Here is a 288,358-nt window from a genome sequence, read left to right as displayed (position 1 = left end):
TGAATTCACTTTCAGCAATACTATTCTCCTTTGCTTGCTTACTTAATCATCTCTCCACTCAGACCCCCAACCAGCCTTTAGACTGGGCACATGGAATGTAAAGACAATGACTCTAGGTCTTATGGAACATCTGCAGAACATCAATGATGCTCAGAAGACACCAGACATTAACAGTGAGCTGAGCAGATTATAGATTGAAATAGTGGCTCTCTGGGAAACTAGGCTGTTATCCATTGGATGTCTCAGGGAGAAGAACTTTAATTTTTCTGGCATGGGAAGCATCTAGAAGAGACCAGAGAACCTGGTGTTACTTTTGCAATCAGAAACAACATCCTTGGCTCAGTTATACCACAAAATGCGGGAAATGAGAGACTGCTGAAAATTCAGCTACATACACCAGTGGCCATGGTCAACATCTTCAGCATCTACACGCCTAGTGTAACTTTTACCTAGGAAATCAAGGACAAGTTCTATGATGAACTTAGTACTGCCATCAGTGAGGTCTCTCCCCATGAACCCTTATTCATTCTTGGTGACTTTAGTGCCAGAGTTGGCATTGATCATCACAGCTGGCCATACTCTCTGGAACAGTTTTCAAAAGAAAAGATAAATGAAAATGGACAGCTTCTCCTTGAATTTTGTTCCCTATATGACTTCTGCATAACCAACACTTTCTTCATTGTCAAGCCCCAGCACAAAGTTTTGTGGTGACACCCAAGATTGAAGCATTGGCACCAGCTTTACCTCGTCCTCACCAAAAGCAGCAATTTAGGTAGCGTCAGGCAGTATCAGGGTAACATACAGTTACCACAGCGCAGACTGTGATACCGACCACTTGCTCATGTTTAGTAAGGTGAACATCAAGCTGCAAAGGTTGATTTGCTCTAAAAAGGAAGGGAGGTCATGCATTGACATAGACAAGACTTGTGACCCTTCAAAAGTGCACCAGTTTGTCCAAGCACTTGAAGAGGCCTTGCCCCACCCTGATAACACTGACATCAGCAAGACATGGAGAAAAAGTACGGGATGCTATCTATAACACTGCGATATCTACCTTTGAGAAGAAGACAGTCAAGTGTGCTGATTGGCTTTAAGCCAACACTGAAGTGCTGACACCCATGATTGAGAAGAAGAGACAGAGATTCTCTGCATACAGGTCCTCACCTAATGAGTCAAGTGCAGCAGGTAGCTCAGCGGTGTGTAAACAATTATTGGCTCCAACTCTTCTTCAAGATTTAGCAGGCCACGGACATTGGTAACATGTGAGGAATGTATGATAGGACAGCTAAGCCATCGGTCCATCACAAAGGAAGATCTCCCCACTTAAGTTGGCCACAGGTGAGGACAGAACCAAGTAGATGGAACACTGGGTGGAACACTACTCACAGCTGTACATCAGAGAGACCATAGTTATGAAGACAGAGTCTTGAATACCATTGAGCCTCTGCCAACTACATCCCAAGGTCTTCACCCTGATGCTACCAATGCAGTCGAATAGTGAATACGAAGTAAAAAGCACAGCATGAAGCACCATATAATAAAAACTTTAATCCATACAGAGAACATTAAGCACCTTCATTCCCTAATGACAAACGAAACTTCATCAGAACAACTATTGTTCCCCTTAACCCATTTAAATACATTTAATCAATACAATTAATTAACGTATTAACCAGTCCATTATCATTATCCATTTATTGTGATAATTAGCCCTCAATACATAAACTTAAGGGTTCGAAGAGCTTTAAGTTTAGTAATGAGGCCATTCATGAAGTGTTTAAGTTTATTTAGTAACGGATTTACCTTTGTGCCTCATTTTAAATTTGATAAAGTGGATGCATGGTAGACCTGAAATTATATGTCCGCAAACTGAATTTTAAGATCTTATTTAATGAACATAACAATACTTCTAGCCATATGCTCAAGTTCACCAGAAGAAGTGCATATAACCCACCCCTACACCCTACTTTATCTTTTTTTTGAAAAAGTGTGCATATATGAAATTAGAAAAATAGAAAATCTGCCTAAGGGTGTTTTTGTACCTAATTTAACTCAGGACGAAAGAGCTACTACACATGAATTGTCAAAACGATGTGACTTAAGAATTATGAAGCTGGATAAAGGGGGAGGGGTGGTTATTATGGATACTACTGATTATGGATTATATTTCTAGATAGTATACAATTTTGAACAATGAAACTCAGTATACTAGGGAATCCAAAAATGAAGTATATGTTTTTTATTTCAAGACCAACCTATTTTGGAAAGATCTTCTGGACCAGGGTGTCAGCAACTATTCTTTATATAAGTAACTAATGGTTGAGCAACCGAAGGTCCAGCGCTTTTTGCAATACCCAAAATACAAAAAACTTACAAGATCCACCCCTACATCCTATAGTACCCGCAGCAGGCTTGCAAACACACCTCTTAGCAGTTTACAGTGATAGCACACTAAAACATTTTCTGAATGATTTTATATATATTGGATTTTTTTGGAACACATTAAACATGAGTTTTATCATGATGAGTGGCTAATGGTCATGGTCGATGTCATCAACCTTTTTTCATACATTCCCCAAACCACAGAATGGTTTTGAGAGGCATGTCTATTATGTAAAGATCTAAAGAATTCAGAAATTAATATGTTAACTGAATTCATGGAGATAATGGTAGAGAATAATTATTTGCATTTTGAGGGTGAATATTACAAGCAAAGAACTAGGGTAGCTATGCAGGTGGTATAGTATTGTGGCATTGGGAGCAAAAATTGATATTCAAATCCCAATATATGAGAAGCGTAGTTTCATACATGCATTTCTGGATGACATTTTTATTATATGGAAGGGTGACATGACTACATTAAAAGAATTTGTCTCCTTTTTGAATTCCACCACTGATTTCTTAAAGTTTGCTTATACTTTTTCATTGCATAACATTAACTATCTTGATGTGACTCTGTACAATGATTTTGATCAGTAGAGATTTAATTCAAAGTTATACAAAAAACCTACTTTTTCTAATAACTTTCTACATTATTCTAGTAATCATCCTCCTTGTCAGAAGAAGAGCTTAGGGAAAGGTCAGATGGTGAGGATTTCCAAAATTTTATCTGACGATACATGTTTTTGATAGAAATTAATAACTCGAGAGATATGTTTTTACAAAGGGGTCACCCTGTAGAATTACTAAATGATATTAAAAATGAGGTTCTAGCTAAAAGACCCAGTAGGTTTTACCCCGCACTGGTTAGAGGTTTTAACAATAATGGGAGTAATGATAATAATGCTGGAAACTATAAAAACACCATGTTAGTTGAGTTTGGTAGTACTTCTGGTGTAATTAAAATCATTATTAAGAATAACTGGAAGCCGATCACTAGTGATATAATTATTAGCACTAAGCTGGGAACCACCCCACTTTTTACTTACAAGCAACATATGAACGTAAAGGAGACATTAGAAAAAGGAAATACCTATGATGACACAAACTATGAGCTCAAGAAAAACAAATGAATGCTAAAATGTGGCACATGCCAGCAATGGAAATATATCTATGAAGGACTATCTCTTAAACTGTCCACGATCCCCCAGGAACTTAGTTTATAAAAGACATGCAATTGTAATATCACTGGTGTGATTTATATTGCTTTTTGTGACCATTGCCATTATTTCTATATTGACAAAACAGAAAGGGCACTCAAAAAACATATATACGAACATTATTATGAGATTGCAACCCATGCGTGATTGGGCATCCCTTCGTTGGAGGGTGGGCTTCGGGCTGGTACCTCGGCACCATAAAAATCAACTGCCAATCATTAGTGGACCAGAGTTCTGCTGTGGCAGCCCCTAACCGGGAAAAGCCGAAAGAAAAACAACAACATTATGAGATTACAACCCAACAAGAAAGTAATGCCCTGTATAAACATAAACAGTTGTGTGAACATAACAATAAGTTCTTTTTCTTCATATTAGAGCAGGTATTACCAAATCCAAGGGGGAGGGGCTTGGGAGAACACTTTAGAATTCCATAAACTTTAATGGCAGTTGAGGTGTAATACATGTGCCTTACCAGGTTTAAATTATATAGTATCATTCCAGATTGCACTTAGAATGAGAGCAGCTAAGCTAGATAAGTGTGCTGCACCCCTAATATACATACATATATATATATATATATATATATATATATGTATAGATATAGATATGGGTCTATATTAAAATCTCGAAGTCTGACAATATCGAATACGATATTGTCGACACAAGAATACCGAAAGTGCACTATATTGAATGTTTAAACGGAAAATCATTGTAGGGGGAGATTTCCATTTACTTCAATGTAGTGCATTCTTGGAGTTGGTATTTTTAAGTGGGGGGTGTGGGGGTGCAGGGAGGCTTGTCCCCCTGCCTACACACTATTTAGTTTTTCTTTTAAAATTTAGTATTTTTTTTTTGGTTTTAGTGGTTTAAGACTTCGATCACTAAAGTTCGATCTTTAGTGATTTGAAGTTTTAAACCTTTGAGATTATAATATAGACCCTATATATATATATATATATATATATATATATATATATATATATATATATATGGGTTCATGTCTATCGATCGACAACTCAGTATATCGACATCCACTTCACCGACATCTCAAATAACTGACACCGCAAATCACGGACATTTAACAGGTAAGAGAATTAAATTTAGCTAATCATGCCTACCAGACATGCATAACACTACCATACTTACTTAAACATGGTAGGCATGATTAGCGAATTTAAATGTCTTACCTGTTAAATGTCCGTGATTTGCGGTGTCGGTTATTTGAGATGTCGGTGAAGTGGATGTCGATATACTGAGTTGTCGATCGATAGACATGAACCCATATATATATATATATATATATATATATATATATATATATATATATATATATACACACACACATACATACATATATTTATTTATTTATTTTTTTAGATCTATGTACCCAACACATTTGTTTTTTTTGCTTTGCCTAATATTTTTACTATCACTACTTTTATTTACTTTGGTGATGTATTAATTCTTTCCATGGTTTGTCTCCTATTCTCTGGTATATTTTTAGATCTATGTACCCAAAATATTTGTTTTTATTCTTTGCATAATATTTTTACTATCACTTTTATTTAGTTTGCTGATGTATTAATTCTTTCCAAGGTTTGTCTCCTATTCTCTAGTCCTCTTGCAACTATGACTGAACTTGATGCTGAGTACACCTTGGGGGAACTCAATGATGCGCTAAAAGAACTCTTTATCTGAAAAAGCCCCTGGGAAAGATAGTATTCCCTCAGAAATCCTTAAATGTGCTAATGGTACCCTAATCTAGTAGCTGCATGCAATACTTGGCCAATGCTGGAGAGAAGGCAGTGTAAACCAAGATATGAGGGATGCTAACATAGTTACTATCTATTAGAACAAGGCTCACAAAAGTGATTGTAACAACTATCATGGCATCTCCCTTCTCAGTACCATGGGGAAGCTGTTTGCATGTGTTGTCCTGAAGAAGTTTTGCATTCTTGCAGAGAGAGTTTACCCAGAGTCTCAGTGTGGGTTGAGAGCTGATCGATTTACCACAGACATGGTTTTCTCTGTTAGGCAACCACAAGAAAAGTGCAGGGAGCAGAACAAACTTCTGTATATTGCCTTCATTGATCTGAACAAGGCATTTGGCTTTGTCAGTTGGAAAAGTCTGTTCACGATTCTGGCAAAGCTCGGTTGTCTCCTAACACTGCTGAGAATTATCAGGGCCTATGAAGGCATGAAGGGGACCATCATGCATGATGGATCCACAACCAAACTTAGATATTCTCAGTGGAGTGAAACAGGGATGTGTACTACCTCCAATACTGTTTGGTATATTGTTTTCAATTCTGTTGAAATTTGCTTTTGGATCTGTTACAGAGGGTATCTTACTCCAAACCAGAACAGACTGCAACCTCTTTAAACTGTCGAGGCTTAGATCAAAGAACAGGGTGCTTAGGAAGAGCTAAGTGAGTTCCTGTTTGTTGATGATGCATCTATTGCTGCCCACACTCAGCAGGAGCTTCAGCCACTCATGGCTCGCTTTGCTGATGCATGTATGGAATTTGGCCTGATAAACAGCTTAAAGAAGACTCAGATGATGGGCCAAAATGTGGACGATAAGCCATCTATCAGGTGAGTGACTATGAGCTGGAGGCTGCAAAATCTCCAACAACTTCTTGCTTGATAGTGAGATCAACAATTACACTGGAAAAGCTACCACAATGTTTTCCAGGCTAATGGAGAAAGTCTGGGCTAATAATAAGCTCACTGTGCACACCAAGGTGTAGGTTTACATAGCCTGTGTTTTGAGTACATTACTATAATAAGCTCACTGTGCACACCAAGGTGTAGGTTTACATAGCCTGTGTTTTGAGCACATTACTATAATAAGCTCACTGTGCACACCAAGGTGTAGGTTTACATAGCCTGTGTTTTGAGCACATTACTATAATAAGCTCACTGTGCACACCACGGTGTAGGTTTACATAGCCTGTGTTTTCAGCACATTACTATATGACAGTGAAACAGGGACTTTGCGCTCAAAACATGAGCAGTACCTCAATCTATTCCATATGCATTGCCTTAGATGCATACTTAGTTTCTCACGGCAGGACAAGAACCCGAACAGCACAGTGCTTGAGAAGATGGGTACCACCTCCATGTTTATCCCCCTGAAACAGAGACATCTGCAGTGGTTGAGTCATGTCACATACATGATGGTTGGCCAAATACTGAAAGACCTCCTTTTTGGAGATCTAGAGGCCAGAAAGAGGCTGAAACGGTTACCCAAATTGTGCTACAAGGACATATGCAAGTGTAACCTCAGTACTCTCTTCATCAGCATAAACACCTGGCATTCTCTCACCTCAGACAAGTATGCCTGGAAATGGGAAGTGAAGGAAGCTGTCACTATGTATGAAACCACCTTGGCAAGGAGAGCCCTTTGGAAGATCTGTGCTCATGGTACCAGACGGACATCTGCCTGCTGCTGCTCAGAATGTAGAAAGGACTGCCACTCCTGGATTGGACTGTACAGCCAGAGGAGGCACTGCTGAAATCAGTTCAACAGGGGAGCCAACCCATGATCCTTTGGCACTGAAAGATGCCAATACTTTAGTGATTTTTTTCCCACCCACAGCCTAAATGGCAGCATAACCAGGAAAGTATTTCAATGTGCCCTGAATGAAGTATCATATGAGGCACTTAATTCTTTCCTTGCCATTTTTAAATACCTTCCATAACATGCACATCGATCTCCTGTCTCTGTAGCACTAATGAACATGCATTCATTTAGCAACTGGTTGTAAACTGAAAAGTCTTAATGTGCATAGCGGCATAAAGGTTATCAGTCCCTTCAGTAACACAGTTGGTATTTTGATGGAATTACACTTTGAAGGTTCAGGGTTCTAGCTTCAGCTGAAGTATTTAATTATTTCAGCCTGGACACTTATTGTGGGATTTTATTAATGCTCTACAGTCTGGCAGAGGGGCTCTGCTGCCCATCACATTCACAAATGTGACACATTTGTGATGCATATACAGCTGACCACACCCTATGCAACTTGTCTCCGGATTGCAAAATTCATAGGGAATGCAAGCATAGCAAGTTCTGATGATAGTAGTGCTTTCTGTAACCTCCTGTTGAATGCTATAGCAACATATTGATCTACGTGGTTATACATGCAAGTTTGTCTTGTCCTGCCAAAAAATGTATACCAAATTTTGCAGACTCTCCAGATTTTTGTCTACTATATTTGGTCTGTTCCTAATAAAATCTGTGGTTCTCTGGCAAATCATTGAGAACTGAAGTCACTAAATAATGACATACATTTAAGTTTTAGACCTCAAATATTTCAGAAAATGCATGCCAATGCAAAACCTGTTACTGTATCTATTTTCTAGGTGTGTAACAGCAATATTTAAAATCTGTGTCTGACTTTGGCCCTTTGCCCCCCCCCCCCTATTATTTTTGCCTTTGTCCAGAAGAGGTTGAGAATTATGGACACATTTGTCATTTGTTTTGTTTGCTGATAGTCTGGGGTGCATCTAGAAAATGGATTAATCAATTTAATTTAGGAAATTTATGTTTCTAATCTGCTTGTAAAAATCTCTCATGTACTCTAGCTTTACATGTGAAATATATACACATTCATACACACGTGTATCCAGAGTGTGTGTGTGTGTGTGTGTGTGTGTGTGTGTGTGTGTGTGTGTGTGTGTGTGTGTGTGTGTGTGTGTGTGTGCGCGCGTGTGTGTGCATGTGTGTGTTTCTTCAAAATGCATTCTTTTAATTTAAACAATTGATGGTCCATGTCTATCTCAGCCTTAGAAAATTCTGCTCTAAACAGAAGCAGATAAATCTTGTTGGAACTGGTTTAAAATGACTTTGTTATCAGAGCATTCAATCTAAGGTATGATAGGTTGGAGTGAAATGATCCTTGAAAATGTTACTTCTAATTTATGGAACACTATTTTATAGGTATCTAAAAATGCCAAAATTTTAAAACATACATCAGCTTCTCTTTAAGTTACAGGTCAAATAAGAACATAATATAGTCCCCCGACAGTTAACCTACTTCTAGTGCAATGCTAGCAGCAATTTCCCTTTTAGCAATATACATTCTAAAACTATTCAACTGAATAAACAGCAGTGCTTAACTACTGTTTCTACCTTGTTCAAACATATCTGGAATGCTTGCGCCGGTTAAGAGTTTAGAATGAGTAAAATCAGGTATACACTTCAAATAACGTCAGTTACCAAAAAGGTGTTATAGATTCATAGATTATGAGTCCTACGTATTTAATTACATATATATTGTATGTTGACAGAAAGTAATGATCACGTAGCCATCCCAGTTTGCCCCAGTATCATGCTTGTTTCTGAGTTCATGCTTTACCTTAAGCTCTTTTGACTACAGTGATTTATGTAATGGCATCCTTATTGTTTCTTTTTTTTCTGCTAAATGTGGCACTTTGTATTAGAACATTCCACTGGCGCTTATATCTATTAATTTGTTCAGTGAAAGGTTATCCTGTTCTCCTCAAATATCAGCAGTTTCAGGTAAAAACTAAATACAATAATCAAAGCTGCATCATATAAGATGCATTCTGTATATATGCTTGACACATACACACACAGATTAATATACATACATATGTACATACAAATATTTCACAGTAATGCCTTTCTAGCCTGCCAATATTCCAAAAAGAGTTGTTCCCATAATAAGTGTCCAGGCTGTTCTTAAAAATATCTAAAATTGTGCTTGCTTTTATGTAATTTGGTAGTCTATTCTATGCATCAGCTACTCTCTCAATTAATCAATTAGTACACTTCTCATTCTTATAGAATTTTCTGCATAGGTTGTCTGATGATTCTCTGCTACTTTTTGATAACGCCAAACATTTCCAGAGGTAGTTGCCTCTAAATGCCCAACATACCTGAATAAGGTCTGCTCGTAAATATCTGTATGAAACACTGTATGAGTTGAAATATTTTTCTCTTTCAAAAGAACTTAAATTTCCACATCTATGGATGCCATTGGTATATTTCCACTCTATTCTTTCCTGTTTACTCATGCTTGTTTTCTTATAAGGTTTCCACATTGTTATTCTATACTTGAGTTTGGGTCTAATGTAACTAACAAACAATTACTTCATCATTTTTGATTTCCTAGACTTTAAAAATTATTTTACACAACCTGTAGTTCTATAACTATCATTGACCATTTGGCTGATATGGTTAGAAAAGTTAAAAGCTAGATCTACCCATGTAACTTGGTCCATACCGCTCGACTGTCCAGATGTTTGCAGAATGTCCAGATTTTTGCCTCATATTTTTGAAATATCCCTCATAAAATTTGTGATTTTTTTTTGTCAAATCACTGAGGGTTGAAGTCACTAAATAATAATAACATAAGTTTGCATTTCAGACTTCATATAGTGAACACAAATCCTGTTATTCTAGCAACATTTTAAGTTTATAAGAGCAATATTTAAAATCTATCCCTATTTGGGACCTTTGTTCCCCCATTAGTTTAAGTTTTCTCCAGATTTCTTGAGCTAAGAAGTTGAGAGGTATGCCCAGGTCCTTAAATCAATCTAAACTTTAAATCACCATGTGCTGTATTAAATATTCACCTTTCAATTTATGTCTCCCAAATCTCTTATCCTAATTTTTTATGTATTTATCAGCATACTATTCTCCTGTGCCCAAATGGTCAATGTGGTCAAGTTCTTTTGCAGGCATGCCCTATCTGTAACACAAATAATTTTAACCGTTTTCAAGTCATCTGCATACAAACTGTAGAATACCTCAGGTAAAAATTGTAGATCTGAAAGATAAAATCTAAACAAGTATGGCTCTAGGATAGAGTCCTGTGGGCCACCCTGACTAAAACGTTGAATTTCACCTGTCCAGCAATATACGTGCAATAGCCAGTGATACATTTAGATTATGTAATTCCTGTTCATCCATTCCTTATAAAAAATAGTCAAACAAATAGTTGGCCCTATGACATAGAGGGGAAAAAGCCCTTCCTGAGAAACAGACAACCCAGATTCAGTTAGCAACCAGACACTTGAGAGGCTGTAAAGGGGAGGATAGGATTGAGCAGCCCTTTAGTATAGCATAATATCATCAAAGTTAAGTCAAAGTAAACTTTATTGTCATTCAGACTCCACAACAAGTGCAACTGAACAAAATTACGTTACTCCAGGCTCTATGTATAAACATCTAACATATACGACAATTCACATTACTACATTTTGACACTTTTTGGAGTTACATTTTGACATTCCTACTACATGGTATTTACTGTTTTATTTATTTTATTTAACATTTGTTGACTGGGAAAGTCTGACTAGGACAGGGCCTATTTTCAGCAGACGCTGGGGGAGAAACACTCCAGACGCATGTCTTTGGAATGTGGGAGGAAACCCATGCAAATGCAGGGAGGACATGCAGACTCCACATGAAAGGCACTCCAACCAAGAATCAGACTGGAGAACCTGTTGCTGTGAGGTGGCAACGTTAACCTCTGCACCACTGCACTTCCCATTTTACATATGTTTTACATATTAACAGATATTTACTAAGCTAAAGAGACAAGGTATTTATTGCACAGAATTCCACAGCAACTTCTTATCGCACAGGATTCTGTTGGCACTAGTTTAAGAAAACACAATATAGAGGTCTGTGAGTGGGGGGACAATGTACATCGTATAGTTCAAAAGAACAGGGTTGATCAGTTCAGTGCAGTAGAGCTGTCCCTAAATGGAAATAATGCCTATTTAGGGTACAATTCAGCTTGTTTAAGCTTGGAGTCAGAGACACCTGTACACCTCCTTTTATGTCCAAACTTATGATCCACTCTACTAAACCCAAGAACCTCTTTATCAGTTTGGACTCACAAGAGGTCAGATATACAAGTACAAAGCAGATCTCACAGCTATGGTACAGTCAGTATGGTCCTCACCAGGATTCTCTGCATTGAAAATTAAAAGGAACCAGCTGAAGGCAGGAAGTAACATATTGACAGTTCTAGCATTAAAGTTCCTGCATTACAGTAGTTTAAGATCTAGGATCTTGTAACCAGGGTATGTATAATGCAAACTAAACAAAGTTGTGGCTCTGCCAAAAGACTGCTTCCTCACAAATTCAGTAGAGAACACAACACAGCAAGTTTTTTGTAAATAATGGAAAACAGAAGTAACAATCAGAGTGAAGCTGAAACACCTTATTCAGAAGAATTCTTGAACCAGTACCATAGGTTTCTGATTAAAGAAAAATGTTGATGCTACCCTAAGCTAGCTAGACTTAGGATGCAATGTATAGCAAGGAGATCTGTGAAGTCTCAAAGGAACATCTTCACACTGTCTGCTGGATAGCTGACAAAGAGGAGCCCACAGATTGCTCCTGTATCCATGACATATTCACAAATGTTGGTGCTCCCTCTTCATAGCCAAGTCAGCTGTCATCTCTACAGCATGACTCAAATTTCAGAGCATATATTATGGCTTGACTATCTTTTATATACAGATTCTATGTCCGGATTTACTGGAAAAGCTCACCCAGACTCTACTACAACTTGTTGTGAGGCAAAGGTTAGTTTGCTTTTGCTTTCTTGTATTTTATATTATTTTATTGCTTTCTTCTATTTTGTATGTTGTGATTTGTTTTCTTTACACTATGTTTTACTTGTATTCTGCTTTTAATTGCATATTAAAACTAGGAAAGAGGCCACGGCTGTGTCTCTTGTGAATCACACAATAATTAGAACAGGTCAATTAAGGAGTCACAGAGAATATAGAACAGGTGGATTAAGGTTAATTATCTGTGAACTGAGGGTGGGACTGGGAACTAAACCTTCTGTTTAAGGGGCAAAATAAACATTTCAGAGATTTACTGGAAAAGCTCACCCAGACTCTGCTGTGAGGGAAAGGTTAGTTTGTTTTTGCTTTCTTGTATTTTATATTACTTTATTGCCTTCTTCTGTTTTGTATGTTGTGATTTGTTTTCTTTACACTATGTTTTACTTGTATTCTGCTTTTAATTGCATATTAAAGCTGGGAAAGAGACCACAGCTGTGTCTCTTGTGAGTCACACAGAAACTTTTCCCACCCTCACACCCTGGTGCTGTTGCATTCAAGAACTCAACTGTCTTTCTAGTTGCCTGCCCCTTATGTTAATTTGACTACATATCACCTTCCCTTTCTCCTTTCACTGGATGTTTTGAGTAAGCACAAAATTATCATTTTGTGAAATCACTCCTCTTCAACTATTTAAATTTATTGGCCATTCTACTGTATTTCTTAGAACTAGAATACACACTGCCCACTCCCTTTCAATCTATCTTACTCTTTTAAAATTAGTGTCTCTCCACTTAGACAGCTAATGCTTAAGTTACCCCCTTGTTCATATCTAACTGCTTAGTGCACACTAGAGTGTTTAGGCAATTAAACATCTTTTTCCATCTTATCTTTAAAATCTGTAACATCTATTGCAAGACCATCAATTATTGGACAGCCCACATTCTGCCTCTCAGCAGTCATCTTCAGATTAGTGCTTCTGTTTTCTTCTGGTGAGAGAAGGAGCACAATGACATTATTTCCTCGGGACTGCTGATCACTGGAAAGCCTAAAAACTGCTTCATATGTGACAGCTTGGAATTTGTGCTTATAGTCTGCTCCTGGTGAGAGAAGAAGCAGAGTGCATTGATTCTTGACTGGTTCTGGTTGGGCAGTTAGTGTCTGTGTTTGATGTTCCTGATTGGTCTGGTTGCTAGTCAAGGCATCTACCAGGAAAAAGTTACAACAAGTCTACAAACTCTTGCATCATCTGGGACAAAACTGTGGATTACTAAACAGGCTGTGGCTTGCTTCTCAGCTTGGGATTTGTGCTAACATTTTGTTTCTGGTGAGAGAAGGAGAAAGGAGTATTGTATCCCAGCAGAGTGGAGCTGTGGTGAGACTAGCAGTAGTAGTAGCCATTCATGCATCTCCCTTCTTTTCATCATTCTTGACAAGCTATTTCTTTGTTTTCAGCAAGTATTGCTTGATTTGTTGCTAATTTCAGAATATCTGTGTAAATACTTCATCCTTAAATTTTCAGAATCTACTTATTAGTTAACTGTCAAGTGTTTGGTAGTGCCCTGTATAGACCCAGACACCTTGAGTGACATTTTTCCTTTAAAAGCACAACTGAAATTCCACCAATACCTAGTTGCACACAGGACAGCTAGTTTGCAGTGACAACCACTGTCCTCAGTGTTGCAAACTGGACACTACTGACATTGTTTTATATTCTCACTCCAGCTGTCTAATCAATAAAAAGGGTCTGTTGCCATGGATATGAACTTCCCCACTATCTCTGTTACCAGCTTGGTGGATATGGGCATCCTGAGACAATGTAGAAATTGTCTTATGCTTACTGATAACCAGTTAATTCTCAAGCAAACTAATATAGTATGTGAGAGATGCATTTACACAATATAATTGGAGGCAAAGCTCTCACATAAAATTACTCATAATGTCAATAACGTTGTCAGTAGTACACATGCTGCACCCATCACACACAATTCAAAGCAGACATATAGACCCACATATGCTGATGCACAAATGTAACCTTCCTAAACCCCAAAGACCTCCTAGATGAAGTACACATAACAAATACCCTCAGCAGCTTGAATGCACTCTTTCAAAACATCACCCACATCAACACATACAGTCACATCTCATGTAGCCTCTACTTCTAAGCTCATAGTGCAATACACCACACAATCCAACATTCTGGTCATTGTATGCTCCACCATGAGACACACTGATGTCTCTCACAGACAGAGAAAGGAGAAAGTCACAGTCAGTTAATTATCTGGTGATAGGATCCACCACATTACGCACACACTCTGGACATTGGACCACAAGTACCAGTATGACTCAGTCATACTCCATGTGGGTGTAAATATCCTGAGACATGCCTCCCTAGACTATATGAAGAGAGACATCATGGAGCTCTCAGAATATATGTCCCAGCTGGTATGAACCTAGCATTGAGCAGCGTTTTACCTTCTTCAAGGATAATGCCACAATATGAACCAAAGATGACTGACTTTCATAATTGGCTTAGTTTCTGGTGTCATTCTGAGGGGTGCAATATTTGTCCATGCTGCTCTGCCAGGGATGGTCTGCACCTCTCCCCTCTAGGCTTTTGAATATTAACTAAAACATTGTCTTCCCCCATAGTGCCTTTATTAGGCAATGCCAAACTAATTGTACTTCTGACATAGAAAATCAAAATCAAGAAAATCTAAAGGCATTACTGCTCAATGCTAGGAGTCTAAACAAAAAACTCCACTCCACAGAAGCCCTACTCACCCTAGAGAATGCTGATGTCTATACAGTCACTGAGACAGTTTAAAGCTGCATTAAGCACATAGACAGTGCAAGGTTATAATGCCTTTCACACATTTAGATTGGTTACTACACAGACAGGGACTAAAGGTGGAGGTGTCTCGATTTACAACAAAAAATAAACATACGTCAAGACTGGTCAAACAGGAAAATGCACTTGAGCTACTTCATGTTCAAATCACCATAGGCAAAATCCAGTACCACTTCCTTGCAAACTATAGGCCCCACTCAATGACCCAGGAAATCCATACCATGTATTTAATCTTATTGGAAACACTGACCATCCAACCCAATGCCATATTTACGGGTGACTTTAATTACCTCACTATTAACTGGGAATTCTCTATGACAACAAATGTACAGGCCTGGTACCAGATGGCTTAATGGTTAAGGTCTTCACCTCCCATGCACGAGGTATAAGGTTCGATCCTGACCTCCGACCAATGCCTGTTTGGAGTTTGCATGTTCTCATTGTGTCTCCATGGGGTTTCTCCCATGTCTGAAAAAACATGCTGAGTCTTTCTATCTCAAACTCACCAATGAATGGAGCTGTGGGCAGCAGCACAGACTCTACATGGTACCCTATAGGGGAAAGAGTTGTACAGACCAACCGGTTTGGACATCTACTGTGGTGCGCAGTATCCTCAAGATAGGTGAACATGGATCACAGACTGCGTGCCTTGGCAGGGCTCGCCACTCGACAGTGTAAAACATGGCTCTAGGTGATTCGGTCATGTTGACTAATGTCACCAAAAAGGGGCATGGGTAGTTACCGGTGATAAGTGGGTTGAGGACCTGGCCTACTCTCACCCATGCCAGGGACCCTTGCTAATGGTGGGAGGGGTTTATGTGCCCCTGTTGGCCAGTGTGTGTCCACCATAAAGCCCAGCAGCCCTGGGCCAATAAGCTACTGGCTGGCTGGTGTCTAGTTGCCCAGCCTGGGTTACCTGGGATAGCTCTGTTGAGTGAAAGCTGGATGTAAAACCAACCAACCTGCCAAACATAAACTGAGAATTGCTATGCTTAATGTAGGTTCACTGACAGGACGCAGCTTGGAAGTGGATGACATGATGATACGGAGGAGACTGGACATCCTATGTATCCAAGAGACAAGATGGAAGGGCAGTGCAGCAAAGCCACTTGGCTTGGGATCCAGAATCTACTACTTGGGTGGGGGACAGGCTAGAAATGGTGTAGGAATTGTGGTGAGAGAGAGGCTTCAGAAGCCAGTGAGGGATATCATCAGAATTAATGACAGACTCATGGCAATCAGACTCCAGTGTAATGATAGGGCAGTATTCATAATCTCAGCATATGCACCACAGCAGGGTTGTGATAGTGAGAAAAAGAGTGAATTCAGGCAGCAGTTGCAAGACCTACTAGATAAAGCAGGACAACATGAATTTGTGTTGATAATGGGTGACTTGAATGCACAAATTGGGACAGACAGAAGAGGATATGAGGACTGTCTGGGTCCACATGAGTGAGGCAACATGAATAAAGAAGGAGAGGCCATTCTAGACTTGTGTCTAGCAAATGGTTTGATAATAGCCAAAACATGGTTCAGAAAGAGAGACAGTCACATGATCACATACAAGAGTAGCCAACATGCAACTCAGGTAGACTTCCTCCTAGTAAGGAAAAAATACTGGGGTAAAATCCATGATTGCAAAGTCATTTCCAGTGAAACAGTTGGTCCACAGCATAAACCATTAGGTGCCACAATCAGCTGTAAGCAGTGGTCAGAGAAGGCTCTAAGGTCAACAGAGACCAGGCTGAAGACCTGGAAGTTGGCTAGAGAGAAAGTACAGCAGTTCAAGGAATTACTCAAGGCTCTAGCATCCCAAAAAGAGGAAGAAATAGGTGGAGTTGAAGAAGAGTGACAGTGCCTAAAACAGCATGTGTTAGGACTACAGAAAAAATATGTGGCTGAGCCAGGTATGGAAATAAGGTACATAAGGAAAGCTGGTGGTGGAATCCAGAAGTCCAGGAAGTCATCAAAAGAAAGAAGGAGTGCAGGAAGAAATGGGAGATTGAAAAGACTGGCCAGGCTAGGAAGGACTACTGGTTGGCTAACAAGCTAAGAAAGAAGTTGAAATAGCAAAGAATAGGGCATCGGAGGCACTCTACTAACTTCTGGAAAGTGACTCAGTAAGGGGCACAAAGAAACTATATCAGGTTGCAAGACAAAGACAGAAAGATAAAGAAGATAGTCAGACACCCTTCATAAGGGATGCCAGCAACAACCTGCTCACCAGTCCACAGGACATCAAAGGCAGATGGAAGGAGTATTTCCAGCAGATTCTGAATGAAGAAAACCCTTCAGAAGTTGTACTGCCCCAAAAACAGCCTACAATAAGAGAAGAAGAGGAGCCCACCTTAGAAGAAGTAAAAACAGCACTAAGGAAGACGAAGTCAGGGAAAGCAGCAGGCTCAGATGAGGTCACAGCAGATATGATAAAGATCCTGGGTGAGATAGGGGAGAAATGGCTCCTAAGGGTACTAATAGCAGTGTGGAGAGAAAGGTGTATCCCAGATGACTGGAGAATAAGCATACTTGTGCCAGTGTACAAGAACAAAGGCGACATCTACAACTATGGGGAGTACAGAGGGATCAAACTCCTACCACATTGCATGGAAGTTCTGGAGAGGGTGATTGATAAATGGCTACACAGAATAGTAGAATGTAGGATGGGAGATGAGCAGTTTGGATTCAGATCAGGATGCAGCACAACTGACCCAATGTTTGCACTGAGACAGATACTTGAGAAGAAGCTAGAGATGAGGAGAGAGTCCAACTGGGCATTCCTAGATGTGGAGAAAGCATATGACAAGGTCCCAAGAAAGCTAATCTGGGCAGTACTGCGGTGGTTTGAAGTCCTGGAAACATTGGTAGAATTAGTGCAGGCTATGTTCAAGGACCCAGTGACTCAAGTACGAACAGTGTTCAACCTCACAGAGGGGTTCCCAGTGAGACTGGGTGTACATCAGGGTTTAGCTCTGAACCCACTGTTGTTCATACTGGTGATAGATTACATTAGCAAACAGGTTGGAAGAGACAGATCAACAAAGCTGCTGTATGCAGACGATGTGGCAGTACAGGCAGACTCTGAGCTAGAACTTCAGCAAAGGATAGAAGAATGGAATGAAAATCTGAAGGCACATGGGATGAAACTAAGCACAGATAAGATGGTGGTAATGGCAGCAAACTGGGGAAATCAGAAGAAGCTGAAAATAGAGATAGAAAGGAAGACAGTGGAACAGGTAAACAGCTTCAAGTATCTGGGAGGGGTGGTTGAGGAGAAGGGTAGTCTTAATGAAGAGGTCAAAGCAAGAATCAGAGGGGCTGCAGCCAACTGGCATAGAGTATCAGGTGTAGTATATGACAGAAGAATGCCAAAGAAGCTGAAAAGTAAGGTGTACAAGAAAGTGATGTGACCAGTACTACTGTATGGTACAGAAACCTGGGCAGTAAAGGCAGAACAGCTGAAGAAGCTAGAGGTGATGGAAATTAAGTGCCTGAGAAAGGTGATAGGATGCACACTGCAGGACAGATGAGGAAATGAGGACATAAGAGCAGAAGCCAAAGTAGCTCCAATTGCAGAAAAGATCAAAGAGAACAGATTATGGTGATTTGGACATATGAAGAAAAGCAGAAGGCAATCTGGTGAGGAAGATTTGGGACAGACAGGAAGAAGATAAGAGGAAGCAAGGATGTCCAGCAAAGAGGTGGCTGGATTGTGTGAAAGAAGATCTGAGACAGTCAGGCATGAGTGTTGAAGAAGGCAGGAGTGTGGCACTGAATCGAGAGTTGGCGACAGTTAACACGATACCCCAACCCCATGTAGAAAAATGGGAAAAAGGGGCTAATGATGATGATGATGATGATGATAAGTGAGAACTGCTCTCTCCAAAGCAAAAAACACAGCATCCATGGGACCTGATGGTGTCCCCGGCTGTGTGCTCCACGAACTCAATGAGGAATTAAACCCACAGCTAGGACAGCTGTTTAATCAAAGTATTACCTCTGGATACGTACCCAGGGAGTGGCGCACTGCAACTGTGGTACCACTTCACAAAGGCGGTGCCTCCACCGACCCTGGAAATTACCGGCCCATTAGCTTGACAAGCCTTATCTGCAAAGCCATGGAGAGGATCATAATGGACCTCATAAATAAAGACATTGGGAATTTGCAGACTTTGGATCCAACCCAGTTTGGCTTTGTCAAAGGAAGATCATGCCTTTTAAACTTGGTTGACTTCTTCGAAACAGTCACCAAAGCCATTGATGAGGGAAAGGCAGTCCATACAGCCTACCTCGATCTGGCTAAGGCCTTCGATACAATACCCCACTCGGGTATCATTGAAAAACTCATCAGCTTAAATGTTAACCCATACATCACAAGATGGGTTGCAAACTGGCTGAGTGACAGAACCCACAGAGTCAGAGTTGCTGGCGCCATGTCAGACTCAAAGCCTGTCACAAGTGGTGTCCCACAGGGCTCAGTCCTGGGCCCACTCTTGTTTGGCATCTACTTTTCCAAGTACAAGCAAACACAGAAGGGTTATGGCTGACAAAGTTTGCAGATGACTGCAAACTGGGCGCCATAGTAGAAAACACATCTGACACAGATATCCTTCAGAAGGGTCTCACAGAAACAGATAACTGGTGCCAGAGCCACGGCCTAAAGTTAAATGCCAAAAATGCATAGTCATACCCTTCGGGAAAAACAAGGTTACCCCTAGCTACCAAATAGGTGGCAATCCACTGAGCACAGAAGAAGTTATCAGGGACCTGGGAACCCAGGTTGATAGTAGTCTGTCATTCGACACCCATGTAGCTAAAGTAGTTAGGAAGACCTTCTACATTGCCCACCTTATCATGAAGGGATTCTCATCTAGATCAAGGGAGGTCATAGTCTCCCTTTACTCATCACTCATCAGACCAATGATTGAGTACAATGCCCCATTCGGAATGTATCTGACCCGACACTTGCAGCAGCTGGAGAGGCCACAAAAGTTCCTCACCAAAAGGATAAAGGGTCTCAAAATCTGTCCTATGCTGCCCGACTGAAAGAACTCCAGCTCTATTCAGTCGCCACCGCTTGCTCAGAGGTGACCTTTGCCTAACATACAAGGCCATGTCAAACCCAGATTTGATGAATATGCTTCACCTCAAAAAATCTAGATCCATCAGAGCCACAAGGGCGGGAGACTTAAACCTCGACACGGCTATTAATAGGACGTGCTGGAGGGATAGATTCATCACCCAAAGACTCCCTATGCTGTGGAACAAAATCCCGGTACATGTGAGGCAGAGCACCTCGCTGGCCTTGTTCAAGAGAAATCTTGACCAATGGATGGGAAATCGCAGATATACCCCAGGGATTACCTCAGTGTCACTGCTCGACAGAGGCACAGCAAAATAACGGGTATAGTTCCCCATACTTAAGGGGTGGCGTAAGCCACAAAACGATGGGCTAGGCTTACAAATGCCCTCGGGCAGATAGCCTAGTATGAACCTATGAACCTATGAACCTATGATGATGTACAGGTACAGAGATTCCTGGATTTTGTAAACACAAACTCCCTGGACCCGATTGTCAATACACCAACCAGGGGTGCAAACAAACTGGATCTAGTCCTCACTAATATGGGAGAGTCCTGCACATCCCCTATTGTAATATCTTCTCTGGTAAGGTCAGACAACAAAATAGTCACCTTTGAAGTAAAAATAAAACCTGGACCCCCAGCTAACCCTGGAATATTCAGGAACCCTCTGAGGCTAACTTCCTGCTGTTAAGTGATAACCCGGCAAACTTTGAAGCCCCATAAACCCCCATGAGAACACTGCTACCTATACAGAACTGTTCACAGGAACCCTATACAGGGCATCTTCTATTGTCATTTTCCCTAGCACGCAAATGGAACTCACTCCCACCCCACATCCAAATTACTCAGAACCACTCTTATTTTAAGACTTTGCTTCATTCCTACCTCTCTTCTAACTGGGAATGCTTCTGCTCTCACCCTTCCTAACCTCTATCTACTTCACTCCTACCCCCTTGAAGCTTTCTTTCTCAAATTAAACCTAACACCTGCTATGTTCTTCTTACCCCTTTCTTACAATTTATCTTACAATACCAACTCCTATTATGTCTTATATAGTATAGGCATTTGTATACCTTGAACTACAAAATGCTTTGTTATCCCATGTATTCACAAAATGCTTTGTTATGGCACATATCACAATACTATTATTAATGATATTTCTACGACTTCAATCATGTAATATTTTGTTAGCTTTTAATAGTTTTTTAAATATTATAATATTGTGTCTGGAGCTTTTCTCCACGGCCTCCATTGAAAAAGGGCTTATTTCGGCCCAATGGATTTTCTCGTTTAACAAACTGCAAATAAATACATAAATAAATAAATAAATAAATAAATAAATATACAAGCATGTTAATAGCTGTATAGATGCAGCTGTACCCACCAGGAAGAAGTACAGAACTAACTCAAAAAACAAGCTACCCTGGTGGAATCACAAAATGAATAGGCTGTATAACAGAAGGAAGAAAAATCATGGCAAAAATTAAGAGGTACGGCATTCAGCAGGAAAAAAGCACTCTCATCAAACTAAACAAACAACTCAGAGAACAAATAAAGTCTACCAAAGCCTAATGTGAGGTAAAGTTGGCTTCCCAGGCCAAGGACAAACACAAGACATTCTTTAGCTATTTCTCCATCCTCAAAAGCAATACACAATTGTGTACAGAGCTCATTGTAAGTGAAGCCACCTATACTGAGCCAGAAGATATAACAAGCCCACTGGTTTAGAAATCCAGCTCCAACTTTACCCGTCTCTCCCCTTCAACCTTCCCTCAGGAAATACCATCAATATAACTCTCTCTGTTATCAGTAGGGAGCAGGTCCTTAAAACTCTCTCTAAGGTCAAGAACATTGCATCACTGGGCCCAGACAATATCCCAGGATGCCTTATAAATAGCATGAAACACGACCTATCAGGCCCTCTGGAATTGCTATTTAACTGTAGCCTCCAAGCAGGCTTCATGCTTCATTAATGGAGAAGAGCAATAGTCATCTACAGCCATCTACAGACCATGGAAACTATTGACCCATAAGTCTCATTAGTCTTAAATGCAAAGCCATGGAAAGAATTATCATGGAAATGATCAGTAATGATATAAGAAACCTCCAGACACTGGACCCAACCCACTTTGGTATCATCAAGGGCAAGTCATGCCTACTCAGTCTGGTGGGCTTCTTTGAGAAGGCCACCAAAGCAGTGGCTGAGGGCAAAATGGTTCACACTGCCTACCTTGACCTGGCCAAGGCATTTGACACAATATCTCAGTTGGGCATTGTTGACAAACTCAGGAGGTTAGGTACAGACCTATATGGCATCCGGTGGATAGCCAACTGGCTCACAGACAGGACCCAGGAAGTTAGCAATGGGGAGTCCACCTCTACAAAGAGGCCAGTCACAAGTGGATTCTTTCAGGGATCAGTCCTTAGAAAACTCCTTTTTGGCATTTAATTCTCTGAAGTCAAGACCAGTGTCAATGGTCTCTGCCTGAATCCCACACCAATACAAATGTTCTCCAGGAAGGGCTGACACAGACAAACTACTGGTGTCAGAGCCATGGACTAAAACTAAATGCCAAGAAATGCATAATAGTACCCTTTGGGAAGTCATGCACCCTGGTAACTATCATATTGACAACACACCTCTTAGATGTGACCCAGTAGTCAGGGGCTTGGGGACACACATAGACAGTAATCTAGCCTTTGACCATCACGTGTCTACAGTAGTGAGGAAATTATTCTATGCTGCGCAACTTATAAACAAATAATTGTTGGTATAAATTACCTTTTTAATAAGTATTTTAATTTTAATGAGCTATTACTTCAGTTACCCTTTGCTATTTGTTGCTGGTGTGGTGACAGATTACCTGAACAGTGCAACTTCTTGCTTCGATGTTACAGTTCAGACAGAGGGTTGAAATGGATAAGTAGTATTCAATGAAAAAAATGATGGAAACTGGTGTTATAAAACGTTTTGTTACTGTCAGTCTCTCAACTTAGGAGTCCCTTTATAGTGCAGTACATAGCTCTTGACCTCTTAGATCAAGAAATCTGGATAAAGCCATAAATAATGGAGGGACAAAGGCCCAAAAATAGGGACAATTTTTAAAAAGTGCTCTTACAAACTTAGAATATTGATAGAATAATAGGCTTTGCATTAGCATGAATTTTCTGAGGGGTATGAAGTCTTAAATTCCAATGAATGTCATTATTTTCTATCTTCAATCTTTAATGACTTGTCAATAATTTGCCAGAAAACCACAATTTTATGACAAACTGACCAAAAATATGAGACAAAAATCTGGACATTCTGAGAAAATCTGTACAATTGAGAGTTATGGTGCAGTATAGAAGAAATATTGCAAATGGCTCTACTAATGCACCTACTTTTCCAGTCATGGCTGTGTAGCATTCCTACATCATTTGCACCTTAACACTGTACTTCTTTCCTACTACATACAGACAACTGATACCTCAGTAAGTGGGTTCATCCAGACAAACATTCTTTCAACCACAATCTAGGCAAAAGTATAATGTAACAAGAATGTAGGTGGGACACAATGAATCATTTCAAACAGTATCATAAAGTATGTTAGGATTATCTGTAATGGAAACTTAATAGTGGATGTTCATTCCTCTACTGTTTGAGAGGTACAGTGTAATGAAAAGATACAACCACAGTCATTTGAAAAACATATTACTGGAAATGAGGCAATTGTAAGCTTGTTTCACCCAACCCACTGCTTTTCTCAGATTAAGAAATACAGCCTTGATTGCTTATATGCATACTTGTGCACATAAATATTATTATAATATTTATATTTACATATGCACATGTATTAACATATTAATACTGTTATCTTTATCTATGAATTAATGCATGAAAGTCTATATGTCTTATTTATTAATTCTATTTGCTAAATGTGTTATTTGTTACTATTCATTTTATTGTCGCTTATTTGTTTTACATGATATAATGGTATGTTTTTTGGTAGTACACATTAATAACATTGAAGTTGATTTTTTCTTTCTGTCCCCCTTCATACTGTTTTGTCCTAGCAGCACACTGTACCCCTCACCACTGGCCATCTGTAACTGTGACATTGTATGTTAAGGTTTGTGTTGTGGTTATAGCTGTATGTAACTCTCTAGACAGTGAGTGTTTTGTTGTGAATACTGTGGAAAGAAGACAAGTAACATGTTTATAAACCCATATTAATTCATGTATTCATATATACATTCATACAACATACACTATATCAATCTATCTAAAATATATACACTGACAATGCTATTGCAAAATTTTCTGCCTCGATCTTTCAGAGTCACAATAAATACTGGACTCTATATTTTCTGCAGTTCTGAATGCTGAATTACTTCTTTCGGACTTTGTAGTTTTATGTTTAATCCACCTACTTTCATTTGGGACTGTAGATATTAGCATATGAATTATTAAACTGGGCCATTCTCACTATTTCTTATCTAGGATCCATGTCAAAGATCACACTGCATTCATATAAACAAAAAATAAAAACAAAAAAGGATTCAAGATGGAATAGCTTGTTTAAACTATGGTTTATTAAGTTAAAGCAAGAGATGAGTGCTTTTGCCATGTAAATTATAAAGAAGGCTTTACTCTAAGACCACATAAACAGATCACATTCAATGACAGTGATTGGAGGTGTGATACATTCACAGTTTGCATCTTTATTTTGATTGGTGCTGTTAACTTATTATCTAAGTACAACGTCACTGGCTATCGGGCTATTGATCATTGTGCTAGGTATAATGTCTAACAATGCAGGCATCAGGTCCTGCATTTTTACTACAGTAATACAGTATATAATGAAACAGATGGCAGTTTCATTATATACTGTATTACTGTGGTAAAATGGAGTCACAGAGAGTGGAGGAGATTGATGGTTAACAGAATTCAGAAATAGAAATCTGCTGCTAAGGGCAGAGGTGCAATTAGGATTTAGCAACAGTGTGTGAGTCTAGGAAGTCTAGGAAGTCTCAAAGAGCCAGGAAAGCAAAGGGCAAATTGTCATCACGGCATAGACAAATAGACAAGCTAAAAGAAAAAAAGTGTGTGTGTGTGTGTGTGTGTGTGTGTGTGTGTGTGTGTGTGTGTGTGTGTGTGCGTGTGAAGATTTCCAGAAAGCATAGGGGAGGGGAAGGATCAGAGATTGGCCTATATATATATATATATATATATACAGACAGATAGATACATGCATATACATAAATAGACATATACACATATATCTGCATAAAAATGATGAATGTATATAAATGATGAATGTATATATGGTTATGGCAAGTAAATACATGTGTCTAAGCTTGTGTTCACCACAAAGGTATTATTTAAAAATACGCTTGCCTATTTCTGTTAATAAAATGATAGGCTACCTCAGATCTCATCACTCTAGCATGTACCAACATAGTAGTTCATACTGTTGATCAGAAACATCATGATATAAACAATTCAGTTTGATTAAATTAATCCTCAGATTTCAAATATAAATTAAAGAGCTGCAATGGAAGTACAAGTAAAAATTAAAAATCTAAATTAAATGTTATATAAAAAAAAATCTAGTACTAAATATAAAAACTGAAAATTAAACTCAAGCATAGGCTGTAGAAAAAAAAAGCACTTGCATTTTAATACCATGATGGGAATGGACCCCCATTCCTAAATCAAAGTATGATTAATGTTCATGAAACTAGTATTGTTTCAATCTTTGATGTTGAAGTTCTCTTCACAGCACCCGTAATGTGTCCAGAATTGATTCTTTCTGCAATTCATACAGAGTTACATGTATTGGTAACATATCTAAATATGACTGTAAATTCTTTTTTATAAGACCCATCGCTCCTACTACTATTGGAAGCATTTGGGTATCCTTCCACATTGCCCTCATTTCTGTCTGCAAATACTGGTATTCTATGACTTTCTGTCTCACTGTGCATAAGACACTGTAATCACTGGTTGTAGTGATTTCAGTGATCAATGTTACTTTTGTCTTCTTTTCCTGGACTACTATATCTGGTATTCTCACATCTACTTTTTGAACTATTGTTAATGGGTGATCCCATGTGATATAATCTTCATCATTTTCTATAAAGCTTTGTGCCTCATGTTTCCAATGCTTCTCAGCTACTTCAAAATTATAATGTTTGCACAATCTCTAATGCAGTAGTCTTGCCACATTATTATGCCTTTCTGTATAGAGGCCTTTGGACTTTGCAAACCAACATGTATGTTGTCCACTATCCTGGGCCGTCCATATTAACTTTTTGTCTTTTGGTTTAAATTCACCACTCCTTAACCATTTCAGCATTAAATCCTGATCAACATGATGATGTGTTAGGAGTTTTCTGTAATTGCAATTATATTTATGCATTTTCCACATTTCTTGCCTTCTCAACTGATCCTTTGCCTTATAGTCTTTCTTTTTTTGGCACATTCAGTTGCTGCCTTATTTTTATCTACTTCTTGTTTGATTTCCATTGCTGCTTGATACAGATATGCTTCTACTAAACTAAGCAGGGAAGCCATCTTAGATTTGTCCTCCTCATGTTTTAAAACTTTTTCTATCTTTGGATTTTGTGAGGTCAGCAAATATGAATACAGTCCTATGATTGCAGATCTATACATGTAATCAATTTAAAGGATGCCCATGCCTCCTTCAGAACTGGGAATATATTTTTAGTACACACTAATTTTTATAACTCATTTAATAAGCATGAAGCATTTTTCTTGTTTTCCTGTCAACTGATCCAATACCTTATGGGGCACCCACACCAAAACTGTAAGTTAGAACAGGAAGAACAAATTGGTTTATAGCTTGGACTTTGTTCTTAGATGTCAGAGCTGTTTTCAGTATTAATTTTAGTCTTCTAAAATATTCCTTACTAACTTTTATTCCCATTCATGTTTTATTTTTGATCCTTCATCAATTCCCAAATATTTATACACTCCTTCTTGCTCAAGTTCTTTTATATCACATTACTGTCCCAGACTGAAATGTCTTGGTGCTGCAGCTTTCCTGCTTTAAAGGTTGCTTTTGCACATTTATCAAGACCAAATGACATTCTTGTGTCATCTGAGAAAGTTTTGATCACTTGCAGTTGTGCTTTCAGTCCATCATCTGATGAACTATACAGTTTTAAATCATCCACAAAAAGAAGATGAAAAGTTTTTACACTTTGTTGTTTTCTGGCAGCCAAATTGTAGCCATGACCTAATCTATTAAGTAGGCAGCTTAATGGGTTAAAGGCAAGACAAATGAGCAGCGGTGACAAAGAGTCATCCTGGAATATCCCCCCTTTGAATTTTTATCCCTGGGATAACAGTTTGTCCTTTGTCATGGCCTAGCTGCAAAGTGGTTTGCCACTGTTTCATGGTCACTATATAACTGATCAATTTAGGGTGTATTTTATACATTTGTAAGCACTGTTTTATTCATTAATGTGGGATGCTGTCAAATGCCTTTTTGTAGTCTTTCCATGCCAGACTTAGATTCTTCCCCTTTTTACAATTCTCTTTTATGACTAACAGCAAATGATCCTTTGTTCCATATGACTTTTTTGTTACCCTTTTGTTCTATTCCCATGATTGAATGTTCTTCTAAATGACTATAAACTCTTGTCGGCATCAATTCCACAGTATAGTTTATACGTTGTTGGAAGGCAAGTTGTTGGTCTATAGTTTTAGGATATCTTGCAGGTTCATTCTTAAGGAGTATCGTTTGTCCTGTTGTTAAGCAGATTGGCATGTGTTTGCGGTGGCATATAAGTAGTGCCAAAGATGTTTTCCTGGAATGCAATGGTAATAACTTTAACCTGGACTATGCAAATTGAACTCTGATGTACCCTAAGCTGCTTTGTACTTTTTATCAAGTCTGGCTGCTGCTTCTGTGATGTCAGCCTTGCAACATGTTACAATCTTTGGCTGCTAACTCCATAAGACTGTGTTCAGCATGGGGTGGCTCTGCTACATGTTGCATCTTGTGTTCCTAGTTGTTCTGCAGCTGTAATATTTTGTTCATCTTTTGTGTAGTGATAAGTATAAGTGCTGTCAATGATTCAACTAATCATACGGGTTCTGTTACTCTTCTAAAGAGAATCCTTATTACTTAACTACTGTAACATCATTTTTTATTTGTTTGGTTGTTTATATTGTTTCTTGGGGTTGGTAGATTTTTAGTTCTTCACTTTCTGGAAGCTGCAATATTATTTGTATATTGCTTTTGATTATAATTTGGTTTGAGTTATCCATCTATACCTGTCTCATCTATACCACTAAGAAACGTATCAGTGAGACCAGGGGTCACAATGCCATGCTGAGAATTTCACAGATGATTGGATATTAATTCAATAACTATAGTGAGAGATACTGTCACTTTTTTTTTATACCAGGAATGGTAAAAATAGCTGAAATTGGCAATGTGCTTCTTTGCATTGTAAAATTGTAAAATATATCTGCTGTATTGGGGAAGTTATCATATTGAAGCTTCTGTTGTCACCAAATAAAATTATGCGACATAGAAATAAAACCCTGCTAAAACTTTTTTTGCAGACTACTTTTCACAGTGCTTGGTTTGCATGTTACTTCTCTGTTGCATCAATGTGTTGTAGATCATTAGAAAGACCAGGATTTGAAGTGTGTCTATATTCAGCAGTAAAATTTCTGGCACCGTTATCTCTGTCAACAGCTGCTCATGAATGCATTAAATTAAAAAAAAATGTTTGTGTGTATAGCATAAGAAATGTTTTGAAAGGTGGTCATATCCCTGGAGCTGACAGTGTATGAGAAACTTTTTTGGTTACAGTTGACTGTTATACCTGGAAATTTATGTCATCATTTAGTTTAGCAAATTCTAATGAGTTGGGCCCAAGAAATAACTTATTTATTTCAGTTCTCTCAGAACTTCGAGTTACAGACTGCCAACATTACTGTCTGAAAATGTTCTTCTGAAATTTTGCATACTTAGAAAATTGTGGCATTTTATTTTGGGGGGGTACAGTGGGTGGGTGATGATATGCAGTTCCTTATCTCCCTTTGCATTTTTACTGATAGCCCATGTTTTAATTAAGTGTACTTGCCCCCTTATATATTGCGTACCCTTTATACGAATAAAATCATTAGTGTATTACACATAATTGAAAGACATTGTACTTTTCACAGTGAAGGAAATGTCTTAGCATATGTTGGTGGAAAGGAAACTAACTTACCTGGCCAGTTACATTAAGGTTTGCACTTCTGTTGTATTTTGCCCATTTTCTTCTTCCAAGGCATATACTTTATGGAGTGATGTTAGTATAAAAGCACATGTAATACTGCAATATATGCAGATGATATGGAGGTGGTTGTCTGGTATTTATATATTTATATATCAGAAAAAACTAAATGAAAACTCCAGCCAAGCTAGAAATTCCAATGAGTGACCTCTCAAACCTCCTGTAACAGAGGCTCATGGGATATATGCAAATGACCCTTATGAACATCAGGTGTTTCAGCTATATGGCAATTCTGATTGCCCATGACTTTTACATTTGAAGTCATTTTAATGGACAAGTTCAGGCCAATAAAGCCAAACCTCACTAGCTATGGATATGCATATTTCGATCTTGTTATGACCTCTACACACACACACACACACACATATATATATATTATATATATATATTTATATATATATATATATATATATATATATATATATATATATATGTTTATATAAATATATATATATTTATGGGTCTACCTGATAACACCGAAAGCTTGAAACGCCGATGACAAGAAGACCGACACCAGAAGATCAACAACGAAGATGACCAACAGTTGAGAATCCCAATGCTGAGAACACTGACATGTCAAACGAGTGCTAGTGGGTAATTATGCGGTAGTAACGGATGTCAGGGTTAGGGTGCGGGTAAGGTAAGTGTGCGATAGCGACGGTCTGTAAGATTAGGGGCAGGTTAAGTGAGTTAGGGTTAGGGTTAGGGCGTGGGTCAGGTGAATGCGTGATAGTGACAGATGTTAGGGATAGGGGCGGGTTAAATGAGTTAGGGTTAGGGCGCAGGTTAGGTGAGTGTGCGATAGTGATGGACCTTAGGGTTAGGGTTTGGGTTAGTGCATAGATAGTTGTGTATGTAAGGTTTAGTGTAGGTTTGTAAGATTTTTGGTGTGCTTGTGTTGTGTGTGTGCTTTTTGGACAGGGGATTTGTTTTGTTTGTTGAGTGTCGGGATTGTGGTTTGTCGGGTATGTAACGTTTTGTGTTTCTGAACTTTCGGTTTTGTGGTGTCGGTGATTTCGTTGTCAGTGTTTTAGTGCGTCTGTGTTGTCAGGTAGACCTATATATATATATATATATATATATATATATATATATATATATATATATATATATATATATATATATATATGTTCTGTCTTAGGCAGGAAATTCTGTGAAGCAGCAGGGCATGTATATACCTCCCCCTCTTGTTGTTCGCCCCTCTTATGTCTCTCTTTATCTAGGCTGAGTGTTTTATTTTCCCACACTACTTAATTTATTATTTGCTAATACCATTCTTTGTTCTGTTCTTCAATCTTTCCTTCAGGAAGGCCGCTGATATTTTCACCTCTTCTCACTTCCTGTCACTTTTCTCTGTTAAACTACATTGTATTTCCTCACACTGGGAAGTGCACATGCCAATGCTTCTATTCTGTATATCTGCTTTAGTGGTGCATCCTAGCATTATGCTAGAGAAGGTAAAGCACTCTATGTCATCATCATTATTGTTTTCCATCTGTTTTTCATCCCTTCTTCACCTCCTTCCCCCCACCTCACAATACGTTGGAGTAGGTTAAGGAACTAATGATTTTTACTTTCCATATCAGACATTTTGGCTTTGTTTGATGGCAGTTTTCAAATTCCATAAGAGATGCTTCTTCCTTCCGTCTTCTTTTCCCTTCTTACTAGGGATACACACATCTCCCAAGTTTAAGCCGAAAGATTAAGGTATCACAGAGCATGACAGAAAATTTGCTTTTCTAGTAAGATGGCATATATTTGAATAATAGTGGGATTTAATATTTTCTATATTTTAATTTTTATTTATCCACGGTAAAAGGTGTTTGAGTCAACTGGATCTCCTCACTGACTAAAATGTAATTAATATATAAGATATTATAGTTCTCTCGTACCTTCCCATTCAATACTTCAACAGTTAGACTTGTAATCTTTTTTTTCTTTCTTGTATTTTGTTGCCTTTATACTACAGTCATCCATAGACAATACTGTACATTTGATTGTAGGTTCAAAGCTGTCATCTAATTCCAGTCTTCTGTTTCTTTCATGACAGTTTGTTTTTTGGGGCGGGCATTCATTTTATCCTATCCTATAGTTCTAATCGCCAAATACGTGGAAAATGGGCAATGATAAGTTTTCAATTTTGTTGACATGGATTAAAAAATGCATAATGTGGGCCTTTATCTCTGCAATTGGTTATAAAAGGTATGACATGGGCCTTTATCTCTGGACCTAGTTTTAATCTTGGTATTCTAATGTGACCACCAATACTGTTACCCAGCTTTGAGGGTCTGTGACATGCTGCATAGGTTCATAGGTTCATAGGTTCATAGGTTCATACTAGGCTATCTGCCCAAGGGCATTTATAAGCCTAGCCCATAGTTATGTGGCTTTCGCCACCCCTTTAGTTTGAATAAAAACTATGCCTATCATTTTGCTGTGCCTCTGTCAAGCAGTGACACTGAAGTAATCCCTGGGGTATATCTGCAATCTCCCATCCATTGGTCAAGATTCCTCTTGAACAAGGCCAGAGAGGTGCTCTGCCTCACATGTACCGGGATTTTGTTCCACAGCATAGGGAGTCTCTGGGTGATGAATCTGTCCCTCCAGCACGTTCTATTTATAACCGTGTCAAGGTTTAAGTCTCCCGCCCTTGTGGTTCTGAGGGATCTAGATTTTTTGAGGTGAAGCATATTCATCAAATCTGGGTTTGACATGGCCTTATATGTCAGGCACAGGTCACCTCTGAGCAAGCGGTATGAGACTGAATAGAGCTGGAGTTCTTTCAGTCGGGCAGCATAAGACATATTTTTGAGACCCTTTATCCTTTTGGTGAGGAACTTTTGGGGCCTTTCAAGCTGCAGCAGGTGTCTGGTCAGATACATTCCGAACGGGGCATTGTACTCAATCATAGGTCTAATGAGTGATGAGTATGAGCATAGCTTTTTTGTGCAAAGGACTACTCTGTTATCTACTGATAAGCTGGGATGTAGAATGAAATGCTATGTGCAAGTATTATTAAAATATGAAAGCTTGAAAGATCACAGAAAATGCTGCAAATATTTATTGTAGGTCACTCTGGCTACATGGATTAGGTATGTCCTTCAGCATGACATGAGCATGTTTATACACCATTCAGCACTATGTGAGTGTGTATGTATATTTTTTTCTGAATATTACAATCTCATTAAAACTGTAAGCAGTTTTTGTATCAGCATACAATGGCACTGTGGTTTATTTTATTAAACTTGACTGCTATTTCATCACCTGTGCACCTGTCCTAATTTTATTTGCCCTTTACTCTGTGAACCCAAGGAATCTAATTTCCATCTGTCGAAGTCTCACTTATTTCCTTTCCTTTTGCTAAGGAAATAAGTGAGACTTATTTCCTTAGCAAAAGTCAGTTATTTTCCCTTTAAATGAGAACAGTCTGTTGCTCCTTTTTCTTGCCATGAAGTTTAAAAAAGTTCACTCTTTACCCTGGTAAGTGGGCTGGTCCATAGACCGTTGTCAGCTACAGTCAACAGCAATAGCAAAAATCAATATGGACAATTTAGTGTAGCCAGTCAAGCAACATGTTCTTTGGAGGTTGGAAGAGGCCAGAGCATTTGCAGAAAAATAATATTGATATTGGGAGAACATATTAACTCAACACAGACTCCAGAAATATGGCTTGAACCCGCATGCTAGAGTTGTGAAGCAGAGATCTTGACACCGAGGCATTATGCTGCTTATTGGAGAGATGGAGATTTTACCACAGAGCAACTGTCCCACATAGCTTAATTAGGGATACCCAAACCCAAAGAATCTGAACCAGTCTACCAGAACTCTAGGTCACTTGCTTTCCATAATTCTACTTACTTACCTTACTACTCCCCTCTTAGAGCAATTTTCCAACTTTACTAATATCAACAGTATTAACAACTTCCATCATAGCTCTCAACTCTCCTTAATTTTCCCTCATATTTTCACCCTGTCTTTCATACAATTTTTGAATTTCTGGTAAATTGCTGAGGACTATAGTCATTAAATAAAGCCATAAATTTGAGTTTCATAACTCTCACTGTTCAGAAAATGAATGCAGATGTAAAATGTGTTGTTCTCTGAAGTGTGTAAGTAAATTAGATGAGTATTTAAAACATTTCCCTGGATTTGGACCTTATCCCCCCACCCAAAATTATTTTTGGCTCTTGTCCCTGATTTTTTGAGCAAATAAATTGAAAGGCATGTCGTCCAAGCTACAGGCAGTATGGATTGTCTTGTGGTTTGACACCTGATCACATACATCTTGGTATGATAAACTTTGTGTCACTTACACATTTGCTAAAGGACTGGGTAAAATATTTTGACTGGGACTAGTCAGTAGAAGAGGTAAACTCCTATTGCATGTCCCTATGTCTGAGCCAGTTACATCTTCTAGTCACTGTGCGAGTGTAATGCCCTATACATGGTGGCTAGAGCAAACTCAGGAAACACATGGCGGCTAGACTCAAACCCTGTACCTTGGGAAGAGGTCACAACAGCTTGAATTCCCTACCCACCACCACTTATGAAATTTTTGCCTCAATTTTGTTCTGTTCTGTTCTGTTCCTCATAAAATCAGTGGTTTTCTGCATTTTGAATTCACTAATGACAAGCATTTGAATTTCAGACTTCAAATTCTTCAGAAAGTACATGGTAACACAAAACCTTTTATTCTAGCAATTTTCTGTTTATAAGATCAATATTTGAAATGTGTCCCTATTTTTGGTGCTGTATTTCCCTATTATTGGCTTTGTCTAGGAGTTTTGTGCTAAGAGGTTGAGAGCTATGGTGAGAACGGAATTCACTAAATGATAGTCATTTAAGTTTTAGTCTACCTGTCTTTCAAGAAATAGCTGATATGGCATAGTGGTATGATGCTCTGGCTGTAGTACACATTGCCCTGGGTTCAAGACTTGACAGTGAAATGCATGGCGGTATCACAGCATTTTATTCTAGCAACTTTCCAAGATTATACAAGCAATGTTTGAAATGTGTCCCTAGTTTTTGGGGCATTTGCCCCCCCCCCCCATAAATTTTGGCTTTTTCCAGATTTCTTGTGCTTCAAAGTTGAGAGATACAGTTGAGTGTCGAGTGGATTTTACAAGGAGATGAGAGGTTGAAGAGAAGTTTAGTGCTGCTTATGCTAAGTTTGCTTGCATTGTTAATAGCACAACAGGTAGTGTACTTGCTTTTTGATGCAAAAGGCTGTGGGTTCTACTCCCACAGTATATAGATACATTGCTGATACTGTACTGTGTTGTACTTTGAAAGGGGGTGGATGCTGCAGTTCTGAGAATGTCCTCTTTGGCAGAGGCACCCAGTAACAGTGAACCTGTTATCAGTTTGCCATACATCCCCTATTGCAATATTACTAGCTTATCATTTTTAATGTAACATAGGCAATGTATTCCTCAAGGGCAACAGGTATTTTATTTGTAGATGAAACAATGAAAAATATGTTGTTCACTAGCAGCAACCTCTTCATTAATTACATATCTCTTTAATGTTGAATTATTTAGATGACTTTTATTTCTGCAGACATTGTGCATATTTACTGATACTGGTGGATTGTAGAAGTTTGAGTACACTTTTATGATGGAAATGTTATGAATTGGGCAGATTTGTCATTATTGGTGCATTCATTTTGTTTCATTGTTTACTGGAAAAATGTTCAAAACAATACATTTAAAATGACGTCTAACAGCTATACTGCATTATACAAGGAATATAATTTAATACAATCAGGAAGGTGTATCAAAGAAGATATGTATGTTTCCTGTGCAAGGGGCCTATGATTTGAAAACAGTCCAAAGTTAATCTTTATCTTCCACTGGCAGATGTATTTTCTTTGAATGTGGGTTTCAATGCTGTTTCAATGAATGTGAGTTTCAAGGGAAGAGAAGTTTTAATGCTGTCTATTTTCATTGTGAGACTGCATTGCTTTGTCTAACAGATGTCTATTAGTGTTTGTGCTGTAAAATGTAAAGTAAAACTTATAAATGAAATTCAAATCATTGTAGAAATAAAGCAGTATGCACATTACAGTGTTTATGGCAAATGGGGCAAAATAGCCAAGTAATGGGATATTGGAATAGTTGCTGGGGGGTGGCCCCATTCGACCATGATCTTGTGAGAGGAGAAGGGCGGAAAACTCAGACAGCCCCGGCTGAACTATACCTCTCAACTGTCCAGATATTTGTACAATGAAGAGATGTTTGCTTCTTATTTTTGGTTTGTTCCTCATAAAATGTGTGGTTTTCTGGCAAATCATTTAGGAATGAAGTCACTAAACAATTACAGACATTAAGTTTCAGATTTCATACCCTTCAGAAAAATGCATGCTAAAGCAAGACATATTATTCTGTCAACTGTCTAAGTTTATACAGGAGCAATTTTTAGTACTGTTTGTATGTTCCCCCAATATATTTGACCTTGTCCAGATTTCTTACGTTAAGAGGTTGAGAGGTTTGTTTGTCTTTACGGCTTTTCCCGGTAAGGGGTCACCACAGCAGAACTCCGGTCCGCTAATGATTGGCAGTAGATTTTTATGGTGCCGAGTTGCCAGCCCGACGCCCAACCTTCAGCGAAGACACGCACATTCACGCATGTCTTTCGGAGGCCCACTCGATCGCGGGGAGGACATGCAGACTCCACACAGAAGGCACTCCCCGCACACTAGCTGAGAATCAAACGGGAGAACCTCTTGCTGTGAGGCAACAACACAATGAGTACAGGCAAATAAATTGCTTTATAGAATTAGGTATAGCCAAACCTCTCTACTGTCCCCGATTTTGGCTCAAAATGTTGCTCTCCCCCTAATAGTCCCTCCATAAAATGGCAAATTTGGAAGAAAACATGGAGGATTTACAATTAATAAATAATTGTAATGATCAGAGTTATAGATTACTTTTAATTTTAGAAATGTATGTAGATTTTCTTATTTTGTCAGCTGCTCAAGTTAATAGCACTAATATAAAAAAAGTGTCCCTTCTTTGACAGGTTCCTAGCTATATTGTGTGGCTGTTTTATATTTTTACATCAATCACACCTTTGGTCCGTTTTTCATAAAATTGTGGTTTTCTGACAAATTAGTGGCAAATCATTAAAGACTGAAGTTATAAAATAATGACAGACATTTGAGTTTCAGATTTCATACCCTTCAGAAAATTCATACTAATGCAAGACCTACTATTCTATTATCTTTCTAAGTTTATAAGAGCAATATTTAAAAATTGTCCTTATTTTTAGGCTTTTGTCCACTTCTATTTATGGCTTTGTCCGGATTTCTTGCTCTGAGGTTGAGAGGTATAACAAATGTGTCAGAGCCATCACCATCAGCCAGATACATTTGAAATTGTGACATACTAGTTGCACCCCACTCCCCCATGTAGTGACTCTGGATGTGTCCAAGCAAAGCAAAGAGCAGTTATGCAGAGTATCCCCCATCCAAGATAGACACAAGTACTATAGTGGCTTTTCATCTGTCCTTGATTTTGCAGAATGTTCTGGTTTTCTGTCATATTTTTATACTGTTTATTTATGCTTCTTCTTAATCAGAAAATGCAAATTGCAGTGCCTGTTGCTCTGTGTTTAAGTAGCAATGCTTTAATGACCATCAGGTAAGCTTGTTTGAGACTGTAAGGTGGAAGTAAGCTTTAATAAGCATACTGTTAAAGAATTACCAACATTGAAAGCCTTTTTGTTGTTACCATGCAGAGATTATTTACATAACTAGATAGCGTATAAGCCTTAGGTATTGAAATGCATATGGCAGTATTTGTAATAAAGAATAGGATTACAGTATTTTCAGAAGCTCATTACATTTTTTGGAGACTTAAAATAATCTTTGCAGGCTTTACCCATAAACTAAACAGAATGCCAATCTATCATGTGTGGTCCATAACCTGTGCAGTAATCCTTTAAGCAATTTATCTTGAGCTTGTTTCTTGTTTGCTGCTCATTTTTTACTTTGATTATGTTTTCCCCATGAAACAAGTAGATAGTCATTGTCAGGCAGCAGGTCTTTTTTGGATAAGAAACATTTTTACAAGTGGGGGTATCACAGAGATTGATACTTTCCGCATGTTACTTGGTACTTTTATAAAGCAGAATATAAATTATAAATAGAACTGCAGTGCAAGGAGAAGTGATTTGAGTTGAGTACTACTTGTTTTTTTTATACTTGATTTTGACTGGCATTCCAGTAATGTATTTAAAAAGTAATTTTTTCATGCCTCACAACCTTTTTGTTTCCATCTAGATATTTAGTAATTTGTCATGTAGCCAATGTATTGAAATATTTTTTTTCTTCTACACTTCATTTTGTCTTGATTGGACTCTCATAATGATGGTTTGGCACCCAGGGCAGCATATTTAATTAAAGTCCCAATTTTTGCTTGTTTTAGCATAGCCGCACCCCTTTATAGTTGGCCACACCCCTTCATGTTGGCCCCGCCCATTCAGCTGTCTCCTGCAGCCCCCCTTTGATTTGAAGTTACCAGCCACCACTGAATAGTTTCCTGTTCCTTCCCTTGCAGTCAAACTCCATCTGAACTTTTGTACTGGTTTTCTACTGAAGGATCTAAAGTATTTTTATATGACAACTGATCAGATGCTCCCTGTTCTATTGGTTTCTCCTTAATTTGGGGATTCTTTATTCTATCATGCTATGATGTTACCAGAATTAGATTCTCTACACTAAATCCTTTACTTCACAGGTAACCCATAACTTCGGTTTCTATTTCTTTAACTTCTCCGTGTGCCCAGTGTAAGTTTCTCAATGACATGATAAACAAAGTTTTCATAGTTCCTGAAGAACTGAGCATGTCTAGATAGTGGATTGTTGAAGTCCATAAGCCTGATGTGTGAGAGGCGTTTAGTCACTCATCTTGTGAGGGTAATAGTTTTTCCTATGTAGAATGCTTTCCATTTTGTGCAGCTTGCAGGACATACCACAAAGTTGGTATTACAGTTATATCTGTCAGTGCAGACATATTTCTTTTTTGAGGTTGGACATATAAAATAATTCTTTTGGCTCATAAATGCACAGCATCTATAGCCTAGGGGGTTGCAAGGAAAGGTTCCTACCTGTAGCACTGTGGATGCAATAACTGATTTTTCCTTTTTTACCTAACTTCTAATATTTCTACTTTTTCAGTAAATGAAGGATGGTTGGGGGTCCAGAATTAGACTGATAGATTGGTTCCCCCTTATGATGTTCCAGTTTTCAACCATTTTTCTTTTTATTACATGTCAATTTTTGAAATGTGTTAGGATCATACCTCTTTTATGTTTGTCATTTCATTCATTGTTACTTGTTTGCATGGCATGTGACAATTTCCTTCTACAGGGTTCAGCAGAGCTGGATCATTATTTTGTTTGAGGTGTTTTATGGTCACCAGTATGTTGGCCACCAAATTCTCATTGTATCTTCTTTCCAGAAATTCTTGCTGCAGTTGATCTAGGTTTGTGAGAAACTGGTCCATCTCTCCTGAGACTCTGGCTTTCTCATTCAATGCGATTTGATGAAATTTTTCTTAGTGACTTTGGGATGCATGCTGTTAGCATGTAGAAGTAGATTCACTCATATAGGTTTTCTGTAACGGTCATTCATGATGTGCTCCTTGTTTCTATTCTTATAGATGGTGATATCCAGGAATTCCACCTTACCATAACTATAGTGGTTAGTGAAGTGTAAAAAGTCTGTGGTGTTTTTGATATAGAAGAAGAAGCTTGTCCAGGGAGCCTTTCCATGTGATAAAGATATTGTCAATAAAACAATAGTAACAATCCATGTACTGATGGAATTCTGAGGACAAGATAGTGTTCTCTTCTCATCTGGCCAAGACTATATTGGCTAGGCTGCAGGCTATACCAGCTCCCATCACTATCTCCCTTGTTTGTTTGCACCATTTTTGATTGAAGTGAAAGTAGTTGTTAGTGTGTATGATGTCTGGCATGCTCTCAATAGCTTTAATTTCTCTGTTGTTGGTGTTGATCATTGAGTACATATACTCTTTCACAGGATCAATGCAATAGTTATGGAGAAGAACAATGACAGTGTATACAGCTTCCACATCAATTGTGACTAGTAGTGTCTCTGGTTATATTCTTAGTTTGTTGATTTTATTCAAGAAGTGAGTACAAAATGAAGTAGAAAGCACTCCTAAATTCCATATAAATAGATAAAGTCTTAGTGGTTGAACCACCTCCTGCTACCACTGGGCGTTATGGGGGGTTATCCACATTTTGTGTGAGATTTTGGGATGCCAAAAAATTATGGTATCTTAGAGTGAAGGACTATCAGAAAGCTGGACAAATCATCATCAAGAAGTTCATCTGAGTTAAGCTTAGCCAGTTTGATGTCATTGACCTTTTAAGCTTTAGTGATTTGCTTAATATCCACTCTCTTGTAGAACTTCTGATTCATATCTTAAAATTTTTGATTGTATATCTCAGTGTCTGCAATGAAGATGCTGCCCCTTGTCTCCTTTCATAATCCTTGTCTTGTCTTCAATGAATGATTTCACAGCTGACAGTTCTTCTTGTGTGAAGTTATAAAATTTCCTGTTGCAAAGTTTAGCTAGAATTCTATGTATATCATACCCACATTCTTCTTCATGTGCTCAGATGGTAGGGTGCAGTGGAGAGCAAAAGGGACTAGGTTTCCGCCATTTGTTCTCATTGTTCATTTCCTCCTCTTCTGTTCCTAATAAATTGCCTTCTCCCAGTTGCCTGTTTTTCTTTTTTTTTTTGCATGAAAATATATTTTAAGACTTAGCTTTATACAAAACAGTTTAAGGTCAATGATAGAAGTAACAAGGTTGCTTTAATTATGTGGAATAAAGGTAAGCCCCTATTCCAGTACTTTGGTCTCTGCATCTGTTAACAGTGTCCTGGAATGGTTGCCAATTTTGTTCTTGCATGTGGTAGATAAGGAGTTAACAGCACCATTCACAATAAAGATGCAAACTCTGAATGTTGCACTGTTCCAGTCACTGTCATTGAATGCCGTCTGTTTAAGTGCTCTTGGAGGTTTCACTGTAAATTACATAGTTATTTATTTGGAAAATAGAAAAGTATATGTTACTTGTTACTACTATGTGTAACTTAATTCTGACAAAGCTCTGAATTAGGCAAAAGTGCTCATATCTTGTTTTATTTATTTATTTAACATTTGTTTTCAGAGAAAATCCGACTTGGAATGAAACCAATCTTCAGTGGAGGTCCGGGGAGAAACGCATGTCTTTCTAACATGGGAGGAAATTGGAGCACCTGGAGGAAACCCACATGAATGCAGGGAGGACATGCAGACTCCACACAGAGGGACCCCAGCTGAGAATAAAAATTGCAGTGAGGTGACAATGCAACCACTGCACCACTGGACCATCCAGCCACTGTTTTAACTAAATAAACCATGGTTTAAATGAACAGTTCCAGCTTGAATCATTTTTCCTTATTTTTAAGAAGGCAAAGTGACTTTTGATAAATATCTTATACAAGAAGTAGTGACAGCATCCCTTTTTAAGTAATTTGCATGCTAATATCTCCAGCAGTCATTCCTGTACAACTAGTTTTCCCTTTATGTTGATAGTTAGATAGACAGATAGATAGATAGATAGATAGATAGATAGATAGATAGATAGATAGATAGATAGATAGATAGAAAGATAGATAGATAGATAGATAGATAGATAGATAGATAGATAGATAGATAGATAGATAGATAGGTAGAGATACATAATAGATATATTGACTGACAGTTACACAATAGGTCAGACAGCAACAAAAGTTCCCAAGAAACTGACCAGTAGAAGAGAATGTAAGTGATGAGCAAGATACCAAGAAATTATGCAGAACAAGATAAAAGTCAAACTGTTGGGCAGCCAGCAAACCAAATGTTAGTTTCACTAGTTCCAAGACATAAGATATAACCAGTAGAAGCTTTCTTCTCCAAACCTTTACTATGCAGCCATACAGATTCTAAGGTTTTAAAACAGTGAAAAAGCATGCTAACCACCAATTTAAGATTTAATATAATGATTTGTTGAGTTTTACATAAGAAAACTTCCACCAGAACACAACCAAACAAAACTCCCTTGCAAGTGCTAGCATGAGTCTTGCTGGTTTGAACTCCTCTGAAGGCAGTGCAGAGACACCAGAGGATTAATAAAGTTCTTTTTAGTAGGGTACCATTGCCTTTATTTGTCGTATGACAATTGTTAATATTCTACCTGTGGTTTAGCACATGGAAGAACATATCTGATTCCTCGAGATAATCCAAGTCCTGGAAGCTATTGATTGTATACACATTGCCATTGAGACCTCACCTGGGATACTTTAACAGGCAGGGTTTCTACTCCCTTAACTGCCAGATAGCATGTGATACACAAGACATTATTTATAACATGTCTGTGTGCCACACACACAGTTCTCATTCTTCTCACGTCTGACACATCCAACCTATATTAAAGGTTCTTGTGAGGGAAGTTTACATAGAGCCATCAAATTTGTAGGTTCACACATAGGCTAGATATATAGGTCTATACTCACAGGCACCTTACAGACAGGAAGTAGTTTGCGTATATGTTGCTTGTTATATTTTTTAGGTGATGATTAATATGCCCTAGAGCACATATTGATGACCCCCATCTGTTACCCTCACAGCACAAAGAAAATGGGTCTGTAATGCAGCACATACCAAAACATGCAATAGAGTGAAGCAGATATTTGACTTACCCAAGGGATGCTTCCAGCGCATAGATAAATCAGGAGGGCCACTGCAATATTGTCCTGAAATCTGCAACAATATCTTTGTTGTGTGTGCAGTGCTGTACAACATGGTATTGTGCAGTCATGGCTGAAAAGGATGATATGACCAGTCAACTTATCTAGTTATAAAATAGCAATTAATAAACTAAATAAAACATTGGAGTGCTAAGTTAATACCTTGGCAGGACCTTCCACATTGTTTGTCCCTGCAGTGATAGTGCAGGGTGAAGAGTCATGTCAGGAAGACCAGTAACAGCGACATTACCACAGCCAAGGCAAAGGTAGATACAATACATTGCAGCAATGGCAAAGAGGAGTGCATCGGTCACAATCTGAACCACACCAATGGCTGGACATGGCAGGCTATGTATCCACAGGTGACAGCAAAGCTGTGTTTTCTATAGCCTCATCAGTCTGACTGTGACAGTCTGTGACTACAGCCTACAGCCTAACCCTCCCATGGACAGAGAAGGCATGCCCTCTGTTGGCAGATTGGAGAACAGTTGCAATGTGTCTCATGGAGGCACTGATGGAGACAATATTTGCCACCACTAACCTCAGCAATGTTATCTGATCCCTGTCCCTATACTCCATGTCACTGAGCAATTCTTGCATGCCATACTGGAATCAACAGGCAATACTAATCATCTCCATTATGGCTAGGTAGCAGCTATTTATGCCTGGATCACTGAGCTACACAGCTGTCAGTTTGTGTCAAGTATCTCAGCCATACCAGGGATGGTCCTATTTCATGCCAGTATCTTATCCCCCATGCATCTGTTCCCTATGGCAAGAGTGCACACCTTAGAGATAGCACACATCAGATGCTGTATGCAAAGGGGACACAAGTGGATGCCATAAGGGACTCTCAAGTAGAAACTGTGCATGGTCAACCTGTAACTCTACAAAGACATCTGTTATGGCAGATGTTGGTGACTCTTCCCCTTGTAATGTTGCAGACAGTGCCACTGTGGGATCAGACTATGCCAGTTTCAGGTTGCCATTATTGTCAGCCACAGGTGACCTGTTGACATCAACTCTATATTGTCCTGTTATGCTGGATCCTCCACCAGTGGAATCTATGAAAGCAAGAACACACACACAATTATTTTCTTCCCTCATATATACCCCATTATTTAACATGCATAGCACTACACATTAAAATACAGATGTAATATTCTTGACATGTATACTGTGTCATGCAGGTTTGTGTAATTAGAGACCAGAGGTTCCTGGAAAAAACAGATATATAGATGAGCCTTGGTCAATCCTTCACTTCAAATATATTTTAGTGTATCATACTGTACTGCAGTGAACATTGCTAATGTGGTACATCTCCAAACATATAGTTTGACAAGATGTTCAAGAATCTTTTTTTATAACGTATGTAGATAATGCACTCCATTCTTCTGAAAATATAACAGACAGGAAAACCTAGACTATACAGAGAAAAGAAAACTTACTGAAGATAAACTTTTACTTCTCCTGTCTAGGTCAATATATTCCACAAGTTTTAAAACACATTATGTATGACTTACAATGTAGTGAGTTATACATTTAAAAAGAAGAAAATCTTACTGTCCTACATGCCTGCATACTTAATCATTACATAACTCTGGTTACTCTAACTGGACAAGAAACATAATCTTCTGAATCCCTTAATGCTAGTATCTAAAGAAATAAAACTGGAAATACTGAATTTTAATCAAGATTAGAAAGCACTCCAGCAAATGGGTGCAAATGAGTTACATTGCTACATATCTATAATGGGATTTACTGACACATTGCCTGTGACCAGACTTCAAGCCACACATCAGTAAATCTCATTGTAGCCCATACTATAACATTTTATGTTGTTTGACACTGTTCCTTCCATTTATTTTAGGTTGCATTTCTTATTTCCTTTCATTATTTTGTTGTGGTGTATTGGAGCAAAGACAATTAGTTGGTCACAATAGCTTGCCCATCCTGGAAGATTTTCTTTGTTGTCTACTGTCACTATACTTCAGTTCCTAAAGTTTTAGTACTTTCAGGTTTGCACACACTTGTCTCTGCTATACAGTTTGCATCAACACTTATAAATTGCTAATTTTATTCTAGTGGCTTCTGGAATTTAAAAAGCAGAACAGAAGCACTGGTGTATCCACAAACAAATTATTGCAGTACAAAAGTTTCAGTCAGTACAGTAAGATCAAATTTGTGTGTCTACTACAAGTGCTTGCATACCATTACCTCATGACATACCTCCTGCTGCCACACACTAATGGTAGCTAATGCCCTAACTCCCACTATCATGATTCCCATACACTACCACTAAGCTAGCTATCCCTCCCAGATCCCAGACCTTAACCCAAAAAACAACTCCTGTTCAATTCCTAAACCTGAAACCCTCCCTTATCCTAGGTCTGAGCCAGCTCCCATTTACTCCCTAACCCTAACTCTGAGCCAGCCCCTGATCCCTCCCTAAACCTAAAATCCTCCTCCCCTCCCTAAACCTAACTCTGAGCCAACTCCCGATCCCTCCCTAAACCTAAAATCCTTCTCCCCTCCCTAAACCTAACTCTGAGCCAACTCCCGATCCTTCCCTAAACCTAAAAATCCTCCTCCCCTCTCTAACCCTAACTCTGAGCCTGAACCCTCCCTAAACCTAAAATCCCCCTCCTCTCTATAATCCTAACTCTGAGCCAACTTCCAATCACTCCCTAAACCTAAATTCCCTCTTCCCTCTATACCCTAAATCTGAGCCAACTCCTGATTACTCCCTAAAGCTAAAATCCCCATCCCTAAGCTTAACTCTGAGCCAACTCTCAATTGCTCTGTAAACCTAAAGTCACCCTCCTTTTTGTAGCTTTAACTCTGAGTCAACTCCTGGTTGCTCTTTAAACCTAAAATCCCCCTCCCCTCTCTAAACCTAAAGCCCCCATCCCTGTTTCCACCTTCTCCACTTACCAGCTTCATGACTAGGCCTTGGTGGTATCTAACCACTGCACCAGGTGCTTTGAGTTCAAACAGCTGCTCAGCCAAAAGGACAGATGGGAAAATAGCTGTGCCTGCCCACAGCTGCGAGTTCCACATTTTGACCAATTGGTGTTTTAGTGGCGGTAAGGGTCCCACTGATTATATTTAATAAACTTCATATAATATAAACAACACAAATCAACATTATTAAATAAAAGCTGTCTTGACTGTGGGGACTGGAGTGTCTTTTATTATATTTCTGGAATTTGCCAAAGCTACATTTTCCTCTGATATTTTTAAGTTCTGTAATCTTCAAGCTTATTCGTGTGTTTTGGAATTGGAAAACATTTGAAAGCCTCACTATGAAGAAGGTCAATTTCCTGATCAGTACTTGAATCCCATGGAGAGAGAGAGAGAGAGAGAGAGAGAGGTGAAGTCCATTGATTACAAAGTACTCTGACTGCACATCTCACTCCAGACTGAGAGGCACTGAATCCTCATGTCCTTAGCCAATGGCAGAGAGCCAGCGTTATCTCTTGATATGCAGGTGACACACGAGGTGGTGGAAGGATTTGATTGTGGAGATGCATTTTTATTCGTTTACTACAATGTTCAATAATCCTACCCTTCCCTGTTGCATATCTAAGAAGGAAGGAGACTCCCTTAAACTGTTTACTCAAGTCATAAATCATAATCAATGGACAATGCATTCATATTATTTTTCTTTCATTAATTCTAATTCACACAATATTCTCCTCCTGTAGTTATCTTATTAACATTTCTACCTTTCCTATTCAGCTTCCAACATCAACTTGACTCATTGTTTCCATCAATAAACCCTCCTTTAGTTCAGTCTCTTGGACTAACACAGACCATAATTTCACTGACCCAGCCCTACTTCCTCCCTTTAATACCTGACTAGCAGTTTACCATATTTATTTTGAACCTAGAAATTTCCCTTGTTAATTATCTGATAAATAACCTAAAATATAGTTTATCTCTTTATGTACTTTCTTCATGATATACATTATATATTTATGAGGGGATGTTATACTTATTGTATTGCTTTGCCTGTGGCCCAGCTCATGGCTGAAATGATTTCCTGGCACCAGTTCACTTGCCAGTTATGAAGTCAATAAATAAATAAATAACAGTGGGGAATTCAGGTATCAGTGTACATCAGGAGCTGTGTGTGTGTGCTACCAGGCACACTCATGGCATGCACACAGTTTGAGTGAGCTTGAGCAGCCATGCGTTGTTCCACCCTGATACATTCATTTGATCTGCATGGCTCTGCAGGTATAACGGTGATATGGCATAGACATTATATGCTCACTACCACTGAAAAATTAGCTTTTGCTAGAATCTCCTTGTGTTCTGACTGAGTGTGCTTCTCAGCTGACAGGTATATGTTTTGGCACTTTTTGACTGTTCAGAGTTGAATAAAAAATAATTGAATTCAGTTTGAATACATTGCATTTATTTAAACTGTATTTGCTCTAATATTGCTACACACTTAAGTGTGCTAGCTTGCACTGCACTTGAATTGTTTTTAGTGCTGTTTTAGCTGCCTTTCTGTAAAAAAAAATTCTAAGCGTGTTTCCTGCCTTTCCTGTAGCTAGTCTAGTCCAGATACAGATTTGCTGTATCCAGGACTGTTTGTAAGCTTCTGAGCCCCCCAAGCCTTTCTGTGTTGGAAGGAAGCCTTCTAGCTTATCAGTGGGAGCGGTAAGCACTAGTTACCCTACCTACCACAAAAGGAGTGGTTTCTGGCCCAGAAATTGTAGTTATAGGCAGTTTGTGCAGTTTTTTCCATCTCTCTCAACTTTTCTGGTTTAAAAGCCCGCATTTGAGCTTGTTTCCCACTTTTCCTGTAACTAGTCTAGTCTAGATACAAATTTGCTGTATCCAAGACTGTAAGCTTCTGAGGCTCGCAAGCCTTTTTTTGTTGGAGGGAAGCCTTCTAGCTTATCAGTGGGAGTGGTACACACTAGGCAGCCTATCTACTACAGGATAAGTGGTTTCTGACCCAGAAATTGTAGTTTATTGGCTGTTTGGGCAGTTTTTTTCCATCTCTTTCAACTTTCTGATTTAAAAGCCAATATTTGCACTTGTTTCCCCCCTTTCCTGTAACTAGCCTAGTCCAGATACAGATTTGCTGTATCCAGGACTGTTTGTAAGCTTCTGAGCCCCCCAAGCCTTTCTGTGTTGGAGGGAAGCCTTCTAGCTTATCAGTGGGAGTGGTAAGCACTAGGTAGCCTATCTACCACAAAATGAGTGGTTTCTGGCCCAGAAATTGTAGTTATTGGCAGTTTGGGCAGTGTTTCCATCTCTCTCAACTTTTCTGGTTTAAAAGCCCACATTTGTGCTTGTTCCCCCCCCCCCTTTCCTGTAACTAGTCTAGTCCAGATACAGATTTGTGGAATGTGTCATTATTGTAAATATGTAAATGAAGGGGAGGTATTTAAGGTTAATAATATAAATATATACATTAAATCCAAATTTAATTGTTATTGTGCCCTTTGTAACCATAGTAGTTGTTTCTACATTGGTAAAACAGATAGGAAGCTCAAAAACCGTATATATGAGCGTTAATATGAAATAAAAACTCACAAGGACACAAATGCATCATATAAGCATATAATGCATATAATGTATTATATAAGCATATTTTGAAGTATAATGAACGATCTTTTCATTTTCTTATTATAGATAATATTGTTACTGATATTAGAGGTGGTGCATGGTGGACTTTACTTGAAAGAAGGGAACTATACTGGCAGTTGTTATTAGATTCCACCAATTGACCAGGATTAAATGAGAATCTTTCTGTTAGTTCCCTGTTGAAATTAAGAGCTTTTAGTAGATACATTTTATTTTTTAATGCATTATATATATTTTTATCCTTGTAAGTATTTATTTATTTATGTATATATTTTAATATATTCATTGCTGCTTATTACTTTAAGGGGGTGTGGTTAATAGTGATGGCTATGTGTACGATGATATAAAAACGTACGTGTTTTTTGTTTGGATTGTCTGATGAAGTTCTTTGATAGGACAAAAGCACTTACTGGCTTTCCATTGTCTGGTTAAATAAACTTTTTGCACCTTTGGATCGAGTATTGGGACTTTTTATTTCACAGTTTGGAGTCTGCCCTGTCGTTTCTGTCATTTCTGCAGTGTTGTTCACCAGATACAGATTTGCTGTATCCAGGACTGTTTGTAAGCTTCTGAGCCCCCCAAGCCTTTCTGTGTTGGAGGGAAGCCTTCTAGCTTATCAGTGGGAGTGGTAAGCACTAAGTAGCCTATCTACCACAAGAGGAGTGGTTTCTGGCCCAGAAATTGTAGTTATTGGCCGTTTGGCTGTTTTTCCATCTCTCTCAACTTTTCTGGTTTAAAAGCCCACATTTGTGCTTGTTTTCCCCTTTCCTGTAACTAGTCTAGTCCAGATAAAGATTTGTGGAATGTGTCATTATTGTAAATATGTAAAAGAAGGGGAGGTATTTAAGGTTAATAATATAAATATATACATTAAATCCAAATTTAATTGTCACTCTGTAAGAGTTATATATTGTGCCCTTTGTAACCAATGTAGTTGTTTCTACATTGGTAAAACAGATAGGAAGCTCAAAAAATGTATATATGAGCATTTATATGAAATAAAAACTCACAAGGACACAAATGCATCCTGTAAGCATATAATGCATATAATGTATTATATAAGCATATTTTGAAGTATAATGAACAATCTTTTAGTTTTCTTATTATAGATAATATTGTTACTGATATTAGAGGTGGTGCATGGTGGACTTTACTTGAAAGAAGGGAACTATACTGGCAGTTGTTATTAGATTCCACCAATTGGCCAGGATTAAATGAGAATCTTTCTATTAGTTCCCTGTTGAAATTAAGAGCTTTTAGTAGATACATTTTATTTTTTTTTATGTATTATATATATTTTTTATCCTTGTAAGTATTTATTTATTTATGTATATATGTTTTAATATATTCATTGCTGCTTATTACTTTAAGGGGGTGTGGTTAATAATGATGGCTATGTGTACGATGGTATAAAAACATATGTATTTTTTGTTTGGATTGTCTGATGAAGTTCTTTGATAGGACGAAAGCACTTACTGGCTTTCCATTGTCTAGTTAAATAAAATTTTGCACCTTTGGATCGAGTATTTTATTTCACATTTTGGAGTCTGCCCTGTCGTTTCTGTCGTTTCTGCAGTGTTGTTCACCAGATACAGTTTTGCTGTATCCAGGACTGTTTGTAATCTTCTGAGCCCCCCAAGCCTTTCTGTGTTGGAGGGAAGCCTTCTAGCTTATCAGTGGGAGTGGTAAGCACTAAGTAGCCTGTCTACCACAAGAGGAGTGGTTTCTGGCCCAGAAATTGTAGTTATTGGCCGTTTGGCTATTTTTCCATCTCTTTCAACTTTTCTGGTTTAAAAGCCCACATTTGTGCTTGTTTCCCCCTTTCCTGTAACTAGTCTAGTCCAGATACAGATTTGTGGAATGTGTCATTATTGTAAATATGTAAAAGAAGGGGAGGTATTTAAGGTTAATAATATAAATATATACATTAAATTCAAATGTAATTGTCACTCTGTAAGAGTTATATATTGTGCCCTTTGTAACCAATGTAGTTGTTTCTACATTGGTAAAACAGATAGGAAGCTCAAAAACCATATATAGGAGCATTTATATGAAATAAAAACTCACAAGGACACAAATGCATTATATAAGCATATAATGCATATAATGTATTATATAAGCATATTTTGAAGTATAATGAACATTCTTTTAGTTTTCTTATTATAGATAATATTGTTACTAATATTAGAGGTGGTGCATGGTGGACTTTACTTGAAAGAAGGGTACTATACTGGCAGTTGTTATTAGCTTCCACCAATTGGCCAGGATTAAATAAGAATCTTTCTATTAGTTCCCTGTTGAAATTAAGAGCTTTTAGTAAATAAATTTTATTTTTTTAATGTATTATATATATTTTTTATCCTTGTAAGTATTTATTTATTTATGTATATGTTTTATTATATTCATTGCTGCTTATTACTTTAAGGGGGTGTGATTAATAATGATGGCTATGTGTACGATGGTATAAAAACGTATGTGTTTTTTGTTTGGATTGTTTGATGAAGTTCTTTGATAGGACGAAAGCACTTACTGGCTTTCCATTGTCTGGTTAAATAAACTTTTTGCACCTTTGGATCGACTATTGGGACTTTTTATTTCACAGTTTGGAGTCTGCCCTGTCGTTTCTGTCATTTTTGCAGTGTTGTTCACCAGATACAGATTTGCTGTATCCAGGACTGTTTGTAAGCTTCTGAGCCCCCCCCCCAAGCGTTTCTGTGTTGGAGGGAAGCCTTCTAGCTTATCAGTGGGAGTGGTAAGCACTAAGTAGCCTATCTACCACAAGAGGAGTGGTTTCTGGCTCAGAAATTGTAGTTATTGGCCATTTGGCTGTTTTTCCATCTCTTTCAACTTCTCTGGTTTAAAACCCTGTGTTTGAGTTTGTTTCCCACTTCTCTTGTAACTAGTCTAGTCCAGATACAGATTTGCTGTTTGCAAGACTGTTTGGAAGCTTCTGAGCCCCCCAAACCTTTCTGTGTTAGAGGGAAGCATTCTAGCTTATCAGTGGGAGTGGTAAGCACTAGATAGTCTATCTACCAGAAGAGGAGTGGTTTCTGGCCCAGAAATTGTTGCTTATTGGCCGTTTGGGCAGTTTTTTCCATCTCTTTCAACTTTCTGGTTTAAAAGCCCGCATTTGCACTTGTTTCCCCCTTTTCCTGTAAGTAGCATAGTCCAGATACAGATTTGCTGTATCCAGGACTGTTTGTAAGCTTCTGAGCCACCCCAAGCTTTTCTGTGTTGGAGGGAAGCCTTCTACCTTATCAGTGGGAGTGGTAAGCACTAGGTAGCCTATCTACCATAAGAGGAGTGGTTTCTGGCTCAGAAATTGTAGTGCACTGTCTGTTTGGGCAGTTTTTCCATCTCTTTCAACTTTCTGGTTTAAAAGCCCGTGTTTGAGCTTGTTTCTCATCTTTTCTGTAACTAGTCTAGTCCAGATACAGACTTGCTGTATCCAGGACTGTTTGTAAGCATCTGAGCAGTGCCAAAGTCTGCTCTTCAATTTTTTTTCCCTTAGATCTACTAGTTCTCACTTCTCCTGCACTTTTACAAGCTTATTAATCTAGCACTTTACCAGATTTCTTGTAGCAATTATTGCAGCACACAAAAGTGCTACCAGCACTAAACATTCTACAAGGAAACAGATCCAGTACTTATTATTAATGCCCACCCCATCGAGGTGATTCGTTAGTGAGGCACACTGATGTCCCACTCACTAGGTTGAATAAGGACAAAGTAACAGTCAGCTGCCTGTCAGGTGACAGGATACACCTCATAATGCATGCACTTAGGTCCCTCAACAACAGGTACAAATATGACTCAGTCATTATACATGTTGGTATGAATGACCTAAGATGTACCTCACTGGACTACATGAAAAGAGACATGGAGTAGCTCTTGGATTATGTAGCCCAGGTGGGTATGACCTTAGTCCTGAGCAGCATCCTACCATTACCCAGAATGGTACCACAGTACAAGCAGAAAATGATTGATTTCAACAATCAGCTAAGTTTCAGGTGTCATTCTAAGGGGATCCAGTATCTGTCAGGCTGGGATGACATGACTAACAGACATCGATGCTTTGCCAGAGATGGCCTGCATCTGTCACCCCTGAGCTTCTGGATACTGACCAAGCCTCTTACCACCCCATAGTGCCTTTTTTAGGTGGTATTCCAAAGATCAAATTACCACTGTAGCAGCTAAAAACAAATGCAATATGAGGGTCATGTTGCTCAACGCTAGAAGTCTAAATCTCAAAATGCACTCGCTCGAAGCACTCCTAAAAATGTAGAACATTGACATTTATGCTGTAACAGAGACCTAGTTCAAGGCAGCAAAAAGCACCCCTAAACTACCAGGCTATAACTCTTTCCACACCTTTTGGCCCCAGAACTTGGACTGAAGTTGCAAAGGTGGTGGTGTTTCCATATTCATAAAGGATGCACACACCTCCAGACTGGTAGCTCAACATAACGCATCAGAGATACTTCAGGTGCAGCTAACATCGGGTAAGACAGCAATTCAGGTCATAGCCTGCTATAGGTCCCCAACCATGTCCCAAGACTCACATGCCACGTTCCTAAGCACCCTGGAGAATATTAGGGTCCAACCTAACACTCTCATACTAGATTACTTCAACTACCCCTCCATTAACTGAGAAAATTACTCATGTACCAGTACACTTGCCCAATGTTTCCTGGAGTTCATTAATTCCAATGGCCTGGACCAGTTTGTTCTTACTCCCACTAGAGGTAGCAACATCCTGTACCTGGTCATTACTAACATGGGTGACCGTTGCTCTACACCAATAGTCAGCTCCTCCCTGGTTAGATCCGACCACAAACTAATCACCTTGGAAATCAACATCCCTCCCACCCCCCCCCCCCCTGCAAAGGTAACCATCATGAAAAACTTCTCTAAAGCTAACTCTGGGCTCCTAAAAACAGAGGTGGCTAACTTCACTGCACCAATGCAAATGGAGAATAGTTGCATGACCACCGAATCATACACCAATGCACTGTACACAAATCCATGGATCTCGCCATACCCAATAGAACCAAGATGCTCTCCTCCAAAAAAAAGGAAGCCAATCTGGTGGTCTCCTGCCATAAACAAACTCTACAACAGAAGAAAGAACTGTTGCAAAAAATAGTAAAATACCATGACTGGAAGAACTCCCTGGTCAGCCTCAACAAAAAGTTCAGATCCATCATAAAATCCTCTAAAGCTAGCTATGAAAACAGAATTGCAGCAGATAGTAAAGACAACCACAAGGCCTTCTATAGTTATGTAAAGAATCTCCACGGCAATATCCAGATTTGCTCTGAGCTACTGCACATTGGTACCTCCTATACCAAGCCAACAGATATTGCCAATATACTGGCCGACAAATTCAATGCCAAATTTACCCCTCTCCCAAAGGACCAATCACAATACCAGTAGATTGCCAGGCACCCAGTATTACTGCTGCACAGGTTAAAACAGCACTGTCTAAGGCCAAGAATACAGCTTCTATAGGACCTGACAATATCCCTGGCTGTGTTCTACATGAACTACAGAGTGAACTAGCACTTCACTTGTGTGCCTTGTTCAATCACAGCCTCACCTCAGGCTTTGTCCCTACTGAATGGCGCACTGCTACAGTCATCCCCCTTCACAAAGGAGGAGCGACTACAGACCCTGGGAACTATTGCCCCATTAGCCTGATGGGTCTGTTATGCAAAGCTATGGAATGCATCATCATGGACCTAATAAACAAGGATATAGGGAATCTCAAAACTGTGGATCACACACAATTTGGTTTTGTGAAGGGTAGATCACGCCTTCTCAACTTGGCTGACTTCTTTGAGTCAGTCACCAGAGCTGTGGATGAAGGCAAGGTGGTTCATACAGCCTACCTTGATCTGGCCAAGGCCTTTGATACCATTCCCCACTCATGAATCATAGAAAAACTCACTAAGCTAGGCATCAACCCCTTTATCACTAGGTGGGTTGCAAACAGGTTCACAGATAGAACTCACAGTGTGAAAGTAGCTGACTCCAAGTCAGACTGATGACTTGTCACGAGTGGAATCCCACAGGGTTCGGTCCTGGGTCTTCTCCTGTTTGGTATCTACTCCTCTGAAGTCCAGGCCAACAAGAAGGGACTCTGGCTGACAAAATTCAAAGACAATTGCAAGTTGGGAGCTATTATTAACTCCCCAAGTGATGTTGACATCCTACAGAATGGCCTCACTGAGAACAACGACTGGTGTCAGAACCATGGCCTTAAGCTCAATGCCAAAAAATGTGTCGTCATCCCCTTTGGGAAAAACCCAGTTCCCATGAATTACCACATTGATGGTAGTCCACTGAACACAGAAGGCGTTATAAGAGATCTGGGAACACAGGTTGACAGCAACCTCTCTTTTGATCCCCATATTGCCACTGTAGTCAGAAAGTCCTTCTATGTGGCACATCTCATTACTAAGGGTTTTGCATCCATGTACAAAGAGGCCATTGTCTCCTTCTACTCTTCCTTCATTAGGCCAATCATTGAGTACAATGCCCCATTTGGCATGTACCTCACTAGACACCTGCAACCACTGAAGAGACCACAAAAGTACCTCACAAAGAGGATCCTAGGCCTTAAACACTTGTCCTATATGGACAGACTCAAAAAACTCCAACTATTCTCTGTTTCATATCGCCTACTTAGAGACGATCTCTACTTGACTTAAAAACCATGTCTGACCCAGCTCTCTTAGAAATGCTACATCTAAAGAAAGCCCAATCCCTCCACACCATATGGTCCAGAGACCTCAACCTCATTACCACAATCAACAGAACATGCTGGAGGGAGAGGTTCATAACCCAGAGACTGCTCATGCTATGGAACAGACTTCCCATACATGTCAAGCAGAACATCTCGCTGACCCTCTTCAAGAGAAATCTTGATGAGTGGATGGGAAATAGAAAATTCACCCTGGGGAAAACTCCAGTGGCTCTACTCCACAGAGGCACTGGGAACTAAGGTTGGTGGCACGATGCCAGGGTAATCCTATGGCTAGGCTTGTAAAGGCCCCAGGGCCATTAACTTGTATGCACCTATTACCCTATGAATCTATGATAAATGTTAGTCATCTTTTTGCTGTAGCAGTTGAGGCATGTGAGTTTAAGGCATGCACTCTCTTTTATAACGTGCCTTCTTTGAAGGGAACTCATCATGGCCAATGCTGCAGCACAGCAGAAACAGCTAAGTAACATAGTAACTTTATGCCGGAGACCACTTTACCGTCACCTGCTATATGTGTGCATGGCATATGGCTGTCTAGCATGCATGGTTACAGGATTATCAGTGACTCATTGGGGAAACAGGTCATCATAGAGCTGAATGAATAGCAGAAATCACCCATACCATCCTTGTGTGTAAATGCCATCTAACAGATGTGTGACACAAGTCCTGTAAGAAGACACATTACACAGGTATACATTAGTACACAAGAACTTGTCAGGGAAATGTGAAGGATTATCCTTAGCAGGATAGACAGAGGGGAGGGGATGGCATAGGTAGCAGATTATAGAAGCTAACTACTTCCTGGATTTATGAATGAATTACCAGAATGAGAGGAAGAGAGGGAACCCACAGACGTAGTCGCAAAGACACGGGGCAGGTAGCAAAAGGGTATGTGGGGAAATAGGGATGGAGAATGTGTAGAATATTAAAAGTACTTAAAAAGTAGACTAGGTAGGCTTACTGTCTCTTTTTGCCAGCAAGCAAATGTAATATAATGCAAAGTATTATGCACTGCTCGTCGGCTCATAGGTTCATAGCTAAGTACTAGGTAATCGAGCAACTGGGCAGTATAAGCTTAACTAATAAATCATATACAAAAACTCTCTCCAGCCTCAAGGAGGGCAACAAAGAAGGTTCAGGAGGTCAGGTATTTCATGGCTTGAAAGGCTAGACACACATCGTCATGAAAGAGTCTATAAGAGTCTAAGTCCAGACAGAGGGCTGACAGTCTGTCTAATAACTGAGGGTCTTGAGGTCATTAATGTTTTAAGTTAGGAACTGGTGATGTCTTTCAAGTTAAGTGATATGATTAGACAAATACATACAAGAAGGGGCATGGTATTCAATTATGAGTCTAACCAGATATGAGGAAATAGGGATTACGTCTTCTCTGGGTCTGGACATGCCTTTGGATATTAGATAAGCTAGAGGGAATGTTTTTTTAACTACTGTGTAAACATCTCCCTTATGACTGTGCCTGACTGGATGAATGTGTCACTTATATGGAATGATACGGAATGGTTTTGTTTACCAAAATGAACAATACTATATTTTCGGATTTAATTTGAAACCACTGTCCTTGTACTAACTGTTAACATAGTCTAACCTGTGTTAAAACAGTTGTCACTGGCAGAATAAATAAAAACACCTGATTTACGGTAATCTGCAAAGTGGATAGTCATAGGCTTAGAATGCTGGAATGAAGGTCTGAGAAGCAGATGTCAGGTAGGGCAGGGCCCATCACTGACCCCTGTAGTATACCGGTTAGACTATTTTGCTTTCAAAAGTGGCACCTGTGACTTTACACGTGGATTTTATCAAACAACCAGTTAGTTATACTTATCGCCCAGCATAAGGATTTATATTCATATTTTCATGTCTGTCAATAATGCAATCATAGTTTCTGGGAGTGGATGTCTACAGTCTTTAAAATAGTGCATCCATATTCTGCAACAGCCATGTGAAAAAGCATTCATGTCATAGGACAACACTAACTACTGTCAAAGGGAAGCAATATGTAATACAATACATACAAAGCAAAAAGAATAGTGCAAAAATTAATAGTTCTTCAAAAGCACCATTCAAGAGCACACATAATAATATGTTAATAAAATACTGTCAGCTGACAGTACAGTGTCCTACATGACAAATTCAAGGCTGCAAACCATCCAAACATACTCTCAGACAGACTGACCCTATATTGTTATTAAGTCCAGGATCACCAAATCTAGAAAGTAGAAAGCACTAACCCCAATATCTCCCACCATAGCGGACTGCAAAGCAAGGAGAAAAATCCAGCATCACAAAAGACACAGGTTCAGGAAAATCAAGCTGAAATCTATGAGTTAGAGTCCACATGGATCAAAGAAGATGAAAAATCTTACAAAAGCAGCAAAGTTCGCACAACTCAGTCAGGTTGATAAAACCAAACAAAATCAACCAATGACATCTAAGTGTTTAAATGCTGCAGCATCTCAAATTCTCAAAATTACATCCTTACAAAATGAAACAAGCTATAGCAGAGTGGACCTTCCTCGATGTAATGGTGTTAAAAATGGGGCAGATAATCTAAACTGCGAAAAGTATATTTGCAAAAGCTGACAACCATGTTGTCAACATTAACAGTATCAGACCCATCCCATTGAATTTCAAATTGTCAAAAACTCAGGGATGGGTTCTAACATGGGTCCTGCACTAGGGCAAATACCTATCTTGTCACATTTCCACAGTCAGCAAACTGGAAGTCAGCTAAATGGTATTTATCAATTCTGTATTGACCAAAGATCGATTTGACAACCCAAAGTGAAACAACTACAACTAATCTGTAACAGATAGCCCCAAAGACAAAGTACTCAAAGTTCAAGCAAAGGAACAGCACCAAGACAAAGTCCAATGTTTCATCAGTAGGCAGCCAAATACTGACATTTTGAACATGTTTGTTACAGACAGGAGGAATGTGGTGACCTCAGTTTCCAGTTCAGTGGACCCTGCATGCTGTCCTGTACATTTTATGTCCAAATAGAACAAGTAAAGTATGTGGTATGAGTAAGCTCTGTAAACACTATACTGGCCTATCAATGTTTGACCTTCCACGCTAACATAAATTTGTCTTTTGTGGAACCATCTCCTATGCCATGCTACTGCTAACTATATGTACTGGTGTTTGGCATTTTCCATTTTCACCTTATTACCATGCCAGGCTATGTTAATCTCAATGCAATCATTTTGATGACATTTTACTAGCAATTTGTACTGTACACATGTGTTTAGCTGCCATTGCTTCGCCTGTTCTATACCATCTAGAATCTGGGTACAGAAATATAGAATGCCAATCTGTATATATGCTAGGCAGTTTACAGTTAAATATACATGTTATTTCATACATTATGTGGTATTTGCATGGAAAATGTACCTTTCATATGTTGTTACTTGAACAAAGGAGTCAGGTACGCCACACAACATTACCATGGCGCGTGGCATCCTGACATCTTGGGGAAATTGAAATAACTGTTTATGAAGCCAATCTTGAAGCACTGTTTCCCTATCATAATTCTAGTATTATTCTTGCACACTATGTATTATACTATAATACATTAGACTGTATTATTGCATGTATTTAATATTAAATAGGATAAAACAATAGCAAGTATATAAAACTTATATAAATAGTATGTGCAATTATATAAATAGTTATTGTTATATGCTGTTACATAAATCCACTACAATACCCCCAACCAAGGCAGCATTTAATTTTAACAAGGCCATCTCTCTCCTTCTGACTTCTTTAATGCATTTCTAAAATTACCGTCACCTCCATCCAACACCTCTCCCCTCTCACTTTCCCTGCTATCTCACCTCAATTTCCTTACACCCTTCTATTTTGAATTAATTAAAAGCAAAGCCGTTATGTCTGTTTAGAACAACTCCTTCTTGATTCTCCCATTGGCTCTGGTAATCTGTGCCATTGGCTCTGGTAATCTATGCCCAATGTTCTTCTACCACTGCAGATAGCACATGATTATGCCTTTGTTCCACATCTACAATTTCTGTCGCACTTCAAATACCATGCCTAACAATTGGAAATCAGCTCTAGCTAGACCAGTCCTCAAACAAGCTAAACCCTCCACAGCCACTCACTTTTATCCAATTTCATTTCTTGAGAAACTTAGGGATATGTTCAGCCTTCTTTACAGTAAACAACATGGATACTGTTTAGTAGCACTACAACTAAGCTATGGACTTTCACCTATGACATTTTAATCAACACGGACAAAGGCATGCCCTTTTCATTGATCTCACACAGGACTTTGACTTCATCTTCCACAGCATCCTTCTATCCCACTTGAATGTCCACAGGCTACTACTTGGTTTAAAGAATTTCTCACCAAAAGTGCTTTTAGGTTGATTATTTCTAAATACAAAACAATATATATGTATGTATATGAACAATATAATTAATAAATTAGTATAAAATAGAGTAAATTTGTCTTTTGTTTTGTATTTAGAAATAATAATTTAGAAATAATAGGATGGATATTAATGTGTCATTTATTATTGTATTATTGGATGGAGGTGGAAAATTCATAGTCTGTGTTTTTTAAAAATTTATTTAAAATGCATGTAGCACTTTAAATTGTTAATTAGGGGGAGTATTTAAGCTGGGTAATATGCACTGTTTGCCATTTTCTGATGAAGTTTCTCATAGAGGAAACAAAAGCGCTAAAATAAACTGTTGGATTCGTTTTTGGCTTCTTTACTTTTTATCAGTTTGTTTGGACTTGTGTTTTACATGTTGTATGCAGTGTGAGGATGGAGGGAAGTTAGCCAATGGATTTGTTTACCTTTTGGGCTCTATCCGAGTCCTTTACTGAACTCAAAAAGAATATTAGCAATTTAATGCTGTTAGTGCAGCAGCTAACGCAAACAACCCAGCGACCAGCATCGCAGAGAGGACCAGGAAATGGAGGTTTTACAGCAACAGGAGGCGAGAGGGTTTGTGGCTCACCTCCATTAAGTGGAATTACTCCAGCACAGAGGCAACCTTCGGCAGGCCCCAGTCAACTAGGTGCAGGGCAGGACAATGCACAGTTGCCTGGAGGGTCTTTGAGCGACGAAACTTTGTACAGTGGCAACAATACTTTGTCGCAATGGCTTGAGGAGAGGCAAATTGACTGACACAAACCAAGTAACATCACCAGTGAGTTCCAAGGTACTTTAAATTATATGATTATTCAGTTTGAAAAGTTAACATTAAGATACCGCAAACTTCAACTGGAGAATAATTATCTCCATGAATGTTTAAGGGTGGAACGAGTACCAAAAGGGCTAAGAACATGGAAATATCCATCTGGCCTGGTAAGGAACTCTATGCTTCACCAAGAACTTTTGGTGCTATTTAATAAACAAGGTTGTGAACTGTTGAGTTGCCTTGTTCGGGGCAATGATAGACAAATTAGTGAACTTGATAAAGAAATTAAGGTTTTGGACAATAAAATTCACACTGACCTGCTTTTTGAACAAAAGAAGTTACAATATTTTAATATTTTTCATAACATTGATTCTATCATGAGTGATCTCAAGCACAAAAAGTTTAACAAACTGACTAGGGACAAGCATGAATACGAGGAGGGTAAGGCATATCCACCCCCCCCCCCCCCCCCTTGGCCAGCAGAGACTGGGAACTTCTCAACAAAGCAGAAGACAGGAAAATAATGGTGACTGTGAGGACATTTATGATGGCCCTGACCCTTTAGAATACCCCCCCCTGAGGAGGTCTGAGAGACTGAAGAATCAGAGAGGGGAGGACTATTACAATGGTCAGCAGTACCCTTACAACAAGGGGAGAGGGAGGGGGAAGGGCCAGTTTCACAACAACAATGTCTGGAATCAACATTGAATGTACCATATGTTATTCTGACTAATGACCATGATGATTTTAATGTTTATAATTATAGTGATGTTGTTTTACATAGGAATGTTGCCAATTTGTTTGGCAAGGGATTGACCTATGTTCTGGGTAGGGGAGCAAGGGTGGATGGCACCTTAATCAATCTGAAACTTTATACTAGAAAATTGAATTTACAATTTTATTTCCAGGACAAAAATGTCAAAAGTATTAATAATGTTGTTTGTCAGAGGAAAAGTACTTTTAACCCTGTTTTATATCCAGCTGTGTATCTCTTTGAGAAATTGTGTGAACATGATGTGAGAAAGTTGTTAAATGCTAACAGATACCAAAATGGAATTAATCTTAGTGTTGAAGAAATGACTCTACTTAGGGAAGTATGTAATAGAAATGACTTGAGAATCATGAAACCGGATAAGGGAGGGGGCCTGGTAATCATGAATAGTGTTGATTACATCAGTAAGATGTGTTCACTGTTATATACGGATACTTACAGTGAAATAAGTTTAAATGAGAAAAATATTATATATAAAAAATGGACATTTCATTACAAGAGTTAGTTTTGAACAATCAGATTACATTAGATGAATATAAATTTCTAGTGACAAAAAACAGCAGAACACCCACTATTTTTGGTATACCTAAAATCCACAAGGATTTAGGTGATCCTCCCTTAAGACCAATTGTGGATGCACGGGCCTCTAAGACATACACTATTGCCAATTACATAGATTGACACATTAAAAATGTGATGAAAGGGAAAAAGTGGATACTGAAAGATTCCTGGGACCTTTTGATGAAAATTTCTAAAGACATGTACACTGATGATTTAATATTTATGACTATAGACATCAAATATCTTTTTTCAGTTATTCCACATGATGTGCGACTGGATTGGTTTTACAGGTATCTTTGTCAGTATTCTGAACTTGATCATGACAATATTCTAACAATTGGAAATCTGATGGAATTGGTGTTGGAAAGTAATGTCATCACTTTTGAAAAACAATTATTTAAGCAAGAGAAAGGGGTGGCAATGGACGCTGCATGTGCCCCTATTTTTGCCAATATTGTTTTAGCATATTGGGAAAATTAATTTATTTTGAACAGTCCCTACACTTCAAAGTGGACGTTCTACGGGAGGTACCTGGATGACATCATAGTGTTCTGGAAGTGAGATGAGATTGACTTGATGGAATTTTTTGATTATCTAAAGACAACCACTGGGTATTTAGAGTTTACATCTACCATAAATTCTGACCAAATTAGTTACTTGGATGTTCTGATTATTAAGGACAGGATTAACAAGTGTTTTCAGACAACTATATATAGATAACCAACCTATTCTAACAGCCTGTTGCATTTTGATAGCTGGCACCCTATACACCAGAAAAAATCCTTGGTGAAGGGATAGTCTGTTAGGTTGGCGAGAATGATCAGTGATGAGGTAGAATTTGTGGAACAGATGGACTTCTTAAAAATATGTTAGTGAAAAGAGGTTATCCACTAGAATTTTTAAATAATATTTTTGAGGAAGTTATTAAAAAAAATCAGCAGGTACCTTTGTTCCCCTATTAGGTAAAGCAGACTACCAGGTCATGGGACTGGAAAAATCGGCTGCGTCGGACTTCAAAAATGCTTTAGTCCTTACCTATAATCAGGGTTTTCAAGAATGTAAGGAAATCATTTATCGAAATTGGCATGTATTCGAAATAAACAAAGAACATCTTAATATTGTAGGTAATAGGCCAAAAATAGTTTATCGTAGGGATGCCAACTTTAAATCTAATATTGAGAGGTGTCCGAATATTAGCCATGTAAGAGGGAATATGTCAAAATGTGGCTATTGTGGACAATGCAAATTTATGCTGGAAGGAAATACAGTCTTTATTCCAAATTATGGTAAAATTAATTTGTATGGGAAATTTAATTGTAGTACAAAGGCAGTGATGTACCAGTTTGTTTGGACTTGTGTTCTACGTGTTTTATAAATATATATATATATATATATATATGAAGAATGAACGTCATGACAATAAAGCATACAAAAAGAATGAGAAGGAAATCAACAGCAACTCCTGTATTATTTAGTGCTGTCATCTTATGTCATATCAAGCTGGGCAGGGGTGAGCAAATCACTGCTACTCACACCACAGGCAGGATACTACCAGTGGGAGTAACACTGTCGATCTGCTAAGTCTACTTTACAAACAATCACAGGGTAGTCCCTGGTGGGACTACACAAAAATTGCTAGGAGGTTTGGACTTCCGACCATTACACAAGCAAGGGCAGGTATGTTCAAGGACCAAATGGTGGGAGAGCCTGATGATACATGGGTTGGGACAACATACGTGTAGGATCCCTAATGCTGGGGAGAGAGCAATGTGTGGGGGTGTGTCATGGCTGTGATAGCAACCAGAGAATGGATGGTTTGCGTGTATGTCGAACTCGGGTGGGGTGGAGGAACCATGGGTATGAAATTATGGATCCAGGTGTGTCACAGTTGGATGGCTGGTTCTAATTTGACCACCTCATGGAGGTCAGCGAGTCCATTATAAGTATATATACATACACACAGGCATACATCTATATGTAGAAGTACATTCCCTGTAACACATTCATTCCTTTTGCAGACATAAATAACATGAAAGTGCCCCTACAAACCTCGACTGTAGATAGAATAATAGGGTGTGCATAAGAGGGAAGGGACGAATCTGCAAAAATGCAGAAGTGTGTACTTTGTCCAAAGTCAGTGCTGTTCTCAAAAAATAAAATGAGGACTTTCTCACTATGAAATAGTGGAATCATTCCTGTGATCTGCCTGCTACAGCAACGCCAATCACTAAACCGGTCCTATTTTTATATAATTTCGCCGAACTCGTACATTATTAGCTCTAATGTGTAAGTGTGCATTACCACATAGTCACAGTTATTAATTTATTGTAGTGTCTTGTTAATGGGAGTAATGATGTAATGAAGTATAGAGTCTAATCTTGAAATAAGTGGGACAACCCAAAAATTGTGAATAGTGTCCTATTGGGCACCCATTTCGCCAATGTTTGTGGACTAAAAGTTTGGGATGTCTGAGGATATGTGGCATGAGTCAACCCATGGGATGGGTCTACAGGAGTAAGGAGTGGCCAATGTGTAGTGGTGTGGATACAACATGTGTCCAACTGGAGAATGGATGACTGCTGTGTCAGTGAAGTGTTGGGGTGACTGTTTGGGGAACTAGGATCCATGGGTATATGGGTATATATGCAAATGAAGCAGCACAGCAATAGTGTAGTGGTTAGAGCATCTGCCTAATGAACAGACATTGCTGTTTCCAATCCCACTGCAGCACATGCCATTTTCCATTGGTAATCTGTATATGAACATAGTTTGACATCTGTCTGCTGTATAACCTGCATAATAACAATTAAAAATGAACTGGAGTGAAGTGTCAGTGTTATAATGAATAAGGCACTAGTAAGCAGGTTTAAGCATAAATAAGCAGTAGTAAGCATATATAAGCACCAGTAAGCATATTTAAGTGTGTTTGCATGTGGGTATGCATTGCCTACACAGATTAAGCAAAGTAGAAGATAACTGAGTGTAAGAAACTGTAACCGGAGGTTACAGACACACATATATATGTGTATATATATATATATATATATATATATATATATATATATATATATATATATATATATATATATATATATCTATATGGTTGCAGAGATATATTTATATATATATATATATATATATATATATATATATATATGTGTGTGTGATTAGATATACAGCTATGATAGGAAACAGCACACAAGAATGACATATGTTCACAGGCTATGCCAATGGAAGCGAGGGACCCAAGCAAGAAACATGTAACACGTAGCATGACCTCCCCCAGCCGGACAGTGGAAACATACACACAAACCCACAAACAATTTAAACAGTCCACAGGCAGGATACAACTGGGGGGGGGGTACAGAGTGCATCCGGGAAATCTAATATTGGAACAAAGACAGGAGCGTCCCTTGCGGGACACCCCAAAAATTGACATATAACCAAAGGAAGCAGATACGACGACCATTCTGGCTGGGGTGTGTACATACCCAGAATACAAGGGTGGGAAAGCCTGATGACCCATGGGTCGAGACAATGTATGACATGGGCCCCATGAAGTGGAGAGTGGCAGCGTGTAGTGGTGTGTTCAGACCCGACCTGCACCCAGAGTAAGGATGGGTGCTGTAGAGTTGGTGCAGGTGGGGGAACTATGGGTAGCTAGTTATGGATCTAGGTGTGCAGGTATTGGCTGATGTGGGTCTCTACAGACAGCCCCAGGGATGTGAGCAAAAGTTTTCATTGGGTAGAGGCATCGCCCAATGAGCAGCCACACCCGCTATGAGTCCCACTGCAGCAAAGTCTAATCTACATGGCAAAGAACAGAATAACCAGATGTAGATGCATATATGTAGAGGAATGTGTGTGTATATCTACCCATAGCTACATGGAGATATACCTCTCCCTCTCCTTAGTACAAATGTATACATACAAAGACAGAATACATATACATACCCACATATAGATATATACATATGCAGACAGCCATACACCCATATGTTGTTAGATATACATAGACAGCAATTTATAAATATATACATGTATGCATACATATACAGATATATCTGTATATAGTAATGTAGATATATATATATATATATATATATATATATATATATATATATGTGTGTGTGTGTGTGTGTGTGTGTGTGTGTGTGTGTGTGTGTGTGTGTGTGTGTGTGTGTGTGTGTGTGTGTGTGTGTGTGTGTGTGTGTGTGTGTGTAAATATACACATGTAAACAGCAAGGATATGATACAGCAGTTACAAATTACATATGTTCACAGGCTGTGCAAATGGGGGTGAGGGGTCCAATCAACAAACGTGTAACACGTAGCATCAACCACCCCCACCTAGACAAGTGAAACATACAAACACACGATACAAGTAAACACACCACTGCTTCCCAGACCACAGGCAGGATACTACCAGTGGGAGAGACCTGCCAAGTCTAATCTTGAAACAAAGACTTCAATGTCCCTTGTGGGACACCCCAAAAATTAATGATCATCAGAGTCAGTCCCTGTAATTATTTATCCAACCAGGCTGCATACGTACATGGACCAGTAGGTTGTGCAAGCCTGATGACCCATGGGTCGACACAACGTATGACATGGGTCCTGACACGCGGAGAGTGGGCAGTGTGTAGTGGTGTGGTTAGACCTCACATGCACCAACAGTAAGAATGAGTGCTGTAGAGGAGGGGCAGGTGGGGGAAACTATGGGTATGAAATTATTGGCCTAGGGTTGCAGGTGTTGGCTAACGCAGTTGTATTAGGACCGCCTCGGGGATTAAGTAATATTGCAAAATGGGCAGAGCTTACGCCCATACCTCTCAACCCCTAAGAGCAAAACCACTGGACAGAACATAAACCGTTGGGGGAGCAAATAGAGACAGAAAGCACATATTCCACTTGCAACCTTAGAAAGCTGATAGAATAATAGGTTATGCATTAGCATGCCTTGGCTGAAGGATGTGGGGTCCTAAACCCAATTACTTGTCTGTATTTAATGGTGTCAATTCCCAGGTATTTGCCAGACAGGTGCAGATTGTAAGAGGAACACACCAGTAGTATGAAGCAAACTCTAGACAGGCTGCGGATTCTGCACAGTCAACAGGCAAGCTTACGCCTAATGGGCAGCTATTCCCGATATGGGTCCCACCACAGCATAGTCCAGTTTACATGGCTAAGTACGGTATAGCCATATGTGTCGTTGCATAACCCACTACACAACATCTATGAACACATAGTCGCAACACCCCACTGTAAGCATGTAAGCTGATGTAATAGGCATTACAAGGTATTATTGTAAACCTCACCCCCACCCAGGGGTGTGAGTGTCTGACGCAAACACCAAATGCAGTGCATATGCCTGCTGTAGTCATAGACAACATGGCCAGCTGTGGACCTTCCCTGCAGCCATCCTGCACATCCCTGGATAATCCCCCTACTAACACCCGCCTTTGTGCCCCATGCACACTACGTACCTATCAGCCCCTGTTCCATTTCTACGGGTACATGTAGGTGACACCCTCTTCCCCCACTAAATTGCCAGTATCTGGATCCCCAACCCACATGTAGTATCACAGCTGTCACACAGGACACATGTAACTAACACATGAAGGAACACCACAAGCACACCTGGAGCAGCACAGGCTCACCACCTTGCAAACCCCTTCCACCTCACACTCTATACCACTACATCAACTAGTGATACTGACACCTCTTGTCCTACCTCGTATATAAATCCCAACATCCGACATACCTTCCCTATTGCTCCCCATCCAATTATACCTACAGGCTACTATACAGTTACAATGTCACCCCCACTACCTACCTGCCTACTCCCTAGCTATTCACCTCTACTGTACCACAGAGGTATGGAATAACTACACTTACCCCAAATACCTGCATGTAACCTACCCAGACCTGTTAAACAGGAATCCTACCTCACCTTAAACTGACCTTTGTCAACAGTCATACCTGACATGTAAACCTGACCTAAGCAGGGATAATACCGACGGTTCAACGTAAACTAAGCATGTTTAATGGGGGATGTAGCGATGTTATGTCTTTTACCCTCTATGAATGTGAACACCCCAGTATTAATTGGGATACGTAGCTGGGGGTCAATGGATAGCTCTATGCCCCGGGCCACTGCTGACAATGGACACACATACAGTCCAACTGCCCCGGTTGACAGATGTGAACAAAATGCATGACGTTGCGCGTGTGTATGCAGGTGAAAGAGGGTGTAAGCCTGTTTGGCCGCCAGTATGCGGGTACCACACTGGTGATGCAATGTAGAGGCTGAGTGCAAGAAACTGTAACTGGAGGTTAGCATTGCTTAGCTCCATGCAAGCCAGCGCACACCCACTCACAACTGCTTTAAAGTGCCTTAATCACTCTGTACCCAATGGCTCATGTTCTGGCCAGCAACAAAATAAACAGCCTTGGCAAGGCTAGAACTCAGGACCCTGTACATCACAGTCACAGTAGTTAACCACTACACCATGATAGCAATACATATAAAGGAGGTATCAGCAAACTAATCCTCATCACAGGGAAATCAAATCAAACATGTGAACTGAATCTATATACAGTGTAATGTTCTATAACCCGCCACAGACCATAAATATGTGAACTGGAGTACTGCAGTAAACATAGAGTTGAGGTGTCACTGTAATAAAGTTTTGAAGTCCCCAGGACCCCATACAGTGTATGTACACATGAATCACAGATGCCAGACACATATATAACCTGTAATGAATAAGACATCGTTGACAAAAGGAAAATATAATGCTAGATAACCAATAAGCAATGCTAACCGCAGCACAGCCCGACTAAGTAATTGTAAGCAATCTGTAGTTAAGCCAATACACTATGCACACAGGTACACCTCTTTAAGCAGTGCCAACCTGAAGTAAGCAGGTGTGCCCATAGCTTAGCCTTTTCGAAAGCAGCCCATTATGAAAAAGTGCAGGAATCCGGCCCTACTTAAACCGAAGAGGCATGAATACTGCTCATAACTGGTTGTAGCATCCCCCTGCAGGCAGAATGGCTGGAGTGGGAGAAGGCACTCGCTTTACAGCGCAGTGCTGGGGCATCCAGGAGTCCAAATTCATGGTATGGCTCCTGGTAAAGCACCATGACAGGAGACTACTGCAGGGCCAGTACCAGGGCTTGCAGTACAAAACGGAGGCCTGGGACAGTCTCGCCCCATGACCTCACTGGTGCCACAGGTATCCCCCTGACTGGTGAGCAGATCAGGCACCACCATGCAGACCTGAAGCAGCGGAGGGGGGATGTCCTGGAAAAGTGGATCCAGGAAGCAAGACAGATGCAGAATGCCCCAGAACTGAGTAAGTACTCCTTCCACTATGTAGTTAATAATTGCCTAGCTTGTGTATACTATGGATAGGTATGGCTAAATATCACTGTATTTCTCTGACAGCTGCTGATCAGCGTGCTGGGACCCAGCAAGCCTATGATGCTAGGCTGCAAAGGATGCGTTGCGAGGCAGGTTAGTAAATAGCCTGCATGTACTATCATAACAAATAAATGCAAGAGCCTCAGAAAGTGTTGTATCAGTATACAGAATTGTGTAATATGCTGCGAATAAAGGTGTAACCCCTGCATTGCTTCTGTTTACTCTGCTGTCATATGTTGTACTGTTGCAGTTATTAAATAGTACTGTTGTAGTAAGGAGTTTTACCTGCACTGTGGTATGCAGATAAAATGTGTATGAAGTGCTGTATAACAATGTTGGAAGTGCAAACAGATCAGTCATATTAGACAAAATACATTGCAAAGCCTCACAACAATTGCCTGATAGCATAGTGTACAGTGATGTTAACTGTAATGATTTTGTCACACACCGCATGGCTTTGGATCCCAGGAGCGCTAGTGAGTTTTATGCATAATCATGCCACACAACTGCACACAGTTTGTTAGAATGTTCAGAAAGAAAGATGTATGCATGTATACACTTAACAACTGTATAGATTTTGCTAGAATGGTCAAATAGAAAGTGGTATGCATATTCATACCCCTCAACTGTTCCAATCTGCTCAGTATGTCCTGATAAATGGCCCACATCACCTGCCTTTTGCCCTGTTCCCCTGACAAATTAGTGTTATAATCCAAGAAATGTAGGCAGCTGTTAATGACATATAACTGATAGACTTGTACGTAATCAGAGAATGTACATGCAAACATACCTCTCATCCCACCATCTCACCCAAAGTGTATGACAGCAGTCTCAAAACATGTTGCATTAACACCTGCATCTTGTCAAGCCTGTACGTAAGACACAGGTCCCGTACATACTAAACTACAAACATACCATTGTACAATAAAACGCCATTTGGTAGTGTAATAATTCATGTAAGGGACAGACCACTGCAGTGACTATGAATGTTGTGAAAACTACAAGGATTTATTAGTTGTTAATTGAACTCTTTCTCTCTCTCACCTCTACCATATGTGCAAAAATAACTGATTTACACAACTCATTTGGTATGTCTACACTCCTAACCTTTGTTGGGACATATGTCCTATTGGTTTATAAATATTCACATCTGTTTCTATGCATGTGTCATGTTAAAATGTACCCATATTGGTGGCCTGTTGCCATCAATGAAACCTGCATGTTGTTGTAATGGCCACTGTTTACCCATATATGCATGTGTTCTGCCTGGTTTTCAACTATTTTATATCTGCTGCCCTGGGTAATGGGAATATCTATGCATGCTGTTATAACAATTGTGAATGTTGTTGACTATTACTAACCCATATCTGCCTTAAACATGCTACAACATAGCTTGTATGGGAAGGCCGGTCCCATTGGACCCACCTGTCTCACCTCAGCTGGCCATGGCACCAGGCACCAGCACATCTGGGGCCCAGCCTGGGACCTCCTTGTCCGTTGGCCCTGCACCAACTTCAGACAGAACCGCCGCAGGGGATGGGGCTTGGCCCCCCCGGGAGCAGACAGGAACCTGTCACCCGTGGTATGGTCTGGGTCATGGTGTGTAGGGAACTCGACAGGGAGATTCAAGACCACCTATGCCAGCTTGAGGGCAGAGTGGCACAACTAGAGGGTGAGCCTGCCCCCCCTACACAGCCCCCAGCACAGCCACCTTCTGGGCTGTGAAGGTGCAGTGGTGACTGCCCATGCATGGGGACCTCAGTCCCACTGTATCCATTTGTGGGCTCATGGGCTTGCGACTTCCAAACACCCCTCCCTGTCCAAGGTGTCCCCCCCACATGTGTCATATACCACCCCTGTATGTGTCTTGTCTGTCTTGTCTGTCATCCTACACAACCATACCTACTCTCCTTCCCCAACATCCCACTCTCACCTAAACATAAAAGAAAAAAAGGGCAATCTGTTCCCACAAAAAAAGCATGCCCCATACATAGCTGTCCATTTCACACACATGTCCACTCGACATGTAAACATTTGTAATTGGCATCACAACATACTATTGTTGTCCTCACCCCCTCTCAGGGTTGTGAGTGTCCAAATGTACCGCCAAATTTATTGCATATGCACAGCTATTGCTGTAGAAGAAATGGATAGCTATGGACCTTCCCTACACCCTTCCTGCACATCCGTAGCTACCTTGCCTACTGAGTTTCCCTCTTTGTGCCCCTTTTTCACCACTTTCCTATCAGCCCTTTTTTTCTTTCTTTTAAAGAAACTAGCATGGGGGTGAGCGGGAGTAGGCACTTTTAAGCAGCAATGAGCGGTTTTCAGCCTGTTTGCACAGGGGTAAGCCCTGCCTACACAGGTTAAGCAATCAAGAAGGTGACTAAGTGTAAGTAACTTGCCACCAAAAGTAAACACTGCTTACCATCAGGCAAACCCATGCACACTTACTCACAACTGCTAAAACGTGCCTTAATCACTCCATATCTAACGTCCCTTCTTCTGCCCAGCAACAAAATAAACAGCCTCTGCAAGGCTCGAAACCAGGACACTGCACACCACAACCAATGTGATTTACCACTAAGCCATGGCAGATATACAGACATCGGATGTTATCACAAACATATCATCCAGCACAGTCATTCAACAGTATAGGAAATGTATTTCATTATGTAGATGTATGTGTGTGTGCTTATGTCCATATATATATATATATATATATATATATACATACATATATATATATATATATATAGATAGATATATAGATATATAGATATATAAAGAACATACCATGTGACAATGAAGCATTAAAAAAGAATGAAAAGGAAAACACCAGCAACTCCTGTATTATGTAGTGTTGTTGTTCTATGTAATATTAAGTCTCCCTCATACAGACATGTGTCATTAATACACGCAAACATTTGTACATTGCCCAAATACATTACTTTGAGCATTTTATTTACATTAACAAAACAGTTCCTGTCCAATTATTATGTGGGCACTGTACTCTTGCAAGGTTCTATGTGCAACATCATCATCATTAAAATGTTAAATGGGGTAATCATAGAGGGACCGGTAGTGTCATGTGTACACTGGGGACGTCTGCATTACATGTACCTGGAACCTTTGGGAATCATGTGCGTACCAGGATCGTGTGCCTGAGAGAGGGGTGAGGACACCAGTAGTATGTTGTGATGCAAATTAAAAAGGTTACATGTGTCCAGTGGACACGTGTGTGAAATGGACAGCTATGTATGGGGCAAAAGTTGTTCTGGGAACAGATTGGCCTTTTGTTTCCATTTTTGTAAGGTGAGAGTGGGATGTTGGGGAAGGAGAGTAGATATGCTCGTGGAGGATAGGTTTGGTAGGATGACGGACAAGACAGACAAGACAGCATACAGGGGCGGTATATAACACATGAGGGGGGGACACCTTGGACGGGGAGGGGTGTTTGACAGTCACAAACCCATGACCCCCCTAATGGAAATAGTGTGATGGTGCTCCCCACCCATGGGCAGCCACCACTGCACCTTCACAGCCCCAAAGGTGGCTGTGCTAGGGGCTGTCTTGGAGGGTCAGGCTCACCCTCTAAATGTGCCACTCTGCCCTTGAGCTAGTGTAGCTGGCCTCAAAACCCCTTATTGAGCTCCCTATGCACCACAGCCTGGACCGTACGACAGCTGACAAGTTCCTGTTTGGACCTGCTCCCAGGGGGGCAAGACCCATTCTCAGTGGCAGTTCCACCCGAAGGTGGTGCAGAGCCAACAGAGGTGGAGGTCCAAGGCTGGGCCCCGGAGGTGCTGGTGCCTGATGCCATGGCCAGCTGAAGTGGGACAGGTGGTTCCGCCAGGACCTCCAATGCCATACAGCCTATAGTGTTGCAGTTTTAACACAGATAAGGCTTGGTAATAATCAACAGCATTCAGGATTACTTATAACAGCATGCATAGATATTACCATCAACCCAAGACAACAGATGTCATACATTTGCAGAGGGAGCACAACACATGCATATATATTGCATGACATCTGTCCAAAGCGTAGATGACTTGTGACTGCAGCTATGAACAGTGGCCCATTATTGGCATATCACTGTGATAACCTCAGACAGTGACTGTCATACCACTGTTTCATGTGACGTATGTCCAATCAGGGATGCGATGGCAGTAACTCTCATCATGGTCACCGTGTACTGACTGCAATCCTCACACTGTGCTTCTGCAGTTCACAGATGTGTGTTCTGTGAGTAACACAAGAAACAAATGGTTCCACACACTGACCAGTCCACAGATGACACTACAGATGGGGGTTTCTTCACAAACAGAGCACTGTCTTGTCAGTTATTAAAACATGCAGACTTGCCATTACCACACACAACCTGTTAAATTGGCAGTAGGCTGAATGAAGCATGGCTACACTTACATGCTGTAGTCATGTCTGGCACATCACCCTCCTGTCTTTAGGCTATTTTCTACTGTGTATGTTGTTTGAGGAATATCCAGATTTCATCTGTGATGGTGTTTACCAAACACCAGATCCAGGTTCCACTCACAGCGACTGTCATGTGCAAACACCAACATGATGTTCCTAGATATTGTACTGTGTTTCCATGCAATTGGCTATGGAAATGTCACCACAGCTGTTCCACATGCAATCAGCTAGAGGAGGACTGCAATTGGTAGAGAGGCCATCACCTGATCATGACCATCACTTACAAAACACAAGCTGCTGCTGAGCAGGTGGACATCTCAACATCCACCAGAGAGTGTGTGGGAGGGACAGACAGAGGCAAAGTACATCAGAGAAGGGCTGGGAGACTAAAACCTAAGCACCTTCTGTCACACACCTCCCAGTACAGGAGTTCAAACCCCTGACTGACTAGCCATTACTATTACAAGTGCATGCAGTTACTCCATGTGCCACATAGCTGACATGTTGGTGTGCTGTAAGAACATATATGTGTGCTGGTGAGAGACATCTGCAACAGAGATATAGTAGACATACATTAGGTGTAGCACACATGGCTGTCCACATGAACAGATGTCATTGTCAACACAGCCACACTGTCTAAGGGACTCAGACACATTGGCACACTTTGGCAGGCTCACAAATACACTTCCTAACTACTTAGTTTGCCACACTCCAGTAACGCACAGGTATTACATGCACCACAGGGGTTATGTGAATGTGTCTGACATCAGTCAGTATGCCAGCGGGAGTTATACTGGGTGTGACTGTGGTTGGGAACATCATACCCCACATGCAGACACAAGGTGCCAGTACTGACATGCGTGTGTGCATTGCTTCATGGGTGTGTAGTGGATGGCTGTGCAAGATGGCTGTACAAGGCTGGGTGAGGGGTAATCCTTGGCATCAGGCCACCTGACAATGGTCTGCAGTGTTGTTCAGGGGCATAGTGTCTGCAATGTCTCACACAGATGGGTATTGTATTAACCATCCTGTCATCCTGGTTACTATTGTGTGTGGCCATTGCTTTGCAATGCATGCCATGTCTGTGTTTGATAGTCCTTGACATGGACATTGCCTGGGATGTGCACGTCCCACATTAATGTACAGTGACATGTTTAAGTGTACCTGGTTTGCCTGGCACATGTCATGTACACAGACCGTTATCATCAGATGTGCCAATCCTGGCCTGGTGTGGCAGGACCTGCTAACAGACAGCAGGTTGACCCTGCACCTGCATTGATAGCATGATACAGGTATTCCCTGGTATCAATGGCATCTGTCCATACAGGGCATGTGTGTAAGGCATTGTATGTCCTTTGTGGATCACATTTGATGGCACCACATATGTTGCAGTTGTCCAGTGGGGAACATCGTGAAGGTGCACTGTCTGCAATTATGTGCCTATTGTACTGTTGGACAGGGTGCCATGCCCTCTGCAGCCCACTGCAATCACACCATGCCTACTATCTGTCAACAATGTGCAGGGCACTAGCAACATAGCGAAATTTTTCTAGGCAAGTGTGTTTGTGTATGACACATGGGTTCAGACCTTATTCTGGGTAATAACAGGGTTGCTTACTTTGTTCACCAGGCCGTTTGCCAGATGTAAGGGTATGGCTTGCCAACCCAGTCTCTTGGCTGATTGAAATCTGTAATCCTTGTGAGGTGGACATTGTGACATATAATATGGCCACCATATAGGAAAACTACAAAACCCACTCCTCAACATGTCCAGTGGTTAGACACTCACAGCCACCTCCACACAGGATTTGACTGACAAACACACACAAACACACACCTGCCATGTCTTGGAATTGAACTCCTACCTAACTAGTTTATCACACTACAGCATTATGCAGTTATAGCATGTGCTACAGAGACTACTGGGCTACTCCATCCCCAGAGGTGTATTTCACAAGGAATGACATCAGCAGGTTTACCAAAGTAGGACATTTCAAATTTCCTGCAAGTGAGTAACCCAAAATGCATTGCTCACAAAACAGACAGTGAGACACACACAAAACATCCACAACCGACATGTGTGGGTATAGAACCCATGACCAAGATCTATATCACACTACTGCATGAAGATGTTATAGAACACACTACGAGGATTACTAGGGAACGCATTCCCCAGAGGTGTATTTGACAAGGAATGACATCAGCAGGATTACCAAGTAGGGCATTGTAAATGTCCTGCGAGTGAGTAGGCTATAATGCATTGCTTCCTACACAGATATTGAAATACACACAAAACATACATAACTGCCATGGTTGTGGATGGAACCCTACCACAGTTCTAAATCACACTCCAGCAGTATGCAGTTACCTGATGCGCTACAGAAATTACTGGGTTACAGCATTCTCAGAGGCATATTTCTAGGTGGGTGACATCAGCAGCCTTGCCAAAGTTGAGTACATGAATTGTAAGGAGTGTGAGTACTCTAAAAAGCATTGTTCCCTTTTCAGGCAGACAGACACACACACACAGTTGGCAGGTTTGGGATTAGAACACCTACCAAACTAGTTTATCACACTACAGCATTACGCAGTTACAGGACATGCTGCAGAGATTACTGAGTTACAGCAGTCCCAGAGGTGTATTTCTAGGTGGGTGACATCAGCAGGATTGCCAGAGTAGGGCCAATGAATCGTAGTGAGTGTGCCTAGCCAAACATGCAGTACTCTCTACACAGGCATAGGAACAGAACCAAAGAATCCACAACTCCCATGTGTGAGACTAGAACCCATACCAGAGTTCTATATCACACTACAGCATTACACTGTTATACCATGCACCACAGAGATTTCAGGAGTACTCTCTTCCCTAAAGGTGTACTCCCCAGTGATTGACATCAGCAGTATTGTCAATTGTATTAAGTGTGACCAACCTAATTTCCACAATTAGTCTGTATGACCGGACAACAATACCCCTCCTTTGCAGGTCATGAACCCAGGACACTGTACATTATAGTCACAGTAACTAACCACTAAGCCATCACAACTGTACATGAGACTGAGGTTTCACCACAGTAATCCCAGTATAGGCTAATCAAAGTGAACATGTGAAAGGAATGTATATACAGTTGTCCATAAAAGACCTCCCCAAAGCCAACTTCATGCTACACAAGGCAGAAGTGACAATGTTTGTGACACCCATGGAGACAGGAGCTGACACTTCTACAGATGAATCCTGTACTAAGGTACTGTATGAGCACATCCACTTGTGCATGGTTCCTGACATCCCACATGGAACCACAATGCTCACCTCCCAAATAAGCAAGCCACTCTGGTGGTCTCCTGTCATTAATAGAGTATACAATAAAAAGGTAGACACTGTTGAAGCAAAAAGGATACTCCAAGGATGCAAACAACTCCCTTATCAGCCACAGGAAGATGTTGAGATCCCCCATGGAATCCTCCAAAGCTGGTTATGTAACTAAATTCACCACAGATTACACAAACAATCATACACCATTCTATAGTTATGTCCTGAATCTAACAGGCAATGCTGAGACATGCTTTGAGCTATGACAGTATGGCATTACATAGATTGCTCCCACGGATTGTGCCAATATCCTGGCGGATTGGTTTAGTGGCACAGTCATCCCCTCTCACCCCCAAAAGGGCCACAGCAATATGAACAGAGTTCCATTGGCCAGTAATCATGGCCACACAGGCAGAAACCATGCTATCCACATCTAAGAATACATCATCTATGGGACCAGACTGTCATGTGTAAAGCACTACACCCTCACAAACTCCCCCTGGAGTACCTTGCTTTCCATTGGTCATTTTTTTTAATTATAAAGAAATTCCCAATACTATTCTAGCATGTCCAAAGGTCAGTTGTCAATCTCCTCTCCAGTCCAGCTGGTGAATCTGGGAATCTTGAGGCAATGTTACAACTGCCTCATGTACACAGACAACCCTCTCCTCCTCCCAACAAATTCCAATATATGTGAGAGATGCAACCATATAGCCAAACTGGAGGCTAAGCTCTCTCAACTCAGTACTGGCGTAACCAGTCAGGAGGAGAAGGAAACCACACTCACTACAATTCCAGTCTCACATAGACCTACCACGACAGCAAACCATACACATAAACACACAAAAACATACTCGGAGGCTCTAAATAAAAATCTGCCTAAGCAGCAGAGACCTCCAAAGCAGACACCCAAGCAAACGCTACCCCAAAACAAAACACGTGCAACACATAGATCACAAAGCCAGTGTGCCGAAAAGTCACAGCCCTTAAGGCTAAACAACACACCTGATACACTTGTAGTAGGTGACTCTATCATCAGGCACACTGACGTCCCACTCACCAGGCTGAACAAGGAGAAGGTCATGGTGAGCTGCCTGTCGGGCGCTAGGATCCGCCACATAACACAAGCACTCAGGTCACTCCAAGGCAAGTACAAATATGACTCAGTCATTGTCCATGCTGGTGTGAATGACCTGAGACGTACCTCCCTGGACTACATGAAAAGAGACATAGAGGAGCTCTCTGAGCATGTAGCCGAGGCCGGTATGACCCTGACCTTGAGTAGCATCTTACCCTCACCAAGAATGATGCCACAGTATGAAGACAAGATTATCAATTTCAACAATTGGCTTAAGTATTGGTGTCATTCAAAGGGGATCCAATGCCTGTCAGCCTGGGATGACATGCTCGACAAGCCATGATGCTTCGCTAGGGATGGCTTGTACCTGTCACCCCTGGGCTTTCGGATATTGGCAAAGGCTCTTTCTACCCCCATAGTGCCTTTTTTAGGCAAGGCTCAAAAGACAAACCCACCTCCATAGGTATCACAAGGGATAAGAAACTAAGAGTAATGCTACTCAACGCCAGAAGTCTAAACCTCAAGATGCACGCACTCAAAACTCTCCTTAGCATGGAGAACATCGATATCTGTGCAGTAACAGAAACCTGGTTCAAGGCTCTCGAGAGCACCCCAGCACTACCAGGTTATACCTCATACCATGCTTTTCAGCCCCAAAACTTGGACCGAACGACAAAAGGAGGGGAATATCAATATTCGTCAAAGATACCTACACCTCCAGGTTGGTGGCACAGCACGAAGCATCAGAGACTATCCATGTGCAACTAACAGTGGGTAAAACTGCCTTCCAGTTTATAGCCTGCTACAGACCACCCTCCCAAACCCAGGAACCCCACTCGGCCTTCCTGAGAACACTGGAAAATATGAAGGTCTCTCCAAACACCATTATATTGGGTGACTTCAACTACCCAACCATAGACTGGGAGCATTACTCTAGCTCCAACACCCTAGCCCAAAGGTTCCTAGAATTTATAAACTCAAATGCTATGGATAGTCACATCCTGACCCTACCCCATGCCCAGAAAACCACAGTGAAAAACTTCTCTAAAGCAAATTTCACACTCCTCAAAACCAAGGTGGAATCCTTCAAAGCCCCCGGGCCTGTGGATATCTGACCCAGACCGCAAAATCCTTTATAAACCCATTCTATGAACACCTTCAGGAATGCATGGATCATGCAATCCCAAATAAAACCAAGACCCAATCCTCCAAAGGCAGATGTCCTGTCTGGTGGACCCCAGCCATAAACAAACTATACAATAGAAGGAGGAAGCTAATACACGATAGAGCAAAATCCCAAAAAGGGAAGGCATCTCTGATCAGTATTAGCAAAAAACTACAGGCACTCATAAAATCGTCTAAGGCCAGCTTTGAGAGAAAAATTGCACAGGACACTAAGGATAATCACAAGGCTTTCTTTGGTTATGTTAGGAACCTGGGTGGGAATTCCCAGATATGCTCAAAATTAGTCCAAAATGACAAAAAATACACCGAACCCACAGACATTGCCAACATCCTAGCTGACAGGTTCAGCGCAAACCCCCTCCCACCAAAAGGGCTAATATCTATCCCAGCAGAGTGCTGCCCCCCTGGCATCTCAGATGCTCAGGTAAGAGCTGCCCTCTCCAAAGCAAGAAACACAGCATCAATGGGACCAGACGGTGTCCCGGGCTGCATCCTACATGAACTCCAAGAAGAGCTAAACCCAAACCTAAAACTACTGTTCAATCTCAGTCTTACTACAGGATATGTACCCAAAGAGTGGCATATAGCAACAGTGGTCCCTCTCCACAAAGGTGGTGCCTCAACGGATCCTGGAAACTATCACCCCATAAGTCTCACTAGCTTGGTCTGCAAAGCTATGGAAAGGATCATCATGGACCTTATAAATAAAGATATCGGGGACCTGCAGACACTGGATCCTACCCAGTTCGGCTTTGTTAAGGGCAGATCCTGCCTCTTGAACCTGGTCAATTTCTTTGAAACAGTCACCAAGGCCATTGACAAGGGGAAAGTGGTCCACACAGCCTACCTGGACTTCGCAAAAGCCTTTGATACAATACCCTACTCGGGCATTATAGATAAGCTCACCAGCTTAAATATAAACCCCTATGTCACTAGATGGGTTGCAAACTGGCTCAAGGACAGAACCCACATGGTTAGAATAGCTGGAGCCATGTCAGACTCCAAATCAGTTACAAGTGGCATCCCACAAGGCTCAGTCCTGGGACCTCTCTTGTTCGGTATATATTTCTCAGAGGTATAGGCCAACATGGAAGGACTGTGGCTGACCAAGTTCGCAGATGACTGCAAACTGGGTGCCATAATAGACTCTCCAGCCGACTCAAGCATCCTCCAAAAGGGCCTCATAGAAACAGACAACTGGTGCCAGAGCCATGGCCTCAAGCTAAATGCCAAAAAGTGTATAGTCATCCCCTTTGGCAAAAACAAAGTGCCCACAAATTACCACATAGGTGGTAATCTATTAAGTACAGAAGAAGTAATTAGGGACCTGGGGACCCAAGTTGATAGCAATCTCTCATTTGACAACCACGTGGCCAAAGTGGTTAGAAAAACATTTTATATAGCCCACCTAATCATGAAGGGATTCACATCTAGATCAGGGAGGTCATCGTGCCTCTTTACTCATCCCTCATCAGGCCCATAATTGAGTACAATGCCCTTTTGGGATGTACCTTACCAGACACCTGCAGCAACTGGAAAGACCCCAAAAGTACCTCACCAAGAGGATCAAGGAGCTTAAACAGATGCCGTATGCTGCCGGTTAAAGAAACTCCAGCTCTACTCAGTGGCATACCGCCTGCTCAGAGGCGATCTGTGCCTGACTTATAAAGCCATGTCCAACCCGGAATTAATGGACATGCTGCATCTCAGAAAATCCAAATCCCATCGAGCTACACGCTCGAGGGACTTGAACCTCAGCACTGAAATAAATAGGACATGTTGGAGGGACAGATTCATAACCCAGAGGCTCCTTTCACTCTGGAATAAAATCCCAGTCCAGGTTAGGCAGAGTCCCTCATTGACTCTCTTCAAGAGGGATCTTGATGAGTGGATGGGAGATTGTAGGTTTACCCCGGGTATCACTTCTGTGTCACTGTTAGACAGAGGCACAGTATACTAACCTTGAAAAAGGGCATAGCAAAATTAATTTAATATGGGTGGCGAAAGCCATACACACTCTGGCTAGGCTTATAAATGCCCTAGGGCAGATAGCCTAGTATGAACCTATGAACCTATGAACTTCGCATCCTGAGTGGCACACAGCTGCAGTTATCCCACTCCACAAGGGAAGATCCACCTTGGATGCCTGGAACTACTGTCACATTGGTGTGATGAGCCTGATCTGCATGACCATGGAATGCATTATCAGGGAAGTTTGGAACACAGACATTGGCAACCCTCAAGCACTGGACGCCACACAGATTGGGCTCATGGATGGCCAGTCATGCCTCTTGAAATGGATTGTCTCCTTTGACTCAGTCTACATAGCTGTTGAAGAGGGTAAGGCAGTCCAAAACACCTATGTGGACCTTGCCAAGCCCTTCAATACCAAACACCAGTCTGGAAACATAGATTAACACTGTAATCCGGCCATCCATCCCTATGCCACTCGAAAGTTTTCCACATGGTTTACTGACAGAACCAAAACTGTAGGTGTAATTGTCTCCAAATCCATCCCCAGACAAGTGACAGGTGGAGTTCCTCAGGGTTCAGTCCTGGGACCACTGTTGTTTGAATTCTACATCTCTGTACTACAGACCAACAGTACTGGACTCTGGCTAACAAAGGTAACAGAACACTGCAAAATGGGAGTCATTATGAGCCTGACTGTACTGCATGATTTGTTACTGATACAAGCCTGTCATCATACAGGTGGGATGGGGTACTGTTAACATCTTGTGGCCTTGTTGTGTAAGGTCCTGGTTATGGGATCTGCAACAGTTGGTAGTGTATTGCAGGTCAGATATGTTTTGCTGTGGGGGGGGGGGTACCTATTCGTGCATGATGTATGTTGTTTGTGCCTGTCAACCCCATTCATGTTACATGTGAACATATATGTTTCTGCTATGTTCACACCTTATCTACAGATGTATGTCCGTATATACCTATATAGATATAAATATCTGCTTACACATATGTGGATATATATATATATATCTATATATATATCTATATTGATATCTATGTCTATCTATATAGCTCTCCCCCTCTCTCTCTCTCTCGCTCTCTTTCTCATATATGTATATATATATATATATATATATATATATATATATATATATATATACATTTGTATCTATGTAGACATTAATATATTTTCACACACACACACACACATACATTTGCATGTTAGAATACATACTCTGTACGGTTGAATGACTGGGCTGGATGATATGTTTGTGAATACAGCAAGGTTATGCATATCAGAGGCGGCTTAGAGGTAAACCAGTTTGGCTATGGTGTGCATGGTCCTGGGTTCAAGCCTAGCAGAGGTTGTTTATTTTGTTGCTAGGCAGAAGAAGGGTTGATGGATACAAAGTGATTAAGGCACTGTAAAGTGGTTGTAAGCATGTTGTCAGGCATGGTATGTCCATTGTGAGTCACATGTGAAGGCACCATAGGTGGTGCAGCTGTCCATTGGGGAACATGATGGAGGTGTACTGTGTGCATGTACTTGCATATTGGACAGATGGCCAGGGTGACATGCCCTCTGTAGCCCACTGCTATCACTGCATAGTTACTATCAGTGGCCAATATGCAGTGTACTACCCACATATTGGCTGTTGCCTAGGCATGTGTGTGCGTATGACACATGGGTGAGCGTGTGCTCTGGGTAATAGTGGGGTTGCTAACTGTGGTTGGCTGGTCTTGATGTCACATGTATGGGTATGGCTTTGTGCCCCAGCCTCACAGTTAATGTACATCTGTTATCCCTGTATGGTTGACATTGTGATATAGAGTACGGCTAACATAAAATATATGCAAAACTCCCTCCACATTGCCCACAGGTGTCACACACTTACAACCATCACTACAGGGGATACAAGTCACACACACACACCTGTCATATCTGGTATTTGAACCCCTACCTAACTAGTTTCATATACTACAGCAGTACACACCACAGACATTACTGAAGTAATTCTTCCCCAAAGGTATGTCACAATGAATAACATCAGCAGGATTACCAAAGAAGGGCATTTCAAGTGTACTGCAAGTTATACATGTCTTTTAACTGTGTATACCTGCTGCTTACTGTCATGAAAACACATTTACACCTGCTTACAACTGCCTGATTCAGTCCTAAATGACATTATCAACAACCCTTGCAGGTCTTGAACCCTGGACCATGCACACCATGGTCACTGGACTTACCACTAAGCCATCTGGGTTCTATACATGTTCCATGTTTTTTATAATACACATTTTAATACAGGTATGCCACAGTACTGAAAACAAATGGGACAGTCACTTTGTGTACATATGTACAGTACCCTTGAATGCACTGTACTCTGTGAAACAACATAGACAAGTCTACATATGTACAACTGTTATAACTAAATACTAAATACATATATACTCTTACGGGATATGTATACACACACACACACACACACACACACATATATATATATATATATATATATGCATATACACAGACACAGTTATAGCCATATATATAAACATGTCTGAACACCCTTTGTGACACAGAAGGGTTCCAAAGGAATTGACGTGTACACAAAACAGAGTCAACTCTTGTATTATAACATTTAAATCTTAATCAGTTCACCAGAGAAGGGATGGTTGTTGTGTATGTGGAGTTTGGGGTGGGGAATGATAGGGGATTTTGGAGTTTGGGTGGGGGAATGATAGGTATGGAAATGCACCCCGGGGACCACTTCTGTGTCACTGCTCGACAGTGGCACAGGAAAATAACATACCCAACAGTAATCATTCTTGACTGTCTATTCTTTTCTATTCCTATGTAATAATTTGCAGACTCCACTCACCACAGATGACTACCATGGTGTGCAGCATGTTAAAAGACATAACACATGTGTATGCCTGGCTACAGGGTAGCCAAACACACAGAAACACACACACACTTGCCAGTATTCTGCTTACAAGTCTTGCCTATGTAAAGGTAACTAGTAGAGGGGTATGCAGTTGGAGTATGTGCCACAGAACCCATGCAATTACACAATCTGATTCTGCTTCTGAGCTGGGTGATATCACAGGACTGATTACTTGCAGTGGGGAGGGGGAGGGTGGTTTAGCAGATGACAAAGGATAAAGGCCAGTGCAAAAGGTGGTTTCTCTTTGGAAAGCAGTAAAACCCGCTGTCATGACAGGATGCAGACACAAATACACCCACTCAGGCATTTGCTGACACACACACACACACACACACACACACACACACACACACACACACACACACACACACACACACACACACACACACACACACACAGTTGCCAGTGGTGGGATCAGAACTCCTGCCTTTCTACAGATCACTATTACAGTATTATACAGTTACAAGATGCACTACAGAGATTACACATTTCAAGGCACTCAGAATGCCCTTCTAAGATTGAGGACATCAACAGGGATACTGACAGTTAAGATGTACATAGCTGTAAACCTGTGAGCTTAAAGTAGGAGTCTATTACAACCTGTATGCACAAACAAGACACATCATCTGCAGGTAAGACATAGGTAGGCCTGAGAGGTATAGTTGTGGCACAACAAGCCCTGAACTGGAGTATGCCCATCTGTGGAATGGACAACTTCTATCACTATACAGGGTTACAGTGGTCATGCTCATACACATAGAATTACAGGACCTGTTTGGATGCATTGACTCCAATTACACAAGGTGACAGTGGGCATGCTCATACACTTAGTAGCACAGAGCCATTTAGGATGCACTCTGACTCCAACTACACAAGGTTATACTGGGCATGCTCATACACTTAGAAACAAAGGGCTTTTTTGGATGCACTGACTCAAATTACACAAGGTGGCAGTGGGTACGCTAATACACTTAGTAGCACAGGGCTGTTTGGGATGCACTCTGATTCTAACCACAGAAGGCCACAGCGGGCATGCTCATACACTTAGATGTACAGAACACGTTGTAATAGACTCCTATTGTAAACACACATGTTTACAGCTATGTACATCTTAACTGTCAGTATATATGCACATCATACAGGTTTACTACCAGACACCTGTATGTGGCCTGTAAATGATATATCTGCATCTGTGCTGTGTGATACACATGCATACATGCACATGAAGTACTGCCATATATATATATATATATGAAGTATACACAATCATGCATGTGTAGAAGTGACAGACAATTGGTTAAATGGGACACACAGGTGGATGCAAAGTACAGCATGTGTCACACACATTGCTGCCCTGAAAGGCATACATTGGTATCAGGTTGTGGACAGTGGCATTACACTTGGAACAATGGCATGTGCAAGCATAATATGTGAGCCCCGTTGTCTAATGGTACTGAGGTGCAGGTGTCAAGATGACCTCTTCTGGCTGTGTTAGTAGCTGTCATTATTAGCAGGACCGCTCCACTAAGTATATCTGACATTGGTCATCTACACAATGTCTGCTGCTGTCCGTCACCTTAGATGTAGCATTTGATACCAAGCACAATACTGCCACTCACAGTGATGTCATGTTACGAGTGGCAACTGCTTGACCAAAACAATGAGCCAATGTCCTGCTGTAATTATGAGGTTGTCCAGTGTCTGTCATTCTGGGATGACATGACTGAAAGAACACAAGCCTTTGTCACAGATCACATGCATCCATGATTCAAGGGAGTCTGGATAATACCTAGGTTGCATTTACCCATATAGTGCCATTCCAAGGCAAATGTCCTAAACACAGAAGTAACACCCTGACACCTACAAGACAATTGCATTGGATGCTTATGCTAATCAGTGCTAGATGTGTGGCTTTTGTAATCCATTTGCTCAATGTAGAACCTACAATGGGCAATACTGACATATGTGCAGTGAGGAACACCTGGCTGAAGGCTCTGTAGTGCACAATAGCACTACCACCATATAACTCAGATCCAGACATGTGGGCCATAACAGTGGTAGACTACTCCAGGTGGTGGTGTCCACATATTCATAAAGGCTACTCACAAGTAAAGACTACTACTCCAACATAATTCATCACAGATGAGTCAGATACAAGTGAGAGCAGCAAAAGCTGCATTCTAGGTTGCATCCTCATATACATCCACCATCATGTCCCTAGACTAATAATACACATCTATAAATGTGGTATGAAATATTATGGTACAACACCAAATTACTTTTGACTGGTGTACTGTACCCAGCCCTACATCAACTGTGCAAAGTACCCATGTACTGACACAGTTGCATAATGTGTTATACAATGCAATAATACCACTGTTTGTAACCAGGTCAGTTGTACACATACCAGGGTCCTTCGGATGTTGTCAGCATTAACACAGTTGACTGTTGCTGAACACCAGTAAACAACACCCTCATGGTTGGATATGACCTAGATGTACCTGCCCCGGATATGTACATCCCACGCTCATACAACATAAATTAAAATACCATAGCTGTTGTTGTCCTTTGTACACACAGGTGGCTACATTCATTACACACATGCACATGGAAGATAGGTCCATGGCTGCTGAATGCTAACAGTACATAAGGTTTGATATCTATGTTGACAGAGGTAATATTATCTCTCTACTTGTCACCCATGACACCTATCATATCATACAACAATCCATATGGCATGTATGTCATTAGACATGTCCACCAAATGTAATGCCTACAAACATACCCAAATAACAGGATCATAGGACCTACACACATGGCCTGTATTGACAGACTCAGGGAAATACAGCTATGCTCTGTATGTTCCTGAGTAGTTACAGGTGATATGTCTATGACATGTACAGCCATGTGTGACCCACAGCTCCTACATATACCCCATGTCAACAATTGCAAACCATGCATGCTCTGTGCTATCTGGACAATAACCTTATTACCACAATAGCCAGAATGTGTTGGGGTGAGATGTTTATAAGCCACAGACCTCACAGATGCTTGAATAAGTGTAATGCCTAGCTCAAACTGAGCACATTGCTGGCACTCTTCCAGTAATCATAAGGTGTGTGTGGCAAATATGATGTGTGTGTGGCAAATATGATGTATTCACTGTTGACCACTACAGTGCCCTGGCTTCACAGTGGAACTGTCAATTAACAGTTTGTGGGATCATGACATGGAATATTGCTGTGCGTGCGTGTCTTGCTGATATGTGCTGTTGGCATAAATGTACACTTGGCTACTCATTGAAGGTGGTTGTGTGTCCTACCAGTGCATGAATACAACATCCATTATGGTGTAATGCTCAGCTGAGTTTCACACATGGTGTGGGGAAGCTGTGGAATGTATCCTCTTGACCTGCTAGTCCACTTACTGATGGAGACTGCATATGTGTACATGTATTGATGTGTGTTTAGATTCCATGTGTGTGCAGTGTCGGACGTTTGAAGGTGACTGTTGTCTTAGTACATCATGCAGTTGCAATGCAGCCTCAACATTGCCAACTGTATATGGTGATATGCTCAAAGTACAGTAAACTGTACTTTAGGTATGGACAGATGTTTGGACATAACTATTAAGTGGTGGGGCTACTTTGCAGATGAATGATTACTGAGGACAACTCACAGGTGTGTTACAACCATTCCTACAATAACCTGTGTAACTGCTAAGCTATGGTTTTGTTAATTGAAGGGGAAGACACAACGTAGAATGCAGTAAGGGTGACACTGAAGGCAAACCTCTTGACACCTATAACAGTAACACCTCCCCTGTGCATATATTGTGCATATATCAGCACAGTTGCAAAGTAAAGAGTCAGTACACTTTGTAGCACGTGCAATAGCGCTGTAACTCTGTAATACCTATCATGAGATAGGCAGGTGTTTGATTCACAGTACTGGCACATGTGGGTGTGTGTGTGTCCATATATGTTGCGTATGGTGGGGAATACATCCCAAATGTTTTTCACTTTCCTGTACACTGTTGTAGACATCTGTACAGAGTGAAATGTAGAAAGCAAGACATAGGCAGGGGTTTGAATCTCACACATGTCAAGTGTATATGTGTGTGACATAGGTGTATATCTTTGTGAATGCCACAGTGTGTGTGTGTGTGTGTGTGTGTGTGTGTGTGTGTGTGTGTGTGTGTGTGTGTGTGCGCATGTGTGTGTGTGTGCATGGCTGTCTGGTCCCTGGAGTATGACTGTATTTTACCACAGTGAAATGATAAGACCCCCTCCCTCCATCCACTCAATGCAATCTAGTATCCCTGTTGATGTCATCAATCTTAGGAGGGCATGCTAACCAGCTGTAAACATGTATGCCCTGGGATGAGGCTTGTTGTTACATAGCCTACTGATGAACCCCCCTCCCCACATACACTCACCGCAATCTAGTATCCCTGTTGATGTCCTCGATCTTATGCTATTCTGACTGCCTGTACATGTGTAATCTCTGTGGCTCGTCTTCTAATTGCGTAGCACTATAATGATGATTTACACATAGGCAGGGGTTCTCATCCCAACACTGGCAACTGTGTGTGTGTGTGTGTGTGTGTGTGTGTGTGTGTGTGTGTGTGTGTGTGTGTGTGTGTGCTACTGTGTCTGTGAATCCCTGAGTGTGTGGGTGTGTTACTGTGTCTGTGAATCCCTGAGTGTGTGGGTGTGTATGTGTGTTTGCATCTTGTCATAAGAGTGGGTATTACTGCTTCCCAATGAGAAACCACTTTTTCCACTGGCCTTTACCTTTGTCATCTGCTAAACCACTCTTTTACCTCCTTCCCACTCCAGGTAACTATATCTGTAATGTCACGCACTATGGATGTGACGGCTCTGGCCACAGTAGCTTACTACACAGCTATCATGCTCTTGGATCATTAGATCAGTAAACATGTTTGGAACTTGGGAGATTATAACTGTGATGTGGAAGCTACAAAGTGCATGCAGGTATTGTCATACTGACCTGTGAGTAGTCTACATTTACATATGGGACACTAACTGCAAACACTGACATCCCCCGGCACATGCAATTACACCTGAAAGAAGAAGGCAGAACATCAAAATCAACATGCAGTTACTGTTGTTACACATGATACATACTGTCAAAAGTACAAAATGCATTCTAAAACTGTAGTACATGGTATGTCTGATGCCTGTCAGCACTACTCAACAATGGTAATCTACAATTGTCTTCCTAGTATGTTTACCCTGTGCATCAGACCATATGAGCATGTCCCTGCACTGATGGTGTGGATGACAGGGATGTGGCACAGGCATCATTATATGCACAGGGTGATAATGTTTGCCAGAGGCCTAGGATGCACCATTGGATGACATCATGTGTGTCGGTTAGGGCATTTTATTTCATTGGGCGTGTGTGGATGTTATGCGTGTGTGTGTTGAGGTGCCCTACATTTGTTTCTGGTGTGTGTGTGTATGTATGCACACAGGTCTGGCATGTGGCTGGCCTACACAGGGGTATTATTGACAGCTGCAGACTGTACATGGCAGGTTTCACAGTTCACGGTGTCTGGCCATGGCCATGTGACTTGCACCTGCCAGGGGTTGCACAGGCACTACCAGGCAGAGGTCCAGATTGGGTACTGTCTGATGACACATCTCCACTGGAACCGTGTCCCTGTTGGGACCATCCAGGACCATGTGCACATGGCCTGCTGTGTCCTGGTGTGGACAGCACAACATTAGCTGCACTGCTGCTGCTACCACCACTATGGGAGCGGGCATGTGAAGTAGCATGTTCATGTAGACCTTCAACAGGTAATGTAGCTGGCCTACATCCATGTGCCCGATGCCTCACTCCCACCAGATGTTCCAGCACAGACATTCCATGCTTGAGGATTGACATGCCATGGTCAAGGACTCTCACCATGTCACCCAATCGTCTATCCAAAACATCTGCAAGATGATGGTGAATATTTGCAATTGCCTGGATGTTGTCAGTGAAAGAACAGACAGCAGCCCTCTGAAGCCTCAGACCTTCTCTGTTGTGCCATTTAGCACATGCCTGTGCCTCCATTACAGCCTGAAACATGAGTCTGGTGACACCAGCTGATGTACTATGTCTTGCAGGGGCATGTTGGCCAGAAGTCTTCCTATGAGCAGCCCTGGGGACATGCATGTGTGGGACATCACCAGTCAGTTGGCTGGGATCATGGTATGCAGGCACACCTTCCATAGTCTCCACACATTCCTGTTCCATGCTACCACCCACCAACTGTCCTTCCACTATGGCCACTGGTGATGGGGTATGTGTAGGCATGAGAACTGTGTGCTGGGATGAGGGAGGATACAGATGGAATGGCAACCAATGGCACAGATTCAGCCCCTGACAACCCTGCCTGTGCCTCAATCATACTTTCATTATCACTGCTAGAGTCTGTGGGGACACTAACATCAGGTGGGCCACAGGAGGGCAACGCAACTACATCAACACCTGTGAGGGGCAGACAAGAACTGTACATTACAAGTTATACAGCACAGTACAGACAGACACACAGACAGACAAGCAGACACACAGACAGGCAGACAGACACAGACAGACACAGACAGACACAGACAGAGACACATGATATGGCAGAAGGCATTCAGCTTAGACAATTATAGTGGTAGTTATCATATATCCCTGAGTTGCACACAACAGCATGCATGTGTTATAGCTGAAAGCATGCACCTTACACAATAATAGCAGTAGTTAGCATACATCCCTGTGTTGCACCATTTGTGCTAGTAGGTTATGCCCCAAACCTGCAACACAATGCACGCACTATGCACCGTTGCACCGCACTGCCATGTTTTGTGCAACATATCCCACATTTTAACAGACCATCGCTGACCTGTGTACATCTGCCACTGATACTTTGTGTTGGCCACTGCCCCTATGTGTGAGGAGGACATGAGCAGAAGGGTATGTTGGTTGTCTGATGAAGGGGTAGATCCCTGAAAGTGCTTACCACTGTTTTGTAATGATTTATTCTTTGTAACTTTGTTTTGATTCTTTCTTTATTTTTGTAATAAATTTCCCAGCTGTGGTACTGTCACTGCTCTTACTTTTGTATGTTTAATGAATACTATGTTTGCCTGAGCCCTAGCTTGCATATCTCCCCCAAAGCACTGCATGTCTGTTCAACATTATTCTGTTTACCCCTGAGTTGAGTCTACTGACAATGTGCATGTGGCAGTACACACATGTTTGACATAGCTGTCCCTACTTTGCAATGGTGCCACAGACCAGCACAGGTTAAATGTAGACCAGCCTGATGTGTGGCATATGTCCTTGCCAATCACATGTAGTATGACATGTCTTCCGCTGATGTGTTGAATGACATGCATTCATGTTTAACACAATGGTGTCTTTTCAAATATACAGTGAGGTAATGGTGTCCCAATGCAGGGACGTGTTATACTAACATGGACCTTCAGCTGACACAATGTTGTCAGTCCGCCCTACAGATATACAGTGACATACTGCACATTAAGCTGATGTGCATATCCATTGCAGGGCAACATGTGGCTTCACTATTGCTATACAGTGTGAGTTACAGACACAGTTCATAGCCATGACTGTGTTCAGATACAATACATATCTAATGTGGAATGTGACCTACATCACTGAGGTGTATACACACTAAACCCTAATGTGGAATGTGTGACACAGGTCACTGAAGGGTATACAGATGACACCCCTGCACATCTGCAACCATATCTGATGTCTGGCAACTATGCCCAGACATGGCTAATGTAGCAGTACTCCATGTCCCACATGCCATCTGTGTACCTCACACACATGAGGAGCAATCATGACAGTGATTTCTGGCACCAGCAAGGTGAATGTACTGTATCTGTGGCCTGATGTGGTTGTATGTGTATGTTGTGCAACACATGTATGTATTTGGATACTGTATAGGTGAAAGCTTTCATGTCGTGACACACTCAAGATGTTCAAGACATGTTATGTGGTAGTTTGATGTCATGCCTACACAAACTGTGCACAGGCCTGTATGATGTTTAGTGTGTCACATCTGCAATATCACCATTACACAAAGGCCATAGTTGTATTGTGTCGAGCCAATGTACAACAGGGTGTACACACATGTACATCCCATCTACTGTGTGTGTTGCTTCATGTCTCTGGCTATCCTCCATGGCCATGTGTAAACATGTTTTGTCCAATGGTTGTGATGGGCATCTATTTCACATGATAGTGTTGTCCCATATGATATACACCCATAGATGTCATATGCTCCACTGAGGACAAGGTTATGCAGATAATGGTAGCATGTTTGGGATGTGAGATATCATGTTTTTCAGGATAGTTAACCAGTGTTCAATTACCCACAAAATGTCATGGACATATCAGATAGCACATGACATTGTGTGGCATTCATAGCAAGGGTATAATCCACAAGAGTGAATCTTGTGGGCTGATCATACTCCAGCTCCAAAACACTTAGAGTGTGTGCACACATATGCTCTCTGTATAGTACTGTTTGTATTCCCTACATGTGTAATGCTGATCTGTAGTACATGTCCCTACAGTGAACCACACCTCCACCATTGTATTTACAGCTGTTCACACATCTGGCAATGACAGTTTGTAAGGTTTAGTGTAGGTGTTTCATATAGTCTTCAATTATTCCACGAGTAACCACTGTGATGCATTGCAGGTCTGACCTGTACATATTAACAGGACCACCATACATAATGTGTACATGTGTTAAATGGCCACATGGCAGATAGGATGCAATTAATATGATCTGTGCATTATCAAGCCTGATAAATAATAACAATCTCACCTGCAACAGGCTGCTGTCGCTGCGAAATGCCAGAGGTACCTAAATAGGAGTGTCACAGTAGGTAGATCATTATCCACACCTGTGTGATAGCTACAGGGTGCAATGTGCATGTTAGCAAATAAGCCAGTACAATAGACTATACTATGGAGTATGCACATCTGTGCATACATAGAGTAGCAAACTATAGTATGTGGCATGTGTGCATACATGCCTTGCATATGATGTTATGTTAAATATTGTACAGTAACACATGTAACTATATGAAATATAGTTGTGTTATATGTGTAGTAGTGACTTACCAGGCAACTCCTTTGTCAGTGGTTGTGAGACACCCACTTCCACAATATCAGCTAAAGCTTGTGGATGGAGTTCTGCAGGTGTCCCCAGGTTGGCTAGTAGCTCCTTGGTACGTGCGAGTGGGGGCTGGGTGTGTGGCCCCCCACCTGTGGCAGCTTATTCCCTGACGATTGCATTTGCACGCTGTTTCGCCATCTAATGAGGTCGGTGCAGTGTCGGCGCACCTGCTGATAGGTGCGATTGTGGCTGCCAACATCATTTACCCTCCTGCAAAGTTCCTCCCACTGGGCATCCTGCTGTTGTGCATCCTGTGGCACATGGCTGAAGAGTGTTTCATGGTTGTCAAGGAGGTATGGAATGAGGACCTCATCTTCCAAGTGGGTGTATGGTGGCAACCTGGCATGCAGCATAACTGGAAGACATAATGATGGAGACAGGTCACAGTAACTCACAGAGAAGTACAGAAGTATAGCTGCACATACATGTCTATCACATTTATTATGATTACAGATATGTCTTTGCAAATCTGCATGACACTAATACCACTGACATGTTTAACTCACACAAATTTCACACTTGCTGGAGATTTGATGTCATCACCATATATGTGTGTGTCAAGTGATGACATTGCTCATACTCTATGTGGATGTTGTCTTGATGTGGGCATGTCTGTTTGCCTGTACTGGTGTCTTTACCTGTCAGCACATGCCTGGATGTGTTCACATTAATGCAAGTGACCTTAATGCTGTGTATATGTCACATATATAGTCATACACAGCCTTAAGGAACATGACCTGTGACCCTGCAGACTCGCTCATGGAAAGTTTTACATCTATGTGTTTTGCCATATACATCTACATGGCACTGTACAGCAGTATAGCATCCTGTCATGTATTACCTGTGTTGCACATGTGAAACGCATGGGACAATGGTTACCTTGATGGTATTTGCAGGGTTGGATATCAACTATAGCATGTATGGTCATAGTGAACTAGTAGGCTATATGCCCTGGGCCATTTATGATCCTAGGCTGAAAGGTTACCTAACTGTAGCCAACAGACAGGTAACTTTCAGTGGCCAGTTCAAGCAGTGCCACAGAACTGATCCACAGGGTTACTGATATATTTGTCATGTCTCAAAGAGGGGCAATGTGCAGCTTTGCTGGACAGGGATGCATAGTATGGCAGGAGTATGTAAAGCATATGGGACAGGGATCTGTCAGGCATATTATGATCCTTGTACTAGAAAGGTGAATGTCCATGAAGTATGTGTTTATTTGAAATCAGGATGTGTAACTGTAGCATGTCCAACATCTCTGGGTTGGACATGGCTTTATTCAGGGTAGGCATCATGCTACATAGTGGAGCTAAGGTTTAGGAAGGTCAGTGTAGGCCATCTGAACATGGCCAATAACCCTTAAAGGAAATATGTGATTTATTATGGGTCACTTGAGTGTTGAGTATGGCTGAACAACAATCTTTATATTCATGGATGGCACCCTGTCATGATTAGGGGTGCCACTTACAACTACTTGACTGGTGTGGTGAAGTGACCATCAAAGGAAAGACTACTGTCCAGCTGCATCTCATACACACACAGTTTCCATTATGTTGACCACTGCCTAGGTGGTAGTTCATAGGTACAGGGTTTTTAACATAGGGGATGACAATGCAAAACTTAGCTGTCAGATTGTGGCCATACATCACACACCACACATCTGACCCACAAAGGCCCTTCTGTATGTTGCCCGCAGCACTCATTGAGTCAACTATTGCTCCTAGCTTATAGTCATTTGCAAACTTCAATAGGCAGATGCCTTCTGTGTAAGTCTGTATGGTATAGGTAACAAAGAGGGGGAGTACCAGGAATAAACCCTGTATTACTGTAGCTGGCACTGGTTTGATGTGCGAGTATTAGTCAGACACCTTCTGTAGTGTTGGTTCTGCCAGCAGTCCAGTTGCCAACCAATCCTGTGACATAGGTATATACACCTAGTTTACTGAGTGTAGCTGGAACACAGTATGGGTGATGGTGTCCTAAGACCTGGCAAGGTCATGATATGCTGTGTGAATCAACCTTACTGTCATCTACATCTGTATTGATTTCAAGGTTCATGTCCTTACAGACCAGACTCAGCAGGGTAGTAGTGCACTATTTCCCATTATCAGTGGTGTCTCCCCCTTTGTGGGGTGTGATAACTGTTGCTGTGCACCATTCAGTGTGTACACAGCCTGACATGAAGCTATGATTAAACATGATGTGTATGTGGAGAGCAACTTGTTCTGACATTTGTGTAAAATACACCCTGGGATGTTGACAGGTCCCATGCAAGCTGTATGTATGGCTTTAGAGAGTGCAGCTTGTACCTGCATAGTTATTATTACAGGGGCTCTGTAGTGTACATGGATATATAAATATGTGTACCTGCTGGGGGGGAGGTGAGAGTGGGTTTAGGTTATCCAAGACCCTATCTGGATGAACAAGTGCTATTTCTGTAGGTGCAGTACTTATCATGCCATAGTGCTGTGAAGCACTGCAGGTCTTGTTGTTGCCATTACGATTCATGCCACAGCTATAAAATGCTCTGTGGTTGGCCTCATAATATGTGTCTGATTAGTTTCACAGTAGCTTTGTGTGTTTTTTATGGTGTATCTGTATTTTACTGAGGCTGACCAGGGATCATCTCCACTCATGTGTGGTCACTCTTGCAACAGTTACTACCTTCTGTGGTATGGTTTAAGCCAGGGTACCACCAGTTTACCTTCCTGTTTGTGTTTGGTTGAATCCTGGATCTGTTTCAATGGTACAATCACTATACTTATGTGAGTGCTTAAAGTGCATTTGTGTAGGATTCAGCATTTGCACATGCATTGTCCATCTGCATGGGTGCCATGGCAGTCACCACTTCACTCTTAAGAAGCATAACATTGGCTTTGGAGACTGACTATGTGTAGCATACTGTTAGCCCTGTTTGTATAACTATGGTGATCCAGGTCATTGGGGTTAATGAAATCCAACATGCATTGAGCACAAGTGTTGGTACATGAGGAGTCTTCTCAGTTCATAATGGGATAGTTGAGAGTAGCCGTTATTATGGTTTTCTGTATAAAACCTAATATTCCCCATTACAGCACAATATGACAGTTGGGAATTCTGAGGCATGGTGGGTGATCTATCCAAGGTGCAATTTGGATTCCACATTGGCACAAAGGTAGTTAGTTGCTCAGCATAATGCATCTGAAGTTATGCAAGTGCAACTAACATGGGGGTGTACATATCCTTCAGGAATATGGACACACCTGTGGCCTGTGTGTTCCAATAAAGGATAATGGCCAAGAGATGAGGTATGTGTTTTAACATGGTCATGCAGGGGTGCTCTCCGGAGCATTGAACCATATCTCAGTCACTGCACAGATATGTTCTCCATGTTAAGTATTGATGTGAGTGCATATTGAGTTTCTGAAATGTATCATTGAGTAGTGAGACCCGCAATTTATTGCTTGTCTGTCCCTGTTACAGCAGTGGACTTTCACTTGAACTTTGTGTGATGAAGGCACTATAGGGGAAGCATGAGCCCTAGCCAGTATCCAGATTCCCAGGGGTGACAGGTGCAGGCCCTGTCTGGCAAAGCGTCATGGTCTGTCAACCATGTTAACCCAGGCAGAGAGATACTGGATACCCTTTGAATTACACCAGTACATTAGACAATTGTGGAATACAATCCTTTTGTCCCTGTACTGCAGTATCATTCTGGCCAATGGCAGAATGCTACCCAGGCCTTGGGACATACCTGCATGGGCTACAAGACCTGACAGTTCCTACATGTGTGTTTCCATGCAGTCCAGGCTACTGCATCACAGGTCCTACACAACAACATGGAATATGCCAGAGCCATGTGTATAGTTCAAAAGATGGTCTGAGTGTATGGGTATGTGGCTAATCATGGCAGTCAGGCAGCTGACAATATGTTTGCCCTCGTATAGCTTGGTGTGTAACATAGTGCTATAGTTTGCATTCACAAATGAGTACTGTTGGGCATGTTTCTGGCCACGTGTTCTGAGGCGTGGCACAATTTGGCAGACTATGTCATACAGTTTGTGTATTTTGTTGTCTGTCTATTCCAGCTTGGGAGGTCTCTTGCTTGGCCAGATACTTAGATGCCTCTGTGAATGCGTGTGATTTCTGGTGGTATGTGTGGGTGTCCTTACTGTGTTCTGGTAAGGGTATGTGTTAACCTACACCTCATGACTGTCCAGTCCAGTCATGGCTGTAGCCTGGTCTGCCTTCCAGCTTACCCCTGTAGCTGCATCCCAGACAATGTGTGGGGAGTGGTGTTAGGTGGGATTGTCAGTGTACATGGCATAGAGATTACATTCCCCCAGGACAGCCACATACACAATGCTGACATTAGTAAACACCAGTAGCTGACTAGTGGACATGTCTGTATGAGCATTCAGTACTACAACTACCAAGTACTGTATTTAGTTTACTTATTGCTTATGAAGATGTTTTAGACAGTGATGCTCACAAGTAAATATTTGTGTTATGGATGTGACAACACTGGCTATTACAGAAACACAGTAGCTACCTTTAGCAGCAATCCTCATCTGAGGAGCACATCACATCCTGATAGTTGATTACAGATGATGTAAAGTGTCAACAGGTCTGTATCCTTTTCTGGGTATATACTCACATATCCACCAGAACCATGAGCTCTGTTGGGCACGGACACCCACTCCCAAAATAGAGTCAAGTATCAATAGACTCTGCTGCCACTATCAACATGATCAGGATATAATCAGATAGTGTAAGCCATCACCTATGAAGCAGCTATTACACATGGGCAGCAGTCTGCTACATCCTACACTCCTACTGCAGATGTTACACTGGAGTTAAAGATGATATGCAACTTGTTTCATTACCAGTACTGTGCACAACCTTACATACAGTATTAGCAAGCGGCTGTTAGGTTGGCAATGAGAGGTTAGGCTACACAAACATGAAAGTTCAACCAGTGTGTCTCTACTCTCAATATCCACTCTATGTAGGTGTGCACATAGCCATTTGGCCGAGCCCTGTAACAAGAGTCACTAGACATTTGCATAACGTGTACACATGCACAGCTGTTATTGCTTGCAAACAATACTAGAGAGGTGGATATTACATGTCTTATGTGCATGGATAGTTACCTATCTCTTCCAATTTTCTTTACTATCATGCTGCTAAACTGTCAGATGAATACAATTCATATGTATCCGGTTATTGAGTATTGTAATTGCCAATAGACATAACTAATGTTTGCATAACATAACAGAAATGCTATGTAAAATGGAATACAGATCTGCCTAGAATACTGTACATTACACAGTTATTGGCACAATATCCCACAATGCAAATCATATTTGCACAGTAAGCCCACCTTTGACATGTTCATCTCACTAATACACCCATACATATGTCTACTGTTACAATATATCAACATATGCTATCCCCTGTTATAGCACATACTTGTTGGACCAACCCTGACACTGACAGTGGCTGGAAAAGAATTGGTGAGTTCCAAGCCCATATATATCATCCCTTCTGGTGTATGAGGAGTTTGCCTTGTGACCTATAGCAGTACACACATAGAATACTACAAGCATTACTACTGCTCAACAATACATCACTACAAGATAGCTATTTCCACTATATGCATTGATTACACTGTAATTATTACAGAACAGGTACTACATACACAGACATATTAAATGTTATACATACCTTCTTCGTAATTGGAGGTGTTATTGACTGGTATTTTAATCTTTTTCGGTTTGTGTTTCAGTCTTCTGTTGGGTATTTTGTACTGTTCTGCAGGTAGATACAGATGGTTTGAATGTGTGACAAGGCATCCTTTTATAGTTAGAGATCAGTAACGTGCTATCCTGATCACCAATTGGTGTTCCAAAGTAGGTAATTACATGCACATCAGCTGTGCAGCTACTCCATTAGCCAATACCATGGCAACAGTGGAGTATAATTGAGTACTCCTCTTGGGCATTGTTGCTTTGCCTTACTTGTGAGGAAGACAGCCTGGAAGTGTTGTCTGAAATCTATTGCAACAGCTGTATGGAGACAAACACAAATATATTATGTGTAATGCCTAGAAGATTTGGTCTAAATGTGAGTACTGTTGTTATATTTCTGAACATTGCTACTCGTGCAGGGTTTGTCTGTACCTAATACTTCTGCATATGTTTCAGTCTGGCCAGGATGTTTGACCAGCTCAAGGCTGTATGGCTATGCATGTAATGTTAGGGGGTTTACAGTGTGCTCACCAGACATCATTAGTTTGGTGTAAATGTGTATCATACTGTGCTGATAATGAGTAATTGGTAACACTTCCTGGTGTAATTACTTTTCGGCCCTCTGAAACAGGATTAGTTCAAACAAACCCTGTAACATCAGCAGCTGTTCCATTGTATAACAGCAACTATTTCACATAGGGGCATGTTAGTGTGTCTCTGTCCAGGTATGTCAAGGTTTCAGCAGATGTACAGTGGGTGAATAATTGGTTATGGTATGACAGCATGTATTATTGTAATTAGTTTGGATGTGGGGGAGATGTAATGTAGATACATATAGATATATAATATATATTATTGCATACGTTTATATGTACCTCCATAGATGTGTAGATGTTTTAACCTATCTATATATCTACATATATGTATATCTCTATATATTGACATGTATCTATGTATCTCTGTCTATCTCTCTCTCTCTTTCTCTCTCTCTCTCTTATATACATATATATGTATATGCCACTTCTAAAGACTAGTGTGGTCTCCTTTAAGGCCCCCGAGCCGGCGGAAAACAGTACTCAAGCCGCTGAATCACTTACAAATGCCTTCTACCAGCACCTGCAGGACTGCATGGATAAGGCAATCCCAAGCAAAACAAAGACTCTTTGTACCAAAGGCAAGCGTCCAGTCTGGTGGACCCCAGCCATAAACAAACTCTACAACAAAAGGAGGAAGCTACTACAAGATAGAGCAAAATCCTTAAAAGGTAAGACACCCTTGATCACTATACCTAAAAAACTAAGAGCTCTCATAAAATCATCCAAAGCAAATTTTGAGAGAAAAATAGCTAAAGACTCAAAAGACAATCATAAGGCCTTCTTTAGCTATGTTAGAAACCAGGGAGGAAACTCCCAGATATGCTCAGAACTAGTTCAAAATGATGTGAAGATTACTGATCCTACAGACATTGCCAACATACTGGCTGACAGGTTCAGTGCAAACTCCCCCTCCCCCAAAGGAGAGATATCTATACCAAGCGATTGCAGCCCCCAAACATCTCCAACGCCCAAGTGAGAACTGCTCTCTCCAAAGCAAAAAACACAGCATCCATGGGACCTGATGGTGTCCCCGGCTGTGTGCTCCATGAACTCAACAAGGAATTAAACCCACAGCTAGGACAGCTGTTTAATCATAGTCTTACCTCTGGATACGTGCCAGGGGTGGCGCACTGCAACTGTGGTCCCACTTCACAAAGGCGGTGCCTCCACCGACCCTGGAAATTACCGGCCCATTAGCTTGACAAGCCTTATCTGCAAAGCCATGGAGAGGATCATAATGGACCTCATAAATAAAGACATAGGGAATTTGCAGACTTTGGATCCATCCCAATTTGGCTTTGTCAAAGGCAGATCATGCCTTCTAAACTTGGTTGACTTTTTCGAAACAGTCACCAAAGCCATTGATGAGGGAAAGGCAGTTCATACAGCCTACCTTGATCTGGCGATGGCCTTCGATACAATACCCCACTCGGGTATCATTGAAAAACTCATCAGCTTAAATGTTAACCCATACATCACAAGATGGGTTGCAAACTGGCTGAGTGACAGAACCCACAGGGTCAGAGTTGCTGGCGCTATGTCAGACTCAAAGCCTGTCACAAGTGGTGTACCACAGGGCTCAGTCCTGGGCCCACTCTTGTTTGGCATCTACTTTTCCGAAGTACAAGCAAACACAGGAGGGTTATGGCTGACAAAGTTTGCAGATGACTGCAAACTGGGCGCCATAGTAAGCATCTGACACAGATATCCTTCAGAAGGGTCTCACAGAAGCGGATAACTGGTGCCAGAGCCATGGCCTAAAGTTAAATGCCAAAAATGCATAGTCATACCCTTGGAAAAACAAGGTTACCCCTAGCTACCAAATAGGTGGCAATCCACTGAGCACAGAAGAAGTTATCAGGGACCTGGGGACCCAGGTTGATAGTAGTCTGTCATTCGACACCCATGTAGCTAAAGTAGTTAGGAAGACCTTCTACATTGCCCACCTTATCATGAAGGGATTCTCATCTAGATCAAGGAGGTCATAGTCTCCTATACTCATCACTCATCAGACCAATGATTGAGTACAATGCCCCATTCGGAATGTATCTGACCCGACACTTGCAGCAGCTGGAGAGGCCACAAAGTTCCTCACCAAAGGATAAAGGGTCTCAAACATCTGTCCTATGCTGCCCGACTGAAAGAACTCCAGCTCTATTCAGTCGCCACTTGCTCAGAGGTGACCTTTGCCTAACATACAAGGCCATGTCAAACCCAGATTTGATGAATATGCTTCACCTCAAAAATCTAGATCCGTCAGAGCCACAAGGCGGGAGACTTAAACCTCGACACGGCTATTAATAGGGCGTGCTGGAGGGATAGATTCATCACCCAAAGACTCCTATGCTGTGGAACAAAATCGGTATATGTGAGGCAGAGCACCTCGCTGGCCTTGTTCAAGAAATCTTGACCAATGGATGGGAGATCGCAGATATACCCCAGGGATTACCTCAGTGTCACTGCTCAACAGAGGCACAGCAAAATAATGGGTATAGTTCCCCATACTAAAGGGGTGGCGTAAGCCACAAAACTATGGGCTAGGCTTGTAAATGCCCTCGGGCAGATAGCCTAGTATGAACCTATGAACCTATGAACCTATGAACCTATATATATATATATATATATATATATATATATATATATATATATATATATGTGTGTGTGTACATCTATATATATATATATATATATATATATATATATATATATATATATATATATATATATATATATATATATACACACATAGATATGTATAGCATACACCTTTCATTGGGTACATGGCGGTTTGTCCTATTTCCACACAATCCTCTCTTTTGTGTTTTAACCTGTCTGAATACACAACTGGCATAGGTACATCTCAGGTAGCTTAGTGGTAGGTTATTCTGAGGATGGTGTACATGGTTGCAGGTTCTAATCCTGGAAGTGGTTATTATTTTACCTGTCAGAGCAGTCACTGGTAGGGAAAGTGTGATTAACACACATTTAAGCAGTTGGAAGCAAGTTTGCTCATGGTCTGGGTGACGTTAAGCAAAGGTTACACCTGTGAAGCGCTTATCCATTTAACCATGTTTAAGCACCGCTTACCATTGCGCAAACCCGTGCAAAACCACTTACAACTGCTTAAAAGTGCCTTAATCAACTTGCATCCAACAGCCTTTATTCTGGCCCTCAAAATAAATTAACAGCCCTTGCAGGTCCTGAACCCGGGAACATGAACACCACAGTCATTAACTTTACCACTAAGGCATCTGAGATATGTACAAATGTTATGGTGTTTAGAATATACGGGCATTCCTCACTACTGAAAACAAATGTGACAGTCAGTTAGTGTATATATGTATGATACATGTTAATGTTCATATGTTTGTGGAATTAAGTGTTGCAATGTGACCTGACAGGGTGTATTATGGATGAGAATGGTTCTTGTTTTGTGTCCTTTTTTATTGTCCCCATACTCCATATATACCCCTCCAGTTCACTTATTGAACATCCAACCCAGGCTCTCCTTGATGCATAATTTCATTACCCATCATTCCTCCCCCACCCCAATCTCCACATACACAACAACCACCCCTTCTATGGTGAATTAAGTTAATATTAATAGTTATAATACCAGAACTGCATGTATTTTGTGTACACTTAAATTCCTTTGGATTGCTTCTGTATCACAAAGTGTGTTCATGGATGTTTATATATATGGCTATAGATGTAACTGTATATATATATATATATATATATATATATATATATATATATATTTATTTATATCTATGTGCAGACATCACTGACATGTATATATATATATATATATATATATATATATATATATATATATAGTCATTATTAATTTTTAACAGTTATACATATGTAAACTTGAATATGTTGATTCACAAATTACAGTATTACAATGTACTGTACATATGTACACAAAATGACTGGCCAATTTGTGGTCAGTACTGTGAAATGCCTATAGTAAAAGGTGTAGTCTAAAGACCATGAAACATGTATACAGCTTAGGTGGCTTAGTGGTAAGTCCCATGACTATGGTGTGCATGGTCCAGGGTTCAAGACCTGCGATGCTTTAAAAATGATTCTTACTCCAGAATAACGCCCATTTAAGCAGCTGTAAGCATGTTTAAAAGTGTTTGTGTGACATTAAAGCAGCAGTTAAACACAGTTAACATTTAAAAATGTATAACCTGTGCACGCAAACACGGTCACATCTGCTAACTACTCAGGATATATACATTTCAGTGAAGTAACATCTCACTATGTGCTTACATAACATTACAATCTCTGTTGACTTTACTCTCCGGCACACATGGGTTTATATGGGTGTTTCAAATGTTTATTATACTGAAAAATACTACCTAAATATGCAAGCTGTGGTTAAGGTATACTTTTTAACATGAAAAACATCTCTAACTTTATTGGGATTTGAACCATGCATGCACAGATACTATGTGAATGCTGTAACCATTACACTATTGACATTAACATTGTTTCGGCCTATTTCCTACTTAGATGATTTCTATGTATAAGCTAGGCTAAGTAAAGGGCGGAGGCGCCCAAACCTACTAAGCTTCACTTACTCTTGAAATAAAAACATAACAAATGAAATGAGAGACTATAAATTAAATTCCTAACTACATTAGGCATAGCCCCTCACTGACACACTTCAAGAGAAACCTTGATGTGTGAATAGGTAACAGAATATACACCCCTGGGATCATGTGTCCCAGAACCATACAGCCAGGGGGAGGGGGAGCTCCTCCAGTTTTATAACTGCAAGACCTGTTGGGGAAATTGAATGGTGTTGATTTTTCACATTAACATGCCCTTTTTAGATCACTAAATGCCCCTATCACCCTCCGCCACCCCAGTCTTTAACAGCTTCCGGCAACTCTGCCTGGAATCACTTCATTGGCTATGCTTGACAGAGGCTCAGTTACTTCATCAATGGTGCAGAGAAAGCCAACACACTGTAGCTATGCTTCTAAATGCCCTTGGGCAGATAGTCTACTACCTATCTGTGAATCTCTAAAGTGCAGGCCATCACAGAAATAATATGTGAATAAATAGAGCTTTCAGATTACAATATACAGTGAAAAATCACCATGTAGTCAGGAAACAGTTAAGTACAGCAAGAACATACAGAACACTGATACTTAATCACTCTAAAAGCCTATCTTGGAAGCTAGAAGACTTGTATCAGTTTAAGGCTTTCTATTGCTTACCAGTAGGTTACCTACAGGAAAGATGAGAAACAAGCACAGATGGGAAACATGCATGCAACAATACCATAACGGCTTGCATGTGTCAGCCTTAGGCTTTCGAATACTGGCCAAGGCTACTGGCGCCCCCATGGTGCCTTTTTTAAGGCAAGTATCCAACATCTATCCCACCTTCATAAACAGCACAATAGCAAAATCAATGAGGGTTATGCTACTCAACGCCAGGAGTTGTAATCACAAAATGCACGCACTCACTGCACTTCTCAGTATGAACAACGTCAACATCTGTAGAGTAATTGAAACCTGTTTTAAGGCTCCTGAGAGCACACCAGCACTACCGGGCTACAACCCATACCACACATTTTGGCCACAGAACATGGACTGACACAGACATGGAGGGGGTGTATCCATATTCATCAGGGATACCTATACCTCCAGGTTAGTGGGGCAGCATGATACCTCTGAGATCATCCATGTGCAGCTAACAACAGCCACAACTGCAATGCAAACTGTGGCCTGCTACAGATCACCCTCCATGACCCAGGACCACCACTCCACCTACTTGGAGTCAGTGGAAAACATGACAGTCCTACCGAACACCCTGGTATTGGTCGATTTCAACTGCCCTACCATTAACTTGGAAACTTACTCATGTACTCACTTCAAGGCCCAGCACTTCCTGGAATTTATCACCTCAAATGCCCTGTATCAGATGGTAAACTCCCTAAAGAGAGGTGGAAACATACTAGAAGTGGTAATCACCAACATGGGCGACAGGTGCACCACAGCAGAGGTACACTGGTCACTGGTTAGATCTGACCATGAACTATTCACTGATGATTTCCACACCCAACCATCTCCCCCACCCAAGGAAACCACAGTGAAAACCTTTCCTACAGCTAACTTCACACTACTAAAGACAAAGGTGGGAGGTTTCACAGCCCCCACGCTAAGGGAGAACACTGCTTAAGATACAGAAAGATTTACAAATGCACTCTATAAGCACCTACAAGGATGTATGGATCGTGCCATCACTGGTAAACCAAGACTCGCTCCTCCAAGACAAGGACACCAGTCCGGTGAACCTCTGCAATAAACAGGCTATACAATAGAATTAGGACAGTAGTCCAGAAAAACAGCAAATCCCAAGAAGGGCAGACATCCATGACCAGTATTAGTAAGAAACTTAGGTCCCTCATGAAATCATCCAAGGCTAACTTCAACAGGAAAATAAGCAAGGATTTGAAAGGTAACCACAAAGCCTTCTTTGGCTATGTCAAGGATCTAAGTGGTAACCCACAGATTTGCACTGTGCCAGTGCAATATAGCACAAAATATACTGAACCTACTGATATTGCCAGCATCCTTGCAGATACATTCATTGCAAACTTCACCCCCTAAAGAGCCCACAACAATACCCGAAATGTACAGTATCCCAGACATCAGAGACACACAGGTGGAAATAGCCCTCTCAAATGGCAAAACACAGCATCAGTGGAGGCAGATGGTGTCCCAGACTGCGTCTTGCAAACACTACAAGATGAACTAACCCCCCACCTAATTAAACTTTTTAACCTCAGTCTCTACACAGGCTACATGCCCATACAATGGCGCATAGCAATGGTTATTCCACTCCACCAAGGTGGAAACACAACTGACCATGTTAACTACCACCCCATAAGCCTGACTAGCCTGGTCTGCAAAGCTATGGAGTGCATCCTCATGGCACTCATTAACAAAGACATTGGTAACCTCCAAACACTTGACCCAACCCAGGTCAGCTTGGTTGAGTGCAGATCATGCCTACTGAACCTGTTTGACGTCTTACAGATAGTCACCAAGGTGTTAGATAAGGGGAGAGGTGGTTCACACATACTACCTGGACCTCGCCAAGACTTTTGACACCATTCTACACTCAGGTATTATTAATAAACTCACCAGCCTGTACATGAACCCATACATCACAGGATGGGTTGCCAACAGGCTTACACACATAACCCAGATGGTAAGACTAGCAGCCTCCAGTTCCAACTCTTAACCAGCCACAACTGGTGTCCCACAGGACTCAGTCCTGGGACCCCTACTGTTTGGCATAAACTTCTCAGAGGTTCAGGCAAACACAGGTGGACTATGGCAGACCATGTTTGGCAATGACTGCAAACTGGGAGCTATAATTGACAGTCCAGCTGACACAGACATCCTTCAAAGGACCTCAGAGAGACCGACACAGTGTGTCAAAGTCATGGCCTCAAGCTAAGTGCCACAAACTACATGGTCATTCCATTTGGGAAAAACTAAACACCCACATATTAACACATAACTGGCAGCCACCTTAATACAGATGAGGTAATAAAGGATCTAGGGACTAAAGTAGATAGTGATCTCTCTTTTGACAATCATATCTCCAAGTAGCTAGGACATCCTTCTATGTAGGCCATCTGATTACTAAAGGTTTCGCATCTAGACTTACTGAGGTTATAGTGTCCCTTTACTTGTCACTCATCAGTCCCATCATAGAGTATAATAACCCATTTGGGCTGTACCTCAGAAGACACTTCCGACAGCTGGAAGGTCCACGAACGTACCTCACAAATAGGATTACTGGCTTCAAACATATGTCCTATGCAGCCAGACTGAATAAACTCCTGCTTTACTCAGTGGCATCCCATTTACTCAGAGATGATCTCTGCTGACCAACAAAGCCATGACCAACTCAGGCTTAATGGATATGCTCCACCTATGGGAATCCATGTCACAGTGAGCCACAGCCTGTAGTGAGCTAAAGCTTGCCACAACAATAGCTAGAATATGCTGGAAGGACAGATTCCTGTCACAGAAACTCCCCATACTTTGGAACAACATCCCTAATTACATTATACAGAGCCCCTCACTAACACTCTTCAAGAGAAACCTTGAAGAGTAGATACACCCCAGGTATCCCGTCATTGGCTCTGCTCCACAGAGGGACAATTAGTTAATCAATGGGGTGGCAAAAGCTGACACATTTTGGCTAGGCTTATGAATGTCCTCAGGCAGTCAGCCAAGTACCTACCTATGAACGTATGCACCTATACATACAGTATCAGCACATGCTGATAGCTTAATTTACTGTTCAGGTGTTGACTTACCTTGTGCCAATAGCAGTTGTGTTCAATAGTTGAGGGCTGCCTATGTTGGATGCACACAGTAGACTGCCTATACATGACAATTTACAGGTAGTCTTGTGTGTGTGCCATCCATTTTTACTGTGTATGCAGGTGAAAAGGTGTCAGTCCCTAGGTGCCTACACTGTCAGTGTGTGTGCTATACATTCCCTCCTTGCCAAGGCATGGGCATACTGGGCACACCTCCATCTGCCTACTGGGGCTGGCTCAGGGTGTTCATGGTCTGAGTACTTCTCTGCCTGTGGGGCCCTTGGCAATGGTGGTGGGCTGTGAGGGTCTTCACCATTCTGTCCCTGCTGCAGCTGTTTCCGCAGGATCATATTATGTAGCATGGCACATACTATGAGGATGTGGGCACACATGCCTGGAGAGTACTGCAAGACTCCACCAGATATGTCCAAGCAATGGAACTGTGATTTAAGCATTCCAAACACATGATGATTCTGGTTTGTGCATGTGCCTCATTATGGCGTTCTTGCGTGGGTGTATGTGCATTTCTGACCGGAGTCATCATCCATGTTTCTAGTGCATAGCCAGCATCCCCCACCAGGTGGCCATATGGGCTGTCCCCCCTGTCAAATACCGTATACAGCTGTGAGGCATGCCAGATGTGGGAGTCGTGATAGCTTCCAGAGCTGCCAGCGCATACATCTATGATAATGCCCTGAGCATTGCACATGACCTGGCAGTTGATGGAGGGGTATCCCTTGTGGTTTATGTAGTTCCTACCCTGCTCACTGGGTGGTGACTTGATGTGTATGTGCATGCAATCTATTGCACCCACTACCTCCGGGTATTCTGCCACACGGTGAAACAGAAGCATATTGCTGGCCAACTCCTCCTGCATTCAGGGGAAGTATATATGCTCATTGGCATGTGGTAACATGGCATCCAGGAACTGATGACTTACCCTGGATGCTGATGCCTGTGAGATCCCCATGATATCCCCAGTTGGCCTTTGAAAGGTACCTGTGGCTAGTATTCTCAGGCTTACACATACCTTCATATCCTCTGGGATGGGTTCCCCTCTGTTTGTTCTGGCTCTGAGGCTTGGCCGGCATAGCTTCACAAGTTGCTGTAGGGTGTCCCTGTCCACCCTGTAACACTCTACTATCTCCAGATCATGTAGCTCCTGGTAGGTTACCCTGGGTCTGAACACTCTTCTCCTCCTCTGGTACCTGAGGTGGTTGTCAGTATCATCCTCCGCACCACCTTCAGTCTCCAACACATGCTGGTGGATCAAAGCTATGGCAGCCCCTAACATGTACATATTAAAAGTTCTCCATATGTATACACCAATGGTGCAGAGTGTATGGGAATACACAAGTGTGTGTGAGGTGCTTTCACACTTCATACTATTGTGCTATGGATGCTGCTGATGTCATTGGCTGTGAATGAGCAATTCCAGCTGCAGGGTATCTTAATTATGGGTTTTACAGTGAGTACTGCAAGTGTGGGGCCTGTAGTGTGGAGTTATGCTTGCCATCCTTGATTAATCTGTTGCCCTTTAATTCACTTTTAAACCTGGATCCCCTCCCATTGTCAGGCATGCATCCACCTGCCAACTTTCTTGTTTTGTACTTTCCCTACCCAGTCATGTGTTGCAAAATGTGTCTTGTAGCTGATATAATGCAATTCTGCTTTGTTCTGCTGTGACACTTTACTGTTTTCTTTGCAGTACAGCCCCTCCCCTTTCCTGTTCTGCAGGTAGCTGCTTGCAACCTTGTTAGCTGTTGTCAATGGCCCACTGCAGGTTCCTAGGTGTTAATTAGCCAGTTGTACTCCAATTTCCCTGCTGCAGCATTTCCTTATTTTTTTCCTATATACTTCCTGTTTCAACTCCAGTGCATGGCACGCAAACCCGTTTACTGAGTTTAAGTGCGTTTTAATCTCCGTTCACATGCATACTCGGTTACCTTGTGTGCTCTCAGCTAAGCAAAGCTATAGCCAGTTCAACACATCCCTTTCCTGCAGCTTTGCTTAGCTATGGACAAACCGGATTAGCAATGCTCCAATGTGCTTACAGCAAAGGTGACACACCCCTCTCTTGATGTCATCTTTATCTCTAGGACACACCTTGGTGTTATAACGCAACGCTGTGAGGTGCACCTTACACCAGCGGGGAATCTCTGATTCACTATTACTCCTCTCATTTGCATGGAATTGCCTACTAATTCCTAGCTACCGTGCATAACACTGTCACAGCCCCTTAGCAATCCTTGCACCATGGTGTGGTGTAACATGCCTGCCATTGACTATTATGGGGAAATCATGATATGTGTTTTATTCTATATTTTTCTATTTTCCTTGCGATCCCATTTGTGCGCCACTACCCTGTGTTTAAAATTTGCAATAGTGTGAAAAAAAAATTAAATGTTATTTTTATATTTTGTACATGTTTTTTATGCCAATGGCTATATATTTAGCCATTGCATATATAAACAATATAATACATGTGTTTAGTTGGCTGTCATGGCTCCGATTTTATGTTTGCAAAAATGTAAACCGTTTTTTACGGTTTACATTTCTGTTTGCTTACACTACGCCTGCACCACTTCCTGGATTGCTAAATACCTTCATTTGCATGCCACACTGCTGCAAATGGGGTAATTAGCATACAGGGGCTGGGAGCTGTGTGGGCGTAGCGTACGCAGGTAGTGCACGTGGAAACAGCTCATACCTGGATCGCTCGCCGGCCATATTTGGTGTTGGAACGCCAGTGCTATGCTTGCACCTGGCACAAGCTTCATGAATCCCAGGGCACATCTTTCAACTCACAAAGATTTCCAGGTTTCAGTACCAATTTTTTATAGCAGTTTCCCTTTCATTATCTATCACTTCATGCAAGCATAAAATGTATTACTTAGAACAGTATTTCAGTTTGTTTTAGGTCTTACTTATTAGTTCTGCATTATATAAGATCGTGTAGCTCTTCAGTCTTGATTTTTAAGTATCAAATCACAAACTACTGCATTTAGTTCACAAACTTATCTCACAATTTGTCAGCACTTTCTTTCACAACTACAAGATTGAGTTAGAAGTACTCATACTGTTGCAGTACAAATAATACTTCTATCATATTTCATTTCTCTACTGTTACATTTCAAGCATTAAACTGCACAAAGAATAAATTGTTACACTCCTTTATAAAAAAAAATAGCACGAGTTCAGTTCATTATTTTTTTTTTTTTGTTAATGCCTTCCAGTACAATCAGTTTTAAATTCTGCCTGCTTTTATGGATGCCAGCACAAGAAAAACCTCCTGTAACAGAAGTAGAATGCCACTAGTAAGATTTCAAATTTTCTTTGTAGTCACTGCAGACTTTATGCAGCCACAAAATTATTTTTCAGTACTTTTACATTGGGTATTGTTTCACTTTAACTAGTAACCCAAAATCACACCAAACTACAAAACCAAGCTCCAATGCACAGTCCAGTATCAATAAAGGCTTTCCTTCGTATTAAAAATGTAAATCCTTAAATAATCCACCGCAGTTCAGCAAAAATTACAAATTTTATTGAAAAAACAATAAAAGATAGTAAAAAGCAACCAGGTTAAGCGCTTTCATCTCCTCCACGGAGACTTCATCAGAATCTACATTTTTCCACTCACCCTCAGTTTAAATAATAGTTCCAATTGTTTAATTAGTTGATTAGTTTTGAAATCCTATAGGCTGGCCATAAATTAATACAAATTTTAACTCTTTCTTCCATGAAACCTTTCCATAAAAATGAAAGAAGTTGTTAAAAAAGTTATAAAAAGATATATTGTTTAAAACTCATCCAAAACAGTACAATAAGAAAAACTAGACTTCCATCAGAAACTTGATTTGTTAAAAAAACAGTGGTAAAAATATTATACACAATCTTGTAAATAAGATATATCAACCATAAATTGGTATAAAATAAATGATACTTTTAAAATACTAAGCTAAAAGTTCATTTGTTATTCCAGTTAGTGTTCATATTAAAACATCTTATTGGAAAATTCTTATTAAAACATTGTTGTTCCACAAATTCATTTTAGAAATAAAAAATATGTAGTATATAAACTTTCTAATAAGATAATATATAAATATATTGTAAATAAATATATTGTACCATAGAATAGAATAACGTAAGATAAAATAAAATGAAAAGTTATGTAAGATAAAATGGTGACCTTAATGGTGCCTCTTGGGGTCATCTGATAAGATCTTAAGAGCAGGGTTAATGAATATGTGGTCATTTAATCCATTATTCCCACATGCATCCAGTCTTAACTGCCAGATTATTTCCCTAAATTCAATTTTAGTTTCACAGTCCCCTCCTCTCTCGTGCTTACCCACTTCTTCCAATATCCAAAATTTAAAATCAGCCTCCTTACACACTCTGGTGTGTCTAAAGAGTGCATTTGTATCATTCATCTTAATAATATCTCTGTTGCATTCATATATGCGTGCCCTTAAATTACGTTCAGTTTTTCCAATATAATATTTCCGACACTTCTTACAATAACACAAATACACCACCCTCTTTGTGTAACAACTATAATATTTATTACCCATCAACCACCTATTTAAAGTGGGGAGGTCAAGGTCTTTAGTCCATGCTATGAATGAACATTGTGCACATCTACCACATTTAAATGTGCCATATTTAGTGCATGTTCCCCCTGTCACCTTTGTGTTGTTTTTCTTTTTCTCAAATACATTTTTTAAATTCTTATTTTTCTTAAATGTCTATCTAGGTGTTTGCTTAAACACATCTACTTTGGTAGGCATTCTACTAAACATTCCCCAAATCTCATTTATGCATCTCTTTATCCATCCCACACCCTATTGTTTCACGTTATTGATGTATTTATTTATTTGCATCTGTTTATCAGGAGAGTCCAACTGGGCAAAAGCATTCCCCTTTCCAAGTGTAGGCCCAGGGAGAAAAACTCCATAATCAATACAATTTGCACACATATATTGTCCCATACAGTGAAAAAGTACATGAAAATGGAACATTTTTGGAATTAACTTTTCCCATAAAGGCATAGTTGTGATGTTTTCAGTTTGAAATAGATATAAAAACATAAAAAGCAGAAGAGTTTACATTGATAAAGATTGATGGTTACATAAAATGATTTACTTTAAAATAGTATATTTTATTGTCTCCACAAAAAGTGCCAAAGCCAGGAGCTGAACCACAACCACTTTAATGATATAAAACTAAAAACAGATTAAGTCCTAATAGACAAAAATGCTCAATCAGATTCTGATGAAGTCCTAATGAATGTAAGTGCTTAATCTGATGTTATGAGTTTTTTGTGGTGACAACGTTGGTGTTACTAAATTTTATAGTCCTATAGTGTGTAATGCTTTAGTTAGATGAAGTAGGTATATTTTATTTAATAGATCTTAATTAGGATAGGAATATATGTTAGGAAATAGGTGCAAGTTCCATGGGAAAGGAAATGCAGAGAAAGGAGAATTACAGCACATGTGAATCAGGAGAAGTGTGGTGGAGAAGCTGGGGGACATGATAGGAACAGCAGAGGCTAAGGTGTGAGTCTGTTAACAAAAGGATAGAGATAGCAGTATAGTTTGTTTGGTAGAGAAAAAGTGCCCAGTTGGAGGAAGTAGAGTGGGGTAGATGTGAGAAGTAGACAGAGGCTAATGAGGTTGGAGTGAAGGAGAGAGGGGTGGATAGTCTTAGGTGTGACAGGAACAGAGCCAGGAGTTGATTCAGTGGTCCTTGAGTATCATTTTGAAGTTTGAAGGGCCTTCTCTCTGTTTGATTTGTATCGACATGGAGTTCCATAGTTTGCTACATAAATATAAAGAATCTCCAGTCATGTTCTGATATTTACTGGTACAGATTAGAACTTTGCCCCTAGAATGTAGGTTCCTGGTTGGTATATATTTTTGTAGGATAGATTTTAGGGCTGAGCATTTGCCCAAGTTGTAAATTAAGGAATGGGTAATCAGCAGCTGAGCAAAGTTGAGGTGAAGAGGGAGCTAAAGCCATTTTAGTTGTTTAAGTGCAAAGCAATGATGAAAATAAGAGGGGAGGCTAACAGCAAAGTTTGCAACTTTGTTGTAGCAGGCTGAAAATGTTTTTTGGGGTTGTGTTTGTTAAACTGGGGGAAGCATAGAGAAGTGTCTGGAGGAAGTATGCTATTGATATTTATCTTGTAGCATTTCATCTGAGATATGGTGCTACTCTGTAAAGCAAGCTGATTTTTTGATGAGTTTTTTTATTGTGAGTACAATATGCTGGACATACTTAAGGGTATCATCGATTGGTACACCTAGCAATTTGGTATCCGGTAATACATCAAGTACTGTATTGTTACTGGAGATAATGTGAAATTATTTTTTTAAGAATATAAAGTGATTGGAGGAGGTGAATAACAATAGCTTTTTTGGGGGGTTAAGAAGAAGCTAATCTTTTTCTTACTTTACATACATTAACAACAATCTCTTATATATACCCAGCTTCAGTAATTTCTTGGGCATATACTCTGAATGCAAGAACACTTTCCCAATGCATTCTTCTCAGCACCACAGTACACTCATTATGCACTACTTTGGTAAGCAACATGTCAGAAACTTTATAGCAGTTATTTGGATAGCATCTTTTCAGCAGTCACTTTTTTGGTCAAAAGTTCAACAGCATTTATTCTTCTTCTACTGTTATTGATTCTGAATTCTTTGTACAGCTTTTTAGTGAACATATTTCAAACAAAATCTCCATAGCCTGTAAACACATTTTTTTAGAATACACCACTGAACTAGCAGTCAGTAAAGACATCATTCAATAATGCATTTATGTGAGGGCTGCTACTCCTGTCTTAAGCAGGATCATTTCTGGGTATCAAACTTCCAGATTTATAACTCTTGAAAATGTCTGTGCTTGAATATCAGGCTCCCACTTAAATAATTCTCTTGATCTGGCCCTTGTCTTGGTATCTGACTTGCACCTGTATAGCTCTGTTGACCAAGCCTTGTCTGCATTGCAGCTCTACTGTTTCCATCTCCCTGTCCTTTTTTATAAGAAAATTACTCCCCCTAAGATTACTTCAGCTCCAGCTGCAAGCCATATCATTACATGACAGATCTTCTATCTCTTTCTGGTTCTATCTATGGACCATTTTATTGAATGACATTATCTACAATTCCTCTGTGTCACTGTGTGTGTGTGTGTGTGTGTGCGTGTGAGTGTGTGTGTGTGTGTGTGTGTGTGTGTGTGTGTATATATATATATATATATATATACATATATATATATATATATATATATATATATATATATATATATATATATATATATATATATATATATATATACATATATATATATATGTGTGTGTGTGTGTGTGTGTGTGTATGTATATATATATATATATATATATATCTAGCAGGGATGAACTCTGTCTTACATGGATGGGGAGTCTGTTGCATAGTGTTCACCTCCACCTTCAGTACATATAACTCACTACATTATACAAAATTATCCACAACCCACTAGTGTTTTCTTTTTATACTGTGTAGGTCAAACTTGATATTATCATCAACTGTGACACCTACTAGTTTGGTATGCTGAACCAGTTTAGTTTCAGTATGTTGGCTGAAAAGATCTTGAAGTTTTTTTTTTGGAGTTGTGGGGTTTGTGGGTGAAGAGATGGAGCTTTGCATTTTTGGGTTAGTAGAACTTCAGCACTGGAGAGCTATGTTTATATGGAAGAAAAATTGTGTTTTGTTATGTGTTGTAGGTGAGTTAATGTGTATGATAAACAGATGATAGTTGAGTCATCTGCATAGTGAATTCACAGGAGGATGTATGTAAGTTATTGATGAAGACATTAAGGGTTGGTTATGTGTGTGTAATGTGTGGGGTATATAGAGGTTGATACTGGAGGTATTAGTAGAAGTAGTAAATTGGGGTAGATTAGTTGTGTTTACATTTAAGCTAGATATGGACTCTATAAAGTATGTGTTGAATATGGTGGCTATTTGAAGAGGTGGTATGTTGGGGTATGGATTGGTATTATTTTTATTTCCTGGGTTGAGTAGTGATGTTACAGAGGACCAGAATTTCTTAGGGTTGTTTTTGTGGTTATCTTGAATGCAGGAATATTATGATTTTTTTGTCATGCAATATGTGTATTTTTGTATGATTGTGGAGTTGTCTGTATAACTGAAAATTTACGTCATTCTTGTTCTTTAGCCAGACAGTCCATGGTTTGTCCCTGCCTTTCATTAGAATTTTACATGATTTGGTGAGCCATGGGGCATGGTTATATTTTATTCCTTTTGTTCACTGAGAGATTGGGGTGTTAAGAGTGCTTAGGAAGGTGGTGTTGAAATGTTCAGCTGTATCATTAACAGGAAGTCTTTTTAGGATGGAACAGTCTATAGATTTTAGAGATTCATTAAATACCTCTTTGCTGAATTTCTGTAGGTTGCGTATAGTTTTGAACTTGTATTGCTTTATGAGTTGAGTAATAGTCCTGTGAGTATAGGCTGGTAGGTGGTCATTTAAGAAGTTGGGGAGTGTGCCTGAGGTTGTAAAGTTAGAAGGGTTCGAGACTAGTGTCCAGTCCAGGATGGAGTGTTGGATGCTATTTCTGCTATATCTGGTAGGAGTATTTATAAGTTGAGTAAAGCCACACAAGTTTATACTGTTTGCTGGTTGGTGCAAGGTTAGTGTCTATCAGTTAATGTTAACATCCCCTAGGATAATGTCTTCATTTGGTATTTTTCCAGATATCCAGGCTAGAATATTTTCTAGAACAGGAATGTTTTACCCAGGAGGGATGTATAAAACAACTATGCAGATTTTCTTAGATGAGTTAAGTTTTAGAAATGTTATAAGGATTTTGGCTGTGAAGAATTTTGGTATAGTATTTGAGTACGAGGAAACTATCAAGTTGTTAAGGAAAACCGAGCTATTCAACCACCTTTTTATGTGCTTTGTCTACTCTGATAATACTGTAACCAGGGGGAAGAAATTCAGTATCTTTTATTTCTGGTTTTAGCCCAGGGTCTGTAATAGCAAGCATGTCTGGGTTATAGTTTGTTAACCAGGCATGAAAGAGTGTCAGTTTAGTGCACATGCTTCTGATATTAAGAGTGATAAGTTTTAGTTTTTTTGTCTGTTTAGTAGGAATGGGAGCTAATAAAACACCAAAGAAGAATGTGTAACATGTCACTTGTACTGCTAAAAAAACAGATAAGCACTTTTGTCTTGTTTGATTAAAATACTTCATCAGATAAAAAACATTTTTAACTAAAAGTTTTTCTACTTACAGTCACAGTGTGCCATTTGTGAGGGGTTCAACCTGACAGTAATCACCTTTAGGTGAAACAAACTGATTCTGAAAGGGATTCTGACTCCCTCTTCTTTTTCTTCTCCAGGAGCTCATGCTCCCAAACATGTTGTGTCAGGTTCTGTTCCAGACCCCAAGAAGCTCCTTCATAAGCACCCCAGGGTGTCATCAAAACCTCCATCAAAAATTCTAATGTCTTCAGATTTCAATGCTCCAAGATCAGGCTCTGCTCAAGCAGATCCAACAGGCCTCTCTGATCTGTCTGGGCCTATGCTGAAGATGTTATCTGCTCCTTTGGATCCGTCTTCACCTGAATCAATGACTACCTCAACCCCTTCGGATTCTACTTGTCCCTCAGATCCAAGGAGGTTGGATCGGAAGTCATGCTCTCCATTACCCTCTACCTCAGCTTCAGAGCCCAGGACTTTAGTTCTGAGGAATGGGAGATGGTCACTGGAATCATCCATCTAGTCAGCCTTCCCCACAGTTCCTACAAAAATCTTGCAAACCCCAAACCAGTCCCATCCTTCATCTGTGGCTACGTCCAGTCCTCCAGAAGCCTTTCAGAATATGATGTGGACAGGATGGTGAAGAAGATTATCAGGGCTCAGATCCAGATGGGGGTTTTCTTGGCTCCTTCCTTTCTTGGATCTGTGAGCATCCCTACTAACATAGACTCTCCTTCTCCAATTCAACCCTCAGTTTTGGAGCCCCAGGACCTTAGCCATCTAAGAGAATCAGTGTCAGACTCTAGTACTTTCACTTCCTATATTCTGACAGTTGCCTTGACCACCTCTGCTCTGAGATCTTTGGATCAGTGTGGGTCTTGGATCTGGGATGTCGAGGTCAGATCTGAGGGAAAAGTTCAACTCCAATTTTATCAGAGCCATCTCTCCCCCTTGATGCTTTGGCTCTTGAAAGCATGGGTCTCATTCAGTCTGGGAGCTGGGAATCTGAGGCTCTTGTCATGTCTTCCTCGAGGGCTTCAACCCTGATGGAGTTGGGCAGGGGTTCTAATGCTCCCTTGACTTTCCAGGTCATTGAAAAGGCTTTCTCTGCAGACACAGAGACCCAATCTCTTTGGCTACTGCTCTGCCCCATTGCTCCTTATCAGATCTGGGAACTGGGTCTACCATTACTGTCCAGGGTCAACCTGTTTTGAAGAGCATCCAGAATTTCCCACCAGAGGTGGCCCTCACCTCTTCCAATACCTCCCCTGATCATCCCACAGAGGAGGTGCCTTGGAAGAGGATGTGCAAAAGGAAGCACTTAGACTCCCCATGGAGTCTCTCACTGAAGATATGGACTTTGATAACATGGAAAGATCTCCAAAATCACCACCAGAGGACTTCTCCTTTGCAAATATTTTGGAAACTCTGAAACAATGAGGTGGTTGGTCATCTGAAGATCCTCCCTCTGAGGAGTCTGTATTTCTGGAGGCCTTCAGGATGGGCCCACCTCCATCTTGGGTGACGCCCCCGGCAGATCCCTCATAAATATGGTGGCACACCTAGCATGGAGGGACCCGGACACTATAGACACTCTGCTTAAATGACCTGACAAAATTCTTTCTCCACCTATGGATTGTTCCTTCTGGTCCAAGAGTATTCCAGTTGACTCTATGGTGGTGGCAGCTATGACTAAGAAAGAGCTAGCTGAGCAAAACTCTGCCATCCATCCTCTGAACAGGGAGTCTAGAGCAATGGACAGGTTTGGAAAGCGTATCTAAGTTTCAGCCACTTTCATGCTAAGAGTACTTAACTGCTTGGCACATTTTAATTGCCTGCAGAGAGACCTGGTCAAGGAGCTCTCTCAATCATTGGCAGAGACCATGCTGACAGAAAAATTTGGAAAGATTTCTCCAAAGCTAACCACTCTTTCTTTCCTTGCTAATTCATCTATGAGGCTCAACTCTCACTCAGCAGAAGGTACCTCACAGGTGGCCAGCACTGGCATCTCTGTACGCAGACATGCCTGGATGAGGCTTTGTGACTTCACGGACCCCTTTAAGGCATCTTTTGTCCATGCTCCCTTTGAGAGTTCCTCCTTATTTGGACCATTAGTTAAAGACAGTCTGACCCATAACAAGAAAGAGGGCAAGACCATGCCTGCTGTAGGGATCCAGTTTACCACCCCTCAATGGACCTATTCCAGGAATCAGAGAGGGGAAAAGAAAATTTGGTTCCATAAGTCTCAATGGTCTTTCCCTGACCAATGTGGAGAGTTTCTCTTCAAAGGCAGAGGAGGGGGCTTTAATGGGAGATGCCACTCCAGAGGCAAAGGGGGGGGGGTCTGAAAAATTTCTGACAAGCCCTATAAGTATTTCTGAAGAGTTGCCTTGCTACTCTGCCCTGGAGGCAGTCAAATGCCTTGGCCCAAGTAACAAAAAATGTTTGGGTGCAAGCCATTATATCCAAAGGTTATTACATTCCCTTTTCCCTTACATCCCAGAGAACATGAAAGACACTCCCTGATGTTCCACCCAGTCAGAGAGAGTTGGTCGTCATAGAAATTCAAAAATTACTGCAAAAAAGAGTCATCCAAGAGGTCTCAACAGAACAGAGAGGATCTAGAACTGACTCCCACTTCTTTTTAGTGCCAAAGAAGACTAGGGACCTAAGGCCAATCTTTGACCTACACAGACTGAAGTTGTACATAAAGAAAACAAAGATTTGGATGGTTATGCTACAGTCTATCCTTCCTTTGTTAAGGAAGGATGATTGGATGTGCTTTGTGGATTTAAAGGACACGAACTGTCACATCAGAATAGACAGGTGCTCCAGGAGACATTTGCAGTTCAGGCTGGGAGCCAGTCACTACCAATTCAGATCCCTGCCCTTTGGACTCACCACAGCTCCCAGGATGTTTATCAAATACATGGCAGTTGTTGCAGCTCTTCTCAGACTGTGAGGGTTTTGGTGTTCCCATATCTGGACAACTGGCTCATAACTGCTCCAACCAGGCATCAACTATCTCACACCAGAGATTATCTGTTCCAGATCTTGGATCTCCTAGGCATCACAATAAATCAGGACAAGTCACATTCAATACCAACTCAATCCCTGGAGTTTATTGGGGCTCAGCTGAACACCCAAATAGCATTATTTCCCCTACATCAGATAATCACCCTGAGAAACCAAGTCCAGACTTTACTAACTCTTCTTTCTCCTCCTGCCAGGCTTGTTCTTCAAGCTCCTGGATCTATGGTGGCTGTCATAACATTAGTTCCCCTGGCAAGGTTCTACATGAGTGTTCTCCAGTGGACCTTGGCTGTGCAGTGGTCTATCCATCACCAGTCTCTATCTGTTCCTATCAAGTTGACAAAGATTTGCAGAACCCACCTGGAATAGTGGATTCATTCTAACCTGTCAGTTGGCAGATCATTCATTCTTCCCTCACCCACAGCCACAGTGACCATGGATGCTTCCCAGCTAGGGTGGGGGGGGGGGCATTTCAAAGGGAAGATGGTCCAAGGCACGTGGACTTCCTTAGAGACCAGTCTGCATATCAATGTCCTAGAGATGAGGGCAGTCCTTCTCTCATTGCAAGCCTTTCAGGATGTTCTCCCTCTAGGGACCATTGCAATTCACACAGACACCATGTCAGTAGTCTGGTACATCAACAGACAAGGAGGAACCTGTTCTTACTCCCTTTGCAGAGAGGCCATGAGGATTTGGGAATACACAATCTCTTCACACTGCTTTCTCACTGGAACTCACATATCAAGTAAAACCAATGTGCTGGCAGGCAAACTGAGCAGGTCCATTCTAACACCCCATAAGTTGTCCCTCAACCAAACAGAAGCAAATCAGATTTTTGACCATTGGGGTCATCCTTGCTGTGATCTCTTTGCTTCCCCTCACAACTACAAGTGCACCAAGTACTTTGTGCTGATCACCCTACCCGGGGAGTCATTGAAGGATGCTCTAGTCCATGATCGGCCCACCAGTCTCCTCTATTCTTATCTTCCCTTACCATTGTTCCTAAAATTTCTTCAGAAAGCCCAACAGTTGAAGAGCACTGTAATCCTCATTGCCCCTTATTGGCCTCATCAGACTTGGTTCCCCTTCCTCTGGTCTCATCTGAAGTATCCTCACTGGATACTGGAGCCCAACCAGGATCTATTAACCCATCCATCCCTGGGACTCTGTCAAGATCTGTCCACTCTCAAGCTAACTGCATAGTTTCTCAAATTGCAATGATTGCCAAGGGGTCCAGGCTTTTTTTCTCCTGTAAAGAGTATTGTTTTAGCTTCTCAAAAGGCCTCCACCAAAAAGTATACAAAAGCAAGTGGAACAGATTTTCTATGTGGGCCACTAAAGAGAGCATTGATCTTTATTCAGCTTCTAGTCTTACCATTCTCACCTTTCTTGCTTCCCTATTCAAAGAGGGATCCAGTTTTGCCAAGATCAAGTCAACTGGCAGCCATTTCCAATTTCTACTCAGGCCTATTATCAGGACCTCTAGCCTTTTAGAGGTTGTGTAGAGCTTTCTTGAAAGGGACTTTCCTTCTCTGACATCCTATTAAAAACCCCACTCCCCCTTGGGATCTTCCCCTGATTCTCCAAGGCCTCACCCAGAAACCTTTCAAACCAGAGAGTAATTGTGTCATAAAATTTTAATATTATCCTTCACAGTCTCAAAAATATTATTTAAATTTGTTCCTTTTCTACACTAAATTTTTGGTCTTTCCCCCATCTTCTTCTTAACCATTCATTGTTCACTATAATCCAATTTTCATGTAATATCCAATTTATTATTTTACTGTCAATCATAAACATTGTAAAAATGAGTTTTCTTAACTATTATTTTTCAGAATCAAGCTCTGCCCTTTTATTGTATCACCATTGTCCTTTTTACTGGTCAGAATATGAATAAAATAATTATTTTCCCTTTTATTTATAACCTCATACATCAGATTATTCACAAACATTTCTGGAGAACCTTTTCATAAACATTTGTTTTAACAGATGACATTCATCTAGGAAGTGCTCATTTAATGAGGTCATTCGCACTGCTCACACAAATTGTTCCTTTACAACTGCTCTTTTTTATACTATATGGTGAGAGCTAGCATAGTGTAAAAAAGCATTCAAGTAAGTTGGCTTTCTATAAATCCTTGAGATATAGCTTTTATTAGTCTCATCTTTAGCCAACCAAACATCCAAGTGTGATATACTTTTCTCCATTACCTTATGTGTGAAACTCAGGAAATCAGTGCTTGCATTTATATATTCAAAAAAGATGGTATCTTTTCTTTACCATCTTTCCACACAATAAAAAATGTCATCAAGGTACCTTATATATGTACAATCTACATGACTCCATAAAATTACTATTAAATAACAAATTGTTTTCCCACTGAATCATGACTATATTTGCAAGTAAGGAACCACACACCAAACCCATTGCCACACCTTTTTGTTGTAAGAAGTACTGACTCTCATAAGGATTAATTTTACACTGTGCAACCCCTTTTTTTAATAAATAAACAATAAACAATTGGACCTCAATTTCATGTGGGATAACCCTGTATAAACCTTTTGAATCCACTGTTAAAAAGATATAATCATCATTATATTTCTGCCTGTCGATCTTATTCATAAAAATACCATGAGCCTTTGCAGATATGCTACCCCTGTTGTACAAACATTTTTTAAGTTCTCATCTAAAAATTGAGCACAAGTATATGTGCTATAATGACAAGCATCAACTGTTGCATGCATGGGGGGTTGTACAAGTTTTTATGAATTTTTGGCACACCAAAAATGTTTGGTACCATGGGGCTTACTATATTCAAATAATTAAATTCTTCAATACTTATTTGCTGCTGAATAAACATATCATTTAACTGATCGCTAATCTTTTTGTACGCTATATTTAATTCATTTTAGAAACCTGCTTATATGTGTCTTCAAATAAAATCAAAAACATCCTATTCAGATAATCAGATTTCTTCATCATGACAAGCCTACCTCCTTTATCGGGATTCATTATTCTGATATTATTAGATTTAATCAATTCCAGCATATTCCATTCACATTTTGTGATGTTATAGTGTAACCACACATTATTTAGAATATTCTTGAAATCTAATTCACATACTTTTTCAAACAATGTGTAGTGGGGGGGATTAAAGGTACTGGAATCCCATAAGCTCGACATTTCAGTAGATAAATCATTAAACATGATAGTAAAATTCAGTTTTCTTACAAAAAGTTTAATGCCCATCATAACATCTGCAATGTTGGCTTTTTTGTAGGCAGAAATGACAGGCCCTTAGCAAACAGGTGATTTGGGGAGGACTTTGGAAAAAGAGTAACAAGTGAAATGGAAGTATAATATTAGAATATGAGGGGGGTGGGTGGGAATTGGAATTTTTCATTTGCTGTTTTGAGTGTTTTATGGGAGAAAAATCTTTTCTTGAGTGCTTTAATTGACAGTGGGGAAATCCAGCACAGCTGTTCAAAAATCAGCTGTTCAAACAGTGCCATCTTTTTAACATAGAAACCATGGTACAGTGGGGATTAGGGAATACGCCCTTTCTCCACTGTGGTGAGATCTTGGATTTGGTATCGATAATTAGCAAGAGGTTTTGTTTCATTTGCTTTTTTTTATCCTTTTTGGATCCATGTAATGTGCTTTTGATGGTTTGGGGACTCACAATGTATGCTCCTGATCTAATGTTATATATATATATATATATATATATATATATATATATATATATATATATATATATATATATATATATATCTATATATATAGATAGATAGATATGGATTTGCATGGCATTATCACTACACTCCTTTAATTGACAAAAAGTAAACCACACTGACATAGTTGGCAATACAACAGACAAGCTCCTAGAAACATCAACAGACCCTAAAACACAAGTAACATTGTTTTTGCAGGGGTGCAAGTCTCTCTGCACCAACACACCCCTACTACTTATATATACTAAAACTTATGCTGAGACTGCACAACAGTGTGGAAAAAGGTATAGTCTCAATACCCAATAGCATGGTCTTGTACTACTATGTACTACTACAGTTAACCAGATGCTAAGTTGGGTGAAAATGCTCGACATAACACTTGCCAACCAATAATATTTCAATAAAATTACAGCTTCCATTATGTATCAGGAACTGCAAGATATTCTTCAACCTGTCCTTGAAGAAGTGTTTTCAGAGATATGAGAAACTATTCTCTGATTTAAAGAGAATGAATGGCCTTTGGGACAAACTCTATTAAAGATGGTTGGAATGGGGTAAATTATATTTTATACCTAGTAGTAGAGAGCTAGTTGTTTTTGAGAATGAAGGAACTGCACATTCTGTATATCTCTGGAAGAACAGTTTTTTGTTTACTGTTATTCCCAAGCAAGAGAAAGCTGATCCTTTGCAATTAAACCTGAGTTTTAGAAGAAAGCAGAACTAGCTTTACAACTGGATTGTGCTACATCTAAGTTGTTACATTGGTGTCTTTCAGCAGGCAATGAAACACATTATTTGCAAGACTGTGGCTATGATTTTTTTTTTATATTTACACTCTACCAGAATAATTTCCCAAGAGTAGTTCCCTTCCAGGAAAATAATGTATTTTTACTATTGTTGCTTAATGAGATAATTACTGAGTGTAGAAATAAAGCATTATTTGTTTCTTTTTCTTTCTTTCTTTCTTTCCGGATGCTTGAATCAAGTATCCCACACAAGTCAGTTTTGGTCCATTACCCTTCTGCCATATAATAATCCTGTTTGGGAGGATTCTTGTGACAGAAAATACTTTTTTCTGTTAGAAAATGGCCTTTATCACAGTTTGTAGTGAGGTTGCCTCCACTGGTGTCCAAGATGTAAGGGGTGTTTTGATGTCAATAAAGGCTATCATAGTTCTCCAGGAATGTGCTGTAACCAAAAACATATTCCAAACCTACAAGAGTAGCTTAACACCTAGTAAATCAACAGGTCATCTTACATATTGTTAAAAAAAAAAAAAAAAAAAAAAAAAAACAGAACTCCACTGGATGACCTACTTAATGCCTTTAGAATTATATGCAAAGAGAAAACAGGCCTCAAAGGAAGTGGGCTAACATTTTGTTTTCATAGGATCATAGGAGGTTACTAGGCTAATGGCCCTGAGTTCCTTACAAGCCTAGCCAAGAGTTTATCCCCAAAAAAGAAACCTCAGTCAGCACCTGTCATCCCTGTCAGTGAGGGACAGAGGCAGAACCCCTGGGACAAATTTGTGGTTTCCCATCAACTCATCAAGGTTGCACTTGAGAAGCGTCAGTGACGTACTCTGTTTGACGTTTATGGGAAGTCTATTACAGAGATGGGGCAGCCTCTGGGAGACAAACCTGTCTCTCCAGCAGGTTTTGTTAATGTCATATATCAGATTTACGCCTTCCAAGTGGGTAATGTGCGAGGAGTTAGACTTACAGATATGGAGCATCTCTAGCAGAGCAGGGTCCAAGACTGCCTTGTAGGCAAGATACAGATAACCTCTGAGCAATCTGTACGATACCAAGTAGAGTGATAGTGATTTGAGACTGTCCACATCGGACATGTGTTGGAGGCCATGGATTCTCTTTGTGAGGTATTTCTGCGGCCTATCCAGCTGGTGCAGGTGTTTGTTGAGGTACATACCGAATGGGGCATTGTACTCAATTATTGGCCTAATGAGGGAGGAGTACAGAGTGGTAATAACCTCCTTTTTTCTGGATGCAATCCCTTCACTTATGAGATGAACCAAGTAAAAGGCTTTTCTGACCACTGCCACTACATGATGGTCAAATGTGAGATTGTTGTTAACCTGTGTACTCAGGTCTCTCACCACAGGTTGTGTGCCCAGAGGGTTGCCATTGATGTGGTAATCAGTAGGGGGCGTGCTTTTGTCAAATGGTATAATGATAATTTTTTTTTTGCATTTAAATCAAGGCTATGACTTTGGCAGCAGTCATTTGTTGCTGTGAGACCCTCTTGTAGTATGTTAACATCATTTGGAGAGTCAGTGACAGCATCCAACTTACAGTTGTCCTCAAACTTGGTCAGCCACAGGCCTTTTGTCTTTGCCTGGACCTCTGAGAAGTAGATGACAAACAGCAGGGGTCCCAGGACAGATCCCTGGAGAATACCACTAGTGACAGGTCTGCTGTCAGAGGTGGGGGCATCTATTTTGACCTTGTGGGTCCTATCAGTGAGCCAGTAGACCACCCACCTGATGAGATAGGGATTTACTCCAAGTTGTGTTAGCTTTTCTATGATGCCCAAGTGGGGGATTCTGTCAAAGGCTTTGGCCAAGTCAAGGTAAGCTGTATGTACTGACTTTCCCTCATTCAGGGCCTTCGTGACACTCTCAAAAAAGTCATCCAGGTTCAACAGGCAAGATCTGCCCTTGACAAAATTCGAACTGAGTAAGGTCAAGTGTTAGGAGATTGCTTGTGTCCTTGTTTATGAGGTCCATAAAAATATGCTCTATGGCTTTACAGATCAGACTTGTCAAGCTAATAGGGTGATAGTTTCCAGGGTCAGTAGTGGTACCACCTTTGTGCAAGGGGATGACAATGGCATTTTTCCACTCTGCTGGAATAAAGCCTGTACTTAGGCTATGGCTGAATATGGTGTTCAATGGCAAAGCTAGTTCTTGTTGGAGATGGTGCAGAATATAGCCTGGGATACTATCAGGTCCCATGGAAGCTGTGTTCTTTGCCTTGGATAGGGCCTTTAACACTTGATCTATGGAGATGTGAGGTCCGGAACAAGTATCAGGGATGTCAGTTGGGCCTTTGGAAGGACATGGGGTGAAGTTTGTGCTGAACCTATCTGCTAGCAGGTTGGGTAAGTCAACAGGATCAGTGTAAATGGTACAGTTATGAACTAATTTAGAACAAACCTGGGCTTTACCATGGAGGTTCCTGACATCACTGAAGAAGGCTTTGTAGTTTCCCTTTGTTTTGGGCCCCCTGTTTTCACGGTTGACCCCCTAAAGTCCTTCATGACATTGGAAGTAGCTAAAACAAATAATTAGGACAAACTGAAAAAGTACTAGCTAGGCTTTTAAGTTTCATAAGTGAGCATTCATTATGGACAATTCAGTAAAATGGATGAGTTACTTCATATTTTAAAGTTAAAGTTAAAACCTGATGTAAAGGATTAAAGAATATTTCTAGAAATACTGGCTGTAGATACAGTTTAAAGGCACTGCCTAATAACAGAAGGAAGTGGGCGTCTCAGAGTAACCCCAAATCTTCTGAGATGTTAGTTACTTCAGTAGAACACGTGTTCTTAATAGAAAGAGCAAACTGTAAATCTGACTTGCATGTACCAAGGGTTAATAGCAAACCCTCAGCTAAGGGTGTGCCTCCACTCACACATGTAAACAAGCAAAAAACAGTGCATTCTAGCTAGTTTAATTTAATATCCTTTTATAAAACTTTCAAGCACAAACTCTCCTCCATACTTTTGAAAGTGTATAATTATATTAGACTTACGGCATAACTGATTTATATATGAACAACAATTTATATATGAACAACTCAAAAACAATTTTAATTCCCAAAAATTGCATTGACAGAGCCAATCCACATAATTACAGACTGATCTCCCTAATAAATGTTGTTATCAAAATTCTAGCCTCACTACTTGCGGAAAGACTCAAGAAGGTTATGCCTTCAATTGTATCATGGGAACAAACCAGTTTTATGTCTAACAGACATGCATGGGACAACACTATAACTCTAGACTCCATGATCCAACTTATTAAGAAGGAAAGAAATCTTTTGACAGAGTTGACTGGAGTTTCTTATTCTCGATCCTTTCCCACTTTAATATCCCATTAGATTTTATCAGCCAAATAGAAACCCTATACAACAACTCACATACATGTCAAGCCCCATAAAAATAAGTAATGGAACAAGGCAGGGTTGTCCACTTTCACCACTTGTATTTAATCTTTAAATAGAACCCCTGTTTCAGCATATATCACAAAGAACTGTTCATACTATTCCTGGAGTTCTGAATCCAAAGTAATGTTGTCCGCATTTGCGGATGACTTAAATATCTACTTTAAGCTACCTAATACAGACCTTAAGAAAATTGTGACATCAATAAATGAATACTCGGAAGTCTCAAACTACCAAATCAATCAAAAGAAATCCCATATCTTTCCCATTAATCCCTTAAATCACAGAGAAAGATACTTTCCGGACTCTCCGTTTAAAACAGTCTACTCCATTAATTATGAACATAACCACCAATCCATACTACAAAACAATCTGAATAAAATATGGACCACTAACACTCAAGTTCTACATAGATGAAGACAACTGAAACTATCTACGATGTCAAAAGCAGCAATTATTAGAATGAATGTTACTATATCATTTTAATGCTTCAAACTCTTTCATACCAAATTACTTCTTTAGTAGAATAAACAAGGAGCTAGCCAAATTTATCTGGTATCCCAAATCAGTTCAAATTAGCTATCTAAAATTAATCTGTCCCAAGGAGAAAGGGGGTTTAAACTTACCACACTTCTAGCTCTATCATAAAATCACTTGGGCGATTAGACTAATCTCAATTTCAAACTTTCCGGATGGCAAAGAACTCTGGTCTCCAACGTGGGTGAAGATTTGGCATCAACATGTACTTAGAAGTAACGTAAACCCCAAATCTATCCCATTCATATATCCAGCTAATGTTAGGAATCTTAATCTGAATAGTATTCTAAAGCAAAATATCAAGAGCTTTCAGGATTTGATAATAACCTTAAAACTAGACAAGGACTTTTCCCTTCTCCAACCGATCCATTTAAACCCAAATATCAAAATTAATAATAAAATGATAAACTTAACTGAGTATCCAGCTATCAAGGAATGTACTATATGGGATATTTATAAACACAAAGAGGAAACACCACAAGAATTACGTGAAGGTTTAATGGTAAATAATAAATACACCATCATATTACGACAGATTAGGGAGATCATTCCATCAGTATTTAAAGAAACACATATTAATGAGAATGATTTAAATAGACTTCTAGACATCATGGGCAGCTTATCCAGCAGAAAGAAAGCACTTTCTAATACCTATAAACTTGTAAGTGCCATTAAATATGAAAGCTCACTACTGTTCTCCACCTACTGGGACAATAGAAGGAGTACAATTTCAGAAGAACAAAAACTTAAAGCTATTAACCATACTAATTTTTTTTTCTCCATTCAAAAAACTGGTATACACACAGCTAATGATTAACAACATCTATTACATTCCCATGATTTTGAATAAATTTGATTCTAAAACCTCGCCAGCATGTACATGCTGTTCATTTCCTCAAACAGATGTCCTGCATGTTTTATTGTTCTGCAAATACTCACAGAATTTGTAGTTCTCTCTTAAGTTACGGTTAGAAAAGATGGGATACCACAAATCAACCCTATGTTGGGAATTAGCAATTCTCCATATTACTGATCTTAAACTTTCCATTCTGGAACTTCATATCCTTATCATTATATTCTCACTAGTTAAACTATATATTACTAAAAATTGGTTAGATTGTACCAGATTAACATGGAAGAGTTTTAGAAGTATGGCCACAGTATATGCCATTATAAGGAATGTTAAGAAGCGAGTTTATTACCAGAAACTCTGGAAGTTACTCTTCGAACACATCTTATACACCCGATAAATTAGTAGTTTTGCTATTTTGTAACTATTATCTGACAAGTCTATTAAGAAACCCTTTTCTTTATAACAAGCTTAGTTGTAACAATTTAATATCTCCTCATGAAAAATATGAAGCAAGGTAATTGTATATGATGGTACTTTCATTTCTTCACTACTGTTATAGTAGCACTGTTGTATATATATTGTATATAGTTGGACGACTTAGAGTTGTGATGTCTAGTGCTTAATATCTGCTACACTTGTGTAATTCTTGTGTAACCAGCATTTTATTTCCTTCATTTGTTTATGCACAAGTCAATAAAATGTTATTAGAAAAAAATTCCTATGCCAGGGCCTGGGTAAACAAGCAAAAAACAGTGCATTCTGAACTAGTTTAATTTAATATCCTATAGTCAAGTATTTGGAAATTATTGCAGCAGTGTTGTACTTGTGAAAACTAGACATGTTACCAATCAGGCTGGTAAACAGACAGTATCTGAAAGTATTCTTGTGGAGTATGACAGTTATTTAGCCCACAGGCTGGTAAACAGTTGGTGTCTGAAAGTATGCATAGAAAGTTTGACAGTAATGAATTCTTACTTGATAGAAGAACCATTAAATCTGCCTTTTGTCATTATGTTATAACCAGACTTGTAAAATGTACCATTTTAGCAGAGGGAAAAAGAGATAAAAGATTTAATAGACTCAAGAAGTGTGGTTATGTTAATACACTCTAGCATGCTTTCTGGACAGGTGACTGCATTGCACACCTTCACAGGTGGCATCTTCATTAATGTGGGCAAAGGCCAACTAACTGGTTTAATCTTTAATGACTTAACCAAAGCCGTCAATTCACTTAACAATGGTCTCTTCATAAACTCAATTCTAGAAATACAAATAAGCCAAAAAAGCAGCACAATAGCTTGATTCTTTCCTTAATAAGAGACAATTTAAAGTCCAGGTCCCATTTCATTCTCCTCCTCCACTCCACTACTTGCAGGGTTGCCAACAGGCTCTATTCCTTCCCCATCTTATCCTCATTCTTTATTAATCAGCACCTCTCTGACCTCCTACACATATCTATCATCCTTTATGCAGATTACATGGTTATGTATTGGTCCAGCTCCTCACATGCATACATTAAAACACAAACTGGAATCAGACGTCTCTAAAATAACTAAGTGCCTTACTACCAGCAACCTAATCTTCAGCACCAAGAAAACCAAAGCTGTAATTTTTGATACCTTACAAAGACTAGTCAAAGTCCTTCAGACTTGTCTACTGCAATACCCTCGCAAGAACCTGTAGAAACAATTAAGGATTTCAAGTACCGTACAGTGTAGCTTGATACCAGCCTAAACTTATGAAACATGTGCATTACATCAAAGTCACAGTAAACAGCCTTCTTGTCTGGTCTATAAATGTTTAACATTTCTTTTCTCCTGAAGAAAATTAAATTCTGCCATAGGAAAAGGAGTCCTCTAACCCATACCTCTCAAGGGTCCAAATTTTCCTCACATTTTTAGTCTGTTCCTCACAAAATTTGTGGCAGATCACTGAGGACTGAGTTCACTAAATAATGACACATATTTGAGTTTCAGACTTTATATCCCCCAGAAATGTATGCTAACACAAAAAACTGTTATTCTAGCAAATTTCAAAACTTGTAAGAGCATTATTTAACATCTGCCCTATTCTCTGCCGTATTCTTGGGCCTTTGCCCCTCCCCCCATTATTTTAGACTTTATCCAGACTTCTTGTGCTAAGAACTTGAGAGGTATGCTTCTTACCACAATTCAAATATGAGCTGTCATTAGTAGCTCAGACCTCAAAAATAACCCTAAGTTATCTCTATACCATCTTAAATAACATCTGCTATTTCATTTCTCTGGCCACGAAAGGAGACCACTACTGCTCTGTATTGCAGAAAGCTGTATGGTTCCCCCTTTGTCAAAGGCCAACAATTTTTAAAGCAGGACTGGTTTATAAAGTCACAATCATGAGCTATTTTCCCTTCCTAGCACAATGACTACATGGGAAATAAACTCCCTACAGCTTAGGATTGCTCCCTGCTCTAGTCAATGCAGTTGCTCCACTTCTAGACTTCTCTCCATTGAGCACACCTTCTCCTTATTAACCTCCACAAGCTTCCATCCCTCAACAGCTAAAATCCATCTCTTCTTTTCCTAATTTCCATTCCAGACTAAACATATGCTTATATAAACAGTCCCAGTGTAAATGCTTTGAGAATACAGCAGTTACTTATATTCCAATGTCTTTTGTCAGATCTCAGCATCCATCTGAATATTTTTGTTTCTCTCTCTTTATAGTGTGCTTAGAATTAACCACTCTGCCTATCACCAGTAATCCACCTTTTATCTTTTTTTGTTTTATTTCCCCTTCTCCTCCCCCTGTTTTAACCTATTACTCTCCCCTACAAGTTGGGCAATTTGCAAGGAATCCTTCATTTCAATTTCATTTATTTTATTTAACTGCTTTGCTTATTATGGAATGTACTGCAATTATACATTGTGTGATTCATTTTTATTGCTGTAGTTCATTTTGCATTTTCTTTATTGCTTCCATGGGCTGAGCCTGAAAATGGCCATTGAGATCAGTGCTCTTTACAGCCTCTAGTACCAGAGATAATGGCAAAGACAAAGTCCTGTATAGCACTTTTAAATAAAGAGTGGGATGGAAGTCCCCTTGATCCTCAGAAATGTCACTTAATAAATCACTTTACAAAACCACCTATGAATGACAGTTACTGATTATTTAAGAAGGTGTGAAGATGCCTAACCGACATAAAATTCAAGCAGAATTTCTAATAAATTAGTTTAATTAAGGTAAATATTTTATCAGTGAAGATCCATAGAAGTAGAACATTTCTTTGTAGGCCAGTTGTATGAAGGCAAGGTGTCAAGGTATGTCACTGATGACCAATTTCTGTCAAATCATCCAGCTGGCCAAGAAAGAGTGTGACTGAGCAGATGGATCCTGAGATGAAGATAGTGACTTGGTGACAGTTGGGATCTGAGAACTAACAGGGCACAACTACAATGGCCAGCAGATGACCCTGAAGGTACATACAGAAGAAGGAATCCATCCATCTGGGAGTGATGATGCTTTCTGCTCAGTCATAACGGCACAGGACACCTGGCCACAAGGCAAAAATAGACAAATGGTAATATGGCCATAGAGGGGAAGTAGAGCAGAAGACCTGGTATGAGATGGACTGTGCAAGCCAAGGGGTTTAGTGTGGCAAAAATTTGATGAGACTAATGTTGCTGTCGGCTTATGATTAAAAAACATGTAACATTGAGAGGACTAAACTGATATGCATGCCCACAAAGATATACTGTTACATTTTAAGTCCCATTTGTGCTAGACAGCACAGAAGCCAGCCTTATAACTTAATAACCCCACCATAGACATGAACATACAAACACACATGCAAAACTGCTATCTGCAACTGAAAACATCTGTCTGGACTACTCTTTCATAATTGTTACATCCAGTTTCCCTTACATTGCAAAGACCATTTTTCTTAGAATTCCATGATAGCCCAAGTGAGTCCAAAGCTCATTCTACATTTTCAGAGGATTTGTTTCTAACGGTCATGACATGGTTATGAGCATTACCACTGTGCTTGAGTATGAGTTCTATAGTCATAAATGGTCAGCTTCCCAGTACTGAAGCATCTAAAGAAATTCTGCAGCCTTAAAATAATGGAGCATAGCTAATAATATGCATTAATTTCTATTACAATGGGAATCTTTAAAAGTGCACATACATCCTAAAAGGTGTACCAGCAAAGACCACTGCACTGTCTGCATGCTGAGAAGTAAGTGCACAGCAGATCTGTTAATGTAACTTGAGATGAGACATTGCTAGTTGACTTAGCAATCTGATTCATTGTCCTCTGTAAAAATCTCAGCTGCCCAAAGAACAATTGAAATTACTTATGTACCTTTATCAGTGTTGTTTACAAACTTTGAGAATTTAAAACAATTCTCAAGGATTTCATGATATGTGCATGTTTTCTAGGTAATCAAAGCCACATTTACAGCCAACGTTGTGTTTAAACAGCAGAGCAAATACTCTGTTAATTATTCAACTGCATTCCAGCTTAGTTTAACTAAAACAGAAGTTTCTACACTTCATTTACTCCTTTTGTTTTGAATGTAGTCTTTTGAAGGTTTATTGTTTATACACATGAATCATGAAACATACATTTTATGTGCTGTTCCTGCACCATATAGTCCACATATTACAGTGCAATTAAAAGCAAAGTTTCTATGGTGAATTTCAGAGGAGCCTCATAAACTTTCCCTAAGTCTCCATGGAGGCCAATGTTGTGTAATTTCACCAAAATATTGTTATTAAAGAATGACTTTGTAGTATGTCTAGCTGTGTACAGTCTTTTGTTTTTTTAATTGGCTTTTATTTTAAATCTAGAAAAAAAAAGAGCAAGAGTTGTATACTTTTTGATCCTTCCTCCCAAATCATCAAACCTCATCTATTACTGGCCCATGTATTCCCCCCTTCTTCTAGCATCAAAGGGCACTAACAGATTGAAGTGAGAGTCAGAGATTACCTCTGTCATCAAGCAGGGGTTAGGAGATTGTGTAGATGCTCCTAATTCCCTTACTTTGTTGGGCAGCAGGTAGAGTGGAATGTCTGCTCTGTCAAACTCTGGTGCATGCACACTTTCACAAAGATGCTGTAGTCAGCTACAGTACAGTGTACTCTGTGATTGGGTTAATGGTTGAACTTTCATGAATAGAGTGCACTTTTAACAGCCTCCCCCCAGCACTAATGCATTGGGATCTGAAGCAATTCCGCCCACCCCCCACTAACAAAAAGTAAGTTTATAGCTGGGGATCATAGCATCCATCCTGCAAGGTTTAGGGGATTTTTGCATGCTTCTAACTGACACCCTTTGTTGGATGGTGGGTGCAGTGTAATGCTCATTATGCTGAGCAGAGGATAGATGCATTCTTCCATCCATTCAGTATGTTGATCTAGAGAGCTTAGCTGAGGTTGTACACTAGTGTTCTACTTTCATGCATGGAGTGCACATCTGAAGTCAACCAACAGATGGCACACATACAAGAAAACCTGCACCAACCCCTCTCCTTGACATCAACCAATCATTCACATTCATCTCAAGTGGCAGCTTCCAACTTGTCTGTTGAACCCAGATCAACTGTGGCATAGTCAGGTTCAAAACTTCTTTACCATTAAAAACATACTATTCTAAAATCAATTTATACTATTATATACGTATTTATATACAGTTAAATACATTATGCATATAGAAGTATGGACAGAGCCAGTGTCAAGTTCAGGGTACCCTTGGGCACCTCCAGTCTATCATCCTGTCACAGCCACCCCTCATAATCAACCTTTTAGTTCAAAGTTTTAGGAGTGGTATACACAGACTGAACTGTAGCTACAATGCTCTTACATTACAACAGGCTGTGTGCCACACTGTATTAGTCAATCTCACAGTGAAACATTCACAGTTATTGGCGTTTAGTTGCAACAGTGATACATTACAATAACTGCACTGGGCTGGACTTAGGTAAAATTATGTCCTCCCTATTATTTCATACCCCCCCCCCCCCCCCCCACACACACACACACACACACACACACACAAACATTGTACATTCATCTTCAGGGAAATGGGAGGAATTCCATTTTACCTGCTGCATATTTTGAGGTGCTAGGGTTAACCTAAGCACATGGATAGACTCACATACAGACAGGGAGGGTATGCCAAGAACTTAACCAGTGCGAAACACTGTTGTCAAACCACCAAAGATAGCCACCTATCATGTGTAAGGTCTATGTTTGAGATGGCATGTGAAAGAAAACATGGCCAGCTTGTTACTATTAAATACACTGCAATCATGCCCCCGCACACAAGCTTAATGGCAATGCTGATGATGTTTGTACTATAAAGTGAGAAAAATTATAGCCAGCTTGTTATAGTTACACTGCAACCCTCCCCCTGCCACACACACACACACACACACACACACACACACACACACACACACACACACACACACACACACACAAAGACAAGCATAAGCCATAACAATACTAGTTTTGTACTTATTTCAGCAAATAGCAATACATTGTGCAACAGTAGTACTGCAACACCAGCTCAGTGACTGTTGTTTAGTAGTCATCAAACAACAACAGAGATAAGTCACTTTTACTTACCTCACTGAGGAGTACTGCATAGCTGTCCTGTCCCTGATTTCACAGACCTTCCCTGATTTTGCCTTTTGCTCTGTCCCTTGCAAACAGTTTTATTTGCTGGTAAATCATTCAGGATTACAGTCAATAAATCCAGACATCAGAGTTTCATATTTCTTACTGTCCAAAAACTGCATGTTAATGCTAAATGTATTATTCTATTAACTTTTTAAGAATCATTCCTGATTTTAAGCCCTTATTCTGGTGTTAATTTTAGGTCTGCCTAGAATTATTGAGCAAAGAAGTTGAAAACTTTAGTATCTGGTTTTCTGCCACTATTTATAAAAATACCTGAAAGAGAAAACCATCCTTGAAAATCAGAAGCATCATCTTTTCTTAAAAGCCAAGATAAGCACTGAGATCAGCCACTCTGGGATACTGGTCTCTAGCATTTACCTTGCTGATGTTTATTCACTGATTAGAACCCGTATCCTAACAGGGTCTATCACAACCTCAATTCAGTTAAACAGCCCATTCGGAAAATGAACAATATATTTTTTCTCTCCTCATTTTTTCCACAACCAGCAGCAGCTTTTGTGGGGCCCCACAGATTCAAGAATAATTAAAGACCCCCTTGCAGCCACAAGTATTGCAGATGCCTATAACTGGCTTTGATGTTAGTTTTAGTGGACAGAATGTCCACCAGCAGGGTTCAACTAAGTCAAGGGCACTATGTCAATGGTAAAATATTCAATGAAACTGTGAAGTTTGTTACTTGACAAGACACTGTTACAGTAACCAGAGATATCTTTGAATTTTAAAGGAGATTTAAGTAAAATTTATTATTACCCGCCTGGTTTATTAATAACACAAGACTGCTGTACTAGCTTTTGTTTGTTTGATGTACATTACAAAATATCAAAATAAAATAACTTGTCATGGTTAGGGCCCCCCAGCACCCCCAGAGTCTGTTGGTGCCTAAAGCTAGCTATGAGTATGAAACCAGCTTCAGTTCCACTATGTTCTTTGAGACGGCTAAGGTGAGGAAGGGAGGCTATCAGCGGTCTTCAGAAAGAAATATTGTCTGGATGGTTTGGCATACATTAAGAAGAAATAAAGCATCACTGAGTAATCCTAGGTAGAACAGTATACACATAAGATAGTGGATCATAATGAGAAAGTAGCAAGATATAATAATTGAGCAAAGGATAAACTGAATAGGAAGTATCAGCAAGGTGGGCTCAACAGAAGAAGGAAGCAAGAAGAATATGGATATGAATATAGTCTGACCAGAGATGGTTCACATTGGTAAAGAGTATTTGAAAGATCAAGACCAAAATGGAGACTACCCTTTGCCAAGCTACCAGTTTGTGTTTGGATAGTTACAGTGCCCAGGGAGCTTTGGCAAAACTGTAGTGTATAATTAGTCACTACAATACAGAGGCTGGCAACTAGATATGGGCAAGAATCAAGGTGCAATATTTTGTATGCTACGGAACAGTATACTTACAGTGTTCTGTAGGCAACAGAGAACTATCTAGGTCTACTGAAAGTGTTACAGTTATGTTTCTTCCTAGGAAAGAAATGCATTAACTTACACATGCAGCTTTACAGTATGCAGCTTTCTAGAGCTGTTTCCAGAGGATGGGGGTGATGAGGAGCAGGTTCTATTTTAACTAGTGTGGTAGTATCTCTTAAGTTAACACTTTGTATAACTTGTTCTCAGTTATGAGCACTAGCACAGATAACTGGCTGCTTTGAATCCCCAAGGTCAAGTATTTTTATTGTATGCTCTCTGGTGTCTTTCCTGTGTCCTTTCCATATTCTCCTTGACTGTAAGCATTATGCTCCTTAGCATCTCCACAGATCTGTAAAATGCTTTGCCACACCTTTAAATAGGGGTGTTTTCCTTCTCCCCTGTTTCCTTTGCTATGTCTTGTCATATAATAGCTCAATTGGGTTTTGGAACCTGTTCTACAACTATCTGTAAAATAGATTGTAAGGTTTTATTAATGCATTGGTCTGTACATTCTTAGCTGTTTCACCTTAAACAATTAAAACAGTTTGCACATTACTAAATACATGGATATAGTGCCTTGGGCCATACCTCTAGAACTCTTAGTGCAAGAATTATGGACAAAGCTAAAAATAATGTGGGGACCAAGGTCCAAAATCAGGGACAGATTTTAAATATTGCTCTTATAAACTTAGTTGCTAGAATAACAGGTTTTGCTTTAGCATGTATTTTCTGAAGGATATGGAGTCTGAAACTCATCTGTCATTATTTAGTGATGTCAATGCTAAATGATTTGTCAGAAAACCGTACAGTTTATGAGGAACAAACCAAAAATATCAGGTCAAAATCTGGACATTCTGTGGTATTCTGGAGACTTGAGGGGTATGCCTTGGTCTGTAGGAATTTCATGGAAAATCCTACTCTATAAAATGTAATACTAGCTCTTTAGCTTTATATGTGGCATTAGTTGTTTGTGAGGGTACTGCCTCAGGAAATGTTGTTGTACAATTACTGACTGCCATTATATACCTGTGACTCTAATTTGACTTATTCATGCAATGGGAATTCTGCTCTAGGAAAGGGAACAAAATGCTGCCTTTACCCTGGATTAGGAGCAGTCCTTTGCTATTCTGGACAACCTGCACAAATGTTTTCTACAGCCTTTATAATACCAGGCCAGTAAAATTTTGTTCTATTACCAAACAAATTTTGAGGAGTGCCTGCTGGGACATTATGATGGCCCATTGTACAATCTGGATGCCTTTCTTGAGCATCCCGTGACAGTGAGTGATGTCACTGACATCACACATACTGGTGAGCAGTGCTGGCATCAATAGAGCAACCTGTAATGATGTCACCCTGACCAGCTTCGAGAGTGGAAACCAAGCTATGGAGAGAGAGAGAGAGAGAGAGACAGAGAGAGACAGAGAGAGAAAGAGAGTTTTGTTGTAATCCAAAGTTAAAACAAAAAATCTGAGCAACAGCAACAACTTTTATTATTTTTACTTTGGATTACCAGTATTTGGCCACAAACATTCTTGATTATTAGCCACTCTCATTGTCTTCCTGGAATAGAGAACTACAGCAAAACTCCTTCCGATTATAACTATAAATATATATGTTTTTTGCACTGTTTCTTCTGTTTACATTGACATGTCCCGTCAAAACAAAACATTTTTATTTATACTTGACAACTCCTAAATCAATTTCATGTTTTCTAACAACATTTCTTTTCCTATCTAATTTGTAACTATCAGTTGGCTTGATTTACAGCAAACCTACTATATTGAGTATCTCCTTTTTAAAGAAAAAATAATTCTAAATATCATCCCGAACAGCATTCTTTTACTCTTTTCAGCACTTCATGGTAAGTTATTTTAGCATTCTTATTTATTTTTTCGTTTTCTTTCTTGCTTCACAGTTTGCTAACTGGGCCCACTTTCAGACAAAATATTTATAGACAAGTGACAAAGAACAAACATGCAGTTAATAACAGTGCATGTAGTTACACATGAGCAGAAAATCTTCTGTGTGCAGCAATACCTCGAGAGTATTGTACTCAGTCAATAAACTACAGAAATTATTTACTAGTGGTAACACATGCATGGTTATATACTAAATGATAAATATGAAAAAGTTAATGCTGGTAAACAAGTACAATTTGACTGTTTTGGTTATTTACAGCTTGATATTAGTATTGTTGTTTAGTCATTTATTTGAGTCTGACTCTGTGACCCTAAGAACGTAGCATACTAGAGCTATTTGTCTACCATTCCTTCTTTAAGATCTTGTAAATCCATATTCATTACTTCAGTGATGATGTCTGTCCAATATTATCTTTGCTGTCTCTTCTTCTTTTGCCTCCAGTCTTTCCCAGTGTGTCTATCCATGAATTCTGTCTTTGTACTATTAGGTTTTCCAGTGAACAGTATGGATTTATTTCCTTAAGTATTGATTGAATTGATGTTTTTGTTATCCATGCAATTCTCAAACGTTTTCTCCAACACCACACTCCAAAATCATCATTTTCTGCCAGTCTTATTTCTAGCCTAAATCATAAAGTCATTTGTTATAATTGGGAAAATCATTGCTATAAATATAGAGACTTTTACTGACAATGTGATGTCTTTACTCTTTAATACCCACCCGCCCCCCAGCACCTCCACATCTATTCCTCATATTTCCCCTCCCTCTCTCACTAATTCTCTAATCCTAGCCTTCTCCTCATTACCCCTCCCCCTCTTTCTCCTCCCACACCACTATACTTTTCCCCTCCTTAACTTAGTCCCTTTCTCTCCCCTACAAACAATTTTAACCCCATCTACTTCCTCAACTCTCCCTCCCAATTTTCCCTGTCCACTTCCACTACTTTTATTCCATTCAATACTCCCTCTCTAAACATGACGTCCCAAATCCTTTACTCTATCTGTGTCCCATGCTCCCTTCTCATACTCCTAATTCCTCTCTATTATGCTACTTCTTACCATTTCAAAGCTCCCCCTTACCTTCCTTCCACACAAACTATCCCTAGCTCTCACCTGCAACCATTGCAGTCCACCCACTTTCATAACATATCTTCCTCTCTAATTCAACCTAACCTACTGTACCTATTCCATCCTAAACTCTTCTCCACAACAACTAAATCATTCACTCATATACTACAACTAGCCCCAAGCAGTCTCCCACTACATAAACCCAAAAAGCTAAAAGTTATCGTCTGCAATGACCTAGCCTTATCTGGAGATATCCATCCCAACCCTGGCCCCTGTCACACCACTAACAACCCCCCCCCCTACCTCTCCCACTTCACACAACCCTTCTCCCCTTCCCTCCTCTACTTCTGCTTCCTCTCCTAACACCCTAAAGTTCTTCACTATCAATGCCCAAAGCCTTAATAACAAAATACACCAATTACAAGCTTGGATTTACCACAACCAACCTGACATCTTAGCTATCTCTGAAACCTGGCAAAAATCCCACATTGCCAACTCTGAAATCTTACCTCCTGGTTTCCAAATTCACAGAACTGACCGATTAAATAAAAAAGGTGGAGGCTCTGCGCTAATCTACTCTAACCATCTTTCCTTAATCCCCCTACAAATCCCAATTCCACAATTCAAAAATTCTGAACTAACCGCTAGTCTACTACGATTAAATAAACATAAGAATATCTGCATTATCTCCCTATATTTCTCCCCAGGCAATAACATTTCTACCCTTGAAGATATTCTTCACTGGGCCTCAACTGAAATAAAATATGAAACCTACATCCTAGGTGATGTTAATATTGATTGGAATAAAATCAACTCACCTTCCCCCTCCCTATTCATTAACCTTTACAACTTCTCCCAAGTAATCCACTCCACCACTCGTCCTAACAAAAACCACCCCCCAGGATCCATCCTTGACTGGATCCTAGTCTCTCACCCCAACAAAATAATTCTCTCTGGCAACAGCCCTGACTCCTTTAGCGACCATCTCCCAGCATTCATTTACTGCTCAGCCAACTCCATCCAACATCAACACCACTACATCCACACTCGTAATCTTAGCAACTTCAACCCCACTATTTTCTCAAACACTTTTAAACATATAAACTGGCAAATACTAAATACTCTTCCCCTTGACAATGCTGTAGAACACTTTAACTCTGTCTTCCTAAATATTTTCAACTCCCAAGCCCCTCCTAGAAACAAATGAGTCAAAGCTAATTCTGCTCCTTGGCTGTCCACAGAAACAAAACTTAACATCCATCTTAGGGATAAATCCTGGAAGCTTTACCAGAAAAATAAAATGTCTTCTATCTTGCTCCAATACACCCAACTACGCAACCAAGTAAAAAAACTTATCACCTTAGACAAAAAAAACTACTACAATAAATTTCAGTCCGACATTAACAAGAACCCAAAACAATTCTGGAAAACAGTTAATTCCCTACTCCATCCAGGGTCCAGGAATAATCCCTGCCCTGACCCTAGTATAACTGACATGGAACTAAGCTCTCAATTCAACACTTTCTTTACAGAATCCATAGCTTTGCTAACCAAATCTTTCCCAAACAATAATCCATCCAATTCCCCTTCCCCAACACCTAACACTCCTAATAACTGTCCACTCAATTTCCAGCTCAAACCTGTTTCAACCACTTTTATAAAAAGGCTCCTATCCAAACTAAAGCCATGCTCCAATGCCCCTGACAATTTACCTTCCTCCTTCCTCAAATGTGCTGCTGAAGGTATTGCTCTCCCAATCTCCATTCTAATTAACAGATCCTTAAAAGAGTCTTATGTACCCAAACTTTGGCGTTCAGCCTACATTCTACCTCTTCACAAAGGAGGCAAAAACACCAATATCTCCAATTTCCGCCCCATTGCCCTACTTTCACCAATATCAAAAATTCTAGAAAAATGTGTCCACCGCCAACTTATGCCTTACTTAACTCAGAATCATCTCCTAACACCCACCCAACATGGTTTTCGCCCCGGCCACAGCACGATTACTGCCTTATTACCTTCTTAGAAACTGTAAATCGAGCCCGAGATTCTGGACTACTAGTATCCACAGTACTCCTAGATCTCTCTAAAGCTTTCGATACCATCTCCCACAAACACCTTCTCTTTCATCTGTCTAACCTTCATCTCTCCCAAGATACCCTTTCCTGGTTCTCCAGTTACCTATCTGACAGATCTCAAGCTGTCAGATGGAAGAACTCTACCTCCTCCTTCTTACCAACTCCCACCGGCGTTCCACAAGGGTCCATCCTTGGTCCCTTGCTTTTCAACATTTTTATAAATAACCTTCACTCTGTCATTCCTGACACAACAGTTATCCAATATGCTGATGACTCCACCTTAGTCTGCACCGCCTCTAACCTTCCTGATCTTCTAACTAAAACCCAAATAGCTTTCTCTACTACTGAGAACTGGATGCACCAAAACCATCTCTTTCTCAACCTCAATAAATCTAAAATACTTCTTTTCCACCCCTCCAGGGCTTTCTCTTTTGACAAAAATGCCTTCAAAGTCCTAAGCCAAACCAACTCTGCTATAGAAGTGGTCCCTTCTGCAAAACTCCTCGGCATTACAATAGACAAACACCTTAAATTCGATATCCACATATAATAAAACATAAAGAAAACCCACCAAAAGTTAGGTATGCTTTATAGGAATCACCGCTTTCTCTCCAATTCCTCCAGGCACACCTTAGCAACTACCTACCTTCTACCTTCTTTACTATATGGAGCCCCTCTACTAACTAACCTGTCTTCCTCTAACACATCCAAACTTGAAACTTGCTATAATAAGATCTCTAAATTTGCAACTAAATCTAAAAACTCTACTCACCACTGCCTTTCCCTACAATCTCTGAACTGGCTAGAACTCTCTAACCACCTAGATTATCTCCAACTAACTTCCGCTCACAAATTAATATTCTACCCAGATAAATGCCCAGCCTTAACAAACATCTTTCCCCCATACATCCCAAATAGATCTCTGAGATCTGAACACCAAAATTTAATCTCTAGCCACAAACCCAAACGTCCTGCAGGCCAGCTCCTTCTCTCTTTCTCTCTAGGCAAAAATGGAACTCCCTACCTCCTTTACTTAGGACCATACCAAACTCTGACTCCTTCAAGTCCAAACTTTTCTCTTACCTGTCTTCTAAACGGAAATGTTCCTGCTCTCTCCCTACATAAATTCTAGGAAATTTTCTCCTTTGAGCCCTCTATACTCCTTTCTCCATGCTCCCTCAAACAAATAGTTTTCTATTCTCCTAAAACAAACCTAAGCTACACTCTCTGTTTGAGAAATGTCTCTCTTGACTCCAAGTATGTAAATATTGTAAATAACATGTAACCTCAGAGCCTTGTAGTATAGACAATTGAATCCTGCTGCCCTCAATGAAAACTCCTGTAAATTATGTTCTCTACTATCTTTAACTGTGTTTTAAAAGTATATTTTTTTATGCATTTGCTTTTCTTACTGTATGAATTTTATAATTGTAACTTTACCTTCAACATTATGTAACCTTTATTGTTATGGAGCTTTTCTCCCAGGGCTGCTGCCCTGAATGAAAACTCCTGTAAATTGTGCTCTCTACTATCTTCAACTGTGTTTTAGAAGTATATTTTTATGCATTTGCTTTTCTTACTGTATGAATTTTATAATTGTAACTTTACCTTCAACATTATGTAACCTTTATTGTATTATATTGATTATAGAGCTTTTCTCCCCTGGCCTCCACTGAAAATGGACACTTTCTGGCCCAGTGGACTCCCCCGGTAATCAAACCGAAATAAATAAATAAATAATACCTTATCCAAATATCAGATAGGTTTCAACCCAAGTATACTGCACTACTTCAGAAAGACAGAAAGACAGAAATAATGGGGAAAAGGCCAAAGATTAGGGGCATTTTAGATATTACTATAATTCACTGAAAGCATTAGTAGAATGTTTTTGCATCAAATTTCATTATTTTAACAATAAAAAGTATGACACTATAATGATTACCATTATAGACTGACTGTAATCCTCGATGATTTACCAAAAAGTAAACATTTTACATGAGACAGAGCAAAAATCTGAAACAAAATTGGAAATGTTCTGTAAAATCAAGGATAGTTTAGAAGTATGCCACTAAAAAGTATTTTAATTTTACAGCTGCAGTCACCATCTGCAGAGGTCTTTGTCCCCAGGAAAATCTAATCTGTCACTGTCTCTACTTCTTCCCTTTCTATGTGCAAAGAACTTATAGGGTAAATGACATCATATAATTTTTTGGTTAATGTTGAATGTCCATCCAGCTTTTGCACTTTCTGCTTTCACCTTCACCAGCAAGCTTTTCAACTCTTCTTCCTGTCTTTAGTATAATATAAATACTATCTGGATATCTTATTTGTTTGTAGTGGTTCATATAGACTTGTAGTGAATAATGTGACTAACAGTCTTTAGGAAATTTGGTTATAAGGAGGTTAGCCATTAGGAAGAGCTTCCTCAGTGCACTTCTCTGAAAATGCTTTCACTTTTTTCTGTCGCTGTAGGTGTGGTACAGCTCAGCTGTGTTCCATTTCATCTCCCATAAGATCCTCAATCTGCTCCTATAAATATGAATATCTAGGTGTATCAGTTATATGCATTTCTTCTACCTTATAGCATTCATATTTCAGTAAATACAGCAATTTTCACAGCAATCTGGGTGGTTTCTTGAGCAAGAACTTGTTGAAAATGCACTAAGGTGGTCTCTCTCAGCTTGTACCACTTTTTCATAAATATGCTGATAAACCATCTTACAGCTACACGCAATTGCAAACAGTTCCTTTTCATTGTGAGCATATGCTTGTAACAGTCAGTAAATGCTCTTGAACCATACATAACTTCTTTTTTTCCTCTTGCACAGTCAATATATTAGTGCTAATCTGTGCAGCATCACCTTATAATGTAACTGGTTTATCCATATCAAAGTATTTCAGTGTATAAACTCTATTAAGTCAGTAAAGTATTCTTACTCTTCAGTCCAGGGCCATGGCAAATTTTGCTCAAACAATTTCCTTAACAGTACATTTATTTCAGACAGATTCTAAAAAAAAACTTATGGTAACATAGCCAAAAGTGTCATATGTGCTTCCTGTGCCTCTAGCAGTGGTAATTGTACAGCTCTGATCCTTTCTTCATCTGGTTTCACATCCTCTGAAGTTAAAACATGAAGCATGCACCTCAGATCTGTAACTCTGATTTTACACTTGCTCTTTTTCAATTTGATATTAGACTATTTCAGTCTATTCTACATACTTTTAATTGGCCACACCCCAAATCAATATTTAATACCAACAAACTCTTCAATCATCTGCATAGCAGTTCTCTAAAATATTTCATTTGCTTACAACTACCAGGTCATATATTGTTTTTGTTATTATTGCTTATTTTTAACTACCAGATAGTAGTTTGAGGAATGAGCCTCTCCCCCTAAACATACTGAATGTTTATGACCTCCCTACATAACTAAAATGAGCAGATCCAACTACAAAATTTAGTTCCCAGCTATTCCTTTATCTTCTTCTTTCAGCTTTTTCCCAGTTAGGGGTCACCACAGCGGATCACCTGTCTGTTCATGATTGGCAGTGGAGGTTTACAGTGTCGAGTTGCCAGCCCGCTGCCCAACCTTCCACAGAAGGCACACACATGCTCCCACTCATGCCTATGGCCAATTTCGAGTGCCCAATCCACCTACATTATGTCTTTGGGAGGAAACTGGAGCACCCGGAGGAAACCCGCGACCACAGGGAGGACATGCAGACTCTGCACAAAAGGCACCCCAGCCGAGAATCAAACCGGAGAACCTCTTGCTGTGAGGTGGCAACGCTAACCGCTGCACCACCGTGACCGCCCTCCCAGCTATTCCTTTATAATGATCCTTATTATGCAAGTTTCATATGCAATAGAATAACATAGTCCAATTAAAACCAAACCCTTAACCTACCTGATGTACAACATCTTCTAGAATAAGCCGATAGAATAACTAACATCCAGTGACATATGTTGCATATTTGACACCTGGAGCTTAGAATTTTTTAACACCCCCTCCAAGAATGGAGGCTTTTTTTATCCCCTTCCTGAGCTGGATCCAGCATTAGGTGACCTAGGCAGCTGCCTAGGGCCCATGTTATCTGGGTGGGGGGCTATGTTGGCTTGGGAGGCTGGTAAAAAATAAGTAACAGGAGCGGAAGACTTCCATTAACCCAGCAGGCTTTAGGACCTCGCAGGAAACTTTTTGTTAGAAAACAGCAAGGTTTTAGGACCTTGCAGGAGACTTCTGTACAAAATAAACTGCAGAAACCTAGGATGTTTCTTCTAATGTAAACTTAACATAAACCACGGAAGATTTAATTTAGGACTGACAAACAAGGATTTAGAGTTGAGCCAGAGATTTAAGTGCAGCAATTCAATGTGAATCCCTAAGTGAACTGAGCCAGCAATTCAATAAGTGCAAAGATTTTAAGTGATCCAAACCAGCAATTCAGTAAATAGCTAAGCATGGGTGTGAGGTTCAGTAAGTACCCATGTGTGTGTGCGGTTCAATAAGTATCCATGTGTGTGTGTGTGTGTGTGTGTGTGTGTGTGTGTGTGTGCACAATTCAGTAAGTAGCTCTGTATGTGTGTGTAATTCAGTAAGTGGCTCTGTATGTGTGCATGATTCAGTATGCAGCTGTGTGTTCAACTCTGTAAGTAGCTCTGTATGTGTATGTGCGATTCAGTAAGCAGCTCTGTGTGTGCATGAGTGCGTGTGATTCAGTAAGTAGTTAATGTGCGCATGTGTGTGATTCAGTAAGTAGCTTGTGTGTGTACGCGTGCACGTGTGTGTGCGTGCGTGCGCACGTGTAAAATGCTGACTGATTAAGTAACTTTGCTCAGAGTCAAACCCTAAGCCTTGACTATGAGCAAGCAAGTGTCTTAAACCTCCACACCAACTACCATCATATATCGCAACTGTCCAAAATGACCAAATTTTTGTGTAATATTTTGGGTGTATTCCACATAATATTTGTAGTTTTCTGGCAAATCATTGAAGAGAGTTCACTAAATAATGGCAGACTTAATATCCTTCAGGAAACGTATGGTAATACAATGCCTTTTATTCTAACAATCGTCAACATTTATATGAGCAATATTTAAAACTTCTCCCTATTTTGAGGCCTTTGTTCCCTCATTATTTTGCCTTTGTCCACATTTGTTGTGCTAAGAGGTTGTGAGATATGACTGGCAGGTCTCCTTTAATTTATTTAATACAGTTTGTCATGTCAGTCATAGTTTCCTAACTGTGTTACTTAGTGTCAATGGTGCAACAGGTAGCACACTTCCTTTGGTTTAGAAGGCTGTGGGTTCTCTTTCCACACCAGGTAGATTACTTGCTAACACTATTGTGCAGCATGGGGGTGTGCTCTCCTTTGGATGACATGCCTAGTAACTCTAAACCTGTTATTGGTTTTCCAGCCCTTCCCTATTGCATATCTGCAGGACACCATTTTTCTAACTGTAACATAGACAATTTATTCTTCAAGGGCAGCAGACACTGAATTTGCAGATGAAACACTGAAATGCAAATTTATTTGCCATCAGGAACCCCTTCATTAGTTATAGTCATACCTCTCAATTTCTTTGACAAAGAAATCTCGACAAAGCAATAAATATAAGTGGGACAAGGAGCCAAAAATAGGGACAAGTTTTAAATATTGCTGTTACAAACTTAGAAAGTTGATAGAATAACATGTTTTCCATTAGCATGAATTTTCCGAAGGGTATAAAGTCTGAAATGCAAATGTCTGTCATTATTTTCTAACTTCAATCTTTAATGATTTGCCACTAATTTGCCAGAAAAAAAACAATTTTATGAAAAATGGACCAAAAATATGAGGCAAAAATCTAGACATTCTGTGAAAAATTGTAAACTTGAGTGGTATTGTTACAGTTCTTTTTAATGTTGAATTATTCAGATGACTTTTAATTCTGCAGGGATTGTGCATATTGACTGATATTGATGGGTTATAACAGCAGCAGTCTGAGTGGCCTTTTATGGTTGAAATGTTCTGAACTGAGTAGCTTTGTCATTATTGGGTCATATATTTTGTTTCATGGCTTACTGGACATTTTTCAAAACTACAAAATTAAAACACAGTCTAACAGGTGGTGCTGTATTAAACAAGGAATATAATGTATACAATCAGGAAGGTGAATCAAGGAATACATGCATTTATGCATGGTCCTAAAAATGTGTGTGGGGAACCCATGGTTTGAAAACAGCCCAAAGGTACACTTAATCCACCACTGGACAGGTGCCTTTCAGGTTTCAATGAATGTGAGTTTTGTGCATACTGTTTTCTTCCCTACTTAACTTTTATTTTGAATATTATAGTACAAACACTAATGGCCATTTGCTAAACAAAACAATACAGTAACACAGTGCAACAGTATGCACCCTGACAAGTTTTAACAATGTTTTATGGTAACTAGGGAGAAAGAGGGAGAGACCGAGTGGCAAGTAATGGGACACTGGAATGGCTGCTGGGTGGGGACACACATGGTGGTGGGGGTCTTGATCCATTACCCTGCCTAGGGCCCAATTTGACCATGATCCGGCTCTGCCCCCCCCACGAAGAATTTTTCTGATGATTACTGCTTTCTGCACTGACTATTGAATTGATTTGTATGCAGTTGGCTACCTGCATTCAACAAGTCTCATCTTCAAAGCCACAGAACATAGTATAACTGACTTAATAAACTAAAATATTAAGAATGCTATTAGACTTGATCCCCAACAGTTCAGCTTTGCAAAGGGTAAATCCTGTCTACTGAATCAGGCCAATTTCTTTGAAAAGGTTAAGGAGGCTGTAGATAGTGATCATGTACACATTTAAAATTCGACCCATATATGGTAAGATGGAAAGCAAGCTGGCTGAAAGACAGAACAACCACAGTGCGAGTTGCAGGCTGCTCATCAAAAAGTATGAAAGTGACCTGCAGTGTCCCTCAGGGTTCAGGGCTGGGACCTTTCCTTTTAGACATTTACTTCTCAGGTCCCCAAGCTATGAGCTACAACGTCTGCCTAACAAAATTTGCTGATGACTGCAAACTAACGTTGTTAAGTCACCCTTTGACTTGTCTGATACCCAAACCCTCCAGAATAAGATCCTCCAAGTAAACCACTAAAATGGGCTCAAACCAAATGCTAAAAAGTTTTGTGTCATAACTTTTGGCAGACAACCTATCATACTGTATAGACAGAATACCACTAAAAAATGAAAATGTAGTCAGGGACATAAAAACTTCAGTTGACAATTCTCTCTTTTGTGACCATTGGGTGACAATGGTTGCCAGGGAACCCTTTTATTTAGTACAGCTAATTCCTGAACAATATCATCAAGGTCTAAAGAGTTAATCATGCCTTTATACTCAGTGGTGATCAGACTAATTATTGAGTACAGCACTTCCTTCAGAATATATGTCAGTAAGCATTCAAACAATTAGAAAGACCCCTAAGATTCCTAACAAAAGAGATCATAGGCCTAAAATCCCTGAGGTATCAAGATATGCTGGAAGTTCTATCCCTTTATTCAGTGTCTTATAGATTTTTGAGGGGAGATCTCTGTCTTGCTTACCATGCCATTAGAGACCTAATTGTCCTGGACCTCTCATCTCTCTGCATATCCAATAGTCATAACAGTACTAGAACCAGGACCTAAATCTTCACCAAAAGATAAATAAAACATGTTGGAGGGACAGTTTTTATAATCCCACACCTCTCAAACATCTGGAATAAACTTCCCTGAATTTTAAGCAGTGTGACATCCTTTAAATATAGCCTAGATGACTGGATGGGTTTCACAAATTTACTCCGAAACTGACTGATATGGCCTTCATAGAGAAAGGATGCAGTTTGAAGGAGGGTACTGGCATGGCATAACTGGCCATAGGGCTCAGGAGTCTTAGAATGTCTATGAAACTATGAATCTGTGAACTAACTGCCACATCTCTTAAACAACACACAATATTGGATGTTGTGTAAATAATGTGATTTCTAAGCATGCGTAAATGTAATGGAATATCTTCCAAGTTTTAGAAGAATTGTACATAGATAGAATAAGTGTATACCTTGGGTATATTTCTTGTTTATTGTTCTGTTTATCTCTAATTGATTTCCATTTTCGTGGGCTGCGTCTAAATATGCTCCATAAAAATCAATGGCCTACCCCAATTAAACAAAATTAAAATTACTAAATAATTACAATTTCCTTTACTAGGTTAATTTTCATTGATTATTTTATTTATTGTACTTTCTTAAAAAATAGGTATGTATATGTATGGATATATATATATATATATATATATATATATATATATATATATATATATATATATATATATAAAAAACACAGGTGTAGGACAAATGGTCAAATGACCAGCTACTCTGATACCCAAAATACTGACTGTAAAATATCAAAACAGCCAATGTCAATACGTTTCGTGTATGCTCCAGGGATTGCCCTGGAGTTTAACAAATACAAATGTTTTTGCAGGGGGCAAGCCCCGCCCCCTGGACCCCCCCCGCTAACTATATATACACTAACTCCAAGACTGCACAATCCCTGGTGAAAGGGAATATTCCCCTAACCAGTGATTGTTGATCTTGCACACCTGTCAGCCATCTATCTGTGTTGACCAAATGGGTGTCAACGTAGCTGGTCATTCGATCAACTGTCCTCAACCAATGTGTGTGTGTGTGTGTGTGTGTGTGTGTGTGTGTGTGTGTGTGTGTGTGTGTGTGTGTGTGTGTGTGTGTGTATGTCTATTACCCTTCTGTTACTAGTGAAGTCCAGCTGGGCAAAGCCCATTTTCAGTGCAGGCTCGGTGAGGAGGATTCTGTGCATTTGCATAATCATTTACCATGATCTAACAAATAAAAAGCAAGCCATTCAATATAGCACTGAGGTCTACATGATTTAACAGCTGATCACCATATTAACAGCACATTAAAGTGACATGTATCTACAGAACCTTCAGTATTATTTTTACAGTTTATGTTGAGTCTCATGGGAATTTTAGTACTTAGAGAGCAGATGCATGTTTTACCCAACCAGTTATTCATTGGAGACATGTAAGCACTAGAAAAAAATACATGGATGTTATGCTACTTGTTTTCTTTGGCTGTGTAATGAGTAGACTTGGTACAGGAGCAGGACTGCTTTGTTGATAGGTATAATTTCACTGGAATTTAAAATATAGGTGGGATAAGATCAGAGTAAGAGGGGGGCTTTGTAATGGCGGTGTTACAAGTGCAAGACACCTTTGATGACAGGTAAATTTTCAATGAAATCTTAACCTGTAAATGAGATGAGATATTTCTGATGTTTGTTTGGAGAGAGTTTTATAGTTTAGTAATGAATGCAGAGAATGGGCTGTCACTGTTATGATGTTTTTTATTTATTTTTGAGTAAGGACTAAGGGTTGATACTGTGAATGCAGCTCTCTGTGCGGTGAGTACCAGTGTAATAACTGGCTGGTAGCAGGGCATCTATAGAGGACTTTGTGAGCAGTCTTAATGTGAGGGTAGGTCAATAGATTAGGCAGCTCCCGCCAGTTAAGGGAGTGATGTGCAAGACACTGATGTGTTTCATTAATGGAGTTGCTTGCAAACTTTGCAATTTTATTATAAGGTTGTTTCCATTTAGCTAGTTGAGAGGACTGTAAGTTATTTAAAATTGACAAGGCATGTAGGAGACTATTGCAAACTAAGGGATAGATAGGTTTGAGCTGTGGTGTTATGTGCATGTTCTGAAATATCTAACTTTATTAAAAAAGTCTTGCTTTTTTAAAATTGTATATTGATTGTGCTGAAAAAATCTTAATCTGTGGTCAATTATTTTACTCAACAGTTTAATATTTTGCACTGGCTTAATTCTAGTTTTAAGTTGCAGTAGTTTGATTGTTGGACTGGAGGTGAAAATAACATTAGTTTTCTTTGGATTTAGGAGAAGTTTAAATTGCTCTAGGCAGTTTCGGTTTTTGTTAAGGAATGTAGTTGGTCTTGGAGCCGTTAAACTGAAGAGACTTAACATATCAGTGTTGTCATCTGTATATTGGTTTAGATTTGCAGGGTGAGAGGCTTTATGAATTTTATTTATAAATACATTAAGGAATAAAGGTGAACTTTGTGGTATACCTAATGTTGTTCGCTGAGGAGCCGAAGCTCATCTGCCAAGCATTAGGCACAGAAAAATGTGTTGCATTTAGTACTCCAGTAACTACTTTTTCTGTGGCATGAGACAGTGTTCCTTTTTTATAGTTTTATTCTGCTATTGTGGAGCTATGCAAATTAAAAATTTTCAGGTTAAGCCTAAGTAACCACAGTATTCACTCAGCCACCATGCCTACAAAGATGAAATTGGATACTATATGGTTCAATGAAACTTTGTGTTGATGGAGGCTCTGGCAAGGGCACACACTTAGGCATATATCTGCATAGGATGGCATGGCTTAGGCTTACCTCACTCAAGAAAGAGCTCAGCGTGTACACTTAGTGCTCCCTTCCAAGGGTGCCCTCTCTCTCTCTTTAAGTGAAAACCTTCAGAAGATGTAAACCTTCACTTCTTTCTAGGGCCTCACTGACCATACTTTAGGATTTGTCCTGGTTCACATCAGACCAGCATTCAAGGAAGAATCCAACATACAGATTGAGAAGGACCCTCAGGCATCAGACAGTATTACTCACAACTGTGTCAGTCAAGAGAGCATCCCACTAATTCAATATCTGTAATCCTGGTTACCATATAGAACTGCCCATGGTATGGGATGATTGTTTCAGTTTACCCCAACTTGGAGAGTAATTAGGAAAGACCTGCATATTCTTGACTTGGTCATAGATGGTCCCAGGCACTCCCTGAGAAAAAGTATCACTCAGAAATCAAATAATTCCCATCAAAGATCATTAAACAGGCCCAGACTCTACTTCTCAAAGTGCTATAGATGCTGTTCTACCTTCAGAATAAGGCCAAGGGTTCTATTCCTACTGGATGGAGAGCTTTTGTCCTATCCTGGACTTTGGTAACTTCATTGTGCACATCTGGTATATTAAAATTCACATGATGACTACCAAAAGTGTTATGCTGCTGCTCCCACAGGATGTTTAGATGGTCCTTCCAGATAGGATGGATCTTTTTGTTACATCTCTATGTCTTGGTTTCTCACTGGAAGTTTCTGCAGTTCACGATAGTGGATACAATTTGCAATATAAAATATTGCTATTTGGTCTTCCTTCTGCAATCAGAATGCTCATCAGTGAACTAGCTCTTGCATCAGAATGTTTTTAGGAGAAGGAAGACTATGTGTTTCCTTACATGGACACTGTTTTCCCACTGGTCCTGGTAGCCTCATCGAGAGACATCCTGGCAACAACTTTTGCTTGAGCTTTTTCATGATTGCAGTCCCTGAAGTCTTCATTAACTGGGAGAAGTTCGTTCTGATTCCATTTTAGAAGCTAGACAGTTTTTAACATTTGGCATTTCTTTCTGTGGAGAAGACTTGGGAGATTATGTTCCTGGAAGTCTTGTGGGAGCTTCAGCAGAATCTACACTAATTATCTCCTGCATATTCTTAGCTTAATGACTGCCATCATCTTTAACATCTTTGATATATCTGAGGATGTGGGCATTGCAATAAACCATGGTTTGAATCTGGTGTTAGATACTTGTTGTTAGACCATGGCTTGTTGACTAGTACACACAATTTCAAGACAGTGTTTCTCTTCCTGCAGCTAAACCCATCACAGGTTGTGATGATGGAAGTTATAGTGGCAGGGTGGGAGCCCATCTCAGCTCTACAATTTAAGTAATGTGAGTCATCCTGGAAATGGGGATCTGCATAAACCATTTGGAGCTAAATACAGTGGTTTCTGTGAAGATATTGTGAGGCAAAACCCCACCCCTTATTCAGTCTAACAACGATTCCATCACATGGTATCTGAACAAGTAAGGGAGCACACAATAATGTCCTCTTTACAGTGAACCAGTGAGGATTAGGCAATGATCCACATATGGGCAACTCTCTCTTTATGTCTCTATCAGGATTTACATTGCTGGCTTTTCTAGTCTGTGTGCCTCCAAATCTCTTTGCAAAAGGGCACATTAGCCAGGAACCTACTTGTTTGTAGTTGTTTGTTGTTTAATCTGCACTTCAGAGCTGCTCTTCTAAGCTTTTACATTAAGAAATTCCAGGGTCAGACATCTTGTGGTAGAAGGTTCTCACCTGCTTTCTGTGAGTTGGGAAGCAATGCAGGAAGCTCAAAGAGTGGTTAGTTATTAGCTAGAGGGCATAGGAGTCAGTTTTCAAGTGTTTGTTCTCTGCTATAAATCAGGCAAGTTTACAAGGAGCTGTCTATTGAGCAGCAGTGGATAGCAGTGCCATGTATAGTAGTAAATGTCTAGACAGTAAAATTACCTATAAAGTTAGGATTAGATCTGAAACCTGTTAAACAGTGTAACGTTGTGTAGAAATAAGCTTAAAGCAGCTAGCTTGTGTGCCAAATAGCACTACCATACCTAGCATTATATAACATCTTCCCATTAACCCCAGAAACTGGTTTGCATATCAAATAGTGCTACCATATCTTAGGACCATATAACTTCTTGCCCTTAACCCCAGTAACTAAAAAAGCAGATCCCTCTTAAAATCAAATCCTTAATCTTAAACAGACAACCATATTACAGGACCAGACAACATGGATATGTAGTTTCCAAATGTCTCTGTGGCCAGCTTGGTTGATTTGGACATCCTAAGGCAATGTAGTAATTGTTTCACTTTCTCAGACAACCAGTTAACCATTAAAAAAAATAACATTGTATATGACATATGTAATTTTACAACTTCGTTGGAGGTAAAAATCTTGCATACAAATGAAGTAGTCAGAAATATCCACACTACATCCCTCACACACACAGTTTACCACTCACACAGATTGTCTTATGTTGAGGCCCTTAAAAGAAACCTTCTAAAATCTCAAATACTTCCAAGGCCATCTAATGGCAACACTTCTCCTCAGCAATCACTAAAGCATACATCAAAAGCAACACCAAACATCTGACATAAGTCTACACATAATGGTCCTCCAAGTGTAAAGCCCATAAGGCAAGCATACACTTTACCTGATATTCTTGTCATTGGGGACTCCATTGTGCAACACACAAATGCTTCACTCACCAGGTTAGACAAGGAAAAAGTAACAGTTAGTTACCTATCTGGAGCCATTATCCACAATATCACACATGCAATCAAATTACTACACTCCAGGTACCAATGTTTGTTGTTTGTCTTTCGGCTTTTTCCTGGTAAGGGGTCGCCACAGCGGAACTCCAGTCCGCTAATGATTGGCAGTAGATTTTTTTATGAAACACCAAGATGCCAGCTCAATGCCCAACCTTCAACGACGGCAATCCCATTTACGCATGCATGTCTTTCGAACGCTACCCAACCATGGGGAGGACATGCAGACTCCACATAGAAGGCACTCCCAAGCCACGCCGAGAATAGAACAGGAGAACCTCTTGCTGTGAGGTAACAATGCTACCGCCATGCCACCATGGCAACTCTGCACTCCAGGTACCAATATGATTCTAAAATTGTCCATGAGGATGTAAATGACCTGAGACATACCTCACTGGAATATATGAAAAGAGACATAATGGATCTCCCAGAATATGTGTCACAGGTAGGTATGAGACTTGCATTAAGCAGCATTCTACCTCAACCAAGGAAGATATAACAGTATAACATAAAATGATTGATTTTAATAATTGGCTTAGTTTCTGGTATCACTCCAGGGGGATCCAATATCTGTCAGCATGGGAGAACATGATCAAAAGACCATGCTGCTTTGCCAGGGATGGGTTGTACCTGCCCTCTAAATTTCTGGATAGTGGCTAAAACTTTATCCAGCCCCTTGGAGTCTTTTTAGGCAATACCAAAAAGACAAAACTACCAACATAAGGAAAAAGTGTACCAGCAACCTTAAGGTGTTACTGCTCAATGTTTGGAGCCTAAATAAAAAAAACTCCACATCCTTCAAGCCCTCCTCACTCTGGAGAATACAGACATCTGTACCATGACTGAGACTTAGTTTATAGCCATATAAAGTACTCCAGATGTGCCTTCCACATATTTAAACCAACCATGGAGCTCATCCACATGTAAGTCTCCAAATATAGGGTCTCTCTCTATAACATGGCTAGCTACGGGTAATTATCTATGCCCCAAAACAAAGAAAAGTGGCTTAGGCAGAGATCAAAAACAAGAACCAAATCCAAAAAGCACTGCCTTGAAGTCACCACAAATACCAGTTATGGCACTAACATGATACTCTTAAGGTTTTCCACACATTGTATTGAAATAGTTGAGCGCTTTCCTTCAGTAAAATTAACTTCATCAGAACTAAAGTTACCCTTCCATGCAATGAATATATAATCTGATGTTGTCGATTTTCATTTTATCCTTGATGTATGGGCTGACTCGGCCGTTACTATAGCTCACGCAAGCCAAAAACTCTCAAGCTTCACCTCTACCCCATAATCCCTCTCCCCAATTAACTCAGATCTCGTTTGCCACTTTTCCAGACAGACGCATTTTGTCAGAGCTCTCAAACTTAATTTTTTTTCCCTTAGGTAAAATTGTGATGGCCCACCACTGGACCAGTAATCAAGGAGTCTCAGTCTTCACCACTGGCAACAGTGGGGGAACATCCACTGGGAAGATGAAAAGAACACACACAGTATTTCCAGATACAACTCTCAGCATCAAGTGTAATTTCCCTTAATTCATTCACTCCAATGGAGCTTAGGAAGTTTGCACTGTAACTTCCAATGGGTGGAGCTCAAGCCTTTTGACAGAATAAAATTATGTCTGCACATTTCAAACAAATGTTTATATCTCTGGAACCACAGGGGTTATAGGTTCATAGGTAGGTACTAGGCTATCGGCCCTAGGGCCTATACAAGCCTAACCAAAACGGTACCCTGGCTTTTGCCACCCAAGAAAATTAATTTCCTGTGCCCCTGTCAAGCAGCGCCACAGAGGTGATCCCCAAGGTGAATTTCCTATTTCCCATCCAATCATCAAGGTTTTTCTTAGAGTGCTAATGAGGAGCTTTGTTTGATATAGATATGTAGTTTGTTCCAGAGTATGGGAAGTCTCTGGGACAGGAATCTATCCCTCCAGCATGTTCTTTTTATTGTGGTGATAACATTTAGGTCCCTAGAGCATGTAACTTGGAGGGATTGGGATTTCTTTAAGTGGAGCATGTCCAACAGCTCTGAGTTTGACATAGCTTTGTATGTTAGCAGAGATCTCCTCTGAGTAGGCGATATGCGATGGAGTAAAGCTGAATTTTTTGAGACTGTTTGCGTAGGGCATCTGTTTGAGGCCGGTAATCCTCTTTGTGAGGTATTTCTGCAGCCTTTCCAGTTGTTGTAGATGTCTTGTGAGGTACATACCAAAAGGAGCATTGTACTCTATAATGGATCTAATGAGTGATGAGTAGAGGGGAACAATGACCTCTTTTTTCCTGGATGAGAAACCTTTTGTGAAGAGGTGTGCCACATAGAAGGATTTCCTAACTACTGTGGTGATGTGATTATCAAAGGAGAGACTACTGTCCACCTGTGTCCCAAGGTCTCTTATTACACTTTCTGTGTTAAGTAGACTACCACCTATGTGGTAGCTCATGGGTACAGAGTTTTTACCAAAGGGGATGACAATGCACTTTATGGCATTGAGCTTGAGGCCATGGCTTTGACACGGCCCTTTTGTAGGATGTCCACATTGTTAGGAGTTTCAATTATGGCTCCTAGCTTGCAGTCATCTGCAAACTTCATTAGCCAAAAACCTTCTGTGTTAGCCTGTACTTCAGAAAAGAAATACCAAACAGGAGAGGACCCAGGACTGAACCTTGTGGTACTCTACTTGTCACTGGCCTGAAGTCGGATTTGGAGTCTGCTACTTTCACAGTGTGGGTTCTGTCAGTGAGCCAGTTGGCACCCCATCTTGTGTCATAGGGATTTATACCTAGTTTAGTGAGTTTATCTATAATTCCAGAGTGGGGGATGGTGTCAAAAGGCTTGGCGAGATCTGGATAGGCTGTGTGAACCACCTTATCCTCGTCTACGGCTTTGTTGACTGCTTCAAAGAAGTCAGTCAGGTTTAGGAGACATAATCTGCCTTCTACAAACCTGAACTGGGAGAGGTCCAGAGTTTGGAGATTACCAATGCCTTTGTTTATAAGTTCCATGATGATATGTTCCATGGCCTTGCAGACCAGGCTTGTTAGGCTAATGGGGCAGTAGTTCCCAGGGTCCGTGGTGGCTCCCCCTTTGTGGAGTGGGATAACCGTCGCTGTGTGACATTCAGTGGGCACAAAGCCTGAGGTGAGGCTATGATTGAACATGGTGCTTAGGTGGGATGTCAGTTCATTCTGTAGTTCATCTATAACGCAGCCTAGGATGTTGTCAGGTCCCATGGATGCTGTGTTCTTGGCTTTGGAGAGTGTGATTTTTACCTGTGTAGCCGAGATTACAGGAACTTTGCATTCTTCCAGTATAGAGATGTGCCCTTTAGAGGGTGAAGGGGGGTAAAATTAGCACTGAACCTATCTGCCAGGATGTTGGCAATATCAGTTGGTTCTGTATATTTATTGCCATTGAGCTGTAACTCAGAGCAGATCTGAGTGTTGCCATTGAGATTCTTGACAAAGCTAAAGAATGTTTTGTGGTTGCCTTTAGAATCAGTGGTGATTTTGTTTTCATAACTAGCTTTGGAGGATTTTATAAGGGATCTCAGCTTCTTACTGAGGCTGACCAGGGAGTTCTTCCAGTCATGGTATTTTACTCTTTTTTTGCAACAGTTTCTTTCTTCTGTTGTAGAGTTTGTTTATGGCAGGGGACCACCAGATTGGCTTCCTTTTTTTGAAGGATAGCATCTTGGTTCTGTTAGGGACAGCACAATCCATGCACTCTTGTAAGTGCTTATAAAGTGCATTTGTGTAGGATTCAGCAGTCATACCTCTATTGTCCGTCTGCATGGGTGTTGTGAAGTTTGCCACTTCTGTCTTAAGAAGCATGAAGTTGGATTTGGAGAAATTTTTTACAGTGGTTTCCCTAATGGGGGGTGGGGGCGGGATGTGGATGTCTAGGCTGATTAGCTTGTGGTCAGATCTGACCAACGAGGAATTGACCTCTGGTGTGGAACACCGGTCGCCCATGTTGGTAATGACCAAGTCTAAGATATTGCTGCCCCTGGTGGGGGTGTGGATAAGTTGATCCAAGGTGTTGGAATTTATGAATTCCAGAAAATGTTGAGCAAAAGAGTTGGTACATGAGTTTTCCCAGTTAATGGTGGGGTAGTTGAAATCACCCATTATTAGGGTGTTGGGTTGTACCCCAATATTTTCCAGTGTATCAAGAAATGAGGAGTGGGAATCCTGGGGCATGGTGGGAGATCTGTAGCAATTTACAATTTGGATTGCGGTCTTGCCAGAGTTAGTTGCATTTGGATAATCTCTGATGCATTATGCTGAGCAACTAGCCTGGAGGTGTGGATATCCTTAATGAATATGGACACACCTCCACCTTTAGTGTTTCGTTCCAGGTTAGGTGGCCGAAAAGTGTGGTATGAATTATAGCCTGGTAATGCAGGGGTGATCTCTGGAGCCTTGAACCAGGTCTCTGTCACTGCACAGATGCTGATGTTCTCCATTTTAAGGAGTCCCTCGAGTGAATGCATTTTGTGGTTTAGACTTCTAGCATTGAGTAGCATTACCCTCAAATTTTGCTTGCGTGTACCTGTTACGGTGGTGAATTTGTCATTTGAACCTTGCCTAAAATAGGCACTATAGGGGTGGCAAGAGCCATAGCCAGTATCTGGAAACCCAAGGGTGACAGGTGCAGGACATCTCTGGCAAAGCATCATGGTCTGTTGATCATGTTATCCCAGGCAGACAGATACTGGATCCGTTTAGAATGACACCAGAAGCATAGCCAATTGTTGAAGTCAATCATTTTGTCCTTGTACTGTGGTATCATTCTGGGTGATGGCAGGATGCTACTCAGGGCTAGGGTCATACCTGCCTGGGCTACAAGATTGGAGAGCTCCTCCATGTCTCTTTTCATGTAGTCCAAGGAGGTACATCTCAGGTCATTCACACCAACATGGACAATGACAGAGTCATATTTGTACTCGATGTGGAGTGACCTGAATGCGTGCATTATGTGGTGAATCCTGGCACCCGACAGGCAGCTGACAGTAACTTTCTCCTTGTTTAGCCTGGTGAGTGGAACATCAGTGTGCCTGACTATAGAGTCACCTATGACTAGAGTATTGGGTATGTTGTTATGCCTTATGGGCTGTGGTTGAGTGGCACACTGAGTTTGTGGACTATGTGTATTTGGGTTGTGTTGGGAGGTGGAGGTTGCATGTGTTTCTGCTTTGGAGGTCTCTGTTGTTTGAGCAGATTTTTACTGAGAGACTCCACAAATGTAGGTGTGTGTTTTGTGTTGCTATGTGTGTGTTTTGGTGGTGTAGGTTTAGTGGGACTTTGTGATGAGTGTGGTGTGGTGCAAGTGTTTACCTTCTTCTCTTGACTGAAAGAAGTATAAATGGCAAACTCTTCAGCACAAACTATTTTTATAGTAGTAGTATTCATTAGGTTCTAGATGTTAAACCAAATTTCATAAGTCAGAGTAAACACAGTAACTATTACATTTTTAATATTTTCCAAACAAATTACATCTCAGCAACTACTCGAGTTACTCACATACTGTCAGCAGCATTTTATTCATCTAGCTGAGACCTTTCATATGAGACTAAGGAGTTTTGTCTGTGTGACTTAGTTGTTGATATATTTAGAAAAATGTGAAAACTATATCTATATTAATTAATATCATAAAAACAACAGTTAATATCTATTTACCTACATTAGACAGATATCAAATATTAATGCAGTTCAATGTGCCATTTTGTAAGCTTTAAGATGAAATCTTTTAAAACCTTCCACATAGTATGGCTTTGGAATTATTGATGCAAATATGAAAAAGCAACATTTGACGCCTAGAGGCATCAGTAGGAGTTAACTGCAGATGCACCTGGATGTGTCACTCAGATGTAATGAGTTAAGAGCACACAGAGACCACAGTCAGTATGTGGCTGGTTTCTTCCTATTCCTCCAGATCTCCAGTAAGACTCCCCACTGGCACAGCTATACAGTTGAGATCTCAGCTGAGTGACCAAGCTAAGACCCCCTGCACCCACTCTGTCTAACCAGTGTTTCATGTCCCTCCCCAAGTAGCTGACACACGCACACTTTGAGCTTTGATTTATACACACACACACACACACACACACACACACACACACACACACACACACACACACACACACACACACACACACACACACACACACACACCTGGGAAAGGCTGGCACAGGTTTACTAGCTATGCCACCTGCTGACTAGACTATAAGGTAGTTATTACTGCCGCCAGCCAGCTCCTTATCAGCTACTTTAAGGCCTTTAACAAAGGGTGTCCAATCCTTTTGAGTAATATTAATATTAACACAAATAGCAGTTTGACCAAGAGCACGGCTATTAGGAGTGGCCCACACAGTGTCACCAAATAAACATGCAAGTACTCTCAAAACTAAATATCTCTACATAGAACAGCCACAATGAAAGGTTTAAATATATTTAATAATAAATAATAAAAGAACAAGATAATACTCAATATATCCAATGAAAACCAAAAAGAAGAAACACTCTGACAGCAACATAGTGGTGTAAAACAAGTATAAATTCAAAAAAATCCACCACCACTGTTGTGAAGAAATGGATGACTTTATTAAGAGTAAAACAATAAAACGGTAAGCGCTTTTGCAATGTACTGTTGCTTCTTCAGACCATTCAAAAAATACATCAATAACACTGTTTTAAATACTTAAAACAATTACAAACATCCAATGAGTGGCATAAAGCAATCAAATAATTGACTGTGAATATTTAATTCTCCTACCACCTCATCTAACCTATCAAAAATCAACCTAATAGAAATAGCCAGTTGCAGGCTTACAGGAGAGTAAGGTAGCCTATTAATGTGTAATAAAGCCTGCATTATAATTGGGCACATAATGGCAATCTCTGAATCTCATTGGCTGGCGACCAACCAATCTACTGCAACTCATATATGCATGACATCAAAACATTATGTTATTAATAATACATATTCAATAAAACAATTTCACATTTAAAAATACAAAAACATAAATAAACTTATGATAAAACATCATATGCATACAGAATATACCTCCTACGAATAGTAATGATCCTATTACAGCATTATGCGAGCCTATATTAAGTAAGGGCACATAAATGATGACAAAAACTCATTGCCTGTACGGCAAGACACATGCCAAAAAAGCAAACATCTAAGACTCAACTGACCAGGGTCAAAAATAAATGCCTACAAGAGCGACTATACCCTGCAGGAGCAGTATGTTCTACAGAATTAAAAAAAAATCGTTGGATAAGCATTGAAGTTTCCAGCAATACTTATTAAAGTTAAACATCCCTTAAAAAATCAATGCAATTACACTTCAAGTTGCAACTAAACTGATTGAAGCTACAAAGCTGACTTCACAATTACACTTTTAGCAAATTACAACTGAAAACTCATCGGCTTAAGAAATCACAAAAGAGTCGATCTATTTAAGCTCAAAAATGAATTAAATTTTACTACTACTTCATTGGTGCCTACTGCGCACACACGCTTACCAATCAAAGAAAGGAAACTCTGCTCTAGGCCAATCGAAAGGGTTCTCTATGATTGGTCATATGGCAAGAAACCTGCCCAATCATTGCTTGTGCCTACATCGACTATCCTCCCATCATTGAAGAAAGTACCATCATCTAATCACTGCTTAACATTCCCAGCATTGACCAATCTGGTAGCAATCAACGCATGCTCATAACATCTGAATTCCTCTTACAAAGTTCCTCTCAGCACAAACCCACAGGGGAGAAAAAATGAAAAATAAAAGAAAAAGACATAATCACCAATATGTCTTATCCAAATGAGTGCACCACTAATGACTAAACTGATTGATACTTCAAAGCTGACTTAACAATTACACTTTGAATAAATTACAACTGAAAACTCATCAGCTTAAGAAGTCACATAAAGTTGATCTATTCAAGCTCAAAATGAATTAAATTTCAGTACTACTTCATTAGTGCCTGCTGCTCACTCATCCTAACCAATGAAGGAAAGGAAACACCGATCTAGGCCAATCAAAACGTCTTGCTATGATTGGTCATATGACGACAGACCTGCCCAATTATTGTTTATGCCTACATTGACTTTCCTCCCATCATTGAAAAAAGTACCATAATGCAATCGCTGCTTAACATTCCCAGCGATGACCAATCTGGTGACAATAAACGCATATTCATAACATCTGAGTTCCTCTTACAAGGTTCTTCTCAGCGCAAACCCAAAGGAGAGAAAGAATGCAAAACAGAAGCAAAAGACACAACCACCAAATATGTCGTATCCAAATAAGTATGTCACTGAGGATGAGCTAATTATTTGCTAATGGGTTTATGAGCAGTGGCTCGAGGCCCTCTACATATATATTTGCCTAAGAAGTGATATTTGTATTTAGGCAGCTGTCATCAGCTGTGTTGATGGGATGGGCACCGTAGTTATTACTTTGTACTTTTACTGGATCTTTGAAGTTGTTGTCAGGTCCAAGACAGAATACAGAATGCTCTGTCTCACTAAGAGACTTCTCAAATTAATATCTAAAGCATTATTTCTGGGATAGCTTGCAGAATGACATTATTTCTTATTATCTGACTTTTAGTTCCTAGGCCTAAAATAACTATTGATGGCAGCTGGTAGAGTTTAGCATCTACCTGTAAAAATACATAGATAAGGGCTTCTCCTCTGATCTCTGGCAGATGCAGGAAGTTATAAAACAATTGCATTCCTTCATGCTTTCCAGACAAGTAATTAATTCACCCTAAAGAAAATGCAAAAAGCTTTCTAGTACAGACATTGTGTCTGCTGCTGTATTGAAAACTGTAAGATACTACCTTTTATAGCCTAGTGATAAAGTAATTTAATTTCAGGTATTTTACTAAAATTTACTAGACTGGGGTTAAACTCCTGTATCCCAGTTTCCATTGTTAAAATATATACAGTTACAATAGTGCATGTACATTTCTGTTCTTTTCCAGTAGGGCACACTGTGGATCCATTTTAAACACAAACCTTTTGCAAATACCCTTTTTAACACACACATATGTACAAGCAGTTTGATATATACATGGCATACAGTTCTAATACATTTGTAACACAAGCATTTACACAAATCATTTTGATATTCACCATTGATATATAATTATATAAAAAATTCCAGCATGCCGGGCTGGCAGTATCTCCTTTCATCACAAAAATTTTCCGATGTCTTCCAGTTTTTCTACCTTTTTTACTGTTATTCCTTGTTTTGCTGTTATTCTACCCTATTTGTCACTGATAGCCTCTTTCTGTAAACTTTGGTGCACTTCCTTAACTATCATTGATAGTTTCTTTCCCTCTCCTGTTCTATCAAAAAAAAAAAAAATTCTATCCTTTACCTCTCAACTTTGTTGTGTGTTCCCGCCTCTCTTTGTGTGTGTGTGTGTGTGTGTGTGTGTGTGTGTGTGTGTGTGTGTGTGTGTGTGTGTGTGTGTGTGTGTGTGTGTGTGTGTGTGTGGCTGAGAAAGCTAAGGGGGGCCCCTTCTGGCTTTAAAAAATGCCGGAAGTCCAGTCATAAGATTCCTTTATCTGACTTACATTTACTATGTGTATTTTGTTTTGGTCCTGTACATTTGCAGGAGGACTGCAGTATCTGCCATGGTTTCAGCCATAGGGTGCTTGTTGAGAGAAGAAATAAACTAATTTTAAAGGGCCTGATCTCTTCTGCCTTTGCAGAGGCCATATCTGCAGTAGATAAGAGTAAGGTGAATATTTCTTCCCCTTCTTCCCTATCTTCTTTGGGGAAGGGTAAAAAGAGGAGTTTGTCAGTGTTGACTTCTCCATTGGCACCGACATCTAAGAAACTTAAATCATCACGTACGAAAAGTTCCTTGGAACTGAAGGCCTCTGGCTCTAAGTCTCTGGTACTGAGAAAATCCCTATCACCTACCAAAGCCAGTATGACAAAACCCTCAAGGACGAAGGTTTCAGCACAGAAGAGTTTACCTTCTACTTCTTTGACGTCACCAACTATGTCAGCACAGACTTTGGACATTGATCAATGGGAAGTTTTACCCAGGACTATTTACTCCCCATCTATTGATCCCTTTGTGGGTTAGCTACCAGAACCTTTTTTTCAGAGACTAAAATCTCCCTCTCTGTCAGCAATCTGTTCCACTGAAAGCCTTACAGAACTGGGTGTGGAGAGACTTGTGAATAAAATATTGTAGCAGAGAGGTTTTACAGGACTCCTTTCAGCTCCAACACCTTTGGTTCCATGAACCGAACAGTCATTCACCCCTTTAACCACTCCTCCTCTGACTTCCTCTGAAGCTTTGCAGCTTACAGCTCCAAGTGTCTGGCACCAACTGTATTGGCTCCTGAGATCTCTCTTTCTTTGGAACCGGTCATTACCCTAAACTCTTTGGTTATTTCAGAAATGGAGACCTCCCAGGGTCGTATCTGCCCTGTTGGTTCTGATAGGCAAGAGTCGACTCCAATTATTTTGGAGCTACACCTGTACCTTTGAACATCAGCATGGATCAATTTGGCTCTGGCTTCTGTCTCCGGGATGGTTTTGTTTGGGGTGGGGGGGTGACCTTGGTTTCAAGGCAGTCTATCTCAGTTCTGGGCTCCCTCCCCTCTTCAGGGGTTCCAACCTTTGAGGTGGTGGAGAGGGCCTTGTTTCTTTCTGTGACCCAGTCAACCCCTTCTTCCTCGGAACAGACTCTATCCTCATGGCCAGTTATTCGACCTGTCTCTCTATTGGGGCAGTGAGTCCCAAAACCTTAGGATTCTCAAATATAAATTCTGTCATCTTGTGATACCTCTCCAGACTATGCCCCTGAGGAGATTCCTCAGAAGAAGAAGTGCAAGAGGAAGCACTTAGATTCTCCTCAGGAATCAGTCATGGAAGACACTGATTTTGATAAGGGGGAAGGGCCGCCAAGCTCACCTTCTGATATCTCCTTCGGAGAAATTCTAGAAATTTTGAAACAGCGGGGTGGCTGGAAGGCCCAAAACCTTTCTTCTGAGGAATCAGCTTACCTGCAGGCTTTTGTTACTCACCTGTATACCTCTTGGGTGACTCCGCCAATTGGCAAACTCATTCAATTGATTTCCCAGCGGGCATGAAAAGCTCCAGATACCATTGTACCCATCCCCAAGAGACCAGACAAAATTTTATCTGCACCTGAAGATAAGGAATTTTGGGCCAAAGGCTTAGCAGTAGATGCCATGGTCGTAGAGGTCACCAGGAGAAAGGAACTTTCTGAAGAAAGTTCTTCTATCCATTCTCCCATTACAGAATCTCGGGAGATAGATAAGTTTGGGAAGCGTGTTTATGTTTCATCAACCTTCGCTCTAAGGTCTTTGAATTTCCTGGCACATTTTACCAGACTCCAAAGGGATCTCATCAAGAATTTATTGGATAACCTGGTGGGAGCCTTTACTGAAAGAGTCCAAGAGAAGGTCACTTTCCCAGTTGGCCACCCTGGAGTCTGTGTCAAACTCATTCATGGGGCTCATTGTGCATGCAGCTGAAAAGACTTCCAGGGTGGCAGATTCAGGTGTCACCATAAGGAGACATGCCTGGATGTGCCTATGTGACTTTGCAAAACCATTTAAGTTTTCAGTCGTCAATGCATCTTTTGACAGATTCTCTTTGTCTGGTCCAAAAGTAAGAGAGACATTATCCATGCATGAGAAGTATGATAATACCCTTTCTGCTGTGGGTTTATGTTTTCCACCCCCCAGAGATCCTTTTCTAGGAATAAGAGGAGCAGTGGGAAGATGTGGTTCAAAAAATCTGCAGTGCCTTTCCAGAACATGTGTGGAAGCAGTTCCCCCAGGAGTAGAATGGGGAAACACAATGAAAGATGCTACCCACACAGCAGAGGTTGTACACAAAACCAGGGCTTCAGGGACTCACTCCTGGGTAAGTCTTTTCAGCATTCCTGAAAGGAGGCCTGATTGTCTTCCTCTGGAGGCAGTCGGGGGATGCTTATCCTTGCACCAAAATGGCTTGCTAAATATAACAGCAAATTCTTGGGTGCAATGGATCATATCCAGAGGTTATACAATACCCTTTCCTCAATTTCCCTGAGAATGCAAAAAATGCCCAATTTTCCACCCAGTCAGAGGGAACCAGCCATTCTAGAAATTCAAAAACTGCTAAACAAAAGAGTCATCCAAAAAATCCCATCAGACCAGACAAGATCCAGCATTTACTCAAGATTCTTTTTAGTGCCAAAAAAGACAGGGGACTGGAGATCAATTTTGGATCTCAGTCTGTTGAACAAATCAGTTAGACAAACAAAATTCCAGATGATCATGGTACAGTTCATTCTTCTGTTTTTAGGAAAGGACAACTGGATGTGCTTGATAGATCTTCAGGATGCGTATTACCATATAAAAATGGACAAGCACACCAGGAAGTTCCTCTGCTTCCAACTGGGATCCAGTCATTACCAAAACAGGGTGCTACCCTTTGGTCTCACCACAGCCCCCAGGGTGTTCACCAAATGTATGGCAGTAGAAGCAGCTTACTTGAGACTGCAGGGATTCTGGGTGTTTCTGTACTTGGACAACTGGCTCAACTCTGACCAGGCATTGATTGATAGAGCCAAGGAACTACACTCTCAACACCTGTGTTTACATAGGAATAACTGTAAAGCACAAAAAAATCTCAAGTGACTCCAAATCAGAGTTTAGAGTTTATAGGGGCAGTTCTAAATATGACAACAACCATAGAATCCCTTCCTCCAGTGAGACTTCAAAAAATCATAACTCAGGTTCAGAAGATAATCCTCAGAAAGAAGGTCCCTCCTCAACTAATTTTACAAGCTCTAGGTTTTATGACAGTGACAATAACTCTAGTTCCCACAGCCAAGTTTCACATGAGACTCCTACAATGGCTGCTAGCATCTCAATAGTCTATGCTACACCAACCCATGTCAGACCAGATTCTCATCACCAATTATTCCAAGAAGGATCTAGTTTGGTGGACTCATTCCAAAGAAATTCTCCTGGGCCACCCCTTTGTCCTGCCAGAGCTCAAGGCCATAGTGACCAGAGACGTCTTCCAACTGGGGTAGGGGGCATTTTCTGGGCAAGACTCTCCAAAGTACTTAGTCCCCCTTAGAGGCCAACTTGCATGTCAATGTTCTGGAGCTAAAAGTGGTGTTTTTAGCATTGCAAGCTTTTCAAACAGCTCTTCCTCTGAGAACAATTGCAATTCAAACAAACAATATGCCAGTAGTTTGGTACATCAACAAACAAGGAGGAACCAAGTCTTATCCCTTTTGTTGAGAAGCACTCAGAGTGTAGCAGAGGGTGATCTCTTCCAACTGCTTTCTGATAGCAACACACATTCCAGGAAGTTCCAATGTGATAGCAGACAAACTGAGCAGATGTATTCCTCAACCTCATTAGTGGTCTCTCAATCCAAAAGTGAAGGAAAAGGTTTTTCGTCAATGGGGCCAGCCTTGCTGCAACATGTTCGCCTCTCCCCTAAACAACAAGTGCAGAAACTACTTTGCCCTAATTCCCCCTCCAGGGAAATCACCAAGGGACAGTCTTCTCCACACTTGGCCCTCCAAACTCCTATATGCCTTTCCCCCATTACCTCTAATTCCAACATTTTTACAGAAAGCACTCAGGTTGAAAAACAAAGTAATCTTCATTGCCCTCTTTTGGACTAGACAGATATGGTTCCCTTTTCATTGGCCTTATCTGATCCAGGAACCTTGGACTCTGGACCCAGCTCCAGACCTTCTGTCCCATCCAGATGGATTAGTTTACCCAGGCATTTTGAACCTCAAGCTGACAGCACGGTTCCTCCAGTCCCATTAGTTGCCAGGCATCTGAACCTTTCCTCCCCAGTACATCAGATCCTCCTAGCTTGTCATAAGTCTTCCACCCATATACTATATACTAGTAAATGGAAGAGACTGACCATTTGGGCTCATGAAAAAGATATACTGACCACTTTTCTGCTTCTATTGAAAATATTTTAGATTTCTTAGCCTCTCTTTTTAATACAGGAGCTTCCCCTTCTACCATCAGAATACAGCTAACAGCAATTTCAAATTTCAAATCAATCAAATTATTAATTTACTGATCCAAAAGAGGTGAATACTCTTTGCATTTAGTAGATGTTCACAGACAATTATGCTCCTATTTTCACAGGACAAAAGACATGAGAAAATCTGACTAATTATTTGTCTCCTTTACAAGTGCAGGGTTTGGTAATCCAGTCAGCAAGGTGACATTAGCCAGATGGCTAAAGGACTGTGTTTCCTTTATCTGTGATAAGAAGAAAATTGCCTTGCCTATGCCTGTGAAAGCATATTCTACAAGATCTGTAGCCACCCAACCGTTATCCAATGTAGAGCTTCAATGGATGATATATGTGCAGCAGCTACTTGGGCTTCCCCCATACCTTTATTACTCATTACAAATTGGATTTGGTCTCTAAGGGAAGAGCATCCTTTGATTCAGTGGTGCTCAGGAATATTCTTCTGTGAGTCCTCCCAAGGTCTAAGGTGGCTGGAAACTTTGCTCCATATGTCGAGGATAAAATGAAAATTGACAACATCAGATAAAGAAGTTATGTACTCACCATAACATTCCATCTGTGCTGTCCATTTTCATTTATCCCTGACTTCAATCCCTCCACCCCACAGCCTGCTGAGAAATTTATATTAGGTGTTCATGCTGGATGTATGTCTTTAGTTGGATCACATGACTGATTTTTAGTATTTAAATGGATGGGGGGGGGGGGCAGGTTTTTATTAGTCTGATGAAATTCTGATACCATAGAATGAAAGCGCTTACTTTTTATTTTCCTTGACTGCATTAAAGTTTGTATTCCTGGTGTTCCATGGTTTGTGTATGTTTTTTTGTTTGTTTTCATCATCTATGCCCCCAGGATCTCTAATCTCTTATTCAAATCTCCTAGAGGTGCTCACTATCCAACCAAACACCCTATTCATGGGTGACTATCCCGCTATAGACTAGGAAATGTACACTGCATTAAACTCACAAGCATAATACTTCCTGGACTTTATTAACACAAACACCCTGGAAGAGATAGTGCATGCTCCTATTAGAGAATCAAACATACTGGGTGTGATACTCAACAACATGGAAGAGCATTGTACCACCCTCCCCCCCCCCCCCATATTACATCCTTACTAGTGAGGTAGGATCACAAAGCTATCTCACGTGAAGTAAAATTCAACCCTTAAATCCAACTAAACAAGTAACAGTTAGGAACTATTCAAAGGCAAACTACATCCTATTAAGTGACAGTTTCTGAAAATGCAAGGCTTTCCCCAAGCCTGAGATCACAGATAGCTATGCAGAATTATTCACAGTCACTATACAAATATAGGAATGGCTACAGATAGGCTGAAATTCCTACTAGAAATAAAACCAAAACAAACACTAAAATCAAAGCATACTGGTGGAATCCTCACTTAAATATGTTAAATAATTAAAGAAGGAACTCATAGCCAAAATCAGGAAAAGCAACTCCCATAAATACAAGTTTTGTCTTACATAACTGAACAATAAACTAAGGGGTCTAATCCAACAAGGCCAACTGTGAGTTCAGGAGAGCCTCGCAGGCTAAGAACAATCAGAAAGCCCTCTTCAGCGACTTCTGGAAACTTAGAGGTAGCACACAACAGTTTGCTGAACTGATGGTGAATGGTACCACCTTCACCAATCAGTGTGACATAGAAAATCTACTGGCTGATAAATTCAGCTCAAACTTCACCCCCACCTCCCCCAAGCTCCATCAAGTAAAATTCATTCCAACATACTTCCCCCAGCTATTGGCAGGGTCCAGGTGCTAGCAGCACTCTCTAAAGCCAAGAATAGCACTTTCATGGGTCCTGGTAACATCCCCTGTTGCCTCCTTAGCAGTCTAAAATATAACCTGTCAGGACCAGTTGAGGCACTCTTCAACTACAGCCTTAAAACAGGCTACATTCCAAGTGAATGGAGGACTACAACAGTCATTCCCCTCCACAACAGTGGACTATCATCCAAGGGAGCTACAGACGCATCTGTCTAACAAGCCTAATATGCAAAGCCACAGAATGAATTTTCATGGAGATGATAAACAAGGACATTGGCAACCTACAGACACTGGACCCATCCGAATTTGGCTTTGTTAAGGGAAGGCCATGCCTACTTAACCTAGTAGATTTAATTGAGAGGGTAATTAAGACAATTGATGAGGGTAAAGCAGTGCATACTGTGTACCTTGACCTGGCTAAGGCATTTGATACAATACTGCACTCAGGCATTGTTGACAGGCTGTCTGAGCTGTGTGAACTTATACATAACTCACTGGATTGCTGTCTGGCTCACAGACAGGACCCAACTAGTCAGGATTGGTGAGACCACCTCCACCAAATGAATGGTCACCAGTAAAGTACCTCAGGAGTCCATGCTGTGCCAGCTCCTGTTTGGCGTGTACTTCTCAAATGTCAAGGCTAATGTTAAAAGCCTCTGGCTCACCAAGTTTGCAAATTGCAGACTGTAAATTGAGAGCTATTATAGATTCCCCCAAAACACAAACATTTTGCCAATGGGTTTAACACAGAGAAATGACTGGGCCAAAGCTATGGCCTAAAACTCAATGCCAAAAAATGTATTGTAATGCCTTTGGGAAACTGTCAACCCAAGTTAATTACTCCAGTGATAAAATGCCCTTAAGAGTTGATTTAGTAGTTGTGGATCTGGGAACATGTGTAGACAGCAATTTGGTCTTAGTTCAACACATAGCTTTGTTAACTAGAAAATCATTCTCTGTAGCCCAACTTATAGGTAAGGGTATGGCATCCAGGTCCAAGGAAGTTATAGTACCAGTCTTCTCGGCCCTTGTCAGATATTTCATTGAATACGATGCCCCATTTGGCATATATCCAATTAGATACTTGCAGCAGTTGGAATGCCCACAAAGGTTTCTCACCAGGAAAATTCAGGCCATGAATACTCTGACCTACACTGATCACCTAAAGGCTCTTTCTCTGTATTCAGGTTCCTACAGCCTGCTGAGAGGGGATCTATGACTGGCTTACAGGGTTTCTTCAGACCTTGCCCTGATGGATCTGTTGCACATTCACAAAACAAACAGCATCAGAAACACTAGTGCCAGGGATCTGTGACATAAACAGAACATGCTGGAGAGACAGATATGTGACCCAAAAATCCCAACAATGTGGAATAGGCTCCCCATCCATGAAAACAGAGTTTCTCCCTGACACTATTCAAATGAAAATTTGACAACTGGATGGGAAGTTTGTCCCCAGTCTAGTCCCCATATCCGTTATGGCTATGGGCAGGCATTATTAAGTATTATCATAAAACAGCCTCCTCTACAAATCCTTAGCTACCTGCCTACTAACATGCCTCCTCCCCATTATGATACTAGGGACCCAAATGGTTTGGACTGTGTGACTAGGCTTGAAAGGGCCCTCGTCATTAGCCTTGTAACAACCTATGAACCTATATGTTGATGGAATCCTTGACCCACTTCTCCAGTTCACTCCTGGAAATTATGATATGTGAGTATTACCTGGTAATGATTCTCTGAAAGTGGGGCTTCCCAGAAATCAACCTGCTTGTCTTTCAGGAGAATGTGGTCTTCCCCCATGTCTGCTTTATGCATCAAGATAATAGAATGCTGTTAGTAGCTGTAGCTTTGTTCTTCCTCCCATGGTTGGAAATGTTCTTATATGGCCAACCCTCTGATTTCAGGATTCATAACAAAATTCAGAGCAAATAAGATCAAATCTCATCCTCATGACCATTGGTAGCCAAGGAGGTTGTCGCCCCAGGCTCTTATGTCTCTGGTAGTACAAAAAGTCCTGGAACAAGCCAAAGATGTACCCTCGGTGGGGGAAATAACTGAGGCTTGTTTTTTGGTTTAGATCTTTTAATCCTGTTGGACCTCCCAGGCAGGTTGTCAAAACTGAATGAGGTATCAAGAAAGACCCAGCAGACATACTCTGCCAAATGGAACAATTCCTCTGTGTGGATGGAAAGATTTCATATGCTGCTACTGCTAATTTGCATACATTCTATCTGACTTATCTCAGGCTCTTGTATAATATGAACCTTAGTATTCCATAGTTAAGCTGCATATGACAAACCAGCATCAGCTGGTCAAGCAGTTGCTTAAAGGGGCTCTCTACGACTGTCCTTCTTTGACTGAACTCTTGTCTCATTGGTTATATTTTTTTCAGGATGTTAGCATTGCAATATATGTTATCAATACTACAATGGTGGAAATGCAGAGTAACATTTTTTCTCATGTCTATAAGGAGCAACAAATGTTCTAAGCTCATAAAGCATGGCAAAGTGCAGGGATAATTTAAAGAGTGGAAAGCTTCAAAGCTCTGAGTAGTCTGCAATAAATTCCTAGAACATAAGTGTATGTACTGTATAAAGTAACCAAAGCCAGTTACATTAGCAATCTGCAAAAAATGCCAACCATGAAGATCCCTGAAAAATCTCAAGGATCTTAGTGGGAATACTTACCCTTCCCTCCTTCTTTCCTACCTTCCTCAATTGGCAATCACAGTCCTTCTGTAACTGATATAGCCAGATAAAAACCCTTCTGTTCATGATATAGTCATTGCAGTCTTCATCAGGTTATAAGATAACTTCTCCCACACAAATCATTTGATGGAGATTAGTAGGGGGATTGAAATTTCTTCTTAAATTCCACTTTAGAGCTACATCAGTCAGGCAGACATTGATGCCCCTTTCTGAGCTGCCTGAAAAACAAGTCTAATATGCCACAATCACTACACCAAACCCTTGTGAAAATGGTACTCACATTACTGCTAACCCCCACTCTATAGAGTAAATTTTGCTCTGACTCATGGGATTTTTCCTGCATTAGAAAGTGGGCCGGAGCTCTCAGGAACATAATTCTGATACCTTTATGTGGTTGCAGTAGCATTCCAGTACTTCTGGTCCCAGTGGCCAGCTATTTTTTCTGGTCCTGATGACTAGTTCTTTGATTCAGTTGTCAGAATAATTTGTGGTTTCTCATTCCTGTGTCACAATGCTTGCCAAAGAAATAAAGGTGTAGGTTAATACTTCTCTACCTTCTTGCTTCCTTTGTATTTGGATTGGAGTTAGTTTATGTCATTCTGACAGTCCAAAACTTATAGCAGTACTACACACATGTTAGAAATGACCTTGTTCTCCTATGAATAAATTCTGCCTCAAGGCCCTGGTATTGGAAAATCTCTCCTGCCCAACAGAACTCATATGTCACTGAGTGAGAAGCCAGAGAATTTATATGATCCTTCCACTTAAATAGTACTCTATTCTATTTACCAAGGACATTATTATCCTGCACTTATCCATTTTCTCTGTAAATGGAAGCCCTTTACTTAAGGACTAAGATTCATGCAGTGGTAAAACAATAATCTAAAAGCAATGCTTTGACATGATCATTGTAACAATCACGCCACTTACTCTAGGTGCCAATGTAAACAATTTATTGGATCCAAATTATTTTGACAAGTCTTATTTACGGGCACCTTCTGAAAAAATAACGTCACAAATGATAGAGATATCACAAATCATATATAGCATGAAGCAATATTAAACATGTTGCGTCATGTAGGTTTTGAACAGGACACTAATTCTGCCCCAACCCACCACTCACAAAAGTTGGAAATTTTGTTTACAGTAGTGTTGCAGAAACATACCCAGTTCTAAACCCATAATATAGTATGTTCTGGTATGTGATTAAGTCAAACAAACCTGTATTTAAAGGTTTAGAAGCATGGCACATAAAACACAGAGTTACTGGAGATCTCATTGATCTCAAAAGAAAGAAGTAGAGTTTTGGTTAACTACAAGTTATAGCACATCCAGTAAATATGATTCTGAAAAATCAAGGTGGACCTGGCCATCTGCCTGCAAGCAAATTCTGTTTCCTAGTAGCATGTAATGTAAGTGACATAAAAGCACAATGGAGCAAACTAGTATAGTGTGTCATAAAGCGGCAATGAGATGTGACAGGGAGGACAATGTCACTGGATAGATTTATGCACTACAACTGTTTGGAGGAGCCTTTCCTGAAGTTAGCAGGCTGTGCATGCAGGGTATTTTTCAAGACTGAGTCCATAAAGAATAGAAGAAAATGGTATAAGGTTTCCAAAAGGTTCCACCACTAAACCTCAAGTGACTCATCTCCAAGGACTTAAAACATCAAAAACAAGTGCCCCACCTCAAGAAGAAATAATGAAAAACTTACATTCCAATAGTTTTGGCAGGGGATAATCCCTCTGCATCCCCAATTAGGGGGCCTTCATCTACAACCCCATATTAATATACACCAACTCCAAATCTGCATAAATACAAAGAATGCAGAATTTTCTCAAAACAAAGGAGCCACTGCCACTGTATACTCAGTAACCACACTTGTAGTAAATTCCCATGAAAAACAGTACTCATGCCTTAAAAAGTACACTATCAGATCTAAAGGCAGTAACAGAGATATGCTACCATGTAATTTATGTTGTTATGCACCTGAATCATTAATGATCTCTATGAATACTTAATACAAGGTATAATTAAGCTTATATCATATGATCTACATCTGCTCTGGACTTCATTACTTAGCAATCACTCCCTATGTTATAATGAATATTTACTTTTCCTGTTAACTGACTGAAACTCTTGTTATGTGGCCAGACAGATTTTACTAGTATAACTGCATAGCAGGACAACAACTGTATAATGTAGTATAACCAGTATGTGCATCTCACCACCAGACATGCCTGCTGTTACACAAGCAGTATCGGTAGGTCTCCAACTGACACACCTAATGTTGCACAAGCAGTACACATAGGGCCTCACCCAACACATCTGATGCTGCACAAGCAGTACATGTAGGTTCCCACCTAACACACCTGGTGCTGCACATGCAATGCATGTAGATTCTCACCTAACACACATGATGCCAGACAAGTAACACATGTAGATAACCACCTAACACACATGATGCTTCACAAATAGTACATGCATATCTCATCCTCTCACTACAGCCCATGTAATGTTAATGCTTTTTGGTAGCTTGCCATCCACCCCCTCATGTATATTTAATAGAGTAATTATTGAATAAATGCTCTAATCTTTTAAAAAAATATAAAATTGCATCATATTGTTTCAAGTGTGGTAAGGCTCTATTTTAAACACAGCAGCAAAGTTACTATTCCAGATCCCCCAGTAATGGTGGGAGACTAACAAACCCCCACCTTTAAGTTGCTCCACCCCACCTTCCATATTCTAAGTGAAAATTTTTGATCACACATGCAGTCATCCAGACTGGTTTTAAAAGTTGCTAATGAAGTACTGTACATGATATATTAGTACAGTCTCCACAACCCACATACGTAAGTGACTCCCAAAACTTAAACCATGCACCCCTTCAGCCGACAAACTACCAGCTGAATATCTGCAACTAGCAACAGCAGAACTAGCATACCCAGCCTCCATCTTAATTAACAGAACAATAACCGAATCTACTATTCCATCCTGCTGGAAAGTCTCCCATATCATTCTTCTGCATAAAGGAGGTAACACTAATGAACTTTCTAATTTCCGGCCTATAGCCCTACTATCTCCACTATCTAAAATTATGGAACGTTGTATACACCATCAACTCTTACATCATCTTTTGCAAAATAGCCTACTCGTAGACTCCCAACATGGTTTTAGGCCCTACCATAGCACTTCCACTGCCCTTCTCTTCTTCACAGACATGATCAACAAAAATCACAATAACAACCTTTTCTCCTCTGCTTTATTCCTGGACCTCTCAAAAGCCTTTGATATGGTGAATGATCAACTTCTCCTAGACACTCTGAAATCTCTTTCACTTGACTCTTTGGCATTACTCTGGTTTGACTCTTATTTGAAAGATAGAAAACAAGCAGTCCTCTGGGACAGCCATATATCCTCTCAGCTCCCAGTCACTATCGGTGTCCCTCAAGGATCCATCTTAGGTCCCCTTCTCTTCTCCATATTTATAAATAACCTGTCTACTTCACTCCCGACATCCACTTGTATTCAGTATGCTGATGATTCAACTCTCATCTGTTCTGCTTTATCATCAGCAGAACTTCACTCTTCCACCCAAAAAGTCTTTATGGCAGCAGAAAAATGGTTCCAACATATCTGTCTCCTCCTTAATCCCCAAAAAAACAAATTACTACTTTTCACCCCAACCATTAAATCTGCCCCTGTCTCCTTTTCCACTGTGTCTGACAATGGCACTATCATTAAACCTGATTGTTCCACTAAACTACTAGGCGTTACAATAGACAATCAACTAAACTTTGACTGCCACATTGATCTAACCATCAAGGCTGTTAATAAAAAGATAGGTGCCCTCTATAGACTTAAGCCCTTTCTTACTGCAACCACCAGAGTATCTCTAGCCCAAACTCATCTCATCTCTACACTATTGTATGCCTCTCCATCTTTTATCAACCTTTCAAAAGCTAACCTTCAGAAACTAGCCACAGCCTACCATAGTATTGCCAGGTTTGCCACAGGTTCCCCATTTCGTACCCACCATTGTGTTAATCTCAAAAACCTTAACTGGCTTGAACTTCAAAATCTAATTCTCCTACATCAATTAATTATCATATATAAAATTCTCCATTACCCCTCTAATACACCCATACTTAATAACTTCATTGCCCCATACAAGAATCTTACTTCCCTTCGCTCAGCCAACAAACTTCTAGTAGCCACTCTCAAATCTCATAATAAAGCAGGTGACTCCTTATTTACTAATGCTGTTGGCTCATACTGGAATAAACTTCCCATAGAACTGACCACATTAGGCTCATCTCACCTTTTCAAAAAACAACTAAGAAACTATTTTAAATCCCACTGGCTATGCCTCTGCTCTAATCCTGACTGACCTCAGCAAACAATCCCTCTCTACAGTCCTCTCCATTCACTTCTACTTGCCTCTATCACTACTTCTACTCCTCCAGTGTAGTGCACCTAACGTCCCACCTGCTTATTAATTTTCCTATACTATCTTTTCTCCTTATACTTGATATATTACTGCAACCTGTCATCTCTCCTTTTATTTAAACCTAGATGCTGATCCCTACTGTGCAAATCTCTATCTTAAAACTAGTGCCCTGGCACAAAATGTTTATCTTAATTTGTTAATAGTGTAAATATTTATAGACTTTTTACGCGTTACTATTTTCTCTCTTTTTTGTTTTTTAACAGCCCTACTCTTGCAAATATTATGGGATAATGATTCCTCACTATTTTTTAGTTTTTTGTTAAAGTGCTTCTGTATTGTTACTATACTACATGAGAATATTTCTTTATTTGCTTATATGTTTGTATATTCCTGTGTTTTTTGTTTATTGTAAGTTACTAGTATATAGTGGAGCTTTTCTCCTCAGGCCTCTGCTGAAAATGGACATGTATCCAGCCAAACTAGCCCAGTCAACAAATGTAAAATAAAATAAAATAAAATAAAATAAAAAAATATACAAGGACAAGGACACCCTATTACAGAAATGGGGTATACACTGAGATAGGTACCTGTCATGCTGTCAGGTGCTGTTGATGTTGTAGCATAGGTTTACGCCTCTAAAGCAGATGCTTGCTTTATCACTGCTTCTAGTTAGGTGAAAGCATTAAAGTGTGCTGGGTTGTTCATAGCACTGAAGGCTAAGCAGATATCACCCATCAGGAGTCCATATAACACTGAGTAGAGCGACAGGGCTTTTGGTCTATCAAGTAGCAAAGGATACTGAGACCAAAGATCTTCTTGATGAGGAAAGGTTGAGTGATCTTCATTTAGTTTAGGTGCTAAGTGAGGTATATGCTGAAGAGCGTGTTATATTAATTGATGGTCCTAATAAGGGAGAAATAAAGTCTGGACCTTGAGGAGATACCACAATGGATAAGTTGTACAAGGTAGAAGGTTTTCTAACCACAGAGACCATAGAATACAGTCCAAAAACAGTTCCTAAAGTACATTGATGAGTAAGACTCCAGCTTTAACTAATATACTTATTAGCATTGTGTTTTATGGAATCAAAATTCATTAAGCTCACTTAACACTGTTTAACAATGAAAATCTGCATAAGTTTTATCTTGTGTCGAGATTAGTATTTAATTCATTATATTTTTAACCTTGTGAAACATTTTGAGGTTTGTCCCTGTGTAGGCATTTGAAATTTTTTGTATGCTTTTCCAAATGGCCTTGGTCATGGCTACAAAAAAGGTATAAACATAGAACTTCAATTGACTAAAAGAAAGGCACACTGATGCTGAACGGATATTAAGCTTTCATTCTTGTTAAGATCAAAGAACTTCCCGAGAAGCTTAATATCTATTCAGCGTCAGCGTGTCTTTTTTTTTTTAGTCCATTGAAGTTCTATTTTTTATAATTCTAAAGTCTTCACATCTTGCGGTTTTATTATATTATAAAAAAGGGTATGTTGGCCAGTTGTCTTCTCCTGTTAGATAGATGAATAGACAAACAGACAGATAGACTGACAGATAGATAGACAGATAGATAGATAGATAGATAGATAGATAGATAGATAGATAGATAGATAGATAGATAGATAGATTATATGTTTGCAGAAAATGAACAGAATAGGTACAGTATGCATTATTGTTTTAGGAAAATAGGAAAGTTATAGATGGGAATGAATGGGCAAATGAGAACACAGGAAAAGAAGAACCAGAATAGGAAGTCAAGGTACATCAAGGAAGTAAACCACGGGGACCAGATGAACTGCCCCTTCCCCCAAACATATTTAAAGAGTTTCAGCAGCATTTGGAAGACCAGTAAGTAAATTACATTGTCTATTCTTAAAAATAGACCAGTACAGAAGGTTTGGTGCATGGTGACAATAGATTCCTTACATGGCTAAGAGAGCCATAGCTGTCTCATCTAGTACCCAGTACAGATCCCCAAGCTGGCACCCCTCAATAATAATAAAAACGGTCCATTCTCCAACCAATATGCAAGGTCCTATTGCCTGGTCCAATATTTTGCACTTCTCTTCACAACTGAAAGGAAAAAAGGTCTTGTGTAAAAGTGTAATAAACTGCTTGCTACATATTACACCACGCATGAACTGCTGAAGCAAGTGCTGTCCACAAAAACAGTATTTCCTTACTTGCATTCATAAATGCTGCTATGGAAATTAATACACTGCTGACTGATCAACTTATGTCAACTGTGCCCCCTAACACCTTGCACCTGGAACAGCTGCCCCCTTTGTCCCAAACCTAGCTACTCTACTAACTGCTGAGTCCAAAAATGGACAAGGAAATGATGTACCTGTTAATTCATATTTCTGCAATGTTACTAGCTCAACAAGTAGTAGATGGTATCTACTCTATATAACTTCTCAGTGTCAAGGGTGACAGAAAACCACTTACTTAAGAACATTAGAAATTTATTGAAAAAGGCCAGACATAATCTGCTATTTCTGCCTCTTCCTTAGTAAAGTTTTGCTTTAACAAGTTAATTCTCCATCTTGACTACTTCTAGGATGAGTAACAGGATAATATTTAAGGACTTATGTTTTCCCGATTCCTGTAAATGAGACTCTAGTAAGCTCTTTCATTAAACAAAAACAGTCATTATCAGCTAAGAAACAAGCCAAACACCAATTGAATCATCAGATGTTTTTTTAGACCTATTCAGAGGGAAGAAAACATTAGGAAGACTGAATAATCCTTTTCATGGCCATCTTACCTGTTTGGTAACCACATGGAATGAAAATAGAACTCAATAAAAACTTTGGTCTAACAGATTTTATAAGGTTAGGGTGACAATACAAAATGTCTTTCGTTTCCTTTAGAAACATACCTATGCAATGGAGGGTGTTTCATAGATCATATTAGTCTCTAGTCAAAATGGCATACACAAAAAGAATGTCAGCATGGATGTGGCAACTTGGGAGTTTTATATTATAGTTGGTGGCAATGTCCAGTGAAACACCATTGGTGGAGAAAACAGATTAGATATTTACTGCAAACAGGATGTACAACTTCAGTTTTATTGAGATGTATAGGTTCATAGGTTCATACTAGGCTATTTGCCCTAGGGCATTTATAAGCCTAGCCAGAATGTGTTTGGCTTTCGCCACCCATTTTAAATTAATTTTGCTATGCCCTTTTTTGAGTTTAGTATACTGTGCCTCTGTCTAACAGTGACACAGAAGTGATACCCGGGGTAAACTAACAATTTCCCATCCACTCATCAAGATTCCTCTTGAAGGGAGTCAATGAGGGACTCTGCCTAACCTGGACTGGGATTTTATTCCAGAGTGAAGGGAGCCTCTGGGTTATGAATCTGTCCCTCCAGCATCTCCTATTTATTTCAGTGCTGAGGTTCAAGTCTCTCGAGTGTGTAGCTTGATGGGATTTGGATTTTCTGAGGTGCAGCATGTCCATTAATTTTGGGTTGGACATGGCTTTATACGTCAGGCACAGATCGCCTCTGAACAGGCGGTATGCCACTGAGTAGAGCTGGAGTTTCTTTAACCGGGCAGCATATGCCATCTGTTTGAGCCCTTTGATCCTCTTGGTGAGGTACTTTTGGGGTCTTTCCAGTTGCTGCAGGTGTCTGGTAAGGTACATCCCAAAAGGGGCATTGTACTCAATTATGGGCCTGATGAGGGATGAGTAAAGAGGCACGATGACCTCCCCTGATCTAGATGTGAATCCCTTCATGATTAGGTGGGCTATATAAAATGTTTTTCTAACCACTTTGGCCATATGGTTGTCAAATGAGAGATTGCTATCAACTTGGGTCCCCAGGTCCCTAATTACTTCTTCTGTACTTAATGGATTACCACCTATGTGGCAATTTGTGGGCACTTTGTTTTTACCAAATAGGATGACTATACACTTTTTGGCGTTTAGCTTGAGGCCATGGCTCTGGCACCAGTTGTCTGTTTCTATGAGGCCCTTTTGGAGGATGCTTGTGTCGGCTGGAGAGTCGATTATGGCACCCAGTTTTCAGTCATCTGTAAGCTTGGTCAGCCACAGTCCTTCCGTGTTGGCCTGTACCTCCGAGAAATATATACCAAACAAGAGAGGTCCCAGGACTGAGCCTTGTGGGATGCCACTTGTAACTGGTTTGGAGTCTGACATGGCTCCAGCAATTCTAACCATGTGGGTTCTGTCCTTGAGCCAGTTTGCAACCCATCTAGTGACATAGGGGTTTATATTTAAGCTGGTGAGCTTATCTATAATGCCCGAGTGGGGTATTGTATCAAAGGCTTTTGTGAGGTCCAGGTAGGCTGTATGGACCACCTTCCCCTCGTCAATGGCCTTGGTGACTGTTTCAAAGAAATCAACCAGGTTTAAGAGGCAGGATCTGCCCTTAACAAAGCTGAACTGGGTAGGATCCAGTGTCTGTAGGTCCCCAATATCTTTATTTATGAGATCCATGATGATCCTTTCCATAGCTTTGCAGACCAAGCTAGTCAGGCTTATGGGGCGATAGTTTCCAGGATCCGTTGAGGCACCTCCTTTGTGGAGAGGGACCACAGTTGCTGTATGCCATTCTTTGGGTACATATCCTGTAGTAAGGCTGAGATTGAACAATAGTTTTATGTTTGGGTTTAGCTCTTCTTGGAGTTCATGTAGGACGCAGCCCGGGACACCGTCTGGTCCCATTGATGCTGTGTTCTTTGATTAGTACACATTCAAGATAAAAAGACTGTTTTTGGAAAACAGGAATTAGGTTATTCTGCTGAACAGTGAATTTCCCTTATCAGAATAGTGGTCAAAGTTTATATTCTTTTCAAAATTTGAAGAACTATTAGAGAAAAATGCAGAACGATGGCCAGAGTAAAGGAAGGGCATTTCTTCTTCTTTTCCATCATTATTTCATGGTAAGATTTATTGGAATAGATTACCAAGGATTCAGAAAAACCCTAGTAGTCTGGTTAAGGGCTGAGGTAAAAAGACACTGTTTTCACTATGTGGTATTATCACATTCAGAAACACGTTAGCTGCAAAGAGCAAATACCTTATTATTGGCTAATTTGCATTTCTCTAAGCTGCTGCTAACTATTATAAAGTGCTAATCAGCAATAAATGCTGCAGTTAATACTGTTGGCCAATGCATTGTGTTAGCACAAGCACCCCCCACCATTCACTCTCACACACACATACACACACAAACACACAAATCAGGCCTTTCATCTGCCCTTATTTTGGAGGAACATTCCAGTTGTCAGGCCTGATTTACCCCTGTACAGGATGTCCCTATTTTTGGAGGTATGCCCCTATTTTCATGCTTTATTTACCTTTTCATATAATTTTCTGAACCACCCCTCATCACACATGTTTTTCTGAAGCTATCTGGTACACAGAAACCATACTACATTACCAACATACTAGTTTCAACAGTAATTTAAAGAAAGACCGCACACATCCAATCTCTCTTTTTTCTAAAGCAAAATAAATGATCTTGTGTGGTAAAATTTTACAAAATAATTAAAGTTTACAGATTTAACAGCATCTCTCTGATAACGTGCTTATATTTTTCCATAATTTTTATCACCCTCTGTTTTATAAACATGAGTTTCTGAGTAGTATCCCTCATTTTTATTGAAAATGTGAGGGGCTATGTGCTACTTGGTATTCAACTTTTATGCTAATTATATGTCCAGATTTTTGTCTAGATGTTCTTACTTTTCAAGGCCCTTTGTTCCTATTTTCAGTGTCTGCAGGTTGTGAGGTATTTATATGCTTCACTAATCAGTAAATGGTTTTACAATGAGATCACTGTGCAGGTGCATACCTCTTTGTGCAAAATTATTATTCCTGTGAGGAAACAGCTACAAAAGCAATGGCTGTCAGTATGGATATATGGCACAAGGCTTAATATCATCCCCACTACTATATATAAATAAGCAGTTTTTAGCTATAGCACCATGAGGCGCACCTGCATATATTTTTGGACAGGGTATTTTTAAATTTTTTGTTACATATTTCTGCAGTCTAGGAGACCACTGAGGAGCACAGCCCAATTTTCCAATCAATGGTTTCTACTATGTTTCTGATAGACTCTTTTGATTGTTTTAAATTATTGGTCTTTAATGAGTTATGGTTTAAAGAAGTGGTATTTTTCACCACAAAAGTGCTTACCTATGTTTTAAGAATTATTTATTAAAGTATTTTGTTATTTTATCTGCCATGTTGACCGTTAATATATTTGTTCAGGAATTCGCGTTTTAGTTATATTTAACGGTCTTTACCTGCTACCAGACTTTCATATTTGCTAATTTTCCAATCATCCTGGATCACAGTCTCATCAAATTACTTAGTCACATGATAAGCAAATGGAGACTGAGGGAATCAAACCCTGGACTATAGGAAGCAGTTTATTATGAACTCATTGCCTTAATTCTCTGTACTAACTGCCAGACTTCTGCTTGTGCTTCCTTTTGGATATTTTACATATCTGAGTATCTTACTATTACTGTTGTTGGAAAGAAAATTAAAAAGTATACACTGATACCAACTGCCAAAATCAATTAATGGTGTCAGGTGATAAAACAGTTCTCTTTCATAAAGGAATTAGATTAGTTATTATCAAAGCCTTGTGAAAAAGGACAATAGAACTTGCACAAAGGACCCTTCAATGTGTCAGTTGTAACTTATAAGAGAAAAATACAACTTTATGATACTGGCAGATGCATAGAAGTTATGCTTCACACATCCCTGACTTACAGGAAAACAGTCCCAATTACACTGTCAGATTTGCCAGCAAAATGATGAGTTGAACTAAGTATCAGTTTGTATAAGCCGTTACTGTAGGGGCACACACCAATGCAAAATAAAAATGTAGTCAGGGACCTAGGTACTTGGGTTGATAGCCACTTCTCCTGTAATTATCATATGACGGTGGCTGTCAGGAATTTTTTTTTTTTATTTAGCCCAGCTAATTGCCAAAGGAATATCATTTAGACCTAAAGGGATAATCACTCCCTTATACTTTGCATAGTTTAGGCCACTTACTGAGTACAGTGCTAGCAGATAATAAAACCTGGTGGAGTGACACGTCTATAACAAAATCATAGGATCATAGGAAGTTACTAGACTAATGGACCTAGGGCCTTTACAAGCCTAGCCAAGCGCTACCCTTATTTCTACGATCAGCATCTATTGCCCACGTCCCAGAGGGACACAGGTAGAACACCCGGAAGGAATTAATAGTTACCCATCCCATCATCCAGAAAGCGTTTGAAGAGGACAAATGAGGTTCTCTGTTTAACATGAAGTGGGAATCTGCTCTGAAGGTGTGGTAACCTCTGGGAGACAAATCTGTCCCTCCAGCAGGTTCTATTAATGTCACATACCAGTTTAAGGTCTTTAGAGTGAGTAATCCGTGTACTATTTCACTTGCAGATATACAGTATTTCCAATAAAGCTGGGTCAGAGATTGCCTTATATGCAAGGCAGAGATCGCCCCTGAGTAGTCTGTATGAAATAGAATAAAGTGACAGTGGTTTCAGACTATCCAAATAGAATAGATGCTGAAGACTTTGAATTTTCCTTGTGAGGAACCTTTGTGGTCTCTCCAATTGCTGCAGGTGCTTGGAACCGTACATACCAAAAGGGTTGTTGTACTCAATTATTGGCCTGATGAGGGAAGAGTACCAAGAGGTTATAACTTCTTTTTTCCTGGAGGCAATGCCCTTACATATGAGATGAGCAATATAGAATGCCCTTCTTACCACTGTGGAGACATGGTGATGAAAGGTAAGCTTGCTGTCAACCTGTGTGCCCAGGTCTCTCACCACTGAGTGCATACTTAGGGTGTAGCTATTGATGTGGTTGTTAGCAGGAACATTGCTCTTACCAAAAGGGATGATAATGCATTTTTTTCCATTGAGTTTAAGGCCATGAGTTTGGCACCAATTATTTGTTTGTGTAAGACCCTCTTGTAAGATGTTAGCATCATTCGAAGATTCTATGAACGCTCACAGTTTGCAGACATCAGCAAACTTTGTCAGTCACAGAATTTTAGTTTTTGCTTGTACTTCAGAGAAATAGGTTCCAAACTGTAGAGGTCCCAGGTCTGATCCCTGTGTAGCACCACTGATTGCAGGTCTGCTGTTGGAGGTGGATTCCCCTATTTTGACTATATGTGTTCTATCAGGGAGACAGTTAGCAACCCATCTAACGATATAAGGGCTGAAACCTAGCTGGGTGACTTTGTCAATGATGCCTGAGTGGAGAATAATGTCAAAAGCCTTGGCTAAGTCTAGGTAGGCTGTATGCACAGATTTCACCTCGTCCAGAGCCTTGGTGACTGTCTCAAAGAAGTCCACCAGGTTTGACAGGCATAATCTCCCTTTGACAAATCCAAACTGAGTAGGGTCAAGTGTTTGGAGATTACCTATGTCTTTGTTGATAAGGTCCATGATGATTCACTCCATGGCCTTGCAGATAAGGCAAGTCAGGCTAATATGTCTGTAGTTCCCAGGCTAGCAGATGCACCTCCTTTGTGCAAGGGAATAATTGGGGCCATTTTCCATTCAGTTGGAAAGAAGCTGGTGCTTAGACTATGATTGAAAAGAGTACCCACTGGTATTGCTAATTCTTGTTGGAGCCCATGTAGGACACAGCCCATAGATGCTGTGTTTTTGGCCTTAGAGAGGGTGTTTATGACCTACTCTTTAGAGATACAAGGTAGGGGACAGGTGGTAGCAATGTCATGAGGTACGTGTGGTGGGGAGAGGGAAGTGAAGTTTTCACAGAAGCTGTCAGCCAGCAGGTTAGTTATGTCCATAGGCTGATTATATGGGATATCATTAACTACCAGTTCTGCACAAGTCTAGGCCTTTCCTTTTAGGTTACGGATGTAACTAAAGAACGTGTTATGGTTGTCCTTCGTTGAGAAAGCTAATTTGGATTTGTAGTTTGGTTTGGAAGACTTCACAAGAAGTCTTATTTGCTTGTTTAAGCCAAGGAGGGAGTGTTTCCAGTTTAGGGCTCATTCCCTCTTACTCCTAGACAGCAATTTCTTCCTTTTATTGTAAAACCTGTTAATAGCAGTTGTCCACCAGACAGGTTTGCTCTTCCCTGAGGAGCTTGCTTTGGTCCTATCAGATACGGCTGAGTCAATGCAGTTATACAGGTGTTTGTATAAAGCATTGATGCAGAACACAGCATAGTTGCTAGTTCCATCTGAGGGAGGAGGTGCAGTGAAGCTATTTATACCATCCTGTAAGAAGTTATAAGCTGCTTTGGAGAAGTTTTATAGTTTAGTTGATGCTGGGGGGAGGGGTCAGGTGTGACAGTTACTTCGAATGAAACGGACTTATGGTCAGATGTCACTAGGGAAGACATCACAGTGGGTGTGCTACAGTGGTCCCCATATTGGTAAGCACCAGATCCAGAATGTTGGCACCCCTTGTGGGAGTGTCAACCAGCTGGCCCAAGGCATTGGAATTAATGAAGTCTAGGAAACTTTGGGCAAGTGAGTTTGAGCATGAGTAATTTACCCAGTCAATGGATGGGTAGTTAAAGTCACCAAAAAACACAGTGTTCGAATGTACCTTGATAGACTCAAGTAGATCCAAATAGGCAGAGTGGGTATCCTGATTAATGGAGGGGGTCCTGCAGCTGGCAATGACTTGAAAAGGTGTCCTACCAAAAGTTAATGGCATCTGAGGTATCTCCAGGGAATCATACTGCTTAACCAATCTGGAGGTGTATTTATCTTTAATGAATATTGATACACAGCGTTCTTTAGTTTTCACACCTTCAGTTTGTGGTTTGAACGTGTGGAAGGAGGTGTAACCTGGTATGGCTGGGGTGCACAGATGTCTGCATCTTCCAAGGTGAGGATTGCTTTCAGTGAGTGCAGTTTAATCTTAAGATTCCTAGTGTTTAGCAGCATAACCTTGAGGTTGTTTTTAGATGGGGTTTTTACGTTGGAAATGCTATCCTTGAGACATTGCCTAAAAAAGGCACTATGGGAGTGGCAAGAGCCTTAGCCAGTAGTTGAAATCGCAGTGTGACAGATGAAGATCATCTCTGGTAAAGTATCAAGGTCTGTCAATCATGTCATCCCAGGCTGAAAGATACTGGATCCTCTTAGAATGACACAAGAAACTAAGCCAATTATTGAAGTCAATCATTTTCTGTTTGTACTGAGGCATCATCCTAGGTGAAGGTAAAATGCTACTTAAGGCTAGGGACATACCTGCCTGAGACACATAGTCTGAGAGCTCAGCTATGTCTCTCTTCATATAGTCCAGAGAGGTACGTCTTAAGTCTTTCACACCAACATGGACTACGACGGAGTCATAATAGTACCTGTTGTTGAGAAACCTGAGTTCATGTGTGATATGGTGGATCCGGGTCTATATTAGAACATCGAAGTTTCAAAACTTCGAATGTTCTAATATCGAACCCTATTCAGCGAAAGCTGAAAATATCAAAGCAACAGAAAACCTAATTTTTTCCTAGGGAAAGAATTTGGTTGTCTGTTTCTGTTGCTTCAGTGTTTTCAGTGCTGTGGTGGAAAGTTATGAGTTGGGTTTAGGTAAGTGTGCGATTGAGTGCAGGTTAGGGTAGTTAGGGTTAGGGTGCAGGTTAGGTATGTGTGCGATTGTGTGGACGTGAGGGTTAGGGTGGGGTAGGTGAGTTAGGGTTAAGGCGCGGGTGAGGTGAGTGTGTGATAGTGATGGACCTTAGGGTTAGGGTTTGGGTTAAGGTAAGTGGATAGTTAGTGGTGTGTGTATAGTTTAGTGTAGGGTTAGGTGTAAGATTTTAGGTGTATGTGTGTGGATTGCTGTTTGTTTGGTGTGCTTATGTTGTGTGTATGTGTTTTGGAGCAGCAAATTTTTTCCCTAGGAAAAAATTCGCTGTTCTGTATGTTCGATGTTTTCAGCTTTTGCTGAATAGGTTTCAATATTAGAACATTCAAAGTTCTGAAACTTCGATGTTCTAATATAGACCCGGTGGATTCTGGCACCAGACAGACAGCTGACTATTACCTTTTCCTTATCCAGCCTTGTGAAAGGGATATCTGTGTGTCTCACGATGGAATCACCTATGACTAATATATGGTTGGTTTTATGTTTTACCTTAAGGACTTGACAGGTGAGACACTGGTGCATGAGCTATTATGTGTACTGTGTTCTGTAGAGGAAGTTGTTTGTGTATCATGTTTGTGTTTGGGAGGTCTCTGGTGTTTAGGTATGTTTCTGGTGAGGACCACCGCATATGTAGATATGTTTGATGTGGGTTTGGGTGGAGAAGGAGGTGAGGTGTGCATGCCGATAACCCATTCATTGTCATATATACTGACTGGTGTGTGAGAGACCATGAATTCAAGATTCTTAATATAGTTGCAGCTCTCACATGTTGAGTTTGTATGGACTAGGAGTAGTGGGTTGTTGGTGAACACGAGGCAGTTGCTACACTGCCTCAGAATGCCCATGTCCACCAAGCTGGCTAGAGAAACTGTGGGAAATTGTCTGTCCATAGTGCTAGGTAAATTTATATGGTCAGGAAAAGAGGTTGTTCTTATGAATGGCTAGTGGGTGAGAGGTGTGCTGGTACCTCTGAGGCTAGGCTTAGTGTTCCACCTGACAGTAGAGGAGGGCCGCTAAAAACCTCATGAGGACAAACAGCAAAGTGCTAAGGCAAAATTTAACAAGCAAAATGTTTGTATCTATAACCACCAAGGGTAACCACTGCTACACAGCACTGCACAATGGTGCACTACATGCAAACAAGTGCAAACGCAGGGCTTAAATAAAACAAGAAAGAACCCTTTTAAATCAAACTAGCCAATAAGGACACTGTCTGTCTGAGCTCTAGTCCAAGCACCCTTCATTAGATGGGACTCAGACAGCACTCTCCTCCCACAAGGGTGCAGAAGGGCTTTCACCAACAAAGATGGCTTGAATTTGATGCTCAGAAGTTACAAAACAGACCCAGAAACAGCAAACTTGGAACTGGGCAATGCTACAGCAGAACTAGTGCAGTATACAGCAACATGTGGCAAAAAAACAGTTCAGACAATTCAGACAGTAGAATACTAATACATATCAAAAGTGCAATATAAGAGCAAAAAACAGGCACTTAGAGTTAGCTGGAAGCAACAGATGCCTCAGATCTTTCAGTATCTCAGTGAAGAGATGGTTTTAGTGTTCAAGTGATACCAAACAGTCTAGATTCAGCAAGTCTGAATCTGGCCTATGCTATATAATGCAGCAGTATTAAAAATTCAATGCCTCCTAAATCTCTGGAATAAACTTCCCCTGCATGTTAAGCAATACAGCTCATTGTCTTCTTTTAAACATAAACTAGATGACTGGAAAGGTATCCATGAATTTACTCCTGCATTGACTAGTATTGCCCTCCTGGAGAAAAGAGGTATGTCCTGAGGGAGGTTACTGACAAGAAATGAATAGCCATAAGTCTTAGTGGCCTTGAAATATCTATGAATCTATAAATCTATAATATTTACTAGTAATTACTGATGACTACAGATTTCCAGTCGTTGAACCAGTAACACCCACATCTGCATTCACAGTTATCAAACCATGAAGGCAGTATTACCATATTTGGCATCTCATTCACTTCTATCACAATGATTAAGACAGTATTTTCATATTTGGTACCCCAGATCTATTAAAGACAGACAGTACCCTTCCATTTAATGGTCAACAGTATACATATTTGGCTGCACACCCAGGCTTCAGACATATGAGAACAATACCCAGTGTGCCTTAAGTAAATGGCCTTGATGAAAAATTCATCAAAACCTTTAGTTAGGGAAAAGCAGTCTTTAATAGCTTCAGGGAAACATAGTAAGCAGTATATGGAATTATTATTATTTCTTTTCTCATTTTTATTTTTTACTTTTTATATGGAAGTGTTCTTAAGAGAATGTAACAGAGTATTACGTGCTGCTAGAAGACAGAAATAAACCACTCGTGGCTCAAGTCTGTATTCACAACTAAAATTCTATCATTTAATTTATTTCATCCTTCTAAATAGCAAAGTTATAAGTCATGAGACATATACAAAGTACAAGATGAAGACATTTGCAGACAGTAAAAGACTCCCATCCCATTATCTGAAAGTATGTAACAAACTACTTGTGAAATAGCTAATCTTCAACAAGGTGGACTTGCCTGGTAAGTAAATAAACACAAAGCATTTTATGACCTAGTCTTGATGAAACAGCACTTGATAAAAGTGCTAGTGACAAAACATGCTCCCGTAGTAATGACAGGAAAATAATTTGTATGTGTTAAGTAAGACCATACTGATGTGGCAGTTACTGGAAATATCATGCTTGTCAGTCGAGCTAGTACACACCTGTAATCTGACCCATATATCTGTCATGGCATGATGAACTCCATAACTGCACACTTTAGAAGTATAGTGGGTAACATTGATTAAAATTTCATTAAACAGGGATATATAATGTTAAGTTGTTCATGCTGTTCCCACTGCTCTAGTGTGTCTCAAGACAGCATTGTCTTTGCAGATCTTCTTTCTCTTAGCCATTGTGGCAGCTTTCAGATAATTGCTGCTTGGAATATTAGTATTGCAGACAGTTATGCCAGGCCTAGCAACTGTAAGTGGAAAGAGGTGCTGCAGGAAGGATGTTGAACTAGTCAGGCACACGTGCTCACTGGACACAAGTTGCAACAGTATATTACTGGTAATACAATAACAACTGATGTTGTGGATGATACCAAATTAACAGACATGTCATAAAAAAGCTGCATGATGATAAGCTGTAACTGGCATGTAATGAAGTACATTAGTAGGTTATTTTTGCACCTGTGAAGAAACTAAAAGCTGTAGGTCCTGACTCTCACCCAAATGTCTATGCACTCAGCATGTGTATGTGTGTGTGTGTGTGTGTGTGTGTGTGTGTGTGTGTGTGTGTGTGCACACACACACACACACACACACTGTGAATCTTGACATCCTGCTACAACCTGCACATCTGACATAGGTTTTCAGTACCTATGCATTAAAACTGTGCGAGTGTACTAGGTGCTTGCTACCCACCTCCCAGAATCTGAATATCCTTCAGAAGGCCCCAAGACCTATGCCTACAGTGAGTGCATGTTTGTGCTTGTGTGTATATGTGTGTGTGTGTGTGTGTGTGTGTGTGTGTGTGTGTGAGTGTGTGTGTGTGTGTGTGTGTGTGTGTGTGAGTGAGTATTTGCTTTTGTATGCATGTGTGTCTGTGCATGTTTGAGAGGAAATGCTTGCTGCTCACAGCCAATCACAGAAAGAGCCTCAGAGCCTTAGTGTTCAATATTTGTATGAAGAGGGTGGTGTCGGCAGATGTTTAGTGATGCCTGCACTCTGTAGCCTGACCATCCCGTGCATACTGTGTGTATATGGCAGTGAAATGGGGATGATGGTACCCACAAGGCATGTATGTTCATGTTGTGATGATAGGGCTTGTATAGAATGATATAAAGTCCAACAATCTTCCAATGATTTAACAGTTTTAATACGAAACTTAGACTTCAATTGAAGTAGCAGCAGCAGCAGTAGTAAAAAATTGTGTTCATGACTCTATAGCTTTGGAACGTCTTCCTAGATGTAAGCTTTGTTAATAACACAGCTAAACTAACTTAGAAGAGGCTCCCAGAACTAATTGACTTCACAGCAGTATGTTTATTGTACAAAGTCTACTAGCCCGCTACAACATTTAATTTAATATTTTAATAGCAAGTGTGCTGCATGTCCTTTTGTATTCTAAGAACTCTGTGTCTAAACCAGTTTGTAACACAGACACACTTCAGTAGCATACACTGTAAAAAGTTCAAACTTTGTGCATTTGTCATTATAAGCATTTCAAGGTTTCATTGTGATTTTATAAATAAAAACACTTGAGTAGACTACTATACCTTCACCATATCTACAATATATCCTTAGGACTGAATTTCAAAAGCTTTCCTTTCAGTGTAAGTGACCTCTGAGAGCAGATATTTTGGAATCTGGCCCCCAGTGCAAGCCTGGTTATAGATAAGCCTTACATCAAAGCAAGTCACTTAACACTGAAAGGAAGTCTTTGAGACCCAGGGCAGACTAACACTGGCAGCAGCTCCTTTGGTTCTGGCCCCTGTTCTTTTTGCAGACAAAAACAAGTTTCACCAGTATGCAACCCACTATCTTTTTAAGTTTTTATGTACTTGTCTGTTTGCTTATGATATAAATGGGCTGCTCCCTGGACCTAGGTCAGGGTTAGAACTTTCTGATAGCTGTTCTGATTATTAGCACTCTTTTACTTTGTCTTCTGGCATGATCTCTTTCTTTAAAATTCACTTTGAAGGAAGATGTCAGCCATGGGAATTCATGGTGTTTTAATCTTCTACCCTTGATGGGAAGGAGTCTACCCTGAGTTAGGATGAGCAGGATATATAATAAGCAATTTGATGTTTTCCTAGCACCAGCATTGCTTTATTTATTAATATGATTATTCTTATAGATATTTTTAATGTCATATGTCATGTGATTGGTTGGCTTGAACCAGTGCATATAGTGTATACACATATTTAAATTTTGATGGCTTCTTTATTCAGTTCTGATGAAATCTTACAGACATGAAGATGAAAGTGCTAAACATATTTATCAAAATATTTTCTTAATTTCATTTACTGGAATCTTTTGTTTTTCTATTTTTAGTTAAATTTTTTAGTCTCCTCAACACTGGTTCAGCTTTTGTTTCCTTGGAGACAACACTCCAACGTACTTCATCCGATTTAAGTAGTAGGGTAGATTCTTTGCCCTCATTAAATGATCATTCTGATGTATATAAATGGACTTATCCTGTAGTTTTTTAAATGATCACAATGAATCTTCTGGATATTTGCCACTTAATGTAGTAGATAACAGCTATACATATAAATTGGCATATAAATTGACAGTTCTAGATTATTTTCTTTTAATGCACTAGTTAATGCCTTTGTAGTACAACACTGGCTACTATTGGATGCAGCTTGCTCAGATATAAGATCATTCTGATATTGTGGAAGAGAAATATACTAAGATGAGCTTTACAGGGACCAGAACAAACCAGTTCAGATAAGATGTTCCAGCAGAATAAAGTGCTTCTTGGAGCAGTTCTGGTAGTTCCAAAAGTAGCTCCTAAAAAGTCCTAAAACAGAGTACTTGATGAAGTCTGTGTCTATATTTGTGTTGGAGAGGGGGTGTTAGACTACACTTAAGAAAATTTAAGTATGTCTTCTTATTGTGAGTTGCACCAGTGTCCATTTAATTACCTCATCATCCATGAAGGTATTCTTTTTTACTAGTTTTTGAATTTGCTTTTTTAAATTTCAAGAAGAGTCCTTTTACCCACCCTAAGGCCTGGTCTATTGTCAAAGAAGCTGTGAACATTTTATTGAGTAAATGATAATAAGCAGACCTCTTCTTTGAGACAATATATGGTTAAGGCTAAAACACGGGTCTTCCTGATGTAGCCATCTTTCAATATTCTATTTGTTATTGACGCCCCCCCCCCCCACTGTGTACCTCCCTGATGACCATCTATTGCTTTCATTCTGAGTGCTTCAAACTAATTGACCCTGACATTACCCTTGGAGCTGGGACAGCAGTGATTAAATTAAAGTCTCCAACTAATAAAATCAAATCTTCATGAAAACCTAACAACTGCAGTATCATTGATTTAAATCCATAAACAGAGATTCTGGCAGCCAATATTAATAAATCACTGGAATAAATTTCCTTTCAGATTTTCTTTCACAGCTGTAAATCTTCTGTATTGATAATCTAAATTACTCTCCAACTGAAATTGTAATCTCTAGCCTATTAAAATCACACTCCTCCCTTTTCCTACATATTTAAAACGAAGCTGTATGGAGTGCTTGGTATCCAAACTTTATTAGCTTTTCTTGTTTATTTCTAGTTATATGTTACTCCTGTAATAAAACCAAATGAGGATTTTGTTTCTTGATAAACCTTAATACCTTTTTCCTTTTACTGGGTTTCCCAACATGTTCACATAACACAAGAATACTCATATTAAAATAAATTGTAGTTGAATATATTTATTTTACCAAACAAATATCATCACTACCTCTTCTACTTTTATACATTCTTTACCAGTACTTCTACCTGAACCAGGTAGACATCCCATTTCCATTGCATCAAACACTACCCCAATGTCAGCATTATCCAGAGATCTTTCAACAGTTGTTAAAGACCTAGCATCATTAATTGTATTATTTAATTTGCATAATACTGATAAAGAGCAACTGCAACCTTTGATATTTTTATGTTTGCCTATGATGAAATAAAAATCTACTTCATCTCACTCAAATGTCATCACATATTTTTACCAATAAATGTCATAATGCAAAAAATTAAATAGCATTCTCCTTTTTTTCTAAATGTATCTGTTCTTATAAACTTGATTAAGCCAGCTTTTCTAACAATTTTGCAAAAGTCTAATACTGAAACAAAATTACATCAAAAATAGAACATAGTGTCTGCAAACAATACAGCAGACAGTTAATCACCTGCCTTTCAAAAGGCAGACTCATTCACAAAAACAAAGCAGAATCAATCCCTTTATAATTGGTCCACCATTGCTTTTTCCCCCTGCAGTCATACGGCATTAAGCACCAGTGAGTCCCAGATGCCTAGATTCGTCTGCCTGGATTCATCTCAGGTCTTAATTTCCATCTCCTCCAATAGTTTTGGCAGGGGATAATCCCTCTGCATCCCCAATTAGGGGGCCTTCATCTACAACCCCATATTAATATACACCAACTCCAAATTTGCATAAATACAAAGAATGCAGAATTTTCTCAAAACAAAGGAGCCACTGCCACTGTATACTCAGTAACCACACTTGTAGTAAATTCCCATGAAAAACAGTACTCATGCCTTAAAAAGTACACTATCAGATCTAAAGGCAGTAACAGAGATATGCTACCATGTAATTTATGTTGTTATGCACCTGAATCATTAATGATCTCTATGAATACTTAATACAAGGTATAATTAAGCTTATATCATATGATCTACATCTGCTCTGGACTTCATTACTTAGCAATCACTCCCTATGTTATAATGAATATTTACTTTTCCTGTTAACTGACTGAAACTCTTGTTATGTGGCCAGACAGATTTTACTAGTATAACTGCATAGCAGGACAACAACTGTATAATGTAGTATAACCAGTATGTGCATCTCACCACCAGACATGCCTGCTGTTACACAAGCAGTATCGGTAGGTCTCCAACTGACACACCTAATGTTGCACAAGCAGTACACATAGGGCCTCACCCAACACATCTGATGCTGCACAAGCAGTACATGTAGGCTCCCACCTAACACACCTGGTGCTGCACATGCAATGCATGTAGATTCTCACCTAACACACATGATGCCAGACAAGTAACACATGTAGATAACCACCTAACACACATGATGCTTCACAAATAGTACATGCATATCTCATCCTCTCACTACAGCCCATGTAATGTTAATGCTTTTTGGTAGCTTGCCATCCACCCCCTCATGTATATTTAATAGAGTAATTATTGAATAAATGCTCTAATCTTTTAAAAAAATATAAAATTGCATCATATTGTTTCAAGTGTGGTAAGGCTCTATTTTAAACACAGCAGCAAAGTTACTATTCCAGATCCCCCAGTAATGGTGGGAGACTAACAAACCCCCACCTTTAAATTGCTCCACCCCACCTTCCATATTCTAAGTGAAAATTTTTGATCACACATGCAGTCATCCAGACTGGTTTTAAAAGTTGCTAATGAAGTACTGTACATGATATATTAGTACAGTCTCCACAGCCCACATACGTAAGTGACTCCCAAAACTTAAACCATGCACCCCTTCAGCCGACAAACTACCAGCTGAATATCTGCAACTAGCAACAGCAGAACTAGCATACCCAGTCTCCATCTTAATTAACAGAACAATAACCGAATCTACTATTCCATCCTGCTGGAAAGTCTCCCATATCATTCTTCTGCATAAAGGAGGTAACACTAATGAACTTTCTAATTTCCGGCCTATAGCCCTACTATCTCCACTATCTAAAATTATGGAACGTTGTATACACCATCAACTCTTACATCATCTTTTGCAAAATAGCCTACTCGTAGACTCCCAACATGGTTTTAGGCCCTACCATAGCACTTCCACTGCCCTTCTCTTCTTCACAGACATGATCAACAAAAATCGCAATAACAACCTTTTCTCCTCTGCTTTATTCCTGGACCTCTCAAAAGCCTTTGATATGGTGAATGATCAACTTCTCCTAGACACTCTGAAATCTCTTTCACTTGACTCTTTGGCATTACTCTGGTTTGACTCTTATTTGAAAGATAGAAAACAAGCAGTCCTCTGATTTTGAGACTATATATGGTTAAGGCTAAAACACGGGTCTTCCTGATGTAGCCATCTTTCAATATTCTATTTGTTATTGACGCCCCCCCACTGTGTACCTCCCTGATGACCATCTATTGCTTTCATTCTGAGTGCTTCAAACTAATTGACCCTGACATTACCCTTGGAGCTGGGACAGCAGTGATTAAATTAAAGTCTCCAACTAATAAAATCAAATCTTCATGAAAACCTAACAACTGCAGTATCATTGATTTAAATCCATAAACAGAGATTCTGGCAGCCAATATTAATAAATCACTGGAATAAATTTCCTTTCAGATTTTCTTTCACAGCTGTAAATCTTCTGTATTGATAATCTAAATTACTCTCCAACTGAAATTGTAATCTCTAGCCTATTAAAATCACACTCCTCCCTTTTCCTACATATTTAAAATGAAGCTGTATGGAGTGCTTGGTATCCAAACTTTATTAGCTTTTCTTGTTTATTTCTAGTTATATGTTACTCCTGTAATAAAACCAAATGAGGATTTTGTTTCTTGATAAACCTTAATACCTTTTTCCTTTTACTGGGTTTCCCAACATGTTCACATAACACAAGAATACTCATATTAAAATAAATTGTAGTTGAATATATTTATTTTACCAAACAAATATCATCACTACCTCTTCTACTTTTATACATTCTTTACCAGTACTTCTACCTGAACCAGGTAGACATCCCATTTCCATTGCATCAAACACTACCCCAATATCAGCATTATCCAGAGATCTTTCAACAGTTGTTAAAGACCTAGCATCATTAATTGTATTATTTAATTTGCATAATACTGATAAAGAGCAACTGCAACCTTTGATATTTTTATGTTTGCCTATGATGAAATAAAAATCTACTTCATCTCACTCAAATGTCATCACATATTTTTACCAATAAATGTCATAATGCAAAAAATTAAATAGCATTCTCCTTTTTTTCTAAATGTATCTGTTCTTATAAACTTGATTAAGCCAGCTTTTCTAACAATTTTGAAAAAGTCTAATACTGAAACAAAATTACATCAAAAATAGAACATAGTGTCTGCAAACAATACAGCAGACAGTTAATCACCTGCCTTTCAAAAGGCAGACTCATTCTCTAAAACAAAGCAGAATCAATCCCTTTATAATTGGTCCACCATTGCTTTTTCCCCCTGCAGTCATACGGCATTAAGCACCAGTGAGTCCCAGATGCCTAGATTCGTCTGCCTGGATTCATCTCAGGCCTTAATTTCCATCTCTTCAACCTTCAGTACTGCAGGACTGTAACTTTCCCACTGAGTCACGCCCTGTAGAGTTCAATTTCATTTATACGGAAGTACATAAATAAAAAAAAAGAAAAAAAAAAGAAAAGAAAAGAAACTTCAGTTGTCTTACCATGTCCCAATGGTCCATCTTAATCCACATCCTTTTTTCACTACTGTACGTACAGCCATTCTCCGAGTAAAAATGACCATTAAATCAGTGTCTTTCAGTTCAGTGTATTCTATTAAGTCTTTACTGACTTTTGTACAAATGCTGTCTTTGTTTTCTGAGCCATATGCTATTTGAAAAATGGAAAAGGTTCTGGACTGCTCTTGGCTTGAATATCCACCTATGGTTCTGTGCTGTGAAATATAGTTCCACCAGTGGATGCCAGATCACTCAGTCCCAAGGTTTCACTAGGTGATCAACAACAAACTACAGCTACAGCCTACTTCATTAGAATCCAGAAAATTTTTTTTTCTTCTTGCAAAAGAAAAAGCTTGAAATAGACTGGATAAATCTAAACTTTAGTCGATCCTACACATCTATATAACCGGTATGAATTTTCCCCTCTTTTTTACATGTCCATAGAGAAATACACACACACACACACACACACACACACACACACACACACACACACACACACACACACACACACACACACACACACACACACACACATATATATATATATATATATATATATATATATATATATAGAGAGAGAGAGAGAGAGAGAGACATGCATATATGTATACTCCCCCTAATTCACACAAATTTAAGAAGACAAATTTGTCCTTTGTCATTGGCTTGGCTAATCTCAGTCACCATCTTCCTTCCCAGTGCAGGCATGTATTATGTGTTTTTGCCCTTCATTTCTATTTGTTCTCAGACTGTGTAGAGCAGTGAAAAGATCTTGGTGGTGTGTTGTATTTGTATCAATTTCTTTCAAGTCAGATACACTTTATGTATGTTGAGCTTGTACCCCTTAACAGTATGTATGTAATGTCATTTGCTAGTGTTTTGGTATCTATAACACTCTTTTAATGTACTGGTTCATCCAATGAATGTTTACCAAGGCATTAGTTTCATCTTGTACTTATCAGTATAGTACTATGTTCAGATAACTTGCTCTATACAGCTCTATGAACTGTATTACTGTGGTTATCTGACAGTATAATTCCTGCTAAACCTATTTAAACCTTACATTCATAAACTTATCTTCTCTCTACATTTAAATTATCCCATATTCTCTTGCTCAGACTTGGGTGGCCACGGTGGTGCAGTGGTTAGCATTGCCGCCTCACAGCAAGAGGTTCTCCAGTTCGATCCTCGGCTGGGGTGCTTTCTGTGCAGAGTCTGCATGTCCTCCCTGTGGTCGCGTGGGTTTCCTCTGGGTGCTTTGGTTTCCTCCCACATCCCAAAGACATGCTGCAGGTGGATTGGATACTCTAAATTGGCCCTAGGTGTGAGTGTGTGTGTGCCTTCTGTGTATGGTAGGGTGCCGGGCTGGCAACTCGACACCGTAAAACTCCACTGCCAATCATGAGCAGACAAGGTGATCCGCTGTGGCGAGCCCTAACCAGGAAAAAGCAAGAAGAAGAAGAAGATTCTCTTGCTCCGACTTACCACAGTCTTTTGTCCAACTCTAGGAGTATACCTCCTGCTAAACCTATTTTGACTTTACATTCATAAACTTCTTACCCTCTCTCTCTACTCTTACAATACCCCACATTCTCTTGATCTGACTTACTGTGGTCTTTCCTCCCTTCAGAGGTTATGGTCACTACATCCAACCTTAAGCCAGACACTGCAGGAGCTCTGTCACAAGGCCCAACTCCCAAACGCTTTCACTGAAAATGTTGTCATTTTGCAATGTAAGCAAGTTTAACATGAAACGCCTGCTGTGTATTAACTTTAACAAGTCAAATCTGTACCTACCCTGCTGGAATATGCCTGTGGCATTCACCCTAAAAGAGTAGCCCTTGTACTGTAAGGAACACTTACTAAGTTGGCCACTGTCCTTTCTCTTAACCAGTAAATTACACTGAACATACCAGTTGCTTAGTCTCCCTAGCTTCCTGATTTCTGCTTTTAGTAAATGAAAGAAAACCAGTTCTACTTGGTGCCTCCCTGTTAATTACTTTCTACTACCTATAAACTGATTACTCATTGTAACAACTGACCTGAGAGTTGGAAGCTCACTACCCTACCTCCACTTTCCAGCCACGCCCTGTTACTCTACCATTATAATTCTAATGTACACATTTCTCTTCTTGACACCCATACCTTAACCTTCCCCAGACAACCTTACCACTATCATACAATGACAAATGTTTCTGTTTTCATATTTCTTAACTTCCAACTAAATTTGGCATAATTCCCAAAAACATTTCTCCCTCCCATACTGCTTTGTACTATATCCATTCATCCTCAGACCACTTCCCAATAGTACCTATCTATTATTCTATATTTCACCTTTTACTGTCTCACATAAAACCTCACTATACTGTATCTGGTCAAACCCCTTTCTTACATTTCAGAAACATAAGAGAAGATACAGGACAACCTAACATTCTTCCTTCACAGAAAATACTTCCTTCCTAATACCTTCTGACAGCTTTCAGACTCTACTATAACTAAATATCCTATAGCCATGCAACTTCCTGCTTCCTTCTTGATTCCTACTTCCCCATTACATGCCATCATAAATATAGATCCATTTTCTTAATCATGCTACTCCTCAGCTTATCCCATATTCTTCTCCTCCTACTAAGCCATGTCTCATCCTACCATGAGTAAATAACAGCTCTCAACATCTCTTCAACTCTGTCCCAACTATCTATCCATACTTCCTCCCCAAAGTCTCCACACACCACACCCAAACTATTTAATTATGCCCCTCACTTTTACCCCAAATATGGACTAACTCCATTTCAACTCAAATCAAAATAAAATTAAGTGATAAAATACTCTCCAAAAATAAGAATCAATAGTACCCCAAAATATTAAAATCCTCCTTGGAGGAGGCATTCACTGTAATCCCATTTCCAAATATTACAACCAACTTCAAGACAGTTCTCTTCCACTGACTACTCTAACCCCACAGTGTTCAACCCCCAAACCCAGTAATCTAAATTTTCCCATCATAAATATTATAAGCATAAGAAATAAAACTACTGAACTACGTCTGAATTACTCATCTCAAGCATGTCATTCTCGCTGTAACTGAAACTTGTCTTAATCCCAACATAAATTACTCCAAAATTACACCCCCAGCTATAATATCATCCATAATGACCATATAAAAAGGAAAAGTGGTGGGACTGTTTAAATATTTTCCAACTACCACATTTACTCCTACAACAAACCAATACCAAAATTCAGTTCAGCAGAGCTTCTTGTTACTTTCCTGAAAATAAATAAATATAAACAAATATGTGTTTTCTTTTACATCCCTTCTGGTAACAATACAGCTACACTGGAAGACATCTTACACTAGATATCCATAACAATTCCACAAGAAAAAAAATACTATTATGTGATGTTAATATCAGTTGGTTGGACATAACCTCTAACTCCTCTACATCTGTCATGGCCTTACATGGTTTCATACAACTAATTAATAACCCCACACATTATAGCAAGAAATCAAATTCCTTGTTAGACTTCACCCTAGTGTCAGACCCTAGCAAATTCACCACTACAGGTACAATGCCATACTCTCTTAGTGGCCATCTTCCAATGCATTCAACCAGACATTTCACACACCCACTTAAATCATATGTTTATAAACCAGCATGCAACCTGCCCACATTTAACCCAGAAATATAATTTGCTTCTCTATCTGCTATTAACTGGAACATCCCAAAAATCCTCCCCCTATATAATGCTGTAAAAGTATTCAGCACAGCTTTCATATATGGCCTTGCACCTCCTAGAAGGAAGGATGCTAAAAACAAATAATGTAGCTTGGCTATCCAAAAAGTGTAAAATGCTAATGCAGGATAGAGAAAAATCATGGAAAGAATGGCAAAAATAGCAAACACCACAAGATCTCAAAAGCTTCAGAATGTTCTGAACTGTACTAAAATGCCAATAAATTCAAACAAAAAACTATACTATAACAATAATAAACACAACACTAAAATCTCTGGTTGGCTATTAAAAAATCTTGCATTGCAGCCAAAAATTCAGCCCTAACCCCTCTCCCAATAACTCACCCTCACAACTGGAATAGAATTCAACACTTATTTCATAGACAGTATAGCATCCTTAATCAAAGATTCGTCAACATCTAATCCCAAGCCTGCCCAACAGCTACATATCACCACATCCACTTTCACCTTCAAGCCTGTGCCCATATCCAATATAGAACTATTCTTAAACTCAAACCATTTGATGGCCTTCCAATTGAGTACCTTAAAACAGCAGCCAATAGCATTACCTATCCTATCTTAATCCTTATAAATATGTCAATTCAGGAATCCCACGTTCTCTCACTCTGGAAAACAAATCACATATTATCCCTCTACACTAAGGAGGAAATTCAAAGTAAATATTATTGTCATTTAGGACTACATACATGTAGCCTAAGCAAAATTTCTTGCAACAGCTCAATTATTGAGCTTAGAAAGGAAAGTGAAACAACACATACAAGTAGAGGAATAAACATAGCTAACAAATACAATACTACTCCCAATACACACAAGAAAGAGCAGAGACATTTACCAACACTCATATATGAAAGCAATACCCTCCTCTGAGTACCCTCCCCTGAGTACCCTATTTATAGAAATAAAAAACACACTACAGATTGAAATGCCTAAGTTATTTGTCATTTGAGTGAGTTAAATAATACTATGGATATAATAAATAAATATTGCACTTACTTGGAATATATGTAAATATATATTGTACAAATAAATAAAAATTGACTTATTATGTGTCTGGACCCCTAGGACTAGTACCTGAATTCAGAAGTCTAATCACTGTTGGGTAGAAACTGCTACTGAATCTTGTAGTCTTGTAGCGGATGCTGCAATATCTCCTGCCTGATGCCAGATGCTTAAACAGTCCACGCACAGGATGCGTGCTGTCCTGTATTATTCTGGTGGCCTTTTGGATGCTTCTTGTAGAATAAAGATATTGTATTGATGGAAGACTGGAACTTGTTACCTTCTCTTCAACCCTCACCACTTTTTGTAACACCTTCCTTTCTGCAGCTGTGCAGCTTCCAAACCACACTGAAATTGCAGGTGAGGATGCTCTCTACTGCACCTCTATAAAAGTTGGAGAGAATATGAGGAGGAAGCTTAGCTTTTTTCAGCCTTCTTAAAAAGTGGAGGTGTTAGTGTACTTTCTTAACCAGTTGGCTGGTGTTTCCCAACCACGACAGATCCTATGATATGTGTACACCCAGGAATTTAATACTCTTAGACCTCTCCGCACTCTCAGCAATGATCCTGAGCACTGGGCAGTTTGTTCTTTTCCTGAAGTCAATGATAATCTCTTTGCTCTTGCTTAAATTCAGGTAAAGGTTGTTCCCCTCACACCAACTGATCAAAGAAGCCACATCCTCTCTGTACACCCCTTCATCCTCCTTTGTGATGAGCCCCACAACTTCGATGTCATCAGCAAACTTGATGATATGGTTGAACTTGTACTTAGCATAGCAGTTGTGGGTCAGGGTGGTGAATAACAGTGGGCTGAGAACACATCCCTGTGGATCCCCGGTGTTAATCCTGATGCACTTTGATGTGTTCTTACCTGAACACACCCTCTTTGGTCTCTCAATCAGGAAGTCCAGGATCCAGTTACAGAGATGTTTAATGATTCCTAAATGTGCCAGTTTTTCTAGCAGCGGTGTTGGTACCACCATTTTAAATGCAGAGCTGAAGTCTATGAACAGCATCTTCATATAGTTGTCTTTGCCCTCTAAATGCTCAAGGGAGATGTGTAGTGCTACTGATATGGCATCAGCCATGGATCGGTTAGCTCTGTATGCAAATTGCACAGGGTCAAAATCAGGAGGTAAGCATGATGAAAGATGCTTTTTGATCAGCTGCTCAAAACATTTCGTAACAGTGGATGTCAAAGTGACTGGTCTGTAGTCATTTGGGCTGGAGGGAGTGGTTTTCTTAGGTAGTGGGATGATGTTAGTTTCCTTGTAGTATGAGGGTACTGTTGCCATGACATGAGAGGTGTTAAATATTTCCTTGAGCACTGTGCATAGTTAATCAGCACAGCCTTTTAACACCTTGCCCAGTGTGTTGTCTGGGCCAGAAGCCTTTCGGGGGTTCACTCTCCTTAGTTCTCTTCTTACCTTCTCTGTGCTGAGGCCATGTACTGCATCTTTCTCATCAGTGGGTAACTTTAGTGCCAACCTGATAAAACTCAAAAAATGAAGACAAACCACACTGGCAACTGTAATTGTGATTAGCGCTTTCGTTTACTAGCAAATTGTAAACTTCTTCAGATAAAAAAACATCCTGATACACACCTTATATAAAACAATATTATCTGATGTTATCAAAATACATAATTGATTAATTAATCCATTATCCAAATTAGATATAAAGAAACATTTTAAAGAGCCTACTTACATAAATCCCAAGTTCCAAATGTTAAGCAATAATATACCAAATATTGTTAAAAAAGGGACATGATATAGTATAAAAAATGTATGTATTGTAATGTCAAAAACACTATCTATATAATGCTTTCAATTTTAACAAGCTTTTTATAGAAATCATTTCATTCAAGCCTGGTGGTGAATTGGCATCAAGTTTAAGTTGCCATAAAATTTCTTTTTCTTCCCACTTAAGGCCAATTGGACCCCCCCGTCCAGCATCATAAACGCAATCAATGATAACAAACTGAAAATTATGACCAGGGTTGTGCATGACATGCCTAGCCAAAGTGTTACAAGAGTTCTGTTTAAAATGTAAAATGATGTACAAAGGGCACATAATCCTAAATAAATAACCCCTTTAGAGTTACAGTTAAATTTGTTGTTGATATAAATCTTATGCTACGTACCATAATAGAACTAACAGTTTTAATATATTTGCACCAGGAACAGCATTCACATTTATACATTCCACAATGTGGTTTGTGAATGTATGCACTTCCTTGTTCCAGAATTTCTTTCAAATTCAAACCACGTCTATAAGTGAATTTCGGTTCCGGTGCTATGATTTTATTGATATCCCAATCATTGAGCAAGAAAGACCAATTTTTCTTAAAAATATGTTTCAGACTTCCTACATCTTGGGAAAAGGTAGTAATAAAGTTAGAAAGTGAAATTTCAGAACCAATGTTTTCCTTCTCTAATGATGTACATTCTGCTGGATGATCAACATTGGGTTCCATACTGTAAATGGATTTATTAACAGATAAAAGGGGAGCAAAGTCGCCATTAGATCTTTTAGTGGTGACTTCCTGTATTAACCCATTTAATAAATTCACTGGGTATTTCCTTTTACTGAACATTTCTCTCAAGTTTTCACATTCTTCATAGAATTCAAGATCTAAGCTCGTCATTCTGGATGCCCGTACGAGTTGCCCCTTTACTATACCCCTCTTTTGATGGTAGGGGTGGCAACTCGAAAAATGCAGGAAGGAATTTGAATATGTTGATTTCCTAAAAATAGTGCCAACCTGTTTCTTTCCTCAGATCTACCATAGAAGATGTTTAAACTGTCCAGGAATTCGATGGTGCCCTCACACTGTGCTGACCTGATTTTGTAGTCTGTGATCTCCTGTATGCATTGCCATAGTCTTCTTCCATCCTTCATGTCTTCAAAGTGGCTTTGTACCTTTCTGTCAAACTCCATCTTAGCCTCCTTTATACCCCTATAATAATGATGATTATTATTACTAATACTTCTCTAGTGTCAGTGATAAGACATTTTCATAGGAATCACTCAGAGGGTATTCAGAATATTTCACACTGTACAGTTTGTATAACATCCATTCTTGCCATCTCTTTACACTTAGATGTGTTGGACTTTCACGCACACACACACGCACACACGCACACACGCACACGCGCGCACACACACACACACACACACACACACACACACACACACACACACACACACACACACACACACACACACACACACACACACACAGGATAGTCAAAGCATCCAAATAGCAGCATTGCTAATGTCAAAACAATACACTAACACGCAACTGTACATGCTCTACGATATAACCTCAGAGCATGCAAAATAAAACTATGTTTTTTGCATTGGACAAGCCCCCATGCACCCCCCCACACTGCCAGCTACTTATATATTCTAACTCTGACATCACATACTACCAGGGAAAGGTCTAATTCCCCAACTTTGATAATGTATTGGTGTTTTCTCAATTGTCGACCATCTATTTTATTAAAGAAAGTGGTATCAGACTCTGATGTTTTGCTCTGTACTTGTTTTTATTATGTTATACTTGTCTTAGTCTCTGTTCACTCAGGATCTTGGAGCACATATTACAAATGTAGTAATTATCTGTGACCACTGGTGAGTTAATTCAGGTAGCTTCAGTGCACAGTAACATGCATGTCTCACCACTACTATTAATTGTAAGTAAATTTTTGTGCTTGGGGCAGTTTTAGTTTTGTACTGGTTCTTTTCTTTACTATCTATGAATCAGAATTTTGTTAGTGTTTTTTAGAATAATTTTAGTTTCACAATGGCTCTTTATTATACTATAGCACATTTGTTTTTCATATTCTAAGATGTTCTTCAAGTTTTATTCCTATTATAATTTTATGAATTTATTTTATATTTATTTATTAATTTACCTCATTATTTATTTTAATGGACAGCATAACACAAATTATAATTCTTTATAAATCTTGCTGACAAGAAACACGTCAATAATCATTTCACTGACAATGAATTATTTAGCAAGACTTTTTTTTTCATATGGATGGGTTTCTATACCCTCAAATTCCTTAATCTGTGGGAAATTTCTACATGGGAGGGATCATCTCTTTTGTAGTCAATTTGAAGAACTTCAAGTCAATCATCCTAAATGATACACATATGGAGATAATGATGCTTAAAAAAATAAGTTGACCAAATACATTTTTCTAGCTTTTTATCCTGCCTCTCTCTGCTGACTTCTGGCCATTCCCTGATGTCCCTATTGAACCAGTTATTTCCAAATTGTGATGCTCATTGGTCCTTTTACCAGGCTGACCCACTTCTTCAGGGGTGGACACACTTTTGACTTTCAGGTCTGCACCTCTGTCATTGCCACTGTGAAGTATGAATTGCAATGCCAGGTGAGCCACCATATAGCATATGTGAAGCATTTTGTGTTTTTACAACTTTGCTACCCAAACAGAATTAATGTGTCATAATGCTAGTAAGTACATCTTTAAACTATATGAACATACCAAGTCCTGTATATAATCAAATTGCCTAAGACTTTTACAGCACATGTAATTTTTAGTGAAATTTTACCAGAACTTTCTATGAAAAGTTACCGTTTCACCAAAGCATCACAGTTTCACATCTGGCTTTGACAATTTACTTATTTTATTTATTTTACATTTGTTTACCGGGATAGTACGGCTGGATACATGTCCATTTTCAGTGGAGGCCCGGGGAGAAAACCTCCACATAGTCAACCATACAAAAGATTACACAAGAAGTTAGAAAACAATTAGAATATATAAAAAAGTGGTAATATACCTTATGTACATTGGTTTAGAAGTGTTCCCTAGTAGGGACTCACAGTTCTCATGGACAGACATACAAAGGTTACACAGGAAGTTATGTACAACTTACTCACTACAGTCACTATTGGGAAGAATTTATTGATAATTATAGGATGTTCAGTAAAGATGGATTCTGTCTTTTTTTTATATAGTGATGGATACCTATTTAGCAAAATAAAGGAAAATATAACACCCTTTTTACAAATAAATCAAAACCAGTTATTTCTGGATCTAACACTATGATAAAAGTTCATTTTTGTAATATAATATATCTTCCTAATAAGGTGCATGAATTATTAAGTTTAATAAAATTTGAGAACTTTTCTGCTGTCACAATAGCTGAGGTTTGAGATACTAGTGAACTGGTGTTTCCAGGTTATACCAAGTGTGAATGTCTAAGAGTAGTAAATAATGGTGCTGGTGTACAATGGTGGTGGTGTACTTCTTGTCGATGACTCTGTGTCTTCTGTTTTAATATCACTGATACTATAAATGAGATTTTATTTGTAAACTTGAAAGGTATTATAGATAAGGAAGATATAAGGTTTATTGTGTTTTATAGGAAACCATCTACGAATAATGTATCATGTAAGAATTATTTACAACATTGGAATACATTTTAGAACATAATAGCATCATTCCAGTTGGAAACATGAGTTATCCCGATATAGAATGTGGCAATTATGCTAGCTTATTTGCATCAGAATATGATTTTTAGTTTATCATTTATGTCATGGTTTAACACAGATCATTAGATCACCAACAAGGCATAGCAATATTTTACATCTCATTATAATTGATCATTAAATCACCAACAAGGCATAACAATATTTTAGCTCCAATTGTAACTGACTGTAAAAATTTGGTATTGTGACAATACCTATGCTTTCAGGAAATTGGATCATAATTCATTGGTTTCTGAGTTAAAAATGTTGGTGCTAGGCCAACTGCATCTCATAAAAATAAAATTTTTAGATTACAAAACTGGGTTGAGATAACTTGATATTTATCTCCACTTAGTTGGTCTTTTTGCGAACAGGGTAATACTTATATTTAGAAAATTGTCTCTCAAAGCATTATGAAAATATGATAAGTTTTCACAGCAAATGTAGATACGCTTATCATTTTTGATGGAATCAATATTTAGTTAAACTATATAAAAAGAAAAAAAGAGTATTTAAAGGATATGAAAAGTACCTTATCAGTTATAATAAACGTCTGCTTAACAGAATGTGTAAACAATTTAAGTAGACTTTAAGAAAGGAAAAAGTTAATTATGCAAAATGACTGGCTGGTGGAACTAATAAGAAGAAACAATGCTATAAATATGTTAATGCATTGACTTCGGCAAGTAATTAAATAACATTCAGAGTTTATCAGGATTAGTTAATATCAACGTCTAAAGTTATTGCAAATATATTAAGTCAGTACATTAAAGGAATGACAAACATACTTTCTACATGGAACTGGACAAGTGGTAATTATTATTACTTTTGACAGGATCTTGCCCAACAATAAGCAAATCTATAATAGAGCATGCTTAAGGGGGATTGGGATTAATATCTTGATAGGACCAGAGAGTATTCAGGATGAAATGAATCCTATACTTCATAAATATTTTAATAGCCTCACTGACTCCAATTTTGAAAAAAAAAGGAGCTATGAATATGGTAAATTATAGACCTATCTGCCTAATATCTTTGATTTGCAAGAGTTTTAAAAGATGTGTCATACTTCTTACAGATCTTGCTAACAGCTTGAATAAATTACATCTAAGACAACATAGATTTACATTTAAAAATCTTGTAGAGTTTTATGATCAGTTCACACTAGCTATTGATTCGGCTTTAATGGTTGAAGTTTTGTGTGTGTGTGTGTGTGTGTGTGTGTGTGTGTGTGTGTGTGTGTGTGTGTGTGTGTGTGTGTGTGTGTGTGTGTGTGTATGTGTGTGTGTGCGCGCGTGTGTGTTTTGGATCTTACAAAAGGATTTAACATATTACCTTTAATGCATAATGCCTTGATGAACTATAATTTCAGTCCCTTTCTTACTAAATCACTAACTGGATAAATGGTCAGACACTGTCAAGTGGATAAAGTTGGAATATTCTCTGACTGGGTGTGGTTTTCCTCTGGGATCTGCTGTTGGCCCATTCTTGCTCAGTTTGTATTTTGTTTTCCCTAAAAGTCCAGTGAGGAATGTTTGTTGCTCTAATAAATACACTGGCAAGTATAAAATTAACTTACTTGGAATATCAGACAAAACCTTTAATAACACAACTTTCTTCATGATTTTGCTCTATGGGCATCCAATAATGGTTTTAAATTAAGTCCTGATAAGTGCCAGGTTCTTTATTTTGAAAAGCTGACATTTTAAAAATCTATTTCATTAAATGGTAATATTCTGTAAGTAATAAATGACTATAAGAATCTGGATATATTAATTAATTTTCCTTTCAAAACCATTTGAATGCAACAAGATTTAGGGCCTTGCGAAATCTTGGTTTAATGTTTAGATTTCTCTTATTTCGAGATGATAAGAACTTGGTTGAATTATATAGACCCTATATAAGCTCTACAATGGTATACAGCATGATTTTCTAAAGCTGGAGTCTGTTAAAAGAATGTTTATCAAACATCTATCCAGCCATTCATCCATCCATCCACAACCCCTTTTTCCCATTTTACATGTGGGGTTGGGATGTCACCTCAGCAGTGACAATCATCTAGAGCTAAGGCTACATTCATAAGGGTAAATACATGCCACAATCTTTTTTCTGGTGTGTGGTAGAAAACGCTGTCACAGTTTAACTTAAAAGAGTCAGATTAACATCTGAAAATATTTATAATAGTTAATCCTTGCTTGTTGCAAATATGAGAAAAACAATTTAAACAGTGTTTGGTGTTTGTAACTCCTGTCCAATATATTAAAATCCTGATGAATCATAGGTTTATAGATGTATGCTAGGCTAATGGCCCTGGAGCCTTTACAAGTTTAGCCCAAAAAAATTGCCCAAGCACCGTCCCACCCAATGTTAGTTCACAGTGCCCCTATCCAGTAGAACAAGTGGAGTGATCTCTGGGGTGAACTTTCTGTTACCCATCCACTCATCAAGATTTTTCTTGAAGAGGGTCAGCGAGGTGCTCTGCTTGACATGAATGGGAAGCTTATTCCAGAGTATGGTCAGTCTTTGGGAGATGAACCTCTCCCTCCAGTATGTTCTGTTAATTGTGGTAACGAGGTTGTGATCTCTGGAGCTTGTGACGCGGGGGATTGAGATTTCTTTAGGTATAGCATTTCAAGTGGGGATGGGTTGGACATGGCTTTGTAAGTCAAGCAGAGATTACTTCTAAGTAGATGATAAATACTGAGAACAGCAGACGTTTCTTAAGTCTGTCCATGTAGGACATGAGTTTGAGGCCTATGATCCTTTTTGTGAGGTACTTTTGTGGCCTCTCCAGCTGCTGTACGTGTCTGGCCAGGTACATGCTAAACTGGACATTATATCTGATGATTGGTCTAATGAGGGATGATGACATCTTTCTTCCTGGATGCGAAACCTTTGGTTATAAGATGTGCCACATAGAAGGACTTTCTGATCAGAGTGGCAATGTGGTGGTCGAAGGTGAGGTGGCTGTCGACCTGGGTGCCCAGATCTCTTATGGCCCCTTCAGTGTTCAGTGGGCTCCCATCAATGTGGTAATTCATGGGAACTGAGTTTTTTCCAAAGGGGATTGTGACACCCATGCCCTGGCCCAGCAGACAAGGATCCTCAATTCTCACCACGAACACCAGTGAGGGGCATCTCATATAGGAGGAAAGGATAACAAATACACACAGTAAAGTGCAATCTCCCTTAAGAGCACACAGAGATCACAGTCATCCCAGGGCTGGTCGCTCCCTTGCTCTCCAGGTCGTCAATAAAACTCCCCACTGGCACAGCTATAGGGTCCAGATCTCAGCCTAGTGGGCAAGCTAAAACCTCCAGCACCCTCTCTGTCCAACCAGTGCTTCATGTCCCTGCCCAAGTAGCTGACACACAAACACACACACACACACACACACACACACACACACACACACACACACACACACACACACACTTTGAGATAAGAGTTTATACAACCACAAAGACACTCCTGGGGAAGGCTGGCACAGGTTCTCTAGCTGTGACCCCTTTTCCCAGACTATATGGTAGTACCCTGCCACCACCCACTAATAATTATCAGCTACTCAAAGACCCTTAAAAGGGTGTCCAATTATTACTGTGCAGTATTATTATCCAGTTGGTAGTATGATTAAACAGTCAGGGCTTATTAGAGTGACTTGGTACAGGATCCTTATATACATGCAATGTACTCTTAGAACTTAACTTATCTCTACATAAAACAGTCACCATTGAAAGGTTTTATAATATTTAATAATACATAATAAAAACACAAGACAATACTTCTTATTACACAGTGCTAGTCAAGAGTTCAGAGATCACAGAGAAATACTTAAAATATTTCAGTAGTAGAGTTCTGACATCACAGAAAAAACAGTCTACTCTTGCTAGTTTCTAGCTATTTCTAAAAGAAAACACAAGTCTAAGATAACTTACATAAAGAACAGGCAGAGTGCTGATGAGTTGGATGGTCAAGACAAAAATGCTTAATGCCCTCTGATTCTCTCTATTTTTAAAATCACATTCCTGGTTCCCATTACATCATTCTTCACATATCCCTGGGTTTCCAGGCTAACAGAAACTACATTTACATTCTTAACATCTCCTTGTGTTATCTTGCAGCTGGTCAGGAAGCAGAGCAATAAAAATACATTTGCATGTTTAAATCTAGCAATTTAACTCTTGGTTAAAACAATAGAAAGAATGTCTTCATCTAGACGGGCTGGAGCCGACTTTAGGTCAAAGGGTCACAACATGATGTACATGGTCAGCTTTCTGCCAGCAGAGTGTACTGTTGTTACATTAACATTTAAAGATGACAGAATTATCTCCAAAATTATATCTGGCTAGGTTGGCAGCCTTTACCCATATCTTCACAGGGATGTTAATGCATTGTTTGGATTTAAGTTTCAGGCCATGGTTCCAACACCAGTCATTGGTCTCAGAGAGGCCCTTTTGTAGGGTGTCTGCATCACTTGGGTAGCTGATAATGACCCCTAACTTGCAGTCATCAGTGAACTTGGTCAGCCAGAGTCCTTCTGTGTTGGCCTGGACTTCTGAAAAGTAGATACCGAACAGGAGGGGTCCCAGGACCGAGCCCCGTGGGACTCCACTCATGACTAGTCAACAGTCTGACTTAGAATCCACAACTTTCACATTGTGGGTCTTGGCTGTGAGCCAATTTGCAACCTACCTAATGATGTAAAGATTGATGCCTAGTTTGGTGAGTTTATCAATGATACCTGAGTGGAGAATGGTAACAAAGTCCTTGGGCAGGTAGAGGTAGGCTGTATGCACTGCCTTACCCTCATACACAGCCTTGGTGACTGCCTCAAAGAAGTCAACCAGGTTCAGCAGGTAGAATCTCACCTTGACAAAGCCAAACTGTGTGGGGTCAATAGTTTGGAGATTGCCTATATCTTTGTTTAGCAGTTCCATGATGATGTGCTCCATAGCTATAGTTCCCAGGGTCTCTAGTTGCTCCTCCTTTATGGAGCAGGATGACTGTAGCAGTGCGCCAGTCATTAGGGACATAGCCTGAGGTAAGTCTGTGATTGAACAGGGCACACAGATGTGGTGCCAGTTCATTTTGTAGCTCATGTAGGACGCAGTCAGGGATATAGTTTCATAGGTTCATAGGTAGGTACTAGGCTATCGGCCATGGGGCCTATATAGGCTTAGCCAAAAAAGTTCCCTGGCTTTTGCCACCCAAGAAAGTTATTTTCCTGTGCCCCTGTCTAGCAGAGCCACACAAGTGATCCCCGGGGTGAATTTCCTATTTCCCATCCAATTGTCGAGATTTTTCTTAAGGAGGGCTAATGAGGAGCTTTGCTTGACATAAATGGGTAGTCTGTTCCAGAGCATGGGAAGTCTCTGGGACAGGAATCTATCCCTCCAGCATGTTCTGTTTATTGTGGTGGCAAGGTTTAGGTTCCTGGAGCATGTGGCTCGGATGGATTGGGGTTTCTTTAAGTGTAGCATGTCCAACAGATCTGGGTTTGACATGGCTTTGTATGTTCGGCAAAGGTTGCCTCTGAGTAGGTGATAAGCAATGGAGTAAAGCTGAAGTTTTTTGAGATGGTCTGCATATGGCATCTGTTTGAAACCAGTAATCCTCTTAGTAAAGTATTTCTGTGGCCATTCTAGTTGTTGTAGATGTCTTGTGAGGTACATGCCAAACAGGGCGTTCTACTCTATAATGGGATGAGTAGAGAGGAACAATAACCTCTTTTTTTCTGGAGGTGAACCTCTTTGTGATGAGGTGTGCCACATAAAAGAATTTCCTGACTACTGTGGCAATGTGATTATCAAAGGAGAGACTACTGTCTGCCTGTGTCCCAAGGTCTCTTATCACACCTTCAGTGTTTAGTAGGCTACTGCCTATGTGGTTGTTCATGGGTACAGTGTTTTTCCCAAAGGGGATGACAATGCACTTCTTGGCATTGAGCTTGAGGCCATGACTTTGACACCAAACATCAGTCTCAGTGAGGCCCCTTTGTAGAATGTCCACATCATTAGGTGATTCTATTAGGGCACCTAGTTTGCAATCACCTGCGAACTTCATTAGCCAAAGACTTGCTGTATTAGCCTGGACATCTGAGAAGTAGATGCCAAACAGCAGAGAACCCAGGACTGAGCTCTGTGCTACTCCACTTGTCACTGGTCTGAAGATGGATTTGGAGTTGGCTACTTTCACCGTGTGGGTTCTGTCAGTGAGCCAGTTGGCCATCCATCTTATGACATAGGGATTTATGCCCAGTCTGACATAGGGATTTATGCCCAGTCTAGTGAGGTTATCTATAATTTCAGAGTGAGGGATGGTGTCAAAAGCCTTGTCGAGTTCAAGATAGGCTCTGTGCACCACCTCACTCTCGTCCACAACTCTGGTGACTGCTTAAAAGAAATCAATCAGGTTTAGGAGACATGACCTACCTTTTACAAACCCAAACTGAGTGGGGTCCAGAGTTTGGAGGTTACTTATGTCCTTGTTTATAAACTCCAAGATGATGCATTCCATGGCCTTGCAAGCCAGGCTCATTAGGCTAATGGGGCAGTAGTTCCCGGGGTCCGTGCTGGTATCCCTTTGTGGAGTGGGATAACCATTGCTTTGCACCATTTAGTAGGCACAAAGCCTGAAGTGAGGCTATGATTGAACATGGTACTTAGGTGGGGTGCCAGTTCATTCTGTATTTCATGCAGAACGCAGTCTGAGATGTTGTCAGGTCCCATGGATGCTGTGTTCTTGGCTTTGGTGAGTGGAGCCTTTACTTGTGCAGCCGTGATTACAGGGGCTTTGTATTCTTTAGGTATAGTGATGGGCCATTTGGGGGTGGGGGTGAAATTTGCACTGAACCTATCTGCCAGGATGTTGGCAGTATCAATTGGTTCTGTATATCTGGTGCCATTGTGCTGTAGCTCAGAGCAGATCTGAGTGTCACCATTGAGATTCTTGACATAGCTGTGGAATACTTTGTGGTTGTCTTTAGAATCAGTGGTGGTTTTATTTTCATAACTAGCGTTGGAGGATTTTATGAGGGATCTCAGCTTCTTACTGAGGCTGACCAGGGAGTTCCTGCAATCAAGGGATTTTACTCTTTTTTGCAACAGCTTCTTCCTTCTGTTGTAGAGTTTGTTTATGGCAGAGGACCACCAGATTGGCTTCCTTTTTTTTTTGGAGGATGGTGTCTTGGTTCTGTTGGGGATGGCACAATCCATGCACTCATGTATGCACTTATACAGTACATTTGTATAGGATTCAGCAGTTGTACCTCTATTTTCCATCTGTATGGGTGCTGTGAATCTTGCCACTTCTGTCTTAAGAAGGATGAAGTTGGCTTTGGAGAAGTTTTTTATGGTGGTTTCCTTAATGGGGGGTGGGGGCGGGATATTGATGTCTAGGGTGATTAGCTTGTGGTTGGATCTGACCAGCAAGAAGTTGACCTCTGGTGTGGAACATGGGTTGCCCATATTGGTAATGACCAGATCCAGGATATTGCTGCCCCTGGTGGGGGTATGGACAAGCTGATCCAGGGTGCTGGAATTTATGAATTCCTGAAAGCATTGAGCAAATGAGTGAGTACATGAGTAGTTTTCCCAGTTGATGGTGGGGTAGTTGAAATCGCCCATTATTAGGGTATAGGGCTGTACCTTAATATTACCCAGTATTTCAAGAAACATGGAGTGGGCATCCTGGGGCATGGCGGGGGATCTGTAACAAGCTGCAACCTGGATTGTAGTCTTTCCCAGTGTTAGTTGCACTTGGATAATTTCGGATGCATTATGTTGAGAAACTAGCTTGGAGGTGTGGATATCCTTAATGAATATGGACACTCCTCCTCCTTTAATGTTTCAGACCAGGTTAAGTGGCCAAAAGGTATGGTATGAGTTATAGCCTGGTAATACAGGGGTGCTCTCTGGAGCCTTGAACCAGGTCTCTGTCATTGTACAGATGTCAATGTTCTCCATTTTAAGTAGTGCCTTGAGTGAGTGCATTTTGAGGTTTAGACTTCTAGCACTGAGTAGCATTACCCTCAGATTTTGCTTGCTTATACCTGCTACAGTAGTGAGTTTGTCAGTTAAACCTTGCCTAAAAAAGGCACTATAAATGTGGCAAGAGCCTTAGCCAGTATCCAAAATCCCAGGGGCAACAGGTACAGGCCATCTCTGGCAAAGCATCCTGGTCTGTTGATCATGTCGTCCCAGGCAGACAGACACTGGATCTCCTTAGAATGACACCAGAAACTTAGCCAATTATTGAAGTCAATAATTTTGTCCTTGTATTGTGGTATCATTCTTGGCAATGGCAGAATGCTACTCAGGGCTAAGGTTATACCTGCCTGGGCTTCATGATCCGAGAGCTCTTCTATGTCTCTTTTCATGTATTCCAGGGGAGGTATGTCTCAGGTCATTCACACCAACATGGACAATTACGGAGTCATATTTGTACTTGTTGTGGAGTGACCTGAGTGCTTGCATTATGTGGCGGATCCTGGCACCCGACAGGCAGCTGACAGTAACTCTCTCCTTGTTTAGCCTGGTGAGTGGAACATCAGTGTGCCTGACTAGAGTCCCCTATGACTAGTGTGTTGGGTACGTTGTTTTGTCTTATGGGCTGACGTTGAGTGGCACACTGATTTTGTGGGCTATGTGTCATTTGGGTAGTGTTGTGCGGGGTGGTTGCTTGCATTTCAGGTTTGGAGATCCCTGTTGTTTGGGCAGATTTTTATTGAGAGCCTCCGCGAATGTAGGTGTATGTTTTGTGTTACTATGTGTGGGTTTAGGTGGTGTAGGTTTTTATGGACTGTGTGTTGAGTGTGGTGTGGTGCAGGTGTTTACCTTCTCATCTTGACTGTCTAGTACAGTCTTGGCTATTATCAGGTTTCCATGGATACTATATTCTTAGCTTTAGACAATGCAGCTTTTACCTGTACCGCAGAAATGGTGAGTACCAGGCTTTCTTCTGATATTGCGATAGGGTCTTTGGGGGGGGGGGGTGTAAAGTTGGCACTGAATCTGTTGGCCAGTATGTTGGCTATATCTGAAGCCTCAGTATAGGAGGTGCCATTGTGCAATAACTCAGAGCAAATCTGAGTATTGCCTTGGAGGTTTTTGATATAGCTATAGAAGGCTTTGTGGTTGCTTTTGGTGTAAGCTGCAATTATGCCTTCATAGCTGGCTTTAGAAGATTTGATAAGGGATCTCAGCTTTTGTTGAGACTGATAAGGGAGGTTTTCCAGTCTTGTGACTTCATTTTTTTCTGCAACAGATTCTTCCTTCTGGTGTAGAGTTTATTGATGTCTGGGGACCACCAGATTGGCTTCCTTTTCTTGGAGGAGAACATCTTAGTTCTATTTGGTATGACAAGGTCCATGCATTTGTGTACATGCTCATACAGTGCATTGGTGTATGATTCGGCAGTCATGTAGCTATTTTCCATTGGCATGGGTGCCAAGAAGTTAGCCACCTCTGTTTGTAGGAGCCCAAAGTCAGCTTTAGAGAAGTTTTTCAGGGTGGTCACCTTAGTAGGGGTTGTAGGTGAGATGGAGATTTCCATGGTGATCAGTTTGTGGTCAGATTTAACCAGGGAGGATTTGATTATAGGTGTGGAGCAATGGTCTCCCATGTTGGTAATAACCAGGTCAAGGATGATGCTTCCTCTAGTGGGTGTCAGAATGAGCTGTTCTAGGGCATTGGAAATGATAAATTCCAGAAAGTGTTGGGCCTGTACATTGGTACTTGAATAGTTTTTCCAGTTGATAGAAGGTCAGTTGAAGTCACCCAGTATAAGAGTATTGGGTTGGACCTTGACAGATTCCATGGTGCTTAGGAACTTGGAATGAGAGTCAAGGGACATGTTTGGGGTTCTGCAGCAGGCTATGACTTGTACCTCCATCTTACCCAGTGTTTGTTATACCTGAAGTATCTCGGATATATTATGTTGTTCTACCAGTCTAGAGGTGTGCATATTCTTTATGAATATGGAGACAGCACCGCCTTTGGAGCTTCCGGCTGTATTCTGGCACCGAAAGGTATGGAATGAGCTATAGCCTGGGAGCACAGGGATGCTTTCTGCCTCTTTAAAACAAGTCTCCATTACAGCACAGATGTCAACACTCTCAATTTTGAGAAGAGCTTCGACAAAGTGCATCTTGAGATTTAGACTTTTAGCATTGAGCAGCATAGCCCTCAGATTGCATTTGTTTGTAGCTGTCACAGTGAAATTTTGGTCTTTGGAACACTGCCTAAAAAAGACACTATAGGGGTGGCAAGAGGCTTAGCCAGTACCCTGAATCCCATGGGTGACAGATGCAAGCCATCTCTGGCAAAGCATCAAGGTCTGTTGATCATGTTGTCCCAGGCAGACAGATACTGGATTCCCTTAGACTGATACCAGAAACTTAGCCAATCATTGAAGTCAATAATTTTCTGCTCATACTGTGGTATAATTCTGGGTGACGGTAGAATACTGCTCAGGGGTAGGGTCACACCTGCCTGGGCTACATATTCCGAGAGTTCCATCGCATCTCTTTTCATGTAGTCCAGGGAGATATGTCTCAGGTCATTCACACCCACTTGGAATAAATAACCAATACTCTGTATATTAGTCTGGTATCCAGATGAAAACAGATTAAACAAAAAGGAACTATAAGCTTTTTTAACTTCAAAATAAGAGCATAAAAATAATATATAAGGAATAAAACCCATAGTTAAACAAGACATTAAGTGAATGATTTTAACAACTGTAGAGAAGTAGATTTATATCAGATACCAGTCTTCCTAACAAAATGAGTGCTTTACAGTATGATGACAAATTGTTATGGGAGCAATATTTGCAGCCATGAGATATTGAACATAACTTTAGGACCAAAAATAGATAAAAAGACATTATCCAGGTAATATTAAGAAACACAAGCTTGGTTTTGAAATATATGCAGGTAATCTTAAATTCTGTATGTACCACATTTTTCAGGTTGTAATGAAACCAGAGATTCTATTTTAGACAATAAGGTCTTATCTTACACAATGGAGATGACACTCAGACCTGATGCAAAATTGTGCAGTCCATCTCTTCCCTTAATAGCCCAAGTATTTAACAATTCATATTCTTTAAATTAACCTCCTTATATTGTTTATTAAGAAGCTGTTTTGCATCATGATATTTAGCAGATCTTCTTAATAAACAATATAAGAAGGTGATTTGTAAACAGTTAAACTATATGGAATCTTATTTAAGATCATATGATCATAATACATCTTGTTTCATATTCTAAGGCTATAAACTCATTATGCTTTTACACTGCAATATTATCCTGATGAGGCAATAGTTTTAATCTAGCCCACGATCCATAATTCATCAGTTGTTATAGTTGTTTTCTGTCATCATTTCTTAGCCTTTTCGTAAGACTTTCATATTGGAGTTTTCTTTTTGTTGTTTAATTTTGCATGTTTCATGTGTCCTTGAATAAAATCTTAAGTTCACAATGTTTAAATAAAGATTTACCACGTTACTACATTTTTCATTTGTTGCTGAAATAATGAATCTCTGCAGTTAAGAACTAGAAGCATATCATTTAACATAGTTACCTTATACCAGTATTAATGAAGCAGTAGACAGCTTGCATATAATTTATGCTATGTAGCAGATGTTGAAACCAGACCCCTAACCTCAAATGAAAGTGATTGGGGCAGATATTAACTTCCACCCCCCCCCCCAATCCCAACAAATTAACTTAGCCGTCTCTGCATTTTCTAAAATTAAAAAAAGTAATATAGTTAACAAAAATTAATTGCAAGAAAAGCACTATGATGAAATTTTTTCAACAAATTTTACATATCATATGCACATTTTGTTAAACCTGCAAAACAATTGTAGTCAGACCTATCTGCCTAGGTATAAAATATAAATATGCACATAATAAGTAAATGAGCAATGTTTATGAATTACATGTAATACTTTTCACTGGCATTGACCTTTATGTTTATTGTTCTTTTGGCTGCATCAAAGAAAAAGGGCATTGTGACTGGCTATGTGCCTGCCGTGTCACAATATAAAGGTCAAAGAACAGGTATTTCTCTTATAACCATGCAAGCACGCACAGAGAGAAGAAGGAAGCCTTATTGCCTCATTAAAATAACAGTTATTTTAAGCAATAGCACTCTACTATATTTGTTTTAACTGCTTTGATTTGGTAATAATGAATTATCAAACAGTTCTGTGGCAATGCAGTAATTCAAGTCCTAGGATGAAATGTTAGGCAATGTCATACCTCTCAACTGTCCCTAATTTTGCAGATGTCCCTGATTCTGCAGAACATCTTTGCCCTGTCCTTGTAAAAATGTTGATTTTCTGGTAAATCAATGAGGATAACAGTCAGTCAATAATGTCAGACATTAAGAGTTTCTTATTGCTTTGAAAATGCACATTGATAATAAATGTATTGTTCTATTACATTTTAAGATACAGTAATGTTTAAAAAATGTTTATGATTCTGGCCCTTTGTGCCCCCATTATTTTTGGTTTTGTCCAGAATTCTTGAACAAAGAAGGTGAAAGGGGTGTCCAATGTCCTGTTGCCATTTTCATTACTGACAAATCAAAACTTCAAAGAACTGTTGGAAAAGTTAGCGTCCAAGTATCATATTATTTGCATGGGTTTAAAAATGTGTTTTTATTTTCTTGCCTGCCTGTGTTGTAATTGTTATTGGTTTTAAAGTCATTGTACGCCTGTATTATGGAACTAGAACTTGACTGCATGAAAATAAGCAATATATTTTTTTATATTTAAGTGTAACTAGAATAAATGAAATGAAGGGAAATTACTTATCCTGTATAATGTCTTCTCAAGTGCTCTACACCTCTGCAGTGGTATGTGTACGGGTGTCTCAAAATCTCTGAAGTGTTTAATGGAAGATAATGTCTCACATTACAACTGATACCATACGCCACTGGCTATGCCAAAAATTACATAGTTGGCACAAACCATTGTGCTTTCTTGCCAGTTGTCCATCCTCATCACGATCACGTCAGCTTGTAACATTGGTAGTCATGGTAGCAGCACAATGATGCCATCTGTCACAAGCAAGGAGCATTCTGCTCCTCTATTGTTTAAAAGGACCACTAAGTTGAACATATTTTTCTGAGGAGTGTGAAGTCAAGTCCTTAGTCTCCGGAGGCAAGGTGTGTAGTATTGTAACTCTTGCGAACAAAAAAACATACAGTTGAAGAGCCTAATCCAATGAGCATGCTTTATAGACATCATTAATATCATATTAATTTCATCAACCTAATCAGTCTGTACTCACTTCAGACATTGTGTGAAATTACAGAAACTTGTTACTATAGATTCATGTCGAGCATGGAGTGAATGTGCATCGATTAACACAGAAGACTTCTACGGTTAAGAATTCCATCTATAACATGATAAAAGAAATGTCAGAGTAGTTGAAAGTATCTTATTTGTATATAGTGAAAAGTGGTAATGTAAATGGACATAATAACTTTAGCTGCAATTAATATTGTCTCATGGAATGCCTGAAAATTATTCTGGTACTATTAGTACCAATCAAGCAATGGAAACCTGAGATAATAAATGACTTCTCCTGTGGTGCTTTAAACTAGTTCAGGGGTTCCCAAAGTGTGTGCCGCAGCACGCTGGGGAGCCGCGGCTACCTCACAGGGGAGCCATGAACTAATACCCTTCATGTACAATTTTTTTCTTTTATTTTTTTAATTTTCATGCTGTTTGAGCTGACGTCATCACGTGCACAATGACGTCAGCTCCATCGGGGCTAACACCCTGTCTGAATTGAGCAAGGAGCTGACACATTTCATGTGTCCCTGATTTTTGAAGAAAGCAATAGTAGGTAGTCATGTACAGTTTTTGAATGTAACCCAGCAAGTTTATTGCAATGTGTTACCTGGTGTGAGTGGTGTAGGATTACATCAGTGGCCTACAGGATGGAAGTCTTGGTGATGCAGGAAACTGAAATTTGACCCGCCTTAGTAAAGACTGCGGCTGGGAACTGCATTGGCATACAGCGGAGGAAGGGGCTTCTGGTGACAGCAGGTCTGTTCACTGGACTCAACAGAATAACTGAAAATGGGGGTTCCTAAATTTTATAGGTGGATTTCTGAGCGTTATCCTTGCTTTAGCAAAGTTGTGAAAGAACACAAGCTAAAGTCTTGTCATGCTGGATTAGTAATCATTGAGGAGAATGCTGTCCAAATGTTGTAGTAGTTTGTGGCTAAGTGAACACCTTTATTTTTACTTTTACCAGTAACTTTTTTGAATTGCTTATTTCTATGCAGAAGTGTTGTAACTGGTTTCTCGAAACAACAAAATGTAATACAATAACAGTCTCCATCAGCATCGATACGTCTTTTCTGAAAAGTACTTAGTGACAGCATCAGTACTGTAACTGTTTAGTGTAAAACTAAATTGCTATATAGTTTTGAATTATTTCAGGGCAAAGACAAACATTTTAAGTGCTATATGTCTTGGGTTTAAGCTTAGGGATAATTTTTAATAGTGTCATAGGGAGCAGGACTGAAATTGAAGACAGGCTTATGTGTGGATTGTTGGAGGGTATTTTAAATTTGTTTGATAGGTGGCTGCTAGTAAGAGTGGATGTATTTTCAATGAGGCATGTGTTGAATTGGATGGCAATGGAATCTACATGGTTTGCACTGGTAGGAGGCAGCTCAGGGTTAAAAAAATTATTTATGGAGGTCCAGAGCAGTTTTGGATTCTTTTAGTGGGTATTTTGAAGAGAAGTATAATAGGTTTCTTACCAGCTCTAATGTGTAGTTTGGTTTAATTCTGCAGTAGTTCTTGAAAATGTTGTAGGTTGGAATGTATTCTCTTTAGAAGCTAGACCGTCCTGGCTTTATCTCTTAGTTAGCCACACAAGTTATTTTGTGACTTTTGATAGTCATGGAGCAGAGTTAAATTTTACTGTTTTGCATCTGATAGGTGCTTGCTGTTTTGTTTAGCACACTGAGAAAGGTTCCATTTAAATGAGTGACAGTTTCATCCTGGGGCAGATATTTTAGTATTTTCCAATTATAATGTTTTAGGTTGGATATGAAGGTGTCACTGTTAAACTTACTTAAATTGTGTAAATGCTGTAGTGATGTTTTTTGTGGTATGAGTTTCTTCCTACAAATTTTAGAAGGTGATCGCTAAGAGAGTTTGAAAGGGTGCAAATACATGCAATTTTATTTGGGTTGGATGTAAGAGTTCAGTCAAAGGTAGATTCATTTTTATGGTTTGACAAAGCCCTATAATATGCACTTTATGTGCACAGTGGGGGGGCACCTTGGGAAAACCTGGATTCAGCAAGGGGGACGAGAATCGAAAATATTTGGGAACCACAGAACTAGTTGATTGCTCTCTAGGTTGCATAACCCAGATAGGTAGGAGGTTCAATACCCCACATGGGACATTGTGTGTGTGTGTGTGTATGTGTGTGTGTGTGTGTGTGTGTGTGTGTGTGTGTGTGTGTGTGTGTGTGTGTGTGTATCACCTGGTGGTGTATCCATTTCTCCTCAGAATAATAAATAGGGGTGCTTCCTATGTCCGTTATGGACAGCGGCAGTCTGTAATATACTCAAAGGCATAGGCACAAACTCAATCCATCCTCTAGCCCCTAAGAACTGAAAAGATGGGTAAATCTGGGTAAGAATGGCTACGCTTGTAATTGCTTTTGAGCTATTAGCCTAGTAATCTCCTATGAACCTATGCCTTATGGAATGCCTGACAATTATTCTGGTACTGTCAGCATCAATTAATTAATGATGGCTTATAAAATGTCTGACAATTATTTTGGTATTGTTAACATTGCATAATTTATGATGCCTTATGTAATATATGACAGATATTCTGGTACTCGTAGCACTAATGATATCTTATGGAATATCTGAGAATTATTGTGGCACTGTTAGCATCCATCAGGGATGCATCATGGAATGTCTGATAATTAAAATCATCCCACTATTTACTTAAAATCATATAAAACACCAAATGTGCAGGCATAGATATTCCTCGATTTTTGTAAACACAAATTCCTTGGATGAGATTGTCAGGATGCAAACATACTAGATCTGGTCCTCACTAGAATGGAAAAATACTGCGCAGCCCTTAGTGTAACATCTTCCATGGTAAGGGCAGACACTAAAACATAAAACCTGGGACCCCAGCTAACCCTGAAACATTCAGGAACTATACTCCAAGATTATCTCCTTACTATTAAGTGATAACCTGGCTAAATTTCCAGCCCCACCCCTTCCCAAACCCTGAGAACACTACTCCCTATGCAGTACTGCTCACAGAAACCTTATATAAGCATATTAATATATATATATATATATATATATATATATATATATATATATATATATATACAGGCAGCTGTACCCACAAGGAGTAAGTAAAGAAATAATTAAAAAACAAGCTACTCTGGTGAAGTCACAGCATCAACAGGCTGTATAACAGAAGGAAAAAAATCATGGCAAAAATTAGGAGGTGTAGCACTCAGCAGGATAAAATATCTCTCATCAAACTAAACAACAACTTTGGCAACAAATAAAGAAGCCAAATCTGAGGTAAATTTGACCTCCCAGGCCAAAGACAATCACAACACATTCTTTAACTATGTCTGCAACCTCAAAGACAATACACAATTGTGTGCAGAGCTCATTTTTAATTAAGCCACCTACACTGAGCCTGAAGATATAGCAAATGTACTGGAAAACAAATTCAGCTCTAACTTTTCCCCTCACTCCCCCCACCCAGCCTCCCCTCAGGGCATACCATCAAATATACTCCCCCAACTAGTGAAGAGGTCCTCAGTGCCCCCCCATCTCTAAGGCCAAGAATACTGCAATGATGGTCCCTAGCATTATCCCCACCTTCTTTTAAATAGAATGAAACATGACTCATTGGGTCCTCTGGAATCACCATTTAACCATAGCCTCATGAAAGGAGAACAGCAACTGTTGTCCCACTGCACAAATGCTGACCATCTAGAGACCCTGAAAATTACAGACCCACAAGTCTTACCAGTCTCATATGGAAGGTCACGGAAAGAATTATCATGGAAATGATCAATAATGACATAGGAAACCTCCAAAGACTGGATCCAACACATTTTGGTTTTGTCAAGGGTAGGTCACGCCTATTCAACCCAGTGGACTTCTTTGAGAAGGTCAACAAAGCAATGGATGAAGGCAGAATTGTTCACACTGCCTGCCTTGACATGGTCAATGCATTTGACACAATACCTCACTAAGGCATTCTTGACAAACTCAATATGCCACCCAGTAGATAGCCAGTTGGCTCACAGACAGGGCCAAGGAAGTTAGAAATGGAAGTTCACCTCTACAAAGACACCAGTCATCAGCAGAGTCTTCAGGGATCTCTCCTGGGACCGCTCCTTTTTGGCATCTATGTCTCTGAAGTCAGGACCTATGTTAAGAGCTTCTGGCTGCCCAAATGTGCAGACATCTGCAAATTAGGAGCAATCATAGAATCCCCCACCAGCACTAATGTTCTCCAAGAAGGGCTGACACAACAAATAACTGGCATCAGGGCCATGAACTTAAACTAAATGCCAAGAAATGCATAATTGTATACTTCAGGAAGTCAGCCACCCTGGTAACTACCATATTGACAAAACACCCCTAAGAGTCAATCCGGTAATCAGAGACTTGGGGACACTCATAGACAGAAAACTATCCTTCAACCATCATGTGTCTACAGTAGCAAATAATCCATTCTATGTTGTGCAACTTATAAACAAAGGTATGGCATCATGGTCCAAGGAGGTCATTGTTCCACTGTATTTGGTGCTCATCAGACCTATTATTGAGCACAATGCCCCCTTTGGTATGCACGTAACCAGGTACATCCAACAACTGGAACATCCATAGAGGTTCCTCACTTAAAGAATACAGGGCTTAAATAACATGTTTTATGCAAACGACCTCAAAGCCCTTTCCCTGTATTCTGTCTCCTACAGGCTGTTGAGGGGAGATCTACACCTGACATAGAAGGCATCTTTGGACATCATTCTGATGGACCTCCTTTGTATTCACAAAACAAATAACACTGGAATTATCTGTTCAAAAGATTTAAATCTTTCCTTTGATATAAATAGGGCCTGCTGGAGAGAGACAGATATTTATCCCAGAGACTACACTTTCTCTGGAATAGGCTCCCTATCCATGTGAAGCAGAGTCCCTCTTTAACCCAATTCAAGTGTAACTTGGACAACTGGATGGGGAACTGGAAATTCACCCCTGGTTTGGCACCTATGTCTCTAATGGACACAGGCAGCCTGTAAATGTTTCATCTCCCAAGCTCCTGCTTACTCTAGAGATTTGGGATGCATGTCTAGGCTTATAATATCCCCAGTGGTCATTAGCCTAGTATGCATCTATGCACCTATGAACCTATGTTAGCATATATCAATGACACTTATGGAATGTCTGACAATTATGCTGAAACTGTTAGCACCCATCGATAATGCCTTATGAAATATCTTACAATTATTCTGGTAGTTAGCATCTATCAGTGATGCTTTATGGAATGTCTGGCAATTATTCTGGTACTGTTAGTACCAAACAATTATACCTAATGGAATGCATGTGTGACAATGATTCCTGATACTGCTAGTCCTGATCAATGATGTCTTACGGAACATGTAGCAATTCTGGTACTGGTGGTGGAGATTATATGCATAATGAAGTATAAGGATGCTGTACTCTGCCAGATCTTAGTACTGATCTCAGTGATCCAGAGCAAGCATAGCACTCCAGTCATGCTTTCTTACCTCTTACTACTGTTGCATGCCTTGCAAGCAAATTATATAAAATGGGTCATATTGTTGACCAATTAACTAGTATACACAAGCAGAATGATACATTTTGGCTTGTCATCTTGAACTACAAATAAAAGATAACATTGTGGGACAGGCTGACACTTTGGGCTGAGACTCTTGACATTAAAGTCTCTTATAGTTTTTGTGATATTATAAATCCTTGCATCAAAAGTAGTCCACAATGACATGGATAACACTATACTTTTACTACATGTGAAGAATTATCAGGGTGCTGACAAAAGAAGTCTGAATGGTCATTCTTCAGGTAGACTGATACTAATGGCTTCAGCTAAATAGCTGTAAACATATTCTGAAAAAATAAGCTTGTGCTTTTGGGGCAATGTTCAATGAAAGATGGGCAAACCACAACAAAAATTTCTTGGGGCTTACTTTCTCCTAAACCATCCTACTCCTCTTCAAATCCACCCTCTTCCCTAAATAAATAGGCTCCACTGCAAACAAAAGCATAGTACATTGTCACTGACTATGATGAGGAAGAGGGTGATGTAATAGAGGGATTCTGCTGGCACTAAAGCCACTACACTTCCCAAGTTTTGTTAAATCTGAAGCTGCTTATTGTCAGCAACACCTATTTCAAAAGAAAGCTTAAGCTGTCACTTAGTACTTCATTCATGAAAAGTTACTTATGCCCACTCTTCTATGTAATGTATGTCTTATTTTCCTGCAGGTACTCTCCTGTCCAATATTTCTCAGAATAATATGTCATTATCATCATCTACAAAATGTACTTAGCGTGGTTTTTCTATCTGTATGGACAAATATATAGCTTAATCTTCTTGTAATATGGTTCACTGCATTAGTCTAAATTGGGAGAGGGATAAGTCAAGTGACAAAAAATCTCCATTCAAGAAACATAAATAGGAAGTGGACAGGTATGAACTTTGTTTTATATGGATGGGGAGTCTGTTGCATAGCAGTTATACCAGCTGTGAAATATACCCATCCCTCCAAACTGTTCTGCTGATGTTGCGGAAAAGATTTAGAAACCTAGACCGAGTATTTCTGAGGCCATTTGCTTTACTGATGTGCAGTAAATCCATCAGTAATAGGTCAGAGGATGTCTTGTATGCCATACGCAAGTCACCTCTTAGCAGTCTGAAGGATACCAAGTACAGCAACAGGGCTTTGAGCTGGTCCATGTAGGAAATTTTGTTTAGGAATTTCATCCTTTTTGTACGGTATCTGTGTGGGTAATCCAGTTGTTGCATGTGTCTGGACAGATACATGCCAAAGGGGGCATTATATTCAATGATTGACCTAATGAGGGCTAAGTAAATTGGGACATCCCCAGGCCTAAACACAATCCCTTTGTTTATAAGCTGTGCAATATAGAAGGACTTTCTTAAAACAATAGACACATGGTGATCAAAAGTTAGGCCACTGTCCACATAAGTTCCCAAATTCTAAACAACTGGCTCAACTCTAAGGGGTGTATTGCCAATGTGGTAGTTCCCTGGGGTAGATGACTTCCTAAAGGATACAATAATCCATTTTTTGACTTTTGTTTTTAGACCATGATTTTGACACCAGTTATTTATTTGAAAAAAACTTTCCTGCAGGATGGCTAAGTCATTTAGGGATTCAATGACAGCTCCTAGCTTGCAGGCATCTGCAAACTTAGTCAGCCAGAGCCCTTTGGTATTGGCTTTTACTTCAGAAAAGTAGATGCCAAACAGGAGAGATTACAACACAAAGCCCTGGGGGGCTCCGTTGGTGACTAGTCTGTTTGTGGAAGTAACTTCTCCTATTCTGATTATGCTATGTCCTATCTGTGAGACAGACAGTAATCCAGCAGTTGTCATAGGGGTTGATTTTCAGTTTATTTAGCTTTTCTACTATGCCTAAGTGGGAAATTCAATCAAAAGCTTTGGCCAGATCAAGATATGTGGTGTGTACTATTTTGCCTTGATCTATTGCTTTGGTGAACTTTTCAAAAAATCTAATTTGAGTAAGCGCAAACTGCCCTTTATGAATCCAAATTGAGACAGGTCTAGTGAGTGGACATTCCCTATGTCCTGATTGACTAATTCCATGATAAGTCTTTCCATGGCTTTGCATTTGAGGCTGGTCAGACTTATTGATCTGTAATTGACTGGATCTGTGGAAGATCCTCCCTAATATAGGGGAAAGACTGTAGGTATTCTCCACTCGCTTCTTACAAAACCTGTATGGTGGCTAAGATTGAACAATGTTGTTAGGGGATGTGGCTAAATCATGTTTCATGCTAATTAAGATGCATCCAGCGATATTGTCAGGATCCATCAATTCAGTATTTTTAGCTATTGATGGCACTTTTAGGACATGGTCTTGTATGATAGATGTAGATGAGCCAATTAGCCAGTTTTAGGTATATCTTGAGACACAGATGAAGGGGAGAGAGGAGTAAAGTTAGAGCTAAATTTATTGGCTGGTAGGTTAGTTATATCTTCACCATCAGCGTAAGTAACATGATTCACAATCAGCTCAGAGCATTGCTGCATTATGCTTTTGAGATTACAAACATAACTCAAAAATGCCTTGTGATTATCTTTGACTTTAGTGAATTTTATTAAGCTCCTGATTTATTTATTTTTTATTTCAGTGACAAGGGATCTAACATTCTGGGAATTAGTGTTCTTAATTTTGGACAAAATTATTTCCTTTTATTATAAAGTTTGTTGATATTATAGTTTCAACATGTGGGTTTGTTTCTGGGGTTTGTCCTGCACTTGTTCCTATAGGGTACAACTGCATCTATGCAGCTGTTTGCATGCTGGTATAGTGTGATGGTGGACATTTCCACGTATTCAGTGGAGTTAACTGGGTTTTATGGGGATTTGAAGCTTGCCATTGTATTATGTAGGAGCAGGAAGTTTGTCTTAAAAATTTTCTAAAGGCACTTTGTGTGAAAGGGATCTCTAGTTTCAGTTTTATTTCAAAGGACACTGCTATATGTTCAGACGTAGCAAGTGAAGAAGACATGCAAGGATTGGTACAAGATACTCACATATTAGTAAGGACAAGATCCAAGATGTTATTTCTACCTAGTGGGTACTCTGACTAATTGTTCCACAGCATTTGTATCGATGAAGTCCAGGCATCTCTGTGCTTGTGGTCTAGTGGTGGTATAGTGTTGCTGTAGGTTTACAAGTCTATAGTTGGATAGTTTAGATCACCTAGGTAAATGGTATTGGGTTTAATACTGAGTGATTCTAGTTCCTGTAGATAGGCACTGTGCCTTTTTTCTGTCATATAAGGATTTCTATAGCTAGCAAATAATATATTTATATACAAAAAATAGACTGCATTTCTAACTTACATCTAGCTTCCAGTGCAACAAACATCTGAATTTTATTCCTCAGCTTTAGCTGCTTGAAATCATGGCATTGTAGCTACACCATGTTACAACTCATTTTTTCTCTGGTGAAATATATAGAGTTTTATGATTTAAATGCAACACAGTAAATAAATATTCTACATTGTTACTGTTCTGTATACTGAGCAGAGATTCAAAACTATGCTGCAGATGGAAACAAGGTATAATGCAAAATATCAGCCTGTGCCAGTGAGCACCTCGAATCATAACAATGTAGTGTTTATCTGTAAACGTTCATAACTTGATCCACTTTTGAGATTTCATTATGAAACTTTCAGAGAATAACAACAGGGTGATCAGCTATGGAATAAATAAGATTCTTAGTCTAACTATAGATATTTTCATGCAGCCTTATACTGAAGTTGATACTGAGGTCAATTTCATCACATTTGCTGCTCAAACATTTAGAGCATTAACTATTACATATTGCAAGTAAAAAAAATATATAGATTTTTATCATAAAGTATATAGGATTTTTATGATATAATAGAAACTCAGTAAAAAAGTATTATAGCCATTATTGCACTTATTTCAGTCCCCCTTTCAGATTTTCTTATGAAACTTTAATGTAGAAACAGCAATGTGATTAGTTACAAAAGGTACCTAAGACTTATATTTTTACATTCAGGAATTTCAGTGCAGCTCAGTGTTAAATGTGGACAAACATGTTAGCTGAATAAAGGCATGGCATAGTAGTTGTGAATTTTTTCAAATTAAAAATATTTTGCTGATAAATATATAGAATTTTTACTTCAGAGAATATATATATATATATATATATATATATATATATATATATATATATATATATATATACATATATATACACTAGGTTTCATTATATCAGAATAGTTTGGGGAGATTCCATAAAGTTTACAGAAGTTATTTGCATTTACCAAGTTGTTTACCATGGATATCAGTTTTGTATAATTGTAATTTTTGCTGTTGTTCTCTTACTCATACTATAATAGCTACTTAATTGGTCATATCGTACAGCTTCAATATATTTTTCTTAATTATACTGTGGAGCTTTTCTCCCGGGCCTCTGCTGAAAAAGTGCAACAGCTCAATTGGACTATCTTGGCCAAAAATGTCAAACGAATAAATAAATAATAAATAAATAAATAAATAATGAGGTACACTTGAGAGGTATGCTATATCACCAAACTGAGCCACATCAGATCCCATATCATGATCAGTGAATACAGATAGCTGGCATGCTAAGAGAAGAGATAGAGATGATACAGAAATGCATTCCATGCTTGATGTCGTTGAAGACAAATGACACATATATCTTACTGCAATGTTACAGATAATACTGACTTACCATTAGTTCTTGTCTGTGTATGGGCCAAGGAATCTACATATCACAGAGTTGACAATTAGGGTACATGATGTATGTGATGAATATAAACATAACACACACCTGACAAGTCTTCATGGGAAGACGATGCAATAGAAGAGGGATGAACTTCAACTATTGTGAGAAAAAAGTCAGCATTATTCATTACATCATTGCCAAGAACCATTCGAAGAGTGTTAAAACATACAGTAGGTTTTACACAGACATAGCACTTGTTTGTGCACTTGATGCCTAGGAGTGGGTAGAAGGAAACAGTATTAATGGAGGTCAACAACAGGAGTAATAGCAATGGCATCTATGAATGCTAGGTAATAGAAAACTGTAAGAAACCTCTCTGCGTGAAAGTTTTTCTATTCCTGTGTGTCAAAGTGATCCAAACAAATAAAAAAATAAACACTTATCACTGACAGACTCCAACTGTTGTGAATTTGTGTGTGGTACTGCAGAACCTGAAGTGGGAAAGTAAAGAGAAAGACAACACAGTCATGTAGGCTGACAAGAGAATACTGACAGCATCATATATCTACTCATGTGACATACATTGCACCTGTTGACTGATGTCCCTGTGTAAAAATACTGTGACGTTAATATCACGTACAACAGGTCTGGTACACATTGCTGCAAACTGTGAACCTGTTGTAGTAACATACCTGGTCTGTCTGTACTTGCAAATAATATAACTTACTGTTACCTGCATGGCAACTAGAAATAAAACAAACTTAAAAAAATATGTTTATTCAAATGACACCACACAGGTAAGTGCTTTTGCTGAATTAACTAATGCTTCATCAAACAAATAAAAAACTTCAGAGTCTCTTAAATCCAAAAGCATCACTTCCCAGCTCAATAATATATATTCAAACTGACAAATAAAAACAGAGACACAATAAATCACCAAGGATATTCACCATCTCATCAGCAAGCACTGATACAGAGTATGTCTCTTAACAATGACATCACGAAAAACTTCAATGCTGTAGTTTAAAACAGCAGCACCATAAAGCACATATTATGCTCTTATTCATAGAGTTCATAAAATTCATGCAAACCACACAGAAGTATTACACTTTCCTCCATAATAATAATAATAACAAAATAAAAATAACAATAAAAAATAAAAAATAAAAATTATATTCATCTCCATACATATTTTCTAAACCCTGAAACAAATCAATGTAGGAGGGGGTGCATTTTAAGGACAGGTTTCAGGGATATGGAATCATTTAATATGATATATGAATATCCATATGAACATACCTTAAACCACCTGCATTCAATATGCAGATGACTCAACCTTAATCTGTACTGCTAATAACATAGCCTCCCTCCAGTCCCTCACCCAAACTGTTTTCCAAAATGTTGAAAACTGGTTTATCCAACATTGCCTCCTCCTTAATCTCAAAAAAACAAAACTACTGCTTTTTACTCCAACTCATAAATTACTCACTCCATTCTTCTCTATAACCTCTAACAATGCTACAAACATAACCCCAGATACTACCACCTGCCTACTTGGTGTTACAATTGATAACCGTCTTAGCTATGATGACCATATTAACTCCACCATAAAGACTGTTAACAAAAAACTTGGAACTCTATATAGAATTAAACCCTTCCTTACCCCCTCTGCCAGGAAAACTATTGCCCAGACCCACCTCATTTCTACCCTTTTCTATGCCTCTGCTATATATACAAGCCTATCTAAAAACAACATCTCAAAACTTTCAACCTGTTATAATAGCATAGCTAGATTTATCACAAGTTCTCCATTTCAAACTCACCATTGCCTTAACCTCAAACTACTAGGATGGCTAGAACCGCAGAACCATATACTCTGTCAACAGTTACTTATCACTCAAAAGATCCGATACCACCCCAATAACACCCCTATCCTCACTAATCTGATTTCACCATATAAAAACCTAGCTACACTACGTTCTGCAAATAAACTCTAGTCTCCTCGATTAAATCTAACAACAAAGCTGGTGACTCACTTTTCTCAAACACTACAGGTAAAAACTGGAATCAGCTCCCTCCTGAACTTTCTACCCTAGCTTCTACTTCTCTATTCAAAAAACATATTAAAGAACATCTTAAAACTCAATGGCTTTGTCCTTATGCTAACACAGACTGAAACATTTTCCCCTCCTGCTCATATCCCTGCCCCTCTCCCCTAACCTACACCTCCAAATCTACTTACTTCTCTTTTTTTTTTTCTGTCATAGTAATAAGATAAATACAAGGACTTGACTCTGTTGCTCATACCCAACTTGTGTTTCAGTGTACTTGTTTTATTTTTTATTATTTAGTTTAACTTTTAGCATAATGTATATAGTCAATATTTTTAATACTATATTTTCTCTTTAACCAATACTACCTCTGTACTGTTATTATACATGTCTTTGTTATATATTGTTAACTTTGTTATTGTTTATGCTTGGAGCTTTTCTCTCCGGGCCTCTACTGAAAATGGACATATATCCAGTTGGACTAGCCCGGTCAACAAATGTAAAATAAAAATAAATAAATAAAAATTTAAACCTGGTGGTTTAAAGGATCATAACTCAAGTATCCAACTCTGTTCTCTAGCTTCAGTAATATTCTTGACATTACCCAATCGAACACCTAGCTTAACAGTTTCCAAAACATAAAACTTGAACATATGGTGTGTTCCTGACTTCTGGATATGTACAACAAGTGCATTAGTGTCCCTCACATTCCTGATCTCACCTAAGTGTTCAAGGATCCTATCTTTGAAACACTGATTTGTTTGACCAATACAAAAGGCAAAACATTCCTGGCAAAATGCATAGTAATTCACATTGACTGTTCTACAGTCAGCGTGTCGATGGTATGCTTCAATATCGAGTGCTCATAAGTATGGCTGGAATATATATAATGGCATACTCTACAATTCCTACATGGAAAAGTGCCAGAGCATGAAGAATTAAACAGGTCAACATAGTCTGTATTATTTCTATAGCAGAGTTGTCTTTTCAGGGAAATGCCATTACAAAAACTAAACTGCAGTCCATTGTCTGTTATGTCAGCAAGAACAGGACTGCTCCGTATAATATCCCACTTCTTTTTAAGGACATCTGTAATTATATTAATGTCAATGGAGTACATCAGAATACATCTAATAGTTCAATTATTATATCCAGATATAGGAACAGGAGTCATTACGGGGCAGTAGATTCATAGAAACATGGTTGTGCTATACTTCTTTCTGATCTGGCTCTCTGTATACAGGCTTCTAGCTCTGTCTTAGTATACCCATGTCTTAAAAAATCCATCTTAAACTCCTTCAAAGCATGTTCCAATGAGATCTCATCAGTGTGTAATCGCATGACCCTAAGACACTGTCCCCTCAGGACATTTCCTGGGATGTGTCTGGGGTGAATGCTACTCTTATGCAACACTGAATTATTTTTGCATGGCGTCTTATAAATTTTTGTATTAAACTTGCCCAAATTGTTAATATGAACAGTGATAGCCAAAAAAATCAATGGATTCTAGAAAACGTTTATAGTGAATGACATGTGGTGTGTATATAGCCCATAGCCACACCAACCTTTTGCAAAAAATATTCCTGACCAAACACAAAGGCATTATTCTCTAATACCAGTTTGAGAAGGGCACAGATAAGCTCAGTTTTACTGCTAAACATGTTCACATATTCTGCTAAAAAAGACCTTACATAGTCAATACCTACAGTGTTAGGAATCACTATCAATAAAGAAGTGACATCCAAAGTAACCAATACAAGGTCAGTAGTCCTGTTTAAACACTTGACCTTATGGTATAAGTCCTCTAAAAAAATCTTTGGTGTGTTTCAAAAACAGAATCAACTTTGTCAAGTATAGGTCTCAACATCTTTGCTAAAAAGATGAACAAATGGCAGGTAGTGGTCACAGTAACACTGTATGGAAATACTCATCGTCCATTCCCTGGTGTTGTCCCGAGGTAGATAGACCTGTGAATATTAATGCAGACAGCATTGCACATTGGTTGCACTGTTCTGTCTGTACTGCAGTTGTATGAGTACATATCATTACACTTAGTTCATCTTCATCACCCTGCGTGGATCTGTGAGCACAATTCAGTTCTGCTGCTGTAAATGACAATACATAAATATGCATGCAACGACAATGGGATAATTTACTCTATAGTCATCCATATCACGCAAAGTAATATATACATGTTTGGCTTGGAATTCCTACTCCTATCCCACCCATGAGTATATGTTGCTCCTCACTCAAAGTATGCAGGGAGGCAAGAAATATTGTAATCTCATCGGGGTGGGGAGTCAATGGTGGTCCGCCACTGGTGGCATCCCTCAAACTCTCTTAGCATCCTAACCTGTTGGCTGCATGGAGGATCATGTCAGAGCAGTAACATTGATAGGTCTCATGGGATCTATTGTGACCTCCAACCACATTTATCATGTTGGTGATGTTGGCCCACACTTCATTCCTCCATATGGAGAGCCTCTAGTGTGATGTAATGGGGGGGATATTGTTGCCCCTAGATCTGTTTGGCATCTGACTGACAGTGATATGCACATGATCATATTCCTGTGGGGTCCCAGTTGTGCAGATAATTATGTGGACAACTTATGCTACCATAAACAGTATGCATTCCTGTGTGATGCAAAAGTCTATGAAACACTGAATGTGCCATATATTAATGTGACATATAAAAAGTAACAACAATGCCTGCATACATAAAATAAAATCAAAATAACTTCCAATATCTACAGAGGCTGCCTGTGGGATTCAAACCCTTTGCACTGCATATCTTCTAAATGACGATCCAAAGACAACAGCATCATGTCACAGGAGTCTGCATGCATTTCACATTACAATAAAACACAAATTATCAATTAGGACAACTTACAGAATGTGGAAAACCTCAGTATCAGTAAGCATACCACAGAAAGTACAGATCATTTTTATATTGAGCCAGTAGTTATAAGACTTGGGTTAAGAACCATCAATGAAGAAATATCTGTAATAACAAAAGGACATAATACATATGGATAATGTCATAGTCCGTGGGTTTCCATAAGTATATCACAGAGTGTATAGAATTACCCATAAGACATACAGATGTTCCATAAAACCATCTTTATGTACTACTTACTTTTGTTATGTTAAGCTGTCCATACAACTGCATATGAGAAATTAATGCATGTCCTTAATGCAGATGGCAATACCTGTATGGATAAAGGTAAATCAAACAGCATTCCAGTAAGTTATAAGCATTTGTCTTAAAGCACACATTTTCAGTAAAAATAACTCTAAACATGTACATTTGACAATAAGTAATTTTATATACAACAAACAATATAGGATCACCATAATAAAATGCAATAAAACAAAGTGGAATTTATTCTTCTTAAAACAGAGAGATGAGCACTTTCACGTGCTAACAAGGCACGCTTCTTCAGATCTTACAAAACAGTTAATTACTGCTTCATATATATACTCTAGCAGCACATTCATTAAGAACACTTAAAGGCAATAAATCAATTAATAAATCATCCTATTATACTCTAAATGCAACTTCAATTGAATAATAATGAATAGATTTAAATGTATACTAACAAAGAAACAACTATCGTATCATATCTTATAACCAGGCTATCCCTGGCAGCCCTAAAACTATATAGCTAAACATTTCATTAAATGTATTATACATCAATCACAAAACATATGAAATAAAAATATATATTAGTATAAAAATATATATATAAGATAAATATATAGCTATATTTATCAAAATGTAATGTTATATGGGGTCTATTAATAATATGTGTGTATATAAATAAGTGTATTCAGTATATATACAAACATAAATATAAATTATACCTCTCATAAAACAAAAATAAATATGCATTCTACTGTCTTATCAATCTAAATTCATTTACGTGTTCGTGCTTCTAGTACAATAAGTAATGTTAATAGAGGTAATATTCCCCAAAACAGAAATGCTAGCAGGTGGCAATTTACCTCAGGTATCACTAAAAGTACAAGAATCTAATGTGCACATATTTTCAAGTACCATTTGCACCATACATAGTTAATGATGTTCATTAAAATTCCAGGATTTGGAATCCCATTTGCGCACATCCATGTAACGTCTTGTAATTTGGTGCATTACCCAACATAGCGGTAGTGGTGCTGCAGTAGCGTTGTCACCTCACAGCAAGACTTTGTCCCATTCGATTCTCAGCTAGAGCATATTCTGTGTGGAGGCATGCGTGAATGGGCATGCCTTCATTGAAGGTTGTGCATCAGGGCTGGTAACTCGGCATGTAAAAATCCACTACCAAACATTAGCAGACCGGAGTTCCGCTGTGGTGACCCCTAACCAGGATAAGCCAAAAGACACAACAACAACCCAACATAATGAGTAGATGCTCCAAGCAAGTACCCATTTGGTATTGATAAATGGTACCATTTGTAGCACTTCCCTGTTATCTTCCAATGATCTGATATGACATAAGAGCCAGTTTTAAATATTGATTTTGATACATTTACTGATCAGACCGTTGCTACCCGTAAACTGAGTGGGACCTCAACATGTTTCCATTTATACTACATTTTTTATTGAAGTATCAAGATGGCTATTTCCAGGAGGCTGCAACATGTCCAAGTGCCCAACTGGACTGAGGAGGAGACCACACAGATGCTGACTGTCTACACTGGAGGAAAGCATCAGATGAGAGCCAGGCCAAGGAGCTTTGTAATGATCAACATTTGGAACCCATTTGGGAGGGAGCACCGGTGACGCATGGGGATCTACCAGAATGGAGTGCAGGTTTGCCACCACTATGATGACCTCTATCAGAATGATACAGAGGATCTTCTTCAGAGGGTCACCAAGGTGTGGAGTCAGCCAGTGGATCCCTATAGTAAGTGTCACAATCCTCCATATAGCTGAACATTCAATTTTCTATGTAATTTAGGGATATAGCTGTGTCACAAATAAATACCTGGCTTTTATAACCATTTTATAACAGTTAAGTATGTGCTCTATTACCATGTTAATTTATTTACTGATGTTTATAATATACATAATTCTGAACTTTGTAGATGTACATCTGTTATCCAACATATGACAACATCATTTCACACATCAGCTATAATCATGTATCACTAACACCTATAGCACCTAGGTCGCTGAAGACTAAGCATGTCATAGTTATCTGTTATAGTATGATAGTATTGCCTATTTTAGCTGTATGTGTCTGAATAGTAACTCATAAATAACTTCTTTACTTCATTCCTCCTAATAAAGTGAACATTCTTAGGACAGTCCCATTCTGACTGATTACACATATGTTTTCAGTTACGTGTCAATAGCTGTCATTTCTTCAGATTGTAATGGCCAATAAGTGTCCGAAGTTTCTGTATTCATCTGTTATCCACAGGAATATGGATAAACACAAGCAGTACCTGTTTGCTTAGAAGAAATGCATGCGGCCTGTTAGCTTGGCCTATAAGGAAACTAGCCAACTTGCCTATATTTTGGCTTGCTGTAGGTTCAACTCCACATAGGGGAAACATATTAAATTGCTATCTTGGTTTCTTTCATGCATAGTCAAATATTCCTCTCCATATAACTGCTTATTGATATTAAATGTTTATTTTGTGCATGGTTACAAATAACTCAGATATTTGCTGAATTCCTTTGACTATATTAATAACCCATAATGGTTTGTTATAAACATCTCTTTAAGTGTAACATTAGAAAAGCTCACTACAAACTGTTATATGTCTGAGAAAGTTTTGTGTAATATGATATTATTTTCAAAACTGCTACCAGGTGTTTTGTCATTCATTATTAAATTTACTTCAACAACTACCTCATCATTGTGCACATTAACTGATGATTGTGCATGTCTTTGCACATAGTCCGATCCATAATGACACACCATTGTATCTTTGACTTTGCTGTAATGATGTTCACAGAAGTGAGTGACGCACACCTGCAGTTGTTTACTCAACATTGGAGTGACAGGATATGTGTATGTGATTGAAATGCTTAGCTTGCTTACCTGTGCCTGTTGATGTTATATGATTGCACATTACTGTGTGATTTATACATGCCAATTTCTGTGGACATCAACAGTAAGTCTGCCCATGTGACATAAATTTGCCATTTGCTTAAATGTATCGTGTTGGCTTCAACAGCAGCCTGTGTGCTGTACATATGCATGTGCAATGGGTAAACTTAACCTTGTTATCCTGCTTTTCCTTGATGTGGGCCCAGGTTGCCCATCTCACTTCTACCTTCATGTTTACATTTGCAGATATGCTTGCCTTTGTTATGATTATGACCATTGTCATATATTACATTGTTGACATGATGAACATGTGCCAAATGTATGGCCATTTTACTGATGCATGATATCTACATACAAGTCACTGGCTACTGCTTGCAATACATCCTTATTCTCACTATGCTTGTGTGTTAACCAGTGTACATTAGTGAAATTCATGTGCACAACCTGATTTTTTTTAAGTTGTAGTGTTATATTTTTGCAACTATTCTTATATGTCATTTATGTGTGTATGTGTATTTAGGCCACTGACAGTAATACATATATGCCTAAACTTGTGTGTTGCCTTTGGCATGGCATATGTGTGTCACATATATATGCATTCCATTACATGTTTATTTGGGTTGTGTACATCTAGCTGTGTATTTAGCAGCCATCTGGTTGCTTTGCTAAGGTTCTGCTATTTGGCACTGTGATTGGTTGTTTGCTTTCACATGCATAGTAGGAGGTTTAGTTTTGTCCTCTGCTGGAATTTCTAGCATTCTTAGATCTGCATTTACTCATCTGTGATGTTGCTTGGCTTACACTTGCACTGCTGACATACTTCTTGGGCATGTGTTTACTTAGCCAATGTGTACTTTGATCCTTATGTATTACCTTACAACACACATCTACTGTTGGTCATACACATCCAAGTATGACTGACAGTTTGCAACATGTAAAGTGGTAATGCATAGGTAGATATGTTTTTCTCCATTTCACCATGGCTGGTATGCATCCCCTCCCTGTTTGACAACTTTCCATTGCCCATGCTGTGCAGTGTGCCATCTGTGTAACTTACTTGTCCTTACTGTTTTTTTCCAATCTTTATCTGTCATGTGTTGTGATATTTGTTCTGTGGGAATACCTGGTGTGATGGCCTTCTCCTTCTCTTTCCCTATTTTTACCTTTCCTTCTATTCTTAAAAAAATGACAACTGGAGCCTACTCCCTCCCAAAAAAAAAATAAATAAAAACAAATTTCCATTCTCCTGTGACTTTCCTTTTGATTTTCCTATTCCAGCATCCCTCTTATGTGTCGCTCTTTTTCACCCATACCCCACATCTTCTTTTCTGTCTCCCACTTTCCTTGGGTGTGTGCATTACCTGTGTTCCCCATGCAAGTCCCGCACCCATTGTTAGCTAATGTTAAATGTGTCACTGTGGCCATAATTGTGCTTCACCTTTATTAACTTTTTATCAAAAAACTTACAGATTTCGTCAGAATCTGTAAGTGAGACTTAACATATTTTTATAATAATGGATGTAAGGTGATATTCCATAGTTGTTCTTAAGCTTACTGAAGAGATTCTTTTAAAGATATGTTTTTAAGACTGTTAGGATACTTGAACTATGAGATTCTTTCTGTAACTTTGTTTATGTACATCACACTTTGACAAAAAATTTTCATTACTTATGGATTACTTTAGGGTAATGTTCAGTGCATCATTACTACTGAGATACTCCATTGTGCACCGAGATATTTGGAGTACACTGTGGCATATTTACATATTACATTCTTATTAGCAATTTTAATGCTGACATCAACATAATGTGCCAGATTTCATGAACTTTATGGAATCTGGCCTTTTATTTCAGGCCATTAATTTTACTTGTCCTATTGTGCAGAGGTTAAATAGCTTCAATGTGAGAAACAATTATAGTGCTAGACTGTGATAACAAAAGATCGCTGAATACTAGATTTCATAACTGTATATGAAAAGCCATATGGTACACAATAAAAAAATAGGGAATTCTAATAAGATACCTGGGTACAAAATATACTATTCTTTCTATACAAAAGGACTTCAGTACATCTCCATCCTGATTTACAGACACAGACCGCACACATAGAATATAAGCATCACTTTATATGCAGTGTATGATATGCTGCTTTTGTTTTTGAAATATTTTTTTTGCGGGGGCAGGGGCTAATGATGACTTAGTGCACATATATTCTGGACATAAGTCTCACCAGTCACACAGCCCATCAGGTGGAAACTGAGAATAGTGTCAGACCATGACAATAAACACCTTTAGAATGTTAGATATGTTAGTTGCATATAAATGCCCATATGTCAGTTTACCTCAGGCAGCTTACAGTAAAAAATTCAGAAACTTCTAATAAGACACTTTGTAAAAAAAATCACAGATTTTGCCCATGTGGAATGTGACATGTCTGACTGGAAATACCACCCTTGACTACAAAGTCATCACATAAATATAAGGGCCACAACACTGTTTGCCAGATTCTTTCCCCCACAAACCATATCAATAATCATTCAGAAGTGATTCTATAACTGCATTTTGCTTCCATTTCATACATTGCCTTCCACAAATAATGAAACTCACATTCACTATACTTCATATATCTCACTGAGAAGAACACAAAAAGCATAACAGCCACAGTAACATATCACAGTCTGCAGCTGTTGAGACACACACACACACACACACACACACACACACACACACACACACACACACACACACACACACACACACACACACACCTCTGTTAATAAACAAATATTAAGTTGGAGCTGGATTTTATTTTAGCTTTGTGAGTTTGGTATGTCTTTCTGAGCGCCTTGTTGCTACATGCATTCTGCTGTGTGTGTGTGTGTGTGTGTGTGTGTGTGTGTGTGTGGGGAGTCTACTTTGACCCAAATTACACTTCTTCAAATTCTGCTTACCTGACTCCACTTCTCTGAAACCATTATTAAACCAAAAGTATGGACAGCATTATAGACTTCCCTGTGAAAGGAACCACTTGGCCACCACAAAAAAAATAAACCTAAACAGACCAAAACTAAACCCACCAAAATGGGGGACTTCACCGCCCACACCCCTCATGTGGGTCACTTCTCCCCCCACACCCCCTACTTAAATATACCAACTCTGAGATTGCACTACACTGAAGAAAGGGCAAAGTTCACCATGGTGGCCAAGTGGTTCCTTTCACCGAGAAAGGATTTCGGCAGTCCGTGCTTTCGATTTTATGACATTTCGGAAAAGTGGGGTCGGGTAAATGAAAATGGAAGAAGTGTAATTTTGATGGGTCAAAGTAGACCCATATATATATATATATATATATATATATATATATATATATATATATATATGTGTGTGTGTGTGTGTGTGTGTGTACTGTTCCCTACAAGAAATACTGTTTTTATTTAACAGTGATTATGCATATGTCCTGCTGTCATATACAGTTTGTCTCCTCACCTCGACCCTAAAATGACATTTGCCTTCCATGTATACCTCTGATGTTTGATTGTGGGGAAAGTGAAAGAAACAATGACCACAGTTATTTATTTTAATGTGTTGCTCTTAGGCAAAAACTCAATACACCTCCACCCAAACTAACCATATCAATGATGTTTTAGCACACTTCCAAAATCTCCACAGTTGCAGTTACCAAAACATCTGGAAAATGTTGCCAATAATGTCACAGCAAAAATACCAAGGGATAACTCTGGACCCAATATGTTTTCTGAAAAACACACTGACAATATTATTAGGAAAACTCTTCCCCAACTAAAGCTGTGTTATAAGATCTCTCACCTCATTCCTCCAACAGCCCACACTGCATAGCTAGAAACATACTAATTCCTAAAACTGAATAAGGGCTTCCTCTAACAACTTTCCATTCAAGCTCAAACACACATAAAATTCAAACTGCTATAAACAAAATCTATATATTTATACTCCTTGAAAAATCACAGATCCATCACTCCCATCCCCTGCAACAGTAAATGGATAGCTATCAATGAAAGAGCAACTTTAGATTTTAGCTCACAAATCTACAATATTAATTATGACTGAAAATTTTCAGACATAACTTGTAGTGCCAGACTAAGGGAGCAGGCTTTATTTCTTTTGCTCTTCCACTAAAGACCTGAAAGTGTAGTGTGGGGGTTGGGGATCTGGCCTGTAGCACCAAACTAGGAGAGCAGAAATTTTTCTTCTACTTTTCACTAGAAGAGCATCAATCTGGGACCAGCACATGGTGCTAGATGAGCCTACTATGGCTCTGCCACCAAGCCACAGCAATGATCACTTTTTATCCTAAATGTCCTTTTTTCATCCACAAACTGCTTCTCCTCAGAGAGTCATGTTTAACAATTATCTGCAAAGTGTCATTGCCAGAAGTGGTAAAAAAACTGCCACTATAATATACTTGACTTGCTGCAACAGGACTCACCACCCTTATACCAACTGTGGTAAAAATAAATAAATAACAAAGCATGTCATCTATCTGTCACTGCCACTGGCCACAAATATATATGGATGGATGTTTCTGCAAGTATGAAGTATTAAAAATGTGCATGCTATTCCTAAAGGCTGGGGATCTCCTTCTGCCAGTAATCTTGAGTCATATGATTAGAGATTGGCAGGAAAAGTGACCAAATTTCCAAATTGCATGCCTTTGCTTGGAATAATAGGACCCACATGTCTGTATGTACTTCAGAATAAAGTAATGAAAAATTAATTGTGTTCATCTGGTCCAGGCCTAAACATTCATCTCTTGGCTCCTTTTAGATTTTTAAAGTTCTTTCATGATCATTTATGATGTTAAAGGACTTTGAATCAACTCCATTTTCCTGGTAACTGAAATGATATCACAAATCTTTATTCTTCTCCACTGTGACTACTGAAAAGTACTCATTTAATAGCCCTGCTTTCTCGACATCATGTCCTACCCATCTCAGGTTTCATTGTCTCTCCTTTTGTTTTTCATTGGTCCCTTATAAATCTGTTAAATATTTTATACATCTTCTTAACTGACATCAATTTTCCTAGTCTTCCTGTCAGTTTTTTTTTCTTTGGTCCTTTACACATCTGTTAAATATCTTATACATCTTCTTAACTGACTTACCTAACATTCATAAGTCTGGGTATTCATCTTTGCAAATGTTTGTTGTGGATCTTTCAGTTTTAGTTGGCATTATTTTCTATCTTCATTTTTCTGTGTTTCTATGTATTTTCTAATTGCTATATGCATGCAAATGAGCTAGTAACCTAGAGGAATAAAATAAGTCAAATATATTCAGAGCTGATTAAAATAAATGAAAAACTGATGGAGTATATCAGCTCAAACAACAAAAGGCTGGAAACAATGGAAGAATCTTTAAATAGATATTCAGATGAGGTGATAAAGCTGCAAAAATCAGAGGTCAAAATTAAGAAAAAGCTGGCTGAGTATAAGACTTCTCAAGAAGAGATGTTTCAATGAAATTTCCAGATGTACCAGAGAAGCTGGAAGGAACAGACTGTATTAATTTTATGAAAGCACAAATAAGCAACTGGACTAGTATTCCACAGCAGGAGTTGTTAATTGAAAGGGTATATCATGTGTATGCTCCAAACCTGGCCATGAGAAAGCAACCTAGACCTTTAATAGTTAAGATGCAATCCTACCACCAGAAGGAGATGATTCTGACAAAACTGTGGCAGAAGGACAAAGTACTAAAAGTTGGAGATAGTAAAGTGCTAGTGGAAAATGATTACTCACTGTGCACTAGGCAGAAGAGGAGCAAATTTATTCCACTAATCAGGAAATGTTGAGAAGCAGGCATTACATTCAAACAGCTGTACCCAGCTGTCTTCAGAATATTATTTCCTGGAGGAACAAAATCATTTTTTGATGCAGAACATGCTAAGGAGGAAATACAAAAGTTTATCCAACAAAAAAGTGAACTGTGAAACAGAAGGAGATTCTGCTTCTTGTTCTTCTGGTAATAAAGACTACAGAGAGATTGTGCCAGTGCAAACATTTCCAATGTTTCAATGGAATATGCTTGAGTGACAGAAATAAGCATGAGTCTATTAGAAGAACAGAGAGTACATTGGAAATGAAGCAGAGACTGGATTTGCGAGATGGAGATAAACAGGAATAAAACTCAGAAATTGAAAAATAAATGTTGGATTACAAAGAATTAGTTATATTTCTGAAACATGCCAGAACATGAAAACATGGAAGTATTGCACTTTTTTGACTTTGTTATACTTGTAGGGAACTCTAAAGCATATGCCCTACTTCATGTCATTAATGTCTGGAGGAACACTTAGAAGAGGCGAAAATGAGGGAGGTTGTTAACTGTAAGTAAAACAAAATGTTGTTCTTAACATTAATATTTTTATAGAGTATGATATCTGTATGCTATAACCTACATTTTTCTCAGTTATTTTCAAGTGTAATGGAGATACTAAAGTAAAAAGGTGCCACTGTTTTTTCCCTTCTTTTCTCTTTCTCTTTGTTTAGTTTTAAGAAATGTAGGCACTGCGATATAAAAAAAGAAGAGAAGTCTGGTCAAAAGAATATGATACAAGAAAAACATTATGTGCTTTTTTTCTCATTCTTGCATAGGGGAATGACTGGATTAAGGCCCTTGGCTTTATCTAGTAACACGTTTTAAGACAAACCAAATAAATAAAAAGATCATTGAATATAATAAAGTTTTCCTCTATCAAATAAACAAATAAATACTTGTAGAAGCAACTCTGTATCTGGTTCTTATGTCCCCATGCAGACAATCTGATAAAGAAAAATACAAGCAGGATACTTTCTCTTTTTAAGGGCTTTCTTTCAATGGATAGGAGCTAATTTTTTTAACAGCATTCAGTTATTTTCTCATTCTTGAGAGAATAAATATAAGACAAAACTAGACAGCAGTCTGCAGAAACACAGGCTGTAGCATGCATGTTGGGAGGGTGGCCTAATGGTTAAAGTGTTTGCCTTACAAACACAAGGTAAAGGGTTTGAATCTCACAGGGGATAATTGGCTAGGCTTTATATGGCTCGCAAGGGCAGTTAGCCTAGTATGAACCTATGAACCTATGCTTCTTAGCATAGATAACTTTCCTTTTAGGTTTATTTATTTATTTAACATTTGTTGACCGGGAAAGTCTGACTAGGTTCCACAGAGCCTGTTTTCAGTGGAAGCCCGGGGAGAAATGCTCCAGATGCATGTCTTTGGAATTAGGAGGTTAACCCATGTGTGGCTGTCAGTTTGAGACAATTGTTCCTATTAGAGAGGATTTGGACCCCCAGGTTGATAGCAATCTGACTTTTGACCACCATGTTGTTTCTGTTGTATGGAAAGCTTTCTACATGGTGCACCTCATAAGTAAGGGTATCTCATTCAAGGACAAGGAGGTCATAACATCCCTGTATTCTTCACTTATAAGAGCAATTACCGAGTACAACTCCCCCTTCGGCATGTACTTTGCAAAACACATGCAGCAGATGGACAGACCACAGAGGTTCCTCACCAAAAGAATCCAGGGCCTCAAACATCTACCCTACACAGATAGGCTAAAAGCCTTGCCCCTCTACTCAGTTTCATACAGACTCCTCAGAGGTGACCTCTGTCTGGCATACGAAGCAATCTCAGACCCCGCCTTGATGGGACTGCTGCTCACGCGCAACCTCAACCTGGTATGTGACATCAATAGGACTTGTTGGCAGGACAGATTTGTGTAATATACACAAAACCACTCCACCTCAAACTTGACAAGCAACAGAAACATAAAGCATAGCATAGCTTCAAGGCAAGCACAACTCCAGTGTGAAAAAATTCTCAAATCATTTATTCTGGTAACTCGGCCTTTTGCCTTCAAGGAATACAAGTCCATCTACATAATATACACAAAAGCACTCCACCTCAAAATTGACAAGCAACAGAAACATAAAGGCTGAGGTACCAGAATACATTGAGAATTTTTTCACCCTGGAGTTGTGCTTGCCTTGAAGCTGTGCTTTGCTTTATGTTTCTGTCGCTTTTCAAGTTTGAGGTGGAGTGGTTTTGTGTATATTACATTGATGGACTTGTGTTCCTTGAAGGCGAAAGGCCAAGGTACCAGAATAAATTATTTGAGAATTTATTCACCCTGGAGTTATGCTTGGGGGACAGATTTGTGTCCCAAAGACTCCCCATCTGTGGAATAGATTCCCTCTCCATGACAAGCAGAGTATCTCATTATCCCTTTTCAGGCACAACCTGGATAACTGGATGGGGAAACGGAAAATACACCTCTGGGATTCCACTGGTGTCCCTGCTGGACAGGGGCTTTGGGGGCTGACTTGTCTAAACATGGGCTAAACTCTTTGCTAGGCTTATAAGGGCCTCAGGCTCAATAGCCTAGTAACTTTCTATGAACCTATCATCCTATGATCCTATGGTAAAATTTCAGTATTCGAACACGCACATAGTTTTGTGTGTTAGTATTTAGTTAATGGGTTTTAAGGAGGTATTGTGGATGTACTTGTTTCGTTTTTTTTTTTTTTTTGAGGGCTTTCAATAAAACAAAATGTTTTGTAAGATGTGACACAGACTCAAATGGATATGACAAGAACCAACTGTACAAAAAATCAACCTGCCAAACATTAGTGTGTGCATGTAACAAAAAAGATGAAACTAGATAATTAACAAAAAAGCTGTTACAAATAAAGGTAGGAATAATAACTTTTTAACATAACGATGCTATCTATATGATTTTTAAATGTTAATAGTCTCACAGACATACACAATAAAGAAAGAGAAGTGAATTATATTAAAATGTAGAGTGCAAATAGTTATGCTGCAGGAGACACATTTGGAAAGAACTGAACATGTGAATTTGATAAAGAAAGGTTTTTATAAAGGTTTTTCAGTGGAATACCTGGGGAAAATAAAAGAGGAGCACTTATATTAATTGCAAAAGGAGCTCCAGTAGTGATAGAATGGGATAAAAAAGATAATAATGGTAGATTTTTAGTACTAAGTGGCTACTAGTTAGGGAGAAGGATTGCACTGGCATGTATTTATATTCTATCTAAAACTGTTACGATGGAGCTTAAGAAAATTCTGGGAGAGATAATCAGTTTTCAGCAGGAAACTGATTATTTCTCCCAGAATCAGTTTTCAGCAGGAAATATTACTTATAGGTGGGGACATTAATTTGATTTGCAGCAGTGAAGATATGTCTGGGGGCCTAGAAGGGAAAATACAACAAAGGAGTCTAGGTTTTTGAAGACATTTAAGAAAATATTTGGCACAGAAGATGTGAATTCAGTAGTGGAAGTTCAGAGTGAATTTACATATTATCCTCAAGATTCAAAAACTGGGCTAGGCTAGACAGAACTTATATTTCACAGGAACATGTGCATTTAATTGAAAGTTTTGATATGCATCCAATAACTATATCAGATCATGCACCATTAATAACTAAAATATCAATGCAGGATAATGAAATAAAAATGAGACATCTATCTCTTGAAAAAAGAGTAATTTAAGGAATGGGTAGTGGAATGTTTTCAGGAGTTGTTACAGAAGATAGACATTTCTTCTGATAATACAGCTAGGGAGTGGGATAAAATTAAAATGGAGTTTAAAAATAGGGTGGAAATAAAAGAAAGAGAGATATGGTTGAGAAGTAACAAGAATTATTTAGAGGGACTGGCAAATATTAAAGTATTGCAGAATAGGGGGAATCTCAGAGAACAAGAAGGGGAGCAATTGCAGAATGCTAAGAAGAAATAAAGCATTACCTCTATAATATGCATGAGTTTAGAAAGATTGCTGTTAAGCAACTGTTTTTTATAATAACACCAGAGCACAAAAACTGTTAGTGCAACAACTCTGGCAACAGAAAGTAGAAAGGGCTGTTGACAAGCTTAGGGATATAACAAGAGATCCTGTAGAGATACTAGAAATATTTTGGAAATTTAATAAAAGTCTGTATAAAGCAGAGAAATATGGAGATCAAGAAAAAATACAAATGGAAAGCTTTATGGAAGAATTAAATATGTCAAGCTTAGAGGCAGATGAGGCTCAGTTACTAAAAGTTAAGACAGGAAGAGATGAGATAAAAGTGGTGATGTATAACCAGTCCACAGGAAAGTCCCCAGGAATAGATTGTATTCCTGTGCAAGTTTGTAAGCTAAGAGGGAAAAAACTGATAAAGATCTGGAAGGTTTTGTTTAACAGTATTTTAAGAGGAGAAGACACCCCAACATCCTGGAAGAAAGTGGTGGTGGCTGTAATACCTAAAGAGGGTGAAGACTCATCAGATCCAGCTTCATACAGGCCCATTTCAATCTTAAACCATGATTATAAAGTGTTTATGCATATGATGGCTAAATAAATGGCAAAGGCAATGCCAAACTTTATAGATTTGGATCAATGTGGTTTTGTGGAGGGAAAGCAAACATTTGACAACATTATCAGAACATTGAAGATCCAGAGGGAAAGTGCATGTAAGAAAATACCACTGTTGGTGGTGGTTCTTGATGCAAAGAAACTATTTGACAGAGTAAGCTGGGAATTTATGAGCAGGGCAACAGAAGCATTTGCATTCCCTGATAAAATTATAATGTTGATTAGGAGGATATATGAGGGATTGGAGGCAACAATTAAAGTGGGCAGGTTCCTCTCTGATAATTTCTGTTTGAGCAAAGGAACCAGGCAGGGGTGTCCTCTTTCCCCTTTGTTATTTGCACTATAGTTAGAACATTGTCAAAGAAAATGGGAGACACAGAAATTCAAAGATATAACTGGTACAGTAGTCAAGAAAAGCTGTCTCTATTTGCTGATGATATTACTTTATACCTGATAAAACCAGAAAAGGACATTTCAGTGTCATGGAGCCTTTTAAGACAGTTTCAAATATTTTTTGGGATACAAAATTAATGAAGCTAAAACAAAGGCAATAGCTGTAAATCATGTATCCACACACAAATTGGTTCAACAATGTCTATGTTATGTGGACATTGTACCGAGAGTAGGACACACTACACTCCTCCGCTCCTCGGGAACTTTGAAATAATATCCAAAACGCCAGATGTAAAATTATACACTCTTTATTAGATTTAAGCTTCTCACAAGCTTTTTGTCGGTTTAAATTACACCAACTTCCTCAGAAACTCCAAAATGTGATAAATGGAAACAACATCACTCAACCACCGCTCCTTTAAATACCCTTGCATCATTATATGATAATGAGCGATAAATAAATAACATTGAATGCCTTTGAAAACATTTAAAAATACAAAGATGTAAAACCTGATTAAAAACATATAAATGAACATATAAATAAGTAAATGGTACATATTTTATAAACATAATATGAAATGTGATATAACAGAGATAGACCATAAACAAGCCCTAGGTGACCTTATGCTGCTGCCGTCTGTTAAAAGCTCCTACCAAAAATACTATGAGATACTGTAAAAAGCGCTAGTGAAAATGGCGTGGAACTATCTTATTTACTCTCTCTCTCTCTCTCTCTCTCTATATATATATATATTTATATATTTAAATTTATGCTAAACTATTACTTATTTAATACTGATATTAATGAGACTTATAAAAAAATCAACTGGCAAACTAAATACTATCTAGTGAGGCTCTTGAGTCTCAATATACATGTAATGGATAATCTATCATTGATGCCCGGATAATGACAGGCATCCAGTCTTAATTGCCAAATCAATTCTCTCCCTTCAAGAATTAAGGAATCGGCTCCCCCCCTATCATCTGATCGAACTTGATCGATGACTACAAAAGAAAAGGAATGAAGGGGTTTTTCCTTTACATGCTTTGCCAAAGCATTCTCTACCTTACCCTTTCTAATAGCGTATAAATGATCGTAGATATGCTCATACAATTTTCTGTCGGTCTTACTGACGTAGAAAACTGGGCAGTGGGAACACTTAGCTAGATAGATGACTCCTGTACTAGAACAGTTGAACCTGCCTTGTATTCTATATCTAGACTCCCTAATGACAAAGGCCAACCCCACAGAAATGTGCTTACAATATCGGCACATGTTACATTTGAACATACCTGATCTTGTCATCATAGGTTTAGTTTTAGACTCCCGAATACTCTTGAGGTTTTGGCCCCTCCTGAACGTTATTTTGGGATATTCCATTACAGTTTCCCTACATAGCCCATCCTGCATAATGTAACTCCAGTTTTTATGGATGATGGAAATAATACCCTTTACATCCACATTATAAGTTAGGATGAAACTACAGGAATAAGGTGTCTTTGCTACAGGATTAGATATACTAATTCCCTCACTGATATTAGAAGAATTCAGAATGAGTACATAGAAGCCTGACACCCGCTTGTTATGGACTTCACAAATTAAGTCCAAAATTAGATCAGCTGGGTACCCTCTCTTAAGAAAAAGACCCTCCATGAATTTACATTCATTGACGAAATCACTATCTCTGGTCACCATTCTCGTAGCTCTCACCAATTGACCCTTTATGATGGATTTCTTTTGGGCAAAGGGATGGCAACTGTTGGACTGCAGATAACTGTTAGAAAAAGTTTCTTTTCGGTGGATTCTGGCTATGTAACAGTTAGCATTTTTGTCTTTTGAAAGATCTACATCTAGATATGAAATCCTGTCACTTTCCACACTAAAAGTGAATTTTAAAATCTCAGTAGAAGAGTTAAAATGATTTAAAAGCTGGTCCACTATGTCTCCATCCCCTTTTAGGATGATAAATATATCATCCAAAAAGAGCGTGTACAACAGCACCCTGTCCTGAAACAAAGGGTATGTAAATACATATTCCCTTTCCCAGACCGCCATCACCAAGTTTGCCACACTAGCACCACAGGGAGATCCCATATGTACCCCTATTTTTTGTAGGTAATACTTGTTGTTAAAGGATACGTAATTGCTGGACAAAATAATGTCCAGCAATTCACTGACCTGTTGGATCTCCTTGTTGGGTGCTCCTTTGGAACTCATCAAGATGGGAATCCAATACAGTGCTACTGGGTGGGGAATAGAAGAGTACAAATCCCTCACATCTATGGTCAAAAAGTAACTGTTTGCACTGTAGGGGATTTAATTTACCCTGGCCAGAAAAGACCAGGAATTTTTGGATATCTGTGGTTCACTCATTACATATTTCTTCAAAATTGAATCAACTACCTTTGCACTAGCATATGTTATGCGGACATGACAAAATGAAGTACTTAGGAGTATGGATTAAAAGGGATTCTGGTGTAGCAGCTAAGGATATGTTGGGCAAGACTAAACAAAATATAATACAAAACTGAGAAAATGGAAGCTCTGTTATATGGATATGGATAGCAAGATACAAGATGTTAAAATGTTTTTAGTCCCTTTAGTTTTATATACGTCAGGCATATTTTTATAAACAAAAGAAGAAGTTGTGGATAGCAATTAATAAAGAGCTGAAGGATTTTATCTGGGACAGGAAGACAGCAAGAGTCAAGTTGGATAAGCTGATTCTTCAAATTGAACAAGGCGGTTTGGGATTAACCGATTAGGGGTATTTCGGAGCTACACAGTTGAGGCTCCTATACATGGCACAAGCAGAAAAACTATAATTCAAAGTGGAAAAGGATGATGAAACAGGGGAAAATCTCAAGGAGCAAGGAGAGACTGGGATTTTGGATGAAGATCCTTAGGAAGAAGAATAATAACCATACAGCATATTATATTCATAAAGTAGCAGAAAGTATTCTAAGCCAACACAGGAATGGAGAAAGTAGATCCTTATGAGAAGGATATGACTACAATTAAGGATACAGACAATAGGCAAGAGGGGTCTGGAATTTATTGGAGAAAACTAGCAAAAGAACCAGGGTACTGGAAGCAAATAATTAGGGAGGGAAAGATAATAGAATGGGAAGAGGACAAGAATTTATTTGGACTGAAGGATGGAGATTGCCTTCCCTATCAAGGACTGATATCTGAGTATAGGCAAAGAAAAAGAAGTAGGAGTTCCTATGTAAAAGGTCAGCACTGGTGGAGTTTTGTAGAAGAATCAAGAACATAAGGTGCTGTTACAAAAGAAATAATTAGTAAAGCATGCAAAATATGGCATGAGAAGGGTTTATATTAAATTCTCAAAATCCGACAATGTCGAATCTGACATTGTCGACATGAGAATAGCAAAACTGCAGAACATCGAACAAGTAAACGGAAATATCCGTAAGGGGAGATTTCCATTTACTTCAATGTAGTGCAGTGTCGGAGTTGGTATATTAAGTAGTGGGGGATGTGGGTGTTGTGTGGGTGTGGGGGTGCAGGGAGGCTTGCCCACCTGCCCATACCATTTAGTTTTTTTTTTGTTGTTCTTTTTATTTTTTTTTTCCTGAACATTCGATGTTTTAACAGTTCGATCACTACAGGTCGACCTTTAGTGATTTGAACTGTTAAATATTTGATGTTCTAATACAGACCCCATGAGAACTGTGATGCCCGTGCACTGGCCCAACTATCAAGGAGCCTCAATCCTCACCACTAACACCAGTGAGGAGCATCCACATTGGAAAGGATAACAAATACACACACAGTAAAGTACAATTTCCCTTAAGAGCACACAGATATCACAGTCAGTCTGGGGCTGGTTTCTCCCTTTCTCTCCAGATCTCCAATAAGATTCCCAGCTGGCACAGCTATAGGGTTCAGATTTCAGCCTAGTGTTCAAGCTAAAACCTCCGGCACCCTCTCTGTCCAACCAGTGCTTTGTGTCCCTGCCCAAGTAGCTGACACACACACACACACACACACACACACACACACACACACACACACACACACACACACACACACACACACATACACACAAAGATATGAGTTATATACAAACACACAGACACTCCTGAGGGAGGCTAGCACATGTTCTCCAGCTATGCCCCTTCTTGCCAGTCTATAAGGTAGTACCAGCTGCCACCAACCACTAATATCAGCTACTAAAAAGGCCCCTACCAAAGGGTATCAAATTATTACTGTGCAATATTATTATCCAAGTATTAAGTGTGAAGCAGGGCTAAAGCTATTGGAGTGGCTTAGACAGTATCACTATATACATGCAGTGTACTCTAGAGCTTAAATTATCTCTACACAAAACAACCACAGTTGAAAGGTTTAAAAATGTTTAATAATAAATAATAAAAACACAAGACAATATTTCTTACTACACAGTGCTAGTCAAGAGTTCAGAGATCACAGGAAAATTCTTAAAATAATACAGTAGAATAGTTCTGACATCAATACAGAAAACAGTTAGAATAAACTTACATTTTCTATCTATATCTAAGAGCAATCACAGTTTTAAATAAACTTACATATAGAGCAGCAAAGCAGAGTACTGGTGATTTGTTGTCAGCTTTAGACAAAATCCAAAATGCTCACTCTCTGTCTCTGAGAAAGTCCTTTAAATTGATAATACATCCTGCTGACTAATTTTATATTACATCATTCTTAACAATTCTCTGGTTTCCCAGGCTAACAGAAACTCTACATTTACATTTCTTAGTAAGCTTGCACCTGGTCAGGAAACTACAACAATTAAAGAGATTATATATGTAAAATCTAACAATTAACTCTGGTCTCAAAACAATAGAAACAATCTTCTGGTTCAGCCATCACGGCTCCAAGCCTTGAGCTCAAAGAGTCATAAAATGCTTGACTTATCAGCTTTATTACAGCAGAGTGCACTGTTGCTACATTTTTGCAGTTCAACATCCAATACAGTCTTCTCACATTTAAAAGAACAAGCCTATGTTTTTTATTAATATTTACAAAGACATAGAATTATCTACAAAATTCTATCTAGCTAGGCTGACAGCCTTCACATATCTTCACATTACCCCCCCCCCCCGAGAACTCAAGCTAGGTTTTCAAGTGTCCCTTGAGAAACATTGCTTGAGAGGGTTAGGTCTGAGTATACCTTACCCCATTCCCTGTCTTGAGAGCACATCTGCATTGGCATTGCTACTCCCACTGCGGTGCTGCACTGACAAATCATATGCTTGCAACCCTAGGCTCCATTTTAGCAACTTGGCATTGTGCTGGCTGGCTCTGTTTAACCATGTTAGGGGATTGTGATCTGTCACTACAGAGAATTTTCTTCCATACAGATAAGGCTGAAGTTTCTGCAGTGCCCACACTATGGCTAGACATTCCTTTTCTACAGCTGCACAGTATTCCTCCCTGGGTTAGAGCCTACAACTGAGATAAACCACTGAGTGCTCTTCTCCCTCTGAAGAAATCTGGCTAAGTACAGCCCCCACCCCATGGTTCAAAGCATCCACCTGCACAACAAATTATTTGCTGTAATCTGGACTGGCTAACACAGGGGGTCCTCCCAAAGCTTCTTTAAGCTTCTGGAATGCCTACTCACATGCTGTGGTCCACACTATCTTATCTGGCCTGTTCTTCCTTGTGAGGTCTGTGAGGGGAGTAGCTATGGTACTATAAGTGTGGCCAATCTTTCTGTAGTACCCTGCTGTCCCTAGGAATGCCCTCATCTGCTTTTTGGTAACAGGTGCAGGCCATGCCTGAATGGCTTCCACTTTGCCGGGTTCTGGCCTGATCTTCCCACTCCCCACTCTATGTCCCAGGTAGAAGACCTCTGCCATACCCACCTGACATTTGCTGGGCTTAATGGTCAACCCTGCCCTCTGTAGTTTGCCCAGCACATCCCTGCCAAGTTGAAGTTGCCCTTGCCAGGAATGGCTGTAGATGGAAATATCATCTAGGTAAGCAAGAGCAAACCCTCCTGCCCCTGCTAGGATATGATCTATTAACCTCTTGAAAGTTTCTGGGGCATTTTCATCCCAAAAGGCATCTTTGTGAATTCATACAAGCCAAAAGAAGTCACAAAGACTGACCTCGATCTACAACTGGGAGTCAAGGGCACCTGCCAGTAACCTTTGGTAAGCTCAGTGGTGGTAAGATACTTAGCCCCACCCAGCTGCTCTAGGGCCTCATCTATCCTAGGCATGAAGTAAGCATCTGACTCTGTGTGACTATTTAATTTCCTGTAGACCACAGAGAACCTGGTGCTGCCATCCTTCTTTGGTACCAGCACCACTGGGGAGGTCCAGGGACTGTTGGACTCTTGAATTACCCCTAGTTCCAACATTTCCTGTATCTCCTCCCTCAGAGTCTGTTTGACTCTCTCAGGCACCCTATAAGGGGCCTCCCTAATAGGCCTTTGGAGTCCTGTATCCACCTGGTGCTGCACCAGGTGGGTGCACCCTGGTTTCCCAGTGAATATGTCCCCAAACACCTGTAACACTGCTCGGATTTCTCAAACCTGGGTAGGAGATAGCTGCTGGAACATTGCTACCCCTTCCACTGAGGTGTCAGTCTGAGCCTTACTGTGGAGGTCAGTCACCAGATCTCCCTCAGACTCCTCCTGCAATCCAAATACTCAGCACAAGGACCTCCCTATCATGGTAAGGTCTCATCATGTTAACATGCTATAATTTGTACTCCTGCCTCCTGCCTAGTAGTTCCACCATGTAGTTAACATCACTTACCTTTCTTATCACCTTGTAGGGTCCCTCCCAAGCTGCATGCAGCTTGTTGTGTCTGACAGGAATGAAAACCATTACCTCTGGCCCTACAGCATACTCTCTAGCTCAAGCATTCCTGTCATACCAAACCTTTTTCTGTTATTGGGCTTCTGCCAGGTACTCCTAGGCCAAGCCCATGAGTTCCCTGAGCCTTGTCCTGAGGTTTAGGACATATACCACAACAGAATCCTTGGAAGATTCACACTCACCTTCCCACTCATCTCAAATTAAATCTAGAGGTCCCCTCACCCTTTGCCCATACAACAACTCAAATGGTGAAAACCTGTGGATTCCTAGGGAACCTCTCTGTAAGCAAACAACAGATGGAGCAAATATTTGCCCCACTCCCTCTTAAACTGGTCTGCAAATGCCTGTAGCATGGACTTGATTGTAGAGTTTAACCTCTTAACAAGACCATTAGTCTGGGGATGGTATGGGTGGTCTTCAGTTGCTTCACCCCACAGTACTTCCACAGACAAGCATACCTCTCAACTGTTCAGATTTTTGCAGAATGTCCAGATTTTGCCTCATACTTTTGGTGTGTTCCTCTTAAAATCTGTACTTTTCTGGCAAATAGCTGAGGACTGAAGTCATTAAACAATGACAAACATTTGAGTTAAAGTCTCCACATCCTTCAGAAAAATTATACAAATGCAAAACCTATCATTCTATCAACTTTCTAAGTTTGTAAGAGCAATATTTAAAATATGTCCCTATTTGCCCCCCATCATTTTAGGCTTTGTCCTGATTTTTTGCTCTAAGAGGTTGAGAGGTACAGCAGGTCTGACATGAAATTAGCACCTCTGTCAGTCAGTATTTCTTTTGGGAAACCTACCCTGCTGAAAATCTCTAACAAAGCATTTGCCACCTTTTCTGCCTCAATGGAGGACAAAGCCACTGCCTCAGGGTATCTTGCACATAATCTACTACCACTATGATATACTTTTCCCCTGTGGAACCTGGGGTACTCAGAGGCCCTACAATATCCATAGCTACCCTCTGAAATCGTATCTCAATCACAGGCAAAGGCATCAAAGGAGCTCTCACCTTGTCTCCTGCCTTGTCTACTGTTTGGCACTGTTCACATGTCCTGCAGTACTCTGTTACATCTCTGGAAATTCCAGGCCAATAGAAGTTCTGCATAAAATGTTTCTTTGTACATATTATGCCCATATGACCTGCAAAAGGAATATCATGGGCTATGGCTAGAGGCACCAGATGGTAGGCTCTGGGCACTACCAACTGCTGCATCCTCACACCTTCTTGCCCTCCCTTGGGGGTCCACCCTCTGTACAGTAACCCTTTGTCCCAGTATACAGATTACCCCTTCCCTTGAGAATCAAGTGCCTAACTAGCTACCTGCCTCAGGCCTTGCAATGTAGGGTCTTAGAGTTGAGCCTGTCTCAACTCTCTCTTTGTAACCCTTCCCAGCTCCCCTTCCAGAGCAAGTCTGGCATCCTCTGATAATGGTGCCTCACTGTCAGCCTGGGTACTACTACTTACCTCTACCTTTGCAGTCACTCTGTCCAAGGGAACATCAGTACTCACAAGAGCTGTAGCTCACCTTCAGTCTCACTGCTATAGAGTAGGTCCCTCCCTGAAGTAACCTCATCAGTCCTGGCTGCAAGTATGTAGTCTGTCTGGGTCTCCCCAGGCTACCAGACCTACATGCTTGTCTCCTAGCCTTGCTGCGTATAACTGCATAAACACATGGTACTGCCTCATCAAAATCCTTCCCTATCAGGACATCTCAGGATGGTAGTTCAGTACGCCTATTGTCTCAAGACAACCTACTATTGGCATTTTGTCTTTCCCACTTACTGGCTGTCTCACCTTTTGTTCCCCACCTTGCCTCCTTGGGCATCTGTATGCCACATGGCCCCACTGGTTGCATTCAAAACGTTTAGTGCTAGGTCCTTGAGATGTACCTGGACTAGTGGCTTCCCCTACTACTGGCAGATTCTGTCGGGGCAGTCTGGGCTGCCCACCATGAGTTTCTTTAGATCCATGAGAGGTACGGGGGTCTCTTTCCTGTGCAGGAATGCCCTGCTTGCTAGGTATAGGTCTCCCTTCTTCCCCAACTCATCTGAGGTAGCACATTGTCTATCAGCTAACCAGATCCTCATGTCCTCAGGCAATGTGTTAAGGGCTTGTTCCCTCACCAAAAGGTCTGCCAGCCCTTCAAAAGTGGTGACCTGACATCCACTCACCCACCTATGGAAATAATTGCTCAGTTCAGTAACATTCTGCCTTGCATCTATGCTCAGGAAACATTTCCAGTGTTAGCTTAAAAAATTCTAACAGACAATTCTTAACAGCATTATAATCAAAAAATTCATGATCAGAAATTTTAGACAACACAGTTACAGCTTTACCATAGAGTAAGAGGGTCAGGAACCGTACCCAGAGCATTTGATCTACATCATACTGTTTACATACCCTTTCAAACATATGAATAAAACTATTAGAATTATTCCCCTCTGTAAACTGTGGAAGAAATGTACTGACCTTTTGTGCTTCTGGGGTCCGGTTACTCCCTTCCCCATTACCTCCATGACTCTGGCAATGAGTCAGCATCTCCTTTTCATGTTGCTTCTGCCTTTACTTCTCCTCAGCTTCCAGGCATAGCAGTTTCTCATTCTCCTCAGCCTGAAGACATCTCAGTCTCTCTGCTGCTTCTGTTTCCAAGTGCCTGGCCTCCAACTCAAGTATCTTTAGCTCCAGATGGATTTTTTAAGTCCTCTGCAGGAAGGTTGAGCTGTCCATTCTCTGAGTGTTGTACATCTACACGGCCAGTCTGATCATCCTCCTGATTGCTGTTTTCTGATGCAGCTGTGACCAAAGCTGCAATCGGGTCTGCCTTAGTCAGATTTCCATGCACCTGTCCCTTAGCCTGGCAAATCTCAGCCAACTGGCTCCTTGTCAACTTGCCATACTCCTCTGCTGACATGCTTGCCTGCTCTCGCTGACTAACTAAGCTAACAAAAGAAATAAAACAATTGTGATCTGAACTCTGAATATTCACTGTGTGGCTGAGTACAAAATGACCTTCACTGATCACTGTACACAAGCTGCAGGAATTCACTATCCACACCACTACAAGCCAAGTGCCAACCAATTAATATGTGGTGTGGATATCCTACCACTGACAAACAATATGTGACACCTGTGCACTGGCCCAGCTATCAAGGGGCCTCAATCCTCACCACTAACACCAGTGAGAGGCTTGCACATTGGGAAGGATAACAAATACACACACAGTGAAGTACAATTTCCCTCAAGAGCACACAGAGATCACAGTCAGTCTGAGGCTGGTTTCTCCCTTTCTCTCCAGATTTCCACTAAGACTCCCCACTGGCACAGCTATAGGGTGCAGATCCCAGCCTAGTGGTCAAACTAAAACCTCTACCACCCCCTCAGCCCAACCAGTGCTTTGTGTTCTTGCCATGTAGCTGACACACACACACACACACACACACACACACACACACACACACACACACACACACACACACACACACACACACACACACAAAGATATGAGTTATATGCAAACACACAGACACTCCTGGGGAAGGATGGCACAGGTTCTCCAGCTATGCCTCTTCCTGCCAGTCTATACCAGCTGTCACCAACCACTTATATCAGCTACTAAAAAGGCTCTTACCGAAGGGTGTCCAATTATTACTGTGCAATATTATTATCCAAATAGTAAGAATGGCCCAGGGCTAAAGCTATTGGAGTGGCTTGGACAGTATCACTATATAAGTGCAATGTACTCTAAAGCTTAAATTATCTCTACACAAACCAGCCACAGTTGAGAGATTTAAAAATATTTAATAATAAATAATAAAAACACAAGACAATACTTCTTACTACACAGTGCTAGTCAAGAGTTCAGAGATCACAGGAAATGCTTAAAGTAATACAGTAGAATAGTTCTGACATCATTACAGAAAACAGCTAGACTAAACTTACTATTTTCTATCTATATCTAAGAGAAATCACAGTTCTAAATAAACTTACATATAGAGCAGCAAAGCAGATTACTGGTGAGTTGTTGTCAGCTTTAGACAAAATCCAAAATGCTCTCTCTCTGTCTCTGAGAAAGTCCTTTAAATTGATAATACATCCTGCTGACTCATTTTAGATTACATCATTCTTAATAATTCTCTGGTTTCCCAGGCTAACAGAAACTCTACATTTACATTTATTAGTAAGTTTGCAGCTGGTCAGGAAACCACATCAATTAAAGACATTATATATGTAAAATCTAGCAATTAACTCTGGTCTCAAAACAATAGAAATAATCTTCTGGTTCAGACACCATGGCTCCAAGCCCTGAGATCAAACAGTCATAAAATGCTTGACTTATCAGCTTTCTTACAGCAGAGTGCACTGTTGTTACATGTTTGCAGTTCAACATCCAATACAGTCTTCTCACATTTAAGAGAACAAGCCTATGGCTTTTGTAATATTTACAAAGACATAGAATTATCTACAAACTTCTATCTAGCTAGGCTGACAGCCTTCACATATCTTCACAATAAGTATAAGAATCAATCAGAGGAGGTTAAAAAGAAATGGGAAGAGACATTGGATAAGCAATTCACAAAGAACTAATGGGGGGATATATGTATGTCTCCCAAATATGTTGGACGTGTTTACATAGGCATTTTAAACCCCAAGTAGACTCCAAATAATTTTTCCTCAGGTAGATAGCTAATGTTGGAGGTGTGATAGGGAAGAAAGAGGTAATTGGGAACATAGTTTCTGGGAGTGTAAAGATTTACTTCAGTCTGCTCTGTCAGAGATACTGAGTGAGCAAACTGGTATAACTAAATACATTATTTTTTCAGATACAATACAGAATCGGAATTGCCTAGACATAGTAAGGCCTTGCTGAGTCTAATTATGGTGGCTAGCAAAAAAGCAATTACATGAAAATGGAAATCAGAGTGTAAACCAACGTTATTAGAAGTAGTCAATATAGTAACAGAAATAAAACAACTGGAATTGGGATCTTTAGAAAAGGGTAGGAGCAAATTACATAGAAAAAATTGGAATTGTGGAAAAGCTACATGCAGAAGAGGAACATTTAAAAGAAGGCAGGATTTGAATGAGCTATGTAATGTTCAGTGATGGGAGTAATATATTACAATATGTAATATATTACTATAATATACTATAATTTTTAGTAACAATAATATAACTAGTTACTTTTTGAAAACAGTAATAAAGTAATAGTAATATATTATTTTTTTAGTAACTAGTAACTTAAATGTGCATTATGTTTGAGTTACTTTTGCTTAAACCAGTGATTCTCAACGCGGGCAATATCACCCTCTTAAAGAGCAATGGAAACGTCCAGGGGCCCCGGATAGTATAGATAGTAATCAGATGTTAGAAGGTAGCACAGACTTTGATTGGGCAATTTGGATAGAAAATTTGCAACATAATGTTGGCATAACTCATAGCATATAGCATTCATAATATATCATTAGAATTAATCTGGAGCAAAATTTACTTCATTTGTTAGCACTGCAAGGAGGTGAAAGCTAATGATGACCAGACTCTGACCCTGCCTTGGTACTGTGGGACTCTCAACCACTAAAACACCCCCTAATACTGGGACAATTCTAACCTGCTAGAGATCATATACTTACATTGCCATATAATAAACCGCATTGGTTCTCCATACCGCCGTCAGTCAGAATCGAACTCACCACTCATCGGTTTAACACCTGACACTCCAACCTACTGCACCAAGCAGGACTCTTCAGGTGGATTTTCAATCAACCAACTTTTGTCTTGACAATTTTTATGTTCTATTTAAAATTGTTTTTGGGTTTCGTTTTTAGTTGCTGAAAATAGAGAAAATATGATAGGTTTTTATAGGTCTTGTGCTACTGGCTGTGTATGGTTTGGTTTAATTATTATTTGTGACACTCTAGCTATAAAGACTAGTTTTCTTCTTCTCCTCCTTTAAACTGCTCCTGTTGGGGTCACCATGGTGGATGACTGGTCCACAGAACAAGTGGCCATAGAGTTTTGCGGTGTTGAGTTGCCAGCCCGGCACTCGACTTCCCCAGAAGGCACAACCACCACACACTCACACCTAGGGCCAGTTTAGAATGTCCAATCCACCTGTAGCATGTCTTGGGAATGTGGAAGGAAATTAGTGCAACTGGAGGAAACCCATGCAAACACAGGGAAGACATCATACCTCTCAACCATACCAAATTCCTAGCTATTTACTGGTTTTGAGGCAAAATAATGGGGTGCCATGAATTTCTGAGTGCCCCCTTCAATTCCAGATTTTTGGACTCTGAGACTGGGTGAGAGTTTCAAACTGTGGTACTGACATAGCTAGTGGTTGTGTATTGGTCTCAGAGCATTGGAAATAGGTCAATAATTTACTCCAAGTTCCTTCTAGTTGTATTACACCCTTTAAATAACATAGGATGATTCCATCAAACAAAACTTTTTTTTTTTTTTTTTTTTTTTTTTATAATGTCTATTTTTATTGAGACTTAAAAGCTCATATTATTTTTGGCACTGTGGCCAAGTCCAGCTGGCCCCCAAACCATTTCAGCTTCACCCTGAAAATAATGTAAGACGGTGAGGGTGAATATTGCAAATCACCTCAGATGCAGTAGAACATGTGCTTCACGGTGCATGTGTATGAACTTACAAGCTTACAGGTATTTGCACATATAAACTCCATTACTTCTGCCAACATTTGCAGCAGGTACTGCCTTACATTGAAAGTAACCAGTACTGTTGAGGGTAGTAAACACAGTGCATTTACGTTTGTATTGTGTCAGGTTTACTTTTGTTCAGTTTTGAAGTGATAGATTAATTTCAAAGGTCGCTGCCCAGTGGAAAAATAATATATATAATATAGTATGTGATAACATGGCCAAATGATTTTGTTCTAATATACCATATATAGTGATGAGAGATACGCAAGTTTTAAATGGCAGTGTTTTGCATTTTTAATAAATACATGAATGCAGGAGCTTCAAATCGTGCTGAAGTACATAGCTAGTAGTTGTAGGACTGATGGAGAAAGCTGGGAAGGATCTGGACTAAGGTTGAGTGTCAGTCCCTAATCATTTACAGGCAGGTGTTGGTCAGACTCAGGCTTGGAGTGGAAAGTGTTTTGAAATCTGTTAAAATGTGGATACCTACAGAAAATGAGAAATGTGGGGTTGGTAAGTGTTGCTAGTGGTCGTCTCCTTGATTATTTGTTTGCATCTGCAGGAAGCCTGGAGAACACATTGCTAGAAATGAGTTTACTAACTGCAAACTGTTCGGGGGAGCTGCTAAGATCCCAAGAATAGTGTCAGTTGGCTTGAGAGAGTTAGGTGTGTTGTTGATGGCTATGAAATAAGACAGACTATCTCTCATTTTCTTGAAGTGCAAATCCATGTCAAGATGCTATTTGAGACAATTAAAAAAAAGAATCTCGTCCAGAAAATAAACAATAGAGGAACCACACAGCTGTACAATAAACATATGGCAGAGATAGTTCATTACTTTTTGTAACTTTGGTCGCCGGTTAGTAAAGATTTCAGATTTCTTTCTTTGTGATCCATTGCTTGCAAGTCGGGTACATAAAGTGGCATTCACAGCTGAAGGTTAGTCTAACTGCACAAATAAATGTCGTCACTTGGAGCTTCATGTACTCACTGTCATCCTGCAGGCTGCACAAAAATCAGTGCATATTTATAATGCAGCATCATATAGGCAGGTTTCAAGACAATTGGCAACTGCAAGTGACCTTCATTACTTTATAACAGTAACATGCTGCAAAAGTACAGCATAAATGGTATTAACAAGTCCATTTATATTAGTAGCCAAAATCCTTTTATGTTTTAGTTTTCATAATCAACAAACTATTATTTGATTTAAAAAGTTAGTTAATGCCTTCAAATGCTTTATCCAAAAAAAGAGGGGTGGGTAGCTTTAATGGTCACTGCCTTAACTGCCTTCTACACACTTTCTCTTTGTGTTGCTTTGATGCTTATGCAGACTTACGTTTTCCACTTTAAGTTGGTAAGTTATGCATGCAGTTTATTTAAGGGAACAAAATCTTGGAGAATATTATTACCAGGTCAAGCACAGATTTATACAACACATTTCATTTGTTATTTTGGGTGAATTCCAAAGTGCATGAATGTAGCTTGTAATTTATAGTGCACCATTTGCAAGATGTGATTTTTACATGATATTTCTTCTTGTTTTTAATGTTAATATGTTTAGTGTCAACAAAATGCATCAACAAAACAAAGTGTCTTGCCACATTGTTTAGTCCAAGGAAGTAAGAAAGTGTGTGTGTGTGTGTGTGTGTGTGTGTGTGTGTGTGTGTGTGTGTGTGTGTGTGTGTGTGTGTGTGTGTGTGTGTGTGTGTGTGTGTGTGTGTGTGTGTGTATGTCAGTAATACCACCCAATCTCTCATAGCATGAAATCTGGGCAAAGCCAAAAATAACGGTGGGAGAAAGGCCCAAAAATAGGGACAAATTTTAAATATTGCTCAGATAGTTGCTACAATAACATAATTTGCATTATTATGCATTTTTCTGTGGGATATGAAGTCTGAAATGCAGATATCTGCCATTATTTATTGACTTCAGTCTTTATGTTGGTATCCCACAATCCCAGTTACATGATTATGTATGCAAATTTTATATTAATTAGCATCCCAATTGTTGACCAGTTGTGCCTCCTTTTCATGGCCCTTTATACAGATATTTGATATTTCCAGGTTGTGAGTTATGGAGAACATGCAGACTCTGCACAGAAGGCACCCCAGCAAAGAATCAAAACAGAGAACCTCTTGCTGGGAGGTGACAATGCTGTTTGCCACTGTGCTGCCCAGCTATAAAGACTTGTCTGCTGGAGTTTTTCAGCTAAATGCTACTTATCATCATTGTAACACTGTGTATACAACTTTAATAATACACTTATATGCATGTGCTTACCTGTGTGAGTGAATCTCAATATGTAGCGCACCCGCAGGTGTACTTAAAGTAGATATGGGTTCCTTCCTACCTGACTCTGGTCACACCCTTATAGGTCCAACACACCAAGGTGGCAAGATTGACAGATTTTATTCTATGTGACATATCTAGTTTAAAAGGCAATAGCACAACCCCAAACAAATTATTTCAACAGTGCACCAGTTAGCAATAATGCAAGGTGTGATATGCATGCAGTGAAACATACATTCACCCTCTTCCCCAGAACTCAACAGAAAAAGGTCTTGACATTCAAACATGCACAAAGAAGGCAATATCAATAAGCAGTAAAGCTTTATAATGCAGCAATACAAATGCGGGGAAAATGCAATGTCATTAAGCAATAAAAGAGTTATAATACAACAATACAGGTATGAGAGAATGCAATATCATTGAGCAGCAAAATTCATGAAGGCAGCAGTACTAACATGAGCAAAATGCAATGTCATTGAACAATGAAGATTTATAATGCAACAATACAAATATGAGAAAATGCAATGTAATTGAGCAGCAAAATTCTTGAAGTCAGCAGTACTAACACGAACAAAATGCAATGTCATTGAACAATGAAGATTTAAATGAAGATTTATAATGCAAAAATACAAATATGAGAAAATGCAATGTCATTGAGCAGCAAAATTTTTGAAGGCAGCAGTACTAACACGAGCAAAATGCAATGTCATTGAACAATGAAGGTTTAAATGAAGATTTATAATGCAACAATACAGATATGAGAAAATGCAATGTCATTCAGCAGTACTAACACCCTCAACCCCCTTGATCAATTCTAAACAGACCAACTATGAAACACTCTATTATACCCTGTTCACTGGCCAGTGACTACTTACAGTCTTGCTGCCGGCATGATGGGGCCCAAGTTGGAGCACATATGGATCCCAGTTATTTGTAATCCACAAAGCATCTGGGGGAAATCCACAATCTTATAATAATATAAAATGATGGCCAGAGCCTCTCACCACTCCATTGGGAATATCCTAGTGACCAGGCACCGTGGTTCCTCAGATGAGAAAAGTAGAAATATCACCTGCCAAGACTTTGGTAATCATCTATGGCTTCTCTGTAATAGGCCCAAAGGAACTCCTTTTCTTGCTGAATCATATGCAGGCGTGGAACTACTGGTTTCAACCTTTTCTCTTGATTCCACAAAATACTATAATCAAGGATTTCAACAACAAAGAGACACAAACTGCTATTTCACTTCTCTGTCCCAAAGCACTAGGAAAGAAATCCAATCATGCTGCAAGACCCTTTTTTTCCTTCAACTACCAGTTTCAGTCTTCCCTCCTTCAGCTAGCATCTCAGTCTCCTCTTTCACTTTTGAAATTGTCTTTTATATCCCTGAAACAGCTCCACCTTGTGGTCTAATGATAAACTACAGTCTAGTACTTCTACAATGAAATACAGTGGGAGCTACACTCTCCACCCCACTTGAAAATCTTGGGTCCCCCCAAGTCAAAGGTAGATTAGCAGTATAATATTTACATGCACTAATGCACTATCAACTAAACAATATTTTTGCACTCAAAAAGTACATTCCACCAAGGGTAATCAGCCTTATACGTAACTTGGGAAGGGGTGTCACCACTGGAGTAGGAGGCATAAGGAATATGGGCGCAGACTCTCCGATAAGCTGTGGTCACAGGTTCCTGTGTACTATGTCCCAAAGTGTTATATGTAAGTCTCTGTGGAGGCTGAATCAGTCTCTGCAGTTTTGGTATGGAAGAGACAGCTAAGGAATGTTGCTCGGAAGGTTTGTCACTCACATCATATTCAATGTCTAGATCTTCAGTAGGCATATTGTCCACTTCTAAGATCTCCTCTTGTATAACTTCACCTTCATTTTCCATGACAGTAAGACTGTCCTCAGCACTATTTTCTGAAGTTTGCATAGCAGGGCCTCCCTCAGTGTCAGGTTCTGCAAGAAGTATAGAAACATTACTCAGACTATTCTTAGGTCTTTGCTGCTCAAAGTGACAAGGAATGAATTCCGGTGCATTTACATTGAGATTACAGCCCATGGGGTCTTTAACATAGGTTCATAGGTTCATAGGTAGGTACTAGGCTATTGGGACTACGGCCTATACAAGCCTAGCCAAAAAGGTACCCTGGCTTTCGCCACTCAAGAAAATTATTTTCCTGGGCCCCTGTCAAGCAGAACCACAGAAGTGATCCCCGGGGTAAATTTCTTATTACCCATCCAGTCATCAAGATTTTTCTTGAAGAGTGCTAATGAGGAGCTCTGTTTGACATAGATAGGTAGTCTGTTCCAGAGTATGGGAAGCCTCTGGGACAGGAATCTATCCCTCCAGCATGTTCTGTTTATTGTGATGACAAGGTTTAGGTCCCTAGAGCGTGTAGCTCTGAGGGATTGGGATTTTTTTAAGTGGAGCATGTCCAGCAGCTCTGGGTTTGACATAGCTTTGTATGTTATGCAGATATCGCCTCTGAGTAGGCGATATGTGACTGAGTAAAGCTGGAGTATTTTGAGTCGGTCGGCGTAGGGCATCTGTTTGAGGCCAGTGATCCTCTTTGTGAGGTATTTCTGCTGCCTTTCCAGTTGTTGCAGATGTCTTGTGAGGTACATACCAAAAAGGGCATTGTACTCTATAATGGGTCTAATGAGTGATGAGTAGAGGGGAACAACAACCTCTTTTTTTCTGGATGAGAAACCTTTTGTGATGAGGTGTGCCACATAGAAGGATTTCCTGACCACTGTGGCGATGTGATTATCAAAGGAGAGACTACTGTCCACCTGTTTCCCATCACACTTTCAGTGTTAAGTAGACTACCACCTATGTGGTAGTTCATGGGCACAGAGTGTTTACCAAAGTGGATGACAATGCACTTTTTGGCATTGAGCTTGAGACCATGGCTTTGACACCAGGCATCTGTCTTAGTGAGGCCCTTTTGTAGGATGTACACATCATTAGGAGTTTTGATTATGGCTCCTAGTTTGCAGTCATCCACAAATATAGTTAGCCAAAGACCTTCTGTGTTAGCCTGTACTTCAGAGAAGTAGATACCAAATAGGCGAGGACCCAGGACTGAACTTTGTGGTACTCCACTTGTCACTGGTCTGAAGTCTGATTTGGAGTCTGCTACTTTCACAGTGTGGGTTCTGTCAGTAAGCCAGTTGGCAACCCATCTTGTGACATAAGGATTTATACCTAGTTTAGTGAGTTTATCTATAATTCCAGAGTAGGGGATAGTGTCAAACGCCTTGGCGAGATCTAAATAGACAGTGTGAATCCACCTTACCCTCATCTATGGCTTTGGTGACTGCTTCAAAGAAGTCTATCAGGTTTAGGAGACATGATCTGCCTTTTACAAACCTGAACTGTGCGGGGTCCAGAGTTTGGAGATCTCCAGTATCTTTGTTTATGAGGTCCAGGATGATACATTCCATGGCCTTGCAGACCAGGCTCGTCAGGCTAATGGGGCGGTAGTTCCTGGGGTCTGTTGTGGCCCCCTCTTTGTGGAGTGGGATAATCGTCACAGTGCGCCATTCAATGGGCACAAAGCCTGAGGTGAGGCTGTGATTGAACATGGTACTTAGGTGGGGTGCCAGTTCATTCTGTACTTCGTGTAGAAGGCAGCCTGGGATGTTGTCAGGTCCCATGGATGCTGTGTTCTTGGCTTTGAAGAGTGAGTTTTTTACCTGTGTAGCCGTAATTACAGGAACTTTGCATTCTTCCAGTATAAAGATGGGCCCTTTAGGGGGTGAGGGGGGGGGTAAAGTTAGCACTGAACCTATCTGCCAGGATGTTGGCAATATCAGTTGGTTCTGTATATTTAGTTAATTTTGTGCTGTAACTCACAGCTGATCTGAGTGTTGCTATTGAGATTCTTGACATAGCTATAGAATGCTTTGTGGCTGTCTTTAGAATCAGTGGCGATTTTGTCTTCATGGATAGCTTTGGAGGATTTTATGAGGGATCTCAGCTTCTTACCGAGGCTGACCAGGGAGTTCCTCCAATCGTGGGATTTTACTTTTTTTTGCAACAGTTTCTTTCTTCTGTTGTAGAGTTTCTTTATGGCAGAAGACCACCAGATTGGCTTTCATTTTTTGGAAGATAGCATCTTGGTTCTATTAGGGATAGCATGATCCATGCACTCATGTAAGTGTTTATAAAGTGCATTTGTGTAGGATTCAGCAGTTGTATCTCCATTGTCCATCTGCATGGGTGTCATGAAGTTTGCCACTTCTGTCTTAAGAAGTGTGAAGTTGGCTTTGGAGAAATTTGTTATGGTTGTTTTCCTAATAGGGGGTGGGAGCAGGATGTGGATGTCTAGGGTGATTAGCTTGTGGTTGGATCTGACCAATGAGGAGCTGACCTTTGGTGTGGAACACCGGTCACCCATGTTGGTGATGAGCAGGTCTAGGATATTGCTGCCCCTGGTAGGGGTGTGGATAAGTTGATCCAAGATGTTGGAATTGATGAATTCCAGAAAACGAGCAAAAGAGTTGGTACATGAGTAGTTTTCCCAGTTAATGGTGGGGTAGTTGAAATCACCCATCATTAGGGTGTTGGGTTGTACCTTAATATTTTCCAGTGTATCAACAAAAGAGGAGTGGGAATCCTGGGGCATGGTGGGGGGTGGTCTGTAGCAAGCTACAATCTGGATTGCGGTTTTGCCCAGAGTTAGTTGAACTTGGATAATCTCGGATGCATTATGCTGAGCAACTAGTTTGGAGGTGTGGATATCCTTAATGAATATGGACACGCCTCCACCTTTAGTGTTTCGGTCCGGGTTAAGTGGCCGAAAGGTGTGGTATGAATTATAGCCTGGTAATGCAGGGGTGTTCTCTGGAGCTTTGTACCAGGTCTCTGTCACTGTACAGTTGTTGATGTTCTCCATTTTAAGGAGTGCCTCGAGTGAGTGCATTTTGAGGTTTAGACTTCTAGCATTGAGTAGCATTACCCTCAGGTTTTGCTTGCTTGTACCTGTTACAGTGGTGAATTTGTCATTTGAGCCTTGCCTAAAAAAGGCAATATAGGGGTGGCAAGAGCCTTTGCCAGTATCCGGAATCCCAAGGGTGACAGGTGCAGGCCATCTCTGGCAAAGCAGCATGGTCAGTTGATCATGTCATCAAGGCAGATACTGGATTCCCTTAGAATGACACCAGAAGCTTAGCCAATTGTTGAAGTCAATCATTTTGTCATTGTACTGTGGTATCATTATGGGTGATGGCAGGATGCTACTCAGGGCGAGGGTCATACCTGCCTGGGCTACAAGATCGGAGAGCTCCTCCTGTCTCTTTTCATGTAGTCCAGGGAGGTGCATCTCAGGTCATTCACACCTACATGGACAATGACAGAGTCATAGTTGTACTTGTTGTGGAGTGACCTGAGTGCATGCATTATGTATCAGATCCTGGCACCTGACAGGCAGCTGACAGCAACTTTCTCCTTGTTTAGCTTGGTGAGTGGAACATCAGTGTGCCTGAATATAGAGTCACCTATAACTAGAGTGTTGGGTACATTATGCCTTATGGGCTGTAGTTGAGCGGCACACTGAGTATATGGGCTATGTGTCATTTGGGTTGTGTTGTAGGGTGGAGGTTGCTTGCATTTCTGCTTTGGAGGTCTCGGTTGTTTGGGTAGATTTTTACTGAGAGTCTCCGTGAATGTAGGTGTGTGTTTTGTGCTTCTGTATGTGTGTTTCGGTGGTGTAGATTTTGAGGGACTATGTGATGAGTGTGGTGCGGTGCAAGTGTTTACCTTCTCCTCTTGACTGTCTAGTCCAGTCTTCGGTGAAGAGAGCTTTGCTTCCAGTTTGGCTATATAAGTGCATCTCTCACAGATCATAGTGTTGGGTGGTAGGAGGAGAGGGTTATCTGTGTACATGAGGCAATTGCTGCACTGTCCCAAGATGCCCAGATTCATCAGGTAGACAGGAGAAAACACCGGGAGCTGACCTTTAGACATGCCTGGATAGGTGCTTATTTACTAAGTACTAAAAACTGTTTTCCTCTAGACAAGTGTGGAAAGTTGAGTGCTGTAGAAATTTGTAGCTTATTTAGTGCTTACAAGTTCTGAACAAGTGCTGAGCTCAAAGAAACAGATTTGAGTGCTAAAACTAAAAAGCTGGCTAGTTGCAACGGAAAACAATGGGTCTGGTATGAGACAGGTTCTAGTGGCCATGCATGAAGCAAGATGTTGAGGATTATTGTCGTACATGTCTTTGTTGCATTCAGAAAAAGACTCTGCCAACCAGAGCTGCCTCATAGGGTCAAATGGAAAGTAGTGGACCCATGGAACTGGTCTGTATAGATTTTCTGTGCATTGAACCAGATGAAGGCGAGATCAGTAATGTGCTGGTGGTGACAGACCACTATACCAGATACATTCAAGCATTTCCCACTCGCGATCAGAAAACTATTATTGTGGCGAAACTACTAGTTGAGAAGTTCTTTGTACAGTATGGCCTGCCAAAAAGGATACACTCTGATCAAGGATGGGATTTTGAGAGCAAGCTTGTCCATGAACTACTCACTCTGTTGGGAGTCCAAAAAAGCATCTGTTGGGAGTCCAAAAAACATCCTCATAAAAAAGCCCACTGAAACCCCAGTCATCATCACTGTCCTCCTCTCCTTCTGCAGGAGGAAGCATTGGCTCTTGAACATTGGAAAGAATAGTTCCCCTCACCTTAGCCTTCTAGATCACCTTGAGTTAGGCTTCCACTGAGGCATTCTAGTTTCCGGGTTCATGAGTCTCACCGATTTTTCCAAGGGCATTAAGTTGTTGCAGTGCCAGGTTTTAATGGGTCCATCTTTCCCAGCGGGGCAAACTTGGTAGACAGGGATATTAGGTAGCTGAGAACAAATTATGTAAATTTCAGACCCCCAGTGGTCAGCAAGTTTATGCTTTCCTTGTAGCCCAAAATTTCTCAAAAGAACTCTGTCCCCTGGCTGCAGATTATGCATCTTTACTTTTTTGTCATAGTGAGCCTTGTTTCGCTGATGTCTTTGTCCTGTTGATTTTTCAGCAAGCTCATAAGCCTGTCTGAGGTTGTCAGCTGTGACTCCAAAGGTGACAGCAACAGGAAGACGAGCTTCTCTTCCAAACATTAGAAAGTAAGACAACAATCCTGTAGCATCATTTTTAGTACTGCTGTAAGCATACACCACTGTGGCTACATGTCTACTCCATTGTCTCTTCTTCTCAGCAGATAGTGTCCCCACCCCAACATGTCCAGTAAAGTTTTGATGAAATGCTCAGGCTAGGATCCCCATGAAGATTATAAGGAGTGGTGTGGCTTTTATTGACTCCCAACAGAGTGAGTAGTTCATGGACAAGCTTGCTCTCAAAATCCCATCCTTGATCAGAGTGGATCCTTTTTGGCAGGCCATAGTGTACAAAGAACTTCTCAACTAGTAGTTTTGCCACAATAATAACTTTCTGATCACGAGTGGGAAATTCTTGAGCATATCTGATATAGAGGTCAGTCACCACCAGCACATTACTGATCTCACCTTCGTCCAGTTCAATGCACAGAAAATCTATACAGACCAGTTCCATGGGTCCACTACGTTCCATTTGACCCAATGAGGCAGCTCTGGTCAGCAGAGTCTTTCTCTGAATGCAACTAAGACATGTACGACAATAATCCTCAATATCTTGCTTCATGCATGGCCAGTAGAACCTGTCTCATACCAGACCCATAGTTTTGTCATAACCAAGATGACTATGTTCATCATGCAATGACTGGAGTACTACTTCTCTATACATCTGGGGAAGCTACAATTGCCATTTTTCACTTCCGAGTGCACTTGGAGATCTCCTATACACTAGTCCATTCTGTATCTGGAGTCTGTCCCATTCCTTGGCCAAAAGTCTTGCCAGGGGATGAATATCCGTGCAAAGCATATTAACTTGTTTCTTCTCTAAAGAAGCTACCACCAGCTGAACTAAGAGGTCTTCTCTTTGATCTCTCCTGAGGTCACTGTTACTCAAAGCTGGTAGCGATGAAGCCTGTAAAGTGACCAGATTACAGTAAGCTTGGGGTATGCTTACTGCAGACAGACCCACCTTCTGGGCCCAACATTCAGTGTGTTGATAGCAGGTTGCAATCTGGCACATAGCTCTCACCCCTGGCACTGGAATGTCCACCCATTCATCGTTGGAGTGTAAGTCTCCCTGAGGTCTTCTGGACAGACCATCAGCATCTCCATTTTCGTGTCCTGGGTGATATTTCAAACTGAAATTATAGTTGCATAGAGCTGCCATCCATCTGTGGCCAGTAGCGTCTAGCTTTGTAGTGGTCTGGATGTATGTCAGAGGACTGTTGTCAGTCTGCTCTTCAAATTCAGCCCCATAGAGATAGTCATGCAACTTGTCCACTACAGCCCACTTTAAGGCAAGGAATTCCAACTTGTGTGCAGGGTAGTTTCTTTCTGTGGGGGATAAACTCCCACTGATAAAAGCCACAGGTCTCAGCTTCTTGTCATACTCCTGGTAAGGGACTCCTCCTAAGCCAACCCTGCTAGCATCCACATGTAAAGTGTATGGCTTTGTTGAGTCAGCATATGCCAGCACAGGGGCATGTGTGAGGAAATACTTAAGCTGTTCAAATGACTCTTCACACTCAGGAGCCCAACGACTCTCGATGAGTTCTTTAGAACCTCTCGGTCCCTTAGGTTTTTCCACAAGAATATCTTCATCTGTTTCATCTGCTTTCTCATCTTTCCGGAGCAAATGGTTGAGGGGTCTTGCTATCTTTGAAAATCCTTCCACAAACCTTCTATAGTAACTGCAGAACCCCAGAAAAGATTGCAGCACTGTGATAGTTTTGGGTCTGGGCCAAGATGTCACTGCTTCAACTTTGCTGGGATCTGTGGATATTCCATTTGCAGACACTACATGTCCCACATAGGTCACTGAAGGTTTGAAAAACTTGCATTTGTCCAATGACAACTTTAGGCCTTCCTTCTCAATCCTGTCCAATACTTTCATCAGTCCTTCTTTGTGCTCCTCTAGGGTCCTTCCAAAAACAATGATGTTGCCCAGGTAGACTAAGACTTCCAGGAGATGCATGTCTCCAACTGTTCTTTCCATAATTCTCTGGAAAGTTAAACCTTGAGGTAGGCAATCAAACACAAAAAATCCCAAAGGGGTGATGATGGCAGTCTTTTCTTTACCTTCTGGGTGCATAGGGATTTGATAATATCCACTCCTTAAGTCTAGCACACTGAACCACTTACTGCCCACTAGGCAATTTAGAGCATCTTCAATCTGGGGAGTTGTGTACTGGTCTGGAATGGTTCGCTGATTCAGAGTACGATAGTCAACACACATGTGAATTGACCCATTCTTTATCCTGACAACGATAATGGGAGAGGCATATGGACTTCTTGACTCTTGAATTATCCCTGCGGCTTTTAGTTCCTCCAAATGTTTTCTTAAGTCCTCCTGTTCTCCTGGAGCTACTCTTCTAGAATATTCCCTGAAAGACCGGTCCTCTTTTTCATTGTTCTTCACTTTTTGCACAGCCCACATCTAGTTCACTAGTAAAGAAACTATTTTATTTTTTCTTTTTATTAATAGCTCTTTAACTCTGGTTAGCCACTCAGGGGGCAAGAGACCACCTCCTATATCAATCAATATCTTTCAGCTTCAACTCGTTGGCCCTGCTCTCATTCCTTGTCAACACAGAAGCAGGTAAGGGAATGGCAGCATAAACATTTCCCAAACACACTTGTGAACGCAGGACAATGTAAGTGTTTCCTTTATTCTTTAACCCCACAGGCAAAGTGTCATAAGGATGCTATAACTTGTCTGCAGGCCAAACATCTAGGACTAGTTCCAGCCCCAGTGGTAAGTCACTTCTTAGATCCATTTCCATCATGAGATGAGAAGAAACTGTTTGTCCACACATCCTCACTTTGGCTCTCAAGCAGGTGACCTGACCAGGATGAATTATATGCTCTTTCCCAGACAGGGTCCACACATGATCAAGTTAACCTTTCTTACTATCCTTCTCCCTTTAAAGGGCACAGAAAACTGGTTTCAGGAGAGGATGTAGTGTTGGGTGCTCTTGGGTCAACTGAGGCATTAGCATTCTTCTGACGAGGTCAGTATTTGTCCCCACCAAAATAGATGCTGAATCCTTTCCTTTTGGCCTGGGGCACACAACAGTGAGTGTTTCAAAAACTTCTGTTGACCCAACTGAAGTGGAAAATTCTAACTTGAGTGAGACATAACCATCATAAGGGAACTTTGTGTCACTTAGCCCCCAGATCTCCAAATCTTCCAACTTTTATAGTGGCAAATGCTTTAAGTATTTTTGGTAGAAGTCTCTGTACAGAATGGTGATTTCTGCACCAATATACAACAGTGCTTTACTATACACTCCTTCTATTTTTACTGACACAACAGGGGAAGGTCCCAGGAGGCCATTGGGTAGTTTCTGTTTCTGGTGCTGTTCAGCTGTACTGCAGTCAGCATATGGTGGAGGTACCACCAGTTGACCTCACCATTTTAACGGATAAGATTCTTGCTTAGTAATGCTTTGCGGTCTCAGATGCTGAGATTTTGGCTGAGATGGCTTTCTAGTTCGGTTGTTCATCTAGCTAGAAGTGCGTATAGTAGGTAGTTTCTCTCCCCTATTACATGGGTTTGTGTGGAAAGGAGATCCAGGATGCTGTCTCTTGCTGTTAGATTTTATGGAGCTCTTTGTAACTGGGCACTCAGCTGGCTACTTCACTGAGGCCCTTTGAAGTTTCCCTGCATTGCACTAGCCAAGAATAGTTTGTTCACTTTTCACAAGTTCTCTGCATTAGGACACTGTCACTTTATATGCCCTGCATCCCCACAGTGAAAACAAAATCCAGTAGAAACTCTGAACATGGGCTGATTTGGTTCTTCCCTGAGTGTTTTTGTGGAGGTCCTAGCTGATGTAATCCTTCCTTTAGCTAAAGTTACCACAGCTTTCTGCAATTCTGCAACTGTCTTGGTGACTTGAGCTATGGTGTCGGTCAGGGAAGACACCTGCATCTGCAGCTGTGACACCTCTACATTGTGGACACTCTGGGCCACGACTCCTGTTTGAGTAGTGAGCATGGCTATAGGCTTCTGCTGGTGTTCGCTCACTGTTTTAGTTGCTGTTGAACACTAAGATTTGGCTTCCAACAGGGCTTCATCTTCCCTCACCACTTTAACCAACTGAGAATACGTTAGAGTCTTTTCCCTATTTCTCATCCTCATTTTCCACACAATGGGGTCCATAGCTTGAGCTCCCTGTAAAATTTACAGAACGAAAGAACCACGTAGACTGATAAAACAAAATAGGCAAGTCTGTGTAGCGTTGACTTGTTTAATGTAAAATAAAATGAACTTAATTCAAAACCAAAACAAAACGTAGAGCAGACTTAAAACATAACTGAAATGACAACGATACTAAGCGCTTTCACCCCTACACACCTGGGGTATCATCAGAGTATCAGTTGTTAAATTCACACTCCATTTAAATACTAAAACTAATATCAATTAACCAATCACATGAAGTGTAAAAATATATGTTAAAACTATTCCAATATAATATACTAAAATGTATTACAAAATACAATAACATACAATAAATACATTGAATATGTTAGTTATACCAAAATGTCTCACTTAATCAATCACTTTTGTCAAAACTTCATTTAATTTAATCCTAATATATTAATTTAATAATTAAATAAATAATTAACTTATATCGAAACCTTCTATGGTTAAAAAAATGCTTCAAAAATATTAATTGTGTATGAATGACTTAAAAACTATGTAAAAAGATACAGAAAATGGAAAAAGTCACTAAAACTGTTTATTTAATTTTCATATAAAATGAGATTTATGTTTTAAAATGCTAGTTATAGAAATTTGTTCATTAATACCCGGTAAGTTGTTAGCATTTAATCTTAACAGCCATAAACATTCTTTGACTTCTAAAAGAGTGTTGTCATCACCCCCTTTACTTAAATTGTAAGGGACCCTATCAATGATGAAGAAAATAAACCTCTTAAAGTCTTTACATCTAGTACTGTGATTATACAACGAATTAATACATTTTTTATTTTTGATGTCTCTATTATGTTCCATGATACGGTCTCTTAACCTCCTAATAGTTTTCCCTATGTAGTATGCCTGACATGATAGACATGAAGCCAAATATATTACCATCTTCGTATTGCGTTACAGAACCCAGGACACTTAATGGATCTACCATAATTTTGTACTGCCACATATGGACCATCATTTATGAACTTGCATATTTTACAAAATCCACATTTACTCATTTTAGAATTTTTATAAATGTTGTTGTGACTACTTGTTTCCAAGTATTCTTTTAATTTTTTTCCCCTACTATATGTCACATTTGGGTGTTCACCAATTATATTTAATACATCTGATTTATTTACAAAAACACTAAACCATGTCTCATTTAATATATTTATAATCACTTTTGCTTCATTGTTGTATGGTAAGATATAAGCATCTATTTTGCTTTTGTCTACTTCGTTTTTTCTTTTTGATTTGTTATCTTGCCCCGGTTTTAAAATAGGTTGATAGTAAATATGTCTCTTGTGTAGAATTTCTTCCTTAACAGTATTTAATAATGTGTATGGATAATTTCTATCCTGAAACATCCCAACAAGTTTATCAATTTCAATAGAGAATTTTCCTTCTTCTGTTATAATACGTGATAACCTTACCATTTGTCCTTTTACTAGATTCTTTTTTTTGAAAATATGGGTGACTACTATTGAAATGTAAAAAAGAATTGGAATATGTTTTCTTCCTATAAATGTTTGATTGTATACCTTCATCGTTCTTATAAAATAAAATATCTAAATATTCACATTCATTATAACAAATTTTGTGTGTGAATCTCAAAAAGGTAGATGTAGTGTTCAGAAATAGTATAAATTCCATCAATTCATCTTTATTTCCTCTCCAAAAAATTAATATGTCATCGGGAAACCTACAATAAAGTAATATTTTTGAGAAATATCTGGAAGTGAAGATACTTTCTGTCTCCCAATTAGCCAACACTAAATTAGCGCATATGGGTTCCCTGTAAAATTTGTCTGATCCGTACTTGGTCAGCTACTTTCAGATCCACCCCCTTCTTTAGGATGATCTGGTTGAGCATTTTATCTAATTGCTTAATGTAATCAGATAGTTTCTTACCAACCTCTTGGTATGTATGTTCAAACTGATACAGTAGGTCAGCAGCCCTCTTGGTCCTTCCAAACACATCCTGCAGTACTCCTAAATATCCTTAGCCATGCAATCTTACTTACCCATCCTTAGGTTGCATATGGTATCTGCAGATAATTCCTTTAGACTTTCAGCTATTCACTGCTTCTTCTGAGATTCTGGGATATCCCACTCCTCTAGAGTTTGTGAAGCTTGATCCATCCAGGATTCAAAATCTTCCTCTCTCTGAGGTGTGGGTTGTTTGCCAGAAAAAAAAAACGCAATTTGCGGTAGCCAAACCCAGTGAAAGGCTGTGTAGGCTTTAAGCATTTTTCTACAATACTTCCCAAAGCATTCAAAACTTCAGGCCCTATAGTATTTATGGGCAGTGAAGCTGCAGCTTTTGGGTTCATGTTTCTGTTGAAATTGCTTTCCACATGTACAGGGGAATAGGGTGGAGTCCAAGGCAGTACAGGCAATCCTGGATGAGCCCGCAAATGTAGCGCACCCACAGGTGTAGCTGAAGTAGATATGGGTTCCTTCCTACCTGACTCTGGTAATACCCCTATAGGCCCAACCCACCAAGGTGGCAAGATTGACAGATTTTATTCTAGGTGACACATCTAATTTAAAAGGCAATAGCACAACCCCAAACAAATTATTCCAACAGTGCACCAGTTAGCAATAATGCAAGGTGAGATATGCATGCGATGAAACATACATTCATCCTCTTCCCCAGAACTCAACAGAAAAAGGTCTTGACATTCAAACATGCACAAAGAAGGCAATATTACTAAGTAGTAAAGCTTTATAATGCAGCAATACAAACACGGGGAAAAATGCAATGTCATTAAGCAATAAAAGAGTTATAATACAACAATACAGATATGAGAAAATGCAATGTCATTGAGCAGCAAAATTCTTGAAGGCAGCAGTACTAACATGAGCAAAATGCAATGTCTTTGAACAATGAAGATTTATAATGCAACAATACAAATATGAGAAAATGCAATGTCATTAAGCAATAAAAGAGTTATAATACAACGATACAGATATGAAAAAATGCAATGTCATTGAGCAGCAAAATTCTTGAAGGCAGCAGTACTAACATGAGCAAAATGCAGTGTCTTTGAACAATGAAGATTTATAATGCAACAATACAAATATGAGAAAACGCAATGTCATTGAACAGCACAATTCTTGAAGGCAGTAGTACTAACACGAGCAAAATGCAATGTCATTGAACAATGAAGATTTATAATGCAACAATACAGATATGAGAAAATGCAATGTCATTGAGCAGTACTAACAACCTCAAGCCCCTTGCTCAATTCTAAACAGACCAACTATGAAACACTTTATTATACCCTGTTCACTGGACAGTGACTACTTACAGTCTTGCTGCTGGCATGATGGGGCCCAAGTTGGAGCTCATATGGATCCCAGTTATTTGTAATCCACAAGGCATCTGGGGGGATCCACAATCTTATAATAATATAAAATGATGTCCAGAACCTATCACCACTCCATCGAGAATATCCTAGTGATTAGGCACCGTGGTTCCCCTGATGAGAAAAGTAGAAATATCACCTGCCAGGACTCTGGTAATCATATATGGCTTCTCTGTAGTAGGCCCAAAGGAACTTCTTTTCCTGCTGAATCATATGCAGGCATGGAACTACTGGTTTCAGCCTTTTCTCCTGATTCCACAAAATACCATCATCCAGGATTTGAGCAATAAACAGATACAAACTGCTACTTCACTTCCCTGTCCCAAAGCGCTAGGAAAGAAATCCAGTCATGCTGCAAGGCCCTTTTCTTCCTTCAGCCAACAGTTTCAGTCTTCCCTCCTTCAGCTTGTATCTCAGTCTCCTCTTTCACTTTCAAAATTGTCTTTTATATACCTTGTGGTCTAATGAAAAACTACAGTCTAGTACTTCTACAATGAAATACAGTGGGAGCTACATATAATTGATAAACTGCACTTATGTAAAAGTAATTTGTTACTTTAGTTAGTAACTGGTAGTGGTAATATATTACTTCTTAAAAAAGTAATAAGTAATAGTAATATATTACTTTCAATGTGGAGTCTGCATGGAGATAAAACTTTTTTATGGCAGATTTTGCTAATATAGCTACCTCTAAATATTGTTTGTATGTAGCTTTAAATGATCTTGTGATAGCAGTTAATGTCTTCTCCTCCTGTGTCCCAAAAGAGCAGTAAATACAATGAGATGATTGTGACGGTGTCTGACCTTATGAGTGATCCCTCTCTGGTGAGTTCTGCCCATTCAGGCTGTATTTTGCACATCCAAGCTAAGTCAGTGAATACTCAAGTAGTGTCTTGTTATGCCAGGAGATACTACAGTGTTAACTATGATGTCATTAGGTCTGAATTAGGAAACTGCAATTGGAAGGTTGAGTTTCAGGATAACAGTGCTGATAACGACTGGGCTACCTTTTATTCAGAACTGTACTCCTTAATAGAGAAACATGTTCTTATCACAAAGGTAAAAGTAGGCAAGGTGTTAAGTGATCTCTGTGGTGGCATAGATAGCTACTACAATTGCCAGTAATTCAGTCATTTTTTTAGAAAGAGTTGCAGGACTGTCCAACAGGAAGAAAGAAATCTAGATATAAGTAATCTAAAAATATGTTCAGGGGGAAGTGAGGAGACCAAAGAAGACACATGAGTAATTAATGGCTACTAATGTAAAGGATAATACAAAAACATTTTGTAAATGTGAAAAGGAATACAAAGGTACTGATATGAACTTCTTGATTTTATTGGAAGGTAATATGTTATTAACAGAGAAAGTCCAGCAATACTTCAGCTGTCAGCTTTGTTCTTTAAGAAGTATTGGTTATGCAGAAAATGTAAAACAACTACACCTAATGTTAGCTATAGGTTGCACAGAGGAGTCAGAGTCTTGATATATAGGTGTTATTAAAAATGTTGCAATCCAGGTGATACCGGGTGCTGCATATTTGAATCATCCTTATTTAATTCAATAATCTATTAATTCAATTTAACAGTAGGGCTGGTTTGTTACAAAACATTATTACAGTATGCAACTGGGAAATACTAGAATACATTTCCCTTATATATCAAACAGTCACTTCAGTTAGTGGCACCATTCCCCCATGTCCCCTTTTACTCAGCCTTATGGCACAGGGGGATAAAGTCGTTATTGTGCTCCAGATGACCCATGTTCAGCTAGCGACACAGGAGCTACATGGACTGGGGGAGGGGGAGTGAGCAGCTGACACTGGCTTGCCCATCCTTGGGGGATGGCAGCTAGGCTCACTGTAATAGCAACATTAACAGCCTGATGAGGTACACACTGCAAGTCACATACCACTTGCTTGAGAGGTTGTGCATGCATTGAAGTGCATATTTACATCTCAAAGACAGCCATAGTGGAGTTGAAATGGCTGCCATAGGGTTGTGGGGTTAGGACCACTCCCTGGCAGAAGCATGATGCTGCACCAGGATCCTTAGTCTCTAAACTGGCCCCAAACATGTGTCAGGTTGAGCCTGAGGAAATGAAGGCAGCCATTTCCCTCTACTCAGTCTCCCATAGCTTGCTGAGGAGCATACCTCTTATAGCAAAACATCTGGACAAAGCCATAAATAATGGGAAGACAAAGGCCCAACAATACAGACAGATCTTTAATATTGCTCTTACAAACTTAGAAAAGTGATAGAATAATAGATTTTACATTAGCATGAATTTTCTGAAGTGCATGAAGTTTGAAACTCAAATGTTTGTCATTATTTCCTGACTTCAATCTGCAATGACATGCCAATGATTTGCCAGAAAACAATGATTTTATGAGGAAAAGTTCAAAAGCATGAGACAAAAATCTGGACATTCAGCAAAAATCTGGACAATTGAGAGGTGTGCTGAGGAGTGATCTATGCCTGGTTTACAAGACATCCACAAACCCCACATTTATGAATCTCCTGCATATTTGTAAGTCAAACAGTACCAGAAATACAAGGTCTAGGGACCTGAATTTTGTCTGAGACTTAATCAGAAAATGCTGAAGAGACAGATACATGTCCCAGAGACAGCATCTCCTATGGAACAAGCTTCTCAACCACGTGAAGCTGAGTTCATCTATTACCAATTTAAGTGCATCCTAGACCAGTGGATAGGGAATAGGAAATTTACACAGAGCTTGACACCTATGTTCCCTATGGATAGGGATAGCTTTTAAATGCTTGGCCCTCAGTTTCCTGCTACAGGACATCATTATTCTATCAGGAAAACTTGACTAGGTTTAGAAAGCTCCCCTCAGGTCATTAGCCTAGTGAAAATCTATGAAATCTATGAATCTATGAGAGGAGCTGGTGGAAGCCAATGATCAGCTCAGGGGGAAATAAAAAAAAAACAATTGTCCCCTCTCTCCAGCATATACACAGATGTATGGCCAGCCTCATTCTTCATTCCTCTCCCTTTCTCTCAACTGTCACATTTTCCACTAAGTCCCATTCCTTATTCCCCTGTCTTCTGCTCAACTGTCACTCTGACTAAAAATGGACATCTGATGTACACTTTGTAGTTTTTTACAATACTATATCATACTGAATGTTGCTTTGATTGTACAGTTTAATGTGTTTTATCTTTATTCCTGTGATGTGCACCACGTTTGCTTCCACCCTTGTTTATGTACAGTTTGAGATTTTATTGTACTAGTTTTATTAGATGCAAAATGTAGTGTACCATGTTTGCTTCCACCTTTGTTGATGTACAGTTTGAAATTCTATTGTCCTAGCTTTATTCGATGCAAAATGCACAATGTCAAACTTCTGTACCTGTAAAATGTACTTTATTAATTTGCGTTATATGTGGAGGTTTTCTCTCCGGGCCTCCTCTGAAAAAGGACACACATCCATCGGAACTTCCCTGTAACCAAATGTAAAATAAATGAATAAAATAAAAATAAATAAATAAATGAAATGTGCATATAAAATAAATAAATAAAATAAAAATAAATAAATAAATGTGCATGTATACACACGCACACACACACACACACACACACACACACACACACACGTGCGTGCGCGCACTCACACGCATACACACGCACACAGTGGTGCTCATTCAGAGATGAGAAAGATGAGTGCATTCTCAGAGTGAGAAGGTAAAAGTGCAGAAGAAAAGGGGTTGTAGTCCCCTCCCTTATAAAATAAATTATCAGGGGCTATATAAGGGGTGATGACTGTATTTTTATGACTTGTGTGTTCAGATCTAGCATACTCTGACATTTAACTTATGTCTTAATATTAAGATGAAAAAATGTATTTCCAGTAAAACACATTTGTGAGTTGATTTTAGCTTAGTGTTTCATGCAATTGCTGCCTAGAAATCCGCCAAGCATATTTATTAAAGTACTGTTTTCCTGCAACCTTCAACTTTGACATTTCGTGTGCAGCCATCATCATGTAATAAAATCTGCTTCACAGAATAATTATCTTCAGCTTTAGGTAATATGTTTAGCATGACTAGAACCTATTTAACAGTACAATAACTTTTAGCATTATCTCCATGCCCCTGGCATCAATGTATGCTTTGCATCCATTGTTTATTATAATTACTTCACTAACCAGCAATTAAGAGAAACATTCTAAAAACTTAAGTCCAAATCATACCTATCCCTATTTCTTAAAGTAAGAGAACCATTCTAAAAACTTAAGTCCAAATCAAACCGATCCCTGTTTCTTAAAGTGGTATCATACAGACAAATTTTAATACCCAACTCTGGTACATATTATTCTCAAATTTTATTCGAAACCAAACTTCATACTCCTATGGACTTAGTCTACTTGTTCCATTACAGAAAGGAAAGATATTTTGCCAAATTCAGTAAGCCATCAAGCCAGTGACTCCTAAAACTAAATTAAAATTCACCCAACATTAGTATAACATCCAGGTATTACTTCATAATCCAGAGTGGTTAGCTTAAATATATTCAGACTGCAAATTCAAGTTTGTTTTCCATTATTATTTTTGTAGTACTCAAACAACTGTAAATCAGTGATCATTAGCTACAAAAATATGACTTGTAAAGTTTATTATTAGTAAGTTAGTAATTTTTTTTTCAGAAAAGCATTACTGTGACTTCGAATTACGTTCAACAATAACTTAGTGCACCCAGCACTATGAAGTCCACAGTGCCACAAGAAACCACAAAATCAACAGGAAAACTAAGGTAACCCATTACCCCTTGTCTGACTCTATATCTTAGAATTCTGTTAGCAGGCCTGAATTTTAATAACACATTTGGCTGCAAGATACTGTACATGTTTTCAAATGCGTGTGGACATACAACAAATCTGCTGAGTAAGACAACTTGTACCAATGGCACCTTTGTCTAACCATTTTTGTGTCTTTCGGCTTTTCCCGGTTAGGGGTCGCCACAGCGGAACTCCGGTCTGCTAATTATTGGTAGTGGATTTTTACGTACCGGGTTACCAGCCCTGACACACAACCTTCAACGAAGGTACGCCCCATTCACATATACCTCCACACAGAAGACGCTCTAGCTGCATACACTATGTATTTAAGTATGTCTGTTCTAAAGTAAAATATTTTGTAGAACACTATTTCTTTTGCATGATTTAGACTCCTAAAATGATATAAATAGGAAGATGGACCCTTTTTAGCCACAACCTGGTCATACATTGTTCAGTTAGGAAACATTTACTTTGTGTATAAACAAATGCAAGCAGCAATAAAGAGTTTTCAGTACAGGATGTAAAGTAAGAAGGCATTATATACCTTTATAAAGAAGAATAAAAACAACAAAAGTTAAATCAAATATTTTCATTATATACAGGAAGTAATCCTCAGATTTGAACAAGCTAGGAATTTTGTTAATTAGGTGAGAAGTGCAAGTACAAGTTGACTCCTTTATTTCTTTTAGTTCTTTCCTGATGGCTTGAAGGATACTTTGCCGCTCAACTTCTGGGGGAATGTGGTTTTGCAAAGATGGGCTTAGTTTCATGAAGGCTCTTTCTCCTGCTGTTCTGAATGTTGATCTATCTAGGTAAAGAGAGCCATCCTAGTTGTTCCTGAATGAGCAGACTTACTCTCAAAAACTGCAGTTTTGAATTTAGTGGTGGACATTGATCTTGACTGACAATTTTGTAAAGCAGAGAGCTACTTCAATTTGTGGGCAGCCAATCTATGCCACTAAGTAGTTTGCAGTGGTGGGTGTTTGACTGTGAGAAGGACAAAGCTACACAACTTATTTAAAGTAGATTGTATA

Source organism: Protopterus annectens, chromosome 6.part0 (genome assembly GCF_019279795.1).
Source record: "Protopterus annectens isolate FY-2018-M chromosome 6.part0, PAN1.0, whole genome shotgun sequence".
NCBI classification, from domain to species: Eukaryota; Metazoa; Chordata; order Ceratodontiformes; family Protopteridae; genus Protopterus; species Protopterus annectens.
The sequence above is the reverse complement of the archived record's forward strand: the minus strand, read 5'-3'. Positions refer to the sequence as shown.